General features: G+C 36.5%; 7 protein-coding genes and 1 pseudogene across 9 annotated transcripts; 4 read left to right on the forward strand and 4 right to left on the reverse strand.

Annotated features, from left to right (window-relative positions):
* Window positions 1–27,218: 27,218 nt before the first annotated feature.
* On the reverse strand, window positions 27,219–82,712 carry LOC140749755 (uncharacterized). 3 transcript variants are annotated; one of them, XM_073082910.1, is made up of 8 exons: window positions 82,222–82,712; window positions 52,683–52,769; window positions 52,145–52,236; window positions 33,299–33,545; window positions 32,072–32,948; window positions 31,005–31,175; window positions 29,915–29,971; window positions 27,219–27,632 (listed from the first exon to the last, which is right to left on the reverse strand). In XM_073082910.1, the coding sequence occupies exon 5, from the start codon at window positions 32,892–32,894 to the stop codon at window positions 32,076–32,078; it is 819 nt and encodes a 272-aa protein (XP_072939011.1). In that variant the 5' UTR covers window positions 32,895–32,948; window positions 33,299–33,545; window positions 52,145–52,236; window positions 52,683–52,769; window positions 82,222–82,712; the 3' UTR covers window positions 27,219–27,632; window positions 29,915–29,971; window positions 31,005–31,175; window positions 32,072–32,075. The 3 variants fall into 3 exon arrangements, with proteins under 3 accessions (XP_072939011.1, XP_072939010.1, XP_072939012.1); XM_073082909.1 differs by lacking the exon at window positions 33,299–33,545 and having other exon boundaries at window positions 52,145–52,769; XM_073082911.1 differs by lacking the exons at window positions 52,145–52,236; window positions 52,683–52,769; window positions 82,222–82,712 and having other exon boundaries at window positions 33,299–34,261.
* Window positions 39,880–43,307, reverse strand: LOC140749796 (uncharacterized; annotated as a pseudogene).
* Window positions 82,713–83,020: 308 nt separating the features above from the next.
* On the forward strand, window positions 83,021–85,509 carry LOC140749716 (BOS complex subunit TMEM147). Its single transcript, XM_073082859.1, has 4 exons — window positions 83,021–83,205; window positions 83,316–83,457; window positions 83,805–83,927; window positions 85,029–85,509. The coding sequence occupies exons 1-4, from the start codon at window positions 83,129–83,131 to the stop codon at window positions 85,374–85,376; spliced, it is 690 nt and encodes a 229-aa protein (XP_072938960.1). The 5' UTR covers window positions 83,021–83,128; the 3' UTR covers window positions 85,377–85,509.
* Window positions 85,510–92,409: 6,900 nt separating this feature from the next.
* Window positions 92,410–109,897, forward strand: LOC140749411 (uncharacterized). The gene is made up of 9 exons (XM_073082442.1): window positions 92,410–93,238; window positions 95,188–95,381; window positions 100,811–100,895; window positions 101,354–101,513; window positions 103,579–103,762; window positions 107,655–107,787; window positions 108,370–108,547; window positions 109,129–109,264; window positions 109,519–109,897. The coding sequence occupies exons 1-9, from the start codon at window positions 92,933–92,935 to the stop codon at window positions 109,895–109,897; spliced, it is 1,755 nt and encodes a 584-aa protein (XP_072938543.1). The 5' UTR covers window positions 92,410–92,932.
* A 5,335-nt stretch (window positions 109,898–115,232) lies between these two features.
* On the forward strand, window positions 115,233–184,209 carry Reph (Regulator of eph expression). The gene is made up of 8 exons (XM_073082545.1): window positions 115,233–115,814; window positions 116,086–116,143; window positions 141,055–141,105; window positions 157,983–158,086; window positions 170,561–170,752; window positions 171,205–171,381; window positions 182,949–183,038; window positions 184,024–184,209. Exons 1-7 carry the CDS (start codon window positions 115,749–115,751, stop codon window positions 183,030–183,032), a joined length of 732 nt encoding a protein of 243 aa, XP_072938646.1. The 5' UTR covers window positions 115,233–115,748; the 3' UTR covers window positions 183,033–183,038; window positions 184,024–184,209.
* Window positions 184,210–191,529: 7,320 nt separating this feature from the next.
* l(2)dtl (WD40 domain-containing protein denticleless) lies at window positions 191,530–196,255 on the reverse strand. The gene is made up of 4 exons (XM_073082671.1): window positions 196,113–196,255; window positions 195,843–196,039; window positions 193,785–193,896; window positions 191,530–193,601 (listed from the first exon to the last, which is right to left on the reverse strand). Exons 1-4 carry the CDS (start codon window positions 196,153–196,155, stop codon window positions 191,983–191,985), a joined length of 1,971 nt encoding a protein of 656 aa, XP_072938772.1. The 5' UTR covers window positions 196,156–196,255; the 3' UTR covers window positions 191,530–191,982.
* Window positions 196,256–199,375: 3,120 nt separating this feature from the next.
* Window positions 199,376–201,713, forward strand: LOC140749530 (uncharacterized). The gene has a single exon (XM_073082612.1). It carries the CDS (start codon window positions 199,432–199,434, stop codon window positions 201,019–201,021), a length of 1,590 nt encoding a protein of 529 aa, XP_072938713.1. The 5' UTR covers window positions 199,376–199,431; the 3' UTR covers window positions 201,022–201,713.
* Window positions 201,714–273,164: 71,451 nt separating this feature from the next.
* Foxg1 (forkfead transcription factor G1) lies at window positions 273,165–274,509 on the reverse strand. The gene has a single exon (XM_073082736.1). The coding sequence runs from the start codon at window positions 274,437–274,439 to the stop codon at window positions 273,468–273,470; it is 972 nt and encodes a 323-aa protein (XP_072938837.1). The 5' UTR covers window positions 274,440–274,509; the 3' UTR covers window positions 273,165–273,467.
* Window positions 274,510–288,358: the final 13,849 nt, after the last annotated feature.

Consider the following 288,358-nt stretch of genomic DNA (forward strand, 5'->3'; position numbering starts at 1 on the left):
CCTAATATACTTTCAATGGTTGTTTTGTTGAGGAGAGCTTAGAAATGAAACAATTTTTGTCGCTCAATTCAATGACGGCAGGGTATTCTGAATATGAGTGGCGATGATATTTAAATGACGGCAGCGCGGCGCTGCGGCCGCTTTGGCGGGCATTCCATTCCGAGTGGCCACCACCGCCCGCCGCACCGGATTCTACCACTACTTGCACGAATATTAAGTATGGATCATTAATTGTTAAGCTCAAATTAACGGACCGTGAGAAATGGAAGAAAAGTTCGCACAAAAACTGCATCCGCTCCGAGAGGGCAGCGTGCATGTTATACTCGTATTATATTTTAAAAGCCATCGTTTTACTAGTTGCTCATTCCGAAGGTGTTGGGGCTTATAAATCGCGGCCGAATTTCGACTGTTAAATAAAGCATGAGTGCGCGAACATGATATTATTTAGAAGCCGAGGTGACGACACACCTGCCGGACCGAGCCAGTGAACCTCGTGGTTTGGCTCGTTTTTAGCTACACAATCGTCCGGCGAGCCATCGTGATGAATAATTTTAATGGGATGTAATGACAAACAAAACTCGCGATCCTACAAAAACGTAACAAAACTTTATGATCTCTACACGTTCCAAGCGCAGGCTGCCAGAGTTTCGTTCCCATGAAAAAAAATCAATTAAGTACAGGCATTGATTGAAGCTGCGTATGGTTTGATTGCGAATTTCAATACGTATAGATTTGTCGGTGAATGAGACGTGCGGACAGGGTTCGTTTGAATGCCGGGTTTTTGCCGCGCGGATGCAAACATGTCGCGCCCGAATATTCGGCCACGAACTTTTTCGCCGCTTTGAATAAATGAAATATTCATTATAGCATCACAAAGTTACACGGTATGCGCGGGGCCCCGAGCCACTTATACATATATTCTTAATCTAATTTTTTGCCGTTTCCCTGAACCTTTTCAATGAGAAATTATTATACGCAGAATTCATAAAGACCGGTTCAAGTTTACTGAGATCGATCTGGTTACAGTTTTTAAATGCATTGCCGAAATTAAAAGCATTTCCTGTTATTCTTAGACCAGTACGTTCGCAAAGATGTCGGTGCGTCCTAACTTACTGACTTCATAGTATACATATAATCATTGTCAATATACATTATAGATACGCATTGCATCACAACCGAAAACTAGAAAAAGCACATAGGTAAATATGGCGGTCATTCATCCCGAGGATGACCGTGCTTAACTTGAGTACAATTTTCATTACAATAAGCAAGGTATCATTAAATTACATTGAATCAACAATCAACATAGTTTTGGAAACATTTTAACTAGACGCATCAACGCAAGAAAGAACCCGCGGTAGCTCGCTCCGACCGGACAAATATATTCACGGCGAGATATTCAAACAGCATCAAAGAGATCTAAGCACGCAGGACGGCTCCCACGGGCGATGCGCACGCGCAAAAACTCCGCCGAGAGGAAAGGAGAAGGGGATGAGGAAAAGGGGTGGTGGAGCCGGATTGCTCGCGCGTCTGCCGCGTGCATACTGATGGCGCGTAATTGTCGCGCGCAAAAACTAAACGCATGATAATCGAGGAAATGCCGCGTGCGCCTGCGCCGCGCCAAGCGGACACCATTTCGCCGCAGCTCTGATTGTTATCGCCTATAATCGTTAACAGTTCATAATTAGTCAGCGGTCAGCCAGAACTGCGAATACACTTAATGAACTGACTTTTAACGATATTCAAATCGCCAAGATGTTTCTTTGCCAGTTGCGAAAATTTAACGAAGTTAACATTGGATAATTCGTGAAAAAAAAAACATATTCTTATATGATTGATTACGTAATTCTTCAAAGTCTGCCTGCCAAAATAGAATTATAAGATAATAGAACCAGGTCGATTTTAGCCCGGACTACCACCACACCTATTTCTAGCCACAAGTTCTTTCGTTTCGGTAGTAGGGTGTGGATGCCGACTAACATGTAGGTAACATGAGGACAAAAATACTCATGAGGTGACTATTTAAGTGCTCAGAAAGGGTATCGCGACCTTAATTTGCGTGGATATAACCTTCGTTTCCCAGGTACCTGATAACAGGAGTTCAGGAGCGACAGCATCCCCAAACTATCATCTAATACGTAGTCAGCTCGTTTGCGTCATCACTCTTATATGTAAAAAAAGAAGTATCTATATTTAAAACTCCTACGTCATATAAGTTCTGGTTACCGCATATGATCCACGACACGTCCATTTTAATTGACTACTAGGTAAATATTGTTAACTGTAGTATAATTTGCAATATGAATACTAATTGCATATCAATTACGTTTGTTACATTATTGTATTTAATTGATTCCAATAATTGTAGATTTTTATATGTTTTCCGTTAGCCATAGTATTTTTACCAGAATAGCCTTAACGTCTTTGTAATCATCTTTTATAATATAACCCTTACCACTATACTAAAGGTTAAATGTCCTAGGATAATTGAATGTTGTAGAACCCTCTGTGGTTCGACTCCGGCGGCACCACCGCCACACCTATTTCTGCCTCATAAAAGCAGTGTCAAGCGCTACTTTGTTATGGTGTAAGGGAGACTTACATTTCCGAGGCTTTCCAGCTTAATCCTCAGGTAGCGGAGCATCTGTGGTCCATCTCAGGTCAAAATCTAATCGAATTTAAGAACTTATTTAAGTGTGTAGGTTTCCTCACGATGTTCTCAGACACCATCAAGGCAAGTGATAGTCAATAAATAAAAACTTCAATAATTTAGGGACCCTTAGGTTTCGAACCCGGACTCCCCGAAGTAAGAAACTGAATTTTAAACCATCTGGCTCTGTTTATTTCTTAAAAGCAGATACTAAATTGACGATTAAAAATAGCAGTTTTAATATAAAATAGTGTGGTCACTGAGCACGGCGCAGGCGGTGGGCGCCGCGCTGATAATCTAGTTAAATTTATTTATCGACCTGCGCCCGCACAGCCTCGACACGCTCGCTGCACATATATTATGAACTGGCTAATATTGTTTCTACCACAATATTACTCTAGATAAAACTACTTAAAGGGTATTTGTGTTATTGATTCTATATTTATAACTGCAAGTGAAAATGTTCTCAAATCAAATAGACACACATTATATGCAGTCATTTCTCGAAACAAAATTGGGTTTATAACTGATCCGCAATAGCAGTACGTGTAAAATTAAGAAACATGAGAACTATAAAAGTATATTAATTAAATATCACATGTTATGCGCCAAGAAGAGTCACAACGCAATCCAAACCCTTGCAAAGCGCAGTGTTTAAAATCATTAATTATAACATATATTTTTCTTATAAATCTGGCCGATGTAACATAATAGCAATTTCAATGTAACAAAAATATTTGTTACCACATTTCCCGTAACGTAACAATTCTTCGATTGACCCTTATTAAATCTTCTGATACCGAAACTTGTGTTTAATGTCTCCTAGCCGTCAACAGTAGTGACATTGTCCATACCGGGCACAAAGGTGACCCCGGGAGTATCCCCGACTAACGACGGCGCTGTCGGCTAACAATAGTCCCGAGTTCGATCCCGGGCCGCGGCCATCGCGATAGCACGCGCCGCTCTCCGCTGAGTGATTTACTCCGTTGTGTTGAAATGCAATGGTTTATTATAAACAATACTAGCGCATTGATTTCATGAAGAAATATCTATATTTCTAAAATGGTATAAAGTAGGAAATCAGATTCCTGTATATATATCGAAAAGTATTTTGCCACTAACAGCATTTAAATAGAATTCCTAATTAGATCACATTTGTGACCTGTTTTATGTAAGGTAAACTAAATATCGTCATCATAGACACAATACAGTCTTATTGCATTTATTTTAAGCGTGAACATTTCGGTGAAAGATTGAAGATGCTGGCTAAGTTGTGACGGCAAAGCATCTGTGATAGACTTCAGGTAGAACACCTCTTCTATACAGATCTAGTTACATATGTTCATGGGTACGTACGTACGTACGTCCACGTAGATCTCATAAGCCTTTGAGCTTCAGATTCTCAGTGAATATAAGTAATAAACATATTACATGTGGAATTCAATCTCATGCATGAGTTAACTTTATTTCTACAAATCACTTTTAATTGTACGATTAAATTTGCACGCGTAACAATATCAAGAATCCATCTTCCCAAGAAGGCGATGTTATTTGTTCTTGCATATGCATGCAGTAAGCCACAAAACACGCATCTCATTAGGTATATACATTATTCCATATGTGAGCTCTGAAGACATATCTCTTATTATTAAGTCATAAATATTCTCTCATCAATACTAAATACACAGGTGACACACATTATGCAGAAACAATTAAAAAATTTCCTTATGATCGATAATGACGATCGATTTATAGAACGACATCTATGTAATGTTGGTAGGTAATTATTTGCAAGTATGTATGCTTGTCATTTGCTTTAACAGTGCCTAACAGCAACATGTCTAATATTTAAAAAATATCAATGGTGTGAAGTCTACTAATCCGCCCTTCGTCAATTGGCGTTGTGATTTATAGCCTAAATCCTTATCAGTCTCAGCGAAGACCCATGTCTATCAGTAGGTCTATAATGTGTTCAAGAAAGCTGTTTGTGTCTTATTTGCGTGTGTGTGTGAAGATGTGAAACTGACGTTTGCTATATACGAAACATATTCATTCCAATACGGCATTAGTCTAGTTGTGGAAAATAATGTTTAATTAATTATTTCTAAATAATCTATAGATACCTTAACTAAGCCTTCGAATGTGTTCATCGTAATCAAATTACTTAACTGTACAAACAAACTCGATGCGATGTCATTCTCGGAACACAAAGGAGCGTCGATAAAGACAAGAATCATTTCATTGATAGCGATAATGTAGGAGGTGCCGTGTTTGTTTACCGTCGCTATCGAGCCTAATAAAATGGTGTTTACCACAAATTGACGTGTGATGTCTTATTGAAGTTGTAAAAAACATTTCCATCTGATTAAAATCTACTCGTGGCAAGATACACTTTCATGAGCATTGCAGTGGAAAAGACGCATCTGGGAGCGACCTCAGGTAGTACTTCAACCAATCTGGTAGGTTGATTGCATAATCCAACGAATTCCACGAAAATGTACTCGTATATTTTCGTGGGCGGCAGTGGTTATTTGTACTATGGCAGTATGAAATGCACTACACTGTATATGACACATAACAATGGGATATTAATTATAATGATAGACAATAGTGTGGCTCAAAAATATTTGAGCCACACTATTGTCTCATCAATATCTCATTTTAATACATCAGCTATTTCAATTACAAACTACTCTCTAAGTTGCACCAAAACATTGGCTTGGGAAAGGGTCACCATTTTACTGCAGGGTAATAAAGTTAATATGTTCTCGGCCATCTTTCCAACTAAAGTTTGTGGTTACGATGTAATTAGCTATAATACGGGCGAGATGTCGGCGCGCGCATTATGCAAATCGCGCGATCTCAATTACGCCCTTTGTTCCTCGCGAATATTGAGATCGCGATGAAACCGCTTTAGCTACATCATTTAAATTATATTTTTATTGTATTTTTTTGATTCCGATCGCAATATTATGGTAGGTCACAGCGGCATCAATTTGCATGTAAATTTAGTTACATTTTTATTTTGTATCCTTATTTTACTCGTATTTCAAGAAAAACTTACTAGATTTTTTAAACACAAATTGATTTCGCGTGACGCATATGTCACCACTGACCTTGGAAGAAGTAAAGTGGGTCTGGGTGTTAGGCCACACACTCGTATTTGTGTGTCCAATGCTCAGGAACGGGAAGAGCCAAATTACAATTAATTAGACCACTATCAAAGGACAGTATTTGATAGTGGTGCAATTGACCGTGATTTACAAGTTTACAGGTTTTGAAACTTTGTATTACCTACTTATGGTTTTATAAGCTAATTACGTTTACGTACTTACGTTTGAATATACCTACCTTCATTTTGCCAGACGATTTACAAATCATGCAATAAAACTTGACTATAATCGGAAGATACATCCAATTGAAACCAACCAGCTTATTAACTAATAGTAGCATGTACGACAAGTACATAAACATCTCGGTGCCATTACCGCGTCCCCAGTAATAGAGGATGCGTGACTAAGACCAAATTTTCAGATCGTTAGAGCCAGTACTGTCTCCTACTCTATCATTTCTCGGTATTAACCCCCGCATTAGTATTGCACAACTAATATTAAACCTTATTCTGCATCGATTTTATTTATCTCGGCCCTGGATGTGAAAGCATTGATTAATATTGTAATGAGCACGACGTATCAAATCCCGCGCACTGAATTAACAAAATTATTCAAAGTTCGACATCCATTGCTCGCTTGATCAAAATTCTATAAACAAAATACATTTGAAACCGGCAATGTATTATGAACAGAATATGTGTAACCCAGTACAGATATTAAGAGTGGTATCAGTATATGGGCACCGGACAGTAATTGTGTATAGTTTGAGATAATGGCGGTGGTGGCGGGTGCAATTATTTTTATCCGGGGAGCCGATTTGCGTACGGGCATTATGTCGGCCAGATCCGCAGCTCCACGGGCAGCGTAATAACACGGTGCGCGGGCACGGTGTCGCCGAAATGATGTGCTGTTTAATAATATTCTAATCGAAGGCAAATTGCCGTCTGCGGCGCGCACGCAAATGAGTTCGGATGGATATAATTAGCCATCCTCATTCCCAGCCATTGTTGGGGCTTCAAGGACGGTCATATTATTAAGATACTCAATATTCAATTAAATATTGCTTGCAACTGCAACGAACCTACATTTGTATTGATCCGAAACAGTACTTTATAGTCGGTGGGTATAATTTGCATCAGACTCGTAGAATTATAAAGCATAAAATGTAAAGACAGTGCATAGAAATAGTAAAACAAATAGTTGTGTGCAACGATGTACGAGGGCGCATAGCAGCCCGTCATTATGCAATCGGCGGGGCGCAGGCGCAGGTCGCGATCACTATTAAAACGAGCGGCCGCTGCGCGCGCATCCTCAAAGCAGTGCCTTGATGCCGTTATCGACAGATTTTTTCTAATCATACAAAATAACGTATTAGCTCTACCAGAATTTGTATTCTAGTTTATGACAACATAAACCTACTTTTATAATTTGTAGATGTCTACTTATAATAAGCACTTCCTTCATCGTGTAGTGGCTATTAAGCTTTCCACTATTCGCCATTCGTGCTTGCAGGAATACCCAAAATTTCAACAATAATCAAAATTTACCATTTAGATGTAGCAAGTACTTATTTTTTTAAAGATTGAAGTGGCAAGGGAGCACACATTTCAGTAAGTGCCCATTGCGCCCTATACTTCTGTAATCAACTCAAATTCAATCCCAGGTGTAACTAATGCCACTCCTGAGGACTGAGATAGTCACCTCAAATGTGAGCCTACATCCCACTCGGCCGCTTCACGATAACACCATACTTGTTTTACCATTCATACGGCTGCCTGGTCGAGGGATGGAACCTTCTGGTACAATATTTTAAAAAGAGGAAAGGATCTGAGACGAGCATACAAAAAAAATATACCTAATTATTGTTAAATAAATTGAAGACTAATATTGACGGAAGTATCCCATCCCTAGCCGGCACGAAGCGGCGTAGGCGCGGTCCAACTGATTGGATTTAGTTTAATAACAATAAAGCACCCGCCGTAACCACACGGCTATGGAAATTGCACCGCGCATCGGCCTGCCATTATGCTTTCTATGCATCTTTTAAACGCTTATTATACTGGATTATATTGCTCACAAATATTAAGGGAATATAGTTCACTTGTAATCCATAGACAGACATGAGAGAAAATTTCATTAGTACAGTTTTTGCAGGAAGAAAATTTACGCAACGAGCCTAGTTGAAAAAGCTTTTGTTTTTTTAATTAGATTAATTTTAAAACAAAATATTGTTTTAAATTAAAAAATGCCTAAATGTAGTATAATTATTGATCACCTCGCGACAGCAGTGTAGTATATTTTCTTTGTAATGTAATTTTGGTATTTAAAAAAAAAAACTTGCTACCTAATTATCCATTAGCTTAATAAGGTGTGTAGAGTGGTTAAACTCACACTCATCTTGGCGTCATGAACTAATCCTTCCTCATTCACTAAAAAGACTCGAAGCAGGAAACAGAGACCAAAAGCAGATTATAAATTCCGTCGATTTTAGACATAAAGCGATACAAAAATATATATACCTACCGACTTTGTTACAATTATACACATTAACTTTAAATAATATAATTTATATGCGATAAGAAATAAATGGCCGTTCTAAATTAATTTGAAACTAAAAAGTAAGTTGCATACCTATCCCTTTGCGTTGTTGTTATTCTGTCTAGTAAACCTATTTTATAGAGAGAAAGTCAGAAGTAAATTCGTAGCAATTGTCTGTTATCATTAGCCCTTCACTAGAAAGGTGGAAGGCTTCTCCTGCCGCTTCCTGCGGCAAACACAACTATACGTAATGTCCGACCAATCTTCTCACAATTTGGGAGACTATTCTGGTCACACAGAAGTTCATGTAGGTAAAACTGACAACTTTAAAAGTAGACGTAACTGCTGATGTACATCTGTATTCAATGTTTTGTCTGCCATTTTTAAAAATTTGACAATTATTGCCTTCTTAATTTTTTAAATTTGGAACGATGGTAGACTAAAATTAATTAGTCTGTTTAGATGTAAGTATGTCAGCATTACAATTACAACAAATTACTCATAGTCATATACACTCTATATAAAAATCAATTAGTGTAGGTATATTATATTTCAAGAGGTAGTTGGTTCAATACATAGTTAGATACATTGAACAACGCCAAAAAATACCGGTTTCTTGTATTTCTTTTAATATTTTTATAGAGCTCTGCAACAGATGAATATACTAATGAAAAACTAATGCTTAGTAAAGGTGGCTTAGTAGCTTCGTAGTTTCATTTTTACCCTTCAGGTATGGAAACTTAAGAAAGTTTATATTCAGGTATTTGAAATGTACCTACTTACGCTTCTGTACTGCGCGCGTAGTCACCGCGGAGAGCGTCCACGGGCGCTGGGTGATTAATATGATTATTTGATTGTTTAATCACAGGGCACGCGAGCCAGCTGCACCGCTCTAGCACTGCACAACACCGATATAAGCATATTTAATTTAATTCCCACTGGGTAAGCAATTCAAATTAACTGTATTCACTTGTACGGACGAGAGTATTGCTTGCGGAGAAATTGTATTACTTCTATGTTGCCTTGGTTAAAATTGTTCACAAAATGTAGATTAGTAAGAATAAAATGAATCGCTATTTTAAAACCATAAATCCTTCTACAGCTATTGTTTGGTTTTCTTTTCATACGTTTGTGTGTTATTTAAATTGTCTTTGATTTAATGAAAAAATTCAGACGTTTTACAATAAAGAATATCAAATTGCAAATTTGCCGCATAGTTACCATAAATGACAAATTTAGTACGATACAAACTGATGTTGCAATTTTTTGCAGCATATTGTATATCTCGGGTATTATCATATGAGTTCGCAATATTCGTTCATATTTGTCTATTACGAGCTGAAGTTACTATTTTTATACGCATTTTTGTGCGAAAGCAATTTAGGTGATAAATTAAATTGACAATTTAAAAGTGGCTAACTGTTTTTATGTAGTTTGTTACTTTAATTAATAATAATAGTAAGTAGTGCAATAAGCCATTTCGTGATTCGGTTTGATGTTATGGCCATTACTATTCCATAACAGTACATACTTAATGTGAAGCAGTTGAAGTTTGGTTAGAAGGATATTTATAAAGCGGGGATTAATGAAATATTAAAATGCATTTCTTAAAGGTAACATCGTTCCTTTGTATATTCAGCTTTGGGTAACACCTTTCCAATTGGATTATAAATATCCAAAAACGATATTGATAACTTAAAATTAAACTGTTTTCCCAGATATATTTCTAAATCCATTGCCTACATAAAATTAATATCTGTGGAAACGAGATCGTTCATAACTTTATACATAGACGGGCTCGTTAAAATTGCGTTCAACAGTTATACATATAGGAATAACCACTTGTTCTTAATTTAATATCGTTTAGTTAATTAACGGTGATTGGGAACATAACTAAAATACACAGAGCGGACCTCCATGTCTGCAGTATTTCACGTCGCTCGGAGTGTTAATCAATCTTAATTAATTTGTGTCGAAATTAGGTTTTATAGACTCACTCAAAGCAATCATATTCCTTTTCGAAGAGCCTACTCTTATTTATGTGTATCTATGTAGACTTGCAATTTAATGAATTGACTAATTAACGACTTAAGGAATGTTTAGTGCAGAAGGTTTAGTATGAAAGTATATAAAACCTCTCTAAATGTTTATGGTACAAACTGAACTATGTTTAGGTTTTTATATATTCTGATTAAACGCTATTAACTTGGAACAAGTGGAGGTATCGGTCGCCGGTGGTCGGCAGTGGTCGGCGGTCGGTGGTCCGCGGAAACTCGCAAAACATTCGCTCGAAGAATCCGCTGGCTTCGCGGTACGCGCTGGGGGCCGCGTCCCCGCCCGGCCCCCGCCCGCCCCGCGCCCCGCCCGCCGTACGCAAAACATCGGATCTTACGACTTCGAATTTGCAGCCCAAAATATTTTGGTATTTGCATTTCTTCTTCACGTCTACTCTTAAGGATTTGAAGGACAAGCTCCGGAATGACGACCCGTTTGGAACAATGCTCTGCATGCTGGTCGGACACGCTGAGGTCAAGTTTGTCTCGTCGTCAAACAGACATGCAAATAATGAATTTATGCAGATATGCGCCTGTTCTTGAGAATATATTCCCAGCAACCACATTACAAGGAATTGCCCTATAAGCGTTCATGACAAACTTTTATAAAAAAAGCAGAATGTAATTAGTGAAGTTAATGTCTTAACGTTAAATACATTTTAATAAGAATACCAACATTATTTTCGCATTAAACTTTATATTGATCGAGACTGAATATTTATTCACGTAATTGTACCTATAATAATAAGCAATTATTTAATTAACCACAATCGTGAAAAATTCTACTGGAATCTAGTATTACCAACTCGTTAACTGTCTACTGTTTAACCATCTCGTATGTTTAACTAAAATTAAATAAACTACTCATTGTAACTTTTATATTTTGTTTATTTCAAGACCTCACGTTAAAAACGAAACTGCTCGCATGTTTCCTTACAAATTGAAGCTCGCACTCACCTGCCACGTATTAATTTTATAAGATCGGCAATTCTTAAAATAATTGTCGAGGCAGTGGAGATCGGAAATGCCAATTATTTATTTAATATTAATAAGGAGTGTAAGCGTGGGTGCGCCGGGCAGCGCGGAACCCGTAGGTGGCAGCTGTGCCGGCGGTCTTCGGGAATCCGTCGCACAAAAACGCAACAATGCGCGCCGCAAGAAATCCAGCGTGGCGATCGAATATTTGAATTAATCGCAAATGCATTCGAACGGGGAAAATTGACCATCTATACCCGCAACATGGTTAACTGCTCAATTTCCAGATCATAGGAATTCTGCGCGTCGCCCGCCGCCGGATGAATAATGCAGCCGCTGCCAGCTTCCCATCGGCTCCGGATTATCTTATTGGACGCCAGCGGGTAATGAATAAAGTGCAGTGTCAAGTTTTTCAAGCCACGAAGCTTCCTACTGCAGGTTGGGGCTAATGATCGCCATGTCATCAAGATTCCGATTTCCGTAACATGTTACATGTACAACTTGTCTACCATCTGCAATGTATAAACGTGAATATATTGTTTTCAAATGTAATGCATATGTCTTGATGGTGGTATGCACTCAGAGTTGGCATAAATTTGCAGGACCCATATTATTTCAAGCATACTCCGGAAAGAACTCCTTACCTTATGCATAGTTATTACGTTATGGAAAATCTTATGCATAGTGCACAACAAATCAAACCCAGAAAAGATATACAAATTTAAAATTTAGATTTTTTTTATAATATAGGGGTAGCAGACGAGTATGCAGTCCACCTGATGGCAACCCCAGATAGGATTAGATATTCCTACCTGAAGTCGGTCACAAATGCGCCGCTACCCCTGAGCACTAAGCTGGAACGCCTAGGAAAAGTCTGTCTCCCTTACCACACCCTTCAAAACGGAACACAGCAGCGCTTAACACTGCTGTTATAAGTAGAAATAGGTGTGGCGGTGGTGCCGCCGGATTCGAACCACAAAGGGTTCTACCACCTTCAAAACCAATCATCTTATTTACTTAGAATATAGTTAAGGCAAATAGGTATATTATAATCCGCGTGGTTAAACTAATTTTGATAAGTTTTTTGGGTAACCTGTTGAAACTCTTTAATAAAAACACCATTATTTGAAGAAATTCGCAATTTAACAACATTATGCGATGTTGAAATCGCTCGATGTAGCGTTAAACTTGATTTTACTGTTTAGTTTTTGTGCATTGAAATAATATCCATTTGAATGGTTATAAGAATGTCTTAAACCATTGTGTGGTACGTGTAAGTGGCAGCGCCAAACCCGTTCGTCTCCCCAAAGAACTGGACGACGTTCTTTTGAATGAACCATTCATTGTTACATTCATTCACGTACTCGTTCTGATAACTTTTTAGGCGGCCAGTATTTAGCCGGGTTTAATAAGGCTGGACAAAGATATCAAACAAATTTTCAAACGTTTTTTTAATGTGACAACGACCTCTCTCTTTATTTGGGATCTGAGAACTATAATGTCGACACCATAGCCGCATGTCCAAACATGATCTAAATAGGCATAAAACATAATATCTAAATTATAAGACTAATACAGTAGCGATAGTCGACTAACTCACTGTTGATTGTGTGTTACCTCCTTAAATGATCGAAAGTCATTAATGTTATTAAATTATTTCTCAAACTTAATTAAAACAAAGACTTGGTTCAAATTACCCATGACTATCGAGCGATATGTCCCTGACTTCCGCGTTCTATTAAACCGACCTCCGTTTAACCAAAGATTCATCTAATGAAATCATAAATTCACTTTTTTTTAATTCACCTTCAGTTTAGTTAAATATTTTTATGCTAAGTTTTTATATGGTAAAAACAACTATATATGTAATATGTAAACAGGTATATATGTAAAATAAGTATTTGTCGTATTTGTTGTTAGTTATTTCTACTAGCTAAATAACAAGGTTTCCTTATAGTTTTCCGATTACCATCTAATAACTACTGAGCCCCAGAGATTAATGTAGTATTCATTTCATTTCACAAGCTGTCGCACATCCAATGCCTAGACATTTTGCTGATCCTGACATCGTTTCCAATACACTTGCGCCACTGATATAGAAGCTCCTTCTATAATCTAACAGATGTTTATTTTTTTATAATATAGAAGTAGTAAAGAAGCACGCTGTCCACGTAATAATGGTAAGTGGCCACTGGAGTACACTGATCAAGGCCACATAGAATCGGAGTCCTACCTAAGGTCGGTCTCACATATGCTCGTATGTACGTTGCTACCCCTGAAGACAAAGTTGAAACGCCTCATGTAAGTGTGTCTCCCTTACCACACCCTTTGGACCAAAATAAAGCATCTAAAGCAGAAATATGTGTGAATGTGGTGCCTCCGGAGCTGAACCACGTTGGGTTCTGTCACCTTTAGGCAGTGTAACAGCTGATTTTTATCTCAAAGTAATAAGTAAAATAAATGTCACTCAAATATCTAATTTATTAGCCAAACTTTATTAAACAATCATGTCCAATAAATATCGTAACAACAAACAACAATGAATAAAACATGCTCTAATAAATTGGCCACCATTAAACGGTAAACAACAATCAATTAGTCAATTACAATAATTTCTCCGAATACCCGCAACCGGCCGTTGGAATTAATCGGCCATCAGGTAGTTAATTTGTCAACGAGATGGGGGCGCTACTGTCGCACATTCATATCAATTGACAACAAATTGTTTTGTATTGCCTGCATTAAATTAAATGGGTACAGAAGTGGTGGACTCTCGAATTTTCTTAGTTTAACAAACATTGGTATCACCATAATATTAACTCTATAGCTATTAGTTTTAAATAAAACTTTCTAAGATGATTTTTAAAATAAATTTTATGTATTTGTTGAAGACTTTTAAAAATTTTGGGATATTATTCTGCAATGGATTAACAATCTGTCAATTATCAGTAAAAGAAACATTTTGAGAAATAAATCAATCATCAGTTTCATATTTTCACGTTGGTACTGAATGTTGTTGCTTTTTAACTATAGTTACTGCATACGAGTACCTAATCTTCTTTATGTGCACATAAGTAAATAACATATTGTTCTGTGGTTGTTACATTCAACTCATGGACCTGTTACCAACCCTAACTATAATATGAGTCATACCAGATTATACATGCAATGCTCGTGCGTTTATGCTACATATAAGTAGCGACCCAAAGTACCTAGATCACACAAGACTTTCCTGTGGCTAGACGAGAGCGGCCATTGACATTAAACTGTCATTAAGCGGTCATTAAACTGTGTTACTATCCAATTCACACGTCATTACATATTAAGTACTTACTTCTGGACAAACCTAGCAGCACTTCTTAACAGAAGAATAACATAATCATATTTCTGTAAAAAAATAACCAATTACTACAATAATCAATTAATTGTATGCTGATGAAGTAGGTGTAACGATAGAGCAATTATCAAAGTTACGTAACTCAATGTTATGGTACACCTACATTGTAGCATTTATAATAAAAACAGACTCCTCGATAAATTATGACAATACCTAATACCTAACCTTATTAGCGGTGCAAATTAGCCGAGGTCAGTTATAATGAGTGCGAATAGTGCGCCGCTGCATGCGCTTGCGCAACGCCGCGATCAACTGTGCCTGCTAATGAGCTAATCAATAGTACCTAATCGTTTACACTGACCTACTAATGAAGGCTCGTTGAGCAACCTCCGACTCGATTTGCATTCAATAATGACGAGTGGATGGAAAATGCAAAGTTGTAAGTTGCATGCATGCGCAAACGCAACCAATAGTGTCGGGAGGCTTCAACTAGGAGTCTGAGTCGGCTAATAGCGAGTGCGCGCGCGCCGCCCTCCCGCGGCACGCCCATCCCTCCCTCCTCTCCCCTCAGCCTCTCTTCCCATTCCCCTAGACACACCAGCTAACTAAGTACTGGCTCCACTGCAACAATGCCGACCAGCATCCAGATCTCTACAGACCCCTCTTATCAATTTAACAAGGCGCGTTATCATCATTATGAGTTACAGTTCCAGTTTTAATGAATATATGGAATTGATTCATCTCGACCATTTTTATTAAACCCATTCATTAATACTAAAATGGATACTCGTTTAAAATGTCTCAGAGCGATAATCGATCGATTTCAATCAATCCAGCGTCTACTTCCTGTGACAGCGATGTTTTTACGCACCTTCCTACGTATGGTGACATGCCACACCTATAATGTATGTTAATACATTTTATATAAATATAAACGGCCGACAGGAACATTCTTTGGGAACAAATTACGTAGATTATTCCAAAGTACATACTATCAAAAAGTAAGCGATAACAAAACGTCGATTACCGTTAATTACCTCCAAAAACAAATTGAAACTGACATGAACTCCCCATAACAATTATTTTATAAATGCACACTAAGTATGCAAACCTGTACGATGGTATGAATAATAAAATTTTCCCCAAACACGGGCGGCTCGCGATAAGGTATCGACGCATCGGAACGCAGCAATTAGCGCATTACATATAATTGACCATTTGATATACGATTACGTCCCTAATTGATTTCCCTCGCGTTACCCTCGCGGGCTCACACCTGCCCCTTTTATATTGAAATGTATGCAAATGCGTCGCGATTTGATCGAACACTTGGCGCCGCTGACGCGTGCCTCGATAAAACGCTGCTTGCGTCACAAAAAACAATAAATTTTAAAAATTGCCCGCACCTCGGTAATGATAGACGTTTTCAATTAAAAATTATCTACGCTGTCTCGTTGCGTTATCGGACAACTTTACACCGAATTTTGGTCGATAAAAACGTCCGATTAAACCGTAATCCTGTCTGTACAATCGATGCACCGTTACGTTACGCACTAATCCTCTTGGATTAAATATTATTACAACTAAATTCTACCTATCATATTATTATATAACGGGATTTCGTATTTAAAAATAAATTTCTGTTCTTGACTATTTTCGTTTATAATATACGATTGATATATCAAACGAGCATGCGGTCCACCTGATAGTGAGTAGTTGCTACCGCCCATGGATATCTATAACCAACTCCATGATAAAAATGGAGAAGAAAACGGAAGAGACGATCAGAGATGCATTGTCACTCCTGAGGATAAGTCGGTCGGAATGCACATCCATCAGTAGACATACTCGTAGTTATATTAGTTTTGGATTTCTACAAATACAGATCGCTCATCTCGTAACGCAAAGGATTCATTTTACTTTGTTATCGTTATAAAATTGTTCTTATTCAAATTAAATATTTTTTTATAGTTATGTACTGCAGATCGTATACTCATTTTATACCTCAGATATGATTTATTATAATTTCGAATGAATAATTGAAACACGATAAAACGTTGTGTATTTAGTAAACCACACATTTAATGAGATTATCCAGAAGAGGAGCCACCAGAATAATCGAAAAACCTACTTATTAATATAGTTCATAGGACATAATCCAAACATGATTGATGAGGACTTCTTACTTTATCACCTAGTATAGTATAGGTATATGTTTTCTTCATCTATGAAAGAAAGCGTTTAAGTGAGTGGTTATTGTCATTCTAAGATTTTAGAAATAAGTATAATTCGACTGTGGTAACATCGCCACAAGTATTTTAGCTATTTCATCATCATCATCATTCATCATATCATAACTTCAATACTAACGTCACACCTATTGAAACATTCAATTGTATTATGGTTTGTAAGGCAAACACCTACTCAAAGTGTTCTTTAGTCCTCGAGGATACCAAACACATGTACCTCCTATGACCAACCCCTTGTGGGAAACTAACCTTATTTGGGATTTGTTAGATGTTCATAGACGATATAATAAATGCAAGGGAGTTGCACATTAAAAACAATAGGAGGAGCTGCTACAAAATACAGAAATAACTTTATGAAGACATTAGTTCCTGTCCATTCATAGAGAGACGTCGTTGCTGAAGTAGCGATGTATTGTCGTTAATGTCGGCTGGCGCCACGACTGGTGATATACCGCGGAGACACCTCTGCTCGGTTATTACCTCCTTATCAGTTGCATAACAGGAATACACACATAGGTATGTAATGTTGGGTTATTTTAAAGAGCATTTCTTGATAAATTTGTAACAAGTTACACAATTCAATCAAGTAGATCTATCAATTATTCTGTAATACCTACTCTTGATTTGAAGTGCCTGCTACAAATCTATTTATAGTTTTCCAGTAGACAATTAAAAGTGACTGTAATAGTAACTACCTTAAAAGGTTTATTGAAGAGCTTAATAAGGTGGAACTACTTGAACCTATTTATTACTTTACCATATTTAGATTTGGTGAAAATGGCGGAGATATTTCATAAAATATCAACAATTAAAGAATGTTCAAGTAATCTATAGTGCTTGTAATATATACTAATACTTGACTAAGTAACTAATAATTATTTTAAAAACAAAAAATAAATACTTAATAAGCATAATTCATTGTAAAATAAAAGTAACGTAGCCTATTTCATTCCCAGGTGAATGCAACGACGTGTCATAAGTATCTATGTTAATATCTGTCAAACCGAGTGGGCCCTTTGGAAAGCAGGGTCATCACATTCTCAGTATAGAAAGGGAACCGTAAACATTTTACAAAAGGCAAACTTGTAAAGACCCTTATCTTTTCCATATTTCTATATGCTTCAGAGACGTGGACACTGAAAGCAAGAATAAGGGCCACTGATGCCTTTGCAATGGGGTGCTGGCGCAAACTGTTGGCTATTACTTGGACAGCGCGCCAAACCAACGCATCAATTCTCTCAGAACTGCATATTCCAACAAGGCTCTCCACGAGTTACTAGCAACGGATCCTGAAATTCTTCGGTGACGTACCACGACGAGAACCAGACAACTTAGAGAAGTTGATAGTCGTTGGTTTAGTGGCTGGAAAAAGTTGCAGAAAGAGATCGACTAAGAAGAAAACATTAACATCTATAATGTAGGAGAAATAGAATGATTGCGAATCTGCGGGCACGGCCATGCCTACGCCAAGTCAAAAAGAAAAGAAAAAAAGCAGCATAGCCGTTTCAAAATATTTCTAACGGCAGGCTCCATATTTCGAAATCAACACGTATCTACAGAAGGTCGTAAAGACAAAGATAGATAAAACTTCCGTAACCCATTGCCCTTTTGGAACAATCGGGTAAAATTAAAGTTATTATAGTTGCATAGTGACATGAACCGGATCTCGTAAATGATTGCGATATAATCCGACAAGCGACCGGCATTATGGGTGTCATTATGTAAATGTTAATCGCGAGGTAATTTATTCAAAAACGATAATAGCACCACTAATCCCATTCGATACGATTGTTTAAAGCCAGTAAACAACCAAGAATCGAAAATGTAACAAAGATTTATTTTTAGTTGCATTTTTACTTTAACAGTAAAATGGTAAGTAGAAGTCTTCGTTGTTGACCTGCGGCAGCAGCACCGGACTTTTTATTTCTGCTTTATACCAGAGGTGCGGCGCTGCTTTGTTCCAATTTCAAGATAAGGTAGAGACATTTAACAAGAAAGAAAGTTTCTGACATCGTCTTAAACTGCCCTCCATATTGGGTAGCTTCTCTTTCGAAAGTAGGTACTTATTGCTAATATGAGTAGACAACTATCCATAATTAAATTTCCAAACAAAACTTCTCTGAAGCAACGTGTTGCCTATTTACCTATACCTACTTGTGTTATAGCAGCAACGCCCGAGTTGCTGCATCTTGCCTGGAATACTTAGTAAGACATATTTTCATGAGATTTCCAATTTGATCGACAGCATCTAAGCATGTTCATATAAAGTATATTCCCGCGTTGTCGATCTGCCACGTCACGAGTTTCTCTCAAAATATTGAGAATCCCAATATTAGGAATGTTGAAAGCGATTATTTTTGTGTAATAGTAAAACGAAAGTACCAATAATTACCTCCCCGGCAACAACCCGGCGATACGAGCGATGCAGCGATACGCTATCGTCGCCGCCGATAACATCGCCGCTGCTGTCACTCAACCATCATTTGTATAAGATTATTCCGGTATTAATTTCTTTAGCGATAAAATGCGACTTAAAAATGCATTCATTATTAATTTTCCTCGTTTAATCAGCAAGGAAAGCAAATTTTGACGAATTATAATTTACGCGAAATGAATGCAAATCAGAAATGATAATGTTATCTTAATCTGTATTTAAATCTATAAATGATTATCATTTTAATTAATTATGGTACCTAATAAACCGTATGAGTATGTACTATACCTAACTGTCAACGTTAAGTATATAGAAATTGAACACCTAGTCTAATTTTTAACACAAAATTGATAATCAATTCTATGCCCAGGATATTTACCTTTTAGTATCATTCATAGATATAAAATATTTTATGATAACGATTTCGAAACCACGACATTCTCGAGTCTATAACTATATTCACATGAATATAAATAGATATCTCGGCCACGCGGGCTCACGGCGCCACACCTACGTGACTCGTGGAAAGAAGCTGATATGAATAAAAATCGGACATCTATGTGACCCATATCGCAAGCGTGTATCACTGTTATAGTTATCTCTGTACAAATAATTCGCACTGTTGCGAAAATTCAATGGAAATCAACATGCGGCTAATGCGTTATTATCAATGAATAAACACGATTGATAATGTCAGGTGCCTGTTTGTCGATTGAAAAAATATGTGGGTCAGGACCGCACCTGTCGCCGCCGCGGGGGCCGCGGGCTTCGGTTTTGCGAGTGAATAGCGACTTCTGGCCCGGCGAACCCTCACAGCTTCACACAGCATGAGCTCACGCACGAAATCCGTAGTTTCATTCGAAGTTTCGGCAATTGTTTCGGAGGCTTAATTCGAATTGCAGTTTATTTATTGAACTACAGCGCTGTAAGCGCTGTAAGAAAGCTGTACCTTCAGGTTAACGTCACAGACGGACATGACCATAAAGAGAATTTGATTCTGTACCCTGACTACATTTTTAAAATGATACTTAGGTACTTTTTTGGAGCTTTTATGAGAGTGAGTCCTTAAGATAACTGTTTCCCACTATTAATATATTGACGGTACATAGTCAATACATCTATGAAAATATTATGTATATAAGAAACACACTGATACATTTGAAAAAAATAGTAACCACCATAACTTTAATACTGGAAATAGAAATAAATTAGTAATTCCTAAACATAGATTATGTAAAGTGGCTAGATCTTTCGTGGGTAACTGTATTCGCTACTACAATAAAATACCCGACCACATTTTGTTAAACAAACGCTATGTAAAAAAGCGTATTATAAACTAAGTGATTATTGGACTGACAAATCGGTGTGGTCCAAAGTAGTTCCAGCTCCACATGTACCATTAGATTAAGTTTAACATTGTAAAAAACATTTTTTTAAAAAGATGTGTGTTATGGAGTTTCTTTCGCCGCTTCTTCTCCATAACGAAACACCTTGTGAAGTGGTGGTAGTTGTAGTAGTAGTGTAGTTGTAGTAATTGACATTCAAAAAGTGCTCTGTAAAGAACCTATTTTGAATAAAAAAAATGATTTGATTTGATTTGAAAAAAAAAAAAATTTTTTTGAGGAAGTTAGTCTTCAAGGTTTAGTTTAGTTTAGTCTCCAATACATTTTGAGAATTTTCTACACTCCATCTTCTATTTCATGATAATTGATAGACACTGGGCAAATAGGTAAAACGTATGCTATGGAAAGCAAAGCAGAAAATAAATCAAAATGCCAAATCTTGTAACTATAGGTACACAAAATATAATAGATAGTTAAACTGCTAGTTAAATTAATACCTATGAATTAGGGAAAATGAATGATCTTCCCTATAAAATGTTTTCTTCAACTTTACAACGAATTTATACAATTATTTATAGAAAACTGATAGGCATGCTTCCTGACATCCTACGTTTTCCGGCGTTAAATCAACTAATCATATATTTATAATACGAACATAAATTCCAAGAAATGTATTTTTATATGTATTTGGTATATTTGGTTGGAGAAGCAAACGCGCATGCAGTCCATCTGATCGTAAGTCCAAGGACATCTGTAACCAATTTCATATAGTACGGGAGTCCTAACTAAAGGCAATTATAGATATTGCCTAAAGACTACCATGGTCACCTTATGTGTAAGTCAGTCGGTATCTACTACCTACACGCTGACACCAAAACGCAAGAATGAACCTTCGTGGTCTAACTATACTGGATGCAGGAACATCCTTCGAAATGATGATTTATGTAGACAAAAATTATTTACCTACCTCAAAAGTGAAGGTGGTAAAAGCCTTTGTGAATCGGCTTCGGCAGCACCACCGCTACATCAGAAATAATGTCTCATAACAGCAGCGTTAAACGCTGCTGTGTTCTAGTTTGAAGGGTGTGGTAAGGGAGACATACTTCTCCGAGGCGTTCCAGCTTAGTCGTCAGGGGTAGCGGCGCGCCTGTGGCGACCTCAGGAATATCTAATCCTATCTGGTTATTTACAGATATTATGGTTCTATCCTATATGGTAGATTACAGATGTCCATGGGCGGCAGTAGCCACTTACCATCAGGATCACAGCATGCTCGTCTGCTACTCCGATATTATATTTAAAAAATGTAGAACTGAATATCCCTAACTTTCTTGTGAAGATTAGCAATATAAAATTGTATTATCATTAGTAATATTGATAAACAGGATGCAGTAATAGAATATTCATAAGGCGTCATTCAAGTGGATTATGTGGCAATGGATTTTGAGTCATCTAACAATGAAATCATACTGTTATCGAATAATCGAGGAATTTCATTGCGATCGGAAAGTCGATAAGACATTCAAAAATATGCTAATATGGGCCTATTTAGTCATGTTACAAGTATGTAGGATGAATTAATGAATGAAGAAAAAACATTCCCGAAATAAGTGAATATCAGTTATTTTTAAAATTCATACTGTGCTTCTTCTCTATAACTATATACTCTATATTCTCTTAATGCCTTGCAAAGTGGCGGTAGATTATTTATTGAAGTTCAAAAAATATTCTATGACGAATCTGCTTTAAATAAAATATGTTGATTTGATTTATAATGACAATAGCGTCTCAACAGATGGACAATAAGTTCATTATTTGGTTTAAAAATTACATGTTTGTTTAGCAAGCACTAGAGAATTGTATGTATTAAGTTACCATTATTGTACCATAATTATTAGAAACAATCTCTCTCTGTAACTCAAAATAACCTGGATTCTCTAATGCTAATCGGTGAAGAGTGACTTAGGGGCCAGCTAATCTTTACATGCTTTGTTGAGATCTGAAGACCTCTAACGAAGTTGAGTTAGCTAACTATAAAAACCACGGCCAACTACTTCTATAAACTTGTAGAAGTTGTACTCGTAGTTTAATAGTATAATATGGTATTATGTTGACTGTGCCACAATCATTAAATGTAATATGGGTAATAATGTTTGATTAACATTATTAATTTCATTATTACAAACTTGTTTAAACAAAATGTACTTTGATGAAATTATTATTATTAATCATTAAAATGTACTTTAATCATATATATGATTGTATTAATCATAATGAGATCATCAATAAATCAATACAACCTTGATTCAATTCTGAGATAAAAGTCTGAGTATTTGCGCGTAAAAACCTCCTATGAATCATCGTCTATAATCCCAATCTTATCACAGATTACATTGTTTCACAATTAAGTAAGCGTTAACATGAAAATCATCAACAACCCATTACTGTCCCACTGCTGGACACGGGTCTCCTCTCATAATGAGAAGGATTAGGCCATAGTCCACCGCGCCGGCCAAGTGCGTATTGGTAGACTTCACATACCTTTGAGATTTTTTTATAAATCTCTCAGGTATGCAGGTTCCCTCGCGATGTTTTCCTTCACCGTTTAGCAAGTGATAATTAATTTCTAATACGTACATAACTTTGAAAAATCAGAAGTTCGTGCCTGGGATTTGAACCTCGACACTTCTCGATCGCGAGGCCGAGTTTCTTAACCACTAGGCTATCACTGCTTTATAAATGAAAATAATAAACAAAATACCTGACTGAGGTCCATCTGCGATCAGTTCGTCGCCGGAACGAACAGGAACTTGCCACTCACACGCCAATCACTTGTACTCACTAAACCACTATAGTCCACCAATATTAATGCCTTATAAAACAATTTATATTTGAAACTTTGAATAATACACAGTTTTACTTAATTAACAAATTATGAGCAAACACGTCTGTCTAAAAAACTTTGGAACTCTCTTTAACAAATAGCATGCGTTTGCATATAGAGTAGGAGTGTCCCGACCGACTGTTCGCGTAGGATCGCGTAGAGTTCTACCGGGTGGAGTAGAAGTAGAGCAAAGCGCGAGGTGCGTAAACAGGCGTACAGGCCATCCCGCGCTACTTATACTATCTCACTAGGTAATCGGTGGCGTAGTGACGGAGCCATTAGAACCACCTTGGATTTAAAAAATGATAATTTTCTAAACTTTATGTCGACGAAAAACCCGGTAGTAAAAGAAATAGCGAAAATGCTTGAAAGAGTAATGGAGCCGAATTTGACAAAACTAAAACTGAATTTGATTCAAAGCAATGTAATCAAAGGAATTCATTTTCAAATCACAGGAAATCTATATTAATAATAACAAATAATAAATACTACTTATTTCAGTATTTTTTATAATTTAAATACTTTATTTTTTATTTTAGTAATTTTAGCGAAATAAAAAGTATCTTCTGATACAATTTAAAGCAAAATATTTCTTTTAATTCACTTTAAGATTTTAAAGTATTCATCGGTTCGCAACAGTTTACGTTCTACGGCAACTAAGATATGTGATGTTTGCATTCGATAAATATCGATACCGTGAAAGTTATCATAAGCAAATAACTTGCGAGCGCCCGTGTGTGTGTGTGGGTACCTCAACCGTGTCGCGAATCATTATCATGGTAATACTGTGAGTGGCTTGAAATCCCCGCATTCTAACTTGTATATGTATATTATAATACTGATATTATGTCCTGCTTGTCTGTCTATTTGAGGACATTAGTTTAGTTCCAAATAGTCCTCATTGTGTGGTTTTCGTCATTTAAGACCCTTTTAATAACTGACCCATAGCTGAAATCTGTCACCTCTTAAACCGAGAAGTGTTTTAGGTCATAGTCAACTGGACTGACCAAGTACAGTAAACTTTATATACCTTTCAGAGGTTATTCTAAAGCTTTTAAGCAATTAGTTTTCTAAAAATGTTTAACTTTAAATCAAATGATAATTTCTCTTACGCGCGTAACTTTGAAAGGTGAATCAAGTAAGTATTTATTAAAAAATATTTAAATTTCGTGCCCTAGTTTGACGTTTTCGTGTAACGGTATGTAGGTATTTCACACCTAAAATTAATAACTTTAAGATAAACGTAAAATAAGATTCAGTATTTAATAATCTAGTTACCTGGCACTTATGACATTTTAAAAAAATAAAGAAACTTCAACACTGCTACAATGGTAACTGATCTACAACAAATGGTATTTGATCTACACATAGTATCTACATTAGACCCGTATTTTAAATAACCACATATTCTCCCTGCTCGATCAAGTAAATATCCTCTATAAGTGACAATCACATCGCAAGAATCCTTTACTTTCGAATAATTGTAAATCATACCGTGTTAATTAACAGCAATATCCATATTAACAAATAATACAAATACTGAGTAATGATGATGGCTGAAAGTGCTCCGTCGCGAAGTGTGCCAATGAATGCGTGACTGACCGATAAACCGCGAACAAACATTTGCTCATCATACGATACGAAATAATCACTTTGTTATTAAAAGCAGCATTTGGATTGGAAATCGGTTACACACTCCAGTTAATGATTCAATAGGTGTGGCACTTTATTTAAACTGGTTGGTTGGTACGTGCATATTTTTAACTCATTGTTTTGCGGGTACAGTGATTTTAAATTAAGAACCGGGATTTACATTGAGTTTACGTTAACATACGCACTACCTATAGATTAGGATTTAAAAAGTGTAATAAAAACTTAATTACTTGTAATCATAATTACTTTTGTTAAGTAATATTCTTAGAAATTATCAAAGTAGAAAAAGAAAACTAGAATCTTTTCTAAATACCGAATACGAACTAGAGAATACCGAGAGTCGAGACTGAGTTACGTCAAATTATCGTATATTTTAAATCCCGGGATTTAAAAAAAGAACCAGAAACGAATTCCCTATTTTAAATCCCATCTAAGCGCCGACTGTTTATAATAGTTTAATGCCAAAATACGTTTAAAAACATAATGATTTTTTTTTTTTTATAATATAGGAGTAGCAGACGAGCATGCAGTCCACCTGATGGTAAGTGGCTACTGCCGCCCATGGACCCCAGATAGGATTAGATATTCCTACCTAAGGTCGGCCACAGATGCGCCGCTACCCCTGAGGACTAAGCTGGAACGCCTCGGAAAAGTATGTCTCCCTTACCACACCCTTCAAACCGGAACACAGCAGCGCCTAACACTGCGGTTATTAGGTAGAAATAGATGTGGCGGTGGTGCCGCCGGAGTCGAACCACAAAGGGTTATAAGTAACATGGAAAATGTTATGATTTCCATCCAGTCTGAGTATAGAGAAACCTAATTCATCGTTAATAGACGCAGGAATAGAATGGAATATCAGTATTTTAACTAGTCTATTCATACAGTCTACACTAAAATATAACGTGTGAGAAATATATTGAAATGATTTAATTATAATATTATTTTAATTAATTATTTTGTATTTTCATGATGTGTTATTTTTATAATAGAAAGTACCCATTTATATAGTCACTGGCTGGTACGATTGTATGCTTTAGCCTAAAGAAGAAAAAAAAAACGCTTTTGACGTTTGAGTTGTATTTTGCACGGGAATAATAAAAGTTTTGAATTGGATCAAGAAATAGTTTTATTCTGTTAAACGGTTCATGCTAAGGATGTAACATCTAAATAAGTATTCAGGTTCTTTACTTTATATCTTGTGTACCCAGTGAGTATTGGTGTGCAAGTGCTTCGATAATCGACAATAAATAAACAAATGTGACTGGCCTCGTTTCAAGAGACACTTCACTTTGAAAATCAATACTTATTTCTATAATTAATTAAGACTTAATGTAACAGTTCGCATAAAACTATTATAACGCTCGTTGAGAATTTATAGTATGAAGAAATTGTCAAACGTCAATTCGATAGATTTATTATTAAGAATGGACGTAATTAATAGCTGAGATTGTTTATAAATATGAATTTTGTAATTTTAGTTAGTAGTAATCACACTTTTGCTTGAGAACATGAGATCGAGATAGTATTAGCTTTGAATTCTATTGAAATATTAAATACCAAGTAATAAAATCAATAAATATAAAAGTAATAAAATCCCTTCACCTACAAATGCTTAGTATAGTTAGCATACCAGTACTTGTACGAATGAAATAGTCACTTTAATTTAGGGTTGCATACAAAGCAATAAAAATCCTGCTACATTAATTTTACTACTGGTTACTTGACAACTTCATCACTGATACGAACTTTAAGTTTTAGCAACATAAAGGCTTGGAAGTGTTAAAATAAAACAAAACTGAATATAGGTATGAATCGGCGTTTTATTTCACTTCCAAATAGACTTAGATAAAATATTAATAATATAAACATTATTAGTGTTAATAATTAAACTATTTTTACATGAGCAGGTATGTGCGCTTATATGATATTACAACATTATTACTGAGCCCGACAAAGTATTATTTTATTCGGCCTATTAAGAAATGTATATGATAATACCTAAGCTTAAACATTTTACTTATTATAACAATTACTATCAATGTGTGCTAAAAGTATAACTTAAATTATCATATCAGAATAATGCACGTTATTCATACTCAATCAATTTTGCCTAACAAACATCGTAATTTGGCAATTTCTTGTTTGCAGGAATTTTCAAACATCAAAATTTGGCAATTTCTTGTTTGCTGGCATTTTCAAATTTTGATCTTTGGTACGCATAAAAATAGACAGATTATTATATCAATGCGTAATTATAATTCTCGTGTAAGGGAATTTATAATTCTTAATGAGACTATAAGTTATTTAAACCTCAAGCTTTGTAAGCTCACCGTCGCTGGCGTGGCTCCCCCTGGCGGCGTTAAGATGTAGTGATGTAGATGCTGTGGGAGATGCCGGAGCTGGAACACGGGAAGAATGTATGTGAATCGCTGCGTCACGCTGCCGGCCGCTAACTGCCGCCTAGTTAACGTCAGCCAGAGGTGGCTAACCTTTGGCCGTATACATTCGTGTTTTTTATTGATACTAATAGGTATTATACTATAGGCATTAAAAGTTTACAACACAATCGCGTTCAATTTAAATAATGTATTGTATATATTCAATTATGGGTTATTTATACTAGTATCGGATATTATTTTAAATGCCTAGATTAGTATATACTATTTAAATGTCAGAATTTACACACAAAGGACATAAATCATGTTTATAATTCTTGCATTTATTGTCTTAACCTTGTCAAATAAGTCAGATGCGAGCTACAATACAACGCTTTTCAAGAAGATGACTAATTACTTAAACTTAATTAACTTAATCCTAGTTTAGGATGTAGCTCTCAAAACAAAAAATAATATCTACTAATCTATCTATATCGTCCGTCAAAATATACCAAAAAATAAGACTAAAGAACCCCGAGTAAATTCGATGAATGATGAAGAATTTTGAAATGTTGTTTTTAGTTATGTTTTAAAAAAAATATTTATTTTCGGCTTGATATGAATTTATGTACCTTTAAATGTCTGTACTGACCGGAATAACATTTATCAATAAATGTTGCAGTCCCCTTATCAAACGGTGGGAACGAGTGCGTCGTGAGATCACCACAACACTTCGTCGGAGCTGCCGACAAATTTTATAATAACTAATGTCCCAGTATTTTTGGTAATTTGTTCACGAGTTATATTTGCTTTTTTGTGCCCTAAATGGACTGGCGAAATTGGGGCGGGGCTTCAAATTAAGACAATTTTATTGAATCGTGCTGTTTTTTGCTAATAGGTAATGAAAAACCATAATGTGTCAATTACCGTAAAGATTATAAGCACTTTTTTTTAAATAGCTTACGTTTTTTCTACGACAAAATATAGCCATATTACCTACCCATATACTCATTTCCAAGTTACCATACATATATTAGCCATTTACAAAAATATATACAAAATATATCTTTTCTTCGTCTACAAATAAAATGTGTAGATATTGTACGAGTATTCTGAAGTTTTAGTCTAAATTTTAGTTAAACCGTTGAAAATTGGCGTGTAATTTGTCATTGGTCAATGCAAGTCGGAATCATACCAGGCGATGACAAATTTATAGCTTACAAATAAAAATGCTCGTAAAAATATTACAACAGGCCACCCTCCCCCTCCCCTCGCCCCGCGCCCCGCCGGCCCGCGGTCCCGCGAGAAATAACACACTTTGTCTTACAGGGAATCGCGTTCAATCGCAACGCTTGCCTACATGAATGATGATCTCCGTTTGGATGTGGTAGTTGGCGTGTAGGAGACTCAGAGTAAAATGGTTTCGGCCATACTCCACCGCGATGGCCAAGTGCGAATAGGCTTCAAATGGCACTGACAACTTTTTTAAAGAACTCTCAGGCAAGTACCTTACCGCATGATTTTCCTTCACCGTTTTAGCAAGTAATATATTATTTTCTAATACGCACATAATTTTTAAAAGCCGCATCAGTCAGAAATGCATGCTTAAGTTTTGAACCTCTTTTGAAGTGTTTAACCCAATCTTCAGAGCGAACTAGCAGTTTAGCGCGGACTACACCTAAGTTAATGCACATACACTTTACAGGTATATTTGTAGTTAATATAATATTATTCTTAAAGTGAACCAATATTATATCGTCGAGGATTTCGATTTACCTTGCCACATCCAAAGCAAGAGTCCCCGTTACATCTTAGTTCGAGATTGCACAGTTCGTAGATGGCGATATTGTTAGCCGAGGCGGATCCGCGGCCAATCCGCCGCTTACGTTTACGATTACAATGTTATCCTATAACCACTTGTATTTACTATTCTTAGATTGCCGGATTTGCCGGTACGTTCCTCATGTTTACTGCTAACTGAGACAGATGCCAATAGCAGACGCGTTGTCTATATAAAATAATATTTTGTCGCGAAATCACGCGAATGCACCGCGGCTATGACTTCGAATATTTTATTTATTTTTATTTATATGTCTTGAACCCTTATATATCATAACATAATAATAGTGTTAAGAGATTGCAAATATGTATAAGTAATCATAATTTTATTTACACAATGAACATTTAGTATTCGTTTCTTTCCGTGTAAACTTTTATTCAAAATGATTTCCTAATAACGTTCAATAAATTTCTAAGTTTGTGATGAATACGAGATAAATGTTGAAAAATAACAATGAATAAATTACCAAAAAGTCCACATTTTCGTCCGTGACCGCCGCCGCAGCCGCAGCCCCTCGCGCCATCTGTCGATTTACACACGGCTGTTATAAATAAAGGGATTTAGCCAAATTTACTAATCACAACAAACATTTCGTATACGACTCCTAATACTGTAGGTAACTATTTAACATTTTTACAACAAAATATGATCAAAGAATAAATACCTATTCTAAAATAGTTTTTTTGTTTGTTTTTATATAACAATTATCTCTAAATCTTGTAAATTTATTTTGCATGTGAGAGTCACATACTTTATATGCATATCCTAACTTATTATTTTTTACGTAGGTATTTTTAAACCCTTCCCCCTAATCGTATTCTTACTATATATAAGTGTACATTGGAACCAAAAGGGTGAACTTCCCCCTTACTTTGTGTTTAAACAAATGATTCGTTACCTCTACATTCCATTTTAAGACAATGAATCATAACAGTATATAATGAATCATAGAAGAACCCTTAAAGGAAATGAATGCAACCCTCAGTACAGAACTGGCTCCCTAATGGCGATGGCGCGGAAAACAATAAATACACACTAATGTAGCTGAGCATGCAAAACGATCGCATAAAACTGCCGGCAGAGGGTGCAGTGGAATTGTTGATTTGAATTAAACTTTTATGTGTTGGCACAAATATGTTTGCATACAACATTGATGTTGGTACGTTGGAATGTTTGTACAAACTGTAAAGAAAATGTCTTAAACTATTACATATCGTAGGAAGATACCTAACCTCTAAGAGCTTTAATGGTGATAGATTGAAATATTCTTCAACCTACTTGTGTAATAGTTTTGACTATTGCAACCATGTACTATGTGACGTCCGTACTAAATAGATGTCCAGATTTTTGTCTTGTGCGTGTCCCTATGTCTTGAATATAGCTGGAGCACCTGCTATAGCTTGCACTGTAAATCCTGTATAGACCTATCTAAATGATGGAAGTTTTACTACTATTTAGCCTACTTATTTACTGATTTATCTAAGTTGAATCACCACCACATCTGTGTCTATAGCATGGTTCTGGTTTAAAAAGTATTTAAAATATATTATACATACCAGTCAAAAGTCTAGTTCCAAAGAACCGTTGAGCATCTGCGATAGACATCACGATCTTATCCGTTATACGAGTAGGTATTCCCACACAGATATAAATGCGTGGCAGAGTTTAGTTAGCATCGCGTTGAATGCCAATAACTCTCCTTTTACTTCGTCAATGTGCCGCCTTTACTGTAAAGTTAACATAATGAAGACTTATTGAAAAATGATAAAGTTGTATAAGTAGTTAGTAATGACAACATTGTAGAACTATGATGCCGCACCAGCGACCGGCGCGGCTCCGGCGACGCCGCGCGCCGCGTGCCTTTACGACCCATATTTACGGCTCACTCGGACACTTCTCGTTTTTTACGATATACATAAAAGCTGCCGTCAAAGATTTACGCCAAATATATTCCGGCTAATGCTGATTGCCCGCCCTCGCCCGCCGTACTAATGTTATTGGCGAGCACGCTAAGCCGATACTTGCTGCGTTCGCAGCTTTTAATACGTCTATGTAGATTTTTGTGTCCATATACATAAATCAATGTGACTATTTGTACAGGTACTGGACTAATAAATTATATTTATTCGTACATTTATTCAATTTTTTTTTTTCTTTAAACAATGTGACAAATTCATTTTTTTTTTTAATATATTTATTCGTACATTTATTCAATTGGTTAGGTTTTTTTTTTTTTTTATAGTAAAACTGCACTCCACAGACTGATCGTCCGTGCCTTTTTTTTATGTTAAGTTTATTTTGTCATATTCTTACTCTTAGTCAAAATAGTTGATAGCTCCACTATGAGCCTTCCCTGTCACCACCGCACTTAACCTGGTAATGGCACGAGCCGATACCCAGTTTCATGCGGTGATGGCAGTGGCGGCTGTACAGAAAACCTTATTTTACTTACTACTTACTACAGGACCTTTTTTGTTTGTGTTTTTTTTTTTATTTTATAATGGGTGGAACAGTTAGTTAGTTAGTTCTTTTTTTTTTTTCCTTGGGTTGGGACAATTTGTTACAAACATACATAAACATAAACACAATTATAAACACAAACATAACATAAACTAGGACCTACTTGCCTAGTCGTTTCCGGAGGCCACGTCGAGCTTGCGGTTCGTGATTTTGTTTATGACCTTCGAGTCCCCGCTACGGATAGCCATCGAGATGTTATAGTCCTCCAGTCTTTCGTCGGTAGCAGTCATAGCTCTTAGGATGAACTGTGCTATGGCGTCGTTGCTGCAGTCGGTGTAATATGTGCAGCTGATGGTGTGACGCGATACTGCCACTACTGCGTGGGGGACACTGTCGTGCAGTTGCAGGTGTTTTGCGGATGTTCGCACTATCACCACTGTCTCGTACGTTTGTCCCTGTGCTTCATGTATGGTAAGGGTGCGCGATCCCTCTCCACTCCCGAAGCCCTCTTTCTTCAGACTCTCTTTCTCGGCTTGGGTGTGTACCAAGTAGAGAGTCTTCTCGAGGGTCTTTGGGACCTGCGCATCCGTGTACCGTTTCAGCTTCAGGGATCTTATACGTGACGTGGACGAGTATATGCCGCTGTATACCTCGCTTAGGGCATATGCTACGTCCATCGGGTTCCTGTGCGTGCACAACAGTTCTTGGCTAATTCCGGTCACCTGGTTCGGGCGGCAGTATTGCAACTCGAAGAGGTTGTTCCGCTCGATGTACGGGAGTTGGTTAATGTCTCCGATGAGTATCACTTCCGTCGCTCCGGTTAGTCTTATCGCCATCACAATGGCCCCGAAATGGTTCATAAGTGCTTCGTCGACTAATAGTCGTCTGCAGCTGCCTTTTGAGCCATTTACCAGTACCGAGGCCAATGTGCGCACTTTCATTGTGGCGAGCTTTCCGGACTTTCCGGTGCGGTGGGTGAGTCTCATGCGGAGATCTTTCGCTGCCTCCGTTGTGGTGGTGATGATTATGTCTTTGTTCTCCTGAAAGTGATTCAATTCAATTCAATTCAATTGGTTAGGTTAGGTTAGGTTAGGTTTTTTTTTTTATTAATACTGTGTGTGTAACACTACTTTTGTGGGTTAGGTTAGGTTAGGTTAGGTTAGAATTAGAAAGAAAAAAGAAAGAATTCAAAAAATTTTTTTTTTTTGTTTTTTTGAGATTTCTCAAAATCTACCGGTTCGAATCGGATAATAATAAATTGTTTGTCCAGACCCGTATTAATAATTATAAATTATTCGTACGGTAACCGTATTAATAATTATAAATTGTTCGTACAGTACCTGTATTAATAGACTCAGCCTACATAAATTTTGTACCTACGTATACCTACCGTTATTTGTAGTAGGAAAATATATATCGCCGGTATAGGTAACTAAATCATTAAATATTTTTTGCGTGGTTATAGGAATGTAACCGAATAGACGATCAATTTTTTGATAGTGTCAGTCGGCGGCGACAAGTCATTTCTTCCGACAACATTTGATTCGGTCGCAAATTCAATTTGTAGCACAATGCCGCTAAAAGTCAGCGAGACGTCGAGCGGCTATCTCCTCGGGCGGGGCGAAATGGAAAGCAAACTGGAACCCAAATAAATATTCGCTTTAGCAACAATCGAGCTCGCAACTCACACAATTACGGCGGAATGGAAAACCTTAGATAAATAAAATCGGAAGCGCCCGAGGGCGGGGGACGCAGGGGAGAGGGGTAGCTTTGCCCGAAGAAAAAAGCGAAGGCAGCAAACGCAAACACGGAGCGAATGTAGCGAATTTCCAAAGTCCATTCGGTTTATTGACATACGTAGGCGCAAGGGGCGGCCCGCTCCGCCGAATTCAAATCCCCCGCCCGCCGCGATTTACAATAAATTTCAAGCGGAGAATATGTTTGCAATATGTCGGGAAGGGCCGGCGGGTGCTCTCGAGACCAATTACTTTGCTCTTTCGCCCCGGGCGCCCCGCGGCTGCGCTTTAAGAACCCAATTTTAAACACTTGCTCTGGAATGCTGCAAGTTGTTTACAACGTAATCGGAATATCGTAGGGGAGCCCGGGGCGACGTTGTCGGTTTTCCATATAGGATTTTGAGTGAAGTCCAAACGACGTTAACATTCGATTTGGTATTACACTTAGGGAGACAATTTTGATAATAATATTTACAATATTACGAAATAATCTGCTTAATACTATTGGATGTTGTCACTAGTATGGTTGTAGCCGATTTTCAATATTCTTTCTTGAGCAGTGTTTAGAAAACATAATGTTACACTTTTTAAGGCATCACTTAATATACTAAACTTGAGGCTGACCCTAACCCTAACTTACACATTCGAAATTATTTTACTCTATATATGTGACATGATTAGTCCTATATCAAAACAGACAATAACAACCCTCGTTAAACATAACGTTTTACAATTCTCCACCAAAACAGAAACGAACAAAAAGTTACATTATCAAAACATAATTCTTCCGAAGCTTAAACTGTATTATTTTATTCGACATCTCAATAAACATAATACAGAATAAGAATAAGTGAGAGTGGCGCGGGTAACGGAATTATTACGGGGGCAGCAGCGGGTGGCGCGTGTATTCATAGCCCTGCCAATAAAACAACTCCCTCGAAAAGAAAACGCATTTTCAAAAAGTTTTATTCGAACTTCCCCTCTTTGCGGCCATGTAAAGCGATTTACAATTTGTAAAGAAGTGCTCAATTCAGCATAATAATGTGTTTTTGAATTGAATTGCTATAAGTACCACGTTTACTGAAAGAATTTGTGACGAAAAATAACTCGTAAACAGGGAATATATTACTAAACTGCTAGATAGAAGTTATAATGAAGTATTACGAACCGATAAATATATTTTAAATTAGGCTTCAGATTTATTATTTAATTAGCTTTCAAAATCATAGCAATAAAAGTTAAGAGACAGATATCCTAGATAGTACAAAATAATGAAGCACGAAAAAAATGTTTAAAATAATTAGCAGAAATTTCAGAAGACCATAACGAATTTTCTATGATCGAGGAAAGAAAACTCTTTCAATTATATGATTAAGGAAACAAAAGAACGCGCAGTCCCTCTGATGGTAAATGGTCACTGTCGTCCATGGGAGCTGCAACTAACTACATATAAAACAGAGGATCTTCTAAAGTCGATCAAAATGTGTTGTTAATGCTTAAACTGCTATGCTTAAAATGAAATGCTTAAACTGCTTCAAACCATAAATAAGTGTGGTGGTCGTATCTGCCCAGACAAGCAAAAACTAGTTCTGCCGTCTTTCAAAAACAAATTCAACAGAAAAGTAATAAAAAAATATTTTATTTTATAAATGCTTCAACAAACTGAAAAGTTCGTAGACGTTGTATGTAGAGTTACGTAGCGATACAGTGTCCCTCATTACTCGGGAGCGAGATTCCGCTCTTTATTTATGAAATAAAAATGAAAACATTTCTGCGCAGCGCTGACGAATGGCTGCCGTCCCCACCACCCCCCGCCCGTCACCCCGGGGGACGCGACATTGTATAATTCACCCACCTTCACCCCCTCCGTAGGCGTAGTGCTACGACATTTCAAAATGTACGACTCTAAGTTTCTATCTTTAAGTTATTTTTACCTTCATCTCGTAGACTTTCGCATGTAGTTATGTATCGTAAATGTTACCAATAAATCTCATTGCATTTGTGTTATTCGTTTATATGTATCTAGGAAATATAGGTATATAAAGTCCGCATGAACACTTTTTACTGACGCCCATAATAAACCAATAACTAGAAATAGAAGATGATGTGTTACATTTCGGTCACATATTACTAACGCGATCTTTGGAAACGATTGTGGACTCAGTTACCAAGTATATAGTTGCGAAAATATGCAAGAATGAATTGATACCTACAATCTGTAGGCATCCAGAATCCAACCTACAAGAATGCATATTACCTTTAAAGAATATTCTTTCATAGAATCGTAAATTTAATTTACCCATATCGGAAACAATGGCCATCAACTACATAAATCAAACCAAGAACAGCAAGCAAACAGCTAACATATGTTCTAAAGCAGTTGTTAATAAGAAAATTGCGTCATTAAAAAGTGATTAAAAGTAACGAGCTATTAATATTTGCTAGTGCATAAACCTGCCATATACGGAGTACATAAGCAGGGGCATTGTAATGTAATATGTGGGATTGTAGCGCAGTTTAATTTGAGGTCTTGGGCGGGCGGCGCGGGGGCGGGGCTGCAAAGATTTTTCAATTACCAACTTTGTGCCGTTCGCTCCAATCTCGGTGTACAGAGTACGACACGGGGCTAGAGAACTGGTTTCTACTTTTCGTAGTAGTTAACAAAAGAAGAACATTTTAGAAGATGGTTAAAAAGGGAAACTACGAGTATAATGAGTTACTTTAACATAAAGCTTTATTTATGAGAATTTATAACGCAAAGAATTGGCGTAAATACAGGTGTAATAACAAACCTAGATATTGCTAAAACAAATAATGAATACTCTACAAACTAAAACAGCACCTCCAGCTCTACTTGGTTCATTAAATTATTTTACATATTTGAATAGAGGTGTATGTCAGACATTTAATACTTGCTTTGCTATAAACAAAACGCCTTGTGAAGCGGTTCTAACTCTTTGCCATTGATATTCCGATTCGGACAATTGTGTAAGTGTCTACAAAGAATTTACAATTGTAGATCACTTCCTACAATTAAAGTAAAAGAAAGTTTAATTGACAATTGACTTTTGGTTAATGTCTAGAATATTGGAACCTGAAGCGAAAATACTGGGACACAGACTATCTTCCAACGACTCAACCGGAAAGACTAGTTAAATAAGGGACGTAGAAATATAACCTTACATTTCCTTCGGCTAAATTACTCGAGTTCTCTGGGCCATATTGGTCTGTACAGTGTGGAATTCTTAATATCAGTGCGCGCTAACTAGGGCCGTATAATATTGGCTGGACGGAATGCGAGGCGCCCTCGCTTCTACAGACAGACCTACATTTGTATAGCTTTTAAAATTTCTCTCTTCTTCCTGTTGTGTCGTTTTGTTTTCTTTCTAGGTATGTATATAAGTATAGCTAAATTGGTTTCATTATTAAAATAGAAGAAATGTAAATACCTAGTGATATTAAACATACTTAAGACAGCGGGATAACGATCTTCGAATTTGATGTTGATGCAATCTGAGAAAGAATTTTCCGCGCTGAAAACTATAAAATATTTCAAAACTATTATTAATAATCAGAATGAGAGAACTGATTTGGTTGTGCCTACTTACTACAATGTGCAATAGGTACTGTTTTCCAAAAATATTTTAAGTAATTAATCTGCTGACATTTAATTAATTTTAATCAGTTACAGATACTTTTACAGACACGAGTTTTACACTACACTGTTACAATATTTGTCTGCAACGATTACATTGACGAAGAATTTGCAAAATTATGTATATTACCTACATATATTATATTGAACCTGAAATACTTGTACAGTCCGCACTTGAAGAAAAAACGTTCATAATACGACAATCAAATAAATAGCGGGCTTAACGTGGCGCGATCACACGGCCAGTAAACGCTACGTTTAAATTGGATTCCGAACGGGCTTTGTTCCGACGGTACAAAGGGCGCGCTACAAACGGAGCCGAGGCGTGCCCTCCCGGCTCCGTATGCCAGCGCCCACTCGAAACCCACTCTCATATATGAAATTAAACTGTACTCACCTCTGGACCCTTTTTAATTATTATTTATAGAATGTGTGCAGACTTAGGTGAATACTTAAATCCTCAAGCATTATTTAATATTAAACAATTTAAGCATTGACTATAATGTAACAGCCTATTACTATCCCGTATCCAGTGCTGGACATAGATCTTTTTACCGAGTAAAAGAGACTACGTTTATTTAACTAACCTTTAGGATTTTAAATTTCCTCACGATGTTTTAAAAAAGTAATAAAAATTAAACTCTAATCTATGCATAACTTCAAAAAGCCTCTTAATCTTGGACTATCTCTTGCCTCTATCATTTTTTCTTCTACACTACTACTACGTTTGGAGACGTATCAAAAATGCAAAAGGTAATTGTGATGACAAAGAGGTTAGAAAATAAAAATACATTTTGTAAATAACGAAAACACAATCACGGGTTTTGTCTTAACAAGAAAATAATCGTTTATCAATATATTAATTACTCATAACCTTAATTACTATTTTTACACAAGATGAAAATTTGTCACGATTTGAGTTAATTTAAAAGTCATTGTCTCTATATAAGGACCGGGGCCGCGGTGGTTAAGTGGTCATGTTAACTTGTAAAGATAATTCATTATGAATAATCATTAATTGGTTGATAATTGGACAGCTTAATAGATAATCGCCTATAAAGTTGCGAATCCTCAAAATTGTTTTTACCTCAACCTCGCCGTATAAATACATAGCTACTTATGAGGTAGGTATTACAAAGAAACTTAACCAATACGCAGCAATTACGTAACCCAAGTAACTCGGTTGCAATTCCCGCTACAGAATGCAATAAACTTGCTTGAACGTCGGCGGCGATCGTTAGCGAGGAAATATTTTCAATCGGAGGTGGCAATTGTGGCGATAGTCACAATTGCTTCGAGCGCCCGAATACCTGCTCCGTCTGAAGGGAACACCGCGGCTGACAGCTTTAGTCTAACGTTTTGCTTAGACCACGCATTTTACCGTATTACATAACAATGATAAATATACTTATAATAAAATTTCCCTCTATGGATGCTACAAGCACAAAAATATCCGTACATCGAATAGACATTTTCACAACATTTAGATATCTATCTATAAGATTCGAAATTTTTTATATGGCAGACTGGAGCACTGTGCTACGCAGATCGTCGATAAAAAACTGTAAGTCTGTACTTATTTCTGATTAAAATAAATGCATAATTCACTAACTTATATGAAAAAACTTTTTGTGATCCGACTGCTACGACCATCGTATAACATACCACAGTATAACAGCAGTGTGGACCATTTGTCTACGCGACCACCTACCTTACTTGATTAACCAGCATACTTTTAAGTAATTAAATTACTTAAAAATTATTATAACTAATTTACAATTATTATATATCCAGGTCGTCCTGTTTCATTTGTCGTAAAACCGCTGCCAAAACTTTAACTACAATTAAACCGAAATGAGAATAATAAAACCCTATGTACATGTAATCATGTCGACAAATTTCAGTACGGACATTATCGCAGAGAAGACTATGTATACGACTTCAAACAGTGCGATAACTCAGAGCAAAACTTGCGTAACCCTTACAAAACTATGGATATATGGATCTCACGTCAGTTTCTGTCATTTTGTGCGAAATTGTATTGGCGCAACGCCTTAACTGGCGACGCCAGCGCAGTTTCTCACCTTTACTGTCTCCCATTAATTGGTTACGGCCTTAATTACCTCGCCGATTGTCTTCTAAAGTAGGAAGCAAGGAAGCCATCGAGTTTCAAGTTAATTTCCTCGCCGGAGGCTAATCCGCGCGCCTAATTATTGCAACCCTCGAACCCCCGCGCCACTTGCCACCCCGACCCCCGCCCGGCCCCGGGCTAAATTGATTCCTGTAACGAGCTCAGGGTACGTGATTACTTATTTTAATTAGCAATTTAAATTTGTATTTTGTTTGAGAAAATTGAGTACGGATTTGTGCAGCGAAAACCTATGGCCTACTCGTATGAACTTTGGCCTTCTAATACTCTGGTTTAAATAAGGGATTTAATAGCCTTTAATTATTACCTGCCTTTACATGTAAAAGAATGTGACATAGTAAACTTACATTACCTTTAATAAAAGCTTTTAATATGTCATGTTACATTTAATTATTTACAATATTAACGTAATAAAAAAGTACAAAATAATATATGAAATAGGCTATAAAGATACTTATAATAAAATAGTTAAATATAATAAGCTTCATCCAAATTGTTGTCTCTTGGAAGAGTCCCCAAAACGCTGGCGACATTACCTCGCTGAATAGCAAAGCTAATTCTTTGCCCGAGGTAAGCGCCAGCCCTCTGGTCGTGGGTGCACTCGATCAAACGCCTTGAAAGGTGTTTAAAAAAAGATCGAGCGTCAGAACCCCACGGCCCCATCGTCTCTACACCAAACGGCAGAAATATATAGTCTCGACTGAGACTAGCATATTTCTGCAGTTTGCGTATTTCCGCATCGGTAGCCACAACACCAGCTGCCCTAGAAGATAGTTGAAGATGGGATGGTGCCATTGTGTCGACACACGTAGCATCCCACACAAGACACCTCCCATTCTTCCAAGGAATTAAAGTCAAGCCGTCAGGCCTCTTACCATCGTCTCGTACAATACCGTTCGGCTCTAATTGTGCCGGTACGTTGACGGTAGCAAGAGCCCTGCGGATGACATCATTGAGGGCAGCATGGCGCGATTGGCGACCGGCGCTACGACGACAAGATAGGCCGTGGTGTCCCAAATGGTCTACCTGAACTCCACAAGGGCAACAATGTGGATGAATTAAAGGTAAACCTAGTCGCAAGCCGATAGCAATGGTAAATGATGTATTGTCTAACACTGACCCTAAGTTGTTGGACGGTGTTGCATGAAGCCAAAATCCTGATTCCTTAACAGAAACGGCCAGGAGACGAGCACGCTCAGCAGAACTGACACTTGAGTTTACCAATGAGGTGTGTGTTATTCTGCAAAGCGGCTCGTCCCAAAGCCTTTGCACATTCAGATCTACAGGTAGAGATACACCTGGGCAAGCTGTGTGCCAAGCATTCCTGGCTTCCTCACAGTACGAGATTTCTGTAAGACCTAATGAAGAATTCGTTATTTATTGGAACAGAGAACTCGTACCGTGCACAGAAGACAGGAATGCCGGTAAAGCAACGGATGTAGCTTTCCTGATACCAAGACCTCCAAAACGTATAGGTAAAGAGGCCTGGGACCAAGATCTATCATCCAAATTGCAATTCAATATGTTTGATAATATCCTCAAAATATGAGAATCCAATACTGACAGAGAATTTAAAAACTTCCATGCTGGGCAACATCTTAAAAAGTATGTAAATTTGGGAACAAAAATACAAAATCGAATAATGTGATAAGCCATGTGTATTTTAATTTTGCCTAAACGTTCAGAAATTACATCAAATTTTGACAAGAGTTCGTCGAAAAAAGGTTGAATAGAATCTTCTAATACGGGAGAACCGAGGAGGCGCAATGATTCTTTTCCTACAATTTTTATATCAGATGACAAAGAAAAAAATTTTTGTAAAATCATTTCTCTGGCAGGAACAGATAATAATTCATTAATAAAAAGTTCACATTTCGAAAAATTCAACTCAAGACCAATTTTTTTTAAACCATCTAATAGGAAGGTAAAATCATCAAAAACGGTAGTTGCATCGCCTCCTAAGGTCCCGTCATCCAGATACCACATGTTCAATTTTGAATTTAGTTTCGAAATAATGGGATGAATGGCTAGACTAAAAATGGCTGGCCCAAGTGGATCTCCTTGTTGACATCCGACCGCAGACTCAATTAAGTTGTTCTTATATAAAAGATGGGTTGGAGTACCATAACACTGAAATAAAAATGGATAAACTTCTGGGACAATTGTTTTAATTTCGTGGAGTAGAGTGCTGCGGTCCACAGAGTTAAATGCATTTTTAACGTCAACCTTCAATATAACATCACCACCACCCTTAAGCAAAAAACTTCTAAGGCTGTGTACGGCTGCCTCACAACCTCCCTTCGACCCGAAACCCAACTGAATAGGTTGAAACTTTTGTTTCAGTGAAGGGAGGATATGCCTACAACAAACCTTAGAAGCTATTCTTCTTAATGTGTTTCCAATAGCAATGGGGCGGATACCCCCATCTTTCTTCTTTAGGGCACACAAATTTGCACCATAAAGAAGATTCGTTATATCTTGATTGACTTTTCCCGCAAGCATAAAGTTTATAAGATTAGTTATATCGTTCAACAATGTTCTGCCAGAGTCGCCATTTGCGCCACACACAAGATCTTTAAAATGTTGTGGCGTTAAAGCATCTAAACCTCCGGCAGAACCATTTTTGAACGACATAATCGCTCCATAAACATCTTTTGATAGAACAGTTAGGTGCGAATCATTACAATCGGGAGAAAGTCCAGGAACTAATGAAGAACCAGGTGGTGGGTGTTTATTCCGTAGAGCTGAAAGTGTTTCTGGGGAATCAGGGGCGACAACATCATTTGAAAACAGAAGAGTAGAAGCACCTTTTATGTCTCCATCACTGATTTTTCTCTCAATAGACCGAAAAATACATGTTGGGTGAAATTGCTTCTTATCTTCTAATACATTTTCAAAGGGAATAGGTTTAAGGCAATTATTTTTAATTTTTTGTGTAATGGATGTGTGTCCAGACAGAGGATCAGAAGACGCATGTAAAATATTATAAGAAAATGTAAAATACTGCTCCCAATGATCCTTAGAGTTATCCTTCAAAATACAGTTTATTAGTTGAGACAATTTGTTTGCAACTAAAATACGGGCACCTTTTGGTATGCGTTTCACTATTGGAATGGAAGTTTTTAATTTATATAGATATTTCCAAAAAGGCTCTTTATCAGAATTTTTATTTGAATGTGTTTGACTTGGTGGATCAATTGGAGACGTAATCAAAAGCGTGTTACTAGATTGGGACACTTTATGAGATTTGCCTATATGGATATTAAGGCCTCTTTGACCTTTCAAATATTTAGGATGGGAGCAGTATGGACATTGAACAAAATCAAATGATGAGTCGCCAGATTTGTTACCAAATACCAATGCATTGCTTGTACCAGGCACCTGTGACATGAATTAAAAATATATAAACACTAAAAATAAAAAGTAATTAATACAACAGAAAAATTTAAGTAATAAAACTAGGATTAAAAAACTAAAACTATATTTATTTATTTTAAGATATAATAATTAAAATTGTTTAGCACTGAATTACTCCACAGTCTTGAAAAAAGAATAGCGATTATGTGGCTTATATTATTAAAGACAAAGATTTCCATCACGAGTAGCGATCCTCAATAATCTTCACTAGTTATAATCTTTGCTATTAATTTTGAGGGCGGCTCATTTGATAATGGGCCAATGTGTAAATTGCTTAAAACATTCACTTTTTATAAATGAAGCACTCGTGAAGACTCCATTAAAAACACATCACAGTCGTCCTTTAGTAATAATCACTCGTCCTTTAGTAAAAACAGGTGATAGGTATAAAACCAAAACACCGAATTCTAGAAATAAATAATATTTCACCACATTTTCGTTATTTTATTATTAATAAAATATGTCATCATTGTTGTAAATTATGTACCTATTCAAACAAACCTGTAAGGACGAAAAAAAATCAGTTACGATTCATAATACCATAATCAATCAAACTTTTACATATCGATACCTTAATTCGCAAATCAGCCAACTCTACTTTTTTTAAATGTTTTTTTTAATTATTTTGATTTCGTTCAACGCCATTTATTATGAAAATAAATTAAAAAAAAACAACATTTTGACGAAAAGTGAAGTTGGCTGGTTTGCGAATTAATGTATCGATATGTAAAATAAATAATAGTTTAAAAAAACTAAAAAAATACACTTTTTATAGAAAATCCAACTAAAAAATAGAAAATAAAATTTTTAAAATTTGAATTAAGAATAGTGTAAATAAGATAAAAATATTTTTTATTGTAAAAAAAGCGTGGGGTGCATGGTGTCAATAGTTATAAATATTTTATTGATAGATATTGAGTAGAAGGATTATCATTTTGATAATATCTTAAAAAGCACCCCACGCTTTTTTTACAATAAAAAATATTTTTATCTTATTTACACTATTCTTAATTCAAATTTTAAAAATTTTATTTTCTATTTTTTAGTTGGATTTTCTATAAAAAGTGTATTTTTTTAGTTTTTTTAAACTATTATTTATTTTTCATTTTTTGGTCGAATTTTTTATAAAAGCGTATTTTTTAGTTTTTTTTAACTATTCTTTATTTTTCATTTTTTAGTGATTATTTTAGCGATTATTTTAACGATTATTACGTAGCGTATTATCAAGTTTATCTTTCGAATCAGCATCAGCACCTTTGCTTAGCAGTGCAAAAATGAATATTGGGTCATTGTTTAACACAGCTGTATGAAGTGGTGTTTTACATTGGTGTTTATTTTTATTGTTAACGTGAAAATCCCAGAGGAGTTGTTGAATGACATCCGAATTGCCAATGCTAACTGCTTTCTTTCATAATTTATACTATATCCCAGGTCCTCTATCTTGGATAAAAGTAATCACGGAAAAAGGATGATAGAGCATCTTTTAAAAACAGGCGCTGATGGCAATACTCAAGAGAAAAACGGTCAACTGCTTTACATCTAGTCATTTCAAAAGGACGTCGTCCAATCATCGATTTAATATTACAGCATGATGATGTTAATATCAAAAATAATTCTAGAATTTCTTCTCTTTGTGTTGCTGCTGCCTACAGAGATTTTAAAACTGCTAGTAGTTTAATTAATTTTACAGCTCGAGTTAATAATATAAGTTGTGACTATGACGATGAGCTGAAATCATATATGCCTTTACATTTGGCAGCAAGAAATGGGAACAATGAAATAGTGGAAATCTTGTTAAAGGAAGGTGCAGATGTTGAAGTGCTGAATGAATAAGGATGATGAGACACCGCTTCATGATGCTATTAACAACGGACGCGTCGAAGTTGAGGTCAGGTCAGGTCAGGTCAAGTCAGGTCAGGTCAGGTCAGGTCAGGTTAGGTTAGGTGATCGGCGCGCCTGGTAGATTCCTTTATTGGTCTTAACGCAGACCTTCCGGGTCTCAGGAAAACAAAAATCGCTGATCCTGATTATCCTAGTAAGGATAACGGGTCAGAATGTTGAATTGTCATCGGTCCTTAATAAGTATGCCAAATTTCAAGTTAATCCGACGTTTTGAAGGGGGTTAAAATCATGTTCAAAGATTCCGTTACATACTAACATACCAACATACATACGTCTGAAGCTAATAAAAGCGTATTAATAATATTAACCTGTATTTGTACATACAATTGAAACGTTACCATTTACAGCGACAATAAGTTTATTCTAAATTACGAATTTTGTGTTGGCATAAAATATTCATTGATCGTATCGCCTACTCTCGTAACGCCTACTCTCGTCACTTTGGTATCAAGGCTAATCCGAATCGACGTGTGGAATTGGCGACAACGGTATTGCTGTACATGTGAGGTCAACTCCCACTGGAGTTCCTCTGGTAACCTCTACTCGGCAACTCTTCGTGATTCTAATGACCACGATTACACCATCCTTGGTAAGTCCTTGATAACTATGTGACAGAGTATTCTCGATTCTAAGGCGTTTCCACCAGTTAACGCTATATACCAATTTTCAACGTAATTTAGAAGGTGGTAGAATCCTTTGTGGTTCGAGTGCGGCGGCACCACCACCACACCTATTTCTGCAGTATAATAACAACAGTGTTAGGCATTGCTGTGTTCCGTTTTGAAGGGTGTGGTAAGGGAGACATACTTATCCGAGGCGTTGCAGCTTAGTCCTTAGGGGTAGCGGCGCATCTGTGGCCGACCTCAGGTAGGAATATCTAATTCTATCTGGGGTCGATTACAGATGTCGATGGGCGGCAGTAATCACTTACCATCAGGTGGACTGCATGCTCGTCTGCTACTCCTATATTATAAAAAAAGGGAATTATCACAGACGAGAATGCGTATTTTAACTTTAGTTTCGGCCCCAGTCCTGAATCAATTTTAGTGCTTATAATCCATAAAAGTAGCTACCGTTTAACTTCAACTGCTAAATGGACTGCTAAATGGGACAGGGTAGCCGTACCATTACTTCAAACCTTTACCTGCTTATACCAGTTTTGCAAGAATAAGAACACTGCGACAGTCAGTGTGGACAGACGACAAGACGTAACATCTATATATGGATAACGTGTAGGCGTATGTGTTATTGATAACGCTAAGACCGGACCTACCGTAACGAGGAGAGAAGTGTCGCACACGCTTAATTACGTGGGGAGGGGGTGGCCTCCCTCCCGGTGAATGTATGCAATGAGTTCCGTTGTCAGACGCTCCGTGACGCTCCGTGACGCTGGACTCATTAAGGTCTTTCTTGTTCTCTTTAATTACACTGAATGTGAGGAGGGTTTTGAGCGGCATGGTGCTAGCGGTTGATGAGTTCTCATTTTTGTATCGTTGGTACTAAACGCTGTTAACATTTTGTATAGAATTTTATTCATGTTATAATCTATATACCTGTCAATTTATAATATTAAATGGCATCTGGAACATGTTAGGCGGAGATTAAAGTGAACGATTTAAACAAATATGTAAATATCTACTATATGGTTAGTTCAGATCGAAACACATAATCTGTTTAATTTCCACATCCATGCATGTACGGATTGTCAGTCTGTTTTTTACATACTTAATTGGTCAATAAAAATAATACACGTTTGCCTAATTATTGCCTATCAAAACTTTTATTAAAAGTCTAAACTACTTTAAATTATAATTTTAATCATGATTCGTCTGTTTGAAATATGTTTTAAATATATTACAATATTGGTACAGGATCCCTAGTATAGTTTTCATCATTTATTACTAACAAGCTGATTTTTCGTGAGTAGCTTCGTTTCGACAAGACGCCCAACATTTTTCCTTACAGCAATGTTGGTAAATGGTAGCTTGATGGGGCAGCAAGGATAAAATATGTTGACCGGACGAATTCTAAAAATTTATTACTAACCAAATTTTTCTTTGTTAATTATCAAGATAATTATTTAAATAACGTGAAAAAATATTTGTCCTACAAAATATAAGGTTTTTATTAAGGCGTCCCCCCTCTCCAACATGTATCATAAACAAGGTCATGAAAAATAATTACTAACCAGCTGATTTTTTTTTTATTGGCTGTCTACCATTTACATAGTCTACCATGCACATTGTCCTACAAATTGCATGGTATTGGTACAGGATCCCTAGTATAGTTTTCATCATTTATTACTAACAAGCTGATTTTTCGTGAGTAGCTTCGTTTCGACAAGACGCCCAACATTTTTCCTTACAGCAATGTTGGTAAATGGTAGCTTGATGGGGCAGCAAGGATAAAATATGTTGACCGGACGAATTCTAAAAATTTATTACTAACCAAATTTTTCTTTGTTAATTATCAAGATAATTATTTAAATAACGTGAAAAAATATTTGTCCTACAAAATATAAGGTTTTTATTAAGGCGTCCCCCCTCTCCAACATGTATCATAAACAAGGTCATGAAAAATAATTACTAACCAGCTGATTTTTTTTTTATTGGCTGTCTACCATTTACATAGTCTACCATGCACATTGTCCTACAAATTGCATGGTATGTCATCTCGGACCTACGCTGAAAAGATGTTAATTCCGCAGGATTATTTTTTTTATTAGTAACTGTAGGACAAAGGTATCACGTGATAGGATAATATAATTTTTATCTAAATAAAACAATGTCCTACAAAAAAAAGGGTAACTTTTATTAATCCTACAAGATTTGTAATTTAACTATAATATAATATAAATAAACTATAAAACTGGCGGACTGGAATAACGTACTTCGCAATTTGTAGGACAATGTGGGTAGTAAGCTGTGTAAATGTTAGACAGCTAATAAAAAAAAAATCAGCTGGTTAGTAATTATTTTTCATGACCTTGTTTATGATACATGTTGGAGAGGGGGGACGCCTTAAAAAAACCTTATATTTTGTAGGACAAATATTTTTTCACGTTATTTAGATAATTGTCTCGATAATTAATAAAAAAAAAATCGGTTAGTAATATTTTTTTTTGATTCGTCAAATCAACATATTTCATCCCTATTATTTTAGTTATAAACCACAATCGAGAACTTTCGTACGAGAATTTGTTGGGCGTCTCATTAAAACGAAGCTATTCTGGAACACTCAGCTTGATACTAATTATTTTTACATTAAGTATTAGTACTACAACTTTTAAGTGTAGGTCCGAGATGACATACCATGTAATTTGTAGGACAATGTGCATGGTAGACTATGTAAATGGTAGACAGCCAATAAAAAAAAAATCAGCTGGTTAGTAATTATTTTTCATGGCCTTGTTTATGATACATGTTGGAGAGGGGGGACGCCTTAATAAAAACCTTATATTTTGTAGGACAAATATTTTTTCACGTTATTTAAATAATTATCTTGATAATTGACAAAGAAAAATTTGGTTAGTAATAAATTTTTAGAATTCGTCCGGTCAACATATTTTATCCTTGCTGCCCCATCAAGCTACCATTTACCAACATTGCTGTAAGGAAAAATGTTGGGCGTCTTGTCGAAACGAAGCTACTCACGAAAAATCAGCTTATTATTAATAAATGATGAAAACTATACTAGGGATCCTGTACTATATGATGATTGTTATAACAAATTTTAAATTAAGTTCTTTGTGACATTTTATATCTATAAAAGTTAACTATTACAAAAAAGAATCTACGCTAAAATACTTACCTACGCTAAAATATTACACAAAGCTACAAAAATACGCACAACACACATGCCCTGTTACATAGCATTACCTCTCCCCCAATAATGAGCGCATCTCATCAGCTTATGCAAACAGCGCTAACGTATGCGTGGGGCAGATCTGCAGCGCGCATGCATAATGCATGCGATCGATCGTAGCGCGTAGCGGCGTAGGGCGAGTGCTGCTGTAGACTCCGATCGAATTGTATTGGAGGGACCAATCTATTTACATCTCAAATTTACTAAAAGCTACTAATATTTGGTTTAATTCTTGTTGCTCCTTAAATTATTAAACTCATTTTAAGCGAAAATATGTTATATTTAGGTATTTTTAGGTACTTGATAAGGAATCGGTCTGGCATTCCTATGTAATACCTAAAAAGCTGGGTAATATTATCAACTACTCTATGGTTTGTTATATTTTAGGTAAGAAATCAGATATAGATATACATGACAAATACGTACTGAAAATTAACATTTGTTTGATACGCTACTACAATGTTCTTTTTTTCATAAAAATGTTAAGCTTGCGAGTATTAAAAGTTACATTGTCATTTATAGGATAGGCGTGCATCATAATTATTTGTACTAAAATAGGCACCAATAAAGTAAAAGCTGTTGAATTTTGTAATCTTTGTCATAAATGACGAGTATTTTTCTAGTATTATAATAAGTATCACCCTTCTTTGCCATCCCTCTACAAATACATTTATTGCAATGTTTGGTTAAGGACGCAAGCTTCGTATTTTTAGAAAGGATACCCGCCATAGCCCGCCTCAAATTCGGACACAATGTTAACTTGAAATAGTGTTTGGTGTAGCATATTTGTATTTGAGAATATTGAATGATATTACTTGTTTGGAATATGTTTATCCAGCTATAATTTAACTACGCATATATCATTTATCACTATATATCACTCGCATATATCACTAGAGTCAAGAGAAATAGATACAGATTGCATTTATTTTACAATTTAGAAAGTGATATCAACATCCAAACATTTTTTAGTCATGTTCATAAATTTACAATTCCTTGCTACGTACGTGTTATGCATCCAATAATAAATAAATTATATTGTTTCAGTGAGCATACAATTATTCTGCCTGTGTTTTTAAAATATACTCGTTTTTTTTTAAGTCATATCATTATTCGACTACAACAGACTAGTAATCGGTAACCTAATTTATCGAGAAAATTCTCACAAAGATTTTAATAGGGTTTTACTGGTGACTGAGACCACTTTTAAACTTAAATATTTCTAGGGAACCAGTTTTACGCGAGGGTACTTATTTAGACTTGTCACGCGGAGAACAACATATTACGAAGTTTTCCTTCAAAATTGCATAGTTTTATGCTGTAAAGTCATAACAGTGTCGCAGCGGACAACGTAATACCTTCATAAAGTGCAATAATAATAAATTTCAGTGCATTTTACAGCACCCCTTCCACCCCCAGCTTTATTAAACGCCTCTTTATTAACTGTTTAACGACTAGCCAATATTGAACGGACATTTTATGTAGCGCTTAGGACATAGACGTAAATGCTAGACGTTTCGCCGGAAAATACTTCATTAAATTATTAAAAGCGAGGTAATGTCCACATGACTATAACTGAAGATTTTGTAACAAAAAGTCATCTAGATCACCCCTGTTTCAGTTTCAAAAGTTTAATACATTCTGAATAGTTTGTGAAAACTGAATTTGTGTCAAACAAATAAAAGGGTTCATGAAATAAACAAATCTTATGATTTTTTATATAATTTTCAGACTTATATACAAATACATAAATGTTACAGTGTTATAGCGTATCTCAAAGTCACCGAATGAATTCTTGACAATAATTAGGTACATACAGACAATAACACGAGCGACATAAAAGATCGCTCGTATCTCATAAAGAAAATTGCAATATGAACGCGAGTCGCGGGCTTTGTACGATGACTGGTGAGGGGCGGGCGGGGAGTGCAGCGTCGCCATGGCAACCGCCCCCGCCTAATCAATTGCAGAAATATGTACGAACTATCACCGTCTTAACTTAACCCGCCCCTCCCCCCGACGCGTATGCAGTTTGGGGGACATTAAGGTAGCAGAATGGAGGAAGAGGGGCCAGATTACAATGGCAGCGCGCTGGGCGACATCACACACACTCGGACGCGAAGAAAAGATGTATAGACGCAACTATCGACGTGGCGATACAATTTAGAGCCGTTACGGAGAAAGTTTTCACGGTTTAGGGTTCCGCTGTCAAATAGCAAAACGATACCCTTCTGTCTACGTGTCCGTACTTCTGTCTGTCACGGTTACTTTATCCAGCGTCTATCGGCACTCTAACGAAATTTGAAAAAAAGTTGTGTGTTCTAAAAATCGTTCTGTAGTGTGTCGTGAAATCCCACGGTGGAATCCCCAAAGAGAAATTAGATGTCGCTCTATTCTTACAATTGAAGGGTGAAAAAATATTCCTCTTCAAATATGAAACACAACAATCATTAGACACCTAAAAGCAATAGTCGGCGTGATACACGCTTTCAAAGTCGTCAAGAGTTCTCAAAAGTGGTTGGTTACCGGTGTTCGTATGTTATCATTTACGACTTGAAACTGCTTAACCGATTCAATGCGGCGGCCTTTTGGACAAACTTTAATATAAAAATTATTAATGGATAGGTTTCTAATAGAATATCGAAATTGATTGCGCTATTTATTCAGACAAAGATAAACACCAAAGTACGAATATTTTAATCCAGTTTCTATTGGCTTACTATTAACGAAAAGTAGGTACTATTATAGTAATACAATCACAGTAATTTGCAAAATAATATAATATTTTTTTTTTTGTAAGGTTTACAATCCCTGAAGTATGTGAAATCACGTGATCTGCTGAAACTGACATTCTAGGAAGGATCTACGTGATAAATAAAGACACTTTTGTTTTCAGAACAACTCTGATAAACGTCAATTTATCCACATTTTATGGCTTCAAATTTTGTTACCTCTCAGGTGCCACCCGCCATACACAAAAGAAATTCATGGCACAACTGTGGTGCCATCCGCACGGAATCGATTAACGTGCAACTTTATATGTTTTCCTGCACAAGAGTAGTTAAAGACTACTCTACTGAATAAATATTAAAATATGTTATAGATAATTACTTCTTGAATTCTGCAATTTATAAAGTTAAATGGACATAGACTTTCCAGAACTTTAATTTCTTAACATGGTATCATACGAGTACTTTACTAATAATTAATCAATGGCTTTACCTATACTAAAATTAAAATTACATTATTTAGTTATAGGTCAATATTTAAAAGCAATAAATTATGAGAAATTCTTATCATCATACTTAAAATAAAATCCGTTAAGAGTTTATCTTTATAAAAATAAAATACCTAAGCATATTAATGATTTTACTTTATTTATAGTGAATTGTATGAAACGGCCTTTTTATTATCACGTGATTAAATATTTCATATGGCAAGGACGTGTTTGTTTTTAATACGAAAATTAAAATGATAAAAACGTGAAGATAGAAAACGCTAAAACGTACTTACATAAGGTTAACTAATTATTTTGGTCTTCACCATAGCTGTGGTATTTGGAATTTTCGTGTAGTGTTTCCCAAAAGACATTGCCTCTTGTCTATCTGAAAAGCATAAATTTTTACATTTAACGCGATTGTGCTATTTTTTTCCACAACTGTTGTTTTTGTAGAGTTTACCTTATAGTAACTTATATAGATTTTGTTCACTTATCAGTCACTTTTGCAGAGATCTTATTAGAACACCCAGAATAATTAGGAATCTATACTAAAAGGATGTACCTACTTACTTATCAAAGTATATAGATACATATATAAATTTACTTATCCATAGTTATAACTTAAAAAAGTCGATTGATTAATAATTATAGAAAGTATTTAATTGTTATTTTTGTTAATTTCTGTAATAGTAAGCCTGTAAGCCTTTGTCTATGCAGAGGGATGTGCTCAAAAGTATGGATATAATTTAAACTTAAAAATTAAAAAAACTATTTTTTTAAAAGGTAGCCAAAAATGATACATATCTTTTTACCTCCATTGCTTGTATTTACCGTTCTACCCACCACACAGTGCAAATCAAACTACTCCAGAAATCTCAGGTAAACTGTAGCTTAAAATATCAACTTCGCAATTTGGATCTGCGGACAAAACGATTTATTATAGTCACATTAGTTTCAAATTCGTCCTCAACTGTTTATTTATACTTTTAATCTAAAAGAGTTTTAGTAAATTGTATATGGAGGTAGGTACAATGTACATGTACTTATTATTTTGACAAAAATATTAAATACCTAATATAGATTAAATGGCTATATAGAGCTTTCGATAGTTTCGATTATACATATGCATTCATGTCAACAATTTTATACAAATACTTTCACTGTAACCCTATTTTTGATTGATTGACCGTTGACATATAAGACAGAACGACGTAGGTACTACCAATTGGTAGCTAGTAATAACTCCTAGATGATTCTATTTACCTTCATGTTAGTTTTACTACTACTATACAATTAGATGTTTCTGCGCTCAGATTAGGAATCCGAGAATTTAAAGTTAGTACACGGAGCTTATAGTGATTATTATTAAAGTTTTATATGTGCCTTCTTAAAACACTGTTTACGTTGTTCTGATTTAGTCTTCTAGTTTTGATTCTCAGTAGTACAGTAGGCCTACATAAAGCAGTCAAACCTAGTTCTCGGAGTAAACAGCAGATTCTAGTAGAACTTCATTTTAATTAACTACCTAAATAGAATAAATTATTTAATAAATGTGATAAATGAAGGCCTGATTTCATCGAAAACGTTAAAAGTATGTCTACGCATAATATCATAACGTCCAAAATAAATGATAGTAGAATAATATTTACATAAAAGTGTGAGTGTTCCCGACAGCGGGTCGAGTGGGGAGTGCCCGCTGCAGGCTCTAATGATATTTCTCATATTTCCTCCGCAATTAATTGATAATGCGCTGCGCACCCAATATCGGCCGCACCTGCCGCTGAAGGCTCGCATTAACATTGTTTATTGCTACGCTATTAATCGTTTCTTTAATCTGTACGCAATGTTCCGCGAAACTAATTACCCGAGCCGCACGGAGCTACCCCGCCGCCCATGAAACACTCCTTTAAAAATTCACATCGCTCCAACGCTACACCCCTGTGAAAACTTCCCGCCCCTTAAAATAACTCTAAAAAGGCACTCACTCTCCATTACTTAATTTAAAAATCATATTCAAAATCGCCGTTAGGGCCAAACGAGCGTGTCCGCTATTCTATTACGGACCCTTGCCGGAATAAATTCCATCGAAGCGCAATAATAATAAAAAAATGTCGAGAGCTTGTCGCGTGCAAAAGACGTGCGGTCACGCGGCCCTCCCCCTCCCCCGCCGGCCGCGCGGCCGCTGAGCGGACCCTCTGAGCCTCCCCCGCACACGAATATAATATGCATTATGCGAAATCCGTAACTCTTATGTTAGGTCTGGAGAATACCTTAAACAGATCTATATCTCATCCCATTGCGGCACTTATAGAGTCGGAATAAGGGCGGAAATGCTCCGACGGGGTAGGGCGGTTGCGACGCCCGGGCGACGCGGCTCGGTGCGGTTTCCTTAGGGCGGGCGAGGCCTGCACTCTCAAGATAACGCCGGGTATTAATCATAGTATTATCGGCCGGTGGTGGCGTCTTTGTTATGACACCGCGTTATTGCAGTTTTTTCTCTATCTACCCTCGAGCACGCGATAAACGGCTCGAGAGTGAATTTTCCGGGACAGATGTTTTAGTAATCCGGGAGAGATATCAACGAGCACTCGCCAATAAAACATTCAATATTATTATTATGCGTCGCGTCCCGTTAGGGTTCCTTGAAATATGTATTGAGACATAAAATGCATAATACCTACTCAATTTGAGATATTTTATGCAGCTATTTATATAACTGTTCGACAGTTAAGGAGGTAAGTTAATTTTCCTAATAAAGAAGTCACCAAAATGTTTTGTAGAACTTTCATATATTGCAAAAATTGATTGTGTGGAACGCAGTGGCGATACCATCAGTCATGACGGTCCATCATTAAGTCACGTCACATTTAAAGCTGTTGGCTGAATGGAGCGTTTTCTTGGGAATTTCTCTAAAGGCCAGAGCGATGACTGGCTCAATTGAAGCTTACATATCAGTGCTCCCGCGCGGCGCAACAATTTGTGTATGATTAATGGCGCATGTCAGGACTAACGGGCGGAAATCTCGGCGCCTCCGGAGACCGCTTCAAACTATTAAATTTGTGAGTTACGAGCCCTCGCACATTCACAACAAGTAACAACAAGAAATAGATATTTTATATCATATATGACTTCGAAATGAAGAAATCTTATTTGAAATTGCAAACTACAAATAAATTTAGAAGAATCTGCATTTTCTGTTCGTAAAAACCTTAATTGAAACCATCAATGTTCTATGATAAACGACAGAGCTATAACGCGAGAGCGAAAACCCGGTTGAAATTATCCATTGATTACTGTTATGAAAATTGTTCGGCACTCTTAAACTTGACTTGCTACAGGAAACAATGTAATGGTCAGTTATTACCGATCGCAGCGAAACATTCAGTTCGCTACTTAGCGACAATGGAAGCGGGCTCCAACTTCCCAATCCTATCACGCACACGCTCACAGTTGCTAGTTAACTTTCTCGTAAAATCATAGTTGAGAGCGTGTGAGTGCGCAACGGGATCATTTTTCACGTTTCATGAAGCGCTCGGGCGCGGGGCAGTGGATTAAAATACATTTCGCTAGTCGCCGGTGATGGATGGCCTCTCGCCCCTCAGAGGAAAGGGTTGCCTCCCCCTCCCCGTGCCCACACCACGCCAGCGCCCGGCTCCGACCGGGGCCGTAACGACCAGACAATGGAGGCAAAATCTTACGAATGAATGTATAATTCCAGTATAGATAAACGTATTAATATTTAACGTTTTTTCTCGAAGATAGTGATTTTGCGTCGCTTATTCGTGCTTTTTTCTCAAGATTTTAGTGTTACTTTGGTAATTAACTAAATAGAAAGGTAGATTTAATTCAGACAAATGGTTATTTGGTCATTATATAACCATTATAGACCAAGCCAAAAATGTTGAGAACACTTTTATGGTCATTATTTTATTTAGTTTGATAGATCTGGACGAATCTTTCCAATAAAAAATCCTCTCAATAACGATTAGCAAGGAATTTAGATAATTATACGCAAACTAGTTATTTGACACATAAACACGGGAAATATAACAGCGTAAACGAAAGTCAGAAAGGAGTATTTCCCGACGACCACATTACAGAGACGGTAACTAGAAACCACCAAAAGAAAACATTTCAGGCAAACATACTAAGTGAAAGTCAATATGACAAAAAACTTTCGGCGCGGTATTTGCCTTGTACGGCGGCTGGCTAAAAAAGTCGCCGATTGACGTTTCCGATGTTTGTCGACATTACACTCTTATATCCTAATATGCCTATTTTCACGAATATATCGACTATCGGCTATTACAGTACCTAATCTCTATGATTAAACTATCCATATAAAATCTAACAACTTGTTCTCACAACACATTGACATAAACCAAATAGGTATAGGTAATTGTTTCAACAGCACAAAACTGTCCTTAGATATATATTGAATTTACTTATAATTGAAGACATAAGACATAAGTACCTGGATATTTTGGTAATAAAAACACCGCACCACTATATACGTCATTGTCTAGCACCAACAAGGACTAGGTATTTCCACTGCTTTTTAAAGGGTTAATAAGATCACGTCATATAAAGAATTCTTGAAAGTTCTTTAAGTATGTAGATGCTGAGGAAGGAAATTATTATAAAATGCCGTGTATTCTAAATGCCTACAGAATAATAACTTTTATAGCTTGTTTTCTTGTGTCTACTTACTAGTGTTACTAATAAAGGCGGGGCTGGACCGGATATTTCATTTCCTACATTAGCGGCGATCATACATCGCCAATGTTGATAAAACAATTGATGTCTGACTACCAATCAACTACTGCTAATATTTGTATTGTTAGGTAAGTACCTATATTCCATTTCATGCAATTACTTTGGTCTTTAATTCTTCCGTAAGGAGACACCTTGCCAGGCGGATGTTATTCGGTAAATATTAGCATTCGGTAAATTTAAAATAATATTTTTAGAAACATTCAATACTTTTTAAAATCCTTAAAAGGTATTTTAAGCCATACCAAGACAGGTTTAGAACCTGTTAGATATGACACAAGTAGGTAAGCCCATTAGCCACACTAGAGCAGTCACGCTACAATTATTGTACTAATAAATAAATGCATTCATCCGTATCTATCTCTCTACATCGTGATACATTGTAAATAGAGATGTAAGAGTTATGTATTTAAGACTACATCTTTTGTGTAATGAACCGATACAGAAATTCTCCGTAGATACCTATACCCATATAAAAGAAATCATATACATTTAAAGTACCCCAGTAGGTATTCCTTAAATTATGAACTTTGGAATGGCCTCGTCCACTTCCGGCCGTCGGAAGCCAGTACCATAACTATTTCCCCCGACATGTTGCATGTTCTCTTATTATTTATTAGTTCAGAACAATACACTATGGAAGGGACACTGTCTGCAGACATTAGGCAACATTCCACGATTTTTCACACAAAAATACCTAATAAGTAACCGTCATCCGAGATCTAAATTAAAAAATTAAATTCAAGAGTTTACGAGAGAATTGAAAGGCAAAACTAATTTATAAGTGTATGTTGTACACGATATAAACTTACTATAATATAGGCACGGAATCTAAAAGAAAAATGTAATACAAATCTTTGACTCTATCTGTCGACTTTACAGAGCGCGCTTTACCGGTTTTACCGCTTTTTATACATTGCTACAATATATATATATAGATATATTCATCTTTTAGGTGTTCAAATAAACCACCTACAGAATTATGTTTAAGTATACCTACCTAAATAGAAAATTAATTAGGTACATTTGAAAATAAATATCTATTAACTTCAGTTAACATAATGAACTTTATATAACCTACCTTCAAATAATTTTAAATTGCATGTCACCATTCATTGTTTCACGACGCCACTTCAGAATTAAAGTAAGTAAGTGATTATTAAATTCATAGCATAAGTCCACTGCACGCGAGAATGATTTAGTTTTTGCAACCCCCGACATAATCGGAATTTTAACAAAGGACCAGGTGCTCTACTCTCACCTTCCGATGCACAAAAAAATACTTTAAATTTTTACGGTTACACAAATAACTCAACAGACTAAACTACATCGCGTCGCGTGCCAACTAAACTGAGCTTTAAAAAACAGCTGCATCCAAAAAAAGGGTTGCGGAAGAGTTGCTTTCCCTTCTTTCAATGCAACCCTATTCAGCCGGTGGCGCGTGCTTGTCAATTCGCAGCATCATAACCCTTAAAAAGCGAAGCGCCAATAAAAAACGTCGGCGCGTGCATGCGCGGAGTGATTTTAAACTGATTTGAATATAGGCACATTTACATACGGCGCGCGGAGGTACGCCATTGGCCGGCGATTTGCGTACGCCCTGCGCAATGCCGCCGACGCACGTTTTTTAAAGTGTCACTTTACAACCGCGTTTTGATTCGCTGACACGGTACCAAACCGGTAATATGCCTAACCCAGTATGCAGATATCGTTCTTATTTGATGTTTGAATATACTTTCGTATGTATCTGATTCCATTTTACTGCGATCTTTTGTTAGAACATTCCCGTCTTTACTTATTTGAAAAAAAAAATCCGGAAAGGGAAATGAAGGTTTCACCCACATGTAAAACATAAAATGCTACATCAACAACACCAAAGGAGGAATTATTTTGTGAGGCACATGAAATTCCGTTGGCTAAAGACCTGAAAACGTATAAATAAAGCTCTCATTATATGCTTTGAAGTTCGTAGCGTCAGCATGTAAGGGCAAGTCTGCCTACGGCAAACATCGCTTCAAAGCTTGCTTTATTTCAAACGTAGAGGGCGCCTCATTAGGGGAGAAGTCCCTTTGTAGTACAATCAGTGTAGCGGCCCGTGCCGTCGGCCCTCATTATGGAATTGTTTAAAATAACGAGGGAGTTCGTTTGTCTTGCTAGTTAGTTCTCATGAACCTACGCTGCGCTACTCGCTGCGAAACTGTAGCTAGTTCAAACAAGGCTTGTGTAGATATAGGGGCGCGTCGGCGCATTACTCTAATTATTAATTCGATATCATCCACGTGAACGAGGACACCATCACATTATTTGTAAGCAGATAGTGAGTAAGCAAGCAGATTTGTAAGCAAGGTAAGTCATATTACAACGTATCAAATTTTATTTTTTTTGATATAATTATGAGTAAATTATGTAGCTACAAAAAGTAAATAAATTGTTAAAAAAAATGTTTATGAAACAGTTTGTCCATTACAGATAAGAGTGTCGCACAAACACAAAGTTAATATCCTAAGACACGAACTATTCAGATTATTTACTGTTATTTATGTCACGTATTTATTATAGTCCGCGTAAAACTGCTTGTCCGCTCTGAATATAGAAATGAATCGCGTCGCCATAGCAAATTGAAAACTTCAGAGCGGACTAGCAGTTTGGCGATAACCATAACTATATAATAAAACAATATGAAGCAGTGAACAGCCAGTGGGAAGTCGGTTGTCGGTCCACGCACGTCGTTACCAGCCGTGTTTACATGGTTGAAAGCTCGCGAAAAACGCTCCATTTAGTAATTAAATTGTGCCCCGAGGTCGGCGGAAGCCCGGGGGAGGGAGACTGCAAACTTCAGAAGCAAACAGTGGCCTCCGCCGGACTGTGGAACTAACTTTTTAGGATTACTTTCAGAAATTGCTTGCCAATTAAATGAGCGAACTCCTTGTTGTTAATAATTGATTGTACTCGGTCTATGTAGGATTGTTACTTCCTAATCATATAAGATGTCATCATTGCCCATTATTCTTTTCTAACAATAAACGAACAGTCATGGCACAAAACTAAACTTTTATTTCATTGTACTACATAAATAATATATATATACCTACCTACAGTACCTACACTTCCCTATTGGTCGATATGATAATAAATAATTACTTTACGTACCTACGTACATACGCATTATAAGTATTTTACTTCTAATATAATTAGGATTGTAGGTCATACAGCTTTGAGATACAGAATTGAAATCTTTTTTAAAGGAAACAAAATTGTGTACTTATGTACAATATTGATGATTGATCTATTGATAACGTTGGTCATTATATAATATTTTCCTATAAGTAAAATCAACTACTACTAAAATCTAAATCAATCTAGGTACTGTTATTAAATAAATCCTACGTTTATTGTCCAAAACTATACACCAACGAAATACGTAGGTTGAACAAAGCTATAGAACTTTCGCCCACGCATACAAAACAGATATTTGTGACAATGAACTGCTCTCAGACACAGGGGTTGGCACACAATGGCACCACAGCAAGGGAGAGCGCGTGCCGATCTGCCCTCCCTGCTCATCTGCCCTTTTCGCATCCACTGACACGTCGCTAGTAATCCCTATTATTAATTTGCAAATTAAAGAAACTGCACATTATTATAAAATCAAAAACCCTTTGGTTATTGCCCGCAAGTTAAATAAAACTGCTACTAAGTGAAGCGTAGAGACGATGACATCTATAATTTTGAATTTCATACAATAATTAATATTTAATGTTCACAAATTAAACCATTGCTTTCGATTTGGAAAAGTAATATTGCATTTCACCGGAATAAAACAGGGATTGGTATTATCATTAATTAAGAGAAAGTAAACGCGATGGAGTGTTTAAAACGTAAAAAATGGCTTACAACAAAAGTAAAAAGTGTTCGTCGCCTTTCTTCGTCACGTAAAGGGCAAGCGGCCGGCCGCCAGCTAAACACTGATATTAATCATGACACTCGTATCAATTGGCATCGCCTCATGTTACACTATTTACTTTATTGTTTCAGCTTATAAATTCCGAGATTATCATAAAGAAAGTAAAAATATTATATAAGTTGATAAAATTATTAACTTCCTATATTTTATATCCCGATTATTTTTACACTGTTTTGTTACATCCATTTATGACATTGTCTAGAGGCCCGACCCGATGTTTGTATGCAATAATATGTAAACATTCAAATAAAGTAGTTTTCATGAAATTAAAACTGTTTAATGTTATAAGACGGTTAAATTAAGTTTTCTATTACTCGTATGTACGGCAATACCCTACCGGGACTCTACATACTCACACTCATACATTCTATGCTACGAGTATAACGTTAATTAGATATGTGTGTAGAGTGGTCTATTAAATAACTTGATAACTGATAATATGAATGAATAAAACCTTTTACTCACTTTCCAATTATTTGATAATATCAATAAATTTATTACGAAGTAAATTCGGTTTTAATTTTAAGTCTACTGTGACAAATTGGACGAAACAAAGGCTCCGCCAAAACGCATTTCACGCATGCCATTCTGACGGCCAAAAAAATAGTGAAAGCTTAACAGTAGTCCGGGAAAGGTCGAATAATGCCTGCTAATCGGACGGATGGCCAAAATAACCGTTGTGGTATAAGCTCCTCGCAATTATGGCACATAAACACGGTAATTACATAGTCGCCGATCATAGCTGCTCGATATTTTTTCCTGCTTTTTATATATCTATAAAGTAACCGTTATTTTTAATATTAACATAAGTGAACTGTAAAATAATGTTATTAAGTACTTCAAGCGATGGTAAAAGCCAGGTGTGGTAAAAGCTTACATAAAGTAGATATGATAATAATATTAATAATATCTGTACCTACTTAAGTATTATTCTTAGGTTAAAATATTTTTACAATCGACAGGTAGGCCTGTCTGTATCGTTATTGGATCAAACTTCTAAAATACACCATGTAAGTATAATAATTATACACGCAACTAAAGCATACTAAAGCCTATTTGTTTGCGATTCACTGCTTCTTTATTTTTGTCACCTGAATTCATTTGTTTTGTCCAAACTGACGAACCTTTTCAAATTATAATTATCAAATAATGTTTTGAGAATTGCATGGGTTAAAAAGAACTTATATATATAGATGACTTCAGCCGTCAGCCACAGTATAAGGATCTCAGCTTAATCTTAAATACTCAATCAATCCATATATTGTTTTAGGTTGATGGTCCTATTTAGATTGAATAGCGGAGTGTAAGTTTTTTAATGGATATGCTAAAGTTGCCAAGTCTGTCATTAAATTTTCATGCAAAGAAGATCCATAAAAGTCGTTTTCTTTTTTGCATTGTCGTCCGTATTCCCACGAGAAAACGTGACACTACTGTTCAATAATGTAATCCATCTTGAACTCTTCGCTTGTCCAGCATAATGAGCAGAAAAATTTGCCTCTGCGAACAATTTACGCCCATTACCGACGGGTCAGAGTTCGGTATCTGACGTTCCGAGCACACACTTCACTTTCAATTCAAAACTGACCTTATTCTCTATCGGGAAGATACAAATGAAAATGTTGAAGTTACTAAGCTATCCTGACTTTATATTTTCCGTGATAATTTATACTGGGCTGTATAAAGTTGGAAACTAAGTTGAAATTGGATTGATGGCGGTGTCCACTTTGATAGTTAAGATACAAGGCGAATTTGGCGGCGCCTGGTATCAGTATGCTAATTCAGGCAATTGGGAGCAGCGCACGCGGCGGCATACTGATACTGGTGGACGAACGGCGCGTTGGATCTCCCCCAGGGTCACGCCGGACGTGACTCAGTGACACGCGAGTTTATCCGTTATATTTATATGTGATAAAGCAGTGATAGCCTAGTGGTTAAGAAACGCGGCCTCTCGATCGAGGGGTCCGAGGTTCAAATCCCAGGCACGCACCTCTGAATTTCAAATTTATGTGCGTATTAGAAATTAATTATCACTTGCTTAAACGGTGAAGGAAAACATCGTGAGGAAACCTGCATACCTGAGAGATTTATATAAAAAAAAAAAAAAAAAAAATCTTAAAGGTATGTGAAGTCTACCAATACGCATTTGGCCAGCACGGTGGACTATGGCCTAATCCTTCTCATTCTGAGAGGAGACCCGTGCCCAGCAGTGGGACAGTAAGGGGTTGATGATGATGATGATGATGATGATGATTTATATGTGACCTTTTTATTTAGGCATAACATTACCTATCCTGCCTCGTCTGTGACGCAATCGGCAGATTAATCAACTTCATAATTAGGTACGTCCATCATTTTACTATATTTAACACAATCAACAGTACTAAATCAAATTGCGTAAACTACTTAGAAAGTAATCAATAGGTATACATAACATATTTAAAATCTTAAAAAGTATCTTACCGTCAAGATACTGCAGAAATATAAGGGACATAAAAAGGTTACAACATTCTCCCATTAAGGTAATGATAAAAATATTTTTTTTCCATGAATGAACCTCTTAAAAGCCAACAAGACTTTTGAATAACTCCACGTAACATTCCTTAATGTTACATTATATCAAAGATTATAGATAGTTCATGTATTAGTAATCTAACAACTACTTTAATATATTAAAACGTTGAAAAAAATTCAATGAAGGATTACACACATTAAAGGTGGCAATAATTATATCTACTTGGACGAATTCTTTCGAGGACTCAGATTTAACCATGCAATTATAGGCAAGTATGGTAATCGCCCACTGCATTTCAAGCACTGCTTGCATTCCATTCAAATAGTGCTTCCCTTTTTTGTCAGCGCTCGTCACTGGAACTAGAAGGCGATCAGAGTCGGAACGCAAACTGTTTTGTTGCATTCCGCACGGGTACCGTTAAATCTGAATTTGTTTACGTGCGAAGGTGTGCGTGCGCGCGCTCGTGTGCGCGCTATGCGCATGCGCATGCTTCCAGACTGATGGATGACAGGTGACGTCGGCGCCGCAAAGGACCCAGGGGTGCACAATGCGCATATCTGCAAGGAATTCCCTGCGCCGAATAAATCTCTCTAATCTACACAACAAAAATGTAACGATAGCCTTAATTAAGCTTTGTTTGCAAATTCTCGTGTTTACTTATTTAATACTACAAAAGTCGAGAAAATAAAGTATCAATATAAGTAACACTGTTTAAATAGATCATGTGAAAATTGGATAATGAGATTAACATTTTATTCAAAGTGCTAAATGCTATATTCCAAATGATCGGAGACATCGAACACGTAAGTGTGAACCCTGGGTCCGATGGAGCTCATTAGACATTCGTAGAGTGGGGTAGGGTGCGGAGAGTCGATCTTGCGGCGGACACAAAGCTAGCCGCCGCTCACCGCAATCTATAACGAATATAAAAATCGACACCAACACACTCATTACTTAGGAAATGCAAAGGAAGTCAAAACATACTATTATATAAATAATAGTTTAAAAAAACTAAAAAAATACACTTTTTATAGAAAATCCAACTAAAAAATAGAAAATATTTTTTTTTAAATTTGAATTAAGAATAGTGTAAATAAGATAAAAATATTTTTTATTGTAAAAAAAGCGTGGGGTGCATGGTGTCAATAGTTATAAATATTTTATTGATAGATATTGAGTAGAAGGATTATCATTTTGATAATATCTTAAAAAGCACCCCACGCTTTTTTTACAATAAAAAATATTTTTATCTTATTTACACTATTCTTAATTCAAATTAAAAAAAAAATATTTTCTATTTTTTAGTTGGATTTTCTATAAAAAGTGTATTTTTTTAGTTTTTTTAAACTACTTATTATTTATTTTTCATTTTTTGGTCGAATTTTTATAAAAGCGTATTTTTTAGTTTTTTTTAACTATTATTTATTTTTCATTTTTTAGTGATTATTTTAGCGATTATTTTAACGATTATTACGTAGCGTATTATCAAGTTTATCTTTCGAATCAGCATCAGCACCTTTGCTTAGCAGTGCAAAAATGAATATTGGGTCATTGTTTAACACAGCTGTATGAAGTGGTGTTTTACATTGGTGTTTATTTTTATTGTTAACGTGAAAATCCCAGAGAAGTTGTTGAATGACATCCGAATTGCCAATGCTAACTGCTTTCTTTCATAATTTTTACCATATCCCAGGTCCTCTATCTTGGATAAAAGTAATCACGGAAAAAGGATGATAGAGGTCAGGTCAGGTCAGGTCAGGTCAGGTCAGGTCAGGTCAGGTTAGGTTAGGTTAGGTGATCGGCGCGCCTGGTAGATTCCTTTATTGGTCTTAACGCAGACCTTCCGGGTCTCAGGAAAACAAAAATCGCTGATCCTGATTATCCTAGTAAGGATAACGGGTCAGAATGTTTAAAATATTGAATTGTCATCGGTCCTTAATAAGTATGCCAAATTTCGAGTTATTCCGATGTTTTGAAGGGGGTTAAAATCATGTTCAAAGATTCCGTTACATACTAACATACCAACATACATACGTCTGAAGCTAATAAAAGCGTATTAAAAAGATATTTTATATTTATTTATTGTTATCTTTAATTGTTAAATTATATTTTCTATTGGTTAATAAATATACTAGATACCACTGATTTTTAGAAATTTACTATATTCCGAGTTAAAACTTATTTCTCCACAGAATAAACTTAAGAATAAAATTATAAATCTGACATTTTTTATGAATTATAGCAGCCTCTCAAAGTTCCTACTGATCGAATCATAGTTACTTATTTCGCATATTCATATCAACGAAAATGTACTCCAAATTTTCATTATAAACACCCATTTGACTGTTTAATGGAGCGTAACTCTACATATTGCCCCAAAACGGCACAAACAAACCTTGATGCCTTTACAACAAGAACCAAAATAGTTTTTAAATGAATGAAACGAAATCGAATTGCCTCAAGGATCACTTGTAAATAGAGTACCTACGATTGAAAGCCGGTAATGAAATAAATTTATAAAGGATCGATACCTCTGCTCTCATCGTTTCCTTCACGATGGCCACTTGACGAAAAGAATCTGTAGTCATTTATGTGAATATCATCGCGTATGCAATTTAACTATTTCATTCAATTATGAAATTCCAATTATAAATAAAATCATTTAAATTCCTATTTACATTATAAATACAGGATATTTCTACATTTGTTATGTTTAAATAAACTCTATTTATTTAATTGATTACCGTAAATTAACTACTTACTCGTACTGTAATTAAATCGTAATCGTTACTTGCGCGTAGTTTGTCCCGCTGTAGGCTCAATGCAAAAAATATTTTCTCATTCAATGTAATCAACTCGGCAAACTGGTAATCATCTGCTGGCTGAGAGAGCACAAAAATGCCGAAGCAGCTCAAAAACGCTAAACAGGTTCCTCTGATATATCTATCAAACAGAGTGACACCGACACAAATTAACTCAAAGTTGACTTATTATGCCTTTATACGCTTGTGTCTCGTGTCCGTTTAATGACATTACCATTTATAAAGGCGAAACGTACGTTACGTACATATAAGATTGGTGTTGCAATATCTTATTCAAGCGGTCCGTGCACATAAAACTGCAGGAAGGACGTAAAACCAACATTCATTATACGTAAACGACGCTGGGCGCTGTTAAAGTTGCGCAGGCTGGCCTAAAGGATCTACTGTCTCTGCACTGCAGTGTGCATCTACGACGATATCTATGGTCATATCGAGAGTAGATAACACATACATCTCATATCATGAACAGATCCCAACGAATATCAACAAAGTTGTATTATAATTATAATGACTAGCTGAGTTTCGCAGGAGTATCTGTCTGATAAACTTGCCTAAACTTTTCCCTAAATGGCTCATTAAATGTGTACCTAATAATAGAAGTATGCAGTGAATGTTAAGTTGCTTCGGTTGAGGAATTGTGCTTGTAGACGTGGGGACAAACGAGGGGTAGACTATTAACTTAGAAGAAACGAATATCCTTAGAGAAAAATAACCTTCTACCAAAAATTAATATCACATTAAAAATACTGATCTGTTTATCTGCTATTGATGCGACGATCATAAACATCGTATCGATTTGTATACAACTTGTAGCTACACAATCTTATATATAAAATTCTCGTATCACAGTGTTAGTTACCATACTCCTCCGAAACGGCTTTACCGATTTTCACCAAATTTTATATGCATATTCAGTAGGTCTGAGAATCGGCTACTATCTATTTTTCATACCGCTAAGTGATAAGGGTTGTTCACCCTTAACATTTTTCTATTTATATGGCAACACAACGTTTACCGGGTCAGCTAGTATTTTTATATTTACATATGGTAGAAGTTTAAATCACCACATTAGAGCATTTCCTAATTCCGGAGGGTAATGTTTTTCAAGCTAACGTATGTATGCCTAATTTTTTGGCACGCGCTTCAACTAAACGCATGTCTTGACGCATTTCAAAATATGAGGTGTCGCTGGATTCATCTAAATTGTGGGAGTTACGTAAACACATTACTTAGTCTCAGTACATTACTTTCATTTTCAAATAACAATTTTTAAGCAATCAGGTTATTATTTCATAATAAATTACTATTTAATAACGCGATATTTGTTTAAACACGAATTAATTAGACGAATGGAACGAAAACAAAATCAGTCATGTGTTAAAATCGCGCGGCGAAACATCGAGACACGTACCCCTACTAAAACGTATTAAGAGCATGTCGGCTCATTACTAGGTGCGTGCGTCGCTCGCATCCATAAAACATTTCATACGCTTACTGTGGGTTAAAAACACGCACAAGCGAGATAAGTCGCATCAATTTTTTCGGCCGTCCCTCAAAATCCCCTGACGACGGCGGGCTCGCGGGTAAAATATTCCCCACTTTATGCGCAGAATAATAAGCCTGAGCTGGGAGTTGGTCACAGAAAATATTTAGGACAAAGATAAAATCAATGTTAGCCTTCCCAATGCCTAAATGGTTAGAAGAAACCCTACATACAAAAATGTATTGTCTATTTTTTGAGTCGTTTTTTACCCTTGTACATATATCTCTTAACAACTAATGCTGCCTCGTCTACCTATTCGCTATGTTGTAATACGCTATGTTGATAGGTCCGATGTTAAGGGTGTGGTAAAAAGCACATGTTTGATTGTTTTAATTCCTGCATCATCATTTTCTTTACACACAATGTTAGACACGCTATTTCCATGAAACCACGGAAGTATTAAATAAAACAAACTTGGCTAAAATTACGAGTAAATAGCATAGTTACACGCAGAATTAAAATATCTCTATTTTTGGTAAACTTTAAATTATGTCCCAAGCAGTGATCAGGGTTAAATAAAAAATCACACAAAAGAAAATAAAAAATGTACGACTCTTCGCCTCCCCCGCAAAAACGCCACGGCTTACCGTACGATGTTTATTGTATGAGTCGCTGAATTTCAAGTGTTTTTTCAGCTTTAATGGATTGTGCTCCGTCCACCCCGGACCCTGGCCGAGATAAAATATTACACTGAGATATAACCTTCAAGTGATAAAGGATTCCCCCGCTCCAATTTGCCTGGATTTCGGTACCTACCTACTTGTGTTTAACCTGATTACATATAACTAATATACGGAACATATTAATTATAATGTATGGTTCGACCAGGGAGATAAATACCATCGCATCATCTATTATATACATAGCAGCATCTTGAATGAAAAAAGTTCTTGAGTTTCCGTGGACGGGTGTAAAATGTGGATGCTGACTTTCTCATTTGAGGCATCCGTCTTAATCCTCAGGAGAAGCATCTTTGTTTAACTTCAGGTAGAATCCTCGTTCTATACGGTGTTGGTTCATGTACATCGATGGCAGTGACCACATACCACGAGGTACAGTGTGTAATCGTTTACTATATAGTTGAATATGATTAAAAAAACATTATACATTATTCTTTCCTTTTATAAGACTAATTTTGTCGTTAATGACTTCTCGGTTATCACTAAACATATTTCGATACTACACACCTAGATGTACTTATATAGATGAATACTCCACTTTTTGCGTGTATAGAATTAGATAAGCGATAAATATCCGGTCGGTTAGTCATGGCGAGTCATGGCTGAAATATTAATCATGGCGGCGCTTTCAGCCCAGTAAATTTCATAGAGCAACTTTATGGTAATGGAATTGATTGATTGACCAACTGCAAAGTCACTTCTAGTCGCTCAGTCACAATCACGAGCAATAGGGTAAGACACTTTTACGAGTAGTTGTCACATTTATTTCTAAATATTGTACCTACTAACTGTAGACAATAAAACATTAAATTGATCAATGATTAAATTAGAAAAATAAATATTTGTTTTCTAATTTGTATTTTCAATATTTCCAAGTATGCATTATTATTTAAAAGCGCAAAGCGGTTTCTAGTAAAAAAATCTTCACAAAAAGGTAGGTACTTAAGTTACTTAGGTACTTACGGCAGATTTTTTATCTATTTCCTTTGTTACGTTAAACGAATATGATAGGCATCTATTTATTCTCATATATTATCTACAAAAATAAGGTTCCTTCAAATATGATCAATCTCACAACATCACTACTAACAATGCCTGAACCAACGATCCTTAATATAAGTACCACGATAAATACTTGTCAAACAAGAGTACCTAGACGTTAATGGCAAAGTCGAGTCGCAAAGACAATGAGTGTTCTATGCTCATCCATCATTTACCGATAATGCGTCCACAACCCTTTCGTTCGTTCCAGCCAAACAACTTAGTTTTCGTGTCTCTGGGCCCATCGATCAATCACTTTCTTTATCACAGTTAGTGTTGATACTAACTACGTTGTAATTTCCAGTACTCGATTGAAATTAAAAGACGATTAACGATTATCTGTACATATTAATAAATTAAAGTCACTGTCCTTATTCAAATGGTTAACATTTTAATCTGACACAATATTTTACATACTAAGAGACGTGGTGATGTAAAAAAACTGGGCTTCGCAAATATTATTGGAGTGTAAAGCATTATAGTACAACATTCCAGTTAGTGCGTACTAGGCAAAATTATTACATGGCAATGTAGATGCCGTCGTGAAAAAACAATAAAAGATTTAACTACGTCACGCCTCGCGAACATTCCGACTATAATAACCGTGGACAATATCTCTTACGATTTATAATGTATCTCTTTTATTACCATAGGGCGGTGGTACTGCGGCTTCAATACTCCATAACGCATTGCATTCGATAGAAGAAAACACGCGCTTCATGAAATTTATTGTTTAAGGTACTTGCAATTTTATGCCCTTTCATTTATCAAAAAATATAAGCTTATTTGCAAACAAAAAAGGCTACCTGACCTACAGTTAGCTAGTCATTAGGACAGCCATATAGGTTTAAAATCAATAAAAGTAGTAAATAGTTTAAAATCTTTAAATAGGTGGGTAGAAAAATAAACATTTTAATTTCGCCAATTATAATTAGACATGTACGATTGTACGCCCCTTAAATATTTTTTGAAATAGAAAACTAAGCGAACTCGATGGCTGGTATTTTATATTTCTCGACCCGTGTAGTACCCCAAATTAGATGACCACAGTGATACACACACATCACAGAAATAATACTAGGAAATAAAATATGATATGGCCACGCGTAATTTCGTAACAGTTCACGTACCAATAATGACAGGAGTCGCATTACAAATGTTTTATGTGCTCTCAGAATGTAGTCGTAATAGTAAAATGATCTTAATATCGCGTAAACCTTTTACTTTTGTGGTGACATATGTGACAATAAGGTACCGGACAGCACGTATACTCTAACATAAATGCCCATTCAAGTTCTAAACTCATATTGTAAGACGATGTGTCACGTGTGAATTAAATCGATGAGTGTGAACATCAATCGCGTGATTAGCTCATAAAATTAACATCGACTAAATTGACATTTCCGGCCATATCAATGTGGGGAGGATATGAATTAGTCCATTTTCAAATGACCACCTGTCGAGGCACAATAGGCAGCATTGTGGCCGCGAGCCGCGGGCCGTGGACACATGTACAAGAGTGTAAAACTCAATTATAGTGGGTGGGTACGTTTTAAATCGTTGACTCGCCCCTCGTACACGAATTGTATGCTTTATGCAATGCAATGTCAAAGCTGTAAATTCAGTATTAATAAAAATAATATCGCTACTTTTTCGTACTGACACTAATAATTACTAGTAGATGCAATAGGAACAATGAATTACCCAATAAGGCAATACATCAAAAGGTTTAATATAAAAGTCATAGATATTATACTTGTAGAAGAGTACTACTAGATACTTCCTGATTAGTCTATTAAGATTTTTTGAACGATTTTTGATTTCGAAATTAATATCAACGTCATCATTATTAATATATGCATGATTGCACGTATGTATTGTAGGTACATATATCACAAAGCTTCATTTAATATTTCAGAGCGAAAAAGAGGAATCAAATTACAGTTGAAGGAAATACCAGAAAATAGGCAAATTGTACTTGAAAAGAAACTGATGTCGAACAACAAGCACCCACTCAACAAACCCTTATTTCCAATTGCTAAAATCGGCGCACACCTCCTCAAATCGTAATCCTCTTAGAAAACATTTCCAATTTAAAAAGAATTCTACCTCATCCCTCGAAGGAGGGTGAGCGTAAAAAATAAAAGGAAAAACTCAGTGATACGCGCTAGACACGAATACTGTAAGGTACGTATAGACAACACGGTTTTTACAGGACCCTCTACTCGATTCTTTACAGGTCGCTTCTTCCGTCGAGAAAGCATCTATTGAAACTCCACTCAGGCCGTGTTAGCTACCTATTTAGTATAAAAAGGGTCGAGAATTTCTCGAGATCCTTTTTTATCTGAAGGTGGGCCCACCCCGCTCACTGTGCCAATCACACCCTCTGCCGCATATCGTACTTGTGAAGGTATGTTACGATCCCATTTAACCAACTATTGAACTAAAATTATATATGTAACCTAATTTTTCACTTTATCTATATTTTTACTATATTCTACAAAAATACCCTATTTTATTGTTTGTGTCAAGGTAAGAGAAAATTGATTGTGTTTTAGTACATTTATTAATGTCTAATAAATAAATTACAAGAATAATATTATATACTTTTAAGTCCCAGATAGTATCCAGAGTTGAAGTCGGTTCAAATATGTAATGGGTAGCTGAATTTGATCTGAGGTCCGAGAGTGCCCCGCAATTGGATCACACGAGCGGTTGCTGGCAAGCGCTGCTCCCCGAAATGCACGTTATTTTAATAAAATCAACTTATCCAAGTAAATTCGATTTCAATAACCCTGAGTAAACTCAAATTTGAATCAATTTCGGTCCCCAACTGCGCATTTATATTTAAGCATTACAGCTTCGAACGAAGCTTCTAATCCTTTTAGTGGTATAATATTTTTGGCCTGCGTTCTCATACGGTAGGTACTTACTATCCTTTTTTTAAACATTAAATGTGTAAAGAAAAACATCGCTGGCATATATTCAACAAAATTACATAGACTTGCTAGAAAATTAACTTAAGCAGGATCTTGTGTCGAAGCACTTCAGTTCCATTCCTCTTGATGGTATCTCAATCCGAATAAGAAATGAAAAATATAGTACAATCCACATAAGACGACGGCGGAGGTGCCTAGGGAACGGTTAACCCACGTTACACGACGCGCCCGACGTCACTCCCAGCGGAGGATTCCGAATTTCCACAAAGAAAATACCAATCAAAATTTGATTTACCGCCACTCGCGGCCATACATCAACCACTCTAATCCGCGAACAGAGAAAGCCTAAAATCTAAGGGGATCGGACGCCGATGTCGAATTGAAAATCCTAGTGGCGCAAGTCGTCTTAAATATTTATGAGTTGGTAAAAAAAATAGCGCCACTCTATGAATAAATATGGAAGTAGATGGAATAATTCAGGATATTTACATATGTATAAACGTAGAATGTAGATAAGCAATAAAAGTTTTACGTAAGGATAAGCAAATAAAATAGGTAAATAACATTGCAATGTGAACAACTGAAATGTTAACAGTCGACTTTGAGAAAGTACCTGGGTAATATTAAAAAAAATACCAACATACGGCTGTGTTAGTAAAATAAAAGATAGCGAAATATTCTTTGAATACTAACTGTAGTTTGCATCATAAATTAAAACAGCACCGTACCACAAACTGTACTTAGTTATGTATACAGTATTATACATATTATACATGCCTACTCAATTGAATACCTACATACTCGGCCATCGCTCGATATTCAGTGGCATATAAAACCGTATTGGACTTTTTGATCAGCCACAAAATATTCAATGCTACATTCGGTGTAACTTATACATAAAAAATGAATCCGTCCCAAGGAATATGATGTTTATGAAACAAGCCTATATCATATTTATAGAATTCTAAATCAGGGACGTAGTTCTTTATCTTTATTTGGTAGAAGCTCGAGCGCTCCACCTGTGTGCACCCCCGTGCGATTTTTTAACTTATTAACAAAAACCCTTAATATTTCGAAGTAAAAATTAGCCCTTGAAACCCCGTGAAAATTCGAGAAATTTTCAACGTATCAGTTAACATATTTAAATGGATAATATAATGACAGTGAAGAAAATATTTTCAATCAATAAGATGAGATATCGAATATATTCGTGGGTTCCAAACCCGACAGAATGGAAATGTAGCAATAAAACAAAATTACGCGGAAGAAACAAAACTAGTATCCCCCGTAGAGACCGGCAATTTTGCATTGAAGATCGATCGGAGAGGGCTCGCGAGGAGGGACCGGTGAGGAATGTCGCATTAGGGAGTTTGCATGGGGTCACCGTAAGCCGTTTCCGATAAGGCCCCCCGGCGCACGCTCGGACTTTCGGCATTTTCAGCTCAATACGCGCTTATCTGCGTGCCACACTCGCCTCCGCCTGCAACGCACGTGAACTGAATAATGCATTCGAAGCGTCCACTAAACTCACCCCAAATTGATATTATACCCGACGACGTGGGAGCGACGTGGGAGCACTGGCTCTATTTAAATTATAGCTTTCAAAACATTTTCTTCTCTCTACAAGGCATCACTTATTCTAAATTGTAGATGGAAATTAAATATAAGGATTTACATACAAAATATAAATTGGTAAATCGGCGTTTCTGTGACATTGAAAGTCCTTTGGATGTTACGGTATGACCCGTAGGTTATCGCCACTGGGCTGCCGTGTGGGGCAAAAAATTTAGGTCATATTCATTTTATCAGGCCGCGCCGGCCGCGCCCGCTACCGACAACGTGTTTGTGTTTGCTCCTACATTAAATTAATTAACTCCGTATTTAAAACGTATTTACGTCCAAAAAACAGTGTAAAACGATATTCGATTAACCAGTGTGATTAATAAATAAACAATACAGTGATAAATAAGTGCAAACTCAAATCTTCATCGTTTTACTAAAATTAAAGCAAAAAATCTCAGCTTGTGTTTGTGTTGCTGTCAGACTGCTTGAACAGAACGCGGAAGCGCCGCGCGTTTGTTCGGCACATATTACCTTTTGGTCGCGAGTTCTAATACGCGCGCCGCTTCGCTTGGGAATAACAACCGGTTTCTTACTTTAAAATGGCCTGCTCTAACGAATGTGCCGCCTGCCTTAAAGAATTAAAGGATGCACCTACATTGCATTGCACGCGTTGTACCGCGAAATATCACCACTACTGTATGAATCTATCCGTAAATGACTATGATAAGATGCCTGATGAATTTAAATACAATTGGATCTGCATACAGTGCCGAAGTAAGGAACGTAAAGGCGGAGATAACTCTAATACGCCAGTTCGCACCTTCCCATCTCCACAACGAGATTACGTAACTCAACGCAATAAAACACGTAGCAACGTTTCCTGTTCGTGCCTATCCGCAAACAATATTCGGGACATAATTCGGGAGGAGCTTCAAAATTCTTTTAAAGATCATATTAACCCTCAGCTATCAGAGCTTCGTGACACTGTGTCAGCAATTCAGACGTCTATGTCATATTACAATGAAGAAATTGAGAAAATCAAGGTGATGCACACAGAACAGAATAATAAACTGGATAGCTTAATCAAGGAAAACGCGTCGTTACGGGCAATGAATGAATCGCTGTCAACAAGATTATCAATAATAGATCAACACTCGCGTTCTTCTAATGTCGAGGTTCAGTGTGTTCCGGAGAACAAACAAGAAAATTTAATTAGCATTGTGCAGCAGTTGGGAAAGACGATTAAATGCCCCATTAACGAAACCAACATTCACTATTGTTCCCGATTAGCTAAATTAGATAATGCGAGTCCTAGACCACGATCCATATTGATAAAATTTAACAGCCCGCGTCTGCGAGATGAATTCCTTGCAGCAAGTAGCAGGTTCAATAAGACGAATCAAGAAAATAAATTAAACAGCAGTCATTTGGGCATCGGCGGAAACAAAAAGAGTGCAGTTTACGTTGTTGAACATCTCACATCTGAAAACAAAGCCCTACACGCTGCTGCTCGCAGGAAGGCGAAGGAGTTAAAATTTAGATTTGTCTGGGTCAGAGATGGAAAAATATATATGCGTAAAAATGAAACTTCGAATTATGTACATGTAAAAAACTTAGATATATTGAATAAGTTATCATAAATACGCTACGGTTGTTAATTTATTACACAAGGGCACGACAAATACTTTGAGCTTTTATTATCAGAATGTGAGAGGCTTAAGAACAAAAACAACAGAGATTTTTAAAAATGTAGCATGTAACTTTTTTGATTTGATAGTCTTAACTGAAACCTGGTTAAATGAGAGTGTTTCAGATAACGAAATATTTGACAATCGGTATGTAGTGTATCGGCGCGATAGGCAAAGCAGTGGGTTCCACACCAACAAAGAAGGAGGTGGCGTGTTAATAGCAGTCTCTAAACACCTCAGGTCATATCGTATGTATGATTGGGAGTCCGACTGCGAAGATCTGTGGATTAAACTTGAGACATGCGATAATCAAAAGAATATTAAACACTTACACATCTGTGGCGTCTATATACCCCCTCCGGTACAAAAACACATATTAGAACACTTCGTTATAAATTCCAATAGAGTCTTAGATAAGCAATGCGGAGACACCATAATACTGGGTGACTTTAACCTGAGCAGTATAAGTTGGAGTAAGTCAAAAAACTACTTACTAACTGCAAAAGTTACAAATAGCCTATTAAATAACATGGTAATTGATTTTATGACATTATTTAACTTATCGCAATACAATTCAAACTTAAATACTAAAGGTAAAATTTTAGATTTAATATTATGTAGCGTTACTATATCCCAGGTAGATGTATGTACATATCCACTCTCTTTAATTGACCCATTGCATCCGCCCTTACAATTTTCTGTTGAATTTACCTGCCTAGATAGCCTTGAATCACGATGTAATGAGAAGTATTTATTTTATAAAGCAGACTACGATAAAATTATCAGCAATTTAAACATAATTCCTTGGTCAGATGTGCTCTCTAAATGTCCTACTGTAGATGATATGGTCGCCGCTTTTTACTATCAACTAAAAATAATTATTGCAAAGCATGTTCCAAAATCAAAACCACATAAAAGTAACTCATACCCCTTATGGTTTTCGGCTGCATTAATAAAAATACTTAAAGAAAAGTACAAATACAAAAATAAATACCGCAAATATCGTAACCCTAGGGATTTATTATCTTTTGAATTATTAAGAGAGAGAGCTTCTGTATTATACAATACAAACTATAAAAGGTACTTGGATAGGTTGGAAGCTTCTTTGACATCCAACCCGAAATTAATATGGACATTTTTAAAGCAGAAAAGAGGCGGCAAGAGTACTTACCCGTCACTTATATCTTATGGTGATAACGTGGCATCTACTGGATCAGGCATTTGTAATTTATTTGTAGAGCAATTTTCTTCGGTATACAACACGAGCACTACCCTACCATCTAATATACACTATAATATGTCTGTTACCACAAATATTATGTCGTCTATGACTATTACAAAGGCTGAAGTTTCTAGAGCATTAAAGAGACTTGATAGTGGGAAAGGGGCAGGGCCGGATGGAATACCGTCAATATTTGTAGTTAAATGTGCGAAACCTTTAGCTTTGCCTTTGTCTATAATTATTGATAGATCACTAAGTTCAGGCATATTTCCTACCGCATGGAAGGAGGCCCTAATTATCCCTTTATTCAAGGGTGGTGACTCGAGCTCTGTAACAAATTACAGGCCCATATCAATATTGAATGTTTTTGCTAAAATTTTTGAAAGTTTGGTATGTCCTGCACTATCCTGGCATTTTAAGCAATTCATTATACCAGAGCAATATGGGTTTGTTAAGGCTCGTTCAACTGTTACAAATTTAACGTCCTTTGTCGGAGATCTTGCTGAGTCGATGGATAAGGGTCATTCAATTGATGCTATATACACTGACTTCAGTAAGGCCTTCGACAAGGTAAGTCATCATATTTTACTTAGAAAACTGCATAATTTGGGTATAGACGGCGTTTTTCTCAGTTGGTTTAAATCCTACCTAACAGACAGAAAATCTTTTGTGGTGGTAAGCGGGTATAAGTCTGCTTCGTTTCCTGCTCTCTCTGGAATTCCTCAGGGCTCCCACCTTGGACCTGTGCTATTTAATTACTTTATTAATGACATAGGCGATTGCTTCCGTAACTCTAAATTCTGTATGTTTGCAGACGATCTAAAATTCTATAGGGAAGTTAATACGTGTAAAGAGAGTAGATTTTTGCAAAATGATCTAGATAATTTAGTCTCATGGTGCACATCTAATGGCATGACTCTGAACATTGGCAAATGTAATGTAATTCATTTTTCTAGGAAGAGTAGGTCAATCCAATATTCATACAAAGTTAATGACACGTTGATGAAAGAGGTGGATCATATTCGAGATTTAGGAGTAATACTGGACTCTAAACTACGTTTTAACCAACATATTGATGTTATAGTGAAAAAAAGCTTTAAAACCTTAGGATTCATTTTACGTACTTGTAAAGATTTTAAAAAACCCGGTACCTCTATTGCTATTTTTAAGGCACTTGTACGCAGTCAACTGGAGTACTGTAGTGTTGTGTGGAACCCGTACTTTGCAATATATGATAAGAGAATAGAAAACGTTCAGAAACGATTTCTATTTCACTTATCATATCGCTGTAAACTAGCTAAATCCTTGTCAAACTATAACGATCGCTTAAGATACTTTAACATGATATCACTGAGCAACCGTAGAAAAGTATTGGACCTCATATTTTTATTCAAACTGGTTAATGGTTTTATTGATGACGTCAATCTTGTTTCTCGAATAAATATAAATGTACCGAGGAGAATACCAAGGTCATTAAATTATAAGCCATTTGTTGAAAAAAAGACTCGGACAAAGCTGGGACACTGCTGTACCTTAAATAGGATCTTTAGAAACTATAATTTTATTCATAATAAAAGCATTGATACTATTTTATTAAGTAAGACCCTCGACATTCATTCTGATAATAAAACACGGCCTCAAATAGAAATAGACATCTTCTCTAGCAACTTGGCAAATTTCAAAAATAATTTATTAAAGATTTTTAATTATTAATTATATTTGTGCAATTTTATGTAATCTAATCTTGTCATTTTTTTATTATTATAAAATTGTATATAAATTTAAATTAACTTTCAGTAAATATTAATATTATTTAATCAAAATCGGAATTTATTTTAATGTTTATATAGCAACTAGAACTTTATATTATAATTATTTTATCGTCAGTGTATGCACATCATGTTTCTTTTCACTGGTAATCAATTCTAATGCACGATACTTTTATATTATTTTACATTTCATTTAAATTTATCGTTAATCACTTTTAATTTTAATTTTTTTTATTCTTCATTGTTATAACATTATATTCTTATTGTAATTAATTTATTGAATGAATTTTAATTATTTATGCTCTGTATTTACACTTAAATTGTTGTTAAGTCTTAATACATGAATGTTAATGTTGGTATTAATGCATGCCGTTTGTGCCTATAATTGAGGTGACACTTAGTTTGTAACTTATTTAGTCAAGCCTGTGTATTGGAGGAGATGGTGTACACTTTGTTGGTGCAACTAATAAAAATAAAATAAATAAAAAATAAATAAATAAATAAAATTATTTTTCCATAACTTCGATATAATGACAAGAATTTTAAACGCGGAGGAAGGAACTCGTATTGAATGAATGATATAAATACAAATACCTGCCTAGGTATAAGATCAACATTTCTCTTGAAATAACTTTCAATAAGTTTATTTCAAGGAAATATTTTTCTTAAACATATAATTAAACGTTAGTTTAAGTACACAACTTAAACTAACGTTTAATTATATGTTTATCTATCAAAATATGCACCACCTACTTTTCTATAAATAATTGTAACTTTTCTATAAAAAAATAGTTGTCTTAAAATCAGTGAGCCTATTGGTTGCTTATAGGTAGGTACGTAAAGTAGGTAAACAACCTATAGCCTTAATTATTAAACTAGTACAGGCTTAATCTTTATATATATATATTTCTTATGTGCGTGTGTATGTCACTGAACTCCTCCTAAACGACTGGACTGATTTTGATGAAATTTGTTGTGTGTATTCAAGGGGTCTTGAGAATGGTTTAGATTCAAATTTAGTCCGTGGGAAAAGGTGTTTTCAATTAATTTTTAATTCGTAAGTAGTTGTTGATTTTGGAATGTTTCACATTGGATTCGACAGACTTCGCTACCATCGCAGTTTCAAATATTCTATCTATTTTTCAAACCTGTAAGTGATAAGGGTTGTTCACCCTTAACATGTTTTTTTATTTATATGGCAACACAACGTTTGCCGGGTCAGCTAGTTAAACGATATATTTGCGCAATCTTCATTTAAGCGTAAATAAGTACGCCAAAACCTGACAATCTATAGTAACTTATTGTGACCGTTAGAATGGCCGGTCACTACCCATATTTTACATCGATATAATTACTAAAAGTTGCTACCTAGTTGCTACTAGTTGCTATTAGTTGCTACCAATTGCTACCTTCGATTAAAAAAATTAACTATGTATATAAAAAAATGATGTATAAGCATAGTATATTTAATTTCGGATTTGCTCCTTTAATTATACAGCCGTTTAGACCTCCTACCTATATTAAATCCGTAATATTTTTTTATCCTTAAAAGCTATGAAGTCCAATACGATGCATATTAAGGTAGCAATTTGGTAGCAATTATTAATTAAAAAAAACTCTATTCATTTGCGCAGTTTCTTCTCACTGGATAAGTGAGAAGAAAACTGATGTCAGAATGGCCGGTCACCTTAAAAAGTAGTTTTTTTTTTATAGAAGGTAGCAATTACTAGCAACTAGTAGCAACTAGGTAGCAACTTTTATTAATTATTTCGATGTAAAATATAGGTAGTGACCGGCCATTCTGACGGTCACTAACTTATTCTATCGTATTAAAAAATCTGTCACATCGCTTTTCGGCTGAGTACTTAAATTTCCTAATCTTATTCAGATAAAGAGTGCACCTGATCCGTCCTCCTCAATCGATTAAGAATCCTCACGCCACGGCGAGATTGAGATCTCTAAGGGTCACTCCGTCTCCACATGATAAATAACAGTTTCCCCACTTTTTACACGCCGAGGGTGTCACGCAAAAAAATGAATAAGGAAATTTACCTAATGGCCGCGATTCTTTATTTTCTATGTCCATTGTCAGAGGACAATGCTATAATGGAGGGATGACGTGAGTGGACTATACCCAAGTCTAAAGGAAGGGCTTTTTATTCTGCTCCATCTTTTATACCGAAATTATACTTGGGTATGTAGATAAATACGCTACACAAGAACAGTTAATATATTATACTTAAATGTTTGGTAGAATGTATTTTTGTATCTTTTTAGGTTTCCGTACCCAAGGGTAAAAACGGAACCCTATTACTAAGACTTTGCTATATGTCCGTCTGTCCGTCTGTCACAGGGCTATATCTCCGAAACCGTAATAGATAGACATGCAACAGACACATGCAATTTTTACAGAAGATGCATAACGGTGGCTGCTATAACAACAAATACTAAAAATGAAATAAAGTTGAATATTAAAGGGGGTCTTCATACAACAAACCGGTATTTTTCGGCATTTTTCGATTTAACTGTTAAACCGTACTAGGAAGACGGTTGAAACTTTACAATCCGTTTAACTATAACTGGTATTATAATAAATACAAATAAGAACCATAAAACATATTTTAATGCAGTTATTTTAATTTTATTACGTTGATTACGTATAATCGTCGTCCCATCGTCACCCCAACGCCATCTATTTTTGTGTTATATAACTAAGTATTGTTGAAAATTTACATATCATTATCATCACCCCAACGCCACCTATTGTTGTTTCATATAACTAAGTATTGTTGAAAATTTAAAAAAATAAAATGAGTAACATTAATGAACATTTGGTGGTACGAAGGCCTCCATGTGCGAGTTCGACTCGTACTTGGCGAATTTTTAGTGATTACAAAGTATAAAAATTATTCGAATTTCAAATTAATTCATAAAATCAAGTAAATTATAAAATAATGCATGAGTCAATGCCTATATATTTTATGATATTAAATAAGATATAACATTTTACAATAGCTATATATTTTTTGTTTATATTTTTTGCAGAACCAATTTAGCTCAAATTATTATGAATGCTAAGATTTAACAAGAGAACTTATAAAAATACAGATCAAATCGATTATAATACTTAAATGCTTTCAATGAATCAATGAAATGCAATTAATGAAAGAATTAACTTTCATTGATTGCATAAAATACCTGCTAATAAAATTTAATAAATTAGTAAGTAAATATTAATTTCATTCCTGTCAGAAGAGTATGAGAAAATACTTTTATTTATACTAAAGTTTAATTTAAGAATCTATTGCTTGCTCAACACATTGAAATCACAACATCTTATAACATGCAGTGTTATAAATTTCAAGAAATAAACAATGTTGGCAATTTCAGAATTTTGCTCATTTAAGAGCAATAACATGGCAAAATTTACATTTATTTTATAAACTTGGAATTGGATTTAATTTAAATTATAGATATATTTCATATTTAAAACCCAACACAAAAAAATTAACTCACCCATTTTTACATCCAAAAGAGATTTCTATTTTAATAAGAACACCGTGAATAATTAACAATAATTAACATTCAGATGATTATTTTTTATGAATGAATTATGTATCTTTGTTATAAAAATATGTTATAGGAGAATATTATTAATAATTTAAACACACCTTTATACAATGAAATCTAAAAGGGTACTGAAGAAAGGCCAAACGGAGCACCCACTGATCGGTGCCCGAGCTTTCCTCCGGACAAGTAAAATCCAAACTTGCAAAATCCAGCTCTGTCATTGGATAAAAAACCCCATACCCCTTTGCGCGTGTGCTAAAAAACTAAAGGGTTAAAATACTTACCCCTTTATATCAGCACCCCTCATTTTTCATCTCTTTCTAGCAAAGTACCCCTAAAATTTATGGATTTAGTTTTCATAGAACATATGTATTGAATTTAGGTTAGGGTTATTTTTTACTATTTTCCTAAATAAGTTCATTAACTATTTACTTATCTAGAAACTATGAATATACTTCTGTCTTAAATAAAAATCTTTATGCATTTTCGTCTCAGTGCACTTTTTAAACGGTGGTCCTGTTGTAATTATTAACAAAGGTGATAAGAACGACTAGTGGAATTAATACGAAATGAACAAGAAATATTACATGAAATTAACTAAAAATCACATTTCCCCATTCTTCCCGCGTTATGATTTTACGTTCCATTTTGGTCATTTTTCTCTCCTGTCACTACCTGAGCTCAAATACCTTGCTAGAAAAAGTATAGTTGTGGAACTATAAAAGACCATAACTTGTATAAAACCAAATAAATATAAAGTTGGCGTATGTAAATACTACATACTTCAACATACTTGATTAAAATTGGCAATATTTTTAATTTAATTCAACTGAAGTTTAAATGAATCGTAATAATACGTTTCTTTATACGTAAAAAAATAATAAAATAAGGACAAGATTAAAACTAACCAGATACCAATATTAAATAGGAGGTTACACTTAGAAATAGTATCTTAATTTTACTCTTATGTATAAATCACTTATTTCAAAAATATATAATTATGCATACATGACAGCACTGCGTAAACTGCAAGATGGCGCAGCGCAGACAAGGACTGACTGTCACCGCCCGGCGGTGATAGTGTCACGAGTTGTCAATTGTCAAACTAAGAAATTAGTAAGATTGATGACCTAAATGTTATAGTAAATCCATGGAATTTAATTAAGATAATCGTAGAATAACAATTTAAAAATGACTCTATATCATTTTGGAAATTGTTTTGCGCTTGTTTACGCTCCGTATCATATGGCGTATAAATTTTCTGGAATGTAAGGATAAAAAACAATCTTATAGGTTATCTACTTTGAGGAAACCTACGTCAGTAGGATAATATATCTATGGAGGAAACAATAACTTAGTTATAATTAATTTGTTTCAGATCAGAATACGCTACATTCTCAAAATGCGTGTATGCTGGTGGCCTGTACATATTCACTCAACTCTGCAAAATGCTGCTTCTAGCCACTTTCTTTCCCGATTCAGATAGCAACCAAGTAGTAGGCGAATATGATGCCTTTTTCGTAAGTCGTACTTTCAGTCTTGCAGTTAGGCGTAGATCCATTTTTTTTTTTTTATTTAATTTTATTCCTTCGTTAAAATGAACACGCTAGTTAACGAAGATCAAATTAATTCACTACAATGTTTATTTGTACTATATATTATTTATTATACTATACTTTACCTAAACCTTGATAATTTGTAACAGTGTGTGTATTAAGTTACAATTCTGTTTATAATACTTTAAATTGGAAACTCAATTAACTGGACCAATTTTTGTCATAAGGCATTGGTATAATCGAAATTCCAGGTAGTGAATGTGTGGAGAATATCTAATAAATGTTTTAATACTTATATTTCTTCATTCCAGGAAATTCTGAAAGCTACAGTAGACTTTGCTGATCTCCTTGGGCTGTACTTTGCACTCAACTCAATCCCCGGCAAGGGACATGCCAAGATTCTCACAGCTGCTATTGGTTGGGCCAGTGCTGAGGTAAACAATTTTTTTAATTATATAAACTAATAAATGAGGATGCAGTCCACCTGATGGTAAGTGTTTACTGCCACCCATGAATTAATGTCATCCAGCTCAGGTAATAAAACAATCGGAGATTGTCCAGGGATGCACTGCTACCCTGATGACTGAATCGAACCACCATAGATAATTCTCTTACCACACCCTTTCAACTGGGATACACCAATGCTGATTACTTTATTATTAGAGCAGTAAAAGGTGTGGCATTGGTGTCTTCAGAGTTAACCCACAAAGGGTTGTACCTTCAGTTACATATTTTCAATTGCTTGAAACATACAAATGCTCGAGATATTTATCCTTCTATCCTAGTCTGGTAAATACTAACAATAATATCTCAAACACTACACAAATATTAGTTGTTTTGCACCAGAATTAAGGTAAAATTATACTTTGACCATAAAGTAGTATAGTAAATTAGTATTCTAGGCTTTATCAGGCTTTCTACTGTGAGATAATTTCATTAAGGCTAATAAGGCTTATAAAACTGTAGAGATATTTTGGGGGTATGATTGTAACCAACTCGACAATTAACACCAATTTTTTTGTGAAATTAAAATTTTAAAAACACTATACCATGCTATGCCTGTAATTGCCACAAAATTATCTGGAATGTAAGGAAATTAATTAAAATCACTAGCTATATTCTAACTAACTTTTAAAACAATATTTAAAATACTTTAAAACAATATTTAAAATACTTTGAAGGTGGTAGAACCTTTTATGGTTGGACTCCGGCGGCACCACCGCCACACCTATTTCTACCTAATAACAGCAGTGTTAGGCGCTGCTGTGTTCCGGTTTGAAGGGTGTGGTAAGGGAGACATACTTTTCCGAGGCGTTCCAGCTTAGTCCTCAGGGGTAGCGGCGCATCTGTGGCCGACCTTAGGTAGGAATATCTAATCCTATCTGGGGTTGATTACAGATGTCCATGGGCGGCAGTAGCCACTTACCATCAGGTTGACTGCATGCTCGTCTGCTACCCTTATATTATAAAAAAAAAAAAAAAAAAAAAAAAAACTTTATGCAAAATATAACATCTGATTCCCAACCCTCTTACAGGTTCTTGTAACACGCAGTGTACCTCTGTGGGTGGGGGCACGAGGCTCAGAGTTCGATTGGCGTTACATTCGCTCTTGTGCCGAGTCTAATGTCGCCCTCCTACAACATGCCTCCACAGCCGCTCTGGTCTGGTTGTGGACGAGAAGTGATCTGCCACGCAAACATTCTCCAGCAGTTTTGACTCTCCTGGCTCTAACTCCATATAGGTCATTGATAGAAGAAGCTATTGCATCTATACTCTCCCTTAGTGCATGGGCCTTATTAGCTTTAAGAGCGATCCATGCCACCGCCCTTGGCCTCACATCTTTGGCCATCTATGCTGTATTAGCTCAACAAATTGGAATGTAAATGTAATTCCAGTTCTTACAAAGGTGTATGGATGTGAGTTTTTAAATGTTTTATTATTTTGTGGGGTGCCACTGAACAATTTTAGTAATTAAGTCCTAATTTATATAATTAAAATGATTAGCTATATAATAAATTTGTTTTATTAGCAATTAAGAAAATCATAGTAATTCAGGCTCAAATCTTTCAATTAGTTTACTTATGTATAAATCGCTGGTGTATGTTGCGATATTAATGTCAGACAAAATGGCCGACATTCGACGACCATGTTTATAGTTTCTGACATAAATTAATACTTAAAATAAATAAATAAAATAAAATAAAAATAGTTTATTGCTTTCAAATGGTGTCTACAAAACAAGTGGCAAGGGCCCCTGTACTGGGTTGAAAAACCTGTGTTACTGGGTACCCCGCTCTTCCAAACAAGGCGATATAAACAATTTGAAATTTAATCTTAGTCGACAAAAAAATGAAAGGTTACAATGGAGTTAAGGTATATTATAAAAGCGTGTGAGAGGGTATGTGTACGTGAAGGTGTGCGTGTGTGTGTGTGTGTTGTGGGTGCGTGTGTGTGGGTGCGTGTGTGTGTGTGTGTGTGTGTGTGTAGGGGTGTGTGTGTGTGTGTATGTGTGAGAGTGTGCGAACGTGTGAGTGGGTGTGTGTACGTGTACGTGCATGCGCGAGAGTAAGTAACTAAGAGATAAGAATTTCTGTTTCCTCATAATTAAGGGATAGAAGAGTTTTTGTTAGAGTATTTTTAAGTTCGACACAAGTAAGGGGATAAATATTTAGTCTGCGATTTAGTTTATTATATATGCGCCGCGATTTACTTGCAAATTGATTATTTTTAAATTTAGTTTTATTGTGTATAATGTTAAGGCCAGGTGGATTTCTGCGTCTTAGTGTCGGAGGAGCAGTATACGGTAAGGTTTTGTGGATTTTGATAATGCTTTTTAAAATATAAAGTTGGCGAGTTGTTAAAATTTTGTAAAATGTGTGTAGTTCATGCGTTGAAAATCTAATAGGTTTAAAGAACATTACCTTCAGTAGCGCTCTCTGAGCCCTTTCGAGGGTTATTAAATGAGATTTGGCCGCGCCACCCCACACAGTAATACAGTAACTTAGCACGGATTGGGCAAGTGCTTTGTACGTGGAAATAAGGATGTTGTTATCAGCGACGCATCTAAGTCTTCTAAAAATCCATATGACTTTTCTAATCTTGTCAACAGTGTACTCAATTTGTTTGTTCCAAGTTAATATTTTACATTACAAATAAAATAGTTACATTGTAATTAATTGAACATTAACTATTATATTCATAAATTAACAATGAATCTCCTATCGGGGCACCAGAAATCGAACTTGTAATGAAAAAAAATTTTTAACAAAAAATACAACCGACTTCTATGTCACTACAAAGTAAAAAATAATTCAAATAAATGTTGGTTTAGTACATATTTCTGAAGTCGGCGCTCATATTAGATACGCTGTTGACATCGTTATCCAACGAAATATATTGATACGCTCATATTAGATACGCTGTTGACATCGTTATCCAACGAAATATATTGAGCGCCGACTTCAGAAATATGTACTAAACCAACATTTATTTGAATTATTTTTTACTTTGTAGTGACATAGAAGTCGGTTGTATTTTTTGTTAAAAAAATTTTTTCACCCTTTTTAGTGATGACATAATAACATTTATATTAATACAATATAAAATTGTATAAACGAGATCACGAATTAAGGTAAGGTCTGAATTTACATTGATTGGAACCGCCCGCTCGCAGGGCGCTGCCGCGCCCTGCTCGCTTAGTTTTATATTGTCTTATATGTTCCAACCTAACCTAACTAAATAGTCAATGATGAACTGGCTTTGCAATTTCATTAGAACCTACAGCAAATATCTTCAAACACAACTCAATTATTCCCATTGGTTGAGGAGTTACATATTTTGTCTCCGAGCCACATTATCAGATCCTCAAATAGTCAATGATAAACTGGCCTCGCAATTTCATTAGAACCTACACCAAATATCTTCAAACACAAGTCAATTATTCCCATCGGTTGAGGAGTTACATATTTTGACTCCGAGCCACATTATCAGACCCTTAAATAGTCAAAGATAAACTGGTTTTTCAATTTCATTAGAACCTACACCAAATATCTTCAAACACAACTCAATTATTCCCATCGGTTGAGGAGTTACATATTTTGTCTCCGAGCCACATTAGCAGACCCTTAAATAGTCAATGATGAACTGGCTTTGTAATTTCATTAGAACCTACACCAAATATCTTCAAACACAACTCAATTATTCCCATCGGTTGAGGAGTTACATATTTTGACTCCGAGCCACATTATCAGACCCTTAAATAGTCAATGATGAACTGGCTTTGTAATTTCATTAGAACGTACATCAAATATCTTCAAACACAACTCCATTATTCCCATCGGTTGAGGAGTTACATATTTTGACTCCGAGCCACATTATCAGACCCTTAAATAGTCAAAGATAAACTGGTTTTTCAATTTCATTAGAACCTACACCAAATATCTTCAAACAAAACTCAATTATACCCATCAGTTGAGGAGTTACATATTTTGCCTCCAGAACCCACTCTGATCCTCATCATATTTAAATGGGACCAACTTGTAGCAATTGTCCACACACGAAATTAAAGGCATTAAAATAGGTTCATAAACGGCGAAGTTATGGCTGTTATATTTACATGGGTGGAGGAGTTCCCCTCTTTTTCTCCAGAACCAATCGATGGATCCTAACCATATTTAAATGGGACCAACTCGCAGCTCGTCTCTACACAATAAAAAAAGAATTATTAAAATCGGTCCACTAACGGCGGAGTAATTGCTGTACATACATAAAAAAAAAAAAAAAAAAAAAAAAAAAGATACCGGCCGAATTGATAACCTCCTCCTTTTTGAAGTCGGTTAATAAAATATATTTGTATATTTATGATAGTAATATACATATTACGTAAGTACAGCCTACATAATGATTGAAACGGCCTTTTAATGGAAAGGTCCGATTGGAAAATAATAAGTGTCGATTTTGAATAATTGTATTCATAAAATAGTTAATTAGAGCCGGTCCACACGGTGCGTTGCGTCGACGTAGCGCTGTCGCTGCGTCGTTTTACATACTAATAATTATACTTTATAGTCTACACGATGCGCTACGTCGACGCAGCGCATACGCGGCTTAACTGCAGCGCCCGAGACGAAGCGGTCGGGGGAGTACTTACGTCGCCGGAGCGGCAGCGTTCAGTTGTTTATGCTTATTTTGATTTTGCTTATTTTTACGTATTTTGACGTTGACGTAGTAATAGCAGCAATGCCAGAAGTCTTTTCCGATCCATGCTTTCTATAGAATGACTACGACAATTACTTAAAATGCTCGCCGCAACGGTGCGTCGCCGTTTCGATGACGGAGCGTTACGACTACGTCGTATGAAGGTGGTAGAACCCTTTGTGGTTGGACTCCGGCGTCACCACCGCCACACCTATTTCTACCTAATAACAGCAGTGTTAGGCGCTGCTGTGTTCCGGTTTGAAGGGTGTGGTAAGGGAGACAGACTTTTCCGAGGCGTTCCAGCTTAGTCCTCAGGGGTAGCGGCGCATCTGTGGTGACCTCAGGTAGGAATATCTAATCTTATCTGGGGTTGATTACAGATGTCCATGGGCGGCAGTAGCCACTTACCATCAGGTGGACTGCATGCTCGTCTGCTACTATTATAATTAAAAAAAAAAAAAAACACGATATGCGTGGATACGCATGCGGCTATGCGTCAAAACCTTTGCGTTGAGACGACGCAACGCAACTAGAGATGTGCCGAGTTAGGTCAACTCGAGTCAGTACTCGAGTACTTACATAAACTCGCATACTCGAGTACCAATAGTGATACTCGAGTACCAGTGATACTCGAATACTGACGATACTCGTACACTACAACTACTACTCGTACAAGTAAAAACTTGTTTAATTTTTTTTTTTTTGCTCTGTCGTGCTATTGGACTGTATGTTGCAAAGTACTCGAGTACTTTGTGAATACTTTGGACTCGAGGACTGACTCGATTCTTTTTTATATGAGTACTAAAGTACTCGAATACCAAAAATGGCCGACTCGGCACATCATTAAACGCAACGCAACGCGCCGTGTGGACTGGCTCTTACGTAGCCATTTACGTAAGGACACTATGTTCTCTAAAATACACGGATTGATCACTCCTAACTAAGAGAGGAAACCAGTTTCTTGGAATTGAAATTGTTGCGTAAATAAAATGGTGCCACGTCTGCGTTCTAAAATGTCCCTAAAATGCATAGATTAGTAAAGATACTTCGTCGCCTTGAAATTGAATGAAGCCACAAACGGCTTATTTGTAAGTTCTTTTTTTGAAATCTTGACAAATAAAAATATTTTTAGAGAAAATTTACGAATAAATAACTTATACTGCGTAAATTTTATAGTAAATAAATAATTATTTAAATATTTTAGGGACATTTTAGCACGGAGACGTGGCAAAACTTTTTACGCAACTATTTAAATTGTCAAAACTGGTTTCGTTAGAACGTTATTATTCTTGTTAGAAAACGTAATTGGGTACTTGACAGTTATAACAATAAAATATGAAATATGTTGGATATGATAGCTTATAAGTAAACATAAATTATGCAGTATTTCGTTTATTTTTAATACGTTCTAAGTATTTTAATTTTTAAAAAGAAATTTTCGATTTTTTATCTGTGGATTTTAAATCCCAAAACGGCGACAGTGCTGCCTCAAATGTCATGTGACGTCACTACATCGAAACCAAACAAGACAAATAATAATTAAATCGTTTGCTGTTAGAGTTGGTTGAATTTATGTTGTGAACCGAAATGAAGCCATACTATATTAAAGCTGATAGCGTGAACCTGCTTAAGGAAGATCCATATATGCAGTGCAATAAATCGAAATGGATACAAAAACTTCCGTGAGATAACCTATGGAAATATCAAATAAACAACGTAAGTAAAACATTCTTTATATTTACATTTAATCATATCGGACAATTAAAACATTTCTTAACTGACTTCAGACAGAAGAAAGGTTGTCTTCAAGTAATTATTAAGATTTTTTTAAATATACTTATATTCTTATGTCAACTATTTTAAGGTTATTAATTGGTTATATATATATTTACAGATCTTCCCGACAATCGTATGGTGACGACGTTATAGAGTATGTGCAGTTTAAGAGGAAGGCAAGTTTGTGTTTCATGAAAAGTAAAAGTTGTCCTGAACACAAGGTACATCAATGAAAATGAAAATGTGATGACTGTCCTGCCTAGAAGAAGTGAGGAGCCAAAAGTTTCGAAAGTGGGCACCAGTCTAAAATACATAAAGTAAAGTACACGGGAAATAGTACTTCTTTACTTGCGTAACCTACCCAACAAGATGAAGGAAAAAAAGTGACCATACAGTTCCTATTATTGCATTACAATTTAATTCTGAAAATGACAGTGATAAAAATATATATCCATTTGTTACGGAAAATATTTTAGTAATGAAGAAAAGCAGACACGCAAGCAGCACAAAAATTTAGCTTAGGTGATCTGTAGTAATTATTGTAACTGTAACATATGATAAATATATACAAAAGTTCTACTGTGTGAACTCACTAATAGAACCATATAAACCAAATAAACAAATAAAAAAACAAAAAATAAACAAAAAATACATGATTTGCTAATATTAATATTTTATTAAGAAAGTCGGTTCTTTGTTTGTTAGGTTTATATGGGTCTATTATTGAGTACACACCGTAGAACTATTGTATATATTTATCATTATATGTTTTATTTACAATAATTGTTATTTTCTTGTATATTGAAGCTCTTGCTGAGCTGAATTTTTGTGCTGCTTGAGTGTGTACTTTTTTCATTTCTAAAATTATTTTCTGTAACAACTATAAATAGATATATATTTTTTATCACTGTCATCTTCAGAAATCTGTAGTGCAATAACAGCAACTGTATGGTCATTTTCCTTCCTTCATCTTGTTGGGTAGGTTACTCAAGTAGAGAACTACTATTTCCCATTTCCTTTACTTTACAGAGTGCTGACCACTTTCGAAACTTTTGGTTCCTCACTTTCTATGACTCCACATTAAAAATGCTACTGCATGTTTGCTGCATCCCTGGGAGGCAGGGCAGTCATCACATTTAACAATACTTTCCTTTTCATATACAGGCATGGATACTGAGCATGACTTTTGATGTACCTTGTATTCAGGACAACTTTTACTTTTCATGAAACACAAACTTGCCTGCCTCTTAAACTGCACATACCCTATAGCGTCGTCACTATACGACTGTCGCGAAGATCTGAGAATATAAATATAACCAATAAATAACCTTAAAGCCGTTCACATAAGAATAGAAGTATAGTTTAAAAAGGCATGATAATCACTTAAAGACAACCTTTCTTCTATCGGAAGTCAGTTAAGTAATGTTTTAACTGTCCGAAATGATTAAATGTAAATATAAAGCTTATTTTACTTACGTTGTTTATTTGTGATTTCCATAGGTTATTTTACGGAAGTTTTTGTATTCATTTTTATTTATTGCATTGTATATCTCCTTTAAGCAGATTCACGCTATCAGCTTTAATATAGTGTGGATTCATTTCGGTTCCCAACATAAATTCAACCAACTCTAACAGCAAACGATATAACGGTTGTCTTGTTTATTATGCGTGTGGTGACGTCACATGACATTTCAAGCACCACCGTCGCCGTTTTGGAATTTGAAACCCACAGATCAAAAATTAAAAATGTCTTTTTAGAAATAAAAATACTTAGAGTGTATTAAAAATTAAACGAAATATTGCTTACTTATAAGCTATCATATCAAACATATTTCATATTTTATTGTTATAACTGACAAGTACCCAATTAAATAAAGTTTGTCTGAAAGGTAAGAAGGCAAGGCTGTTAAACACTATATTAAAAAATGTATATTTTTGTTTTTATTGGAAATGTCTATAAAATATTAATAGATTGTGTACCATTAGCAAACTTGTTTTGTTAATAATTTACTAACGTACACAACGTTATTAACACACTATTTCGTTTCGTAAAGAGTTTAAGAGTATGAGATCAATACGTAATATGATTCACGAAAAGTACTTCTAGTCTAATATAAATATCCTGAATGTGAAAGTTGTAATCGGATTGTTCACGTTTAGTCGTTCTATTGGCTGAAATTACTACAGAGATTACTTTTATTATTTACATAAGATGGAATATGATTTAATTTAATATGTGCCATGAAGATATGTACTTGGGGTAAATATTGGTGTTGGACATAGTACGGGAAATTGCGATATAAATTCATATAATAACCCGAAGTTGATAACCTTTACTTTAGGTAGTTAATATTACAACCGAGGTTTTCCATTTGCGTCTGTGTATTACTCTGATAAATAGAAATACGGTGTATACTTACAATATCGTGTTAGTGATGTTCGAGATCAAATAGCGAGCTTAGTCGCGATGTTATTATTGTTTATGATTTTGGTGTTGTGTGGCTATGCGAATGCTGAAACAAGGTGTAGAGAGGCCGACGAGAGTAATGGCCTCGTCTTTGAGGAGGTAAAAGAGTATGTGGAAGGTCGCTACCGCCTGAAATGGTGCACTGAAGCAAGCATGTGGTCACAGGCCACTTGGAAAGTCAAAATTAAGTATGATCTGCACCTTGCACCTTCTAAGTGCTCCGAAATGCGACTTCGATACAAACCGTTCCCGCTAGGACATTCGTTCTATGAAGAGGAAATTCAAAAGGACAAAAATTGTACAAATGTAAGTATTCATTTGAATCCCACAATTTTATTGTAGTTTATTACATCAATAAATTGATAACCTAAAGATACTGGCCTATCACAATCTTACTACTCATGAATTAGTCTGATCCGGGAAGCGATTAGGGTAATTTGATTCACAAATATATATTATTACTAGCTGACCCAGCAAACGTTGTATTGCCATATAAATAAAAAAAAAAATTAGGGTTGTACTACCCCTAACATTTAGGGGGATGAAAAATAGATGTTGGCCGATTCACATAGATACCGGATAAGCACAAAAAATTTCATCAAAATCGGTCAAGCCGTTTCGGAGGAGTATGGCAACGAAAACTGTGACATGAGAATTTTATATATTAGGTATCTGATTTATTCACGAAATTTAGCAAGTTTTAATCTAGCAATCTAATCAATTGTTTATTTAGGCATATGACGGGGAAGAGTTTTACTTATATTTAACACAGAAAAGTTACTCTACTACCTATTCTGTGTTGCTAATGAGTGGTTGGCGTTGTTCCTAAACTCCTGATTTCCAGCAGCTAGGTAGCCGACGGTAATTTGTTCAATTGTAGGTTATACTTTATTATTCGCGTATAGCATGTTCCAGCATCCTTCCTTACGCTTCGGCACCTTAAAAATTAAACTACATGTAATACAAGGTTAAATTAAATACTCTAATAGAACTTAGATAACAGATATACTAACTTTTCGTTTAACATACTCGTTCTTACACGTAATCGTAATTTTCTTAATATTAGTTCACTTTTGTAACACAAAACGGCACTTATTGAGCATCACAATGTTTATAGTAGGTTAATATAAAATTAATAAAAAAAAGGGTAGAAGAATTTTTTCTTTTTTTCTCCCGTTTACAACACTTGGCACTATGTATACTGCACAGCCTTCCGAGCAACGTTCGCATATGGTCCGGGCTGAAAATCAGTTGCCGAGATCCAATCTCGGTTTTTTTCTGAGCTCCGGAACCTTTTTCACAGACTTTAGCTGCAACACTCGATTATGTGTTTTGTTTGTTTTTATTTTTTAATTTACTTTATTATTTTCAGTTTTTTTTTTTTTATATATTGTGTAATTTTATTTCTTAAGAAAATTTAGTCAATAAGTTCATAATTAGTTTGTGTTTCCATATGTGTATTTTTGGATTTCATTGTTTATTGTGTGTTATAATTTGTTGTTGTTGCTTAAGTTCTTGAAATAAATAATCTATCTATCTATCTATCTATCTATCTAAAAGGTAGAGAGTTAAAAATTACTGAAATGCTACAAATGTTATACTTGAATAACTCCTGACATGTATTTCACATTCCATTTCTATCCTTGTTAATAGCACCACTTTCAAGCTTAAAAATAAATATCACAAGAATTATATCACTTACAAAAGTTATGAAGGTCTTATTTAATCAATGCTATATTAAAACAAACTTATTTTGGGCATCCTACTTCTTATTATTTAAGGCTATCTTATTATTGGTCTTATTGATTTTTACCAATATTTTAGTTGCAAGTTTGTGAGGATGGATGGAATTGTGGCTACTTTAGCAAAAACTGCTAAATGGATATGAATTTAACTTTCCAATAATATACTTTGTACATCAGAATAACACATACACTAAGAGTTATATAAATTTATGTATCTTTTACAAAGTGTTAGAGCTAAAATAGTTAGTCATAAATTACTTATTATTTTAATACTATGCTGATCTTATTATATTTACTTAAAATTAAAATAAACACCATTTTATATAATCTACTTTGATGTTAAGTAATTACTGCAGCTCTTACACTAACTCAGGTTGGTTATATTGTTTTATATTATTGGACTATGCCAACTATATCTCTACACAATATACTCCAAAAAGCAGTTCTGTACTTGATTTGTTACAATGTGTATTTTGCCATAAGTTTATATAAAATTAATTATAATTTCAGGTGTGTTTGTTAAAGAACTTTGACCTTATATTCAATGACACATGCTACATAATCCAGACAAGTGTGGATGAGGATACCACCACAGACACCATAACATCAGGCGATCCCTATACCATTGCTAAATATGTGATCAATAACTATAGCCAAGAGTACTTCCTCAAGAGTGCAACAATTGCTGATCTAACAGAGGAAGGGTAAGTATACTTTGAATATTTATTTTATTTATGAATGAATTATTCTACAAGCCATTAGAAACAGTTACAATAATGATGCAGTATAGACAGGAGAAAATCAATAAAAAACTGTAAACACAAAACCGCTTTCTATCCGTTCATTTCATTTGTGTTGTATGAAAAAAATATGAAATAATAGCAGTACCTGCCACTGACATGATTCAACAAACAAAACTAAGATTGTATTGTAAGAGTGTATGCACTTTAAATTCCATTTTATCAACATCATCTAGACATAGCTAGCAATGGAGATAAAATGTTATTTTTACTCCTTTCAGAATTATATGCAAAACTAGCTGACCCGGCAAATTGCAGTGTAAGTGTCAGATGAATTTATCTACATTTTGTCAATTTTACAGGAGATAAAAATAGTGTGAAAATTCGCCACTTCAAACTTTACCAGATTATTAATAGAGATAATATACAGTAGTTAAAATAAAAAATATATATTAATATATAGTCCTACTATTAGAATTTTGAATAATATAAAAAAATATGTTTATAAATGCTTACAACGACACAATACCCCCTGGGACCCCCTGGAAAGCGACAAGTTTGGCACTACAGGTCAGCAGATTGGGACGGGTTACGGGAATTCCTGGCATCATACCCGTGGAGGCAGCTATGTTTCGTCTCGAGTGATCCTAGCACGTGCGCTGACTCTGTGGCCGACGTGATTCGGCAGGACATGGAATGCTTTATTCCAAACTCTGTCGTATCCGTCGGTGGGCGGAGTCAGCCCTGGTTTGATGGGTCTTGCGCTAAGACATCACGTCATAAGCAAGAGATCTACCAAGCCTGGGCGTCAGCGCACGCGTGCAAGGATCCGAAGACCCCCGAGCTTCGAACGGCTTTCAACGCTGCCTCCCGTTCAGCAAAGAAGCATATGGCTAAGGCGAAGTCTAGGCACATCGGCAGAATTGGCGAGCGGCTACTTGGTTACCCCTCCGGGAGTAGAGCCTTCTGGTCGCTGGCCAAAGCTGTCGAGGGTAATTTCTGTCAATCTTCACTACCGCCCCTGCGGAAACCAGATGATTCTCTGGCCCATACGGCAAAGGGGAAAGCCGACCTTCTGGGTACCCTCTTTGCCTCAAACTCGACTCTCGACGACCGAGGAGCCACACCGCCTACCATCCCGCGGTGTGAGAGCTCTATGCCTAATATACGGTTTACACAGAAAGCTGTAAGGCGAGCTCTATTGTCTCTTGATGTCAAGAAGTCGAGTGGGCCGGACGAAATCCCCGCGGTGGTGCTGAGGACGTGTGCTCCCGAGTTGACTCCCATCTTAACGCGCTTATTCTCGCTTTCCTACACCACAGGACAAGTACCGTCTTCGTGGAAGGTTGCTCTTGTACATCCGATCCCTAAAAAGGGTGATCGCAGTGACCCGGCCAACTACAGGCCTATAGCGATAACCTCCCTGCTCTCAAAGGTGATGGAGCGTGTTATAAACACACAGCTCCTGAGGTACCTCGAGGATCACCAGCTGATCAGCGATCATCAATATGGTTTTCGCAAGGGCCGTTCAGCTGGTGACCTTCTAGTCTATCTCACACACCGATGGGCGCAAGCCATTGAGAGCAATGGTGAGGCATTGGCGGTTAGCCTGGATATCGCGAAGGCCTTTGACCGGGTCTGGCATAGAGCCCTTCTCGCGAAGCTTCCATCTTACGGTCTTCCTGAGAGGTTATGCGTATGGGTAACCAGCTTTCTGTCGGAGCGGCACATCAAAGTCGTCGTCGACGGATGCTGCTCTGATACGAAACCTGTAAACGCTGGCGTGCCCCAGGGCTCAGTCCTATCTCCCACACTATTCATTCTGCATATCAATGATATGTTGCAACAAGTAGGTAACATACATTGCTATGCAGATGATAGTACGGGAGACGCTACGTATACAGGCCGCGCAAATACCTCTCGGACTCTCGTGGAAGAAAGCAGAATCCGACTTGTGTCTGAAATCGAGGACTCTCTGGAGCAGGTCTCGACATGGGGTCGACTTAACCTTGTTGAGTTTAACCCCACGAAGACACAAGTCTGCGCGTTTACCGCTAAAAAAACCCCATTCGTCATAGCGCCACGGTTCCAAGGTATCCCGCTCACCATTGGTAAAAGTGTGGGGATCCTGGGAGTTGACATATCGTGTGACGTGCAGTACCGGGGTCATTTGGATGTTAAGGCGAAGTTGGCATCAAGAAAACTGGGCGTCTTGAACAGAGCGAAGCGGTACTTCAGCGCGGGGCAACTCCTTCTGCTTTACAAGGCGCAAGTGAGACCCCACATGGAGTACTGCTCACATCTCTGGGCAGGGGCGCCCCAATACCAACTTAACCCACTTGACTCCGTGCAGAAACGCGCGGTCCGAATCGTCAACGACCCGGTGATCTCCGATCGGTTAGAACCTTTGAGTTTGCGGAGGGACATAGGTTCCCTCTGTGTGTTCTACCGGCTTTACAATGGTGGGTGTTCCGAGGAACTGTTTGACCTGGTGCCTACGTCACCATTCCTCCATCGCACCACTCGCCGAAGGATGAAGTTCCATCCACACCAACTGGACTCGTGGCGGTCCTCCACGGTTCGGTTTGCACGGACGTTCTTGCCGCGGACGTGTAAGATGTGGAATGAACTTCCTCCTGAGGTATTCCCGGAGCGCTATGACATGGGGCTCTTCAAAAAAGGTGCAAAAAGAGCTCTCATACAAAGCCGGCGATGCATTGGCGACTCCTCTGGTGTTGCAAATGTCCATAGGCGGCGTTGACTACTTTCCATCAGGTAGCACGTCTGCCTAATCGTTAGGTTATAGGATTAAAAAAAAAAAATATATATATATATTATTTTGTTCATTCAGTATTTTATTTATTAAATATACTGGTATGTCGTTTTGCCATTTCATAAAGGACTATTGTGAACCATTTTGTGAAAAAAAAAACATTTTTTATTTTTTGTACATTTGTTCATCTGACTCTTACACCGCAAAATGTTGTGTTGCCATATAAATGTTAAGGGTGAACAACCCTTATCACTTAGTGGTATGAAAAATAGATAGTAGCCGATTCTCAGGCCTACTGAATATGCATATAAAATTTAGTGAAAATTGGTAAAGCTGTTTCGGAGAAGTACGGTAAACAATATTGTGACATGAGAATTTTATATATAAGAGATATAAAATATAATTCTGGGTATATGTATGATGTTTACTTATATGACTTGTTATCATAAAGATAGTAATTACCACATATCATTTTGTCAATTTTCCTTGTTTGTGTATAACAATAATAAAGTTCTGTAAAACAGTACCCTATTATTAAGCCTTCTTGGTCGTTCTTTTTTTATAATATAGGAGTAGCACTTGTGCAGGCAGTCCACATGATGGTATGTGGTTACTGTTAACCATGGACATCTGTAATCATCTCCAGGTAACATTAGGTTCATAAAGTAGGTTTGAGGTCGACTAAGCTTGAATGCCTTAAAGGAGTCACTCTGTTCATCTGTCATAGGGCTCTATTTCTTGGACTGTGTACTAGATAGGCGCTTGAAATTGTATTGCATTTCAATTGCCGCTACAACAACAAATGTTAAATTATTTGGTGGTACACTTCCCTCCAAGCGCTAGTCTGACTCATATTTAACCAATTTATTACTACATATAGTATATATTTTTTCTTAGTTTTTGTAGGTATTTTTTTTAATTTTCGGACATACTTATCACAAGCGTCTAGCAAAATATTCACTTCCTCTGTATTTTCTGGTATTGATGTAGTTTATGATGTATTATTTATCATCTGCCAGTGATATCCACAGACAAATATGTCGATTTTCCTTATAACTATGTATGATAGTTTGTATAATCTTTATTTCGTGACCTTTTATCCTACCTAACTTGGGGTCGACCATGTTAGATATAAAAACTAGAAGGAAATAGCATAATACCTATTTTCCTCTTACGCCAATACTATCTAATCTACCACTCCCGACATAGGGGTGCTTAAAAGTGCATGTCTTTTTTTAGGACTTATGATTTTTCGCAGTGGGGCCTGACCTCTCGCTGCCGGCCGTGGTGAAAGCTATGGTCAAAGCGCGGGGTCATGGAAGGCGGTCAAATTCTGCGAGGAAGTAATCTCGCAGAAGGAGGCTGCGGAGCGGGAGAGAGAGAAATCCTCAGACCTCCCAATCCGCAGCCGTAAAATCGGGCGTAGGCGAAGGTTTCCCCACGGCCATCTCCTACCCCCATAACGGAGGCATTGGCGTAGGACACGGGGGTGTCCTACGTCAAAAACACCATTAAGCCTCGAGGTGGCGCGCGCGGTGTTCCCGCGTGCACCTCAAAGATGAGCGGATGGAGCAGCTCCAGCTCCATCCCAACCGAGACGGGCCCGGACGTGGGCAAACGCCGTCGGGATCGCGGACGAGTGCTATTAGCGTACCCGTGGTCCCGACAAAAGGCGTCCAGAGGAACACCGTGGGGTTTTAGCCGGTAGGAGTCCGGCATATCCTCTCCGCTACCCCCGCAGCTGAGAGGAACCCATGAAGGGTTTCCCCACGAAAAAAAAGAAAAAAAAAAAAAAAAAAAGGACATGATTTTTAAAATATTTTTTTCGTTTAACAATGACGAAATGCGAGTAAGAAAGTTATGTTACGACAAGACGTCTGCCTGCTCATGGTATTCGCTGAGTTTGTCCCCATTCACGTTTGTTGCAGCACATAGCATGTCATAATGAACTCATTTATTGTGTAATAAACGAAAAGAAGTATTGCATTTATTTTACTCTTGAATTTTTTTTAAGGATTCTTTTCTAAATTGATGCAGTTTGTTTATTTATTTTGTCTATTTGCAATTATACTGGGTGTCGCAATTTTCCTGAATAAAGTATTTTTTTTTCTTTCTTTCAATTTGCATGATGTTGATTGATTGACAGCATTGTGAACAATGGACATAATGTCAAAAATGTATGACTATTCGCTTAGTGTCGTACAAACATTTCTCGTGTTAATTAATTAAATGATTAAATAAATAAACTGAGTTCCTGCCAAAAAATAATATTGCAAAATCGCTAAAAAGTAATTTTGCCACCCACCCAGTAAATATGTGCAAGTCTCCTGAAACATGGTAATGCTGAAACTTTTGTGGAAAAACTGTGCTTGAATGCTAACTAATTACATTCTGAAAGACTAATCAAATATTTTATGTTTCATTATTTTTATGCATATTATGTATTATGTTATGATGTATGTAAAAGCCTAGAGATGCATAGTACTGATCATGTACTGATAGCCTAGTTAACTTTTCAATCGAGAGGTCAGAGATTCACAATTAATTATCACACACAGTAGAAAATAAACCACATATATTATTTCCATATGATTTTAATAGAGGACTTCAATTATTTCAGAAACAATGTAACGATCCATTGGCACCTAGGCCAAATCCCAGCCACCGACTACTCAGTGTGTATATTCGAAAATGAAGGACAAATGGTAAGGGATATTCTAATTCAACACTTTACTTCATTCTGTAGTGTGACCAAAGTGTTTTGAAGTTACTTTCATAGGACGCAATAATGAATTTCAATAAAAAAAAACCCTGTAATTATTGTTCATTAGTGCACGCGACGAAAACAAGCGATAATTATTTTCTTATTACTGCATGATTCGCTCAGTGACGTCATTCTTAATCCGATATGGCGGACGCCTCAAGTTGACCGATCATTTATTTTATTCTGGACGAACATGACAATAAACGTTTGCAATGTAGTAAATAAAATTTACTAACATCTTTTGTAGGAATCTTGTTTCAAAAAACTTTTAATCTATACATATAAATAAAATTGGAGTGTCTATTTTTAATATTAAAACAACCGCCTTTTACTACGTGCATATGAACCTACGGTACATACACCAAAATAACGTTTTTAATATGGATCGGGGTGTTTCAGAAGTGTGGCATAGACTGCCGGACGGTGGACAAGCGGCTGAAGCACGTGGAGTGCCGGCTGGCGCGGCCGCGCGCGCGCCTGGCGCTGCGCCTCGCGCACGCCGCGCCCTGGGTCGCCTGCGACCTCTTCGAGGGACTCGTCAACTCCGACCGGTCCTTCAGTCAGTACCTTTTTTTTTTTGTTTACGAGGGGAAAACCTTCAAACGGTACCCGACGACGTGGGAGCGACGCCGGGTTATGTGGGATTTTTACCGCACTAAAATCCCTCCGGTGGCCGTCCTCGGCGCTCGGCGAGAACTCCGGGATCGCCGATGGAACAAAACCAAAGTCCTCCGAGCGCGATGCCCCAATCGGGCTCTTCCCTGGGGGAGCAGTTTACGCTCCTCCCACACACCTGATGTTTACAACGGTATGCGGCCACACACACCGTCGTCCTTCCCGGAATTACCCCAACCCCAGAAGCCCCCTTTTAGTCGCCTCTTACGACAGGCAGGGGATATCATAGTCCTATTCTAGTCCCGGATTACAGGGACAAAACGATTTTTTAAGATGCTCGGTTTAGGGTGTTGCGAAAAATTATGAGAGCGAGTTTTTATAAAATTGTCCGAGTCGTCGGTCGAGGGGCTGACGAGTGACGCAAGTTCGATTTTATTCGAAAAGTCTGTCAAAAAGTCAATAGTTCGCATTGATATATATGCCATTGAATGTTCGTGAAGCAATTAATCATTCATCCATTCTTTATTACAATATCGATGTAAGATCGAAGCATGCAGTCCACCAAACGGGAAGAGGCCACTATCGTTCATGAAAGTTTAAACCGTGATGGATGCGTCGTTATGGCTGTGGACCAAGTTGGAATGCTTAGGACGAGGATGTCTCCGTTTTCACGACCTCCAAACTGGAACACAGCAGCACCGAACACTACTGGCACTAGACAGAGTTAGGTGTGACGATGGTGTTTTATTTGGAATATCATGAGTCGTGGCACGGTCTCGTCCTGTCATGTTGTGGTATTAAGGTGGTAGAACATTCAATGGTTCGACCCCGGCGGCACCACTGTCACACCTATTTCTACCTAACAACAGCAGCGTTAAACGTGCCTATGGTGGGGTTTGAAGAGGAAGGGAGGCATACTTTTTCGAGGCATTTCAGCTTAAGTTCTCGAGGGTAGCGGCGCATCCTCGGTCGACTTTGGGTCGATTAAAGATGTCACACATGTGTGGACAGCATGTTGTACCCTTACCATTAAAACATCCCACAATTTTACGTTACGTTTATTCAATCCATTATTGTGTTCCGTTTGCTTCAGTAAAATGAGTTGTCGAAAGCGCACCACTGAGTAAACGTAACAATAAGCAAGAGCTCAAGTGATGATGATTTTTTGTCTTCCTTACATGTTCGCAAAAAAGAGAAACAAAACATAAAGCGTCATTTTGTCAATTTAGATATTTAATGTTACGATACTGACACTATAGTTTTGATACAATCCGCTAGGGACGCTGATATGAAATTGTATGGACAAATACGTAAACAAATAGCAAAACAGTTATATTTGTCAAAACGTAAAAACTCATGGTAAGGGTATTGGGCGGTTACTACCATCCCTAAAAACAATATTATTTTAATCATACATTGAAATTACATACTATAATTCGATTCAATTTATAAATAATTAAATGAATTGAAATAAAATTTTCCTGAACAATGATGGTTTTTAAAGATGGTGGTAGGTCCCCTGATTTGCTAGTCCAAACCAATAACAAAACTGTTGGTCGCAGACATAGATAAGTATAGATATCTTTAATGGTTGTCATGGGTTAATTTACGCGGAACAACGCTAACATGCGCAGGTAAGTGGTGTAAAAACACAAAATCGAAGAAAAAGTGCGGAGAAATATCGTTTCATTAGTATCGTTTCATTTCGAGAAATTTCGTAAACGATATAAAAAACTACATTTTTTTAATATTTTTCAAACACGAAAATAGATGACAGTGACAATTTCAATCGTTAAAACTGGTTACATTATCTCGTTCGGAGGGAGTAATCTTTACTAATCTATGCTGTAGGCTATGTGTTATTTTATAATAAACTGTTCTAAAATGGATTTATTATTAATATCGTGAAGTTTGATTAATTTTTCATTGTCGTTATTTTTTTACTTTTTATGTAAGTACCTACAAAAATAAAGAAATAAATGTGACCCTATATCAATGTACGGTCGCAGACTTGTCCGTGGAGCTGCCGGCGGTGCGCGAGGCCGGCGCGGGCGGCGCGGCGCGGCGCGCGGCGCTGTGGGGCGCGGCGGGCGCGGCGGCGGCGCTGGCGGCCGCGCTGGCCGCCGCGCTCGGCTGCAGCGCGCACGTGCGCCGCAAGCTGCGCCGCGCCGTCGCCGACGAGTGGCTGCGCAGGTCGGTGCCCCCCCCCCCTACCCGCCGGGACGCTGCCGACTTAAACCTCACCGAACATGTGTAAGGCCGCTCCATATTCTCGCGAGAATAGCACTAGAAACGAGAATGTGGAAAACGAGAAACCTATACGGAACGTGTTGTTCCCGCGAGATTCTCGCAAGATTCTCGCGAGAATTTGGAGCGGACTTAAGGGTCGGTATATATCTGACGGAAAGTGCGTCGAGCGTATCATCGATCGCGTCATTTGTCATTGGTCGCGTCTATTCGGTTGAATTAGACCTGCCACATTAGGCGTCTTGTCAGTTTCTACACAAATCTCAGAAGCTGGACTAACCCAACTATATTTTATTCATTATTGTCAAACAGCATTAACAAAACATTGCTATCTGAAGGTGTTACTAAAATAATAACGATAAACGTCAAATGGTCACCCTTGGTCCTCTTATATATAATCTTATAAATTTAAAAGTACTATCGAAACATCAATGAAATGAAATGAAATGAAATCATCAAATCAAAGTACATTAGTGATCTCGTCATCATAATTTTTAAGTATTATGATTTCATGATACAAATCGTGAGTAGTAGCGTAAAATTGCAAGAAATTAAAAAAAAATAAAACACAAAAAACGTTACATATGTCTCTTTTTTGTGCACTATCACTACCATAAGTAAAAATAGATACATTATACGCGACGTAGTTGTAATTTTAGCACAGCTTCCATGCTTATCATTGTTCCGAGACACAAACGATCTCTGCTGATGTTGCATTGTCAAAAATATCAAAATACACGTGGCGCCTGGCCGACCGACTGATAATGCGTTGACGGAAACGGAAATGACGTCGTATTCAAGTATACGCACTAACGCATCATCGGTTAGGTGTGAAAGGTTGAATGTTTTATTATATAATTGTCTGTTCTGGCGTAACGCGACCGATAATACGTGACGCATTTTCTGTCAGATATATATCGACCCTAAATCAGCTAAAAAATAAATATCGCCAAAATCAAACAATCACCGAGATAGGTATTCTTGTGTGAAAATTTATTAGAGCCCCATGCAATGAATTTGCCCCGGGTTTCCTATGGTGTAGTCACGCCCCTGCCCGTGTTATACTTCGCTTAGCTGTTAGATGGATGACACCTATTTCATGTTATAGTAAGCATGTTAAAAAATAAATCGGAAGTGAAGTTAAAGGCCAAAAAGATACCGATATACACATTCTGACCTAAAAAAAATAAACTTACATTATTACTTTATCTGATAATGTCACTTATAAGGAACAAAATATAAAAATTAAAAATATATGACTGACTAAAGGAAAACTTTGTTTTTTCAGGAAATACATTTTATTTCATTTTTTTTTTTTTTTTTTTTTTTTTTTTTAGTACTACGATCTGTCACTTTGGACAATGAGTAGTAGGTTGGTAGGTGTTTAAGGATGGCATGCTCGGTATGTGACCTGTGTCACATCCTACTTTACAATCTTTAATTTCATTTTCATTTAAGTATGTCTTGGGGCATTCTTCGTTTCAGCCTACGAATTGTGTGAGTTTCTTTCATGAGGGTCTTTGCCAAGGGGTTTGGGTGGTTTATTATTCTCTTCTGGTAGTTTTTAGTATGTCGTACTATTTCTTGCCTTACTGTGCTGACTTGAAGGTCGTGATGTAGTTGTTCGTTTGTGACGTACCATGGAGCGTTGGTTATCATTCTTAGCATTTTATTTTGAAATCTTTGCAGAATTTCAATATTGGAGTGAGAGGCTGTTCCCCATAACTGGATGCCATAAGTCCAGATTGGTTTTAGTATACTTTTATACAGAAGAAGTTTATTACTCAAGGATAGTTGTGATCGTCGACCTATTAGCCAATAGAGTTTACGTATTTGTAGACCCAGTTGTTTACGTTTGGTGAAAATATGCTTTTGCCATGTCAGTCTTTTATCAAGATGTAGGCCTAAGTATCTTACATGATCTGTTTGTGGGATGTTAAGGTTATTTAGTTTTACCGCCGGACATGTACCTCTCTTCAAGGTAAAGGTAACATTGACTGATTTGCCTTCATTAGCTCTAATTCGCCACTTCTTGAGCCAGTCTGAGATTTGATTTAGGCCGTCTTGTAGAGTTTTTGACGCCTCTACAGGGTCCTCATGGAAAATGGCAGTATCATCGGCAAAGGTTCCGGTTGTTATGCAATTTGATGTTGGTAGGTCAGAAGTATAAATTAGGTAAAGTAGCGGCCCGAGTACACTGCCTTGTGGGACTCCTGCGTTGATACTGCAGAGGCCTGACAGCGCTTCACCGTTTTGTACTAGGAAGTGCCTATTCATTATGAAGGATTTGAGCACTGCATACACGCAGTTGGGGAACAGTGATTTTATTTTGAATAGAAGTCCTTCATGCCAAACTCTGTCGAAAGCTTGGGATATGTCGAGGAATACACTCGCACAGTACTTTTTGGCTTCAAAGGATTTATCTATTTCTTTAATTAATCTGTGTACTTGGTCTATAGTGGCATGTTTTCGACGAAAGCCAAACTGATGGTCTGGAATAAGTCCACACTGTTCAACTAATGGATGGATCCGCGAGAGAAGTAAAGTTTCGAATATCTTGGACGGTATGGGCAAGAGACTTATTGGTCGGTATGATTTTGGGTCCTCAGGTTTTTTATCTGGTTTTAGCAGCATTATTATTTGTGCAGTTTTCCACTGTGGTGGTATGTATTGCAGCCTAATTATCGCATTAAAAATTGCGGTAATTAATGCAATACCTGATTCAGGAAGTTCTTGTAGGACTTTATTGGTAATCAGGTCATATCCTGGGGCCTTCTTTGGGTTGGCTTTTTGTATTGCTCTTTTGACTTCCTTTGTTGTAAATCTAATTGGTAGGACTTCATCTGAGTCAGTTGCTTTCACACATTCTGTCACTTCCCTCTCATGTTCTGGGGTGCCTTCATATGGATGAGGTTGGAATATATTTTCCAGATGCTCAGCAAAGGTATTAGCTTTATCTTGGTCACTTCTTGCCCAACAACCATCTGGCTTTCTCAGTGGTGAGGATGTTATTGTAGGTTGTTTCATGTTTCGAGTTGCTTTCCAGAGAGAATAATCAGTTGCTCTGGTAGCATCGAGGCCCTCAAGGTATGCCTGGAATCCTGCGTTTTGATCCTGATCAAGAATGTGCTTAAGTTCTTTAATTTTGTAGTTTAGTCTTTTCTTGGTGTCAGGGCACCTGTTGCGTTGCCACAGTTTACGAAGTTTTCTTTTCTCTCTTATTTTATCAATAATATTTGTGGGTATATGTTGGTCAATAGGGTTATGTTGGTTTATTGGGGTCGCATTCCAAGCCGCGTTCTGGATAGTGCTAGTGAAGAATTCAATAGCATTAATGAGGTCTGTTCTTGTTTGAAGTGCTACTGAAGTTCTAAGAGACTCTTCCATAAGAGTACGAAATACACCGTTACAGGACCCCTTTTCGGCTTTGTGAGTATATTAAGTTATGTCTCTAAATATCGGAGGCAAGGATTCAGATTTTTTACGTTTTGCCAATTAATTTTAGTGTATAACATGTTATAGATTTAATTATAGTGTATAGCATTATAGAAGGAAGAAAAAGCGTGGAGAAATATCGTTTCATTCGTAAATGCTTTAACAACTATATTTTTTTAATATTTTCAAACGCGAAAATAGATGACAGTGATAATTTCAATTGTCAAAACTGGTTACCCTTTTTTTGTTAGGAGTGAGTAATCTTGACTAATCTACGATATTATAGAAGGGGTTCTCAAAATTTGTCATCATGCTCATTGTTCCTAAAGAATCCAAAAATGGAAGTTTGACAGTGAAACTGTTCAAAAGTAAGTTCGTGAAGCATATATCGCACGTGTTGCAGGACGCGTCCCTCAGCGCCGGCGAAGGCGGAGGGCGGCGCGCGGCGCGTGCTGCTGCTGTACGCGCGCGACTGCGCCGCGCTGCTGCGCGTGGCCGCCCGCCTGCGCGCGCTGCTGCTCACCGTCGTCGACCAGGTCACTGTCGTGCTGTATCGCGAGAACTCACCTCTCCTTTTTATAATATAGGAGTAGCAGACGAATATGCAGTTTTATGCGGACTATAAGTGGCTACTGTCGTCCATGGACATCTGTAATCAACCCCAGGTAGTATTAGATATTTTCCTACCTTAGGACGCTTTGGATGAAATAAAAGAAAGATAATATCTTAAAAGTTTATAATTCCTTATTTTATGGAAATATTTAACTAAAAATGGGGCAAGTGACGTGCAATACGCTTAATGACGGACTGCGAATTAATTAACAATTGTAAAGTAAAGCAATGAATAGATGTAAATTATTGACACAGGACTGAAGTATGATTTCTTTCTTTTGGCGTTTCGGCTTAGTCATTAGTGGTAGCGGCGCATCTTCGGTACGAATATCCAATCCTATCTGGAGTCGATTACAAATGTCTATAGGCGACAGAAGCCACTTACCATCAGGTGGACTGGATGCTCGGCTGCTACTCCATATTATAAGAAAAAAAACTTTATTCAGGAAAATTGGCACAGACGGTGAAACTGTAAATAGACAATGAACAGTGCGTTCCGTGCGCAGGTGCTGGACGTGTACTCGGCGGAGGTGTCGCGCGAGGCGGCGCGCGCGCCGGCGGAGTGGCTGCGGCGCGTGCTGGCGCGCGGCGACGTGCGCGTGCTGCTGCTGCAGTCGGCCGCCGGCGCCGCGCTCGCCGCGCCCGCGCTGCCCGACCCGCGCGCGCCCGCCGCGCCGCTGCACCGTACGTCCTGCACTCGTAGCGATTGTGTTACGATTGCATACGTTTTTTTTTTTGTTTTCGAGGGGGAAATTTTCGAAGCTACCCGACGACATGGGAGCGATTCCGATTATGTGATTTTTACCGCACTAAAATCCCCCGGTGGCAGTCCTCAGCGTGTGGTGGAGAATTCCGGGATCTCCGACGGGACTCAACTTTCGATGCGATGCTCCTATCGGGCCCGATGCCCTGGGAGCAGGCAAAATAATTTACGCTTCTTTGACATCCCCTGGTGATTGCAGCGATATGGGACCACACAAACCGCTATCCTTCTGGAAGTCGCTTGCTAGACACTTTAAGCTCCTACTGTTGCCACCCACAACCCCGGAAGCCTCTTTTAGCGACCTCTTACGACAAGCATAGGATACCGCAAACCTATTCTGATCCCGCGACTACAGCGATAGGGGTTCCGTACCTGAAGGTTAATACGAAACCTTATTACTAAGCCTTCGCTGTCTATCCCTCTGTCATTTGAACATACATATAATCTGGTATCTACTCTCTTTTCTCCCTGCCCTAAATATAAATTTGAACGTTATATACAGTGGAGCAACCGCTGCTGAACCGACGCGCGAGATTTCGCATCCCGAACGCCGGCGACGACCTGCTGCTGCTGGCGCTGCGCCTGCTGGCCGAGCCCGTCTACATCCCCAACGCGTACAACAAGTTCTACATCGCCACGTGAGTGCACGTGTCTGTTCAGCAACACTAGTGTGCGGCGATGCTGTGTAGTCCGCTTTCAACGGTATGGTAAGGTAGACAGACGTTTATACGATACGTTTTTCGGGGTATGGAATGCAGAAGACCATGAGCGTCAGTAGCCACTTACCATAAGGCGGATCGTATTATGATCGTGTATGACAAACGGTAATTAACATTGACCTGAATACTTATACTTAGAGCGTTCATAATGTGGAGTCTCATTCCGATTGCAGGATAGAGGACATGGAGGTGGAGATGGTCCGCGAGGTGACGCCGATGCGGCGCTACCCGCTGCCCGCCGCCGCCGCGCTGCTGCTGCGCGACCTGGCCGCGCGCCCCGCCCCCGCCGCGCGCCCCGCCCCCGCCGCGCGCCACGCCCCCGCCCCCGTCGCTCCCAGCCCCGCCCCGACAGCAGCGAGTCCCGGCCCCGCCCCGGCAGCAGCGAACCCCGGCCCCGCCCCGGCAGCAGCGGGCCCCGCCCCTGCTGTGCTACTGATGCCGGAGCTGCCGCCGAGCGTGGACACAGAGCCACTGCGCGAGGCCATCGCCGCGCTGCAACAGTACGCTCGCGACAAGCCCGACTACCTCGACGACGAACTTATATACTACTGAATCTCCTACGACCCGACAACATCACATCACTAGTTCATATCAATAGTACACCAATAGTACAACGTTGAGAACCTCGCTGAGTACGGACATGTGGGTACGAATACGAATGGTACGCACTTACATGTATACGTGTCTACAATACACGAATACTTACCGGCGTTTTTGTAAGGGGAAACGAAAGACTGCGTCTCTATACATATGCATCGTTAACATCCTCGTCATTGTTCGCCCAATTATTCTATCTATCGCTGGGACGTCTTACCCTCCGGGCGCACATATATTGCGGCAATGTCAACATAAGGGCGGTGGGCAGGAATTTCGGGTCACGAGGGTACCCTCTTTGCCCGGGCAGATTCTCAGATGGTAAATACCCCCCGGATTCTTGATATTTATTCATAATAATATAATGTTATTTAAAACATAATAAAATAATGAACAAATATTAAAAATATCGATAATCCCCCTGTTGAGGGGGTGATTCGGTACTTATCGCGTCGTTATACCGAGCGGACGGTCGGCCCCCTGATGGTCGGGGGCTCAACCGCCCAATTATTCCACCGATTGTATTCAAAATCAACATTTGGATATGTTACATGAAGGATTTACATTGGCTCGTGGTTTGTACGTACCACTTGCATCCTATCGTGTGAGAAGTAATTTTCCTGTCTGGCGAACTACAAACACGCGAAACACGGATAAACTGCAAAGTACTATTTTACGCGTACGAGGAAAACACTCGTGACAGGAAAAACATACTATATAAAAACAAGAGTACGCGTTAAAATGACGATAACATAAGTATACTAAAATGGAATGATTCCATTCAACTCAATACTCAAAACCGTAATAATATGGCATACGTAACAAATTTGTAAATTGCCACAAAACGACATGGGTACTTGCAGAAATTACATTAAAAAAAACAAAAGGGAATGGGGTGTTAGAGTTTCTAAACCTAAGTGTTTATAATATAATATTTTTGTTAGCACATTTAAAAAATGATTACCAATCAGTAATCCCATTTGAAGAACAAATGTTCCGTTCGAGCTCTGCACTGCCAAATTTACTATACTGTAAATTTGCTATATGATATAATCAAGCCCCACGACGTTTAAGAAATCTAAGTCGCAAAATGTGTTGATAACATCCATTTATGTCGCTGACCACTCACAATCTGGTTGACCTTAAACTTTGTTAAGATCAACTTCTTTTGTATTTAAATTTGTTTACAGAAAACCTTCAACTAATCGTACACAGTAGTAAATATGCATACGTGCAAGTAGATATGTAAATAAATTATTGCTTTATTGAATAACTGTTCCCTTGAATTCAAATACGTAGAAACAATTGTTATGTTAATATTATTTATTTCACCTGTAACTGCAATTTACTATAGATTTAGCTGTTGTGTAATGTTATTTAGTCCGAGTTCATAATATTATGTTATGCACTATTTTGTTTAAGACTAATATGACATTGGTCTGTTCCACTGCTCTGGTCACCTGGGTGAGCGTTGTCGATACTTTAGTATCATTTGATTACTTGTGAATATCCAGGTTACCCCAGTCAACTCCGGTAAAGGAATTATAAAAAATAGCATTTTTAAGATCTTAATAACTCAAAAACCACATGAGGTTAGTTCATGAAATTTGTAATCCTGGGTATTTAAGAAACACTTTCTGAAGCAACTTGTATAATTGTTTTCGAGTTATGGGAGCTTGATATGGTTTTTATGCACTAACACATGTTCATTGTTCATCTTTTTCTGAAGTAATTTCTGAAAAGTAATTTAACTAAATTTATTGATTAGCAATTTTATTTAAGGTTACCAAAATAATAATGATATCGGAATCGACTATGTAAATCTAGGTTTTATATTCCTAAGTTATCTAAGTGGAACATTGACTAAGATAAGTAGATGGAGAGCAAAGTTGCGTATATAATATATAGTTTTAAGAACATGATATTTAGTTAAGTAAATATATTCAGTTATATGTTTACTGGTTTAACGCATAATATTTTTACATATCACACACCTGTATTAGGTGAAATATAGGCCGGGTAAATGTGGAGCCATATTTTTTATACAGATTATCGCCCGTTATTGATATTCGATCTTTCTAAATTTTTGCCTACCATGGATCAACATTTGACAATTTCATCATACAAGATATTGTTAAATTTCGATCTCTGATAGTTAAAAATAATTATGACTCACGTAGGAGGGCGTATAATACTTCATAATAACATAAATATGTAAGTACTTATACGTATATAATAGTAGTTTAGCAGTCCAATGCATTTTTTAAATACATATATGGCACATGAATGGGTTATTGATAGTAATAATTGAGTTTTTACATTTTTGGAATAGTATGTAGCTGTATCTAATTAGAATATAAGTAATATTTGTGGATATTCCACAAATAACCTCAGAACATCGGTGCTATCAGAAATATTGTCTTTAAGACATGTAGACTAAATAAACGTTTATCACAATAGACTTCAAATAATACTTCAGTCTTCCAATTTATAATGAAATGTATATAATTATTTTTCTATTACATTTATATAAAGATTTTTTACATCTTTAGGGTACAGTTATACGTAATGTTCATATATATCATACGTTTGCAACGTACGCATGTAGTACAAACTAATTTAGATCGCAATATTTTTGGCAGCAACATAATTGTCAATATTTTCCTGTTATGGCAATAAGAAGGATTAGTTAAATGAACTCTAAAACACCCTTAACGATGAGTACGGGTTTAATATAGCTCATATCCGTTGAGCAACCATTGCATAATCGTTTTTAGCTTACTAATAACAGGGAACTAGAACAGGTTTATAGCCTAGCTATTTGTCTTTGACAATTTCTGCCTAATAAAAATCAATCATCAAATTTCGATATTTGAAACGAGCAAAAATGTCATATTCCTTGGAGTCATAGATTTGTTGTACAAATGACACATGATACTATTAAAAACAGAACGAAAGAAAAAATATATGAACAAATCAAATGCGTATCATAATTCTTGTTCATTATTACGTGTCTTTTTTATTAGTTCGTCTATGGTCCTACTGGACTAAACTTATTACGAAAAACTAGCATTAGAGTAATAAAGTTTTATTTTAAGATGTGTACATCCAATATAACTTAGTTGTTATTTCTAAATATAATAAAGAAGTTATCTTACTTTTAACATAATTGTTATAGCATCGATATTGAATAGGTATGAAACTTGTGTTCAAAATAATAATAGCATAGCGATGTTATAAACTAACTACATATATAACAGGAGCAGAGAACACTGTTAAAAGTGATGTTAACGTGAACGGTCGAACTTTTTTATAGTTAAGAATATTTTTTCAATTACTTTAAGATTATTTTATATGTTATGTTATGAGAGAATAAAATTTATTTCAAGGAACCAATCCTTTCGTTTTTGAGTGATAAAATTGCAGTTTTAAATAAATATCTACACGGCACACTGATACAATAAACAATTTGGTTCCTTCATAAAAAATATCTTTAAATAATAAATAAAAAATAAATTTGCTCCACTGATTAGTCTCGATGGCACATACTGTGTAGTCATACACGTATATAAGAAACCACCTTTTTCGTTAACGCGGGGAAAAACCTTCAAAATGGTAGTACCCGGTGCGGTAGGAGCAACACGGGGTTACGTGGGATCCTTACCGGCGCTATGTAAAGCACTCTAAAATATCTAAAGGAACGCAACCTGAGTCCTCTTAGCGCTTTGCCTCGTCGGGCTCTGCCAGGGCTTTTAGTCGCCTCTTAGGTCAGGCAGGGGTACCGTACCGCAGGGGTACCGTAGCCCTATTCTGGTCCCAGAACTACAGGGGCACAAGTACGAAACAACCTATAGTTAATAATTACTATAAAAATCAAGTTAAATATATATTTATAATATTATTATTCTTTTCCTCACATACTTGAAATCCTTTCGTTCATACATTTAAGTAATGTGAGCGTTCTAAGTCTATGCTAAATTATCACGTTATCACTGTAAGTACAAAGTTTACGTCGTTTTGAAGAAAATGTTGAAACATGTCTAATTTGGCTTTAGAAGTGCACTTTTGTTATTTCAAATAGGCCTAGGCCTGTTTTCAAGTAAAAGTAATATGAAGTGCCTCTTGTCGTTATTTTGTCGAGCTTATATTTTCGATATTCCTATTATGCTTTTGTTGTTAAGATCTATATATTTTGTTATAAATATACTTTTTAAAAATCCATTACTTGTGTTATAATTTATATACTTGTTCCCATTGACTACCTTTATACCTGGTAATTATTACACACGAACCTTAAATATGTGACAGAAGCAAGACAACTCTTTCTAAATATTGTTCTAATTAGAACCAATTAGAGTCAATCTAAAATATTCCTTATAAGATGACAATGCGATATTGGTTTTATAAAAATGTATGTAACATAAATCGTGCTGCTATTTGTCACGAGAATTTTTGAATTTGGCGCGTGTCGGTGCGAGCGAGACGCAACGCGCAGGTAACAGCATGGCCGGGTTTCATTATGGCACCCGATGTAAGTTACGCCGACGCTAAAAAATATGGATAAGACTAGCAGATTTAAAATCTTATAAGAAGACCTAACTGAATTCGGGACAGATCGATGTCGATATTGCTAGTATGTAGAGATTTTCATTGAGATAGTGAATCTTATTGGTTTTGCGATATCGTCAGAAATTACGGACGCGGACGTGGAATAAAAGCGTTTATACCGAAGACAAATGAACTGCGACGTGACAAAAGATTCCAATTTAAAAAAAAAATATTAGTAAAGTCATTGTTCAGAAATTGGAATTTGTCAATTTCTACTAGACATAGATATGCTACTAGAACTTGTGTAAAAAATTAAATAAAAATAATAGGTGTGAGAGGCGACAAAGAGAGGAGATTGGTGAAATATGTTATCGTTACCGACTAATGTTAAGTAACTGTGAGCCAATAAATTACATTTATTGTCTGAGCCTCATATTTTAGTTTGTTCATTTGGAGAAAGTAAAATAATCCAATGCATTTGTCTGGTTGTATTTCAAATATATATGAGAAAATTACGTGTCATATTTTAACAAGTAAACCTTAAATCAGGCATATCAACATTTACTGACATCCGCAACTTTTTATCAGCGATATTATTATCAACTCGGTGTTATATAACTTGAACCTGTGTCGCTATCGCCATCTCTTTCCCGCAGCGCTCCGATTATTCGAAACGAGCCCCCACCGCACGCGGGAGAGCGAGAGAAAACATATTGCATTAAATTTCGATCCTATTCTGTAATGTTTTGTCCAATCGCGTCCGATCTTTGCGTGTTCCGGTTCTTTGTCATCAATGGGTTGCCGGGCGAGTCCATTTCGAGTGCCACTCGAAAACGATTTACGCGATATTTGAGCTAGTTTTTGAGCAAAAAGTCATTTTAGAACACTTCCTCGATCGCCGCCTCGATGCCGGATAGAGAATCTCGCCTCAAGAAGTAGTATTTAGCGCCATCGCTTTTAGGCCCTTTCGGCATTAATGAGTCGTACCCACTTCAGCTGACTGCGTCGTACGCAAGGCTACTCTAACTAAACTAGTAGTAGTCCGGCGTTCGAGGGAGGCGGTCGGGTGTTCGCTCGCGGAAGTGATATGCGGATATGTTATTGAATTGAGGGTTAAAATGTTTTCGGAACGTTCACCATAGGCGTGAGGGCGTCCAGTTTCGTGTCGGGTCGCGTTCGGTAGCGCGAGTTCGCGGGTCGGCGACGGCCGGCCACGGCGCGAGTGATTCCGGTGGAGGAACCGGCGAGCCGAGGCTCAATAATGCTCAAATTTCTGACTCACAAGCTGCGAACGCATTCGTTGAATGAGGAGAACGTTTCCGAGAAGGTGGGTGTCGGCACGGCCCGGCCGGCTCCGCGCCGCGAAGGTCACACCGCCAACAGAAAATGGCCGCCTCGCTCGCGAGAACAAAGGAGCGGAACGATCGCCGGCTCCCAGCCGCGGCGCTCGGCCCGCTCCGCTCGCGGCCCGCAGCGCCGGGCCCCGGGGCGGCCGCGGACTGGGGTGTGCCCTCGCGACGCGGAGCCCGGGGCGCCAGGTGGAGGAGCCCGCGGGCAGGCCGGTGGACGCGGTGGCTGAGCTGCTCTTGTTGTTGCAGGTGGAGGAGCGGGACTCCGGCACCGAGTCGGACGACGAGGCGGAGCGCACCGACACCGGTGAGTTGACGGCTGGCAGACGACGCCGCGCACCACGTAGCCGCTACGCACGCTCACGTTCGCCGGCCGGCTCGAGTTTACGTTGACCTCGTCGTAACAAATTTACTACTCGCCGATAACCGCGATGCTCCGATGCTCCGATCCTACCCAAATCGTTTGACCGATTACGTCGGTCTCGCCCAATTCGCAACCGAGCCGTGCCGTGCCATGCCTCGTTTCTGTCGACAAAAAAAAAACAAACACGAATAAGTATGCGGCTATACGTTTATAAGCGTGTTTAGAATCTAATTAGCATACTCGCCTAGCCGTCTTGACTATAATTATGCTAAACATTGTAGCTGCCCAGAACATGATTGTTTATTTGCAACTAAGATGACCATGCCGATGGACAATTTCATTAAACGGTGGTAATTTATGTACCGAGATACGATAACTGCAGATATTCCAAAGATAGGGACGTTTTCTTTGTTCAACTAGTTCGACCTTGGGGCGTGACCTTGAACTTAGACAATCGAAATGTGTATGTGTACGCCGCATACGGTATCATTGTGATCTAATCAGGGAGGTAGCTGTAGATGTAGATGTAGTAGAGGCCATCGTGCTTTCCTGAAATACGTAGTTGTTCCTTTTATTTGTCCGATGGGTCAATTCGAAGGAAAATGGCAGCCGATTTGTGGAATGGACGTGAATTGAAATTGTCTCTTACATTTTAACGACAGATGGCGATAACAAGTATACATACTATTATCAAGGGCACAAAATGTTTCAAAGGACAGAAATGTTTTCAATTTTTAATGTGAAACAAATGCAATTTTCCACCGTTTTGGCATCTACAAACAACCGGTTCTTTTAGTTTTATTCAAAGATTCGAAGATTTTTCTTCCAAAAAGAGATAGATTTATATAAACCTTGATTTTTCTCCTCATTACACAATAAACGGAGGTGGCACGTGGACTCTTTTCAGATTAGTCGAATTAATTTCAGGAAAACATAATCTGAAATTATTTGAACGTTAAAGACTCTTTCTTCCCGTCTATTACCACTATCTATATTTTTATGTGCGTAAGAATGAGGTGGCAAGTTTCAAATGTAATGAGTTTTGAACCCATGGGAGTTCATAAGACTATTTCTATATTTTTCTTATTAGATGGAATTTGAAAGTGGCAGAACCCTTTGTGGTTCGACTCCGGCGGCACCACCGCCACACCTATTTCTGCCTCATAATAACAGCGTTAAGCGCTGCTGTGTTCTGGTTTTAAGGGTGTGGTAAGCGAGACATACTTTTCGAGGCATTCCAGCTTAGTCCTCAGGGGTAGCCGAGCATCTGTGTCAAGTGAACTGCATGCTCGTCTGTTACTCCAATGTTATAAAAAAAATTGCCATAGGTAGGGACATTGTGCTTGATAACTTGGTTCATGGTTGTTCATCATAATGAAATAAGTGTTTGAGTTTAGAGTAGAAAAGAAAAGCAAAAACAGATAAAACAAGTAGAACGAAATGTTTCACATCGCTTACAGGATTAAGTCGCGCCGGTGCAGTAATGCGATAGGAACTTGATACATTAGCAGCATTATTTAATTTTATACAGACAACTTTAAGCGCCTTACGCATCGTCTATCATGCTGTCCGTCCATGATATACCTACCCGAAGTGAAACCTTTTGCGAAATGATAGATTAAGGTCCAGGCAAAGCATGACATGTATCATGCTTTGCCTGGACCAATTTTACTTACCAAGTATTATTAAATTATTTACCAAGAATTAGCTACAACCATGTGGTTGTAGCTAATTCTTGGTTAATCATTGATTATAATATGCCTGCATGTATCAGGTAAGCATTTGTATGCTAAGATATTGGTAAATTACTTAGTTAAACAATAAATAAAGGAGCCATGCTTAATATCGAAGTCTAGATTCTACATTCTCATTAACTTTTCTGATTTTTGTCACAGTCTGTCCTTGGGATAATTTTATGTAGTTAACAGTCAATCGTTTATTAATCAAATTACAGATAAATATATGTACATAAAAAATGGAAAAGTCAAACAATAATATAATTAATGTGACCATTTCTTTTCTCAAAGCGGCACGTTTACGGAAGAATATGTCAAAGAAAAGCTTATTGTTTTACTTGACTTCATCAAAAAGGAATAGCTTAATTTCTTCAATACATACTTAATGTAACATTTAGAATTAGGCCCTAAGTTCTAGTCAGTGGTCTTGTATGGATTTGTTGTAGATGCAATTCAATTTCAAAATTAAAAGTTTCAAAGATTTTATTTTATCAGTGAACAGCAAGAACGGATAGCCTTCCAGTAGGACTGTTCCGTCCAAAACGACATGTAGGGTTGCTGTAACTATAATCCTCTCTGGTCAGTTTTTCTACCAAATTGGCACAACATTTAAATTGACTTATTGCGTTATCTTCTGAGGCATTGCAAGACGCAGTGGCAAAGGTTACGTAAACTGATATTAAAATATAGATGAAATATGGTAGAAAGTTGGCACACCTATTTCTATGGTGAAGTTGCGACCATCTCGGTTTTAAAATGGCAACTCGACTGTGACAAGCTTTAGTTGGATCGTGGTTTATATTTTTGAACTTGGTCATAAATGTCCGTTACCACTTACCACCAGGTCGATTGCAAGCTCGTTTGCAACTTCAGTTTTATCAAAAAGTTCGCCAAAATCTAAACCCCCACTAATATTGCAAATGTTTTTTGAAGTTGTTAATCATTAAGTTCATTAATAGTAATTACCAGTTTCTTGTTAGCGATACCTATTAGCGTCTGCCGATCAAAAGGAATTAAAGGCACAAAACATTTTTTATTGCTTTCCAAAAATATTTTATCTAGTTCCACTTATCTATAAGGGTCTACCCCTAAGTACATAGTCAATACATAGGTAAGTTTATCTCTTATATAATCGAGTTCTAGTGAATTAAATATCGGGCAAATAATATCACTGTAACGGTTATCAATAAGGGCATATGCGAGATAACCGCATGTTATGTAAATAATAATATTTTAGCATACGATATCAGCAGTATATAGCCCGCTATTTATATCCATAAACGCCTGGGATGGTGTTATCTAAAAATTCAATTTTAATGTTGATATTCAAAGTTCTCATGAACTGGATATTTCAGTGCGAAAACATATTAAGGTTTATTTTGTACCTTTTGTTTTTAGACCAAATATTCGTGTTGCGCCCAGGCACGTGCCTCTGTTTTTTTTAATGTTATGTGCTTATTAGAATCTAATTTTAATTGCTATAACATTAAATGAAAACAATTTGACAATCATACACGCCGGAGAGTTTAAAAAAGTTTTCGAATGTGTGAAGTCTAACAAACCACTTGGCCATCGAGTGGCATGAACCCCTCTCACTGTGTGAGTGAAGCCCAGCAGTGTACAAGTAATAGGTGGACAAGGAAACGCGATTTTCGTAAACTTCCGTAAAACTTGAGCCTTTATAGTGTTATTGTAAGGACTCGTGGGTATTATTATTTATTCGCCGCAGTGTCCGGGCTGAGAAACAGCAAAGCAAGCAAGAGGGTATGACACGGTCCTAATTTGCGTGTATTGCCGGCGGCCTTTGTACATTGTGCACTGGATTAGACTAATAGCCCGGAGCCCTAGCCTCCAAGATGACTAGCGACCCGACAATAAGGACAGAAAGAAATCCTTTTTGCTTTACATTATAAGGGATCTTTTTACAAGATGAATATGAAAAAAATGTGTCGCATGTTAGGGTATGCTTAAATCTTTTTATTCTCCGTGCACTGGATTATATTAATAGGTCCAGGAAACGTGGATTAAAAAAAAACGAACCTACAATTTCGACAAGAAATCATTATTTTACTTTTTAACTGTGCTTATGTCAAAATGTATCTATAGATCTGGAAATTTCAAACTTATAGCTCTGCATACATTCGATTTTCAAAACAACGTCTAACTCCTTTGAAAGATACAGAAATAAAATCAGGTCTTCTCGCAAATTGAGATGATTCTAGGCTCAATTTAGCTTTGATTTCATTAAGTAGCGGCCATTACATACATTGTCGTGTGGGGAGCCACGATTACCTGGCATACCCAAGGGTATGCGTAGCCCACTTGAGGAACTTTGTTATACCTAGTAGGTGTCTGTAGTTGCCCAAACTTCTTAAAGCTTTAGCGCTTAAGTTGAGACTGTCTACACATAGACATGTAGGGATTGTTATTGAGGTACCTTATGGGACAGAGAGTAAGTATACAATACTGTCTAGGAAATTTTGTTACCAAATAGGACTCCAAACTTAATTTTCTCAATTCCTCTTTGTTTGTTTCGAACATTTTAATCAGACTCATAATCTGCTGTTCAAACAAAACGATTCTAAATGATTTCCTTATGAGACACTCGCCAGAAATAATAAGGCATGCAATTTCCGAATATCCAGCAAGGACAGTAGTTCTCCAAATGGTTTCCCGTAATGATCCTGATTGTCCGGCGGCGCGCGTCTTATGGGGCTCTCGGCAGTCGGCGAAGATAATGGGGCTTGTCGCTGCCAAATGGGGACTTTTCACACGTCGACGCAGCAACTTTTCTTTGCTCTATAAAATTTTGTACGGTTCAGGATTAGACGCTGCTGCGCCAAAAGCGACCCTTGTTTTATAATACCTTGGCAGTTTCAAACTTAGCTAATCGTGACACATTTGTTTCATTTCGAAATTAGATATTTTTGTCGTTATGAAGTATTTGCTTTTAGGGTCCTTTTCAGTCTTTCCTCCTTCATTATTTTATGGGTTCATTTATTATACTGCTTAAAAAACATTTTTTTATACCTCAACTTTTGCATTGCTGAAATTCACAAAATCTTATATTTTTCAAAATTGCACTTTCACGCAATATTTTTATCTTATCTTATTATCTCATATAAAATAATGGAGTTTAACACAAATTTATATTTCGTGATATCACCAGAAATAACTTTGCAACAAATTTATCAGGCGGACTGCATGCTCGCTACTCCTATATTATAAAAAATATACTGTGTTAAAGTAAAAAATAGATAATTAGTAATTACTGTATTAACTGTTAGCGAATATATGACTTTTATCGACAAGGAACATGGCATTTGATAAGAAATATATGTTGAAAATATGCACTCCATTGATATGATAGACTATCAGATGATTAACCGATAGTGCATCGTTTAGGGCTTCGACACTTCCGGGCTAAATTCCTAATAATGACGATGTTCCTATTTGATATGATTTACGATTTCACCATTTTCTTAAATTTAGTAACTGAAGTTCATGGCCATTTCAAATTAAAAAGCTTATAGGTACGTGGCATACCTATACACTTACGGTAGGTAATGTGTCACAGACTCACTTATATGATGTCTAGTCGGGTCGTGGGTTTTCAAAAGTATTGTATTGAGAAACTTCACAATTCACTTGCCTTTGAGATATGTTAAAGAATTCTCTGGGATATAGGTTTTTCTACGATTTGCTTGACAGTTAAAGCAATTGATCTTCTAAGGCCGTAAAATTCTTAGAAAAAACGGTTCGACCTTAGAATTCGACCCGTGGACTAACTGAGACAGAGAATTTCAACTTTAATGTTTTATCAGTATTTACAATGAGCAATATATAGTGGTATATTATTCTGTGAGCAGTATACGAAAATGAAGCTACGTTCCAGAATTCCCCAGTTTGCCCATATAGAAACAGGAACGAGGAAGGAAGTGTGTTTAGATATTTATGTATGCATATTGTATACGATTACTATCAATATATTCCATGTAACGTTTATGGGAGCGGACATCCTGTCTGGACGCAGCGGCCCAGAGGGAGGACCCATGTCAGCCTCATATTCTGGAATATACATTTGCAATATGAACACTAGCTTTCGGCCCCGGCTTCGCTTGCGGTTCGAGACCCATGACAAAACAATACTTGATAAATTTCTTCCGTTATCCTATCCAGGATCATAAAAAAACGTTTATAGGTTACACACCATGTGTATTTTCAATAACATTTTATTGTATTTGAAAAGCTACTTAAGACTTTTCTTAATGTTCGCTTTAATATCGAAGGTTTTTCAAATGTCTCAACCCCTTTTTAAATGCCTTAGAAGTAGAATATCAAGTAATCCTTTCTTAGTGGGTGCCTATATCATAAAATGAATGTATTGTCCAAATTTGGTGGTTCTAGTTTCAGTTATTTCGGTTCTGCGATGATTAGACAATAGGTATAATTTGCTTGTACTCGTATATAGTGGTACCGTGGTAAGTAGGTACTGTGGTTTTAAAATAGAACCTTTCAATCTGGGCGTCCGAGGTGCAAATCGTTTCAAAACACATAACAGAAAATTCTTGGAAAATATGTCAAAGGTGTATGAAGACACTACATCAACCATTCTGCTTTTGGCTAGAGTGGGCTATGTCCTGAATCCCTCTCACTGAGGGTAGACCTGTGCCCTCTAGTACTACATAAGTAGGACGGTAGTGGGTTGTATACATCTGTAATAGTAGATACCTACAAATACATTATGATGTAGTGTCTGTGTTAAATATTAAATGTATGTGACATACGATATCATGACAAATTAATGTTTATGATACGAATGTCTTAGGAAATTTCCATGTGATGTCATATACCTATCCTGCCAGTTATGTTTTAAACATTTTGTATGATGCCGTATATTATATGTTACAAGGATATGCGTATTCATCTACTAAAATTACATCTTACTAAGTGTACATTACCTAAATAATTATACCTCTGATAAAACGTTTATACAAGCAATAATAGCAGCGTTAAGGTGACCCGACGTTCGGAAAATGGTAGCCAAAAGCGAACATATGTGTACGCAGTTTGTTTGGTAATAAATAGTATATAAATTCCTCAGTTTAACCTTCACTGCGAACGATTCACGATGACTGTACTTCGCGAAAGTCGACTCAAAGTCAAGTTCAAGGTTGAGCTGCAGCTGGCTCGATTGAGTAATGTACGTAATTATACACTGACTCTTGCTTGCTTTGAGATCATTACCTACGTTACATATATTATTTTTATTACAGTGCGATTTCCTAAGGTTTCTTTAATTAAATATTTTGCGGGTTTAATCTTAATACCGTCTCAGTTCTCACATTACATTTGATTAAGTAAGTGTATATACCGACATACTTGATCAGAGTATAATTTTAAGTTAAGAATCAATTCATGAATTCATGAAATTTTAACGCGTGATCCATTGTGGCGCCACCTTGTATAGGATAGTAATTTTTCATAATTATTTTTGCAGCAAGTACCAATATCGTCGATTACAAGTAGTCTGTATGTAAAGGTAGCCGTATGTCGTATCTATTGACAAGTAATTAAATCCGTGTGATCAATCCTCAAAATTCATAAATGATTTAACTTACTGGCGCATTCACCAATCATTCCATGGTGTTTACAAATTAGTTTGTCTTGTCCTCTCTAGACATGATTTAGTAAATAATTTAGATGTGATTATCATCATATTAATACCGCGAGTACCACGTAGACGTTGGTATAACAAAATGGTAGAGTCGTTTCTGAGAATACAATACGGAATACAAAATTATGCGTTTAAAAATAAAGATAAAATATTGTAGACCTGAGTTATCGTACCGTGATATCGTAGCATTTAAATCACACATTGAAATCGTGGAATAGAGTTATCGCAGTGTCGTCGTCGCGCCGTCTGCCGTGGGCAGCGAGGCTGGTAAGGCTTGTGTCGGTTGTATAGCGGCAAACGCCAACTCATTCTCGACGACACGAACACGACACGATCATTGAAAAAAATATAGACAGGATATATTTTTTATAATACAGTGACTTGTATGACTTATGAGTAGATGCTATGTTTAATTCATAGTTCACTTCATATTAGGGTCGCTAACTTTTATTTACACTGATGTCATACAGTAGAGCCCGTCCCTCCACCGCTATCGATGTGTGACAGCTGACTAATGCGCGACATTATGTGCGAGCGACTTTAAATTAGCTTAATTAGTAGCCATCATTATTTATAAAGAAACGTATTACAATATATTCTTTCTAAAAAATATGGAGCTAAGTCATCGCCCGTCACGCTTGTGTGTGACGCTCACACACTACCGCTGAAACATGCAAACAGATTATTGCATTGAATAGCATTTAACAATATGTAAATTAGTTTCATTTTCATTGTATACATATACGTTTTAAATTCAAATACGTCTCGTATCTGGATATTAAGAGTACGGACATACAGTAAATGCAATCGAGGCATTGAATGCCTACGTATGACCCATTGCTGGGTATGATTCTATATATTACCCACTGCTGGGCTTATGTACATACCACACATGGATAAATACGGTGTTCTCGCTGTTCGCTGACATCAGAATTATAAATATGGAAAGATAAAGATGGAAAATAATAATTATAATTAGATATATTCCTTGGATAAAATCTTACATAATTTCTAGATATTTTGACGCGACTGGAAAAGGGGAAGATTTTCGAGCTTATGCGTTATGCATGTATGTATGACTGTATCTCATTCTTACAGTCCAAACATCTTGACGGATTTCATCTTAATTGTGAGAGTTACGAAGAATATTTTAAGCAGATTTTTATTAATTATATTTTGTCTTTGGCGTAAAATATTTATAGTATCTACCAGCGGGTCTGCAGACAGTGTCGGGTGTCGCTGTAATAACAATAGGCTCGTTTATCTGGTCTTATTGAATTTTTCCGCGCGTGTGCGTCCGATAAGGCTAATGTGGGATAGGATTTACTTGTCAAACACATTGATATTGATTCTGCGAGCACCTGTCGATGCGGCTTTACTCGCTTATACGTACTTTACACGTAGACTACTCTGATCCACGTCGGATATTCCTCGCAATTGATTTAGTTTTTCCGATTGCCTTTACTTTATTACGTTTATTCGCAAGTCGCTACGCAAAATTGAAATATTTTGTTTTCTTGTCAATTCATTGCTTTCCAATATCGGACACGAGTGTCTTAAGGTGAGACCCGAGCCCTTAAGCGATAGTCCATTGCGCTGACCAAATGCGAATTCGTGCACTTCTCATATCCTTGAGTACTTTTTATAACACTCAGTCTTGTAAGTTTCTCAGTATGTTTTCCTTCACCGTTTAAGCAAGAGATAAATATTTTTGAATTTGCACCTCGACTGAGAGGCTGAGTTTTTAACCACTACGCTATGCATTACCATAAGTATATTTTTAATACCAAAAAAATTAACAACATAACAGAACTTATATCGTTCTGTGGTATAAGACATGTCAAGCAAGTCGATGCTGTCGCATCGGGTGTAAAGTCGACGTTATCTCAGTATCCACGTCCGATGATAAGTCTACTACAGTCTACTACAGATATTATTTCATCGAAGTAAAGCAGATCGCACACGCATAATGTTCTAACGACTTTACGTTGCGGTTTCTAGAATATATGGCAATGATTTTTATAACGATTACTCGTAAATATGGATAACGGTATTATTATTTGTAGAAAACATACTTACTAAGGTCCATAATGCACGATGAACAAAAGATTTTATGGACAAAATCAAAAACTGTATTTAAATAATCGGACATCTATAATTCATCATAATATAGAAAAGAGGTTTTCCCTGAAGCCGATCACAGGTGCTTAGCGGTTTCTGAGGACTGAGATGATCGTCTCATAGGTATATAGGTTAGTCAGCAGGCATCTAGCCAGTAGAAGTACCAGTCGAACAATAATGGTTACATCTTCCAAATTAATTGTATTATGTAATATACGGCATCAGATTGCAGACAACTGATTGCTTGACATAGATCTTCTCAACATGTTGTGATCGCGAATTAAAATATCGTTTGTTCCGTTTGAGCTCGTTGCAGCGCAAATGTCATATGTAATAACTATCGGAATTAAAATGTCAAATCACTTGGCTAGGCTCGTTCGTGGAAATCCGCGTCTTCTCGCCATGAACTTACGACATGGAGGTAAATATGTCGTGAAGGCAAAAGGTCGTAAGCTACTAAATGCCAACTTTCACGTATGTATAACTAAAACCCCAAGAAAAGCAAGAACAGACTGATAGATAGTAAATAATAAAATTATTGGCCGAGTACGAGTCCAACTCGCGCAGACAGGGTTCCGTGCTAGCGAATTTTAATTTCTTTTCAGTATTTGTTAATTTTGTTATAATGGCAGCTATAAAAGTACATACATTGAGAAAATATGAACTATCTTCTTATTACGGTTTATTTAAATAGTCAATTTATGTACAAAACTAAAGACAAATACTCTTTCCCCAGAAGACTACGAAAATTTTTACTTTGAAAGAAAATTGCGTTTTTTATATTTGATTATCTTGCAATTTTCTGAGATTTTTGATAATACTTTGATTAAAAACTATCCAGTGTATAGGTATATATAAGTTGGACTGAATGAATGACTACATTTTAAATAATTATGAAAGGAGGCGTAGATATAAAAGGACCTTTATTACGTCTATTTTTTGGAGTAATTTGAAAATAATTAATTCTAAAAATCGGCGGTACACGACATAAGTTTGAGAGCCTCTGGGCTAGATACTTCTGATAGCACCGATGCGTAGTTTGTCATAGTGTAATGGTCAAAGCAGAACAGAATTGCTACTGCAATGTGCATATTGTACTTTAGTTCGTAACTGGCCAGTCCACCGTCACAGTTGGAGCGGGCTTTGACTTTCCACATGACAGCGTTTAAAGTATGATCCGCAGCACAGTGCTGGGAATAACTTGTTTGGAGCAGAATTGTAAAAAATATATAATTGGTCAATTGTTTCTGTACCACCAAAATTTTATTTGCTTTTTATTTTCAGTATTTGTTATCATAGCAGCTATCATTGTGGAAATTTGAACTGTCTACTTATAACCGTTCAATGGATAACCAAAAAACCCCGAAAAGTGGCAATTTGTTGTATGGCGACACCGATTTATTTTTCAGATTTTTTTTAGTATTTATTGTTATAGCGGCTACCATTATACATATTCTGTGAGAAATTTTAAGTGTACATCTATTACGGTTCCATAGATAGAGCCCTGTGACAGACAAGGCGGCATAATAATAGGGTTCCGTTTTCACCTTTTGGAACCCTAAAACACGAGCACGTCCACAAATTACCGCAACACCCGTCATGCGGAAGTATGAAAATAGCCGAATGGTTACTGTCTCAGTAGCGAATGTCTTCCTTGTGAGATTCCGTGTAGTGTTGGAGATTTTATTAGCTGCCGTTTATATTATTGTTGCAAGTTAATCACATACGCCTGGATCGTTTATACATCATTATCACTAAGTACTCACTCCTAAGGACTCATAATAATAAGTATTTAGGCTATGATCTACAACGCTAGTCAAGTACAGATTAAATAAATTTCACACGTTTTTGATTATTTTAAAGACCTGTTATTAGGTTAATTAGGTTCTCTTGCAATGATTTCCACCGACTTTAAAGAAAAAGATATTCCTAATACGCACCAACTTCAAAAACTCGGTTGGGGTCCCGGACCTACAGCTAAATATCAGACGACTACAATAGTCTATAACTTATGTATTTCTATTTATTAACTGCTAACTTTTCTGCTCAACAAGTTCATTCAAGCTTCTCGATCGTTCTTTTATGTTTCATTCCTTAATGTTCTTTATAAGTTCAACAGCTCCAGCAATTTTCAATTCAACGAACTTAACGGGAAACGTCTTCGGACTGTAATGGGTGTTGCATTATGTTCGGCTTAGTGATGTCGAACAAGCCGGCTTTGCATCGTCGCTTCCAGCCCACTTGGTGCACTGCAGATATCCTCCACAATGCTATCTGTCACTTATTGACTTCCATGGCTTTGTCTGCTTCAACACGCTTCAATGATCAGTCTGTTAAGGATTTGTATATTCTTCAAACAACAGCGATGTTATGTAGATCGTGTCTTCTAATATATCCTCGAAATGATTCATGATGTAAGTACATATATGTTCAACGATGTATTGATTAAAATAATCGTTATATTTAGCTGGCATAAACTTTATGTTTGAAAATAGTTTAAAAGACCGTATAGTTTACTAAATATATTTCTATAATGCTTTCCCATTTTATGATTACTTACTGAATCATTTTTTTTACTATTTTTCGATACGAGTGCTCAGAAATCTCACAATAAAACGATGTCTTTAACTAAGCGATGATTGCCGATTTGATAAAACTCAGCTGCATACATAGTGTCCGGCGGTGTCGAGTATGGTGTCGAGGTAACTGACAAGTCTATAGCTTAGTTCTATTAATGTCCAGATTAAAATAACATACGATTGTTAAACGTTTCTGTTAGTTCAATAGCAAAAGAATAAGTTTATTTGTAGACGTTCTGCAAGTAAATGAAAAAAGCTTTTAAGAGCCTTGTTTGTTCTGTAAAATTACAGAAAACGAAGGCCTGTGTTTTAGCATTTTTCAAGTAACGAGGGAACGTGTTTTGATAACTCATCCCATGCTTGTGTTAACATGCAAAGATTAATCTTGTTAATGGATATCGCGGCGACGTGTGCACTTGTGTGTGACTCAGTAAACAACAGATATTAACATAATTTGCTTAGTTATTTTATTTTTTTACACTTACATATGAGTCTTATAAGAAATTGAGGACATTTGATGCCTCAAAATAATAAAAAAAAATGTGAGACATTACAATAATTGGTGAAGTGCGAATGGAAATTAATACTTTTTTGTATTAACGTTTGTGACTTGGTAATAAGGTCTCGTTTTTTTCTTTTTAGGTACGGAACCGTAAGACTTTAAGTAAACTTCCGAAATCACTGCGAGTGTTGCAAGAATCTAGGTTATTTTATAGTTACCGCTATTTCACTTCACAGTTCTCCTTTAATCAGCCATTAATCAATTTCCTAGCCATCATTTAAGTGATTAAATGATGACCGTTAGTGGGCATGGGCTCGCTTTCTTATATTTATTTATCCGTGACAAATACTGTGCTATGGATAATGAGTATAGCTTGTCGTGGCTTATACAGTCTTAGGGATGTTGGTAAGTCTTCGACGTAATGTGTTTTCATCTTTTTTGGCGCAACTTTTTTTGCTGTCTGCCATCCTTTTAACAAAATTGGATAGTTATTATTATTTCATAGCCTTTTTGTCCTACTTCTTTCTAAGTGATGTTTTTATGTAGGTTTTATTTCTCTCTCTAGTATCATGAGCCCACTGTGTTTGGGTACTTATATTATTGTCTTGACGAGTTCTTAAATGATCATCATCTAATTAGCCTTATGCTTAATTACTTTAAATCTACAGCATAGTGCTGTACGTGTAATTTCATACGTGTTATTTTTTAAAGATAGATGCATCCATTATCTTGTGGAAAACTTTGTACTGACTTAACTTACCACGAATTAACTTACACGTATTATATACCACCAGCTAATTTTCTAATCTCTCTATTAAACGTGATAAGAAATTTGTCTAAATTCTAAATAGCCGGTGTTTCGGGGCCGTCTTAAAATGCTCGTATCATGCAAGATAATCGTTCTTGCTTCTATAGAAATAACATTATCGTGTAGGTTCACAGTGGCGTTGCATCCATGTATTTCATTGTCTCTTGCGTGGAGCTCTCACTTGGCCGACTTTGAAGCAATTGTGTGTAATGTCCCATGCGATAGTTTAAAAGTCGTTTGCCAGACCCTCGCTGCAGAAATGGTTAGCAGCAGTGGCCATTAGCGGCGTGCACTCGACGCACTCGAGCCTCACTCGACGGAGAGAGTATGAATTAAACATGTCTCCAAAAGCGGATAAATTAATTGGTGGCTGTTTCTTCGAAGCACTCACACGATGCCGTGAGTGATGGCAGCGGATGCGTCCACTTCGAGGGCTGTCGATTAACTTTATTTTTATTAACTCTGGATGGAAAAAGGATCTATCCTTACATTTGTATAAGTTGCATAAATGACTTTATATTTCTTCGATATTAGTCGGCCAACGACCGAGATCAATTTGAATGAGTAGTAATTTCGCAGCCCTAACGACTGTGAATCGAGTTTTGCACCATCAATTGGCAATTGCGTAGTGAATGGGCCCCCTCGCATCCCAACATGGTGCGCCGACGGGCGACGGCCGCCGCAAAAACGACTCCTGCGCCACGATCATACTATATTCGAGCGGCCGACTGGGACTGCACATAATAACCTCTCTCTACAGTCTTCGCGTACAAAAAACAAACCATACAATTCTGTAGTAACAGCGGTCATGTGAACCTCTATAGCGCTTCGGAACCGGATTTTTATTCCCACACGACATCCTTTTCGACTGAGATAAGAAAGATTGACATAACGCCTCGAGGTTAGATGGCCCGAGCTTTTGAATTTTACGTGGCCACGACTATCGCTAGCGTGGCGTCAGAAGTGCCAGCCAGAGCGACTGCATGGTGTTTACTTTAAAATTGGTTACGCAATACGCTAGCTTACCAGTTATACGAGTATGACCAAATCGGATCCGGGCAGGTTTCGCAATTTTGCTATAATCTTTGCATTAGGTTCAGAGTTTCCGCTCAATCTGATCGCGGGCTGATTTTGTGTTGCATGTAGAACGAAGGAACTTGCTGGCGGTCGGTGCAACGCCGTGGCAACTTGGGGTATACATTATTTACTTAGAGTATATACTGTAGTATACATTACGTGTACTCTAACCGTGGCAACTATAATCCCGGCGAACAATGCGCTGATCCAATCGCGTGTTGATATTTTGCGCTATTGTAAATTGTAACGGGTTAATGTGTTACAAAATATTTACACTCCACTGCCGGTTATTTATTATTTGCAACGTAATTTTCATTTCCTTCTAAGGTTGTATAATTAATACAGTGCTCCGATGTACGTGTATAAGTATTGATAAAATTAATTCCTGCAGCTTTATTCGATATAAAATTCATTGATGAGGAAAATACGGACGAAGTTAAGTGGATAATTGTGGCGTGGAGGTCTAATTCGTGCTAGCTGAAAATGTTTCGAAGTCGATGTGGGAGCGTGCTTGTGTGCAAATCTGCATGTGTTTTAAGACTGCTAGAAATAATGAGAGTCGTATGCGCAGACCATTCGCGAGATTACGCGGCGGCGACCAATGACAGGGCGGCCCGGGCCCCCGCCCCGCCCGTCTCATAATCAAAACCAACCACTGATAACCACATTGCGTAGAAATCGAAACGTGGACGGTAAGTTTTTCCCAATTGATTGTCTTTAAGTAGTCCTTTACAATACTCTCGAATGTTAAATACTACCTACTCTTTATTCCGTGAAATATATTTAAAATATATTTTAGTTCGCATCGCTTGGGCGAAGTGGCACAAACATTTTTTGGCAAATGTAGTAGTTTTGGCTTCTACGCGTGTCGTTTTTGTTTTGTTCACTTTGCAAATGAGGGCAGCCACTTAATCCGCGTTAAAACAAAACTCCCAAGACCCTTATTTTAATATATCACGTATCTTGATATTCCCAGGGCCTAGATCCGCGTCGATATTAGCGGCCGCGTTGTAGGATGAAGACGCTCGAGCGCCGCCGCTAACAATGCATACGTGATTTCCGCCAACATGTCTCCGCGCTTGTTATCATAACCTCGGCTCGCCGCGGCCGCTCCCCGGAGCCTGTTTTTGCTCGAATATCGTTTTTACGAGGCACCGGTTTGCAGCCGAGGGTTCTCCATCCGTAATGAGCAACACTACTCCGCGCCGCCCATGGGATATCAATTCGCATTTTTGTACGGAATTCGACGCTCTAAATTTTTCGTTAAAAAGCCGCAACGGGGAAAAGCGGCGGGTCTCGGATTGCTGCGCAGTCGAGTATGATATTTACTTGTCATTCCGGCGGTGGGGTTATTAAAATTTGATTTTTTATTTGGCTCCGGTCATTAGCGAATCGAACATGACTTCGCCAATCTGGTTCTCGTCGAGTACATTCTGGTTATGAGGCTTCGAGATTTTTTATGATCGTCGGTGTAAAAGTTTTTATAGCGTCTGTAAACGGCTCAGGAGCGCGGATCATACTTCCGCCAGGAACCGGTCCGCGGACTTAATTGATGGCCGCCATGGGTTAACGATTAAGTATTTATTGCCTCTGGACTTTCACGACGGTGCGATTGTTTGGTGAATCCAATGATATTTATGGTTACGAAACTGTAGATTTTGAAAGGTTTCTCAGCGCGTCAAGCCATTTCATCCAATAGAGATTTTTTAATCTAGCGGAAAAATGTGATTTGCCGTCTATAAAACTATTTGTACAGGTGTACTTGATGCCACATTAAGTCAATATAAACCTTGATCGTTATCAAAGCTGATAATTTAATGTAATTTCTATGTCAGTAATATACCTATTACTTAAGATACATCGTACTTATTTCGGTTTTCATCATCAAGGATATGTACATTACGATATAAAGACTGATTTTACTTACGTTTTAATTATAATTGGCGGATCTATTTTTTGTTAACTCAAAATATTTATCAGGTCTAAATTAGCCTCCTTCACTATTAGAAATGTGTAGTCACTGTCAAGTCACTATCAAGCGGCCTATCTGCAAATTTATATTATGCAAGATAAAAACGAGTGATGTGCAAGTGTGTAACAATAACACGGCCGTTACGGGACAGAGTGGCATAAACAAGTGATCAGCTGTTTATCGGCGCGGGCGCAGATAGCAGGAGCGGGTCGCCAACCTACATACGTAGGCGAACGCTGTGATGATAGCTACTTAATAATAACCGGATAGCTACTCGTACTTATCTACGCGTACGTAACTTAAACATCAGTTTAAAGGTTCTGTATACTAAACTTACTTTGTTGTCTCGTTTTATGACTCTGTCTTTATAAAGCATTACAGTGATAGTCTTATGATTGTCAGTCTCTCAATCGACCTCCGATTTTGCAAACTTATGTGCGTACTAGTTTTTGCCCGCGGCTTCGCCCGCGTTTAAAAGAAAATAATGTGACATACTAACATACATAAAACTGAAAATTCGTACCTTCATTGGAACGACAGTGGCGCCATCTGGCGAAAATTGGTCGTACCAACTCTGGAACCTTCGTGGGCTCATGGACAACAACTTTGCTAAAGATCATCACTTGATCAAATGCATAGTTTACGATTCAATCCTTACTAATATCGATTAAAATAATCGATTTTTTGGTCCAAAAGATAGATTCTCCAATTAATCGATATTAGATCGCCATCCCTAGTTCCTGTGGGATTTCCGGGATAAAAACTATCCTATGTCCTTTCTCGGGTCTCAGACTATCCGTTTTACAAATATTTCATTAAAATCGGTTCAGTGGTTTAGGCGTGAAGGAGAGACAACCAGACAGACAGGCAGACAGACAGAGTTACTTTCGGATTTATAATATTAGTAAGGAGTAAGGATTAAAAATGAATTACTACTTCCTACAAAAGTGGAGAAATTTCAATTCGTACTTGACCAACGCGGTGGATTATGACATTTATGACTTTTGGAGGAGACACCCGTGCCCAGCAGTGACGCATTAATGGGATGACGGTGACATCTATCTGCAAGTATAAACTGAAATCACTATCACTTTAAAATTTAAGTATCATTTTTGTTACAATTTAGACCCCCGTTTTTCTCCCGAATAAGAGGTACCCAAACTAAATAAACATATCGCTATCTGTGACGTCACTTATTTTTTCTAATAACTGTGCCAAAGATTACAGTTTTTAATGAGCTGATATTAAATTATTTATATATTTTGTTTTTATTTTTTTAATTAACATCTTGTTATGTTTTTTTTTATGTTTTGTTAAACTTTATTTTGTTAAATTTTGTTAAACTTTATTTCGAATAACATATCTTATAATAACATAATTTGCTCTGCTCATGTTACGTCTACATGTATTTAGTGTAAGCGTATATTATGTATTATTTGTATGTTTTTTTTCGTTTCAAATAATCTTAAGTTGTGCCTCGGCGCCTCGTGCCATGCCGCCTCGTTAGTAGTAATAGCAGACTATTTTGTATAATACATCAACCCCATTCCAGTTCTTTCTATAGATTATCGATAACTATATTTAATTTTACCTAAAAAGTGCCAATAAATATTTTCAGTACCCTAATTTCGATTAAAGGGCAATAATTACGCGATTCCGACCGTAACCGGTTCTTATTTGACCTAAACTTCACACCATGAGTTGTACAGGCAATTACGATACTGTGTACTTGTCATTAAATTATACGTAGTAATTGGCGATGGTTGTTACGAGTGTTGCAGCGGCCGTTACGTCGTATGCTGTAAGACAACAAGGTCACTTCGTTTGATAGCACTGCTGGTTCCCGTTTACGGCACCACAGCGGGACCATGGGATATCATGGTCCCGCTGTGGTGACATATTTTAATGAATCTAATAGGAAAGTTCTCGCATTTTTTGTCACTATTGTACCTAATTATTAATCTGTGCTAAACTATTGTGTCATTTACATTATACGATTTTTCAGGTATAAACATTTTCACGTTCATTATTATTTATACAAAGACGATGACTTTTAAATTATGTATAGATGGTACTTAACAAATTGCCCATATGAGTGTTATAATTCAGCAACGCACGCATACACGCACGCCAGCATGCACGCACGCGCATACGCACCCATGCACGTCATGCACAATGGCGGTTCATTAGCGGTTCTTGTAATTGCAAATATTGGCAGCCTCATGTTCTTCTTGCCAGAAGGACTTCAATCACGGGTAATTAATGAAATAACTGATCAACAGCCAATCGACAACGCATTCTAAATTTAAATTGTATTCGAAAATTAAATTGCTAAGTTTAATATTGATGACGACGACCTTGGCTCTATTTAGAATTGGATCATTATTGCATCGCGCTCCTCAGTTTGTAATTGGGGCCAGTTTCAAATGTATGATTTTAGTGTAATATTTTTCAATAAGATCAGAAAAGATAAATTCTAGATCTTATCTTCTGTCAAAGTGCCTAAAATGCTTTCGTTACATACAAATTTCATATCATGCTGTATGTCCTTCTCTACATTCCTGTTTCACGCACCTTTCTTAAAATATGTAAACAAACACACACAATTTATTACGACTCAAGTTTTATTATTTTTCTTCGTCCCTTCTTCTTGTTTCTCTTTTCTTCTGCGGCTATACATCCATAACATGACAGATTTCTTTTCCAGTAAAATCAGATTTTTTATAATGTTTCTTAGGTACATTCGTTTTGCAAATCCGGTTTGCTCATTCGAATGCAAAGTGTAGACATTAGAATACAACAAAGGCTTAAATAAACATGGATGTACTACAGACCAGTCACAAATATACTGCCTACATATATGCAAAACGAGTATAAAATAACGCGGTTTAAAAATAACGAAATGCGAGATGCGACGCGATGTGGAGACATTTCGTTTTATGTCATTAGGGTTCAACTCCACGCGGTGGCGTTCAGGGCTGTCTGTTGCAGATGCAGGATGCTTACCATTCGATGTGGGAAGTAACTAAGCGGTAAACGTAGTCGAAGCTCGGCAAAGAAAGTGTTTTACTTTTTTCATCTAAAGATGTGCTGTAAAGACGCACTGCGTGAGGTAGTCGTGCAATTGTGATTTCTGCCTATACGATGTCTATTGTCTACTCATTGACAAACCCGCGTTAAGTTCGAAGCACGTCGTTTACTCTGCTCTGCACTTAGCTACATCGGATGTAGTTTCATTGCAAGAACTTCAAACATGTACTTATTTTTACGTTACGATTTTAGCTTAAGAAAAAATTGGGTAATTCAATTAAGTGTTGTCGCCGTGGACTCACAGAAAAATACACTGCTTACAATATGTTGTATTTGTGTTTATTGTTTACAACTCAACAACAGTTGAAAAGTCGACATCTACGCATTATATCGAGCATTGTATTATATTATCAAGGCTAAAAATTAATACAATAATACGTGCCAGCAAAGTAAAAGATAAACTGTTAGGTGTCTATGTCGCAACCCTATCGCGCCCTAGTCGTCGGCCTGACATGTTCACATCACACATCAAGCCATTTTGATGTTTCCGCTAATAAAATAAAGGCGGTTGTGGCGTGCACTACCCTTTCGTTATGACCTATGGGACCGGTTGCTATAATTAGGTAATTACTAGGTCGGTCTCGTTTGATCTCAACACGAAACGCGTTTTAGAAACCCAAACAGTGGCGCAATGAATCGCTGAAATTGCGCACGTACGTGTAAGTTGCTGCGAACGGACGGCCGAGATCCAACGCATCCGAATTACCTTGCAAATTACTCAGAAACTTGCTCACGCTTTAACATTTTTAGAAGTGCTACAAACCAAGGTTTAAGTAGCAATTAAAGATACATAATTATGGAATTGTTATAAGTATCGTTTTATCAATTAGTATGCTAATATTTTAGTGTACACTCATAAAGTAAAAGTTCTTTGAAAATTGAGCTAGTTGTTTCTAAAAGTATTTTTTTTTTTTTTTTTTTTTTATAATATAGGAGTAACAGACGAGCATGCAGTCCACCTGATGGTAAGTGGCTACTGCCGCCCATGGACATCTGTGATCAACCCCAGATAGGGTTAGATATTCCTACCTGAGGTCGGCGACAGATGCGCCGCTACCCCTGAGGACTAAGCTGGAACGCCTCGGAAAAGTATGTCTCCCTTACCACACCCTTCAAAACGGAACACAGCAGCGCTTAACACTGCTGTTATTAGGCAGAAATAGGTGTGGCGGTGGTGCCGCCGGAGTCGAACCACAAAGGGTTCTACCACAAATTATGTATTTAAAGAAAATTACATGTTATCTTAAATTTGCAAAAAAAAATGGTAGCTGGTTGTTAATAAGTGTAAATATAAATAAGTGATAAATAGTAGTGTTTTAAATATTATAAACAAAATATTAATTTTATTTATAAGTATAGTTGTATTAAATTGAAATAGTCTTTTCTCCTTTCCAAAACTCAGTCATGCCTAAAAGTTAAACCTAAGAGATTTAAAAGATATGCAAAAGTATGAAAAATGTAGAAAAATATTATCCTTTAAGTTTAAAATTCATATTATTATAATTTAACGATTACATAACATGTAGTTTCTCATGATATTTATGAAAAAAACTAGAAAAACGTGAAACGCAAAGTCAACACGTAGTTCGGAGCTCGGCGAGCGGCGTGCAGCGTGCTAGCCGGCGAGGTAGGCGCGCGGCCGTTCACCCCTGACCGAATCCAGGTCGAGAAGGTTAGCGGCTGCTGCGGCCGCCACACCGACACACCGACACACACACGAACAGACACATCGACACTACAACATACAGATTGATACATCGACACATCGAAAACACTCGTAGTTTCGGATGATGAATATAAAAATATGCTCGAAAAGTAAATAAAATATACGGAAGTTATTATCTAATAATATCGTTTCATTAGCATATAAAGTATACTCCGGTCGTTTTAAAAATGTGTATTTTATGTGTTTTATCGTATTTTAAACTGGTTAAATATTTTATCAACATTTAAGAAAACTGAAAATCATTACAAATCTTGAGTACAGTTAAGACTTACCAAAAAGCATATTACGTAAAATATATAAGACACTTTGGTTTTTGACTAGGGTAAATTAAAGTTAAATAAGAAATATATTAGGTAAAGTCATTTTTATCTATAGCAACAATCGAAAACGTACCTACTCCTACTACACACCCAATTTTCGAAATGTCAAAAATGCTGTCACAAAACTTGTTCAGCGTTCTTATTTTATACAACACACAACACTGTATTAGCTCGGGTTCATAAGGTTAGCTTATAATTTAGACGCTCCCAAAAATATTTATGTACGAAATTTTCTATGTTATAAAATTAAGAAACAGACATGTAATCAACTTGATTTAGTGAGGTCATTGGTTCGTACGGAAATGTTTAACCTTTCTCGAGAAAGTAACAAAAAAAATTGGACGCAAAATCATTGTGACCCTTAAATTTTATCATTTTATATTGTAATTAACTAACCACAGCATCATTAATTAATAGTGCTCTATACTCGTAACAGAAATACGATGGTACATCCGTATTAGCTGACATCGCGATCTATAAAACATATTTTTTGCGCTTTTTGTTTCAACGTTGCCTGTTTGCTAGCTTTATTTATATTTAAAAAAGGAATACCGTCAATAGTTGAAAAACGAAATTCTCGTAGTTTTCGGCGAATAGACAGAAAAATACGATAGCAATGATCGTCAACAAGCGAGATCCGACAGCGGGCCTCTCCAATCGCGAGGAGCTTCCTCGACGAGTTTTCCAGTTGGAACTTTCAGCTTCAACTGAACCCTTTCTGAACATATTTTATTAACCAGCATCTCGTTTTCTGTCCCATGAATTACGAATTTCATTAATGCCGTTTTTCCTTCCTGTTCTAGTCCGCCAAACTCCGAATGATAAAGGTCCAAAAGCAAGGCTATTTAAACAAGAAACAGCGGAGTTGTTTTAATGTAACTTATTTCTGTAATCTTTTGTATCCAGTATTCAAAGAGATGGGCCCTTTGTTTTCATATAAAACGACACGTGAACCAACTAGAAGCCCATCCGAGGGTCCGATTAGAATAATTCATTCAGACGGAAGTAGGCCACCGCTCGACTCGCTCCCCCTCCTTATTTACCAGCGAATTTAGCTTCCAGCTCACTTTTAATCTCACTTTTCCTGGAAATGTCTATATTTTATTCCCTGAAAGCGTAACTTGTATTGATCTAATACTTACTCATTTTACTTTAAAGAAAATAACAGTATATATTTTTAGTTGAATCAAAAAGTTCGTAGATAAAAATAAAAAATAAACTGAATACAAAAAAATATCATAGGAATTAATTTTACGAAAACTGATATAAAAAAGGTTATTAAAAAACCGCCGATAAAAAACGTAATATAACAGTGATTCATATTGTCAAAAAGTTTAAAAAGGAAAGATCCTAAAAATGATAAATAAATTCGCCGCACTAAAAATTGAGCAACAGAATAATTGATGCACGTAAATGCACTTGTGAAACCCACATGTCGTAGCAAATAACGACAAGCTGCAATTAGATAAAGACCTGAGCGAGAGAAAACCGAATCCGGCTGCGAGAGTAAGGCTGGCACTCCGGTGAGACATTTCTAATGCAGAGCGGAAAATAATACTTGGTAACTTCAGCGGCCTTCAAAGAATGTGTTCGATGATAATTCCTATGATTCCATCTGAATCATTTCTTGAGCCTGTCGACTAATTATTTACTTTCGGACTCAATTATATCCTTTTGGTACCTAATTCCTAAGGATTTCCTCAAGATTTCAGGGTCACCCTGTGACCTTAGCCAAGGAGATGCGAACACATAATTTCAGAATTCAAATACTTACTTTACTTCTGAGCTCATCACTTATTAGCATATAATGACTATTAGTCAGGCACAGAAGACTCTACGGTTAAAACTTGTGCCAATATTTATATTACGTCGATGATGACTTTAAAAGAGCTGATCTTATTTTGAAAGAGATTTTCTGATATCAGATTATTGAACAAGATTTTTCTACTTAAATGCTTACACCACTAACCACCACCAAAGATCTACCAGTTACTTGTTCGGAAGCCCTAATAAACCAAAAATAATATTTCAAGTAGTTTCCTTACACGAACGTGAATAATATACTTCTTCTGGAGATGTACCACGTTTCGTCATGAAGACAAAGCGGCGAAACTCAATAGTAAATGTTATTCAAATACGCTGTCTCACGTGAATGGATCAGCAACCTAAGGTTCACAGCCTCACGGCGCCAGCGTCATAAGCCCAGCTTTCTAAGTCGCGGGGCAACGGGCCTGATAACTCGCTATTATCTGCTGACGGCGCTCGCAGGCCGACTGCTATCTGATCGTGATCAACTATGTGACTTGTCAAACGTGTATGTTATGTTTTTGCAGTTCCTGTTCACTATGATCATATTGGTATTTAAACAACTTTTAAACGGTGTATTATTTTCAAATTTTAAAGTCATATCTCAGTAATCGAATTTCAATTTTCGTTCTCGAATTTCAGTCATAGAAATATGAGTTCTTAAAAGTTAAATCTAGCTAACATTCGGCAAGCGTGGTAGATTATGGCCCTTTCTCGTGTTCGAGAAATGATTCGTAAAAGAAGCCTCAATCGGTTTACAAACATTTAAGTCCACATTATTTTACAAATATGAAAAGGAGACCAAAAACCAGTGGTAGAATTATCGGCGTATCACAATGTGGTTGGTCTAGATATCTGGGCGGCGGGTCTGCGAGGGCGGCTGGGGCCGCGCTGCGTGAGCTAATGTTTAATAGATGCCATCATTACCGTTGCGTGTGCAGCGCGAGCGTCGCGTGCGTGCCGACACTTAGCTAAACACCGACCACTACATTCATTGTATGCAATATAACACTTTTTCACTTCCAATTCTTTTCTATTATGCTCCATTCTAATTAAAGGAGCAGCCATTGTGAAAATTCCCACTCTCACAGCCACAAAAAATTACATTATGTGTTAATTCTGTAACGCAAGATTCAATTGTGAGCAGGGGCACGGTTTAACGGGACCGCGGGCTCGGATTACCGCCGGTGAATGTTGTTTCTTTACTTTTTCAATTTTCTCAGTTTTAATCCGGTGTTGCCGAGCGTGGAGAATTGCTTTATCTACCCGAGAATGATGGACAGATTATTTATTGTTGCCTAGTCTTTTCCGTTTAACGTTTAAGTAAAATTCCTTTTTAACGGGTCAAGGTTGCGTCCGACCTTTTGTTTCGAGAATTCAATTATTAAACACTCGGCCGTACCTCGCCAGTTTCGTTACTAATATATTTTTTTGTTGCAGGTGATTTCTGCGCCGACGTCATTATGAAGTGGAACGACGTCACCGACATCAGTAAGTTATTGGCTGTGCACGTTTTCGTGGATATAATTTAAAATTTCGTTAAATCGCTCGCGATGAAATCGGCGTGGCGAAATCGTGCTTTCTCGTTGATAGGTTGACGACTTGATGTATAGCATCAGATATCTGCGTTGAATTCTGGCGACGTTACAAGCGCGTTATCACAAAAATAATTACGGAACGTTGCCGTCATACATGTGGTTGAGCTGGCAAAAATCTTGGCAAGCACTCGTCACTACACTTCTACTATGGTTTATAGTAAGAGGCCGTAGTACGGAGTGGCGTGGGAGGGCCGTGGGTGTCTCGGCGGATATACTCTATCCACTACTGTTTATTGAACAATATGGTCGAGTGTGCTAACCATCTACTCATCGATAAATCGACGTATTCGCACTTAGTTAAACGAGGCACATTTAAATTTTAAAGTACATATTTACATAAGTTATATAACCATCCTTACCAACGCATAACTTTGCACTTGAGGAATTTTCCGATTGCTATTTTCCATTTGTTTTGGTTATAGCACTAGCTGTGCCCCGCGGTTTCACCCGCGTTAAAATGAAATCTAACAATATCATAAACAAAAAGAAATCGTCAAGACTAAATAGTATTTGAAATTTTCCTCCCGGGGCCTAATTAAATTCAAGGTCTTCCTTTAGGATATACGCGTAAAATAAAACAAAAACGCTATTTTTGTCCCCTAAATGTTTCTTTATTCCATGTCAGGTGCGTTTTTGTTATATCACATTTTAAAATGACACTTCACGGAAACGCGGTCGAAAGGGATAAAAGCGTCTCCTGGTTATAAGCTATTTCTCTACCAATTTTCAGCCAAATCAGTTCAGCCTTTCCAGAGTTATGAATAGTGTAACTAACACGACATTCTTTTATATATATATAGATAACTAAAAACTCTATCTACTCTCCGATAGGATACCCTGCATTGTGGGTGATATAAACATACGCAAAGACGGGCACACAAATAGGCACACCAAAACCAAAAATCATCAATAAATTATCTGCCCAGCCGAATACTGAATTTGAGATCTACATAGATCAGTATGGTGGCCGCCATACCGCCAGGTTGTCAATAAAAGTAATCGACATGTACGCTACTTATTTAATAATGCCTGAAGTGTTGGAACGAATGATTACCCCGTACAATGTATCTGTTGGCAGCGGCGGATCACTCGGATGAAATAGTTTGGCACGAGGTGCAGGAAGACGCGTACGACCATGTGTACGCAGGCATACGTATAGTGGTGCCATTCATACGAAAATAATATTGGCAGCGCGACATTCATCGACGGCCGAGTTGCTCCGCACAATGCACTGGGCCTTCGAGAATACACCGAGCCATTAATTACACGGGGCTTGTAAATTTCATATGACAAGTACGTACTTAATCAAACTCATTAGCGACATGAATCGGAACAAACGTAAACGTGATTTCGCAACGAGAACAATAGTTAACGTTTAGCAATAACCGTTACAAATAGCACTATTGTTACGAGACATTCCAATTTAATTGGTCGTGTAATGTGCACTTGAGATGTCACCGGCTGCGGTCGCCTGCGGTTGCAAGCTCGCAGCCGCCGCCTGCGCTGCGAACTAGCCCGATATGGCCCATTGCGGTCTATATCGCTCAAAACTAGCCGCAACTCTCTAATATGAAATTTGTATTAAATCAACCGAGTGTGAAAATACGATATTGGCTGCTATTGTAATTCGGCTACATATGCATTCACACTATGGCGCATGCATTTTTGAACTATACTCACTTTCTTTAAAGTTTCGCTGACATCCTGTTTTTATGCACATAATATTAAAAACAGCGAAAAAGTTAAGTGCTAAAGTGCTTCTATAAATAAAAACTTACATAACATATGCATATGCATAAAAAATGGCGTTTTTCTTTAAAAGGTCACTTATATTTACAAATCAACCAAATTTTCGTGCAAAGCTGATCGAAAAGCATTGTTTTATCAACGTATTGTGTTAGTAGCAGCGTTAATTCATAACGGATGAACTGTTCGGTGAAACAAGAAGCTAATCTGCCAATAAATTTAAATTCCGACGCACATAATTTGTTGTTGACATTCGGTAGAGCGAGCATGGCAGAAAAAAGTTATGTGGTGTTTACCTATCTGAGCGTGACGGTACGGCGGCCATGTTGCGCGCGCGCCGAATTTCAGATTACATCACTGCGCAAAAAATCGCGTGCGCGTGCAGCGGGTGGGGGGGGGGGGGCGCGGAGTGAGGGGGGGCTTGAACGACCTTGGCCTTGCTCGAACCGCGGCGAGCGCTCCACGTCGCGATTGTACATGCGCCCACCAGTCTACCGGCACACGGTTATTATGTGTACGAAGCTACGAGCATAGGACCATGTTACCATTTGCCATAAACGTAGTAGAGGAATAGATGCCTAATTTCCTGAGTTACTCAAAGTTGATCCATCGTCCACTGACTGTCTAAAAGATTTCATGTTTTTGGTATCAATCAACATCACGCTGTATAGAACACTTAAATCTAATAGACTGAATTGAACCGATTGGACCATTCATTCCTTCTTGTATAGGAATCAGGGCGAATCTGTGAACCGAACAATCGAGCACGCCAAGTGGAAACGCAAACAACGCTCCTTTTTAACACCTTTCCAATGTGGAAACACGATCGTCTCGAAAGCAGGTTTTTAATTATTGAGTTGTAACAGCTCACTAACTAATACTTGGACTTTACGAATACGATGGTAGAAGATGAAATAATGGATGTTCCACGAGTATTTGCTTTATTGGTCGGACCAATTACCACACCTGTACTGGCCATGTGAGACTTTCCACACCTTTGAGAACTTAATGGAAGGCTCTTAGGCATGTAAGTTTCCTCACGGTACCTTCATGAGGTGCCATGGAAGCAAGTGACCGGTGTTTGATTTTGATTTCTGAATAACTAATAATGAATAAAGAATAATGAACTGATAAGTTCTGCTTCAATACGGATACAAAATGTCATGCAGATTGAGATATACTAACTACAGTAACCATAAGTGTAATCGTGACAGATTCTCGGAATCGTCAAGAAGGAAACAAAGTAATCGAGATTTAATCGCAGTGGTCTCATTGCTGGTAATCAAGTGATCATATATGTGAGCTAGGCGTGTGGCGAATCGTCCGAAATGACCTTGAAAGGCTGGACTCAAACAATCACAATATTAATGCGCACCAATTTATTTAAGAAACAATGTCTTTGGAATGTGTGTCGAATTAAATTCACACCGGTTTTTCCGATCTACATATTCATAACACTTTAATGTGAACATTAAAAACGATGGCAGTGACGATGTAAATTGTAGGTGTTTCGTGGGCGGTGTACCCGAGTAGCGAACTATCAAGTATGGATCTCGTTATAGAAACCATAGTATTTCAATAGAAGTTATCCCTTGTTCACCGATAAGGTAAAACATCATGAGGAAACTAAATGCCGCAAAATTCTTCTTTAGGCATGAACGCCTCCTCATATCGGAGTCGTAGTTGTCATTGGATTGAATTGGACTTCGGGACTCATGTACATGTAGTTAAGAAGAAAGTATGCAAGTGCGACCACACACGACCACGACCACGTTGGCTCTTGTTTTCTTGGGTGGATACTTCTGATTCTGAAGAGGCCGTACCCAGAAATGTCAAATTATGAGTTGTTGATGTCAAATTATGAGAGTTTTTTCTTAAATCATTTTTCATAGTTAAACGTAAAACGTTTCCAAGTAAAATGATCGATAAAATGGAAACTTTTTTTTTATCATTTATATGAAGAAGATATCTTTAATCAACGGCACAAGTAAGAAACAAGTACTGACATGATAAAACGTGTTGCATTTACTCTAAGTCTTACTCATGGTTATGGAGGTACACTTGCATATTGTAGAGTCAATGTTATGCAGGTCACGTGTACTTCATTGTTGCTCGCCACATTTGCATATCTATCGCCGAAGGATTTATCGATGGGCGAGTGAAATCCGCGAAACACTTTGTATCTCGCTATCTTGACATATCGTGAGTGCGATGATATTCGAAAAAAAACATTAGACTAGCCTGTGGGAAATGATTGACTGATATGGACGATTGATAAACTCTCGGGTGATTCTTAGGCAGAAATAATTTATCGCAATTTACTCAATGTTAGCCTAGTAGTTTCAGAATCGCCTTCTTATATGGGAGGCTTGAATCCCTCATATTTTTAACTTCTTGTGCATATTAGAAATTAATTATAACTTGCTGTAACCATGAAGAAAATCATCATGAAGAAGCTCTGGAACTCGTCGGGGAGTTCTTTAAAAAAGTTTTCAAAGGTATATGAAGTCTACGAATCCGGCCAGTGTGATGTTTTGGATCTACACCCTTCGCATGCGAACACACCCGTCTTTTGCAGACGAACAGTAATGGATTGGTGATTAATAAGCAACAATTGGCATAGTCCAATATCAACTTTAATTTGTATAATATCAAGTGTCAAACTGATTAGGCAATAATAAAAAATACTTTTGACGTCGTTATGTACCGAGTTAGCGTGTTTCATTTGAAAAGTCTGGCGTGCCAACGAATACGTAATCGCTACCCCACTCGTTTTGTAGAAACAATTGAATTTTATACGGCTTCTTTAAAAGTTGATGGTTTTGTAACTAGTCTTTTCTTTTACGTTCCTTTTTATTCCATTTGTTGATTAAACACCAAAAGTGCCTCACATCTTAATGTAGCCAAGATGCTCGTAGATATTCGTATATTTTCTAATTGAACTTTTTGCTACGCTCTTGCCAACATTACTATTGTCTTAATGAAGATGCAAACTCTGTTGGCACTCGCTCGCTTCTTATTTTTGATCCGGAAATATTACTCACAGCGGTTAATAAATAAACAAGTTGATAATTGAAGTATTGTCAACTCAATGAAGATTGTATTTGACTTGGTTCTTCTATTTAGTTCAATTTCAAATTGTGTTTATTAAAATTGGATCTGATAGAACTTTTTTAGACGTCAATAATAAATACAGGGAAACTGTAGTTTTGAAAGGTCTTTTGCCACGAGGGCAAATAAATCGAAACATTCTGCATCTTTAAAAAGTCTTACGTTTAACGATAATTGACATGTTTTTTTAGATTAAGCTTTAGGTATGTTATTTATGAGACAAAGCCAGTTCCCCATAAAGGATTGAAGCCCAATTCTGCTCCTATAATGCCTTAGAATGATCTTTGACTCTAGATAATCCAAATATTGCCTGACTTCTTGTCTCAGATCGTTAGTAGCCTAAGTAGTATATCAACCCTAGCATCATAATTAAATTATCATCGTAAGCGTCAAAATTAAATGAACACTAATGCCTCTAGCAGTGATAGCCTAGTGGTTAAGAAACGCGGCCTCTCGATCGAGGGGTCCGAGGTTCAAATCCCAGGCACGCACCTCTGATTTTCAAATTTATGTGCGTATTAGAAAAATAAATTATCACTTGCTTAAACGGTGAAGGAAAACATCGTGAGGAAACCTGCATACCTGAGAGATTTATAAAAAAAAAATCTTAAAGGTATGTGAAGTCTACCAATACGCACTTGGCCAGCGCGGTGGACTATGGCCTAATCCTTCTCATTTCTGAGAGGAGACCCGTGCCCAGCAGTGGGACAGTAATGGGTTGATGATGATGATGATGAATGCGTCAAAAGTAGCTGAACACCGTGTGTGCAAAATAGGTAACGTCACTAATGTGATATGTCACTGTTCAGATCCTTTTGACACTGTAGTGTTCATCTACTTTTGAAACTTTACGACGTTCATATAATTGTGGTGCTCGTTGTGTTCAGCTAGTTATGAACGTTTGAGTTTATAGGTATTTTTGAAACCTTAATATGTCCATCTCCTATTTGAGCTGGCTGTACCAAACGTAGTTATGTTGATATTCGTGAAGATCATAAGTGAACATTAGAGAAACCTTGAGAGCTGTTGAGGAGCCGAGCGCTGTTTGCTAAGCGATCGCGGAGCGCGGCGCTGCCCACGCGCACGCGCACGCCGATCACGTCCAGACGCGTACGGTATACATTTGCATTGCAGTAACCAATCTTAACGAACTTGATGGACACAATATAATAATATGACATGATTTTAAACTTATAATATCGTAGAATTGCAACATTGTAATGGTAATAACTATCATGCAGTTTCAAAAAGAAAATTATACCGCGTATCGTGAGTTCCCGTTATATATTGAAATATTGGATAAACTTCAAATAAGGACCGAATATTGTATTTTTGATGTTATGTTAGAATATTTACAGTGTGATATCAGCAAACAATAGAAATGTCGCGCGTCAGTTACCATGCGTAATTTGCAGAGTTTAATGTTTAATGTGGTTTATTTACTTTAGTTTTTTATCTATAGGTCATAACATTTTCAAAGTCAGTTCAAAAGACAGATTCAAATCATAAACAAAAAAACCTTTAATGTTTGTCACCTTGATTTGGTTCAATGTAAATAAGCAATTATTTGAATTGAATTGCATTATTAAATTTGAATATTAAGTTGCCTGCGTATAATAATGAATGAATGTCAATACAAATCAACGTTGTTATGTTCGTTTCTTCCATTAAATTAGCCGGCGACAGCTCGCCTAGCAAGCCGCATACAGATGTCTGATCGGTATTGAAATATCGAAACATTCAAATACCAGGTTGAACAGGAAACACGGTAAACAAACAGGACTCTATAAACAAGTCCGGGACCGCGCAAAGTTACGGCCACCGTACCGCCGTTCGACGCTTCGTGACTTGCTCCCGTCAACGGCGTACTGAATCGCGATCTGCGCTTGCGCCACGATAACGTTTACCGACCTAAACAGGACTTTAAACAAATTTCGACTTTAGTTAACAGCAAATAGGATGCTGTCAAGTTCGCTCGTCTACAAAACAAGTTTGCGTTCGTGGGAGATAACGTCGGAGCGAGAACGGTGCGTCAAGCGAGTCGGAGGCAGGCCTTTCAATTATTCACAAGAGGAACACTGTTATGGGACGTGTAGTATGTAAGTCGGTTGCCCTTTGCTGATCTGTGCCACAAAAACAGACGGATGCGACGTTGCCATATAAATACGGGCTTAATTTGACAGTTAGCACGTTCTGCGCGATGTTTATTTGAGATGTCCGTGTGTTTATTTCGCGTGAATTCAGACTAAATTCTGCATTCGTTTTTTGGGGAGAAGTGACGGAGACTTGGTGATGTTTGCTATTCTATTCAGATTTGTGTTCAGCTTTTTTATATTATTCATAAACACACACATTCAAACATAAATAAGTTGTAGAACGAATGACAACATCAGAATAAATATTTTAGTAAGGTTAAATAAATTTGAAATTTAAAGGTTTCATATTCTATTTTAACTTTATATAGAATAAATTTCATAAAATTATAGCCATGTAATACCAAATTCCGTCTCTTCAACATTTTATGCTTTTAGACGCAGGCGTTGTGAATCACTGTAAATAACTAAATCAATAATAGAAATAAAATTAATCAAAGAAAAAGAAAGAGAGTGTCAGGCACACTCTCTTTCTTTTTACCTATATTTGTGTACGTCAGAATTTACACTTACTTATTTTGGCGTGATAAAGAATACAATTTAGTATGATTATAAGAAATAATATTAAATATAAGTTAAATTTACACGTTATTCACGCTATTGTAATCATTTAATAATAAACAATATATAATAGTTTGAATAAGGCTGTATGAACAATAATCACAATACAAAATTATCACTTGTGCAATCATATTTATATAATGTAAGATACGTACTTAACATTTATTACGACTTAAGAGTACAATACCCTTACCAGGAGTTTTTACGTTTCGACAAATATGACTGTTTTGGTATTTGTTTACGTATTTGCCCATACAAATTCCAATCAGCGCCCCTAGCGGATTGTGTCAGAACTAGGAAATCCTATGGGCCAATACGTGAACAAATACCAAAACAGTCATATTTGTCGAGATTTTTGTATAAGAATTAGTACACAAAAGTGTTTTTGGTCGCATTACAATATGCATAAATTCAAAGTGGTAATGTGGAGATGTATTATGGTCCCTATACGTATGTACTTGATGTCAATCTTCAAAGAATCTTTACGCACGATTCATTCTGTTAATAGTGCGTGTACGATGCAACACACGATAAGGAAATTACTAATTATACGCCACATAATACTATGTCCACATTCAGGAATAATGCAGGGCATTTATTGTGACATATCATGTAGCTGGCGAATAGCAATAAAGCGATATATTCCATATACATATATGTCTGAAATACTAGCTACATAGCTACATAGCTACATTATATAAATTTTGGTACCGAATCCTAGGCGCGACGTTTTTTTAAACGTTTGATGTTTACTGTAATACAGGATTAAGAGGAATAACTCAGTTTTACGAATTTTAACGTTCCGAGTCCCACGTATATTCCTTCTCCAGATCTTCTAAAACTTGTCTTTTAAACGAAGCTATACTCCAACAAACACCACAAACACGTCGCCCTTGATCAATGGACTATAGTCTTAAATGAACCCTTCTCATCTATACTTATATACTGTTTATGTAGTATCTTAGAGGTGCCATGTTGAATGTTTTCCACGGTGATAGTCACGCGTGGATATGTAAATAGCAAGGGAGATGTGAGCTAGGCAGCTATGTTTTAAAGTATGCGAATTGCAAAGGGTCTGAACAGTGAATTAGAGCGTTGAACCCGAACATTGCGGCCCTCGCTCGCTGTCAACCAGCAGCGCACTGCGAGTTCCGGTGGCCGTAGGGCTGCCACAAACATGCATTTCGAAATAAAATTTGACTTTTCGATGTTTATTTTTACAATACTTGAATTTTGTCTGGGAAGGAATAAAAACGATATTATAAAAATGTTTATTTTATTACGTTTTGAAGCTGACAGCATTTAAGTAGTGTAGTGGACTATGGCCTAAAACTCTTCATCCTGAGAAGTAGCCCATGTACCCAGCCAGCAGTGTGGCGGTAATGGGGTGAAGATGATGATGACTTCCATTTCATCTGCCGTTTACAAATGAAATAAATGCAGCGACATATTTTTTCACAGTTACCTGAATGAGAAAGTGTTTATTTTTCTCGTAGTATTCTTCTCTTATACGAATTTTCAATAAAGATAATTCTTTGACTTAGAAGAAATCAAAAGAGTAATAAAATGTATTGAAATTCAGTTCAATTAATCCTAAATAGTTTACTTATACACATTTATTTTAAATCTTGGCTAGCTTTACCTAATTTTGTAAAGTAAAATGTAAGTACTTTGATTAATCCATTAAGGAACGACATCCCTAGTGGGGAGTGTAATTACGTCACGAGAGGCTTTTCTGCTCCTTTGGACCCTTCTGCTTCTGTTTTAGCTTGATTATTATGCACATGTGTTGCTATAGTTCCCAGCATCAGGTAAAGAGGTTTTATGCTTTCAGAGATTAAAGCCTAGAAGTGGGAGTAGGCAACGTCGCGAAGATACATACATATGCTATATTTGATTGAAACATTGATTCATCATTCATTATGTATTATTTATGAACAGTCCTTATAATCTCCTATTTATCCCTTTCAGGAGACCATTTTTCATAAATTATTTAAATACGTTCGTTGTGTAACGCTTTTTTATGAAATTAAGTTTCTATAAATTTAGACGTACCTACCGAATACATGCATTTGTACCATTAATTATACCATATACTTCCACAAAATTTGATAAACCAAATAATTATATTCGGAGAAAGAGCCTGTTCTCTCCGCAGAAAAGCTCCCCGTAAAATCTAAAATTGCGTGCATTCCCTGAATTTGGTGGACGCACAGCCATGCGCCTAGATTTATTCAAAAAGTACTGTTAAAAAAGTTGTCACTTTTTTAAGAAATTATGATTTAATTTGAAAGAATAGAGAACAATTACAATTTACTATTGTAGTAATACAAGCATACCTACATTTAATTCGAATGAACATTACTGAATGTTCACACCACACAACGGATTAGCAAATTTTCGTTGCAATCATCGAGCTCGACCCACTATTTATAGTCTATGAAGTGTGAGAATTCTGCTCAATTACCATGTGTATGCTAATTTGGTTTTAAAGTTCCGCAGCTTATTACGTACGTACATTTTGTAAATAGACGTGGTAAAACTTGAAGGTGGTTCGATTCCGGCGGCACCGCCACCACACCTATTTCTGCGCCATGCCAAAAGTGTTAAGCGCTGCTGTGTTCTGGTTTGTAGGGGGTGGTAAAGGAGACATACTTTTCCAAGCCGTTCTAGCTTAGGCCTCAGAGGTAGCGGCGCATCTGTGGTTCACCTCCGGTAGGAATATCTAATCGTGTCTGGGTTTGATTACAGAAGTCCATGGGTAGCAGTAGCCACTTACCATCAAAATATATACCTACGTTATACAAAACAACGTAACATATTTGTTTGGATGTGGAACCCTGAGAGCTCAGAGCTGCAACATACTAGCCGACCACTACAATAGTAATTGTTGTGCTCACGTGCGGCCGTAGTTACTCACCAGCGACGCTCCACGGGTGTTTTAATGCTAGGCTATTTTGATCTTACTGTATTTATGTAGTAGACGTAGCTTGCAGTCTACCTGATGGTAGCTCATTGCCGCCTTTAGACTTTTGTAACCAACACCGAAGTTTACTCGAGGATATCACAGATGCAATGCCACCTAATCTAATAAATCTGAATCATCTAATAATAGCTATATACCTCCTATAAATAATATTTACCGTACAACACCTACTGCATCTATATTTACAGCAGAAATATTATAAAAATAGTGTTGACACGATACTTAGCCCGCTCATAAAAACGACACCTTTAAGGCTCAGTTTATGTCTATGTCTACTTTGTATATTTTTTTTTGCTAAGATCAGTATCTGAGACGCTCTATGGCTGTGCCTAACATCTACTTGACAAGAACCCTACATAGAGCATTGTAAAAAATATTCCAACTACTCCGACATAATTTTGAGTTAAAATGAAATTTAATAGTTGAAGAAAGGATCATGATGTTATAATCCAGACTCAATTGAATGGAGCTAGTTAGTTCCAGTATTATTACAGTCTAAAACAATTAGCGTTCCTCAGTTCAGAAAGCAAAAGATCTTTCGTAAATGTAGTTCAGGCAACACAATCTACTCACTTAGCTCTAAAATTCGGGATAATTACATCAAACTAGTTCATCCTAAGCATACTTAAGTAAATCAGTTTGGCCTGGAAAAGTAACTTAATCACATGTTCCTCGAAATAGTCTTTGACAGACTAAGCAGCTCTTACCCTGGAACGTACTGCGAAGTAGATTCCAAGTATGGCATTATAACAAGTTTTTATTTTATTATTTTATGATTGTAGTAGCAAATACGTATGTCGTCCACCTGATGGTATGCGGTCAATGTTACCCCTGGACAGATGTAGCCAGTCTGAAGGTAGAATTCTCTGTGGTTCGACTTCGGTGGTACTATCGCCACATCTATTGCTGCCTAATAACTGCAGTGTTAAGCGCGGATGAAGTCTGGTTTGAAGAGTGTGGTAAGGAGATATACGTAATTCTCAGGGGTAGAAACACAATGATATCTTATAATATCGAGATAACAGATGTCCATGTCGGGTAGTAGTCACATACCATGAAGTAAACTTCATGTTCGTAGCAACTTCAATTTTGTACAAAAGACATGAGGCGTTCTTTCTTAGTCCTCAGGGGTGTCAATGCATCTGTGGCCTCATGCGATCTCCGTTCAGACTCGTATCATATTAGCGTTTGATTACATAATATGTTTATTGGCAACAGTGGCCACTTACCATCGGTGGCATCGTCGATTATTCTTTTCGATACCTACCATGCATATATAAAAGTACTATAATAATGTAAAGAAACATTATTTTATTTTGCACTTACGTATTTCAGTTGCAACACGACATTTCAAGCACGTACCTATATATCCGTTTGAATACTTTGAATAAAATTCCAATTATTTTTAAATATTACCTTCCGTTTTGAACTGCAAGCAAATAAACGGAGAGGTTTAGGAACAAACGTCACGCTGCTGCCACCTGGGCACCTGGTACCGCTCAGCGCACGCTCCATGACGTTGATTGAACAACTTTATGAACCAACTAAAACTTATTTTGCATTCGTAGTTTCCAGAAAGCTCCAACATAACTAAAGTATTCGTTTTCGGATTGCATTATAGTCCAGTTTTTATAAATTGGACTTTTGATTGGATAGCCGAGCCGAGAATCTTAATTTTTGTTGAAAACCAATGTTGTTGTTGTTGAAGTATTTTTCAAGTTAAGTAAGAGTCAAAATTGCATATCTAAGAGAATTTAAAAAGTCTATCAATGAGCACTTGCCCAGTGCCTTATAGACTATGATTTAAACCTCTCAGATCTGTCAGAGAAGATTCATGCCCAGTAGTACAACATTAATGGCCTGGCGACGGTTTCCGATTCGGTTTGGTTAAAAACACGTTACGTATCAGTCCCTTAAAGAGTAGCTACTTTCTTCAGACTTCTCGGAATCTCGTATAGCCATTCCCAAGGTCGAGCCGTGAATCGTATCAGGGAACAAATCCACGACTCGGAGTTAGTTTCACAAAAAGTAGTGTCAGAATCGAAGAGCCATTTGAGTGTAGTGATTTATCGTCTGCTTTGGCGATTCAATCCCGATAGCGGGGTTTTTGTGCGGGCCGGCTGATCGATCATTGATCGGCCCTGGATTACGTACGTAATGTATTTAGAGGGAAATCTGTAAGTTGATTGGGTCAGCGCGCCCAAGCGCTGCACGCCCGCCGCGCCGCCCGGCACGCTCGTGTTGCAAGTTCTGTCGTATCATCCTCTCTACTTTAGGCTACTGTCAGGAATTTTGAATCAACAGTTACTTTTTTATCACCCTTGAATTTCAATACACCTTACGCACCTTTAAGGTAAAGAAAGAATGGATAATTTATAAGGAATGTTTTTTGTTTCCACTTTTGTATAATGGGTTGTTTTTAGGATTACCATTCCAAATAGCCCTTTTTTAAAGAACAAAAAACAGTAAGGCAACACAAATGCCTGCTTAGACAGACGTGACGTAATTTGCCTTGTCACTAAAAATTACCATACATTCTCTGTGGCCCGGGAACAAGCGGAGCGTGGAAATAGTCGGACTCCGTTGGTAACGAGGTTTAAATGCAGCCCTGCGATGGAAATAATCTTGCACTAACGATTTTTGGTATTTCTGAACACCGCCCACACGTATAACGTTCGTATGTTATAACGGTAGTTTGTATGAGGAGGTAATTTTCGGGCCGAAGTGATAACAATGCAGGTTGGGGTGTGAATGACCTGAATAAAGTCTTCACTTGGGTAAACAACTCACAAGTTCCACTTCTTTCGACCCAAACATAAAGGATAATTAAGGTTGATGACTTAGTTAAGAGGATTTTTCTTATTTTATAAAGCTGTGAGGTCATTTACGATAATTTGATAAAACAGTCGTAAAATCAACAACTTCGTGAAGAAGGACCGAATTCACAATTTAACATTTTGATAAAAATAAAAACGCGCTTCGGTGAAATGGCTTAAACAAATTAACGTGAATATGTCATCAGTAATATGAAGCTCGCCGTAGCAAGAATATCAAAATATTTTGAAAGAAATATTTGATGAGCGAGCTGGATATTCCGATTTTCATAAGGACAGGCGAAAATAAATCAAAATCGTAATTATAATTAGTAGAAAGATTTGATAATTGATTTAAGGAAATTATATTATGTTAGCCTTTTAAAGTCGGTTTGTATAACATGTATTTGTTACAAACCTCGACCCTACTCGACGGTGAACTGTACTGTATAAATTACAATTTTGCTTAGTCAAGTAACTATTTGAATAGTTACTTTGATTGGTGAAAAATAATTTGAGACGGCCAGTTCTTTAATGTCTTAATCGATAACAACTTGAAGTTCCTGAAGTACCTCCACCTCATCTCTACCTGTCATATGAAAAGTGTAGCGTCTTTCTTACCTTAAAACTATTTTCCTCCTCATTTCAATATTTCATATAAATTCAGAACTGAAAGTCAATTACTTATCTTTATTACAGTTTGGATGAATGGTGTTTTTAGAGCTACCTCGAAACTTTCAAAGTTATGATTCCCAACTTGGTTTTTAAACGGTGTTTCGTGCCAGCGTTCTGTTTGTTCGCAGCCCGTAGTGGCGAGTAATGGAGGTGGATGGCGGGCTACGTCATGTTACCAAGATTAGTGGTTTCATCTACATATTAAATTGCATTATTCTTGTAACACCGACCAACTTTGCCTTGCACTGTTTTAAATTTGAATAAATTCTCGCCCGGCTACGTAATCATAACAGCTTTTAAAGCGTTTCGTGCTCACAATCTGATTTTTCGTTTTAATTTGAAATACAGTTTGAACCCGTTATCGAGTGAGTAACTTTGTACCTACTGTGAAAAAATTGTTGCTCGTTTAAAAAGGTTTTTGTCATCAGCCTGTAGTGAAATACGATCAAGGTTTTTTGAATATGTAAATGTTATCTTGATACCTGTAATTAATTTGACATGTTTAACTTTTTTCTTTAGTTTAAGCTTTCAAGAAACAAGCGCTTTAATGTTTTTAATTATATTAATTATAATTGAGTGCGTGGTACATGTTATTCCCATGGGTCAGCTTTGTAGTCGTAGGGAAAACCGGTAAGAAGTTAAAGGGGTAATATTTTTTGGTTTGATGATAAGACGGCATTCACTTCGATCTCGATTAGAGTTGCGGGCGAAAATGAGGCATGCCTAGAAATAGCATATTCTTATTGACTTGTGGAGCGAAAATTGAAAATAAAGTTAGATTATAATATGTGTTGAATAAATTTGGAAATAAGGAAAACGAGGCTACTATTTGTACAATGGAGATTTCACCAAAGGTATTTTTCTACCCAATGAACCAAGTGTGACAGTGTTGTGTTAATTGTGTTGACATTGGTTGATTTTTTTATGTCCCACTCTTTTTTCTTAAAAAGTATGTAAACTATCTTGATAAGGAGCATTTTAATTGAAAATTAACTGAAATTGTGTGACACCCAGTCTAGTCTAGCGTAGTGTACGAGCGAGCGTGTAACAATACACCGGCCGGCGCCGCGCGGACTGTCGGCAAGTTCAAGACCGCTACCCCTCTCTCCCCCCGCCCCTCGCCACTCGCTGCATATGACCGTGCATGTGCAGGACATCTAGCATGCAGGAAACATATTCTATACACTTGTGACTATCTTCTATTCGAAAGAGGTATCGCCTAAATTACAACGGGGTTACCAATTAGTGTAACATGTTAAAATTGAACTTGGATTATACAAGTGTAACTGTTATTTATTTTTATTTGCGTCGATCTATTTGCCATGTCTTCATATTTTTGCAAATAGTATGTAATTAAAGAAGCGCTTCGAAAAACCATTGAAAACTTCGTAGAGTTCTTGTAGCTACGAATTTTGCCTTTAAACACAATAATGTTTATGTCCGTCTGTGCTAATATAATGGTATTAGGGCGATAGGAAATTATCATATCGCATTGAAACACTTTCTACAGTTTCGTATATATAGATTTGTTGTAAAATGTGTATTACTGATACCACTTTACGATCCGACCATTGCTACATATGTACAGTAGGAATTTTCTCATTAAGTATGAAGGAATAACCTGACCTCGGACATTCTGTGCGTAAGTAATATATAATTTGATAGTTATATACCTTGGCGCACTTACAGTAGCCTTGTAACTTGGTCATTTCAGACTTTTCGGAGACATTTTTGGACAATGACCCGCTATAGGATTTGGATCACAAGTGACTTGCCTTATATAACGATTAGTCACTGTTATAACTATAGCCCAAGTCATGAGCGGTTATTATAAGTGACGCCGTGACACCCGTGACGGATTGCCCAGTTCACGTTCCTCAAGAACATAATAAGAACGTTATGTCACCTCTCTACAGATGTTATGTTATAGAGCTTGTGCTATTGATATTGACTGTTATTGAATTATTGTGACGCGAGAACTAGAAACACATTGTAAGTGAATAGTTATTCAGTACCTACTCTTGTATTTTTCAATAGATACATATTATATAAGGCAAGTGAAATAGATTCTGAATTACAATTTTCTGACAGTGAAATAGATTCTGAATTATAATTTCAGAATTTGAGAGATTTTACTATGTTACAATATTTTATGTAAAAACGTGTATGTTCCAATACAGTTTCATTTATCATGTGGGAATTTTCAACGCCAGGTATCACTGGCGTTGTCGCTGTAGTCTCGGGAATAGAATAGGGCTACGGTATCCCCTGCCAGTCGTAAGAGGCGACTAAAAGGGGGCTTCCGGGGTTGCGGGCGGCAAGAGTGGGAGTTCGAACCGTCCCACAAGCAACCCCGGGAAGGACGACGGTATGTGTGGTCGCATACCGTCGTAAACACCAGATGGTGTGGGAGGAGCCAAAAGTGCTCCCCCAGGGCAGAGCCCGATCAGGGCATCGCGCTTGGAGGACTCCGGTTGTGTTCCCTCGGAGATCCCGGATTTCTCCAACAAGCGTTTTAGTGCGGTAAAAATCCCACATAACCCGGCGTTGCTCCCACGTCGTCGGGTACCTTTTGAAGGTTTCCCCCTCGTATAAAAAAAAAAGGTATCACTGGCGTTGAAAATGCCCACATACATTAGGAATCAATAACGATGGCAGCTTTTTCATTTAAATAAAGTAGTATATGATCAAGTTTTAAATATATATCTATGTTATTTTGTTGCAGGTATGGGTGGCGAGGCGTGCGCATGCGCACCGACGCCCGCGCGGCCGCCGGCGCCGGAGCCCGACCAGCTCTACGACCACCACTCGTCCGAAGAAGAGCTAGAGGTGACCACACTACCCCTTACTTTGCAAACATTTTAGAATACTCGTAAGTTTGGAAATCTTGTGTACTAGTCCAGGTTTAAAATCCACGTTCATTTTAATCATCACAGCTGTAAAGCTTTCGTCTTACGACACTCAGTTCACCAACGGGGAATGTGAATCGTGGATATCCAAAATATGTTGAAATGGGACAGGAATTTTTAATCTGTGGTCGTCTCATAGATGCATTGCTTTGCCTGATGACCCTTTTGTACCTTTTTTAATATATGTAAATATGTCTTGCGTTTTGAAAATTTGAAATTTTCGAACGTCAATTTTGTCTCATTGAAGGGATAAATGAGTGTGCAAAACAATTCGTATACAATTTTACAACGAATTGTTCGTATTTATACTTTCGAAAAATTTATAAGCATCTTTTGAAAGAATGTGATTTGAATGATCTTTTAAGTTTATTTTCTGAACACTTATTTGTCCCTTTCACTTTGTTATCATCTAAGACATCATTTCCATGTGTTTCAAAACATGGCAATAGATGTTTCGAAGTCCTCTTGTTTAATTTCAAAATTCGGATCCAAATTATAACATTTAGGTTACCTAAAAAGGACAATTACGGTTTAATTTATGTTTCATGTTGATTAACTATCTTCTAAGGATTGCCAGACATTCGATCAGTGTCATTATTTTTATTTCGTCTCTTGAAAACTCTTTTGCTTTCCTAATTTTATTCAATTGAAACTCTTATCTGGAACTTACTCTGAAACTTAATCGTTTGTCTGGCAATTGTATAACATCGTTTTGTCTTTTGCTTTTGTGTCTTACTGCTAAACTTATTCACTTCATACTTCTTTAATTAAATTGACTCTATAGTTTTTCGAAATATTTAAAAAATGAAACTGTCTACAATATCTTAATCGTGTGTATTCTATACTTTCCTTTCTTGACGCTAATCTTACATTTGTATTTCAAACTAAAATATGGTTGTCGAAAAATCTCTTGGAAAGTATGGTGTTTTAATAAAACAGTATAAAGTTTACGTCAATCGGATCTTTCTGGAATGGTTTTGAGGACGGTTGTTTACAAAGAAGTAAATCCGAAAGCCATCCAAAACATAACTCACGCTAGCGCCCCGCCCGATTTAGCGCGCCGTCATAAATTCTATCTCGTCTAGATTTTTCTAAAGCTAGATCGCTTTACGCGTAATGGTAGCAGTATAGTAATAGTTCGCACTAAACATATTTGATATACATATTTTTTGTGTATCTGGTTATATTTCATTCGTTAGATCTGCTCGCTGCAAGTGATAAAACTAAATATAAACGTCTTTGTGTAGTCTTGAATATGATTTAAACTTTCAGATTTCAATTATTTAATGAAAACAAAACTATGTAATCGTACCTATATTACCATTTTCTCCTTCCCCTTGACTTCAGATATTTCAGATTTCAGAGAGCTTCATACATCTGACGCTGAGATGAAAATACATTTAATTAAAGAGCATACGAAGCTATTTCAAACCAAATGGGCATCATGCTCATACTTAAGTCCTACCTACGTATCAAAAATCCATCTAATGTTTTAAAAGAAACCGTAGATTAAGTTGATGCAGTATACATGACATCGTAGGCAAGACGCAGCGTAATCCTTAAACTATGAAACGAGCATTGTATATCGCTCACAGAGTAATCCTTAAAACAATTTATCCGTCGCTAGTGCGTAGTCCGCGGCTTTTCCGGCTAAGCGTATAATCTTTTTACAGCTGGGCTTAAGAGCTGCTATATAGCTGAGCTGCTGAGTATAACGATGTGTAAATACGGTATAACCTTAACGCGCTTATAAGTAAAAATATGGCGGCTCAACGCAAATACCTTCTACCACTATTATGCTGTGTATCGCGAGTATCGCGACTCTACATTTGACACATGTAAGAATACTCGTATATCAAATATATTTAATAAAACCGTTTAGAAATCTAAATACGTTTTGATTTTGTTCTGTTTCGGTTTCTTCTGTTTTGATTAACTTAAATGTCGCGTACATTTAACTCGCATAGGCTGTAGTGCTATTAATAAGTAAGATACCATATAAAAATTACTACACTTTACAAAATATGTTATCTTGTTTTTTATAGTTTTAAGGCTAGCTTCCACAATCTTGGTTCACAATTAATGAAGCGGTAGAACGTTTGAATTAAATTCTGAAGTACCTAAACCCGACAACAAAAATACCTACCTATTTAATACTTGTACGGGGCTTTACAAAAAGTACTTCATTCGTACATAACATGCTTCGATCACGACGTAATTGTAGCGCTAAATAAAATTTAATTCAATACCGAAAAACCTTTGTGTAGCGCCGAGGGTGGTGGCTTTGGCGAGGACTTGGGTAACAATTCGCGAGAACCGCTGACTCCGGCCTCGGTAATTGGTCTCCTGCCTCGTTTTCCGATACAAAGTGTTTTGTGAGCTCCCCATCTGGCTACACGTGTACTATACTCAAGTATTTCAATGTGTTGTTATATTAATCTTTGTGACGAGAAGTGATTTGTAAGAACGTGACTGCAGAATGGTAGACTTCTTTCTACAACATGTAACCGCACTCTTTTACTATTTTAAGTCACGAATTACCTAGTATAAAAAATAAATTAGACTCACTATTTCAGAGTTATACAAAGTTTTGCTTTTGACTATCATAATTTCAAAGATATTTTAAAGATCCCATCCATCCATCCATCAGCCTTTAATAGTCCACTGCTGGACATAGGCCTCCCCTAATCTACGCCACTCCGACCGGTCTTGAGCAGTCTGGATCCAGCGGTTACCCGCCGCCCGCTTCAGGTCATCAGTCCACCTGGTCTGATGCCCTGAAGCGGAAAAACTTTCGATGCTGGGTGTCCTGTCTCCTTTTGATGATATTTTAAAGATGTATACTGACATATACTGATCTACAGCCATGACCACCATACCTCCAACTTTTCTTATTCTGAGAGAAGACTTATTCTCCTTGACATCGTGTATGAAAATTAGTAATTCTCCTTATACCAATAACAACACAACCTCAACCTATACCATCTTTGCCAACTGATAAAAATTTCAAAAATATCAGAAACGCAGTCTTCAAATTCTATCTAACCGAAGACCTAAATTCATACAAACAATTCTCCAAAATTCACTCCTCTGTATGGGTCTCGGAGGCAAGCCTGTTTGTTACATTGCCTTTGATAGCCGTCCGGAGCCCGCACGGAGCATTAATTCTGGACGCCACACTGCAACTAAATTATGCCCCTCGGCCTACTTCCCTGCTTGTAACTAGGACTGACACAGATATGCGCAGTCCCTTCCACCCTAACACTTCGAATGCGCTGTGTTCTTTGATAAAGAAAATAGAAAGATACTTTCCTTGAAACTGAACCCACAAAAGGATGTATATCATTTATTTTTTTAATTCTTGACAAACAAAAAAAGTAAGTATGTCAAACATTTTAGGGACATTTTAGAACGGAGACGTGGCAAAACTTTATTTACGCAACAATTTCAATTCTCAAAACTGGTTACACTTTCTTGTTAAGCAGTGATCAATCTATGTATTTTACTCATCTAAGGCTGTGTTATAGTGAGGCATGTGAAGCATCCCTTAGACGAACACGTTTGATTGGATTATCATCCAAAGTATGCCACAGAAATATTTTACATTTTGGACCTATACTTGTATGCCCTGTCTCATTTTTGAAGACCTCTGTGGTGAAGGTCATTCCTAGTTTCGTCTCCGAATAGTACATTTAAATTACTTATTTATATTTATCGAGGAATGGAATGGAATGGATCTGTTTGTTTATGTAAATCTATATGTAAATTCGTGTGGGGCTAGTAAATTCTACTTATTTAATATATATAATTTGTTTTTATGCCTGCCTGAGAATTCTTTATAGCTATCTTGAGCTACTACTAAAGCCTATATTCCACGGGAGTATTAATTTTAAACTATCTGCCGCAATTGCATTACACCCGTCGCCTATATTCTACCAGCCGATAGGTATGAACCTGACTTCGTTATGAAGTACTACTTCGTATTTTGGGATAAGGGCTGCCATGGAAATATTTTCTACGCTGATATAGGTACAATTAAACATATCTAGCGATAGCTTTTGCAACAATGATCTGATGTAAGTTCGTCTGTGTACTATAATATATTTGTAATATCAAAGAAAATGTAACTAGACCCTGAGAATTTAGTTTTGACACGTCATATAAAATGTATAACTTAACACTGCCTTTAATTTAAAATTAAAAGCACCTTCACAGTCGAACCACTGGTTCTCACCTTGCAACGTAGTTTTAATTTCATGATTACATAACTTAGCCTTAAAGCTCTAAAACCCTAAAATGCTCCATTAAAACAAGCATTAGGTACCAAGTAAAAGTGTACCCGTTTCGGGGAAAGCGAGAATGAATCGCTGCGATAACGCTATCTTATCGCCGGCTTATCGTACGAGCGTGTTTGGGTTACCTCGTAAACAACATTCGGTACACCGCGAACGCCTTCGCGTGACAAATTGAGACGGCGAGGATTAGTTTGAAGGGACTTACTTATACGAGGCTTTTTAACTTGCCTTTCAAAGATATCTGAGATAGACTTTTATGCTCTGCTGTTTTATTGGCAGTTGGTTGCTGATTATTTTTTTATTCTATGATAGAACAACTGAAAATAGAAGGTTTAAGTTACGCAGAAGCTAGCGGACAGGAATATATTGGAAAAAATTCACTGCAAATATTTTCTGTTTTTCTATAAAAAAAGTTCAAAGTAATTCTGTTAAATATCGGAAACTAGATAAGTAGATAGATACCACTGTTTAATACACTAGCATTGATACACTAGTTTTTAGTCGTATGCAAGAACCTCGAAAGCTAAACCCTAGAGTACTTCTAGGAATAAAAGTAACCTTTGTTATTCCCTTTTATTATATCTACGTTTGTGTAATGACTTGTATTCACGATATTAAGTTTAATAACAACAGAACACTTTCCATTCACAGTTCAACCATAGACGAATAAATACCGCTGAACACTTGAACACAATCAGGAGAACTAATTTATTTGTACGCACTTTATTAAATCTTTCTGCCTGCATAGCTAGATGACGGAAAAACGCATTGTGCGTTACATAAATTGGCTAGACGGCGCTCGATTGTTTTGCAACTGACTTATGTATGACTGACTTACGTATAAGCAGCATTGTTATAAGCGCGGCTGGCAACCGGCCTCCGACCGCCAAGGGACCTATTATGCAGCGATTGGCATGCGCTTCCTATTGCAAGGAATTTAATTGTGGGCCTAAGGTTAGATTGTTAATAGAAATCTATTGATTGATTTTTATTTGACGACTCGCCAGGTGGAGCCAAGTTGGTGTAGCAGTTTGGATATCTTAGTGTGTCAGTGGTGGATCAATCGTCGCTCAAAATGACAAATCTTTGTTCCGTTTTCTTGAAACAGTTGGCAACAAAATGAGTAGAGTAAATGTCTTAAAATAGATACATTTTTTGAAAATGACTGTATTTCTTCACACACACAGAATATATTTTAAAGGCTATTATCAAATTATATCTATAGTTAACAAATTAACATGTACAAATGTGTTTAAAATTAATCTTAACTAAGACGCCTTTTTAAGGTCGTTTGATTGATTTAAAATTATTTTATCTGTCTAGAAGCTAATTTTAAACCTCAAATCAATTTTTAAGGGACTTGCGTATAAAGATACAGTTAGGTATTCTGACCTAGGAGTGCAAAATTCCTTTTATATAAAGTTTAACCAAGTTTAAATTCAACACTGTCAGCAACAAAACGTGGTGTATTGCATAAATTGGCTAGACGGCGCTCGATTGTTTTCCACAACAATGTGACGAACTTACGTATAAGCAGCATTGTTTGAGCTATAAGCTCATTGTTTGTAAGCGCAGTTGGCAAGCAAGCCGTCAAGGGAGCCATTATCCACCACTTGGCATCCTGTTGCAATTGCTACCGTAGGATCCCGTTCTCAATTCTGGTGCTAAGTGTGTATTGGAGTAATTGAAATTGGCTCGCGTCATGCCCAAGTTGGCAGTTGTAGAAACTTTCCTAGATATAGTGACAGTGTTTGTTAGAGACGGCTAAATATCCCCAAAATAAAGTAAAGAGCTTTTGAAAATCAAAAAAACGTTTTAGTAATTTTATTTCTTTTATGGAAGCTTTACGAATTAAATGGACTTTGTGGCTTTTCTTACAGTTTATTCTGAAGGGGTCATAACTCAGATAAGGTTATTATCTGAATTTTGACCCCTTCAGAATATAAAATCCTATTCATAGGTATAATCGCAAGAGAAAGCCTCTAATTGGCTTTGTGTGTGAATTGTATTAGTTTCAATTTGAGAATAACGACATAAAGCTTTTAAGAAATAATTTGTGACGAACTTCGTCTTTCTAGACATGTGAATTTCTAACGTAATGTCAAAATAGTCTTATAAACTAAATTTTACTTTACTCCCTAACTCTGAAGCATATTATAGCCGTAAGTGATACCAAATAAAGATTTTTAAAATTCAATCTACTCTAAAATTCCTAACGCAGCTAAAAACATTTTTTTATAATGGGATCTTTTATAATCCTTTATAATGTCTTACTTTTATAATGTCGTCGATAAGGAAGGAATTTTCTGATATTCCACCCCTAATAGAGGCGAAAATTTCATGGTTTTTGAAAAATCAACCCCAGAAAGTTTTAAATAAGGGTTGAAAGCTCATAAAGTATAACTGAAGAACGTCGCATTTTTAGAGAGCGGAAACAAAAAGTGCGTTCTAATGATATTACGTAGAGAGATTAAAATATCGCCGGGTCAACGACCGGCTAGCCGAATACCACACTAGCTGAAATTATGCTATAAGACTAGTTAATATGCTTGATACCTAGATTGTTATCTTAAATTGTATCATCATCAATCCATTACTGACCCACTGCTGAGCACGGATCTCCTCTCAGAATGAGAAGGATTAGGCCGTGCTGGCCAAGTGCGAATTGGCAGACTTCACATACCATTGAAAACATTTTTTTAAAAACTTCTCAGGTATGCAAGTTTCCTTCACCATTTAAGCAAGTGATAATTAATTTGTAATACGCAGAATTGAAAAATCAGAGGAGCGTGCCTGGGATTTGAACCTCGGTTGCCTCGATCAAGAGGCCGAGTTTCGTAACCACTAGGCTATCACTGTTTATCATTTAAAATTGTATATAGCAGGCAAAATAAGACTTTGTTGGTCACATAAATACATTTCATGCGATATTTTCTTACCTGGTTGTCAGGGACAGGTGGAGGTGGGTAGATTTTGATGCAACTTTACAATTATAACAATCTGTTAGTATAACAAACAGCATAAGATTGTTGGCTTAAGAGTTTAATTTCAATATTGAACTGTTTCCCAAACTCTACCACCCGCAAGCGAGTTAAAATAACTTTTCTATATTCGTAATATTAACCGAGCCGGCTTCAATATTGAACGTATTTTATAATTCAAATCACAACACGTCAAAGAACAGGACTTTTAGTAATTTTATACTAATTCTTTACTGGTATCGCTAAAAATAATGACCACGTATAGAATGTAAAGTGTCTGTAACAGCAAGTAGTGTTTTATACACCGAAGTGAGAACGCTACTTCTTTTCTACACTTTTAGAGAATACCTTATTTAGTAGAGGTTGCAAATTTGCAAACCATTTGTAAAAACGTCCTTTCGCCACTTTTCGCACTATCTGCTAAAAATTAATTAGATTGGAAGTTAAGTCGCTGAAGGTGAGTGACACCAGGAAGTGCATATAATTGAGATCAGAACAGCGAATCCACCATCATCATTGAAAGTCAATTAGATTTAGATATCTGTAGCCAATTCCAACAAGGGCATAGTCCTAAGTGAAATCAATCGATAGGGATTTTCAAGATCTAAAACTAACAGACAGACAGATCTAAACAGTTCTCCAAAGATGGAAATATTCTGATATGTACAAAATTTTCTCATAGTAGAAATAATTTCGATGTGAATTCCATAAAGTAATATTGAAAAACACCGAAAGCATCCCCGTCATACAGGCTCCGGTCTTGCGAGCGCAAGACATTTTCTTTTGTCTTTTTGCGCAAACGAGACAAAACAACATCTCCTCTCCCTCCCTTTTTCCTTTTTCGTCTGCCGGTTACATAACATTTGTTTATCCTCCGCCTGCCTCCAAATTAGAAATTCTTTTGTCCTACGAAGCTTTAATTGTAACAAGTAACGGACAATGGGCCCTCCTGAAAAGGCTGTTCGTGACACTTACACTGCTTAGACGTACCACTTATGTAAAATTAAAAACTTACCGTAAAAAATCTTTTTAACAAAAATTACAACCAAGTTCAACAAGACGTCATTTAAATAGAATGGTGGATTGAAGTCGGGGGCTCATTTAAAAATAGTGCATGCATTTTTTTTTGTTTTTTTCTTTTTTATAAAAGTTGCAAATAAGCTTGCAGTCGACAGTCTACTTTAGTGAAAGGTCACTGCCACCTCCACTCGCAATTTAACTCAACTCCAAATGTAATAGGAGATCCACCTGAAACGATCTCAGATCACTCGATGCCATTGCCACACATACGAGTAACAAAGAAAGTACCGTCTGCACATCTTTTAAACCCTGAATACAACATTACCAACACTTCTATAAAGCTGAAATAGTCCAACATTTTACGATGAAGAATTGGCGATATACGAGTATCTACTCCAGTATTTTTATACATATCGATCGGCTTCAAATTAGCCTATAGTTCTGTTTGAATTTCTTTGCAGAAATTATAACCTCATGCCAAGTTTATAATGGTGCTTATTGGTCTTCGTTAACATAGAGATCGTAGTTGAACCCTTGTTTCTCGATGTTTCTAAAGGTCGTAGGGCACGCAAGGGTTACGCGGCACATTATGCGTGATTAACGTCAATGTGTTCACTTTTCATACGTGCACATTGTACATAACATGGCACATATGTGTCTTGTCTCTTAGTTAGTTGTCTCTTAGATGTGAATTATCGAATGATGAGGTATTTTTACAATATTAAAGTGGCGAAAGAGCATGTAGTCTACCTGATGATAAATGATCACTGCCGCCTATGGATATCTGTAATCAACTCCATATATAATAGAGGTTCTACCCGAATCCTACAGATGCGTTGCCGGTTCTGTGGTCTAATGTGCCTCATATGTAAGTTAGCTTTCTGAGATTTGTCACATATGAGCTTTTAAGTTCAGTAAACTCGATTTCGATTCAAAGGGCGGAAGTCATGCTTTCAAAAGAGTTGCCCCTCAAAACTGGTGGAGCCATGTCGTAAAAATGTTTGTAGGATTACATTCTTGAAGCAAAACCAGAATCTGTCAAAGTGCACTTTAGCACCCGCGGCGAGAAAGCCAGCTTCCTGCGAAACCGGCAGAACTTGCCGCCGCGCCTCGCTGCAAACCTGCTGCAAACTACACAGCTTGTAATATTTGCTTTTTATTTAAAAATTAACATAAAATTGTCCTATCCGCGAAGGGTTAGCTAAGCAAAGATCAGATGTTTTTACACTTTGGCCTTATAAGGAATAAAATAACTTGTGTAAGGCAATTTAGTCTGTAATAGTTTAGAAGTAAGTCTCCCAAGGTATAATATTTAAGATAAAATTTATAATGTTTTTGTAACACCTATATCATGCTGGTATATGACATGCACCTTGCCAAGGAATCTTAAAGTTTGAATGTTTAAATCAGCAAGGATTATTTCACACTTGCATAATCTTGTTACTGATAAATTACTGATCTCACTCTTTTATCTACGGTTCATGTCTCAGAGTACTGCAAGGAGGTTTTCCAGTGCCAGCTATAAATGTTGTTGAAAAGTCATTAATGTACTCAACGTACTACCCTTATCTTATTACTAAATTTCACAAGTTTATTACATTGTTTAGTACAACCATTTTATACCCTAACAAAATAATGGACCTTAAATAACGTAGATCGATTTAAAAATAGTTAGAAGTTTAAAACTTGTCCAATATAGCCCGGTAACGGGTGGATGGTTTTCAGTTAAGTAAAATTCGCAGCGGGATTAGTACGGGCCCTTTGTGGCGCATTGAACCGTGCGCGTCGCCGCCGGGTTACGGCAATTACTAGATTCCACGCTTTTTATTCATTTACTATTTTTAATTTTAAAATATTGACACGTTATTAAGGTTAGTGGTTGAAACGCAGACTTTAAATTGAGGGTCTAGAGTTCGAACCCCAGACACGCTTTGATTTTCAGTTATGTGCATATTAGAAATTAATTAGTATCACTTTGCTACAAAGGTGTATTGTTATGAGAAACCTACACACTGAGAGTTCTTTAAAAATGTTGCATGCATGGATGGAGGAATTGCATGGAGTTTACCAATTCGCAATTGGCCTGCGCGATAGACTCAGAGAGAGATCTTAATCCGAGAGGAGACCTGTGCCCAACAATGGAACAGTAATGTGTTGACCGTTGAAGTAAGATGCTTTTGATAGATCTTTGAAGGTCCCGTTAACACCGGTCCAGCATTTTCAAAAAATATATTAACTGTGGTACAAATTTTATGGGGGTTTTATTACAAGTTTATGTATACCTTATTAGGTCGTTAGTACTTTACGATCAAATCTAACTGAACTGTACCTATATTACTGTAACTAAATTATCAACTAGTTAAGCCCAACCGATTGAGCTGAAGTATTGCTTGCATGTTTGGTTTGGATGACAATTCATGTTAGCTTAGTGACGTCATTCTAAAAACAATATGGCGGATGCCCCAAGATGGCGGACTAATCATATTTATGCATCCTCTTGAATATTGGTATCAAGTGAAAGAGTTTTTTGTAAAGAATAATATGAAAAAAACTTGCAATAATTGAGCAAGCAAGCAATAATTATACATTTATTTTAAATATTGACACAATACTGGATAAAAGCGTATGAAATTCTTTCAACTGGCTATCTGGCTTCTATCAACTTCAAATTTGAACGTTGATAGGGAAAAAAATATAGGTTGATTGTGAACTACGGGCATGTGTGGAGTGTAGAGTCTTCGCTATTTCTTCTTGAAGTTCCCGTTAACACCGGTTTAGCATTTTCGATTCTTGACCCGTAAAAGCTGATAAATGAAATGAACTTTCGCATAAATATTATGGGGTTTTAAAGTTGCAGTTATTTTAAAATTAAAACGATATCAATGTTATCTATTTGTATGCTCAGTAAGCTGAAAATAGTCTAGATGTCGTATCACGAGGTCGTATTCTTATCGTCAGTAATTAGCTAGTGCATATTAATACCTACATAAGGTTTTTAAAAGGGTTTCGTAATGTCTGATCAATTTCAATAAATATGCAATTAGGCGAGGTTGATAGTTTATGATAATTTTATGATCTTGCGGAGAGATTGCGTGTTGCAATGAAGTTCAAAGATTAAACGTAGATAAAGCGGCCCATTAGAAACAGTGTTGTTAAACAGCGGGGCTCCGAGCGGACATAACGCGCTTTCTATACACCTAACAGGCTGATAGTGGACGACATCATAACCGTGATAACATGATCGAGGCGACGCTAATCAGCAGTTAAGCGCGCCTACGATCGCAACCAGTAATTTATGCGGTTCCATTAAACCCTAGCCGACCTCCAGCGAGACGTCCCGGCGAAGGCATCGACGTTTTTTCCCGTGGACTTTCGCATCCATAATAAATGAGCGGCCGGCCGCAGCATTAGGCTGGAGTTTTCGCCAGCTATTTCCAGCTGTTTTTTTCTTCGAGCGGGCGGAACGGGGCGGGAGGGGGGACTCCGGCTATTAATTCAGCCGTGTAATGACGCGACGCTTTGATGGACGAGAATTGCGAGTTCTGCAATTACATGCTGAAATATTCAGCGAAGACGTCGCAGTCCGGGCGCCCGCCTTTAACTACCGCGCTTTTCTTTTCTTTGTTCGCCGCCCCCGCTCCCCGCCGCCCGCCCCGGCCCGAGACGACTCCGCTTCATTCACGACGACATTACATCGACTCGAGCTCGAGTGACCATTTTTTGCCAGCATGCTGTCCCGTTACGATAGCTTCCGTTCTTGGCCGGTTCGGTCCGAGATTTACTCCGGGCCAAGATGTATCATTACGATCGACATATTGTACCTATAAGCTAATGGATGTTGTTTCTTTTCATAATTTACTTATTCTTGATACTCTATAACTCTATACTCTTGATGCTCCACAAATGAATCCATAGATGGATTATTTTAAGAGTCAAAGGCAGATCTTCCCGAATCGTGTTTGAATGCGATTCCGGCAGATCGAGGTTCAGTGTTGCCCGAGGTCATTCATGCCCGTGACATAATCATCGACCGCATGCGTCACCCAGTAGCGATCATGGTACGCTGGCGGCCGAGAATCAGAGTGGAGCGTGGTGCAGGTGATCAACGGCGGGCCGGCGAGCGGCGCGGGCGGCGGCGCGGCGGGCGGCGCGGCGCGCGGGGAGGGCCGCCGCCGCGGGGCCTCCTCGCCGGCGCGCGCCGCGCCCGAGAAGCGGCGCTGGCCCGCGCAGCCCTACCTCGACGACGAGGTCGCCGCCAGACCACCCTCCTCCGACGATGACGACACCAAGGTACGCCATCTAACACCCATAGCCTCCATGCGGTGTGTACTAACGCTTCCTGTAGGGTATACAAGGTATGAAGGTGGCTCGTATAGCCATAAAGATATTTTGAAATATAATTGTCTAAAAGTAGCAAGTCTTTTTTTTTATTTTTATGTGTAAATTAACTTTTGAAACAAAGACCTTATTACGATTTTCAATACGAAAATAGCTTTCAAAGTTAAACTGTGAAAATAAAATATAGTTATATTCAGTAAAAAATAAACAAACTGTAATGTCGAAATCGAATATCATCTCGATTTTGATGTGTATCCGATAGCTTTTCAAAAATACCTATTAGAACTATGACTACTTCGATCTTAACTCTTCGTTAAAGGACCTGTTCCTGCTTTATAAGGTCCGTCAGCTCCTTGACTTATATTCCGTGCGAAGTTTGTAAGTGTGCGGTTGGTGCGTTACAGGTGGAGACACCGGTGCGGTTCCGCACGTCGCCGCCGCTGGAGGCGCTGAAGCCGCGGCGCGTGGGCGAGGGCTGCCAGTGCGCCGGCCGCGCGCCCGCGTCGCCGCGCCGCCGCCGCGTGCCGCTGCCGCCGCCGCGCCGGCACCGTCCCGCGCTCGACTTTGATAAGATGCAGCAGGTATGATCACAACACTAACCTTTTATAATAAAGGAGTAGCAGATGAGCATGCAGTCCACCTGATGGTAAGTGGATACTGCCGTCCATGGACATTAGGATTAGATATTCCTGAGGATTAAGCTGGAACGCCACACTCTGCAAACCAGAACACAGCAGCGCTTAACACTATTGTTAATAGGCAGAAATAGGTGTGGCGGTGGTGCCGCCGGAGTCGAACCACAAAGGGTTTTACCACCTTCAACTTATTGGTATTACCAAAGTAGAGTTCTTTGTGGTTGGACTCTGGAGAGGGATAGCAGCGCATTTGTGGCCGACCTTAGATAGGTAACTAATCTTAAATTAGGGTTGATTTCAGATGTCCATGAGCAGCAGTTGATACATACCACCAGGTGCACTGTATGGTCGTTTGTTACCTCTATGTTATAGGTATATTAAAAAATAACCTTACCTGACCTACCATTGGATAAATGCCGCGACTGCATTAAAAAATACTTACGAAAGAAAAAAATCCACAAAAACGAAGGAGTTTAAAAAAGAAAACTGTGCCATTTCGTGCAATAAAATTAAGTACAAAATACACTGCTAAATTGTAAAAACCTAAACAGAAATTAAAAAGCCTTCTCATTTTTGCAACAAGTTTAGCTTGGTACTTATTGTTTTAACAAAAGCACCTACAACTTTACATTGCGTTTTTTATATTAACACAAGGTTAAAATTAACTAAATTAAATTAACAAAATTTAATTAAGATGACAATGGTTTCCTCTCTAAGCAACCTATTTGATAACTGCACAAAAAATAATCTCAACACAAGACTATATTACAAACATGCCTTAACATTCGTCTTCAACTTTAGGCTCGAACCTTATGAACAGTTTAAAAATGACAATAAATACTTTTACGTGTTTCGTATTAAGATCACAACTACGATATTTAACGGTTTAAGCTGTTCAATACTCTATTGGTACCATTTAATACTTGTATAGAAAGCATATCTCTGTTTATTCTTCCAAGTAATAATTCGATCAGTTATTGGGTTGCACGCACCACGCACCCTCATGCTCGGAGCGCATTGGCATTCGTCACGTGCAGCACCATGCAAGCCATGCCGGCGCATAATCAGCTGAGCACATGTGCGCGTTCCCACGCCACACACATGGCCGTGGCGGGGGTCCAACATGTGAGGGAATTTATGATTATTTGTTAATGACGTCATCGCGTTAAATTAAATACTTTGTTACAAGTTTGGATACTTATAACGTTGTAATTTAAGTTAATAATGATCATTAGCATGTAATAGTTGTTCGTGCTTCGGGGGAAAGTGTAGATGCCTGCTGACTTCCATATGAGGCGTCCATCTTAATTCTTAGGGGTATATGCTTTACTACTCTCTTCAAACCGAACATAACAGCGCTACACTGTTTTTATAACACATGTAGATATGGTGTGGCTGTAGTAACTAATAAAACAAATGAAAGTAAAATTACAATTTTTATACTATTTCAAAGAAAACATCTGGGGGCACGGGAGTGCCCGCCAAGTCGAACAAAAAAATTATTATATTTCTTACAAATGTTTTTTGAATATAGAATAGAGATTTCGATATAAAACTAGCTCTTTATCAGAAACATACTACCGACTTTTATGTTCTTTCAAGTGTGTTTAGGCCCTGTGACTATTCACTACGAGGTATATTTGTATGTTCTTTTAAAAAAATCTTATCAAGATATCATACAAGATATAGAAACTTTTCCGTATTATTGTAAATCTTATCAAGATTTATGATTAAACTAAAAATAACCTGATATGGATATTTGCGTTTCATAAAATTATCAGAAAGTAGGAGGAACAAATTGGCAGTTTTATCATTGTACTGATAAACATCTGTGTTAAGGCAGTGAATAGGATTGTCGAAAATAATATTACTGCTTTTAATTAATAATTTTTTTAGATTGAAATATTTTTTAAAATATTGCAGAATTAGACAATCATTTTTGCTTTGACTATGAATCAAAATCATAGTTAGAATATAAGTGCTTTTTGAAAAAAAAAAATACATGTTCTTTGAGACATTTGCAAGAAACGAAACGAAAGCATTTGCTAGATTTGTAATGACTATTTTTTTTTTCTAAAATTACATGTTATAGATGAAAATTGAGTAAGAACAAAGTAGAACGCAAGAAGGTGGCAGCCCTAACTTTGTATTCACCTTCCCGGTCATAAAACTGTTATCAACACGACGCTTATCGCGCAGGATCACTGACCTTTACCATGCGGGTGGCGTGCATGGGCATACTGAAAACTAAATAATGCTTACAAAAGCCTTCAACATTCTCTACACAATTATCCGTTGTCTTCAAACAAAACCTTCGTTTTTTGGCCGAAATTTATCCTCAACCCTTTGTTGGAAGAAATTCGATACTTCTGCCACTTTCTTTATATTGAGATTGATGGGAAGAGCAAGTTTTGGAAATAAGGAACAATGGCAGCTTTCCAAGTTTCCGTTATACCTCTTTGTGCTTTATGGCAGTTACTGTATGTGTGCCATGTAAATATGTTCCAATTTGAAGGGCACTTTTACGTATCTTTATAAAACAAACATCATATTGTAGTAGAAAATCACCTTGTAGACATTTTTACATGTAGAGAATCACATTGTGTATATGTTTAAAATAACAAGTTTGCCTAGAAAACGACTATTGCCTTCAGCTGAAAAATGCTTAATTCCTTTATTCACACGTCTCTTCTCGTTAAGTTCATCAAGCATCGAGCTTCTCTCTGATGAAAAAAGCTGTAACTATTTATGGTATTTTATTATATAAATGTAATAGTAGTACTATATAATAGCAAAATTGTCTGTGATTGGAAAAACCACATTCCTAATTATACTAATTAATTTTAATGAAGATTATTATCATAATGCTTTTAATGTTATAACGAAAAAGGCTTACAACAGTCACGCTGTTTCTCTTATCAATAAGATAAAATTATTTAAAATGATAAAAATCTATGTACATTTTATCAACAACGATTGCACCGTGTGAGGGCAATGTACCAAACATTATATGCGATAATACATAAGGCGATGTTATCAGTCAAATTGATAATTATATAATGGATTAGTTTGATTATTTGATTATATGATCAATCATATGCAACGTGAGTAAAGCGATTAAGTAAAATTAATTAAACAAGAAATTATGATAAATTAGTTAATCAACAAAGGAAAAACATATGCTTATTACACATACAAATAATGTTTTTAAGCTTAATGGTCATAAAAGTGTAAACAGGTATTTGGGAAATGTAATATACTTTTTACGTGTAACCCTAATACTTATTCTAAAATAAATGATTTTACGTTACTCCTTGTAACATCTGCTAACGGTCAGTGAAAATCCTATCAAAATCTGCCCAGCCGTTTCGGAGATTATACAGGACAAACATACAGACAATTTACTGACAATTTTATTTATTTGTATAGATGTCCTATCCTTCAATCTATTCAAATTATATTAGAAAGAAAGAAAGAAAGAAAATACTTTATTCAGGAATATTGCAACACGCAGTACAATTGCAAATTGTACTGTGTGTTGCAATATTATCAATAGTGTACTTAGTTATGAATTTATGAATAACTATTCTAACAGTAAATTCTCTGTTATCAGTAAATTAACAGACCGTGCTTTAATATTCTGAAGTACCTACTGTAGTCAGTCCATAATGTGTCCTGGCAACTTTAAGAACCACAAATATCGTACGATCGTAAGGCCGGTCGTACAATAGATGTTGAATCCGATCACGTCCGCGTCCTGTGGGTCCTTCGAGTCTCAATGGGCAGGCCATTGAGCGCGCGTCAATGGGTGGCATTCCTTGCGCGCGCAGACCCACTCCGCGCCCGACCCCCCCTACATGGCCCGCGTTGGAATGGAAACTGGCCCCGAGCAGTTTTTGTCGTGAGCCGCGTATGGAAGCGGAGACGGTGGCCAAAGCGTAATGCACGCCAGCGATCTTGCAAAGACAAAAGATTGACGTACGTGTTCTGTTGAACGCGTTACGCTGTATTTGTATACAATATAGATGGCTACTTTATATTTTTGTAATGTTAGTTTCTGCGGTTTTTGTATGACGTTTGTCTCATTGTACTTCACTGCATAGTCTCTTCAATGATAATGTTGACATGTAGTACACCGCCAGTCGTCAGCCTTGTGTCACGAATATTCAGAGCTAAAAACCTCGAATTCAAATAATTTAAAACAATATCCAACCTACTTATAGCGCCCCCTACCGGTAAATGTCATTATCGTTTTTCGTGCAGCCTGTGTACATTTGTGATTTTTCAAAATAAGAAATAAAATAAGTAATTTATAGTAAAAATTGTTAATTTATAACAAATATTTCAATTAATAATTTATAAAAGACGTAGGTGTGATATATTGTGCAGAAAAGTTACAATGGAAAATAAAGAATTTTGACGAAATTATTCTGAAGACTTGTACTAGGCGGCCATTACGAATGCCGTCGCAAATTGAAAATGTATTATTTTCATTTATTAAAGATAAGATGATAATCTTATATATTCATGAGGAATGACAAGGTAAATTTTTACATATATATTTTTCCAAGCAAAGGATTTTTAGATTACCATATTGTTCTGTAGCAAGGAATTTGACGTCTTATGTTCATTAACTAAGCTTGTCACCTATTTAGGTGATCTCGCTTATTTAAATCCTTATATAAATCTCGCTTATATAAAGCTATGAACATAGAAATAGGGTGCTATTTAGCCCATTATTTGCATGGGTACTAACCCGTTTATACTGAGTATTTACTCACATAAAAGAATCTACTATTGAGTAGAATATACCTAAAGGGTATTCACCCGTTCAAATAAGGTTATGACCCTTACATATTGGATATTTACCTACATTACAAGAAATAGGGTGCTATTTAGCCCCATTCATGGGTACTAACCTGTTTATATTGAGTATTTACTCACATAAAATAATCTACTATTGAGTAGAATATACCTAATGGATATTCATCCGTTCAAATAAGGGACCCTTACATATTGGATATTTACCTATATAACAACTATAACAAGATACTACTATTAAGTAGACGGATACAACGGATATTCACCCATTCTAATAGGGTATTATGTCCTTCACATTGGGTAAATAACCCATATAACAAAATACTAATAATCAGTAGATAGACACAACTATTACCATCGAGTGGGTGTAATGATTTTAATGAATGAACATTTTATTGAAGAATCATTCAGATTAATAATGTACATGATACAGGATATAGAGATGACAATTTATATCCTTTTGTAATACTCTAGAAGAACCTAAATTTGGTTTAACCATTCATAAGAATTTGGTATCTAGGTAGATCAGCATATTAAAGAGTAATTTACTAAAGGAACTATCCATCTATCTAGATGGTGATAGATAGACTAAAGGAAAAAATAGTTAAAGGAAGAACACTAGCCTCTAAGAAACTGTGGGACGGATAACACATGATTAGACTTTAAAAGTTGCACAAGTCGCAGTTACTATTGTAGCTGTAAAGAGTCAAAAGCCATGCCACATCAGGCGAATGCTTACTGCTCTCGAGCATTTGACATGATTGTTTCTTAATAATTTTAAATTATTTGCCTTTATAAAGATAATTTGCTATCAATTATCTTATTACTGGTGCTGGTCATTTATTATGTATAATAAATAATAAGAAGAAATTTCATAGTACAAGTACTGGAACAAATAATCAGCAAAATGGTTTAAGAAACAATGATTGTTCAATTCATATATATATAGTACAATATTTTATAATAACAAATATAACGAAGATATTTACACTTCATCCTATGATAAACTTCATCCAAAAGTTTGAGATACTCATACCAAATAGGGTCATTATCTGACTTACAACAAGCCTCATGCACAAATACCTGTGTCACAGAAAGGCTTGATCGAAGTTTCCTTTGGAATAAATCTTCAATCACAACAGATTTTTAGGTGAGTGGTTAATAATGTGGTCGATTATAATTATAATTTTAAAGACCAGTTGTAACAAATAACTATTGACCCAAGCTTTGCAAGTGGTTAGCTTTAAGAGTATTTGTATAAACACTTAAACTCATTATTCTCAAGGAATGAAGATTTTGTTAAAATATACTCGGTATGTATGTAGAAAGACTTCTCACATCAGTGGTAACATATTGTTTACTCTTAACCATTTTTTTACAATATTTTTACTTTACCAACACCTGATGATGGTGATGTTGGTTTATATTGAATATCTTGGTCTTAATCTTGAGCTTTAAATAAAGCCTGTCATTCCACTCACTACTTACTATTGTTTTCAAGAATGCATATTTGGATACTAATTCATGATTACCTTAAACAGTGTTTACATGTCTATGGTTAAATGGAAATTATATGCATTTCAAGTTCTTTCCTTTGGTTTGAGCAGAATACTATATTTATGTTAATACTAACCTTTTAAACATATACAAGACCATACATAACTGATTAAGATCTAGAGACATTGTGTCAGTTATATATTTATATAACATAGTTCCTATTTGAAATGTCATAATAATGGACAAGGAACAATAACGACACTTAGTAATTTAGGATCACAGACATAACAAGCTATATCATTCTTTAGGATTTAATGGTTACTTAAAAGATAGTTCGATAATTGGAAATAATACAACTGTTAAGGTTGTTCATTGCATTATACAAGCAATAAATAAATAAAAAATCAAATTGCTTTACCATTAGATAAAAGATTAAAAATCAACACAAGGGTGAAATAAAAAGAAAAAAAATAAAAGAAATATATAATATTAATATTATTAAAAAATAAAAATTATAATAAATGCAAAGATATGTATATATATATATAACAATTTTAATAATGTTTATCAAAATACTATCCCTCTTACAGATAGATATAATTACAGGTGGTAGTTGTCATATTATTTTTATTATCGGGACACAATCAGTTATGTAACATATGGTCATTATTCTCGGTATTTTTGTTATTTGATTTAAATAACAAATCCGATCAACTATTTAAAGTTAAATGCAGCGTTACTTGTGCTTAAAGATATTTTTTTCAATAATCATCTTCAACACGGTGAAACCCTAATACGTGTAGGCAACTCCACAGTTATTTCATATAGAAACAGCATGGTGTTTAATACCCACATTTAACCGTAATATCAAGGCACATATTGGATTTATTGAATACCCAAAAAATGTTTTTATTTCCCTAATACATTCAATAATTTCAGAATGAATTTGCTATCACTAAATCAAGATTATACATTGCGAATTAACACTTTGAAGGTTTTTAAATAGATTTATTTACTAGGAAACCTACAAGAAGTATGACTTACATGTCATGACTAAGGTTATACTATTTAAATGGAAATATTCATTTTATTTCTAATAAAATAATTGTTGTTAAAGATTATCTCTGAACGGTTGGGGAGTTTGTGGTAGTACCAGACTGGTCCAGACAGTCCTAAAAAATAGTGTTGAAAAAAAAAAAATCTATCTCCATTTGTTTTTCGTCAACGCTTTACCCTGTATGTTACTCGCTTCCTCGAGGAGCGTTTCGTTTCTATACACGAATCTCAAGATTTTGTTGCTCTACAAGCAATGTTAGACGCAATAATGAAAACGTGATGCTGGTGCTTATAATATTTTGGCCTAAACAGTGTAAATAACTAGATCTATCTGTAGACTGGTTACAATATTCTTTTCATTTTGATATATATATATCTAGAATTATTTTTGTTCTTAAAATGCATATCTAGGTTTTCTATCCTCCATATCCCAAGTATGCTATTACTTGGGATAGTTACATCTGATGTATAAATATTTTTAGCGAGTTAAGTGTAAAATATTATATATTAATTAATGGAGATGAAGAAAAAATACTATTTACTTTTTTGGTTATTGTAATTACTCATATAGTAAAAAGAAAAAAAAAAAAAAAAAACAATAATAATATATAAGTAATATATATATAAGTAATATATAAAGACAATAGATATCGTATATATTATGACGTTCACTTGGTGTAAGCCCGTGAATGCCATTATTACTACCGATTCGCCTACATCTGAGTCGAGACTTCTAAAAAGTATACATAAACATAATAATAACATTATTGTATATTAACCAAATTGCTTGGCGGAAGATATTGTATATTAAATTGCCACATGAATTTAAACCTTACTATAACCAGTGTTCAAACAATCTAGTATTACCATTATTTCATAGTAATCATAGTATTTGTCCAGCACATCCTTAATAAAATTACCTAGATAGGCCTAGTAACACTTGAGAGTTACAAGAATAAGTTTATTTCCTTTATGTAATCTTATAATACAGTGACCTCCCAGACGACAGTTTCTAGATTTTATCAACCACCACGGAGGATGATGGCATTGATATATCATTTTTTACAATACATACCATTAGAGAGCACGCATTACCACGCTGCTACGCTGACGTCTAAACATATGAGTGTCAGTTAAGACCCTCTTAGAAGGATAGCTGAATGGATCAGATCTAAGTTCAATTTTGTAGTAGAGACGTTACATCAAACATATACTTGATAACTGTAATTAATATTTAAATAGATATATTAAATTAGGAATTTTAAAAATAATAGGATTTAAATGTTTTTGTATTTTGTTTAATAGGCTCGTTATTTTACAAATCTCTAAACATCTACATGTCAACATTATCATTGAAGAGACTATGCAGTGAAGTACAATTAGAAATTAAACGAACTTACCTAAGTGAAGTTCCAATTTCAATTGTACGAACTGCATAGTCTCGAAATGATATTATAACCCACCCACCCATACTTATATACGATAAGTATTACCCATAATATCATCTATGTTGTAAAATAATCGAGCTAATGAACTTACATCTTGACCCCAGGATCTCTAAACTTAATGACATTTACCGGTAGGGGGCGCTATAAGTAGGTTGGATATTGTTTTAAATTATTTGAATTCGAGGTTTTTAGCTCTGAATATTCGTGACACAAGGCTGACGACTGGCGGTGTACTACATGTCAACATTATCATTTCGAGACTATGCAGTTCGTACAATTGAAATTGGAACTTCACTTAGGTAAGTTCGTTTAATTTCTAATTATTATTGAATTGGTAACCTTCATATAGTAGCATTTCTCTGAAATGGTTTTCAATTTTCAACATAAAAAAGCATGTGTATGTGTACTTATTTTTTATATACGCACCTTAAAAGAAGTATATTCTTAGGGGCATTTAATTGAATATAAACGCGTATCTCAATGAGTGTGTGTACAAGCGAGAAGTGACAGTATTATAAAAAGAAATTATTGGTACATATCATAATATATCTTATTCACATCATATCTGTCATAATTGAATATTATTATCATAACGTAACGCTCTAGCGTACCGTTTCCGTTATGAAAATCTTCACACCAACTATTATTTTCAAGGCTCGCGTATAACTTCAAAAAATGCTTCAATAGGAAGTTCATGTATGTAAATAACGTGAATAGAAAAACTGTTTTCTATACAGTTGAACCTCTGCGTTAACTGATGGTTAATGCATTATGGATATGCGTGCGTTTTTGTCCGATGGCGTCGCTTACGGTTTTTGTCGGCGGCTAATGCGGAAAATATAGAAATCTGGAGAGATTTATCTGTATGATGACAGGTACTTTTCTTTGAAAATAGGGAAAAAGTTGCTACGGACGTTGCAATGTCTTTTTCCCGTTGGATTCAATGGTCAACATGATATTCTTAAGAGCCTACGACTTCCTGGAAGACCATTTAATTTAGATATCTGTTATGGCCCTAGTTATGCCTGTTATGGCTTTTAAAATTGAAGTATTTCGTCCGGAAGGCATTTTTTTCCAAATTTCGATGTTTGATAGGCATTACAAATAGATACATTGTTTTTCTGCCTTACCACATTCAAATCAAAAAACAGCCAAGCTCACTTGTATGTCATTAAAAATAATCAAGTAAAGTAAATATTTATGATATCTAGGTACTGGATTACAATACTCAATGAAAATGTCAAAGTTATTGTGATATCGGTCTATTCAATCTGTTTTGTTATTTTCGTCACATTCACATGGTTTATCTTAGTATTATCGCAATTTTATCATGTTATTCATGTTGTTTGCAATTTTTATCATAAGTATTATTCTAATATTACTTTCCTACTTTCGTAATTTTATTGCTATAAAGATTAGCTTCGTTGAATATCTGCGAAAACTGACAGACTAAAAATATTATTTTTTGTACAGATAAATATAGTAGTAGGTATTTTAAAATGCATACCACGGCGTCTCTTACGCACTACTAAGTTCGCCGCATGTACCTACCGCTATATGTGGCCGCCTTGCGTCACTCACGGCCATTTACAACGTGAATCTCAATTAGTATGCGCTATTTGGCTAATCGTATAGATAAGGTGCACTATGTTTTCATTTGTTTTTATGTTAACATATTCTGCAATATTTTTGTGATATTTTCATAATAAGTTTATAAAAAGGAGAAGTAACAACCGAGCAAGCTGTCCCCTTGCCAGTAAGTGGCTATTGCTATTCATAGACATCTGTATCAGTCTCATATGAAATATACAAACATACATAGACATAGATATTACTCTTTTACTATGCATACAACGGAAGTAATCTAGAAAAATGATTTAGGGACTACACTATATTTCACAGGTTACAGGTTATAAGGGATGAAATCCTATATATATTATTATTTGTGGTATAAAAACTTTGTTAAATTTTAATACTTCCTAAAATATTCTACTTTTCTATGAAGTTGATACCTAAAAGATCATAGAAGAAACAGAAATATTTCTACTCGAAAGATAATCATATTACAAACATAACACATTGCAATATTGTATATGATTAATTATGTAATAGTGGTATGTAGGCTTCTAAATATGGTGAACATAATGGATTCTTTAGCTTTGTTAGTGGTATGTGTATGGTAGAATAAAAAATAATATAATCATTAATCAAACGTCATGTTTATGTTATGTTGTTTTATCTACTTTGTTAATTTTATAACTAGCACTGTCTGGTTGATAGATAACGTACGACTGTCTGAGAAATCTAGAAGTGGATAAAACATTAAAATGCATAAGATTTTCTAATAGATGTAGCAAATATTTTAGCGATCAATACTTTAAGGAGGTAAACAGGCGACAAACCATGTAAATTAAAAACCCAAAGAAGTTATTTGGCAAAGGTAGAACTCCTACAAAGCTAAGTGATGATGCCTGAAGACCCGTGCCGGCCAAGCTCCGTTAGTTTCACTTAAAACTGGCAGGTATATGCAAAATGTTGAAAAACTTCGGTAGCGTGATTCAGTCACAAAGTAACGCCATCTCCTGACGAGTTGCAGAAACTCGCTACAGATTGATATCAGAATTTTCCATATACATATATTTAATGGCAAGCAGGTACAAAAATATAATATGACCTGTTATGATGTTTCAGCTGAAGGTGGGCGGCGGCGGCGTGCGGTCGTGGCGCGCAGTGGGCGGCGCGCACGGCGGAGAGCTCTCCGTCTTCTGCTGGTGAGCGCAGGTACGCAGCTCCCGCTCCGCACCGCACTACTCCGCTACGCATATCACGACACAAGTTTGCACGCACCACATTGCACTATACTACACTATATCGCAGTCGTTATATTGCACAACATCGCATTATATCGCACCATGTAGCACTATACTCACCAAATCGCATTCACTGTACTGTACAAGTTAGCACTTTATCGCACTACACCGCACTACTCCGCACCACATCGCATTTTATCGCACTATATCGTATTATATCGCACCACATAACATTATTCCGCACATCGCATTAAACCAAGCCACATCGCCACGTATCTGTGTTCATTTCGCATAACACATCATCTCGCTGCATCGCACGGAACCACACCGTACCGTACATAATATTTGTATTACAACGCACTGCATTGCCACATCACAAGTTAACATGTTATACTGCACTACATATCATACTTCTTCATAACGAAACACCTTGCGAAGTGGTGGTAGATGTATTGACGTTCAAAAAGAATTCTGAAAGAATCTACTTCGAATAGATTACTGTTGACTTTGACTACAACACACTAAACTGTGCAATTGCTTATTTATTATTATTATTATTTATTATTATATTTATTAACGTAAATTATTATAATACCTTAACAACAGATCTAATAAGACAAGTGTAAACAGAAGGTACTGAAATACAGTCCCTACCGGACCTACGTGCTCAATCCAACTGAATTACAGTTGATTATTAAAAATACATACATTATTATTTATTTACAATCACAAATTTGTAAGAAAAAATATGAAATGAATGTTTTTATTACTTTATCTATTTATTGATCAACTAAAAAATAGATTCTGTTTTGTGATCACAAATACGTTGGGAAATTTTATGGGGTCTCCTCAATACTTATATATTCTACACGGTAACATAGTTAGCGTGATTCAAGAAAGTGGTACAGCGCCATCTAGTGAATGCTTATTAAATTATGTTTGTTTCTGGTTTTCAGAGTGTCGGAGCCGGCGGAGACCCGGCGATCGCGAGCGGTACACTCCCCGAGCTGTTGTACTTACGTCCTCGCTTTACTACTCGTATCTATGTGTTGTAGTGACGCTTGTCCCGAGCGCCCCGCGACCCTCGCGGCCCCCTGGCCCCCCGGCCCCCTGGCCCCCCGGCCCCCGGCCCCCCGGTCGCCTGGCCCCGGTCCCGACCCCGGCCCCGCGCGCGACCCCCGGGCCCCCGCGGCCGCTCGCGTCGCCCCCGACCGGACTCGCGTTCGGCTCGGAGCGGACCATCTGAGTCAAAGCAGTTTTAAACGTCACACCTTTAAAATTGATATTTTGAGCGGAATCACAACGGTCCCCCCGATCGGGTCAGTTAGGTAGTTCGAAACCGACGAGTGTTGCTATGAGCCGTCCCCTTTTCTACATAGATCTCGCAACGCTGAGCGCCGGCCGGGCGCCGGCCGAGGCGGGCTCGACCTCGATTTAATCATTGGCTTTAAGAAAATTTCCTCGTAGTACAATAAGAATTGAATTAAAGTCGGGTCGTTCTCGGAGCGAGCGACGGCCCGCGGCGGGGCGGGACGACACTTTACATTTTGAAATCCGAGCACTCGTAACGTTCGAACACCATTCACGCTCGTCTACCGGTCGCTCCAGTGTTAGAGTTCCTTTGCACTCAAATAATGATCAAAGTACAAACTTACGAATACTTTAATATTGTGAGATGCGTGCGCATCGCGTGTGAGAGACCCTGTCGTATCGTTGTCGTTTGGTGTAATTCGAGTCTTAGATCTAGCTCGACGTAACTACGTTGTATCTAAAACTCTACCGTGTATTTAAATAGATACTTCTCAGTCGTACCACTATCATTTCTTATTCGCGTATAACTCGTGGGTATCTGTCATTATATTTTTTAACGTTTAACAGAAAATTGAAATTTCTTCCTTTAATTTTAATTTTCGACTTATCTCTGAAAAACGTCATTCCAGATTTAATGTTTTTTTTTGCTCAACTTGGCGGGGGCACTACCGTGCCCCCAGATCTTTATTGTATTGAATAAAACGCAGGTAATTTAAGTTGTATTAGTTCGATTTGAATTTCTTGTTTTTTTTTTTTGTTCGTATCGTTTTCATTAATGACCATGATATATACCCACGAGTCTATGACAGCAAGTACTTTGTCGAACGTCACATTTCGTATACCTAAGATACATTCGAACAGTTTTAGAGCAGTGTTGTTACCCCCGAACGTACAGACAGACACATTGCAGTTGCATATGATATGTAGATTTTTTGGAGTACCTATTTACCAGTTTTGAATACCGTTTTTATTACGTTGTTTCCTAGAGTCTATTAACTGTAATACCTAATAGTCAGTCAATTTTGAAAAGCTACGGTATTTTTACTGACTTGTTTAACCGTGGACGAGTAATTGCCGGCGATGAACGATTTTCGCTACTAGTACTTGTAAGATATATTTTGAAAGAGATGGTAATAGACATTGTAGATTTTTTTCGATACTCGCTGTCAACTCTTGACTATCTCTGTTTCTGTCTCTCGTGTTGCTATTTCATGTTTCAGTCGCCAAACGTCACGTTTATAGTTCACGGGGAAGCAAGTCCCATGCGGTAGACTCACACCCGCTAAGATAAGTGATCTCATTGTATTAGGACGATGCCATCGTCATACGTTTAATATTTATGCATTATGATGTACATTAATTTGATTATATAGGCTTAAATGTTGAAAAAAATACCAAAATACTGATTTTATTGTATTTTTTTTCGTCTGTGAAACTGTAATTGGTCTGTAGGGAACTCAGAAGCAACTTTGTGGCCGCCAGCTGCGCCGCTCGACACACACATTGTTTTTATTTTATTAGAAAATTATTTTAACGTAACGTATTTTAATAATTTTATTTTGATTTCATTGACTTTGTATGGAATCGAGGAATACTTATATTTTATTATAATTTTGGCTTTTTAAATTTAATTTTAGTCGAGTGGCGCCGCTGCGCTGGGGTCGCGATTTGTGTGTTTCTGCATTTAATATTATATCTAAATATTCGTACCTACGTTAGTTGTAGTGCAATAATAATATCTATGCAATGTATAACTAACGTATAAGAAATTGTATCACTTGAGTCGTCTTTAGCTCCCAACAAATGTATTGAAAATATCAACAAAACCAAATTGTCGTCATGATGTACCGATTAATTTTAAACTCATTATTGTAAGATTTCCAAAAAATGTAAATTGTAAGTTTTGTAATGATGGAATAATATTGCACAATAAGTATTGAATTACAAAATATGACTGTATTTTTCGAGCATAAGACGACCACTTATATAGACGCCATGACGATGACATCATCATACGTCATTATATCAGGCCTATTTTCCATAGACTGGATTTACCAGTTGAACGAGAAAATTCAGTCTATTCGATGCACTGAGGCCATATTTATCAAATTGTCTAAATATTTACTACTTACCCGAAACCTTACGACACTTTCTAAATAGCTACATCCTTCTGTCTTATGAGAGATGGCGCCACTTTGATCTTGACTCACGCAATAAAAGTTTTGTAAACGATAATTCTATGTAAAGGGATTTTGAACTAAAATTATTATAATACGTTCGCTATGTGGACATGATCTCCTAATTCTCCAGTTTCTTTATTTATTTCGATTACCTTGACCATAATTTGGTCTCCAGTCTTGTAAAAGCAATCATTCAGCGATTGATCATTCGAAAAAGAACAATATTTAGACAAATTTTGCAGTAAAATAAGGCCTCGGTCTCACACAGTGTAACCATCCTCACTGTCATAAAATAAGTAAACAGCTGTATTTTAATGGATACTAGAATGTAAACGTTAACCGCAGTGACATTGTTAAGTAATTACGTTGGCTACCAGGCGAAACATTGTATTTTATGCGAAGCCATTGACGAGTTATTGTTTAAGTCGTTTTGACAAAATTGTATTGTTGTATCGATATTTTGCGGGCGAGAAACCGGCGAAATGTCGAGTGATAGTCACGTGGCGCGCAACGCTCCTCGCTATTCGATTGACGTCGACGTCAGGAAAATATTTTTGCCTCAAATGAGACTAATTAGAGTTGCGTTTGACGTTTGTTGCTAAATGATCTTCTAATTTTAGAGACAAAAATAGTTACTTAGAAGATAACTTTTTGGAAAGATTTAAGCCGTTTTAAATGTAAAACTCGAATAGCGAGGAGCGCATCGCGCGGCGGACGCGAGGCGGAGGCGCGCCTCAGCTTTTGATCTCGAATTGCGACTGAGCCGCTGGGTGTTTGTGTTCAACTGAAAAACTGTATCGCGAGACGCCCTTTTGTACGGATTTTTACTTTTTCATTATCGACATGAACACTCACGCAACACGTGATTCCTTAATAGACTATCAAATATTTTTATCATTTTTAAAAAATGTCAATGTGTGCGACCGCGAGTGTGCGCCGGGCCCGCGACCACGAGAGGGATTTTTTAAGGATTGATGTTTTTTACTGGCTCTCCCTTAGAATCAGCATGCGGAGAACATGCTGACGGAATAGTTTTGGATCTCCGTGTGCTGAATCTAAACGTTTTAGGCTTTCTTCGTTCAACTCTCAATTTTGTATGTAAAAAAAAAGTTTTGTAGAATGTAAGGAGTGGAGCGAGGAGAGCCCGAGGCGGCGCGGCCGGCGCGCGGGCCGCACGGCTATCGGTTGTACCTAGTTATAACTTATGTTGTAGTTTTTTAGCAGGGCTAAGCATTCTGTTACTCTTGTTGTGTTATAAACGAAAATGAAAAAAAAATTAAACATAATAAATGTGGTGCGAGTGGATGCAGTGAATTTAACGATAAAGACATTTAACAAATTTTCAAATTAATATGATAAAAGTACTAAGACTTTTTTAAAATCGCTTCGATAAAGATCGTATGTACATAGTGTTAAGTTACGTAGAATTTAAGTGCAGTCTTAGATGTAGTAGGTATAACAAATTGTATGGCGGAGGCGGCGCTCCCGCCGACTCCCTCTTGTGTTACTGCTCCGCGACGCGCTGCGGGCCGCCGCCGGCACCAGCGTGCGGCCTAATGTGAGGAGGTCCTCTTCTGCGGTCGAATTAACGAACCGTCTTCAACGCATATGGCGTTAAATGACGGCGTCGTGATCGGGCGTGGTATTCCGGAACGTTGTGCAGCCGGTACGAGTACCTCTAACAAATTAACGAAGTATAGAACAAGTGAGTGGTGCGGCTTGTCCCGGAATACCACCCGCGATCATATCATGACCGCTACATAATTTGTTTTCGCTCCCCATCTGTCAAGTCCAGTTAAGTACGGCTGAACACAAACTTCATTGTTATATCAATTCAATTATCAATTACTATTTTCGACGAATAATATGCAAACTGTGTCCAACGAATTTTCGACATATCAATAAATTTTACGATACTTTTATAGGTACTATTAAATATTTCTTCCCCATTGGCAATACAAATTATTTAGACCTAGCAACTTCAAACATTAGTAATCGCGAGTTCTATAAATAACGTGGGTTAAATAACTTCACATATGGAACTAGGTATATTTAAATACTAATAATTAAAAAGAAATTACCACGCTATGCTCTCACCACAATTCTGAGTTTAACGTTCAAAGTTTTGTGTTTAGCCGTACTTTCCACATCATGGACATCCGTAAGGTTCTAAGGCTCGCAGTGGCATGTTGCAACAATCAGTGGTGATATTTTAAAAGATAATTTATATTATGTTTTTATATATTGAATTAACAAGCGTAATAAAGAGTGAGCAATGGCACATCTTAATTGTTGTTTTATTGTATCCCCATTTAAAAACTACTAATAGATACAGAAAAATTCTAGAAGCAGGTAGGTACCGTTCACACTTCCCAGTTACATCTCTATATATTTTCTAAGGTCGTTAATTTAAGAGATATAATTTGATTTCGAATGATAACAAAACTTAGAAAAATCCACAATAAGACCTCTTATATATAGATAACTGAAATTCTCTTCGCGCTTTTATTTTTGAAGTAATATATACGGCGCGTTAGGATAAATAATTTTTTGTTGTTCGACTTGGCGAAGGCACTACCGTGCCCCCAGATGTGTGATTTTTAAAAAACAAACGGATTTTAGTCGACAATCAACATAAGTTGGTTGCGCACATTTTGCAAAAATACTCCTCATGTTGCTTGTTGTTTTCATTGTGCTGAATAAAATGTAGCAAGTTCTGATACCAAGGTAATATAACTTAGAGGAGGTCATTCTTATGAAGAAAAACTACTTACTATCTGTTGAAGAACTTGAGTATTTTTTAATTCATCGGCTTTAGTGTTGCTGTTATAGAAAAATATATCGCTGTTGGAATAGTATAGCTTTTACAAAAAAATTAGACCGAAAAATGCGTCGATATTCAATAAGTTTTTAACTTATTGCTATGTATACAAAGTTAATAAAAATTACAAGTTCAAAAGTTAAAACTTTGATGTCCTCAAGGTATAGTTTTTAAGTACGTTTTTAGATGTGAGGCCAACTGTCATTATGTATTTAATTTACTTGTTTTTTTAATATACCCCCCAAGAAGTATAACTGCTTATCTGCGTACATAAGTATACTCACATGTTTTTTTAACGAGGAAATCAAAACGCATTTAATAATTTCGTTTTTTTAATTCTTTTGCATGCAATCATTACATACACAGTAAGAAGAGCTTAGTGCTATATTATTGTTACATATTAAAATTATGCTTATGTGATGCATTCAAAATATTTTTGATACAAGACAAAATGAAATTGAACGTCCAAATACCAGCTCACACAATAATGTCGGATTAAAATTACATATATAATAATGTATTATTACATTATAATTATGTAAACCTGAGGTTCAGGTATAATTTGTTATAGCATGTAATATTTAAACATGAATAAAATTAGGGATCACAAAAATAAATTTTTCGAAAATAGCAGAATATATTTTGAATATTTTTGTCACACGTTATTTAAAAATTAAAAGGAAAAATACATAGCCTGGCAAATTTTCTGTGCGTGTGGCGGATTTTAGAAAGAACTGTTTTATGTCTATGGTAATTTGTTTTCAAAGGTAGTTTTTAGTTATTACGGTATTTTAATAAATGATAACCCAAAAACCTCGTGTTATTTGTCAATAACATGAATACTTTTTATTATTATTGGTAGAGATTCTCAATAATATGTTGAACAGTGATAATTATAATCGTTAAAATTTTACAGCTTAGATACTTGATAACCTAGCAACATTACGGTGGCGCCAGTGGCGCCCTTACCACACGCACACAACTTTGTCGAACTATATGTATATCTTACACTACTGCCCATTATTAATTATTAAATTATCCACTGTTTCGGCTATCAAAGATAAAAATATTACAGTTACTTGATACGAAAACTGTCAAATTGCGATCTCTAATAGGCAAAATATTGGATAGATTTATTAATAAAGGCTTAAGATTACAATTATATCTTTATGGTGGAAAATAGTGCAAGATAATTATTATAACTTAAACTTAATTATCAGTCTATAAAATGCAATGACTTTTCTTAGAAATAATTATATGAATACTTACTAACTAATATCACTAATGGAGTATACAGATATTTCAAGTTTTATATCTAATTAATTACGTATTTAACATGTTGAAATTTAAAACTTAAATAATATTAATACGAATGTTTGCACTGCAACAGTATGCAAATTATATGTTTTTCTTAGTATGATTATTATGCTTCACGTAATTATTACATCAAATAAGGGAAACAAAAAATAGTTCAAAACACTTTAAATATGAGAATACATCACAATTATCAACGATATTATCGCACAAATAGATGTATAAAAATATAATTTTATATAAATTTATAATTTTATTAATTAGAATCAGAAGCTTTCAAAGTAATTGAAAGATTTTTTAAATAATCTGGAAGTAGAAAATAGTTCGGTAGTTAAGTGGCCAATACTCGTACACAATTATGCAAAAGTATAGTCAGCGCCAAACTTGTGGTCCGCTCTGAAGTTGTAGCGGGCAGGTTTACTTAGCATATACTCCGTAACGTAAGGGCACACTAAGCCTGGTATGTACCCGCGGACGACAGCGGGCAGCGGAGGGTGCCGGGGGGTCCCGCGCTGTCTTCGTCCCGCTAATATCTGCAATTGGCTATTGTGACGCGACTCGTTTCTATATTCGGAGCGGACTAGCAGTTTGGCGCGGAATATAGATGTTTAATAAATTCGAATCCCTGTTTGAAGATAAGTCTCTTGTCACGTCTGTATACGCCTTAAAATTAACTTAGATCTCATACGCAATTAGAAATTAAGAATATTTTTGAAAATAACTTTGATTATTAATATCTCATATTGTCCAAAAACCGAAAACCGTTTACAGGAACTGATATAAATGGCAGCATTTAGAGGATTTAAAAACTGTTGATATTAAATTGAATATTTTATAAAAAATGGTTAGCAGACGAGCATGCAGTTCACCTAACGGTAAATGGCTACTGACGCCCATGGACATCTGTAATCAACCCCAGATAGGACTAGATATTTCTACATAAGGTTAAAGTATTTCGCCCTTCAAACCAGAATTCAGCAGCACTTAACGCTACTGTTATGCGGAAGAAATAGGTGTGGCGGTGGTGGTGAATGGCACGGGCATGAGCCATGCGTATTAAAATTATGTATAAAAAATATCATGATCAGATATGAGTAGGGTCTTAGGGTTTTCTATAGTGGCGGTGTGGACACTGTCGTTCCAGATTTGACATGATATACCAGATTCCATGAATATCGGTTCTCAACACATACATAACATTAATTGTATAATTTACTTAGGAAAAACTTAAATCTAAAATAATAGGAATCTTCCTTATACTAACATAACTGAGAAAAATAAATCTAATCTTATTTGTCCTTAGTAGCCACAGTGAAGTATTTAAGCAACGTTCGACTTTTATTGTTAGCTTTAGGAGTTCTCTCTGAAACTGAATTTCGCCTCATGGGGGCGCTCTCCTTGGGACTGAGCGGCGCGACGGTATTAACTTTGTCAACGGAATCATTCGTCTTACCTTTCTTCTCTCGAACCATCAAAGTGAGCCAGTCGGTCGTGTCTTGCTTTTTCTTCACCGGTGACATCAGCCTGTGATGCGGGGCCTCGCCGTCCAGGACGAAATTTGGCAAATTTTTGGTCGGCGTCGTGAAACATATAACCCTAACCTTGGTCGGAGATACCTTCACGGGGGACCTGCCGGGGACGGCGGGGGGAGATATCGGCTTCGGACTCCTCGGCGAGAGCAACTTGCAGGGCTTCTTCTCGTAGTTCTTCGTCGGGGTCAGGAAGGACGTGCCCGCCTTGGGCGCGAGGTAGGTCCAGTCGTCCGCCGCGTCCCGCTCGGGGCTGGCGCGGCGCTTGCAGCCCGCCGCCAGCGGCGCGTCGGGCGGGCGGCGCGCGCGCTTGGCGGCGCTCTCCGCGTCGTCGGGGTCGCGCGCCGCGTTGAGCAGGTCGGCCAGGCAGCGCTTGGTGCGGCGCGCGGGCTCGGCGCGCGCGCGCTTGCCGCCGGCCGAGCCGGGCGCGGCGCGGCGCTTGCCGGCGGGCGAGCGCGCGGGCGAGCGGCCGGGCGTGCGGTCGGGCGCGCCCCACAGCGCGGCGGGCGCGGCGCGCGGCAGCAGCTCCGCGCGGCCCTCGAGCGGGCGCTCGGGCGCGGGGCTGGCGGGCCCGAGGCGCCAGATCTTGTGGCGCGCGTCGTCGCTGCAGGTGACGAGCGCGGGCCCGCCGCGCGGCGCCCAGGCGGCGCACGTGACCTCGGCGCGGTGGCCGGCCAGCCGCACGAGCGGCGCGCCGCTCCTCACGTTCCACACGTACGCGTTCTTGTCGCTGCTGCCGCTCACGAGGTACAGCCCGTCGGGGCTGAGCCCGGTCTTGATGTAGAAGGTGCCGTTCTCGTGGCCGACGTACCGGCGCTCCGGCAGCGCGGTGTACGTGGACACGTTGAAGCAGTAGATGACGTTGTCCATGCAACTCGCGTACAGCCGCGTGCGCGACTCGTCGATAATCAGGTTCGTGTAGCCGTTCTTCGTGGAGCTGCCGCAGTACGGAATCGAGTGCTTGGGTAGCGGCTCGCGCTTGTACACGTTGTAGTTCTTGCGCATGTCCCACACCTTGATGTTGCCGTCGCACTCGCCGCACGATATTAGCGTCAGGTCGTCCTGGAACACGAGCCCCGTGATGCTGATGGCGCGGTGGGTGTCGATGCGCGGCCGCTTGCTATGAGATCCGGGCGTCTTCGGGGTGAAGCTGGAGTGGCAGTTCATGAGGCAGTTGTCCGGCTTTAGCACGACGGAAGGGTGGTTGTTGGCGCGAATATCCCAGACTAAAATGTGGCCGTCTCTGGCGCCAGTTGCAAAAACGGATGGCTCGTTCGGTCGGAACACGGCCGTTTTGACAGACCTTGTATGATGCGAAAAGACCAAAACTCGTTTCGGAGCTCCTTCGGCTACATCCCATAGACTAGCAGTATGGTCACCTATGGAAAAACTTTGATCAATAAGCATTTATAACATAACATTCCTAGTAAATCTTAAAAAATATACATTTTATACTTACAAGAACAATAAAGTATTATTTAAAAACTAATTTTAGTTTAGTGCAAGCAAAACAAATAGAAAAATTAAAGTCATCTTAACAGAAAAAAAATATTACAACTAACCAGAGACAGTGACAAAGTTCATGTTGTGTGGCATCCAGGCGAGGTCGAACACCGCATTGTTGTGGCACGGGAAGCTCTCTAGAGCACTGGCCGCACGGACGCTCGACGTGTCCTGCAAAAATATAGTTCTTAGTAGAGTCCGCGTCAAACTGTTAGTCCGCTTCGAATATATATAAACGAGTCGCGTCAAAATAGCAAATTGTAGATATTACCGGGACAAAGACGTTATACCCCAGGCACCCTCCGCTGCCCGCTTTCGCCCATAACCTTCGCGGGTACATAGGTGCGTTAGTGTGTTACGTTACGGAGTATATGCTAACTAAACTTCAGAGCGGACTAGAAGTTTAGTGCGAACTATGATTTCTACAACCGTTACCTTCATCAGCACAAATACTGTGATATTTTAGCCAAAATAAACACTTGGTATAGTCAATACCACTGTCTTATAGACTGCCTTGAACAAAGATTACATTTTTAAAACCTATTTATGTAGATATTTTAAAGTAAAATTTTGATGATTTGGATATTATTTTTGACTGCTTTAAAATTCACACTGTCACATTGGGGCCTAAAGATTCAGGTCCCAGTCTCAAAACGTTTGTATTTTGAAGTTATGTGCACATTAGGAATAAGTTATTACATGGTTTAATGGTGAAAAAACAATTATGACAAAACCTACAGAGTAAGACTAAAAAACTTAACCAGCATAGTAGACATTATGGACTAAACCGTTATTATGAGGGCAGACCCTTGCCCAACAGTGGACCAAAAGTGCATTTATGATATCATAATATGGCTATGACTAGAAAATGTTTTATAAAATCAATTTTAATAAAATCTTACCACTGGACAGTTGTACAATTGTTGCTTAGAATTCATAATATTTGAAAGCGCAAACATTAACAACTGTTAGCTATGCAGTTACCCGCTGCACTGGCATGCTAGACAAATCCCTTAAATCTTTTCCAGCGGCACTTTGTGGGCTTCTCTGAGGGATGATGTAACTGTTATGCATTTGTAGGTAACATCATATAATTATGTGTTATAGAATAGCAATACATATTGTGTGCTTATTTACAACTGATTGGCTGAATTCAAATTGATGTTAATCCTTATAAAGTAAATGCATCTGAGAGACATTTACAATGTGTTCCAACTTACTCCTCAGAAGTAGCAAACTATTCTGTAGCTGACCACAGTTATGATACAAAATATATGTATATATTGACATTAGACACCTGATAGTTCCTGATAGATACTCATTGAAGTGGCAGTACTAGTGTCAGAACTACCAGGTGAAGTTTTCCACTTCTCTAGTAACTTAGTCGGAAATAATTCATAACCTTTTAGTGTACGCTTAACCTTTCTAGATAGCTATTTTTCTAGACCTAACTCATCAATAGACTAAGCAATAAAGTACATATAGCAAGGATATCTTATATAAGGGAGCCTGCCACAAGTCCAGTAGGTGTGGATGGAATGAATGGATGAAGTGGTGCATATTTGTATATCTAGCAGTGAACTTTTAATGGCTGGTATATACTGAATATGTGTACTATTTCAATTAAAATGTAATTTAATTTGAGGGAATCAAATTAAACTCATTTTAAGATGAGACTTATATCTATTATATGTATATTTTGTCACTCCCCAGAATAACTAACTTTGAATTAAAATGACATGAGTTAAGTGATGTGTAATAATGGTCATTTGCATTATAGCATTAAGTAATGTAATCTTTTTTGTGACTATGATGCCTAATTATAGGAATTATTGAAGATTTTGCCTTTTTGTGTTATCATTCGTTAGTTACTTAAAGAGATATTCTTTTTGATTATGTTAGTGTTATTTGATACTCATTCTAGTTTTACGGCAACAGCAAATTTACGTGAAGGATCGAGTGCTGCAAATCTCATTACCGCCAGTACATCATAAACAATACATCAGGTGTTTGAGAACTTCTGCTCATTGGAAAGAGCAAATTTCTGAAATTGTGCACTAGAGTAGCGCTGTGAAGCGCTAAACTAAAGAGGCATTATAATTTAAAGAATTTCTTACCTGTATAGCAACCCTGCCATCTTCATTAGCGAGAGCAAGGATGTGTTCGTAGCCCGACGCTTCAGCGAATCGACAAGCAAATATCGGAGGATCTTGGTCGAAAACATCAGGCAGGGCCGCGCTCTGCAACCCGTAGAACGACTCCTCGCTGCTCACCACCAGCCGTTTCAAGATATTGTCGTAATTGAAGCGGCAATCTATAAACACAATTATATTACACAATATCCCACCTATTCTTACCAATATATTAGAACATAATAAAATACTTACAGATACCAAGTTGACGATCAATAAATGCTTGAATGTCATTCATTTTGATACCAAAAATAAACAATTTCTACATCACACACAAGGAGAAAAAAATATGACGCAAATTTACCCGCACTTTCGATTTGACAGTGATTGCCATAACCGGATATTGACAATGAAAGCACACTGTCAATGTCAAACCGTCAAAATGCACAGATTGTAAATATGAATTATTATCAAATGATGTACATAAACAATAATTAAAATAAAATTAGATCGTCTATGGATTATCTTATTTTTATACATCGAATTTAAAATCGTTAAATCTTCCTATATTACTAGACTATGTGGTTAAATCCTACGTGGTATTGTCATATAACAAATATGTATTATTTTTTATTTTGTCTATTACTCAGAGTAAATAACGAGTAAATATACTATGAAATATGTTTTTTTAAGTTTAAATTTTAATGTTTATTCTGAATTTAATTAAATGCTTTATTATAATTTTAAAGCTATATTATGTTATTAATACTATTGGGTACTTGACAGTTATAACAATAAAATATGAAATATGTTGGATATGATAGCTTATAAGTAAACATAAATTATGCAGTATTTCGTTTATTTTTAATACGTTCTAAGTATTTTAATTTTTAAAAAGAAATTTTCGATTTTTTATCTGTGGATTTTAAATCCCAAAACGGCGACAGTGCTGCCTCAAATGTCATGTGACGTCACTACATCGAAACCAAACAAGACAAATAATAATTAAATCGTTTGCTGTTAGAGTTGGTTGAATTTATAATATGTTGTGAACCGAAATGAAGCCATACTATATTAAAGCTGATAGCGTGAACCTGCTTGAAGAATCTCCATATATGCAGTGCAATAAATCAAAATGGATACAAAAACTTCCGTGAGATAACCTATGGAAATATCAAATAAACAACGTAAGTAAAACATTCTTTATATTTACATTTAATCATATCGGACAATTAAAACATTTCTTAACTGACTTCAGACAGAAGAAAGGTTGTCTTCAAGTGATTATTAAGATTTTTTTTAAATATACTTATATTCTTATGTGAACTGTTTTAAGGTTATTAATTGGTTATATTTATATTTACAGATCTTCCCGGCAATCATATAGTGACGACGTTATAGAGTATGTGCAGTTTAAGAGGAAGGCAAGTTTGTGTTTCATGAAAAGTAAAAGTTGTCCTGAACACAAGGTACATCAATGAAAATGAAAATGTGATGACTGTCCTGCCTAGAAGAAGTGAGGAGCCAAAAGTTTCGAAAGTGGGCACCAGTCTGAAATACATAAAGTGAGGACACGGGAAATATTACTTCTTTACTTGCGTAACCTACCCAACAAGATGAAGGAAGAAAAGTGACCATACAGTTCCTATTATTGCATTGCAATTTAATTCTGAAAATGACAGTGATAAATATATATATCCATTTGTTACGGAAAATAATTTTAGTAATGAAGAAAAGCAGACATGCAAGCAGCACAAAAATTTAGATAAACCAAATAAACAAAGAAATCGGTTAATAAAATACTAATATTAGCAAATCATGTATTTTTAATTATACAGTCCTGTAACTTAATCAGTGCACATGCACCATCAATAATAACACAGTCATGAAATATTTTAATTGTGTCCTATTAATTACAGAATGGGCCCTTAAAATAGAATTCTCATAGACATCTATATAATATATTAAATATATGAATACTTCCACTTGCTGTTTTGTTTTGATTACGTCCCGTTCCAATGATTTGGAATTGACGAATCACTCGAGAGTTACTAAATTTATTCCTTTTTTTCAATAATACTTCTCTTACATAGATAGTATAAAATGTCATTGCTTGCAAACAGAGGATTTAAACATATAAGAATCTGCAAGTTCTTTAACGTTTATGAGATTTGAGTTTAGGAACTTGTATAAGCAAATTTGTTAGGATATTTAGCGATCGTACTTGAACACATCGTCACTGCACACGCCTTGTAATTTGACATTCTTGCAATTGTACTAATAAAAGTTAAATAATTCCCAAGATTTCCCCTGAAGTATGTGTAGCGTCGAAGTTTATTTCTATATTTTCAATGTGTTGACGTCACGCTACGAAATGACACTTGACCGCCTGTTTTGGCGTAACGTTCCGTTTACCGTAATAAAAATATGTTTTTTATTAATAAATAGCCCTTTTTTCGAAAAAATGATCAATGAAAGGCATATATAATACGTATATGAATTCATTAAAACAGTTTCCCAAAAAGTGTCAAGTAGCCAATTAAAAAAGTTGTTGAAAAGTTGGTTGGTTGGTTGGTTTTGTATACTCTTTGGTTGGGAAGTTGCACATTATTTCTGATTATTTCTAATCAGTCTTTAAAATTCTAGTAGGCATGCACACAATAAATTATTTTTAAATAAGCTCCTTAAATATTGGCAACTTTTCATTTGTATAAAAGGATCATAAAGTCATTATTTTTATAAAAATATCTCTATCTCTATATCTTTTATTAACGTTCGATTTGTTTCTCTGCGAATGTCTTTAATTATTCTTATTTTATCTGTGATGCTTGCTTTGCTACTGCGGGCTGTGATGCCTGTGATTTAACTTTTCTTTTTTATTTTCTAGCTATTTATTGCGTAAAATTATAATATTCTTCAATTCAGAAATAAATTAAAGTTCAAAGATACGACATTTTTTACAAATAGCTCTAGGGCTTCGTTCTACAAAATTGTACTGAGAAGTTTGTTTTGTTACATTTTCTTGTCGTCTTGTAAAGTTATAGTTTGAAAAAATGTACGTTGGGTAAACTAAATAATATATTTACTTGAGTTTCGTTAGAAGACCAGGTGCAGTCAAGTACGGGACGATTAATTCGACACATTGTTCTAAAGGTGAGTAAATAATTTTCACAATTCAGATTATGTGGACTCTTCTATTTCGCCGTAGGTGAACGGCGTCATAGCGCCGCTACGACTTTCGTACAAAATCTTACGACAGAGACATAATTTATTCTCAAGATTTTCCTGTTTGTCTTGTCATTTGTGCCGGTTTCTTTAGGAGCTCATTCGATTAAAGAATGTCCGTTTGACGTTTTCCAGGTGTATGGAATGTGAAGAAAATGGACAAGGCGTTAGAGCGGAGGTGGGCCGGCGTGGAGTCAAGCGGAAGCTCGGAGCTGGTGGCGCGCGTGACGTGCGGCTGCTGGCCGCGGTGCCGGCCCGCGCGCCCGCCGCGCCGCCCGCGCGGCCCCCCTCGCCCGCGCGAACCACTCAACCCCCCCCTTTTCCCCCTGCTTTCGCTAATGTGAACCTCATGGAGGAGATAACGTTCTGGGTGTGCACCCGGCGCGCGCCTTGCCTCTACAGGTACAATAATGTGTACAAGAAGAAGGATGAGGCCCACTGCTCCAAGTATAGGCACAGTAGTGACCCCAGCTATGCCGATGAAGTGCCATCTCCGAAAAAGAAAAAGAGAAAATTACGCTTGTTGGACAATGAATCCATGTCTAGTGAGGGACAGCAAAATGTTTATTTCGAGAGATCCCACAAGCATCAGAGGTCTTGGTATAGCAGTAGCAAGTCACGGTCTGACAGGTCTGATGTTGACTTTAATATAAAAAATAGTTCAATTCGAAACAAGACTAAATCCAAGATACAGAGGAAAAATAGGACAACCCTTCATAAGAAGAATAAAATAATAACATCTACGCCCAAACCTACTACTTTGAGGAGGAGCTTACGTAAGACTCAGCAGAACCACAACAGCACCCAGTTGAACTGCTCCCTCTGTATCTTCAACTCGAAGGCCATAAATGGAGAACATGAACCTGAACATGAGAATGGTGAAGAACAGAACAAATCTGTGACTAGAAATCGTACATCTAATAGTAAAAGAGGTACTGTATTGCAAGAACAGTCTAAAAATGAAATAGTGCCTAATGGTCAATTTGAGGATATCAGTGATGTGTCTGGTTTCACTGCCAACTACATCAGGTCAACCAAAGTAAACTCTAAAACGCCAAGGAAGGTAAGAAGCAAACCCAGCAGGAATTTGGTGAGAGAGTCGCAACATAAACTCCAAAAGGATGAGAGCAAAATCATTGTCTGTGTGAACAAGTCTGCCAACACCGGACTTCCCACTCCAGTACTGAACCAAAGCACAGACTCCTCTCAGAATATCATCAACCTAGTCACAGTAAACAACAATAATAATGAGAAGGCAGTTAAAGTAAACCAAGCCACATCTCAGATAAAATTGTTGAGTTCTAAGAATGATCAAAATAAAGAAAGTGATAAAGATGCTGCTCAGAATATGAATGTTTCCTTCCAGTCGAAGAGTAGCGGTGTTTCAAGGTATCCCACTAGGCATAGGACTAATTCTAAAACTGTTGCACAGGATTTGGAGAACAGTGTCAATCATTCTACACCAGCAAAGAAGACCCCTAGAGGAGTGAGGGAACTGAAAAGTATCAACCAAAATGAACTATATGATATTAGTTTGGTTTCAAGGACTAGAAGTGGTAAGAAAATTGGTGTGATTTCTATGGACTTGGAGGAATCTGGATGTTCTCAGGGTCAGGCTAATAATTTAACTGATCAAGTTAGTTCGAGTGTAACAAAAAATGTGGCTAGTCCAGTGAGTAAGAGTGTACGAAGAAAGAAGCGTGTTACGACAAAAAAATCTGACAAGCAAGAAGTGAAAAAGGATTCTGAAAGTGACAGTGCAAAAAAGAACTCGGGGAGTTTGGCCTTGTCTCCCACTAAGTGTGTGGGTAGGAAAGCTGTGGACAAAACAAGACAATCTTTAAAAAAGGACTCATTGAGAGACAAAAGTGGCTTTGCGGCGTGCTTCTCTGATAGTGAAGAGGACAAACCGTTGATAAGGCGGAAGTTTTTTTGTTAGCCTAAATCCATTTTGAATATTGCAATCATAGTTACTAGCTTGAAAGAAGCACATGTATCAGAATATTATGAAATTTTATCTAGTAGCAATTTGGAATAAAGTTATCCATTGCGTAAATTTAGGGTGGTGTCAGTGTCTGCTCAGTGCCTATACTTGCACTGGCTCTGTCCTACTCGAGTTCTTATACGAATATAGCCTTATTGTAACGATTGAAATGTAATTAATATAATAGAAAGCAATTTGTATATTGAAATTATTCAATTGATATTATGCCTACATTGTGTTTTAGTGATGTAGGCAATTTTAAATATGATGTTAGTCACAATTATCAAATATATTAAAGGTCGCAATTATTAAGATTCGAGTAGAATGGATGCCATTTTGTATATTGATATCTTTTAATATTGCCCTCATAGTCCATAATATTTAACTGTATGTTATTGTAATTATTTATTGTATTTACGAATGAATTGATAAAAGTGCTTAACGCAAATAAAATTTGTGTGAAAAATTGTATTATAAAGTGCCATTTATGAGAATGTTTGATAATTCAATCCCATGACCGCAGCGTGCTGTGTTGTTAACAGTTAAGTTAGGTTATCTATGGTCAACTGTTTATTTTATATTCAAATTTGGTGTAATATATTTGCTTGTATTTGAAATTACACAGTAAATTTAATGTATACACTCAATGATGTTATTTATTTTGCGTTCCTAGATTTGGCGGATTTCACCAGAAATTGACTTTTACGAGGAAACTATTAATTTGTAAGCTGACTAACCTTTTTTCTTTTCGAGTTTTCTCCTCCCACACCATCTGGTGTTTATGCGACTATACACCGCCGTCCTTCCCAGGGTCGCTTACTGGACGATTCGCGTTCCCACGCTAGCCGCTAGCAACCCCGGAAGCCCCCTTTAGTCACCTCTTACGACAGACGGGATACCGTAGCTCTATTCTAGTCCCGGAACTACAGGGATATAGCTGACTAACCTAATGCATTTTAAATTATTTGACGAGAATTTTAGATATAAATTCTATAATACCCTAGGCTCAATCTCTACTTAAAATATATGGTAAATTACCTATATTTAGACCTATTCCACAAGAAAATAATGCAATCTTTTATAATATTGTAGATAAAATAGGTGTTTATTTCGAACGGCCATGGTATCCATGTAATGAATTAAATTCATATCACATGCTTGGTGCTACAAGCTCAGATATGAAAATGAAATGACTATACAAGTTACATAGTATTTTAGTTTTAGATGCAGGGCTATAAGACGAAAAATAAAATTACTCAAAAATAATATTAAAGTGTTACACAACTTTTGTGTACAGCGACATCTACACGAATATGACATAATTCTGTAGCAACACCGTTAAGAAGCGATGAATATAGTTACTTCTACTTGACACTAGATGTCGTTGTTTTAAAAATGATGGCACTACTCCTCAATAGATGTCGCTATGTTGTGCATGTATTTTTTTGGACTAATAATGTAAAATGTAATACTAAATGCTTATTTGTATATTATTCATGTTATGTTTACTAATTTTAGTACACACTAGTGTACTATAATTTTATAATTATAAATTTAGTTGAGCGAATTTTTGCGATATGCGATATATTTATGCGAGTACGGTCTCGAAACTTAATTCTTCTAATTAATTTGAGAGTTGAATCTGAGGTAGCCGTTTAGCCGTGACCTCATTACTCATTCGAATTTTTCATTTCGGATTCTAACCCTAAGCACAGTAATAGGATTAATTACCGTGCCTTATGGGCCACAAGAAAAAAAATGCTCATTCAAAGCTAGATGAGGCACTTATTGGCAATTATTGTATTTCCTATCTCCTTATTTTGTATTAAAGTGTGACAAAGCACAAATTAAAAATATAAGTACCTAAGTAGAATTTTTTATATAAACGAAACGGGTGAATTTTAATTCCTACTTAAATTCCAAATTACCATTGAAGCTTCGTAAAACCAGTCAGATGGAAATTATTTTCGACACTTGCACACCACTTGACAATTCAATATTATTCGTAGGTACCGAAGTTCCCACGTCGTCACATCAGTGTGAAGAAATTGGCGATGCGAATAATCCGATTGACTTTCTGACATTTCTCGTTGTGTCCATTGTTGTCCAAATGATATTCGAAAGGAACACATTTTTGCGATTACCATTGTTGGTACTCGTAGGTAGCAGCTCGGTAGCTCGCAGGTACCTAACCTGTATATTTCAGCAAGGTGCGTATGAGATGAGCGATAAAGGTTGCCATACCATAACTAGGTACATGAAGGTATTCATTCTGTTAGCTAAAATAACGGTTATTTAAAGAAATCAGATCTCACAGAAGGTATAGTCCGCGTAAAACTGCTAGTCCGCTCTGAATATAGAAATGAATCGTGTCGCCATAGCAAATTGTATGACTACACCTGCTTGCAACAACTTCATAGCGGTAAGCGGACCAGCAGTTTGGCGCGGACTATAGCTGCCTACCTCCCACGCATAGGGTTTGAAATAAGCAGATACTTTTAAATGTAACAAAAGTCAACTACAACATTATTTATTTATTTTATAAGTTTTTGTACACGGAAAAAAACAATTATTAACAGCAAACATTATGAAAATAGAGTACATTATTGTATCTACGGATTATTTCAGCTTAAAACATTTAGAAATCTTAAAAGACATTGATATTCCTAGCAGTAATACGATATTTTGAGGGAACTAGCTACTGTTTTGAAAAGTGGGTTTTGTCTCGCGGACGCGGGTAAAAAGTTGAAATGTACCTTTCTACAGTATCGGTTTCTAGCGACGAGGCGTTTGATTGATGTATTGTTAGGGATCCGCAGGCGGAGAGCAGAGCCTATTTAAATATTCCTGATAAATGATAGTCACAGTAACAACGTAATAAAAAAATCGGTTGGAAAAAATTTAGACAGATCATTGCAAAATACAAATATACTTAATTTAAATTATACATATAATGGAGAAATCATATAATACATAATATGTCAGTGAACTATAGTTTAATTTTAATCTCTATATAATGTAAATAAAAAATTATAAACATATATATTTTGGCCCATTTTTCTTCCGGGGTACAGAGATATTTAATATTTGTAACCATTGTTATGTTGTGAGCAACAGCCCCTTTGCAATCTTTTTTAAGATAGGTAAGGCATTTCGTAATACTAAGTCGAAAGAAATTTGTTTCATTTCTGTTTTAAAGTACGTAAACTACACATATTAGGCACTAAGCTCATGTTGTGAAGATAGATATTTTATTACAGAAATATACATTTAATTATTGAATAAACTTACAGCTGTAAAACTTTATAACTACATAAGTACTTTAGACCCAGTGGAAATTAAAATGGTGCAGATAATACAAAACGAGCCATGTAACTAGGTATGTGATTGAAAATGGATACATCTGGAGTTTGCACGGGCAAACCACAAACAGAAACCCCGCATATGCAGTGTTGGTGGTTTTACAACCGGTGTAACATAACGCACGTATGCTTACAACTACTTACACAGGTTCACGCTAAACAAGTTATTAGCTAACAAACATCTTATGTTCAACAATTTTCTCTATAGGATGAGAAAAAAACGTATGTTTAGAAATTTAACAAATTTAACAGCAATTATTTAAAAAGTTAGGAAATGCTTTTCATAAATGTTAAGGTGTTTTTTATAGGAAGGGACTTATTTATGTAATGTTTTACTTGTCACATTTATTTACTAAGGTATACGGAACATCGTTTTCTCACGGACAATAAACATTTTTGTAAGAGTAGTGAAATTTTTGCTGAGGATACCAGTACGATATTAATTTTCCACAACAGATGGCACTGTTAGTGTGGTAATAGTAACATTACTACAAAGTCTGTCTGAAGAAGACGAACACAACAGCGAAGTTCGAAACACCATGTACTTCTTCGTAGGTTATGTAAGAAGCTATTTAAAATACCTAAAATAAAAAAAAAATCGGAAGGTGACATCTACCAGATTAGTCCTCAGGGGCAGCGGCGCATCTGTGGCGACCTCAGGCAGGAATATCTAATCCTATCTGAGGTTGATTACAGATGACCATGGGCGGCAGTAGCCACTAACACACAGGTGGACTGGATACTTGTCTGCTACTCCTATATTATAAAAAAAAACTTAGTATCGTACCCAGAACGCTCTACATTTCAGATTAGATTGTAGTTTTTGCTGCATCAAAATAAAATACCGTAAGGGAACCCTGGTTATTTATTAAACATTTCTACAGTCCTGTCTAACCGATCACCGGCAGTAACTGGATACGCCTATTTGTACAACTGTTCCAAGTTTGATTCTCGTTAGCTTTTTGAGACAAAAAACCCACGATGATACGAGTTGTGGTTCGGGATGTTTGTTCAGAGCTGGGTAAATATTTACAGCGCCAACAGGCTGGCTACTGATCACGGTAAAATATATTTGCTAACACGTAAAGTACACAGGTAGACGCTAGTAGCGACTGGGTCTTCTTTTTGTCTTTTAGAATTAACAAAAAGGGCGTAATAGGTACTTAATGATAAGAGATAAACTGGTCTACTGGTCACTTGGAATAAAAATCTTAAAAAAAAATATGACATTCTTGGAATAGTGTATTTTGAATGAACTAAGATAACTAGGGTTTATTACAGATGTTCATGTGCATACTATAGTTTGGCCCGTTTTCTACATTTATAATATAAAAAGTACATTTTTTAAATAAAACAAAAATTACTTTTGGTCCTCTTTCGGATGCTTAGGCCATCTGCATCTACTGATTTTCGTCTGCTCACAGCGTCTCATCTACCTTGTTTAATGCGTAACGCAGCACGTAACATAACTTGATGTTCCTACCCAATGAAGTTAAAATGGTCCCAATCAATAACTAGCAGACAATACCAACATTCTTAAATACCTCATTCGGTATTGTCTACGTGCACAACACGCACTTAGTTTATTCATTTCGGAACCACGATATATGGCGGCGTCTTCCTTTGGCAAAAACTAAATGTGGCGGCCGTAGGTAGGGGGCCTACATGTCTGGCTTTCTGAGGATTTCGAACGGTACTAATTTGGTTGCATGAATATCGGCATTTTTAACTGATGAACACGTATAAGAATTAAATTATCAATTACTTTAGTGGACGTCGGAAAACATACCGAGAAAACTAACTCATCTGAAATTTTACTAAGTAGTATATATCTAGTTGTAGTACAAATATATTTAGGAGTATGTTTTCCGACGTAAGTAAAATTCATATTTCATATTCAAATAAACATTTGATAAAAAACATATGACGAGATGTTTGAATATTTTGTAAGCTAAATAAAACACTAATAAATAAACTGCATAATAAAAGAAGTAGCAAACGAAAAATGTAGTCCACCTTAAGTTGCCATTTTCATCCAGGGAATTATATAATCAATTCGAGATAAAATTAGAGTTCTATTTCATATCAGTAATTAATACTTTGTTATCCTTGAGGACTAAGTAGAGACGCCAACTTGATTTACCCTTAAAATCAGAGCACAATCGCGAATGACACTGGTTTGACCAATCTACAAAATATTTTCTAACATTATACTAAATTGGCCAATCTTCTTTGTGGAAAGATTTATCCCAGTTCCACGTTAAAACATGGTATCTCTACAAGTTTTGGGCCTTTACGTCGGGTTGCTGGCTGCCACCTGATACAGCATTGTGCCCTTTATTTGGGCAACACTAATTGTGCTTAGCCTCCACTCATTATGCCCTTCATCTCTGAAGCCGGCAACCCTATAGTGGAAATGGTGTTGGATTGAAAAACCACGCAAAGACGCCGACAAATATTTGTCTGCTTTGAAATCAATTCACGTATTTGACGTAGGTATAATATTGTATTGTTTAATAGATCTACTTTTATGTCTACACAAATAAACAAAACTTTAACTGGACTATTTTTAAATAATCAATATTATATACCATTTTTATTACCAATTATTAAATTAAATAATAAACCTTAATTGTATTACACTCGTATTTATGTTATTTGTCAATACAAAACCTATGTACCTACCAATATAATATAGCTAGTACCTACGTTCGTATAAATGGAATCTATATTTGGTATTATATTTTTAGTTCATTTAGGTATTGCATAAATTTTAATATAAGCAATTAAAATTAGTTTTGCGACGCCATTTATATGTAAATAATTGTATACCTACTTATAAATCAGGCAATAAATTAATTTTAACCAAATAGATAAGCAAATATTAATAATTATAATTAAATATCAATTATGTTTCTAATGATTTATTAATAAAATCATTAATTTTTGGCATACTAATTCTAATGGCTTTATTATAAGGAATTAAAAAAGGACAGAAATTAAATGATTTATCGTGAACGTTTAATTATTACTTTACGTAATAATAAATAATTAAAATTGAAATGAAACCTAACCTTTTAAAGTAAAAAAGTATTAAAGTATGTTTTTGTTTATTTATTTTTTGTGTAATTATAAGTAATTAGGTACCTATAATTATGGCGTTGGATAAATTAAGACTGACATTATAATTAGTGCCTAATTTTTAATATAAGGGTCATGTACATTTAACGTTTATTTAAATGATAATTAATTTTTACAGATTTAATATTCGGTACTTATTTTATATATTTTGCAACTTTTCAACTCCCCTACTATGCGTTTCGATTGAAGGCATAGCGAAAAATTATAAGTCTATGGTAGGAAGCGTACTCTCAACAAATATTGTAGTATTTCAGTATAAAATTGTGTAAAAGTTAAAATTGACTTAGTTACACTGATTTTACAATGGAAAAGCTTATCCTTTCATCGTGCAACTTTAGTTTTCAAACTGGTAGAGTGTAGGTAGCGTACTCACCAAGATTTCCGAAATGTATTCCCATTACCAACTTGACGAAACTTTCTGAAAATTCATAGTAAGTAGGTACCTTACAATCTGTGTGCATTTAAGAGTTCTGTTTATGTATGCAGTGGATGTAAAAAGGGTTGGTGTTATGTGGTGAGGTCGGGGGCGTGGCAGCGGAAGCCGAGTCTCGGGTTGCTTCCCTCCAGCATTGTAGGTGCAGGAATGCGAGGCGACCTCATTGTGACCCGCTCACGGCTTCAACTCAATGAAAGGCTGTTTTGAAATATTTGGAATGCTAGCCATTGCTCTTTTAGTGGCTCTACATGCAAGGCACGAGGGGAGAATATCTTATGAGCTTAACCCTTTGCCTTGCCTTTGGAGATTGCCTTTTAATTTCAGCCCGAAACTTTTGAAATTAATCCTTGTGCCTCTCTATGAAGTTGTCTTTTTGTGTGAAGTTTCATTCAATCGCTTTAGCATCTACTTAGCCGAAAAGGTACAGGTAGGTACAACAACAAATATCTAGTTTAGGGTTTTAAAGAAAAAACTTCAGTCTAAAAGTGTAAAAATTTAAGCAACAATTGCAATGCACTCTATTCATACTTACCCCAAATTAATTAATGAAATCTACTGCCAGTGTCTTGTGTTAACTTATTCATGACTACAATCTATGGACCAATCCACCTATTACCTCTTGAAGCTCCGATTTGGAGTAGAGTGGTGAAGTTACATCAATGGTGCACCAGGCTATAGGTATTCGAGGTGGCGCGCGCGGTGTTCCCGCGCTCATCTCAAAGGATGGAGCAGCTCCAGCTCCATCCCAAGCCGAGATGGGCCCGGACGCGGGCAAACGCCTTTGGGATCGCGGACGAGTGCTTTTAGCGTACCCGTGGTCCCGAAAAAGGGCGTTCAGAGGAACACCGTGGGGTTTTAGCCGGTAAGAGTCCGGTATATCGTCTCCACTGCCCCCGCAGCCGAGAGGAACCCATGAGGGGTTTCCCCACGAAAAAGAAAGGCTATAGATATAAACGAAGGCATGATTTGTTCAGTCACGGTATCAATAACGCGCTTTTAAGTGACAGCGTTAATGCTATGTCCATATATTGTGTTCATTTGCTGCATCGAGTCCCAAAAGTAGCTACAACCAACACACAAACGCGTGTAGAGTGTAGCGCTATACTGCTGAATGTAGCTTCCGAAAAGCAGCTAAATCATCGATCGCAATGTTAACAATAAGCATATCAACTGGGGCCCTAAAAGCAGAGCATATATAACCCTCTACCGGAACGGCAAAACGCATTCCTACACTGGCCATTCCAATATGCGAAAACTCACTTACTTAAAAATAAACACACCAGTGACAACTAAATTAGTCGTTCGGCTACATGAGCACTTATTTATTTATTCGCCTCGCAATCAGCGGCTCTGCACGACGCTACGAGGAATCTTAAAACCTTAGGAAGATCTAAGTTTAACTTTCAACTTAACTCTACGTATATTACGAATCAAATTTCTACAGCCATTTATATATGAATCGTAGAGTTTTAGTAGAGGGAATTGAGTCGTATTAAGTATTGGTAGAGTTTGAAATGGAGTAAGTCTGGTCGAGAGGAGGTAGGGGAAAGGTATCACCTTAAATAAATTGTCTCCGATATATCCCCGCGCGTATTTCACAAAGCATTTACACCTTCGTAGGGTCGCCGTATACTGGTTTAATTTCTGTTATTAACTTCTTACATTGTAAAATATATATATTTTAAATGATTACCTGTTTCTATTCTGTTTCCCTCTATTTTAAATATCAAAATATGTTGCAGTATGTCAGTAGGTACTAAAAAGAAATAAAACATAAATTACATTGTTTTTTGTTGCAGTTTAAGTTGTAGGATTAGTGTTTGTTTTTAAGCCTCAAAGCTTTTTTAAGATGCTCTTTACGGTATTCTTGTTTATATTAGATTAAGATAATACCGATATCTATGATAATAAAGATATGACATATTTGTATTTAAAATGAAATTAATAAATTTAAACGTGCTTTGACTTATTTGAAATGATTTACATTTTAAAAATGTACATTTTTTTAAAAACGATACCGACCAAGATACATGTAGTTATAAGCCCTGGGTTCGATTACGCTATCGAAATTATAATAATTGAACATTAAACATCCTATTTTAGTAGAGACCCAAAAACTAATATCCAACGCTTAAAATGTCTTGTACATTTTAAAATATTATAGAGTGCTAGTATACGCCGCCCCTAACCTCCTTAAGCGGCGTATCAAAAAGGATTATTCGAACGCTATAAATATGGCGGCTGAGATTATAATAATTTGAATAATAACATTAAAATAATAATAATGCGCCTGTGTGCCGCGCCGCCGATGGAGATGTCAACTCTTAATAGATTTATCTTTGGCCATGCATCAAAATTATTATGTGTAGTGTTGTTCTCTTCGGATCTGGGATCATTATCGGTTCATTAGTCACCCGCGCCGGCGATCCTATCGATTGACAAAGAAACGCCTCATCGATTAACATTTCCTTATTATTTACCAGTTGGAACTCAAAACGAATGAGCCGAAGTACCTATCCGACGCCATCTTTCGTATTTCGTTTGTGACTTGTCTTGATTGTAGTTATTTTATGATGGATTTTATTGAAAGGTTGTATCCTTTCTAAATTTTAAATGGTTGCTTAAGTTGAGCATCTTTAAGTGATGTTTGATAGGTAGATAGAGTATGGTTCGACCGGGAATGTATCACCGCCTTGTGTTTCGGTGAAAGGGTGTAGATCAGTGTGATCGGCTTCAGGATGTCCTCTGATTCATTTCATATATATGTTGGCTAGCTGTCCATGCGGACAGTGACAATTTATTATAGGGGAACTGCATGCTTGTTTGCTAACATTTCACCTTTTCATTGGTCGCTACTTAAGACAAATGACTGTCTAATTTGACTTAACTGCAAATGTTTCTAAATGACTACTAAGCGCCAAAATGAAGCTCAACTAATCAGTTTTTATTTGTCAAAACATAAATAGACATGCAGGCTGGATTTATGTAAATAATCATGAATAAGGACATCATTACAGTTGTCTGTCAGTCGTCGGCAAATGTTGACGTGCCTCTGTAATTATATTATGCTTTATATGGCTCTCTGAGATCGCTATAAATCAATATGTCAATACGTCGAAACAATTATACATAAGAACAGACGAGGGCTTAAATATTAGTATTGATTATCATTTATAAAGGAGTGTTTATTTTGTAAGAGCCCTTGTGATTCCTACCCAGAGGCACTTGTATATACATTTCGGGGTTTGTGGCATTTTATATTAATTATTTTAGTTATTCACCTCAGTAACCGAGTTGTGTGAATAGCAGTGATAGCCTAGTGGTTAAGGAACATTGCTTCTCGGTCGAGGGGTCCAAAGTTTAAATCACAGGCACGCACCTCTGACTTTTCAAAGTTAAGTGCGTATTAGAAATTAATTATCACTTGTTTAAGCAAGGTGAAGGAAAACCATCATGAGGAAACCTGCATACCTGAGAAATAAAAAAAAAGATTTCAAAGGTATGTGAAGTCTACCTAGTCTAAGTGCGTATTGCACTTGGCCAGCGCGGTGGACTATGGCCTAATCCTTCTCATTCTGAGAGTAGACCCGGGCCCAGCAGTGGGACAGTAATAGTAGTAATATTAAGTAATGTAATATGCAATTGCAAATAACAACGCAATACACAAACATTATTAGATTAATGGATAATTTAAATTTATTATCAGCCTCATTAATATTAATTTATTATAAATAAGATTTATTACTATAAATATTTTTTCAACCTTACAAGCAATACACATAAAGATTTGTTTTTTAATATCTACTTACCTACAGATTGTATGGAGATCTAAACAACGTTGTCGGATCAACACAGAGTGTTTTACTTTATTGGATTAATACAACCAGCTATTTATTTAAAAAATCCAATAAATTAAGAATTTCCTTATAATTCGTCACTATAAAGAATTGGTGGTATCGTGTGCGCGCACCTCCTCGCCCGTGGGTGGTTTATTGTTTTACGAGGCATTAGCCCGCTTTGTCCACAACACACAATGACGGACAAATCGGAGGAATGCTAGCGTTGTCAGATCTTGATAGAGTGCCACAATCGCTCTTCCTGTCACATATTTGTGTTGTCGACGTTCTCCCCGACAATGCGTGATCACTGTTTCATAGTACTACGTTGAAATGGAAATATTGACGAGATGAAACTTTGTAACTCTTTTTTTAGGTAAAAGACATGTAAACCACTTTAGTAATGTTATGAAACTCTTGTACCAACCCAAATAGGAACCACGACAAATCGCCTACGTTGGCACACTGCTGAAGCAGAATTTTATAGTAATAACATGACGTGTTATGTATCATTGTATATGGATGCATAATAAATTGTTTCCAGGAATTTTAAGGAGCAAACATTATTACAGTGCATGATAACATGTTATTTGGTGGTGCTGTTATAGATTGTATGTAGCAAATATTAGTCAATTGAAAATACATATAAAGCGTTCTTGAAGGTGATAAACTCTTTGTGGTTCGACTCCGGCGGCACCACTGCCACACACATTTCTACAAAGTAATAGCAGTGTGCACTTGTGCAGCGCTGTTGTGTTGTGGTTCAAGGTGGCCGACCTCAGGTAGGAATCTGGAGGATTAGTCCTATCTGGGGTTGATTACAGATGTCCACGGCAATAGCCTCTTACCATCAGGTGAACTGCATTCTCGCTTGCTACTCCTTTATGCAAATAAGTTTTAACAGCACGCACGAAATAGTTCCTATTTGTCTCAAAACTAATCCATCCTCATAGTTGCGTAGGAGTGACATAAATTACCGAGCCTTATGGCAAGTGCAAGCAACACTGCTTCCATGAATTGGGTTGTGGTGCGGCGCTGCGCCCCCATTGTCTTAGGGTGTCCCCGCTGGGTGCACGTACAATTTGGATTTTGAAAAGACTTTTGACTTACAAGTTTAAGTAGGATCGCGATCCATCTTGTGGAAGCTACTGCGCGGTTTCGTTGGCCTCGGAATGTGTTCCGTTACCTTTAGGAATACAGGGTGTTCAAAAAATTAAATATAATGTTTTCGTGTTTGTTAAATATTACTGTTAAGACATGATAATATGCGTTTTCGTTGGTTTGCTAAATATTTTCGGCTCTTTTATATAAAAATTAACGTGTTACGTTGCGTAGACATAAATGTTGACTTATGTTATCGTATTAACGCCGATTAATTTTTGTTGATATTAATGAAACCGTGTTCAATGATTAAAGTACATAATTCGCTTAAATCACGCACTCGGTTAATGTAAGGTGTGACGTGATAAAATGTAAATAATGCATATGAAAATGTGCACCCAATTAAGAACTGTTTTTAATTTAAGTAGTATATATAGGTACCAGATATACAGACATATGTATAAAGGTTCTATTGTTACATGCAAATAATTAGTATAAATGCAATCTGAATGCATACATTAAATTTTGAGGTCCATTGCTGGACGTAGGTTTGGTCTTCGGAAACCAACGATTTCCACTGTCTTTCTTCAGGCGTTCAAGTCATTCTCCAGGTCATTGATTCACCTAGTCTCGGGATGATCTTTGCTTCTTTTGCTTGAATGTGTGCGACACTCGAGAACCTTTCTTTCTCACCTCTTATCGGTTCTGAGAACGATTTGGTCAACGTACCACGTCAGCTTACTAATTCTGAGAGTTATACCTTCAATTTTATAAAATACAATAATTCATGATCTTTCCACATTTGTAAGCTTCTCATCATCTTCATATGACTTTTCATTTCACAAAATGTCATTTGCTACAATTTGATTTATTTGAGAGTATTAGAGAGCACCCTGTATTTGTAGCTTGCGAAGTTACTCATTATTCTGAATGCAGCGCACTGAGACCGCATTGTCCGCACAGTGGCCCTCAATGGCTGCTAATGTTGTTTACTATTGTTGCGCTAGAACAAAGCGCAGGGGGAGATCTGGCGATGTTCCCGGAATGAAAGTCCTGGTTCCTCGTTTGATTGATCGTGTCCTTTGATGGAAATTTGACAGTTGTGTTGATGGGCTGTTTTGACATTTTGTTTTATTTAAAAACCCGTGGTTCGAGTGCTGAGGAAGTTACAACACCTTTGTTCGCCTTAAGCAGTCTATGTGCGAAGTTCTGGTTTGAAAGGTGTAGTCTTATGTCATATGAGGTGATCTAGCTTAGATCTAAGGGTTACAGATGTAGGAAAGACCTTAATACCATAAAAAATACCTACTCATTCATTTGTAAAATTAAAATAAATGTCAGATACTCTATGCAACGAAAGTATTGCTACTAGAAATTAGAAAATGCAGTAAAGCCACAATTAGTTTTATTATGTAAATTCAGCAGGAGGTAAATAATGATAGACACAAATAACAATAATTTTAAAACTTTGAAAAGCAGAATAATTTCACATTATGCTTAACGAAAGATTTGTCGATAGTAAGGAATTTTGTAACAGACACAATTTATTTTTAAGAATAAGTCCACATCAGCTTTGTAAAAGGCAAAAAGTTTTACTGAATTAATTCTAAGTTACTATGATTTAGTGGATGATGTTAAGTGGAGAAGAGCATAAGTTAAAATAATTGTAACCAAACACTCAATCCAAAGAATATATTTGTGCAAATATAAGATAACATAATGCGTAAATCCCCGAAACTTGTTTACTGCAGCCAAGTAATTATTATGTTTTAATCAGTGTATATCTACATTTTTATCAATGTTATCACATAAAGCCGTATTATGAAATATTTTGTAATTTTCGAATATCCGGCTTCCTTCGAGCCACAATGTCTGCTAGCTAATTGTTTAATCTGATTATGCCTAAAATCTAGTGCTGATTACAAGATGACGTATGTAAGTAATTTGATGATAATATGTGTAATTATAGATACACTTTAATTGTTTTTCTAATGGGGTAAACTCTACAAGAGTCAGTAGAGTTTAAACGAATATTTTCTATTTTCATTGGCTGTTTGCGGCCAACCTAAGAAGTGACTATAATTTTATTTGCAGTTGATTCTATTGCTACCCTGAGGATTATCATCATTGTCACACCCCTCAAACTAGAACACGGCAGCCTCTACCACTGCTGCTATTAGCAAGAAATAGGTTTGCCTCTGGACTTGAACCATTAAGAGTTATACCACCTATTTAAATGACTTAAAAATGCAATTATCGATGAAAAAACTAAATTATAATATTTCTACCAACAAACACATAACGAAAAAAATGTACTAATTTCAAAAATATTTCGCCACATTTTGTTTTAACGTTCAAAATAATTGTTTTGTTCTTGTGTCAATGCACATTTCGTCACATCCCTTGTTTCCCGTGATCGCACTCCCCCGCGGACCTCGACAATGTCACATCAGAACAATAAATCTCTAGAACAAAACAACAATTCGGAACAACCAAAACAAATTAAGCGGTGTATTGTTGGTACTTTCTTTAGACATCTTACCATTCAGGGGCACCATAAACCTATAGCACTGGAAATATATGGCCCCTGTAAAGTTTGGGCGAGCTTGGACTTATAAAATGTTTATTGTCTGAGTTAGGGCCTTCGATGTAGTGGAATATGGGTTGTAGATTGTAGAGACACCATGATGTTAGGATGTTTAGGTCGTGTATTAGCCTATACAATTTAGCTCGGGTTTGTTTTCAGACTTAGGGTATCTAGGCTAAATGCGTGTCAAATCCACTTATAGGATTTCTTGATTTTTGAGTGGCATATTCATGTCGGGCTTTGAAGATGAGTTTCTTTCTATAATTATTGAAGAGCTCAATTTGATAGCGCTTAGGGAGGAACCGAGGAAATTCATTACATACTTAACTTACACAGGCGTAGTATAATTAACCGAGCGATATTGACGTTGATTATTACCACCTAACATCACATAATTAAATCTATTAGTACCTATCATAAATTATCTTTATATAAAGAACTATCAGGAAATCCTTCAAAAATAGTTAATATTGGTGAACCTAATTTGTCCCTAGAACAAGACGCACGCCACAAGTAAAACGCATTCTGTAATAAAACAATGTTTGTGGCAATTTCGAGCGTACTGTTCCTGCTTTGTTTACGCTAAACTCAATATAAACAATTGTAAAATATAATTTACTGGCCATTTTTTTTATTTAAAATAGAGAGAGCTGCACTATTTTGAAAGAGTTGCAAGACATATTTATTGATATTTGGATCTCATTTTTATTATATATTCTTTTGCAGCTGCTTTTCTTTTGATGTATTTTTCAATTTCATAATAAAAATAATTAATATAAAGATTTAATTAGAAATTAGAATAGTTAAGTGTATATTAAAATAATTACTTAATAATTATTAAAGACACAGAAGGTTAGTAATAATTAATTGAAGGAAAGATAATAAGGAGACATACTTTATTTTACTTAATCGTAATTATTCATAAATAAATAACACGGTAGTGTTGTTTACGATTTTTAAAATATAGCTTTTTATAATTATTACTGGCGTGACGTAATAAATAAAAAAAACGTGAAAAAATATCGTTTTACATATACCTAGCTAACGTTATTCAAAGGCGAGAAGTTCCTATCAAATGAATAATTAAACCATTAATCATAATTGTTTATGGTAATCATTATTTTTGACTAACTTTTCAACCACGATTTGTTTCTAATTTGACTTAATATTTATTTAATTTCGTATAATCTTGTTTTTCTACACGTATTTGACGTTAAAGTAACATGTTCTACATTTCTTATGACTTCAATCTGTAGATTTTTGAAAATTAAGCTTGTTTTTTTAATTATTCTACGCTTTAACCTCGGAGAGAGATAAAAAGTTCAAGAAATAAACACATGAAAGAAATTCAGTAAGAAGTCTACTCAATTTGCTTGGATTTTTAATTATTTTATTTCTATTATTTTAAAGTCATGAAGTACTGTCTGTACTTGGCAAAATTTATAAAATTATACAATAAAAATATATAATGTTTGCTATTATAAATATTTCATGACGTTTTCGTAAGTTATGTAAAATTTAAGGTTCTTGCAAGTTACACGTATAAGGCGGAGTCCTTACTACTAAGTTTTCAAAAGCGTGAAGTAGGTATAATTAAAACGTTTTAATTAGTGGCAGGTGTTCATAAAACCCATGACTTCGTGCAGAAGCGCCACCTCGCGTGCCTTGTCATCATTAAAGTCATTATTGAAATTAATAACCATTTATTATTTAGCGGGATTGGAGAAAAAACCGTTTTATATACATACCTTCACTAAGTGTAGTTTTCAATTGAAATATTAAGTGTGTTTTTGTTGTATTTAAAAAATTAATGGCTTTGCAATTATTAAATTTAATATTTTAAAACGTTGTTACGTTTGCATGTTACGTGTACACTGTACATGTTATGTAGCAAGGTAGGGTTTCAAAATGTTATTTAATTTTAATTCACATTAATATAACATTATTTTTATTTTTTATGCCCAACTACTTTTGTGCTAATTAAGGACTAAAAGATAATTTGATGTAACTCATTCATAAGTGAATAATGTACATATGAGCTTTTTAAAACACAGAATGTTACATAATACACCCATAATTATTTACACCTAATTATAGTTTAAAAACTAAAAATCACTCTAAAATCGAACAAGGAAAATCGTTATTCCTGACGATCCTGGTGAGACAAAAATTAGAATTGGACAAAATTATTAAAATCGTGTATTGTCATCGGTTCTTGATAATTATACAACATTTTAAATTAATCGGACCGTTCAAAGTGGGTAAAAATCGAGTTCAAACATTCTGTTACATACATACAGGTCAAACTAATAAAAGCTTAGTAATAATAAAAAAAAAATGTCCTACAGAAATTATCGTTGATAGCGTCCAAGTCGCTATCGAACAATTAGAAATATACTTAGATTAATATGGTCTGTATTATATTAATAAATAGTTCGATACGGCATCGGTCCGTAATATATTTGAGAGAATACACATTACGGGCTTAACCCGACTAATGGTCGCGGGGTAAATAATTACCGACGTCTCAATTTGTACCGCGGAATGCGATCACGCTGCGCGGCTAATCACGATGTACGGCGTTTAGTTAGGGTTGTACACAATTTTTTTTGGAATAACTTTTGTATTTGTAATATTCAATTGTGCAATAAATATATGTAATATAATTTATGTACACATACACATTTATAAAGAGAAATTAATATTAAATGGATTGTTCAAATTTATTAAAGTGTTATTTTAATATGACATGCGTTCATTTGTTTGAAAGTTTTCGAACAGGCTTTTAATACTAATGTCTTTTCAATAATCTGCATTTAGTATATTGAATTCTACTTCTATTTGAAAAAAAAAAACAATCAAATAAATATAATTCAGTCTTACACATATTGTAAATATTTATATTAATTCAGTCTTACAATATATACGATCAATATTCCAAGCCGAGTCAACCCTTTGTAGATGAAGCAGTCAGCATGGCACAGAGATCAAAAATAAATCACAACTAAATGCGAACATACTGCTCTATAGGTATCACAGTTTCACAATCACAGTTTGAGTCTTCAAATTTGTGCCAGCCATTACAGTTTTTATAATGAAATGAGTTGTTTTAGTGATTAATTCTCAATAATCGTAGTCTATCTCGATATCACATAAGTTACAGAATTCATTAACCTTTACTTATAGCTATTGAACACTGAAGATATATTGTTAAACTTTCTTAATTGACAATTAAAGAGAAGGTCAATACTTCATTGTATATTATCAATATTTGCAATGAGAGTTGAAACCGATATATTTTAAGATTATCATAGTAAATGCGAACTTTGTAAATGGTCTTAAATAATAGAAAGTGGGAAGATTCCGCTCATCAATTGTATATTTTTGACCCATACACATGTTTCGATTGTTTATCTAATATCAAAATTAAATTACATGTTCATCGGGCACCTGTTGACGTATCCTATGACACGAGAGGGCAGCACAGGCGGCAGATATAATTGATGAGCTGCTCGCTGGACCCCCGCCGACATTGGAGGGTCACGCTTTATTCATAGGACAAGGCATAAGCGAAAATTTAAGATTGGTTACATAATTTATTCTTCATATTAAAATTTAGTATTTAAGGAAAAAGTCACCAATGTAAAAATACTATAGTACTTATGTGGCATGATCTTTTTGCAAATATATATATTTAAATTTGAATCTTGACTAAATAGTGAATAAATAACGTTTATGATTATATTGCTGTATTGCAATAAGTTTTTACCATTTTTTTCAACATAAGTAAATAAAATAATAAACTGCCTGTTAATTTATATTAATTATGCGATTTTTACTTATTTATTTTTTAAATTTACTATTATAATTATTTAAAATCATATCCGCTTCAGTTCATCGCTTGCAATCTACGATTAAACGTATCTCGAATAGTAGGTTGCCAAAATAAAACATTAATATTATAACATTTTAATACAATTCCACGTTTCACCTGCCCTAATGAGAAGAAACTTTTTAGATGTATCGAAAACGAAAGAACAATAGACGTTATGTTTTGGGGTTAGGTTATACACGCTGTCATTTTATTATGATTTATTTTACAGCAGGGGTTGTACAATTTATACAGTAAGATTCTTGCGTTTTACTATTTGCTGTTTAAATTTTGGGTGTCCATTAATTAGAACAAGCAATATCATGTGGTAGAAAATAATTTTAATTTTGGTAAGTAAAATTTTACAAATATATTTTTATCTTAGTTTACTGTAAATATATCCTAAGTATAACCTACAACTTTATTATAATATTTAATAGGTAAAATAAATGCATTGTAATTTTTATAGTCACTTAGTTTATTCACATACAAAATTATTGCATAATATAATCGCCGTCGTGTCGTAGACGTGTCGTATATTAAAAAGGTGCCCTGAAAAAAAGGTTCAGTTTTATAATGATATCTTAATTTCAACGGCGTTTGTTGATCGTTTGTGGAGGTTTGACACAGCGGTGGAAATGTTTTATTGTTATGCACACCAACCCGAATCCGCCACGGTGATAAACAAGAATATAAAAATATTTTAAGAACAGATGACGGTAACAAAAAACCAAAAGTATAACCTTTTTATACGATTTAAATGCCAAAACACTCTGAGCTCATTTAGGTTTAGGAACTTAGGTAGCTTTGTAATCTTAATGAAATAAAATGTTTTAAGCACTCATTGGGTTAATCTGACAATATTTATTTATCGTTTTCGTAATGTGAAAGGTAGTTTAATTTAAAATTTAATTATCAATTTGTTAGAGCTAGGATTAGGGTCATATGAAGTCGGCAGATGCGATGCCACCTCTGAAGACTAAGTTGTAACGCCTTGCATAAGTGTCTTTCTAAACAAATTGTTTAATTATCTAAAAATGCAACCATAAAACCATTTCCTACATTTTGGTGCGACAAGCTCAAATCTTTTATTTCTACACAAGTAACTTTGAATGTAAGCGAGACAATACAAAAGAATTAGTTATTTTCAAACTGACATACACCGTCTAATGAGTTACAATGCTATTACGCTACTAACAAGTGAGGGGTGAGCAGGAATGAAATTACCCATACAAAAGCCTTGCGAGTCGCACCGCGGGGCGCCCATTATCACAAGCAAGCGTATGTAACAAACATTAATAAGGATTTTCACCTCTATCTCTATGAGAATTAAAGCTACGCTGTCCATTAAATTATATGATCGGAGATGTCTTTATTATACAAATAAATACAGTCGTTAACAATTGTGTTCGCGTCAAGCAAGCGATGCTTATCGGGTCAATTTCGCCCCGCGCGCGAACTAGGGTTATGTTTGGAGTAAAGAAATGAATTGCGATGTATGTTGGCATGCACATGTGACTCCAGACTTCAAGATGGAAGTGATTCACTTTGGCAATGTTGTTATGTATTTGGATAATGTTATAAAAAGCGAGTTATGTATCGATTTTTCTACAAAAGTTCAGAGACAGTCTCTCTTGCCATTTAAGAGTATGCTTTCTGAAGACTGTCACAAATATGTAAGTACTTAGTTACTACTACGGACTATGTTGGGCATTGTATAGTAATCGGCGACGGTACCGCAGTAACTACTATTGAGATAGCTAAACTCTACTATAATGTATGAGAGTTATATGAAATTTACATTTCGACAAATCCGATGTTTTCTTAACGGTCCTTAATGATCTTAGTTGAAAATAAACTGAGAAAGTTGTCCTTAAATATTTTGTATTTCAATCACGGTAAACACACTCAAAGTGGACGACATACATATAAATGTCCGTCGTAAAACTCCTAGATGTCCTACAATTATTGGGGAGTTTTATTCCTCGGTTATAAAGAAATCAAGCCACATTCATTCCAGATAAGCATTTCGTCCTCCGCCATCAATGTCCAGAATTGAAATATGTATTTGAATTTAACGACAGTCGGTTATAACCAACACTACTATATTACGCCTAAAACAAACTGGGAGATAAGCAGACTCGTAAACTGGCTGGGATGACATAAAACGCAATTAAACACTATCTTCTTAATAACGTAACAGGTGGAGGCCATCGTAAAATAATTTTATGTTCCGCCCTTCGGCCATGCCACTGTGGGATCGGGCAAACAAAGATGGATTGATAAGTCACCGTTTTTTGATCAATTGTAAGTATTGTAAATTGCAATTGTAAGTTGATCAGTATTATATTGTAAAAAAGCAGTGATAGCGCCTAGTGGTTAAGAATCTCGGCTTCTTGATCGAGGGGTCTGAGGTTCAAATCCCAGGCACGCACCCCTGATTTTTCATAGTTGTATATATGCGTTTTAGAAATTAATTATCACTTGCTTAAACGGCGAAGGAAAATATCGTGAGGAAACCTGTATATCTGAGAAATCTTAAAAAAACCATAGGTATGTGAAGTCTACCAATTCGCACTGGCTAGCGCGGTGGACTATAGCCTAATCCTTCTCATTCTGAGAGGAGACCCGTGCCCAGCAGTGGGACAGTAATGGGCTGATGATGCTTATATTGTAACGTATTCGTTTGACTCATCATTGACCAACGATTACAGCTTAACAGTACTAAGGTAACCTACATAACTTTTCTGTCGCAATTAACTATGACATAAAACCATAGATGTAGCAAATAATTCTAAACCTGTGGTTAAGACCATACCCTGACAAATCCTTATTATTTTTGTTGATCAATTTCAGAGTCTATTAGGATATTATTATCTTTATCGTGTGAACAGCAAAACTCGGTAGACCTGGAACGGTAAAACTGTTGGACCGTCCTAATGTGAATTGTGGCGTTTATATATTGGTCATGTTTATAACAGTCAGTTTGAGGGTCTCATAACCTTTTGTGGAACCTTTTCTCCCTTTAACAGCATTGTTAAACGCTGCTGTGTTTGGGTTTGAAAGGTGTGGTAAGAAGACATAGTTTTCCGAGGCGTTGCAGCTTAGTCCTCAGGGGATGCGGCGCATCTGTGATTGACATCAGGTAGGAATATCTAATCCAATCTGGGGTTGAGTACAGATGTCCATGGGTGGCAGTAGCCACTTACCATCAGGTGGACTGCATGCTCGTCTTCTACTCCTATACCTATTATAAAAAAGTGTCTTCAGGTCTGTGTATGCAAATAGTTTTAAAAGCTTCTAGTAAAAGGTCCGCCTGGTTTCGGTACTTGTTCTACATGTACTTTACAAATACCGTAATTCAATAGCACAGTCCTGGCCATAAAGGTCACAGTATTTGACGTGCACTGCAGTAAACGTCAAAATTTAAGCCCGCCTTCCGTAAACTACGGTGACATCACTAAATTGATTGCGGCTATAACATTTTTAATGGCAAAGCCACATTCGTGGAGCTTTCTCACTGTTTCATAATATTTTTATTTACATTCGCTTTGTTGGTTAAATTTTATTGTCTTTTTAAACGTCATAAAACTGTTGTAATGGTTTATCGGCTCTATCGCACGTAGTGTGTACCTGTCTTTATGAGCTTGTCACTGCAAAAATTTAGTGCCTGTCTATTATTTTTTTAAATACACTGTTGAATTAAGGCATAATAATTATAGTTATCTTTGGGTCTTCACGTATTGTTTTTCTTGCTTAACAATTAAAAAATAGATGATACATTTACGTGTATACTTAGTAGATAGATAATTATATGATATGATTATACGTATCTAAAGGATTATTGATAAATAGGTAACGAATCAAAAATAATTAAAGTATTAAGATTTAAATGTCAAAGACTTAGTAAATATAACCTAACCTAAGTGTTCAATAGATAGACAATATTTGACTGTAAGAATAGCTATGGCAATAAATTATAAGAAAACATATCGTAATGGTATCACATTTTGATTACGGAACGAACAAAAGGACGGAAAGTTCTTAAAAAGTATTTTTAAAGGACGGAAAGTTCTTAAAAAGTATTTTTAAGAACTTTCCGTCCTACCAGAAGTTTTACAATTTGGCCCTACACAACGTAACTTTATTTTACCTATACAGTTTTTAAAATACTATTTACCAATCGGTATAACGATAATGAAATATCGAAACTAAATATTTCATGTAACCTTAAAATAGAAACTGTATAACCCATATAATTCCTCCAAAATAGATATTATTTTATCCAGCCCAAGACAAAAAGCGTCCAACTCATAAACATTTCAATAAAGGTGTCGCGTAACGCAACGTCCAGTAATTGATACGGAACCAACTTGCTATCTGGAATGGACACATTCCCCTGCTTTTATGGGTGATAAATACTTTATAGGGTAATAATTATGACCATGGAGTGGTAATTTTAATTGCGGCCCACCGCGCGTTAATTTGTGTTTTACGAGTTGGTTATTTTGTCGCCAAGATGCTCTATTAGTGTGCTTTTCAACGTTATGGATGTTAGAACAGTTTAAAAAAAATTATTCTCATTAGACATTCTTTAAAATATGCATTTTTGCGTTCCATAATATCAATATATTTATAATAAATAAAATTCTATCATCATGTCATTAATTTTTTAATTTACAAGAGTAAATAAAAAAATTAATGTCTCTCAACTCTTCTATTTTAATTCTACAAGTTTTCCTTGTTCGTCATATCTCCTGGAGCCCATTATCAGATATATTGGGGTAACTATTCAGTTAATGATATAGTCATAAGATGACAAATACCGAACAATTAGAGATGGCAAGCGTCGTAATGAGTAAACAGTGCGCACGCGCCAGCCAGCTGCACTCAGCCTCACAACTCACTTCCTCTGATCTTTGACTCGGCCAATTGTCCGCATCTGCCGTCTTGACGGCCCTCGGCACTCCGGCATCGCCACTTCACCAAGACCTCCCCTCCTCCAACGACTCCAGTAATAACAGAACAAACTCAAGAGATCAGAATATAATGGCACGATCAATCATCAACAAAATCTTATTTGCAGTCAACAAGAGCATTATTTAATGCAAAGATACACGAGAAGACCGCATATAAAACGGCAGAAGTTAAGTTTGTAAGAAATATGTTACTCAATCCCTTGTTGGCACGAGATTATGAATTGAAGTGGTTCGCGATCAACTAGGTGTTTCCGCTGCATCAGCTGTTTACGAACCAACATCTATCGTAAAGATGTTTAGACAACGCCCATAAACTATAAAACAATAGAGAATGGTAGCTTGTTGTATAGAGGTTTAAAACGATTTTCTCAAACGTCATAATAGAACTGTTACATAGCAAGATGTTGACATAAAATTTCAAAGTAGAATTCAGATTTATACTAAATCCTCATTAACAATGTCCCACAAACAAGATAAACTCAGCCATGATAAAAAGTTTAGAAGGGACAAGTTATTTGAGGACCATGAACATCAAAAAATTAGGAGACCAATCATATTTGGCTCTGATGATGCGGGGCGGCTGGCCGTGGAGAAATCTCAGGCGAAACTTATGAGGAAAGTGGCAAGTAAGCCTGTGGAACACTCCGGTGAGTTTGGTTCTTGCTTCTGCGCGCCAAGTAAACAAACTGATCCGGTTTATTCCATTACTTCACATACGACAAAAGAGTGTAAGCAACCCCGTGGGTCTGTAATCCACACGTACCCATCATTATCACAAAATTTACGATGGAATCCAAACGTTGAAACATGTTCAGTGTATCAATATCAGACGAATGACAAACATAATGTTGAGGAACCACCAAACTTCACATGTAGATGCAGAGAGTGCGGAAGCAAGCACTGTCGAGGGCAATCTATTCCAAGTGATTTCATCACCCGAGCAGGTATCTTTAAAGACAATATTATTAGATTTACAGATAATTCGACCATGACTCCGAAACTGAACGATGCTTATTGTGGTTCTTCTACACCTGTGTATACTTCATCTGGAAAAACTTCAGACGTTTCGGTTTCGGGGTCCAATTTGGCCGTCCGGGAGAATTACTGTGCTATGGCCCTTTCTCAAGTATACTTGAATTGTGACCCCGTTTCAATTTTGAAAAAGACAAGGTATGAGCCCGTTAAAGGTTATGAAGACGATGAATATGACAATCGCAATGTGGAAAAGGATGATTATCAAGAAGCAGTGAGAGACATCGGGGAAAATAGTGACTATAATAATAAAGACTATAATGAGCGTACTAAAACAAGGCCGCTGAGGTCCTTTCCCAAAGTAAACAGAAATATTCTCCGACAGAATCTTGATGATGAGATTCCTCCTAGAAAGAATATTTATAACGAAGGTATCAGTGATTTAATGGTGAATTGCTTGCCACCGATCACTCCACCGTCATATACTGAACGATTTCCAGACACACCGAGTTTAAAAGCGGATCACAGTACAAGTTCTGATACAAAAAAATATGCTTCAAAACGAGACGAGGTTCCATTCGCTCACACCTCGGAATCTAAATATCACTATGATTGCAAAGCTCAAGCTGAATTTAGTTTTCCTTCCAATAATAGTTCAGAGCGTTTAGTGACGAGTACTAAGAAATTCAAGAAAACTTACTCAAGTAAACCTGTGCCTTGCAATAACACGCAGTCGATCAAATTTCCAAGAAAAGTCTTGAGTTCCGAGAGCGATATTGAGTCATACATTAGCCATCAATCGCCAAACTCATCCATTCGGTAATAACGTTCGACGTCAGAAAAACATACACTTTGTAACCTTTATTCTTTATTAGCTACCCGGCAAACTCGGTACCGCCTCAAAATCTATTTATCAAATATAGTTCATATAAAATATAGCCTATGTTACTCGTGGATAATGTAGCTTTCGAATGGTGAAAGAATTTTTAAAATCAGTCCAGTAGTTTTTGAGCCTATTCATTACAACCAAACAAACAAACAAGGTTTTCCTCTTTTTAATATTAGGGTAGATTAATAGAAATTAATATATTCTATAACCAGGGTAACTCGAAAGTTCATACAAAAAAAGGATTTAACATTTATTCATTCAGTATTTTTTTAATCAAAATCATTCAATGATCAAGTGATCTATGACTAAAGTCGATGAGACTTTTAATCATTTTGATAGCGTATTTTTGCTGTAAATACGTTATTATCTTCTTATATCAATGTTGATGAAATCAAAAGACTGATTAAATATGAATAAACTATTGCCAGCTCTTATGACATATTTAATTGATTTTTACTAATTTAAATAATCGTGTTATTACATACCTCAGTAAGAAGATGCCGTGAGCGAGAATATTTTAGAAATACTAATAAATCACAAAGCAATAATACTTAATTATTAATTTTTAATTTAATATTAAATATCACTTATACATAGTTATTAATGTTAAAATTAACTGTAACATACAATATTTAAATGCATATAGGAGGAATTATGGGTTTATTTGATGGTAACCAGTTGGGGTTTTGATTTTTATATTAATTACTTGTTAAAGCCTTTTCAACAGATGTTTTATAAGTAGAACATTGTGTCTGGGAATGCATCTAATCATATATTGTACATTACGAATGAATGCAAATCGCACAGACGAGAGGAGAGATTAGTTGTTTATAGATATTTTACAGGAAAAGTCTTCTACTATAGCTAGGAGCTAGCTAGCATTAAGGTGTATGATTTGTTCGTACTTCATATCGATAGGCATTAAAATTGGGATCAATACGACAAAATTTAACCTTTATTCTAATTCTAGTTCGAAGGTGGTAGAACCCTTTGTGGTTCGACTCCGGCGGCACCACCGCCACACCTATTTCTACCTAAAAGTTCAGTTCCGTATAAGTTCCGTTTTGAAGGGTGTGGTAAAGGAGACATACTTTTCCGAGGCGTTCCAGAGTAGTCCTCAGGGGTAGCGGCGCATCTGTGGCCGACTTCAGGTAGGAATATGCTAGTCTTATATTATGAACAAAATCATCGAGTTTATTACGTTATCTAAGTTACTACGAGTTTACTCGTATTTTCGAACATGCTTCACGTTCATGTAGCGTGGACAAAATAATTTCGAAAATGAAAAAAAATCAGGGGTCATTGATTTTCTTTTTCTTTGATCTTTCAGTATATTATTTTTTAAATTCTTTCTGAATAGACTCATACAGTCACTTGATATTTTTTTTTAACTTACGTACTTAGAAAACAAACTTGTTATTCTAGCTGCACCACTTTATCCAAGTACAACTCGTCCCCCAAGTAAACAGTAGATAGGTTCATAAAGAGATAAGCAGATGAGTGGCACCGATTACCAGCAGGTCGGCCACGGGGGCACCAGCTGCGGAGAAAGTACTCTTGATTGAATAATTTGTAGCAATTGCACGCCGCCACCGCTGCACTTCGTAACATTTTTCATCAGATCATATTTTGAAGCTGTTGACAGATTGAGTTATACTCTACAGTAAAAGTTTTAAGACGAAATATAGTTTACAGTAAAACACACAGGTATGGTACGGGTATTTCTAGATACAGGATCATAAGTCCGAAAAAGTGACTTAAATTAATATTGCTACACCTAAAGATAGAATGACGGTAATGAAAATAAGGTAGCGTTTCCCTGTGTTAACGTCCTCCCTGAAAACAAAGTTCCAAAACTTTTATAAGTTTTTAAACATGTAGAGGAATTTATGAGAAATTAAAATGAAAATATTGTTTTTTCAACTTTTTACCCACAAACATTTATCCATTTAATTTTAATATTGACGATTTTTTAGTTAAGTCATGACGTTTTAGGTAGTTTGAATAATCATGTTTTTTTTTAGTTAGAATAAACAGGTTGGCCATTAGTCCCGTCAAAGTATAGTAGCGTGGTAGAGATCACACCCCCCCTAATTTTAGGAGAGTCTTCTGCTCAATACTAGGACAAAAAAGGGATAATGTTTAAGAAATTAAAGCTCTTCAAATTTACCCATGAGAATCTACCAAAGTGAATTCTACGTATTCGCAATTGGCCAGCATGACAGACCTAAATCCCCATTTAGAGAAAATTGTACCCTGGGACAATAAAGTGCCGATGATAAATATAAAAGTATACTAAAATAAAACATGGTAATATATAAAATCATCGCCAAATGTTGCGGACCGCTGTCCGCGGAGGGTCGGCACGCGTCGCCAGCGATCCGCAAGCTCAATGTCTTTTTATCCGTTTGTGCCAACCATTTATATTAGTAGCGCAATTTATTCTTCCTGCCGCTTGTTTGTATCAGTTGGACTGTACCTACCTATCATACTAAATCAGGGTAAACAAATTTGTTACTAGTGAATAAATTCTATTGTAGCAAAAATACAAATTATAGTAGTAATATGGTGTTATTGGTAGATATAATGTTGGTTAACTGCAATCATCTATTTGTTGTGGTTAGAATATGATAATTTGAGCAATGCCGACTGGATGGCTTTCATACGAGGTCACTATGTTAGGAGCAGGTCAGTTGTAAGGTATCTGTGATCGGTTTCAAAAGCCTGTTCGATACGAATTTGTATAACCGACTCCATCCTCATGGCCATGGGAGGAAGTGACTACTCACTATGAGGTGACTGCAAGATCTTTTATTAGGTACTTGAATATCATAAAACCTATTTTTATTTCTATTTTCTTAAATATCATTATATTTCCTTGAATATCAAACAAATTAAATAAACCATTACTGAACACATTGCGTTAAATTATTCAAAGATGTTCAAAGTTAATTAAGTTAGGTGTGAATATTATGAGTTAATGTGAAGATCTAATAAAGATAGTGTGGGTTATCAGTCGTAGGGGAGGTATCATTCACTAGATCGTGTGGGTTTCGTTTTGGGTCACTATTTTGGGGTCTGACGTCGGTTATCGTGTGTCGTTATTTGGTACAAGTAGTTCCTTTAATCTAAATATTTTTGCAATCTTACCAATTTTCAAGGAAATCACATCCATGGGCGGCAGTGGTCATTTACCATCAGATAGACGGTATATTCATTTGTATAAGGTATTATTTTTGTTTTAGAGCTAAACATTTTTTTAAATAATATAGGAGTACCAGATCAGCATGCAGTCCACCTGATGGTGGCTTTGCCCATGGACATCTGTAATCAAACTCAGAAAGGTTATATGTTCCTACCTGAGGTCGGCCACAGATGCGCCGCTAAGGACTAAGCTAGAACTTCCTGGAAAAGTATATCTCCCTTCAAACCAGAACACAGCAGCGCTTAACACTGCTGTGATGAGGCAGAAATAGATGTGGCGGTGGTGCTGCCGGAGTCGAACCCTAAAAGCTTCTACCACCAGCCAAAACATTACTGTCAACATTTCTTTTTCAAGTTGATTGAACACTTGAAAATATTTGTGAATAAATTTTGACATCTACGTACAATATAGCTTTAAGTTTGATGCGCTACCAAATTCTTTATCCACTGCAAGATCTTTTATCAAATTTGTATACAATTAAATTACATTTCCAAAACGCACGGCACCCAGCGTGACGTCAGCAATCGATCATACATTTATACAGACAGACATAAGGACGTTACGACTCAAAAACACCTTGCTATGTATATGGGGAGCATTTGATACTTATCTCTCAATTAGAAGAATCGGGACAAATTCATTTAATTTGTAGAAGAAATTATTAATCTAGCATGCTTAAATTACATTTGAATTATGTTTAGCTTATAACAAATTTTACATGCCTCAGGATCAAATTCGAAAGGATGTAGAACCTTCGGTTTATGCGGGATTGTAGGGATGTATTTTAGTATGAAGGGTGTGGTAAGGTAGGGCACGGTAGGTTCAAGTTAATATTCTAAATTATCCTTTAAAGTATCTTTGTCTAAATTAATTACAAATGTCCATGCTGCGGTGCTCACTTATCATCAGTTAAAGTATACGCTCGTTTGTTTTGCAATAAGATTTTTTAGACTAAAAACTTTGAAAAGCACCATGGGAAAGCAGTTAACTCCGCCCCATTGTAGAAACACTGAAGAAAGCGCTAAAGCAAAAAATCATCTCTCATTTTAATATCCTGATAAAAATGTCCTTAAATTTATTCTAGACTCCACAAAATTAAACATCCGGTAGTAGCTAAGAACACTTTAGCCAGAATTAGATAATTAACGTTCTCTGAACAAGACAATGAATATTGAGTGGATAGACGGCGAACGGTCACGTTATTACGTTAAATTGAGTGTGGGGCACGCAGTTGACTGCCAGCGCGTCAGGGCAGGGACTGATCTTATCACCACTTTGCTTTAACTAGCTTCTTGTTTAAGAGAATGAAGAAAAAATACGCTTTTTCAGACCACTACTCCAGACTTCCCCGTTTCGTAAATGCCATGGACACACCCGAAGACCCAGACCCAGACAACAAATCTTAATTAATTTACAACTGTAATTGCAAATTAATTTAGATTTGTTTCTGGCCAGAGATCGATCCTGGAAACCTCTGCTCGTCAGATCGGTATAGTGACCACTACGCCATGCGGGTCGTTATGGCTGAATCCATGCTGCAATCCATGTAATTGTAAGTTATCATTGCTGTCCATAGCTGCCCATATTGAATAAGGGTTCTACCTAAAGCCGCAGATGCGCTGCTACTCCTGTGGACTAAAATGAATGTCATATATGTACGTCAACCGACATATTTACCCTTCCACTGAAACCTAGGCTGTATCTAGTTAGTTATTTAATAAGTGTACCTAGTTAAATGGTGTCCTAAGAAGTGCGCGGATATTAAACAACTCTAGAAATATATTATCAGGGTTCGAAGGTCAGTTATAACATTGTTATAATATTGTTATAACATTGTTATAACTGTTACTGCTTGATAAATGTTTTGATGTTATAACGCATCTATTACTTTCATACATTAATTCTAAAATTTATTAGACCAATAAAACGTTACATTAGGTCACATTAAAGGTTATCATAATTTAGAAAACTAAACATGCAAGAACTGAAGCCTCTTTACTTGAGCCAAAGAATTACCAACCCAAACTGTCATGGGCGGACACCTCTGTTATCAAATCTAATTATCACACACCTCAATTAGCCACGTGTCTGGGCAGCCCACCGCGTAATTATAATAAAATTATAATTATAATTATGGCCGTCACACCGTAGCTGGTGCCGCCTACTACTTCCGAATTTGACTCCGCGGGCAATAAATCAAAATAATTGCCTCCGACAGTCGTGGATGGTCGTTGGGAAATATGAGAATACAAACGGTTTGCGGATTTTTTCTACTACTGATGGAGTGCTAAACGGTTTATTGTTTAATTAATTATTCCATTTGGGTACTTAATTATCTTTTAAGATAACTTATTAGTTGCAACACCTATTAATTATTAGTACACTTTTAATTAAATGTATATAGGTACATTTAATGATATGTACTTTTAATTAACAGTTTAGTCTCTTTTTTCTTACAGTATGGGTATATAATATACAAGTAGCAACGCTTATCTTATCTTCAAAAGAAACTATTTTTATTAAAAAATAAGTTTAGTAAACTCAATGTCGTGGTGTTGATTCTACAAGACACCAATATAGTTTTACTTTTCAACAAACACTACAAAATATTTTTTTAACTTATTAAAACTAATTAAAACTTACTAACATAATTTTCTTAAAAGTTACCTTGATATTATAAAAGTAAAAAAATAAAGTATAGGTAAAGCAAAATAAAGCATACAGTTCAGTAACAATGATACAGCAAAAAGCTGGGTTGCTTCAATCTTGTTGACAGACGACGAGTGAGGAATCCACGATGGTATGCGGGGAATTGCTTACTGATGGAGAGGATATGACTGAGGACTTATAGATGCTCTGTCACTTACAAACGATATTGTGTCAGTTAAGCGGTGCTGATTCTTTTTATAGGAGTAGCAGACGTGCATGCAATCCAGCTGGGTCAGTGGCCACTGCCACCCATGGACTTCTGTAATCAACCCCTGATAGGATTAGATATTCCTACCTGACGTCGACCACAGATGCGCCGCTACGCCTGAGGACTAAACTGGAACGTCTCGGAAAAGTATGTCTCACTTACAACACCCTTCAAACCAAAACACAGCAGCGGTTCTCAAATAAATTGTTTCAAAAGGTACACACAGATGGTTTTACTATCTCTGATGACGTTTGCAGACTCTCTGAGTATGTAAGACTGTGCCAAAACAAACTTCAAACAAGAGAACAACAGTACTGCTGCTATGTAAGACAATAAGATAACGTGTTATATAACTCATATCAAAGAGAAATGTTTCATAAAATTGGGTACATATCAAAATTTTTATAAAAAATATTTAGAGAGAGAAAACAAGGAAAAAAAAGAAAAATATTTACAATTATATTCTTTATACTTTCAAAATTATGTTCCGCTTTATACTTTAAACTTAAACAGTAACCTTCAAATTTACATATAAATCTTAAGACAAACCAAATAAAGATCAATTACAGCCTCGGTTTTATTCGAACATCGCTTAACGAAACCACTGTGCTCTTATTGTAACAACGGATGCACATTTAATGATTTTGTTATTATTTGTCGGTAATCATCAAAAGATGTCAAAATGCTGACGGATCAAGCGCTTTGAGCTCCGCCGCGCCAGGGGTACGCAACTGATGGTCGCATTTACATACGAATTGCTTTATTTACGTAGTCATTACCTGTGTTACCTTTAAAGTATAGAGTGAGTTTATTCGTGGGTCTATTTGGGTATGAACAGTAGACACAGGTGAGAACACCGCCATTATTCGCGGTATAGGATGAACAGTTATACTTAAGATCATGTGGTTAAAATATCATTTTTTTAATAATTTTAGACTAATATTTGTGTGATTTTGATGCGGTCTTGATACAGTGCAAGTACTGATAAATACGACGTATCGTAACGGGTATTCATACGTTTATTTGCTCATGGCGAAATTTGGAGCTAGTTACATGGATGATTCTTACGATGAAAGTTGAAAACTTTGTGATTCAATACTTATTTTAATGTATATGATAATTTTGACAAAACCTGCTGTGAAAACTAATTGTATATTATATTTTACAACTAAGCAAGGTTTAATCAACTGTAGTAAGTTTGTCTTCTATTCGTACAAAGATGTTGGCATAAACGTACTCTATTTTATTCATTACTCTGCGTTTCCTCATTGTCTATTGCACTCAGTTACCTATAAAGATAACCACACATTTAACTAACATAAGAAGCTAAAATGAATTCTGGGTCGCTTTCCATTCGTTAACTAAATAATTCAGTTGAAAGCAGAAAACACATTTGTGTGTCAGTTTCCTTATCTAAATAACTGCATACCCTATGAGGCTGGGAATCTTGAATAAAAATGTGCTATGTGGAACCTGCTTGCATGGTAAAGGTGCACCCGTTCGCATCAGATGGAAAATGTTATGCTTGGAACTCACAGAGCGTGTTTCTTCTGCCTCCTTCTTTCTGCTTCTCTCAAATAGTTGTTTATTGTTTTGAATCTGAAATTGTGAAATCTGAATTTATACGTAAAAATAGGTATTTTCAATTCAGAAGAAAAATACTCCCTGAGTTCTCACTCTTAAACAGATTAATTCGTGGAATCTACAACAATTGTATATTTTCTTTTCAACAGCAGATATACAGATTTCAGAGTTAAAATAGAGTGTACGACAGTCAAGGCAAAGTAGTCCATATAAAATCATTGCAAGTACCGAAATAGTACGTTCTTCAGCAAAATTACAGGATTTTTCACATAAAAACCTACATGATAATCTTCGCGCTACACCTGAATCTTCACTGACTAATAGACTAATCGGCAAAACATCTTCCACCATTTTTATTTTATGTTTATGTTTGAAAATGTGAAAAGCACAATCTCACAGCCTTCCAGAAATACTATAAATCCAAAAAATATAAAGTATTTAAAAAGGACATTATATAAAAAGAAATAAAACAAAAAACGTACCGTTTGATATAAATATAAAGAAATAGTTACTTAGAATAGAAAATCAAACGAATGAACAAAATAAATATACCAAAGTGTCGTGCGCCTGCAATAACTAATCCCGTAGGAGCTCCACAATCAATCAGGGCTGTCAACAAGTCGATCGTTAGCCCAGACTGCTCCAGTTATGATCTACCCACCGTTTAACTTAAATTAAGCAGCCCTATTTAGTCCCTTGCACTGCACTTAATCAATTGCTAAAGGGTTGGCGTAAGGCTAATTAAAAGTTATTTAATTGAGTAGTTAGTATGTAACACATAAGCAATAAAATAACATTACTAATAAATAAGTATAATTTAATAGTAAATAATAAAAAGCTTTTTGGATAATTAAGTAAAAGGAGAAAAGTTTTTTAAGAATTACATTCATGTTACATTTTTGTACATTTCAATAAAAATACAAATATTAAACTTACAAAACGGTTTTTGAACGTCAGTATCCTATTTTCCTATGCTTCGTAAGGTAAGGCTTAGTTATGGAGGAAAAGTGGCGAACTTTATAGCGCACATATTTTCCGTTAAATTCGTAATATGTACAATTTTAATCATAAAGAGTAGTGATAATGAAATTGTAATGAGATTTTTCATATTCTTAAGTAGCATACATATATCTTAAGTTTTATTCCTTTACTTTTATATCTAGTTATAATATTATTTACATATTTATTTGCATGATAATTTCTTTCCCAAATCCAATAGCAGGTGAGCCACACGTACGTATCTTTTCGCATATTACGACGACTAAAAAATGACTAAACATTTTGATGTTTTTTTGTTCAATTTGTCCCACCGTTGGGTTACCATCGCCCGTGTCGGTGTCACACAATTGGTTTTGCCGTCCAAGATGCCGATACCTTTCATCTTACCGCCTCTTCTTTCACGCTACTGAAAAACCGACCTTATCCATGTGATGTAGAGTTCTTATCAAGTCGTTAATAGAGAGGTAGAGGCACATAATATCTTTATTAATGTGGCCAAGCTCTGATGATCGATGATAACTAATTATTAGAAACATTTCGTTGACCGAGCGACCCTGGTATCGAGATTTGTACCTCTAATCGAAACTCTATCACGTTAAAATAGAGTTTAATTTGTAGTAGGCGAGATTAGCGAAAGATAATCGTCGGTTATTGTATTTGGTTATCGTTGAAATGGTTACCTGTGTAGAGTTAGGAAGGCTCAGACAGGATAAGATTAATATTGAGACTTTGTTTATGTTATTTGGGATGAGTTTTTAGGCTATTGTTTGCTCTTTTATACTTTATTTGCAAAACAAAATGCTCTCGGATTATTGTTGATCTTCTTAAAAGTGAAACTGTAAAGTATAAAGAAGGTTGAGTTGTGATTTAGCTACCCAAAACGAATTAGGTTTAACAAAAGTGAAATTAAAAACATTGTTGTGTGCTACTTAGTATGTAGAAATTGTTGCTTTATTTATTGTAATACTTATGTGTAACGCCCGTTAGTAACATAACGAATTTGAATGAATTATTACCTACCAAATGTGAAATTTAAAATTACCTATTGCCTGAAAAAAGTGTAGAATTTTTAATTTTAGCGGCCAACAATTGCTTAAGCAATGTTGGCCGCAATTAATCTTCATAACAGTAATAACAGGTATAATACAGATATTACCTAAATACTACCACCACCATCCACCAGGTTACAAATTCACAAATTGTCCCTAAACAGCTATTTTAATTTTGTGGAGCTAGTGGTTCTTCCCTGTTTATTTCAAGCTGTCCTGTATAACTTATATACTTGTAAAGACGAGTCCTGGCACAAAAAAATCGACTATATGTGGTGCTGGTGATGGATTTTCTTTATATAGATACATCTATCCGGCATGCAACTCATCTGATATTGTATATTCACATTGCCAATGTATTGCGATAAAGCGACTAAGTTGAATTAACTTAATTGTCTGTTTTACCACATCTTTGACACCATAGCTGCTTTACTGAAGAGTTTGTAACTAAATCTACGTAGAGGGGGTTCCATCTGAAGCCGATTATAGATACGTTGCCACTCCTGAAGACTGGTGGCTTCTTATATAAGTCTGATGGCATCCACATACGAATACATTCTCGAAAACGCAAGAACTGCTTCAAGAGTAGCGGTAGCACATTGTTCGAACTTTTATCAACTTCCTAGAGTTCTTTAAAATTTGGTGAACAGTTCTTCTATCTTCGGGGCAGAGTTCTATCACTTCAGTTGAGTGTATCTGTGGCTCATTAGAGATACGATCGTTGCGTCGGCCGCGGTCGCTAATTGTTAAACAATACTCGCACTTAATGGAACCTCCGCTAGCCACCACCGATACACTACCAACTTACCGTAGCTAATATTTATAAATAAAACTCATAATTAAAATAAAATACTTATCTTCGCGCGATAAATGTTATACTTGTTTCATGTAACACAAAAATTACAATATTTATAAATAGAACCAGAATTTTTAAAACAAATAAAGTGAACGTGTAAACTTATCTAAGCGCGCGAAATGTTATGTTCATTTGAAGTAACACAAAATTACAATATTTATATAAAATAATTGGCCAAGTGCGAGTCGAACTCGCACACAGAGGGTTCCGTACAACGTATTTATTTTTATTTTTAGTATTTTTTATCATAGTAGGAAGTAGCTTCATTAGTAGGTACATGCATTTTTAAACTATGAAGTGGTGAATATTAACTACATTTTGCCAATATTAGATCCAGGCAAATGGATGGCTCTCTCTAAATACCGCTTTTATATTCAACTTTTTTTTTTATTTTTAGTATTTGTTGTTATAAGTTGCCCACGATATGTATACATTGTAAAAAAAATCAAGGGTAGATGGACAGACGGACAGACAGCGGAGTCTTAGTAATAGGGTTCCGTTTTTACCCTTTGGGTACGGAACCCTGAAAACAGTATTTTAAAGAGTTAATTTGAGGGGAACATAATATGTGTAGGTACATATTATTATGTGGCTTAGACTTTATTCATTGTTCACTGAAAAATTATGATATTTAAGTATTAATGACATCAGAATTTTTAATAAAAATGTGGGTGACTCGCCAATGTTAAGTTATGCATTGAAAATAATTTTTCTTTGGTGTGACTAAAATTTTAATTATTTGTTATAAAATTTCCTCACTACTTTCTTAATATTTATTTAGTATTAAATAAGTATGGCTTAAAGAACGGTTTCATTAGTTTCAATTTTCCACTTTCCCGTGTTTGTTACAAAGTAAGTAACATGTTGATGAAATTTTGGCTCATAAATATTTTGATTCTCAAATTTGAAACAAAATTTGTATAATCACGACAGCACTTGTCGTGTTTTGAGGATTATGATGATTAAATTTCGCAATGGTGTGATAAAAAGATAAACTTTGTTTTTCCAGACTTTTTTCAGTAAAATATTATTTAAATATTCCTTGGTTATCTTTTATTTACACATTGTGTTGGCTTTTTTATTTAGTTTATTTTAGTTATTATTTTGTACATATTGTACATAACAATATTTATACTTTGTTATTTAGCCTAGAAATTATTTATCATTTGTTTTAACGGTAAAAGAAAACGTCGCGAGGAAACCTCCACGACTAATAATTCTTAAAAAAATCCATAAGTGTGTACCTATAGTCTGTTAATCCGCATAGTCTGTTAATCCAATGATGTGAGTATAGCTTAATTCCTTCTCATTCTGAGAGGAGACCCTTGCCCAGCAGTGGCACCATACTAGGTGAACGACGAGTGTCATCATCATAATCATCGACCCATTACTGTTCTACTGCTGGGCACGGGTCTCCTCTCAGAACCAGAAGCATTAGGCCATAGTCCACCGCGCTGGCCAAGTGTCAATTGGTAGACTCCACATACCTTTGAAAACTTACTTTTCTTTTCTCAGGTAAGGAGGTTTCTCGCGCTGTTTTCCTTCACCGTTTAAGCAAGTGATGATTAATTTCTAATACGAATGAACGACGAGTGTAAAAAACGTTTAGTATATATTTACCTATATACTTATATTCTCCGTACATTATTTTAGTATATGAATAAAAATCGCATCATTAAACTAGTGATACGTGGCAGAGCCGGCCATGCGTGCGGCGGACACGGAAACTGTTTTAGTGGCGCGCCATCACCCGCGGCACGCCACAGGCCCAGTGGCACACTCAACTGCACTGCAACTCTACTCTTTTTATACGATTAAAAGGATACTAATATGTCGAAGCTCTTTAAGTACCTACTAATAAATATAATAAATTTGACCAGATCGTTTTTAAAAATGGTCTGGAGTTTACCAATTCACAAATCGCTAATATAGTGGACTTGACGACCCGCGTGGCGGAGCGGTCACCATACAGGTCTGACACGCAGAGGGTCCCGGTGCGGTCCCCGGCCAGACAGATATCCAAATGTTGAATTTAGGTTTCAGTTTCTGGGTCTGGGTGTTTGTGTAAATGTCTTTGTGTCTGTCCATAACACCCACGACACAGGGAATCCTACTGTGGCGCTGTGAGTGTAAAAAGCATTTATTTTTTAGTAAAATCTTCTATACTTCACAAAGATGGTAAAGTCATTATGGTTTGACAGGGGAGGCTTTGCTGCTTAACCTATTTTTAGCGTGAAACAGTTCTGGCTATTCGGTTGAAGGGTGTGGGTGCTGGAATACATATAAGGATATCAATCCTCTGGAGTGACAATGCATCTGTGATTTCCTTCACGAAGATCCAGTTTTATTGGTCACAGATCCATGTACAGCAGTGGCTACTTACCATCAGGTGGATTGCAAGCTCATTTGCTACTCCAGTCTTAAAAATATCCGTTGTTCTCCGTAAGGCGTTGATGATCATTACAAATATATAAAAATATTTTAGGCAATCACGTTAAATAGCTTCTGTACATAATTAATGAAAGAAAAGCGCACTTGTGTTAAATAAGAGCGGAACTTGGCCCTGTTCACACGCAAAGTGCACAAGTGCCCGCACTTGACGCGCATTCCACCACTAGAGTGCCAATATTGTGCACATTCCAGGATTCCCTGGTTACTAAGCCAGTTTGCTCTTTAAGATCTTTTTTGTAAGACTGAAGCAGCAAATGAACCGTCGACCTAACAGTAAGTCCTCAGTGCCACCGATGGACCTCTGTAACCAAATCCATAGACAACAGGAGCTCTATTTGATTGTAATTACAGAATTCGGAAGGTGGTAGAACCCTTTGTGGTTCGACTCCGCGCGACACCACCGCCACACCTATTTCTACCTAATAACAGCTGTGTTAGACGCTGCTAGGTTTGAAGGGTGTGGTAACGGAGACAGACTTTTCCGAGGCGTTCCAGCTTAGTCCTCAGGGGTAGCGGCGCATCTGTGGCCGACCTCAGGTAGGAATACATAATCCTATCTGGGGTTGATTACAGATGTCCATGGGCGGCAGTAGCCACTTAACATCAGGTGGACTGCATGTTCGTCTGCTACACTTATATAATAAAAAAAAGATACGCTGCCTATCCAGAAGACTAATACTTACTTATATGTACCTTCCATCAAAGCCTAAGAACCACCTTCGGCTCAGAAATTCGCGTTGTGGTGATACCTGTCGTATTGAACCATTGGATGTAACTTTCAGTTGGTAAGTTACACATATGTATTGATCGAACATAGACATTCTTATCGTCGTCGTCGGAGATAGTCTACGTTCCTCCCATTAAGATTTTCCAAAGTCACTCTTTTTCCTTCTTCTCGCTTTTCGCTTAACTTTTAAGAAGGACTTTTTAAGAGAATAGATTAGTCCATCATAATTCAGCGTTGATGGGGTTACTCCCGATGTAAATAACCCCGTGTCGGGTTACCAACACCTCTGTGCGTTAAATGCGCTAAATCTCGATCCCCTGAATGGAACTTAGCGCGAAACTCGACACCACAGAGCTTCATTGAAATCAGCTTAGTCATAAAGCGTATTAGCTTTCCTTCTGTGCTTGTTTGTTTTAAGTTTGGGTTCTGTAATTAAATAAATGGAGCTTCGTTGAATGGAACAATCGCGGAATCTTATTGTGGGTAGCCACCGATTTGCTCTTTTTCGTTATGATTAACAGAAATAGGGATGTTTTAAATGATTTTCATATGGAAGTGATTTTAGGTGATAGTAGCAAACTTGCAGTCCATATCATGATGGTTTGTGATCAATTCTTAATAGAAACAAGTCCTGGAAGTCACCCAAATACGTTGCTATCCTCGACACCCTGTGTGTCATCAACATAGGCATGCTTAAATAAAGTCCAAATAAAATTGTTTATAAACAATCAGTTCTAAATATATCCCTACTTTTAACTTGCATAGGTATAAATGGGTAGAAATATACGTGTTTCTAAAACTGAGAGCGAGTTATAATATACTACTATTATTAAACAATCTTCGTAACTAAATACTTATAGTAAAGTACTTATATTCGAACCATTAAGAAATACATCATCAGAAACATCGTAATTAATATTACGATCTTATGACGTTTTATGGATGTATGGATGACTGAAGCTCGTAACATTGTTATTGTCTATTTATTCGTTACATCAGGTGATGAAAAGGCTGTATATTCAATCCATTACTAAACGTGGGAGCGGCACATCAGCGGCATTGTCTATGGCGTTAGCAGAGCCTCGTGAATACCGCTTTGTGCAAAAATCGTAGATGTATATCGCGTTACTGAGGTTTTAGATGTCAAACACGCCGAAATCTTTATCACCCCGCGCCAAATCTGTGAGAAAAGGACACAGGTGCGAACGGGTGAACACATTTTTTATCTTTTTATCCAAAAAATGCTAATGTTACTCTACGGGCCACACAATGCCTCTATTAGGCCATGCGGGCGACATGTTTCCTTATTCTCCGTTTTTTGTTTCGCAAAAAACCATCCATCCATCAATTTTCATTCTGTATCGTCAACAAGATAATCGAGTTTAACCTCCATTAATCAAAAACGTATCGATTCCCATACATCGGGCTAGGCTATTTATTTTTTAATAATATGACAGGTAAAATGCGCGGCATTTAGTGTTCTGTGTTATCTTTTTTTAGAACAACATTAAAACCACAGATTAAAAATATCCCAAGTGCGAAGTATATTTCCTTTGACTTAGGAAATAAGGTACAATTTAGTTCGTGAGTAAAATAGATGAAGCGCATTAAGATATTTGTGTTTCGATATCTTTTGTGGCGGCGCGGGTCAATTAGAGAGGCGGCGTGTATCGATGCAGCATCTCGATGTCTCGATTCGGGGCTCGATTTATTAATTAATCGATATACAAACAACGGCCGTCATCGTGCCGATAATGTTTGAGATAGATCGGGGCTTTGAGGCGAGATAGTTGGCGTTTTAAGATCTATTAAGCTCAATATGGACTTCTTTAGTTAGTTTGCGTAACTAAAGTAACTGTTTTGTGGTCTATTGAAATTTTGAGATTAGACTCATTAGAAATTGTTAGGCGAATTCGTTGTTGCGTTGCTAAACATTCTTGTGCAATGTTAAACAAGCAAACAAATTAGACTAATTGAAAATTAAACTAAATATACAACTTTAATCAGTAACTAGTTACTTATTATCTCTGATTTATACTTAAGGCATTTGAATTATCTACGAATAATTATTATAATTACGTATCAATCAATTGAAAATAGTTTTTGTGATATTTCTAAAATGTAGTTATAATTACAAAGATACAAACCTTTTTTTATTGTGTGTAGTAAAGGCTCAAAAAAAATCTCGCAAATTATATTCACAACACAATGAAAATATTTTAATTCTGCTATTGTACTAAGGAACGGCAATTTTAAATATTATAGATACAACAATACAATTTTAGAGATTAAAAGCTTTTTAGTTTAATAATATAAAACATGTTACCGCAAAGTGACTCCCAGGCAAAGCCTTAAGGTCCCAAACTCATCCCATCCTGTACTTGAACCAATCCGATTACCCAAAACATTTATTTTTAATTTTTTAACCCTTTCGAAGCCAGCGTACCGAGAACATCCGATATTCATTTCACGTAATCTTTTCAAAAATCGTTAAGTTTTTTATTTTGTAACAATAGGAGGTATTATGATTTTTAAGAGGTTTTTTTGGTAATATCTTTTTCATTTTTGATAGAAATTGAGTGGTTGGAAATAAAGGTGGTATTAGACAACATTTCTGGGTATTGTGGCAAGGACTGGGGTGTGTAATGGTGCGTGCAGATTGCAGTGGCATATGGTTTTCTTCGCGAATGTGGCGGTATGTGTCGACTTAGGCTTTCGCGGGTTCAATCGGTTTGCGATGACGCTAGGGTGCACACAAGTTTTGCATTTGTATAAAAACCCTAGAAATATTAAACATTTTCCATCATAAAGTAAATTATTGTTTTACTACAAATAATGTTAATTTGTGCCAGCTTTTGGTAAACGTATCCTTATTAATAAATAATTTTTATAAGTATTAAACATCTGGCCAAACATCACAATGTCAATTTTGGTGACAAAACAATGTATAGTGACAATAAAACTAAGTAAATAGAACACAATAGATCACGAATTTCCAGTTTGTGCATTGTATAACAGCTTTTAAATTTTACAATATTTTTGTCCGATTGCTTTATGAATAAATTTTTAAGGCTTTTTTCTAGAAAATCCACACTGTAAAATTACAATGTTGATACATACTATGTAATAATCTGCGACCAATGTGATATGTAAATATATTTTAGTTATTTTTGCGGCGAATTTCGTGCTATGTATGGTAAATGGGGCATATTTTTAACCGACTTCCCAAGGGAAGAGAGGTTATTACTGTCGTATGTGGGATACAGGTACATTATACATGGTAGAAAAATAGATACTATCCTGTATGTTTCGGATTGTTACTCAGACTTATTCTAAGTTTATAAAACCCTCTTACGACGATTTACTTATTGGACGAATTAAATTATAGAATTTGGAACATGAGGCCGTGTAGCCACCCTAGCACACTCAACTTGGGTTTGTCCGCACCGCTGCTTCCTTTTGCGTTTATTAAACATATCTTATATCAATAATAAATCTGCTTAACCCCGCCTCGCTTGGCTCTACACCATCGGAATAAGGTCTAAAAGATCCCATATTCAGCACAAGAGGTGGATGCGCAAACGCAGATGTGTTACGTCTTTGTTGTATAATTTGCGCTTTCCGGTTCAGTGGGTGCGTCGAGGAGGATTACTTTATCTGGCGGTTAAGGGTTAAGTAATAAGGCAAAAAGGGTTAAACTTTATTAGATTACGATGGGCCTTAAGTGCCGATTGGTAAGCCGGGTTCTGTAAGCGGCCGTTATTCGCGATGTGTTAAAGTAATATGCCGATAGTGGTGTTTTTTGTTCGTTTTATTTCCGGATTAGTCGGTTAGTATAAGGTGCTGGTTTTGTTAACTTTTTAACATGGGTTTATTAACGGTTCTTGAATGTGGTTAAGTATGTGATATAATGTAGGTAGGTAATGAGTACAGACGAGGGTTTGATGATGGAGCCGAGAGATGGGAAAAATTACTCTTTAATAACTTATTTCACTTACTACTGACTACAATATAGGACATTATAATAAAATTAAAGACTTCATTCTTACGCGAGGTTTCTTTAAATGCCCATGAGACTGAATACTCTCTTAAAATGACTGTATTAAGCAAATATGCCTACAATATACAAATTAATATACAACAATAAGTAAATCTACAAATTTAAGTTATACATTATGTGAATTCGTTGACAACGATTAATGCCATAATAAGAATTTTAACGCTACATTTTACACATAACCGTATCAATAGTTACGTAATTACTGTCAGGACGTGTAAATCAAAAACAAAATAAACCTTCAGTCGTCACGTCGAGACATAACCTCTGTAAGAAGACAATAAAATGTACGTATTATTTTTTAGTGCCTACACGGAACTTTAAACTTAATTCGATTGACTCTAGGCGCTTTTTAGGGTTAAGGTTTAAGGTATTTACTGTCATCGGTTAACCCTTTCACTGCCCATGATTTAGAGCCAGCAATTATTCTTAGCGGGACGACGAACGGTGACGTACCCACATGTCATTCGTGTTATGTTGTGTTGACTTGCTTCACACATGATGGTGTGATTTTCTTAATTTGTGTTGGTTATAAGATGACTCAACATACCGGTCGGACGCGCAGAGGGTTCCAGGTTCGATCCCCGGCCAAACAGATTTAAATGATGAATTTAAATTTCTATTTTGAGTCTGAGTATTTGCGTATTGGTCTATGTATGTGTCCATGGTATCCACGACACTGGAAAATCTTGTGTGGAGCTGTTAGTATAGAAAGTGTTTTTATTATAATTAAACTTATATATTGATAGGTTATTATCTGTTCCTATGCAAAGGTTCCTCAATTTGTAGATATTATATCAATAATGAAAAGGCACTTTTTCAAATTTTTAATTTATGATTGAAAAACAAATATCATCTAGGTTTATCTACCCATCTATTATATATAATTATTATTATCGAGATAACAAAATGTTTCATCATGCTTATTATTTAGGTAACAAGGATACTAAAAAATGTAATGTTAGGAAAAAGTAGATAATAAGCAGGGATAGCGTAGTTACTTAGTGGTTGAAAATTAGCCTCTCAATCAGGGGGTCCCAGATTCCACAGAGAACTCCAGGCACGCACCTCTGATTTTCAAAGTTATTTGGGTATTCAAAAATAATTATCGTTTGCTTTAACGGCGAGGGAGAACATCGCGAGGAAACTAACACAACTGTTCTTAAAAAAATCTCAAAGGTGTGTGAGGTTCGCACTTGGCCAGCGTGGTAGACTATGGCCTAAACCATTCCGACTTTGAGAGGGGACCCGTGCCCAGCAATGGGACAGTGATCGGTTGACGACGAAACAAGTAGATATACCTACCAAGAAAGTAAAAGTAACAGTACAAAAAAATAAGTTAAATCATTGTTACTAGGCGATTATATAAAAAGGGTTTTTAAGAGGCTCAAATTTCAAACATATTTTACACAATAGTATAAAAAACAGTTTTACAACTGAAATTTAATGATCCTCCTAATTCCTTATAATAAAAGTTGCAATTTTGTATCAATAGAAATATGTGATACGCAGGTAGCAATTTTGGTAATATCATAAAGCCTCTAATCCGCTCACTATTAACTAAATAAAGCCTTTTATTATACTTTTTGTAGAATTGCCTTAAATATGATAGCAGTGATATCAGCGAACGCTCGCGAAATATCGAGTATTATTTATCACAAAGGTAGAGTAGGAGTGGGCGAGCGGCGCGGGCGCAGCAAAGCCTTTCCGATTGAGACATCCGACACGGCTTCAAACGCACCGCCTTTCTATAGCCCTTTACCTATCAAACAATATGTGCTTTTACCCCCACTTACTCTACACAACTCAATAAATTAAACCTTATATCGTCGACTTAACGCGCAACTACTTGTGTCATTCAGTTTCGGGGATGTTGGGGTAAGTTGGTACACGTTATCCGTTTAACCCTTATATCATTCAGTGCGTTATTGTTGTAGGAAAATTTGTCAGATGCGTGAAGTGTATAGAGCCGACATCGGGTTTTTTATGTTTTTTATACGAAAGTTTGGTATTAGTCGTTGACACCGGCTAAGTGCCAATGCGGACGGCTTTGTGTGGGACTCTTTGTTGTTGTTGTGATGTCCTTTTGATAGTCCTATTACTATTCCTTTAAGTTATCAGACAGATCGATTTTTTAAGCATTCATTCAGCATGTTTGTATGGAGAGACGAATTAGTCTTTAATGTGACTCTTTCTAAAGTAAGATTATAAAATTGTAAACGATTATAATGTTTTAAACGTTTTCAACACAATTCTGTTCACTGTTGGGCCCGTCTCCTCTTAGAGGGAGTGGGATTAGGTTAGCCTCCACCGTACTGGCCAATTAAGAATTGGTAAAGATGTAGGTTTTCTCAAGATGTTTTCATAAACGTATATAATTTTGAAAAATTAAAGGCGGGCACTGCGGGCCTTCGATTAGAACATCATCCTACCAGATTGAGGGGTCGAATTTCATCGAGTAGTTTTTATATTTTTTATTATATATTGTAAGGGTATGTTTTCATAACAATACTTTTTAGTTAATTTATGTTAATAAGAGTCTATTTAATTGCTGGTGAGAAGCAATGTAGCGGGAAACTAAATAAAAAAGAAAGAAGGATTATATGTTTTTAGAAAAATAAGATGTCATGGAATGTATTGTCAGAGAAAATAAATAATGGAGTTGTAATTGAATCTTTTATTATATAAAATAGTATTTCAGGAATAATGAGCTTACAATGTTAAATATTACATTTTATTATTTTGTAAATACGTAGGTATTTCCTGCTTATACAGGAAACGCTATTTTATTATTCATATCACCTTTTTAAAACTTAAATTTTACCTACTTTATTTGTATTATGCATATTAACAATATTTGAAGTTCACTTTTATTTTCAAAGTTTCCTTACGTGCATACTTGAAGCAGCTAAATAGGAAGTCTTGTTAAGTGCAACGCCCAATCATTTCCACTAGTGATGTGAATGATGGAAGAGCATTATCGGTAAAAAATTAAATTGGTAATAAATAAGTAATGGAATGTGTAGTAGTTGTAAAACAAAATTAATGGTTAATTACGACGCCAGATTTTATTCTAATAACAATCCGTGTAGTGCTCGCCTGTGAAAGTCCTCATATAGGTTTAATTAAATTATTGATCGCGGGTACCACCAATTATATAATATGTATAATAGTATATGGAAAAGGATAAAGCGAGCGGTATATGTTTGGGAAGTAGGTATTTATATAAATCATTACTAAGTTTTATAAATACTTGGGGTCCCATAAAAGTGTATCGAACACATCACAGGTATAAAACATAGAGTTATATTACTCACAGCTACTATATCGATGTCGATAGTTTCTCTAACGTCCCTAATCGCTAATCAAGTGTATGTGCGCGTGCGCATCGCATAATTAGATAGAGCGCAGCGGGTCGCGCACGGTCAACGGTATAATTGTTTCATTCGTTCAATCGCATTTGATTGGCCATTACGAGAACAAGAAACGCTGATTTTGTGGCAAAGTGTGAGCCAGCAATAACATTAAATGAGTATACATACATAAATACTTACATACATTAATTTTATATGTGGTGTAAAAAAATAGAACATTGTAAATATAATTGATATGTGAGAAAGTAGAATGCTGTAGTAAAAACACATAATTTTCTTTCAAATACGAATTTTATGAATGTATATGTATAATATTACATACATATGTATAATATTTAGGCCTAAACCTTTTAACAATGCATTTTTCTTTACGAAATATTTGCGCCTTTTTAAAGAATCTTATATTATAATAGATAAAAATAATTATAATTATCACAATAAAAGTGACGAATTTTCTTTTAATAATTTTTGGGGGCTTACTTTTTCGAAACAGTCCCGGGTCCCCAACTCATTCTTAAAGCTTATCTTTTTTACTTTATATTTATCTTTATATTATATCTTTCTCTTTTTTATTTATTGTCGTACCTATAATCTTTATAAAAATATAAATTGTAAAGTGACAATTTATTAATTTTAATCAGGCGACTGTCGAACAAACAAGGCACAAATAAAATAATTAAATTTATATGTATATCGATATCTAATCGGCAAAGAAATCCCCGTCCGATTATCGAATGTTTCGTAGATATTAAATACTATTTATAAATATTTGTACCGCTCACGGATTTGACTATCTTTCAAGGTAAGATTATTTCTAGATTTGGTTGTTTTGTTCAGGCTTTAAATGTTTTTAATAGAACTGGAGATAAGCTTATTAGGTATGTTATCAATTGTTGTTTTTGTACAAGATTTTGCTATTGACTGTGTTTGTGTATTTTAAGGGAAATTTTAAGAATTTAACTATTGATTAAACTTATCTTCTTACTATCTAATTAATATAATAATAAACAGGAAAGTTAGTGAGGAGAAATGGAATTTTACTCTTTCAATCAAAAATTGCTTATAGGATTTGGTTGAAACTTGGCACACAACTAGTTTATGACCTGGATATCACAAGCTATATTATTTAGCGTAGTAAATACCCGCTACTTCTTTAGTATTAGCAAAAATGTCAGATAAAATGCTGAATAAAATAATAATTTCCCTGCATAGAACAATAATAGTACACACATCGTATTTCTAATACCATCGCACATACTCTTGCAAGTAGAGCCCAGTTAGGCGGATTTCCCGCAATATAGTTCAGGGGCCGGCGACGCGACACGGCAACATCCTCGAGTCTCGGTTATACAACAATGTACTGCTCGCCGTGTTTACAGTGAGCCTCGTTAAGACAATATCCTTGTTGGCTTACGTCACTACCACCGGCACTATACATTCGCTTAATTTAACAAAAGAAAAAACTTCATGTAGCTGTTTATATTTTAAACGCGAGTACAATATATACTCGTACATATAAATTAAGAAATAAAAGTAATAGAAAGATAAAGACAAATGGAGGCGAAAGATAATAAGAATAGAAATAATATAAAACTTGCATACTTGCGTTATTTGATAAGTGATAACCAAATTGATTTCATTTTGCCTGTCATTAGATGTTTTGTTTTTTTGTAACGTCGCAAAATTAAGCTAACAAGCCAAACTAGCCAAGCATGCTTTAGCTTAGCTAGTTAAGCCAATGTCGACCAAAGCTAATGTTTTCCTCAAAACCAGTATAGAAAACCAAAACCAAATAAGAAATAATAATGTGAGACGTAAATTCGATTTAAAATCTTTATCTCTGTCCAATTAATTCATATTATTTTTACGAAATGAACAAAAAATGCTAATCAACAAACGCTTAAAGTTATTTGAGACTTTATCCACATAAATATTTTTCCTGTGCATACATTGTTGGATAATGATAAAACTGCATGGCCGGAGGTGTGGGAGCGCGGTACCGGACCAATTGGCGTTAAGTCAATCGCTAGAAGTAGGAACAACACCCCCCCTCCTCGCCGAGCGCCGCGATTGTTGTTACATTTCTTAATATATCGCGTCGCTGGCTCTCAAACTATTATTCATATTCTATAAGTAACAAATAATTGATTATGTAAATACATTTTCATTATACAATTAGAGTAGCAAATGAACATGCAGTTCATCTGATGGTAAGTGCCTACTGCCGCCCATGGACATCTGTAATCAATCCCAGATAGATAGATTAAATATTCCTTCCTGAGGTCGGCTACAGATGCGCCGCGACTCCTGCGGACTAAGCTGGAACGCCTCGGAGAAGAATGCCTCCCTTACCACACCCTTTAAACTAGAACACAGCAGCGTTTAACACTTCTATTATGAGGCGGTGTGGTGATAGGTGTGGCGGTTTTGCCGACGGAGTCGAACCTCAGAGGTTTCTACCACCTTCTTAAATCCTAAATAAGTTTAGATTCTTATCTGAAGTCGGCCACATATGCATTGCTATCCCTGAGGATTAAGTTGAACTGCCCTATAAAAGTATGTCTCCGCCTTACCACACCCTCTAGGTCTTCAGGTAGGTACGTTAAACAATGTGTAGATAAATTATACTCGTATCTTATATAAAATTAATTAAATAATCTAAATTTAATATAATCTAATCAAATCAAAACAAAATATTGTTATTTGAGTAGATTAAATACAGAATTATTTGTTAATGTTCATAACATATTACCGCTATGCAATGTTTTATTAATTGAAAAGAGACATTATATTTCAGATATATGTATTTACAGCTGTATGTTGAGTTGTAAAACACTTTAAAATTCACAATAAATCCACAACAAGTGAAACAAAAAGTCCTGTGGTGTAAAGTTTGAGAACCGAGCGTCAACTAGACGAAGGAAGCGCAGTGGCGGCCAACAATTGGAGCTCAAGTGAGCGCATCCTCCCGGCTTGAGAACTCCTTCGCACACTTCCTATACGTGATGCAATCGCGTCCAGCTAACTGCTTGTACGTAAACACCAGTGTGCTTCATATATGATTGGTAGATCACTTGGTAACCTTGAGCTACGACGACGGAAGTATAGAGCAGAACTCCTCGCTCTCTTCCTATACGTGATGCAATCGCGTCCAGCTAACTGCTTGTACGTAAACACCAGTGTGCTTCATATATGATTGGTAGATCACTTGGTAACCTTGAGCTAAGACGACGGAAGTATAGAGCAGAACTCCTCGCTCTCTTCCTATACGTGATGCAATCGCGTCCAGCTAACTGCTTGTACGTAAACACCAGTGTGCTTCATATATGATTGGTAGATCAATTGGTAACCTTGAGCTACGACGACGGAAGTATAGCGCAGAACTCCTCGCACATTTCCTACACGTGATGCAATCGCGTCCAGCCAACTGCTTGTACGTAAACACTGATGCTTCATATATGATTGGTAGATCTCTTGGTAACCTTGAGCTACGACGACGGAAGTATAGCGCAGAACTCCTGGCACATTTCCTACACGTGATGCAATCGCGTCCAGCTAACTGCTTGTACGTAAACACCAGTGTGCTTCATATATGATTGGTAGGTCACTTGGTAATCTTAAGCTGTGACAGAGGTTTGACAGGTATAGTAAGTGCCACGTATACAAGAGGTTCGAAATGATTTCTCAGAAAGATCATTGTTAATGTGGCTGACCTAGAGTAAGACTCCAATTCTATCTAGAGATGACTACAGATGATAGGAGTTGCGACTCACCATCAAATGGTCTGCATGCTATTTTTATAATAAAAATCCTCGTATACTTAATTTATGATTGGTAGATCACTTGGTAACCTTGACCACGGAGGCACCACCTTGCCTATTTCTGCCCTAAAACTAGGCTTTTAAGCGTTTATTTATTTATTTATTTATTAAAGGTTCACCAACGTAGTATACACTTATAAAAATTACATTGCAAAAGTTAGATAAATAAGTCGTGTACTCACAATTATAGGTGAACACGGCATTTACAGAATTGACGCTCTAATTAATTAAAATATAATGAAATTAAGATTACAATCTACATTAAATATAAGATAAGAATATACATTATACAATTTAATACAATTGATAAGAATTTAGATAAATTAAAAATGTTGAAATTAATATTAAATCAAAATTTAATACATTGAAATTAGAATAATGTAAGCCTTCTCCTGCAGAGCTATGCTTAGAGCTACGCTAAGACCTACGCTTCTTATTCCGGAAACACATTAGACGTATGGCTATCAATTATTGTCGTAGATGCGTGTAGCCTGGGGTGTAAAGATTGACGTCAGGGGTAGATACAACAAACATTCAATCCTTTACTCTCGGCACCACGTGCTAACATTATGCCAAGCCAAGGTCGTGTCTAAACGCAAATCCACCTGCCCATACAATCTCCCACGAGTAGCGTTGAGTCCACATACTCTGCGTATGAAATTCGTCTTCGTTTGTCCATAACAATAACATGAATTTTCTATTGTGAGTAAATATCGTTACACGTGTATTCGCAAGGCAAATAGGTGCGTACAATGTTTGGACAGGCGTAGAACTACCGGCTTTGACCTTTATTCATGACTACACGTGTAAATTATTATTGTCAAACGCTGTTGCTTGCACAGTAAAATCAATATTTTGTTCTATTTCTTATTTCCTATTGTTATTGTAAATTAATTACCAACTGCGGTTGGCTTACCTTTCAAATATTTCACCAAAAATAATTTATTAATTTGGTGGTAGTCTTTATGGTTCTTTTCCGCCGGAAACACTGTCACACCTATTTCCGCCTAAGAACACGAGTTTTAAGCGCCCCAGTTTGTGGTTGGAAGGGTGTGGTAAGGGAGACATACTTTTCCGTGACATTCCAGCTTAGTCCTCAGAGGTAGCGGCGGATCTGTGGCCGACCTCGGTTAGGAATCTAATCTTAGGGTAGGCAGTAGTTACTTACTATCAGGTGGATTGCATGCCCGTCTGCCAATAACAGCAGCGTTTAAAACTACTGTTATTATGCAGAAGTAGTTATGGCGGTAGTGTTAACAGAGTCCAACCACAGATGGTCCTCTATCACCTTAAAATACTAAATATACCTTGGAAAGCATGTGTAAAAATTGTACAAGTGATCATGTCTTGTTTGGTTTATTTTGGGTACCCTTAATAAAATCGATACCCTTCATAAACTCAGTCCATTAATTAGCATTTCAGTTTAAATAAATTATACCAACACGTCATTTTCACTGCTTGACTCACAAATAACATTAATGATACTTTGAAAAACATTGTATAATACATTTAAATAAATAAATGATTACATTTTAAGTACAACGTACACTTGAGTCGTCTTATGCATACTACAAAATAAATATAAGTAGATAAATAATGGAAAGGTATTAAGTATAACTTAGAAAATACATGTTTGCTTATTCATTAATTAACTGTTATTTTTAGTTTTTATTCGCGGCTTGCCGTATCAAATGTTAGTTCCAGTCAAGAAACTAGTTATTATTATAAAAACAAAAACCCGACTGCGTAAAAAGTAATGTTTTAACGTTAACTTTTGCAATTTGGGTGAACGACACAGCTTGACAGATCATAATATTGACGTAAATCTGTCAGTAACTGTCTGTCTGTCAGTGACGTAGTCTGTTAGTAGTTTGAGTTGCAGAGCGTGCTAAAAATAAGACATAAGTAGAGCTTCCTACATACACCTCAAAAATATTACCCTTCGGAGTCGGATAAAATGAGATTTAATAGTAATGTTGTCAATTGTATAATAGTATAGTTTTTCTTAATCTAAATTCTGACTTTTAGCAGCAGTGCTGCATGCAAAGAATTTATTCTAGTTTGAAGTATGCTATGGTCTGTACGGAACTAATAGTTACACTAGGCATTTTGCCTTAGTCTACAGGGATAGCAAGGGAGCTAATACCTACGTATTTGTGATCGAATTCAAGATTTAAAAAAACTTTAGTAAATAAATACCCAAATTATTTCAAAACAGGTGCAACGAGACAAATAATATTTGAAAACATAGTTTAAAAATTTATTATGCAAAACTATAATCAGTTAAGTAAGATTCCCCCAAATATATATTTTTTATTTATCTAAATCCTTGATTAAATATAGATTAGGTAATTGCGTTACACCAATTATCATTGTATTGTTCAATATAATTTCACTATTCACTATTAAAACGGTGTTGTTGTTATTTAAGTACAAAATAAATTAAAGGAAGTGACATCAATCCATTACTGTCCCACAGCTGGGCTCGAGTCTCCTTAGGTTTAAGCCATGGTCCACCGCGCTGGCCTTGTGCGTATTGGTAGACATCATAAACCTATGTAACCTTTTTATTTTTGTAGGCATGCAGATTTCCTCACAATGTTTTCCCTTACGGTTTGAGCAAGTGATAATTAATTGCGGGAATTTCATATCCTGGGGGGTTACTACCATCTCTGAAAACAATATTATTTTAATCATACTTTTACTTTTTTTGCAGGAAATTTAACTTTTTAAGCAAAATATGACAATTTCAGTTGGTTTTGTACAATGTGTATGACGTTGACTGTTTTAAGGAGGAAATAAAACTTTCCTGAACTATGTATGGTTTTTAAAAGATGATGGTAGGCCCCCTGGATCCCGGAACTAGAATAGGGCTACGGTATCCCGTGCCTGTCGTAAGAGGCGACTAAAAAGGGGCTTCCGGGGTTGCAGGGGGCAAGAGTGGGAGCTCGAACCGTCCAGCAAGCGACCCCGGGAAGGACGGCGATATGTGTGGTCGCACACCGTCGTAAATACTACATGGTGTGGGAGAAGCGAAAACTGCTCGCCCAGGGCAGAGCCCGAACGGGGCATCGCGCTTGGAGGACTCCGGTTGCATTCCGTCGGAGATCCCGGAGTTCTCCACCAAGCGTTGAGGACGGCCACCGGGGGGGTTTTAGTGCGGTAAAAATTCCACCTAACCCGGCGTCGCTCCCACGTCGTCGGGTACCTTTTGAAGGTTTCCCCCTCGTAAACAAAAAAAGGCCCCTGGACTCTGCGATTGTACGGCCGAGTTTCTAACCATCTTAAACCTATGCTAGCACTGTGCCATTCATGTCGCGGCCTCTAAACGATGAAACAGACCTAGTAAGGTATATTTGGGTATAAATAGTTTAATAGCACAAATATGAATTGTTAACTAACCAAACATTGTACCAACGTCACCAATTTACGTAGGTTGAATATGTATTATTTTAATTAACAATGGATTGACATTGGATTTTGTTACATATTTATTAATAAGAAAAAATAACAATGGAAATTATATATTTATGTGTCGTGTAGTCATATAAAATTAAGGTATATAGTTAGGTACATATATGCCGTTAGGTAATATAAAAAAGTTTGGTATGTCAAATAATCTTTCAACAGACTTTGTATTATTTTTTAAAGCAAGAATACCAACCCTCATCTTTTTAATTAATAAGATAGAAGTAATTAAGAACTTGTTAATCGCGGGGTCCAAGGTTCAAATCCCCGGCACACACCTCTGATTTTTCATGATAATGTACGTAATATAAATTATTTATCACTTGCTTTCACATTGACTGAAAACATCATGAGGAAACCTGCACTGAAAAATCTCAAAGTTATATGAATTTATTGATTGAGTGACCAACAGCGTATTGATATTCGCTCTTGGTCAGCGCGGTGGACTATGGCCTAAGCCTTCTCACTCTGAGAGGAGACCCTTAGAGGATATTACCTTTTTATATAATATAGATGTAGCAGACGAACATGCAGCCCACCTGATGGTAATTGGCTACTGTCGCCCATGGACATCCGTAATCAACCCTATGTAGGATTAAATATTCCTACCTGAGGTGCCGCTACTCCTATGGACTAAGCTAGAACGCCTCGGAAAAGTATGTCTCCGTTACCCGTCAGACCAGAACACACCAGCTTTTAACACTGCTGTTATGAGGTGGAAATAAGCGGTGGTGCCACCGGAGTCGAACCACAAAGGTGACTACCACCTATTGCTGTGATCCAGATTAATCACCACGGAACCTCAACGCCACTTGTTAGGTCTAATAGCTAGTTAATTGCAAATTAATGGTGTTTCATGTAACAAATAGTTTGTTATGACCGCGGCGTGCGGATCGTCACGTACGACCAGTGCCTAACGACTCTTGAATGACCCGCCTGATTGCTAATTAATTGATTCTAATTATACTGAAGGAAACTGTTTTGACAGGTATTTGATGTATGTGAATCAAAAAACCTATTTTGATAAATAACTACTACTCAAAAACTTGATTTTTAATCGGATTGTTTCTACATTCTTTGATGGTGGGTTCCAACATTTCTTACCAACCTTATATGTTAATTTGATTAATTAACGACATTTTTGTGATAAAAAATTATAATCTTCTCGAAATCGTAAAATTGACATAGTGAAAACGACTTATACAAGTAGGTATTGCAACAGCATATCTTTTATCTCTTATCAGCAGAATGTAAACTTCAATGTTCTTATCTGAAGGGTGTTAAGAGGTGTGGCAGATTTAGTTCCATAATACATCCTAACTTACTCCATAGGCGTAGCAAGACACCTGTTACCAATTTCAGGTATATATCCACGAATATTCCACAAGTATGTCCGTGGGCAAACACAATTATTTTCATTTTTTTTATAAAATAGAAGTAGCAGGTGGTAAGTGGTTACTGCCACCCATGGACACCTATAATCAACCCCAGATAGAATAAGATATTCCTATCTGAGGTCGGCCACAGATGCGCCGGTACCCCTGAGGACTAAGATAGAAGACCTCGGAAAAGTATGTAACATAGAGTAAAGCGCCAGATTTTTATACTACATAAAATTATTACATCTTTTTTTTTTAAATAACACAAATAGTTTTTAAATAAATTTATCAATAGATTATATTATGTCCAATGTAATTAACATATTTAGTTCCCGGTAAAATATTTTGAAACCGATTGTGTCTCGTAACATTTTTTTAATGTTTTATGACAAATTAAAAACTAATTTGATCACAATTTGGCGTTTATAATTATATGTAACGAGATATTAATGTTGTTGTCTTTACATCAGTTGGAAACACCCACGCGCCATATGTTTATTAATTTTTTTTTTTTATTTAAATTTCGTTTATTAGTAAATTATATGAAACTGGTAGAACGCTTGGTGGTTGGCACAACTTCTATTGCTGCCTAATAATTAGTAAATTTAATTTAATTGATTAACATAGATGCATAGTCCGTATCACGACTTAACATTTAGTATTTATTTCATTTCACTGGATTTTCTCTATCAAAAGTTATTTTAATTGGAAAACACTGCATGATGTAGGTATCTATACGAAGCGTACAATTTAAAAAAATACATTAAAAATAATTTTATGGATTTTTTCTTGATAAACTCAAAATGTGAAATCTCCAATTTGAAATTGACGTATTCTCGATTATAATAATTAAATCTGGGGTCGTTTAAATTCCATGAATTGCAAATTACGACTATTGTTACCTAAGTTGTAATTTCCCTTACATAATATTTATACGAAATAGAACAAAAGAGGATTAACATACAATAAAGCAGAACGTTACCAAACAACGTAATACATTGTAGAGTCACACCTTGAAGTAATGTAAATGCACTTACACGTGGACATTTACCATTCATCAGAATAAAATTAAATAGGGCAATGTAGTATTCTAATTGGCTATCCGTGTGTCATAGGAGTAATAGCCATTGTCCCTGTAGTTCCGGGACTAGAATAGGGCTACGGTATCCCCTGCCTGTCGTAGGAGGCGACTAAAAGGGGGCTTCCGGGGTTGCGGACGGCAAGAGTGGGAGCTCGAACCGTCCAGCAAGCGACCCATACCGTCGTAAACATACATGGTGTGGGAGGAGCGAAAACTGCTCCCCCAGAGTAGAGCCCGTTGGGCATCGCGCTTGGAGGGCTCCGGTTGTGTTCCGTTGGAGATCCCGGAGTTCTCCAACAAGCGTTGAGGTCACCGGGGGGGTTTTAGTGCGGTAAAAATCCCACATAACCCGGCGTCGCTCCCACGTCGTCGGGTACCTTTTGAAGGTTTCCCCCTCGAGAGAAAAAAAAAAGGAGTAATAGCCATGCGCTTAAAAACTCTGGCCCTCAATCGAAGGGTCTAAAGTTTAAACGCCGGTGAATTTTCAAAGCCACATGCGAATTAGTAATTAACTATCACATTTTTATAAGTGAAGGAAAACATCGCGATGCAACAGCACACCTGAGTTTTTTGAAAGAAATATCTTAAAGATGTTTTCCGAATCGCACTTGACCAGCGCGGTGAATTATGGCCTAAGCCCTTTTTACCCCGATAGACCGGTGTCCATTTCCTCAAAAAAAAAAATAACACACACACACACACTAGATTTATAAACAGAATGGTTTTGTACCTTTGTAAATAGCTAAACAATTATCTGACTATTTTACATTTTCGCATCGGCAACGTGGTCGTAGGTCCCCAGAGGGCTATCAGTAGTCAAGGTGTCTCCGGGGTGGGCACCCCCACTATTATATTAGATACGCCCGTCAACTAGCAGACGTTAAATGATAAATTGTGCTTTGATTTGGTTTTGGTGAATTATTTATTTTTTGAGTTATTTTTTCGTGAGAAAAGATAGAAATTCAGTGGTTGCGATCTATGGTCCCATGGTTAGGTACGTCCAAAAGTTATGTGGTTCGTTGCGGTTTTAATTATGGTGACGAAAAGTTTAACTTTAATTTAATAATAAAAATTTACCATAACAATTATATCTTATTAAGATATTCCGAATTAAATACAACTAAGTAGGTAATATTTTTATTGTTAAATATTCGGTTAAAGTTACATCATTCATATATCTTAATGTAGGCTGTATGGTAGTATATTACATCATTGGTATAATCACTTTTTAGTATCAATTTTTTAGCCTGAAACAATTCTTGCGTTTCGGTGGAAAGGTATCGATGTTCGCTGAAAATCCTGCTTACGGATATGTTATGTGGCATGATATTGTTAATTAGCGAATAGTGTTATCAGGCTTATAGATGTATGATATCGATAATCGATTAACAAGAAATGAATGTCATATCCATTATTAATTTTAATCCGGAGGTAAAAAATATTAATCAGATTTTAAAGGCAATGTAGAGGTGGCAAACGAGCTTGCAATCCAAATTAGGATAGAAATCTTATCTAAGATCGGCCACAGATTCGTTGAAACGGAATACCTTAACTTATTCACTACACTATTTTAAATTGGCTTAATACTACTTTTAAACAAACAAGTTAAATAGTTAACGAGTAGTTATTTCTCTTAATTTTTTTTTTTTATAAAAAAAACATGCAGCCCTTATTAAGGGATCGTTACGTCGTCAACCCATTACTGACCCACTGCTTGGTGCGGGTGTGCCTCTCAAAGTGGGGAATTCAGGTCATAGTCCACTGAGTTGACCAAGTGCACACATCTTTGAGATTTTTTTAAGGATGCCTCACGATGTTTTTATTCGCCGGTATAGCGTGTGATAATTAATTTTATCGTTATATCGTCTAAAACCAAATGTAACAACCTACTTGAATTGAGCATAAACACGCGTAGACTAAGCCGGAATGCCTCGTGTGATAAACACAATCAAGTGTACAGGACAAGCGCACGCGCTAGAGTGCGGATACTGTAGTACGATGATAACATCGAGTGCCTCTCCACTATGTCTCAAGTACTTACCATTATACTTTTCATTTTCTGACTCAGTCTAAGAGATTATTGTTCAGTTAACTCATGTAGCTCTATTGTAGCTGTGACTCATCGATCAATTACTTATTATAGCAACAACTAAATAAATTGGAATATTAAAGTGGCTATAGTTAAGATAACAATTAAATTAATCCGGATACACTTTGTACGTTTTGCTGCTTTGTACTCCAAGATGTTTTAATGTTATTGACTTATTAATATTTTTGAATGTTATTATTATGTTTTAATAAAACACTAGAAATAAGTCTGCCTTTCATTATTTATTCGTTATAAAATTGTAATCATTGTCGGTTTATGCTAAGGTATAGACATGAATGATAATGGATCAGATAGATAGAGACATGAAGGAATTGATAAATCTATTATTTAAAGAATAATCACGTTAGGGCGTTTAATTTTTTTATTGCCTTTATTTCGGCCCAGTTGCATGGATTGTCCTGAAAAGGAACAACGCATCTGCGTTTGACCATGGGTAGGATTCAGCCATGGCCGATAGTAGAGTTTTATCTAGTTCAGATGCGTTATGACTAAGAGCGGCTAAACTGGGTATGGATGGGTATTCGGTTATCTGGAATGGAAAATCGTATGAGCAGCGTCAAAGTGCGAGCGTGCAACGCGTATTTACATGCGTGGCGGATGGGCGGTTCGCACGCGGCGGTCGCCTGCTCGTAGATTATTTCTCCAAGTCAGTTGAGCGGACACCCGCTCCGACCACACACGCCAAATTTAGCGAACGCCATTAGTTTGTGTAACCATATCTATCTTACCACCCTTTTACTTACTATTAGGTAGACGGAAAGTTAGTTTTGCTACTTCCGCCACAAAAAATATATACAAGAATCCAATAGCATTATCAATCTGCCACATAATTGTCAGAAAAAACCGTTTCAAATCAAAAATAGACTTGCTTATAAAGTTTCCGTACCTTCTTAAACTAAGTCCAAAAAACTTGTATCTATCAAATAGAGGCAAACATTCGTGGAACAAGTGAAAACGTCTCAATCACATGATGGATGATTAACGATCGGTTTGTACCGACAGCCGTGTGTGATTGTCCGTTTGTGTACGATTGTTCTGCCTCAGGTGCGTAACGGTCTCAGGGTGTGGCCCAAGACATGAGATAAAGCGGATCAACTTTTTTTTTAAGAAGTTTAATTCCGGCGTTAATCCATTACTGTTCCACTGCTAGGCATAGACCTCAGAGAGATGTTTTGGCTATAGTTCACTGGGTTTAAACTGTGGTTTAAAGTTGTTAAACTTCACACACCTTTGGAACCTTTTTTCTCGAACTCTCAGGCGTGCAGTTTTCGATGTTTGTTTAATCAAGTGATAATTAATTTCTAAAACGCACATAAATTTGAAAATTTATAGGGCTGGAATTTGAACCTTGGTCTTCCGAATGAGAGGCCGAGTTTCTTAACCATTAGGCTATCATTTTTCTCGGAGGAGCTTAATTACATTGTAACGTTGTCGCTCCTCAATCAAATAATTTACATACAATACATTTATTAATATACTAAGAAGAATACGTATATTAGTAAATATATTAAGCGGACTGATTCCACAACTTATATAATTGAAGCAGACAATTTAATTACGGCGACTATGTATGACGATTCGAATGACGGATCATTCAAACTCGCAAAAAGTTATGGATTCAATCTCCGGCCAAATACACAATTAGATATATGAACGATCTATTTATATTTCTTTTATTATGTCTTGCAAGATTTTTTTAAAGTGTACCCATTGTTGAGGCTTATCAATTTCCGCTACCTCTCATGAATTAGACCATAAACCGATTGATAGATGGGCCAACGATGAATTTTAACACGTAGCAGTTTCTTAGTTTGAAAAAACTTCGTTTTTGTTATAAAGTAGCGGGATCTAATCGACAAAGATGTCGCTATTGACATTTGTAATTCACAATAATACATTAGGGTCAATATCACCCTATCGAAATATTCTTAAAGTCTGTGATAGCTTAGTGGATGAAATTTGGTCTTTTACACTATATGAGGATTCGAGGATCAAACCTCTGTTTTTTAAGTTATCTGAATTAATTATCATTTATTATTATATCAAAGTTCTGTAGTAAATAGGTATATACTGAAAGGTATATGAGATCTACTAATCGGCACTTGATCAGCGTGGTGGACTATGACCAAAATTCTTTTTAATATGACAGCAGATCTATGCCCATTGAGTCAGTAATGAGACCAACTCTCAAAGGGAACTATTTATGCGCACTTCGCCAACTATGGAACAAAACCTTCTCAATATGAGACGATTTGTGTGCCTAGCAACCGAAAGGGAAAAACATGATGACGAAATAGATAATTTCGTATTTTGTTGAACTTAAAATATTATTGTAATAACGTAATTCCGTAGATAAGTTGGTGAAATCAATTAATGTTTATCTTATTCCGCGTTACAGGTAACGAGCGTCGTTATATTATCGAAATATATATTTATGTCCACGCTGCATGAACGTGAAGCATGTTCGAAAATACGAGTAAACCGTAGCAACTTAGATAACGTAATAAACTCGATGATAAAATAAGAGTATTAGAAGAGCACGCAGTCCACATGATGGTAAGTGGCTACTGCCACCCATGAACATCTGTAATAAACCTCAAATAGGATTAGATGTTCCTATCTGAGGTCGGCCACAGATGTGCCGCTACCGCTGAGGACTAAGCTGGAACGCCTCGGAAAAGTATGTCTCCATTACCAAACCCTTCAAACCAGAACACAACAGTGCTTAACACTGCTGTTTTAGGCAAATATAGTTGTGGCTGTGGTACCACCGGAGTTAAACCACAAGGGGTTCTATCTACCTTCGTTAAGTAGACATCGTGCGCATATTTTTTTACTATTTTCATAAAAAAATAAATGTTATATAATAGCTAAACTCAGCAAAACATTTTAGTCTATATCCTATTCTGATGTACAAACTACATTATTGTAAAGGTTCATTCGAATCCGTTTAGCCGTTTTTTCTACAAGAAGGTACAAATATCCATCCATCTTCACAAACTTGCGTTTTTGTACTATCGGTAGGATTAATAGGATTAGCCAAGTAGCATTTTGAAAACTATTCTGTTTACCGTCGCAAATACCTATACTAGAGAGAGAATATATGTAATAAATAGACTAGTAGGTAGAGGGCTAGAAGCACAACAGTCCCAAAAGAGACGTCGCGCCGTTTTGTTGACGTCGCGATTATTTGAAGTTTGAACAGATCTTCATTATATTCTTCTTATATTGTATGCTTTTGAAGTACTTTTTATTTATTTTAGTTTTAATTTTAAGAAACATACTATTTTCCCACTGCTGGTTCTCTTTTCAGTGTGAGAAGAGTTAGGCCATAGTCCGCCGTGCAGGCCAAGTGCAACTCGGTTGACTTCACACACCACTGAGATTTTTTTATGAACGCTCTGGCGTGGTTTTGTCACGATATTTTCCTTCAACGCTCATAACTCAAGTGATAGATCATTACTTACCGCATTATAGACATTTAAAAACATATTATGAACATATAAATTACCTATATAATTAGCACTTAATCATAATAACTGATGGTAGGATAAGCCATATCAAGTATCGTATCAGGTAAGCAATGTAAGTATTTAAACATAGCTTCATTGTTTTTAGGATGTTATACTATAAAATATTCTAGGCAAACGATATGGTGAGGGTAATGCTCACTCGGCTAGAGCCGAATAGGGGCACGAAGCTAAGAGTACTCTGCTTATGTTTCATTGAAGTTCCCAAAGTCCTTTATGAAGCCTGCGGCACATTTTGAAGATTTCTCCCCAAAAAAAATGAAAACGTACTTAGATATTTCTACAACTTAGATATTTCTTATTAAAAGAAGGCTACATGTAATAAACAAGTGTGCTTCGAAATATTAAATAGTAGTGTAATAAAGGTGCTGGAACTTGCCTAACCTAACCTAACCTAATGCTTATTCTAGAAGGCAGCTCGTGCCCAGCAGTGGAACAGCGATAGGTTGATGATTAAACATAATATACAATGGAAGATTTATAAAAATATAGAGTCATGTAATACATTGAACAAATAATTTGAAGTTCATATTGGTAGACTTAAACTTCATTAAGAAGTTATTTTTTACACTCAATAAGCGAGAACAAAAATGCGCTTAACACGGCTAATGTTAATAAGCAGAAAAAGGTGTAACGGTGGTGTCGCCGGATTTAAACCACAGAGGGTTCTTCCTCCTTTAAAAGTGAGTGGTTTTCTTCATGATTCTTCTTTACCGTTAAACATTTTTTTTAAAGTACTATATTAAAAGTAACCAGGGTATTGCAAGTAAGGGCGATTTAATAAATTTACCTTATTGTATATTATAAATGAGATAATCGGTTTTATCAGAGATTTATGTTTGTTATGATTGTAATCTGTGGGTTTTCCCAGCGTAATAATTGATAATGGCGAAATAATCGATTGCTCTAATCTAGTGATAGCTGCATGTGACCCGTGTCGTTAAATCCGGCTTTCAAATTGCTTGATATTTCTTATATACGTTCGTTTTTAGGGTTCCGTACCCAAAAGGTAAAATTCTGAAGGTGGTAGAACCCTTTGTAGTTCGACTCCGGCGGCACCACCGCCACACCTATTTCCGCCTCATAACAGCAGTGATAAGCGTTGCTGTGTTCTGGTTTGAAGGGTACTTTTTAAGACATACTTTTCCGAGGCGTTCCAGCTTAGTCCTCAGGGACTCTCACCTGGACTGCATGCTCGTTTGCTACTCCTATATTATAACAAATTGCACTTTTTTACTAAGACGCTGTCTGACCATCTGTCCGTCGGTCATAGCTCAACTCCTGAACCGTAATAAGTAGACACTTGAAATTTTTACAGAGTATGTTAATGTGGCTATAACAACAAATAAAAAAATATGGATAGCTTGAAAATAAAGGTTCGCCATACATGAAATAGCTAATTTTTCGGCGTTATTCACCTTATCCACTGAACCATAATAGATAGACAGTGCAAATGTCCACAATAAATTTATTTCCATGTCTGCTATGGTAATAAATATCTTAAGTGACACTGGACTCTAAGTCAAAATAAAACATTAAGGGTGCTTTTCATCTCTATTGCTTTATTTTCGTCACTAAGAACTCGTAGAAGATAGACTATGTTTTTTTATAAAGATCATTGATTTGATTTGATTTGATTTGAAGGGATTCTTGGCCTGATGTAATTCGTAAATCAATCTAAAAATATATTCTTTGTTGAGAAACCTTCTTTTTGTGGAACGTATTTCGTTGCAGAGTTGAAACGACATCATTTATAGAGAAGAAGAAAGAGGAAGAAGTCAGGTAAGACTAACTCCCAGAGTTTTGAACCCTGGATTGATACCTGTGACGCCCTTTAGTGGTAATTAATATTTGCTAATTTTTGCCTATCTATGTCTGAAAGTCAAATTTCCAACTTTGACAATTTCTCTATCCCAAAATTGTGGATTTTCCAACTTTGACAATTTCTCTATCCAAAAATTGTGGAATTTCCAACTTTGACAATTTCTCTATCCCAAAATTGTGGAATTTCCAACTTTGACAATTTCTCTATCCAAAAATTGTGGAATTTCCAACTTTGACAATTTCTCTATCCCAAAATTGTGGAATTTCCAACTTTGACAATTTCTCTATCCAAAAATTGTGGAATTTCCAACTTTGATAATTTCTCTACCAAAAATTGTGGAATTTCCAACTTTGACAATTTCTCTATCCAAAAATTGTGGAATTTCCAACTTTGACAATTTCTGTATCCAAAAATTGTGGATTTCCAACTTTTCACAGTTTCTCTATCCAAAACTTGTTGAATTTCCAACTTTGTCAATTTCTCTATCCAAAAATTGTTGAATTTCCAACTTTGACAATTTCTCTATCCAAAAAATGTGGAATTTCCAACTTTGACAATTTCTCTATCCAAAACTTGTTGAATTTCCAACTTTGTCAATTTCTCTATCCAAAAATTGTTGAATTTCCAACTTTGACAATTTCTCTATCCAAAAATAGTTGAATTTCCAACTTTGTCAATTTTTCTAGCCATTATTAAAATCGATCTATATTACGCAAAACCTGTTTAAGATCGATTATTACTACCGAATATAACTCTCTACAAACGAACATCAATTGGCAATACAATATCCATACATGTCTGCAAGTAATCGTAAGTATACCCTTGATGAATCGCAGTACATTCTTGGTCTATCGTCGCTAAGCCTGCGAAACCTGAATGGGTAGGACTTATCTGATAGTCACGGTTGCTGCTAATGTCGAATTTAGATTGATAATTCAATTATACTCCACTTCAAGCTCTTATCAGCAAGGAATGTTATCTGCTGTGAATGGCTTTATGCAGCGTATTTGCAATTTAAGTGAATATTATAAGTATCTATAAAAGATTTAAGGTATCATTTTTTTTTGAAATTGAAATAGCCGATAGGTATTTCTTAAAATTTTGGAGTAGCCGAGAAACAGTAGGTACCTTTCCGATCAAATCATATTTAGCTCTACCATCCTCATTTATGAATGAAGACATGTGATGGTGAATAGCATAAAAGCAGAGATAACCTAGTGGTTAAGAAACTCGGCCTCTCGATCGAAGGGTCCGTGGTTCAAATCCAGGCACCTCTGAATTTTCAAAAATTATGTGCGTAATAATTATTACTTGCTTAACGGTGTAGGAAAACATCGTGAGGAAACCTGCATACTTGAAAGATTTATATAAAATATTTCAAAGGTATTTGAAGTCAGCCAATACGCACTTGGCCAGCGCGGTGGACTACGACTTAATCCCTCTCATTCTGAGGAGACCCGTGCCCAGCAGTGGGACAATAATGGGTTGATGATGAGGGTAAATGACCATTGTGGCTCATGGACATTTAGATTCAACTCCAGAACATACTCAAGTCCATCAGAGTTCAGGCGCTCAGCCGCTACTACTCTTGATGACTAAGTTGTAACGCCTCAAGTCCTTATGTCTACCATGTAGTTCGAAGGGTACAGTAAGATTCACTTCGAATCATTAGACCTTAAAAGTAGCAACCCATTTGAGGTAGAATCTCTTGATAACATTTGCAGAAGCGCTCTCCTTCAAATCTGAAGATAGAGTGGCGAGCCCTTTACAAAAAAAAATGATTACATTTATAGCTTAAGTGTAAACTTACTTTTATCTAAAACTTAAACTTTGTTTTGATTTAATAGTGTTATGTTAGTTCGCGCTTGAGTACAAAGTTTACAATGAAATTACGTGAGGTCGCGTGTCAAGCCCACATTATGTCAACATCGTAAATATTATTTTTCAGTACAAACCTTACTTTTATCAAGAGCTCCAGATAAGCTATAACGTCGCTTTTCCTTAAACTAACGTGTTTGGCTAATTTTCTATTGATAAATGTAATGTTTATAATGTTTTTAATTGACTTGGTGACTGAAATTATTTAAAAAAAAAATAATATAAGCACTCATACTTATTTATTGTAAGTACTTTATAGAATTTTAATAGAATATTTTTGAATGTTTTTTTTTCTCGTAGTAAAATTAGTAGGTAACATACCATCGCTACATATTCCTAGATTTCTCAGTTAATTCCTGTTTACAGTACAGTGATATTCATATCCTCATAATATATCCATTTAAGCAAGTTTAGGCGGATGAGCAGTAGGTATACCTATTATAGTAAGCAGTGAAAGCCTAGTGATAAGAACCTCGGCCCCTCAATCGATTTGATTTGACGTATCAAGTTATGGTATGAGATAAAAAAAAAATTAATAGGAAGGTGAAGGAAAAAAATGTGAGGACACCTGTACCCGTGAAAGCTAAAAAAGGCGGTATATGAAGACTACCATTTTTCACTTGTCCACCGTGGTGGACTTAAACCCCAGTCACTTTAAGAAGAGACCAGTGCCCAGCAGTGGGACAGTTAGGACAGATGGGTTGACGACGTGACGAATAAACCGCTTTAGGGCGGATGCGTGAGTTCGGCTCGCGCGTGCAATGTGCATGTCCGATTTTAGCGGTTCAACCAAGTGAGCGGCTCATTCGCCAAAGCATGCAAATGGATACAATGCCTAAATAGCTCTAAAATTTGGAAATCAGGAGCCCTCTGTAATCAGGACTCCGGATACGTTCCTTTGGAGATCCCGGACTCCTTTACATAGCGCCGGGGACGGCCGTCGGGGAGGTTTTAGTGCAGTAAGAATCCCACAAAACTCTGTGCCGCTCCCACGGCACCGGGTACCTTTTGAAGGTTTCCCCCTCGATAACAACAACACAAAAAAGGTACTTCTTGGAGAAGTGAACGAAAAACATTATCATTTATCGTTACGGCCGCTACATTGCGGACTTTTTAATCGCTCATATTATGTGAGGACGATTAAAACTCCACAGTATTGTATCAATCACGTGAAATTTCTTATCTCTTTCTGCAGGTTCTCTGATTATAAAAGTAGGTATTTATTTACAAATAAATTACTTAATAATACATTATGTAATATTTGAAGGTGGTAGAACCCTTTGTGGTTCGACTCCGGTGGCACCACTGCCACACCTATTTCTGCTTAATAACAGCAATGTTAGGCGCTGCTGTGTTCTGTTTGAAGGGTGTGGTAAAGGAGACATACTTTTCCGAGGCGTTCCAGCTTAGTCTTTATGGGTAGCGGCGCATCTGTGACCGACCTAAGGTAGGAATATTTAATCCTATCTGGGGTTGATTACAGATGTCCATGGGCGGCAGTAGCCACTTACCATCAGGTGGACTGCGCGCTCGCTTTCCACTACAATATTATAAAAAAATATTACAATTAGTCATTGGTTATTTTAAAATATATCTCGGTTATATTTACTAGCGAGAAATCATACCCAGCGAATTAATTAACTAATAGATTTTATAAAAGTGTATGTATTTACCTAAGTTCAATGAATTAAATCGATTCAGTAACCAGTAAATTGAGCATCACAAAATCAATTTGTCTAACACAAAATAACGTAAAGGACGGAGCATAATTATCAGATCGTGCGGAATTGTTAGAGCTAGAGGGATTTCCATATTTCCAAGAAGTGTATAAAATACACCTACAGTCACGCAGGGTGGCAGACATCCCTATAATTGTAATGACACTGAACATTGTGAATATTAGTACTAGTAAACATAAATATTTTTATTAAATACGAGTAGCAGACGAGATGGCACTTCACCTGATGTTAAGTGGCTACTGCCACCCATAGACATTGTAATCAACCCCAGGTAAGAGAAGATATTCCTACCTGAGGTCGACCACAGATGCGCCGCTACCTCGGAGGACTAAGCTGTAACGCCTCGAAAATGCATGTCTCCCTTGACACACCCTTCAAAAAGGGTCTACAACCTTCAATACCTACATTTAAAAACGTTAATACTAATTGTACTGGAAAAAAGGTGTTTTGTATGCCAAGGCACGCGTATGACACGCCGTGTGTCTGTAGATCTAAATAAATCCTAACTTCATTAGAATTTTCAGTTACTAGCTGACCCGGCAAACGTTGTGTCGCCATATAAATAAAAAAATGTTTAGGGTGAACAACCCTTATCACTTAGGGGTATGAAAAATAGTTAGTAGCCGATTCTCAGACCTACTGAATATGCATATAAAATTTGGTGAAAATAGGTAAAGCCGTAAACATTGTGACACGAGAATTTTATATATAAGATTTCAGCTGTGTATGTCATATCTATGTCATGTACCTACCTACTTATTTTCTGTAACAACCTATATTGTATGAGATGACGCCAGGTTTTTTTCAATTATTACATAATATCAATTTAATACTTTAAATATGTATCCTATAATCACTAAGCACTTGAGTCAGATAAGCCCTAAACATTTCAATTTTTACTAATTATCCCTTTACACCTGTTGTTACGCTTATCTAGTTGGTAATCCTATGGTTATTTGGCGATGTTTTAATCTGGTGGCTGTTTCAATATTTATGGGTATTACCACCAGCTTATATTATTTTTTCCTTTCATAAAGAAGTATTATAATACCTATTTAATAAAATTTGCGTCTTCCTCGAAAATAACGTTAAATTATTTCTAAGCATAACAAAACTATGTTTATGAAATAGAATATGCTTATTAATGTGTATTTCAAGTATTATAATATTGTTATAAAGTAGCGCACATTATAATATTATGTGATGTTGTGATTAAATAATACTTGATATTGAATACATTTTACTGTTGAACTTTATTTATAATTGTTAAAAGTAGTAGTAATATAATATCTTAGTTAGTAGAACAACAAGGATAGTTTCTTTTTATAGATATGCTTATAAAACTGATACAATTTAGATTACTATGCTGAGTCTGGGTGCTTATATATTCTTCTTTGTGTGTGTGGGACCCACGACACTGGAATTACCTTAGTGTGGAACTTTGAGTGTACAGAGTGCTCTTAATTATTTATTTTGAAAAATATAATCTTTAACCCATTATTATTCTATCGGTCGTTAGGTGACTAAATATTCCTTTACTTCACTACGACAATATTATGAAGAATTTTCAGGCGTGTAGACACCCCATGCAAATTTCCTTTACTACTGAAACTTTCCTTTACCACGAACTAAAACAAAAAAATATGATCCAGTCTTAAATTAAACGAATCCACTTAAATATGTAATAATAAGCATAAATCACACGTTTTCGAACAGGTGTTACTTACTTATCGCAAATACCTACCGATCCTTATCAGTACCTACTTCGTCCAAATAACATATGACGTTATTTTTAGAACATGCTTAATGTAGATAAAGGTTCATCAATTAATTTAGGTACATTTCAAGTGCTTACTTATTATTTAAGTACAAACGCGCATAGTCCAGCAGATTGTACTTTTAACCGATCTACAAAGTAACGTAACAAGCGCTTGACAGTCGGATGGGTGACCGCTGGTGGTTTAGTTTTATACGCGCTTCCGTTCTTCAGAGAACACGGTAAACTGTTGGCCTCGGATATTATTACGAATTGCAATTTTAAAGCTTGTCAGATACCTCTACATCAATTCACATTGGCAGTGTGATGGAGTAGGTACTATCTAGTCTCTACACTCTCTACGTCTCTCCCAGATGTGGGGAAACCGCGCCCAACCGTGGGACATCAAGTTATCATCAAACATTCTCAATATACATAATGAACGTATAATCTACAATATGAAATAAGACAATTAAAAAAAAACATAGCATTGCATCAAACGCAATAGTTGTAATATCATTCAAGAATAGAGACGGTTTATAACTACATCACAATCTTAGGGTTCGTCGTATATTAAACTATTTTAATAAAAATAGAAAATATCAATTAATAATTACATGTGTTTTATGGATATTCACGTTAAATCTTTAACTTAATGTATGTAGATGTTTATCTATATGATCAGTTTTAATTTTTATTTGTTTGTATGGACAAACCCACAATAAAAATTTAAATTAAAACATGAGGAGACCATTTGTCTTTAGATGTGGCGGTGCATCTGTGATCTACTTCGGGATAATTTCGTACTCGTAATGTTCTAACAAGCAAACTCGTACTGCCGTACTAGGAGTGTCCTCCAACCTTATAAAAAAACCGTAGGTATTAGTATAATACCTACCTATGTTTTCAAAAAACTCCGACGTCACCACAACTTTTTAAACTTCGCTCTATATCAACTTACTGCTTAGTTATTTATTAATTAACAATTAACGAGGCTGCCTCAATCGTATCTGTGGTAGAACAATGCACACACTCCATTTTACATAATCTACTTGAATATAATCCTCTGATTTGCTTTAAACGCGATAGCAGGCGACGGCGATAGTACCTACCTACCCTTTTCGTCCTCTCTATCACAAATTACCTACTACTTATCTTTATCTATCTTTAATATAAGTACCAGCTACGCAGTTTCGGGTTTTAAAAACATTTTATATAAAATTTATATCTCATTCATTATAACTTAATTCTTTCATTGATTCTAAATTAACTTCTTCAGTTCTTTTTGAATGTCAGCAACCTACTACCGCTTTGAAAGGACTTTCACGTAAGACTTATCGGCACTAGAAACTCCATACGTATGTATAAATTGCATAAGAACAAAAGTCAAAAATACCTATGTTTGCATAAAGATACTTATTAATTATTAATGTTCATTGTAAGTTGAAGTTTAACAATGCCATGCCTATTTTTGTTTGTATAAATAATCCTTGTAAGTTGTTACATCAATTTAGTTAAACGATTACCTACGTAACGTACGTTTAATCTTTTCTTAAGTACTTAGTATTGTATCAACTATATATTTTAATCCCAGTGCTGGGATCTCCTCTGAGAGTGAGATGGGTTTAGAACACGAGCACTGCTTGATCCAGTGCAGATGGATACATGATACACTTTGAGATTACTTTTAGGTCTACTCTTAGGCATTCAGTTTTCCTCATAATGTTATCTTTCGCCACTAAAGAAAGATAATTCATATGAAATACGCAACACAACACTTTTATGTTAATTCAAATTAACTATTTCCGAGATTGATCCGTAAAAGATTTATTTTAAAAAAACGCATTTCATATTTTGTTTTCCCTCAAGAAACCACGTCGCCCTAGAAAATCATATCCTTAAACTCTTTTATTTTATCTATATTATACATATTAGATTATCTATAGCGTGGTGCGTAGATTATTTAATCCAAACAGATTGTCAAAATATGATATGAAATAATTTCTTACTTAATTTTTTGTTTTTCTTTTTTGTACTATAGGTATATGTACATTCTGTAAATAATATTTTTAACTAGTATATAGTTTAATTTATTTTATTTTAATTAGTATTCAATACAATTGTTTAATTATAAATATTTTTATTATGCTGGTATTCAAAGTTCAAATAAATATTTCTTACCAAATAATCAAATAATGATCAAATAATTTAATAAAATTTACTTTATATAATTAATTGAATTATTTTAAGATAACCTCTATAAGTATACTGCTTATTAGGAATTTTGTATACCTTCGAATTGCAAAGGGTTTTTAGTCAAGTATTAGGATATTAAAAATATGAATGTGGATATTATCTATCAATCTTAAATAAGTCGTAGGTATAATAGTTTTTAAATTAGTTACTAAATTAATTAATAAAATAAAATTAGTCACTTCTGATACTAGACTAGTGATTAAACAAGTATTAATATATTTGTTAATTATAATTTAAGCCTCCTATTCAGTTAGATTCAAGCAAAAGCCGCAAACCAAAGCTTACTAGAAGTTACTGGTTAACAAAAGATTAACTTCTGCATGGTATATTAGTAAATAATGGTTAGTTAATAAGAGGAGATTAAAATTCGTAGGACTTGTGGCTTAAGGATATAATACTATAGATCATCTTCTTAATTTTGGCTCGTATACGTTCTAAACAGAAGGAATTCAGTTTATGTGAGTAGGTATGCTAGAACGAATTATTCAATTTTTCAAAATAAAGATGTTTGTTTTAGATTATCTACTTTTCTGCATTTGTAATCGTTACATAAATGTAGATTTATTAAAATTTTCTTGAATTCAATAAATATTATTTTAAAATATAGGAAATATCAATGTTAAATAGTGTTAATTGTGTGAAAACACGGAGAGTAGTTAGGCCTAAATGTAACAGAATAAATGTGTGGTGTTACCATTAGGATTTAGATTTGCACCATAGTTTGTAACTTTATCTTTGTATGTTGAAAATAAAAAAAATATAAAATAAAAAACTCATGTCGTTTAACACTTATAATATGAGTAGCCGTAGTAACACAGGGTAGGCTTAACGGCTTAGCGCCGGCCGGGAAATGAAAGAGAGCTTTAAGGGATCAATATTTTCATTTATTTAATACAACTCTTATCTTAAGCCTAGCTAGTCAATAAATATACACTTTGGAAATATTTACATTATAGAATATTCAGCAACAAACAATAGCGGAATGCTAGTGAGTTAACAACGCGTCTAATATTGCAAACAAACATCGAGTACACTACGGAGATTACCTCTCAAGTGCTTCCACTGGTCCGTCCGTAACACTACCTAACCTAGATCACAGATGAATAGTCTGAGGCGCCCGCACTCGTTCCGCGCCAGCCTCTTTGAGATTTGAGATGGAGTTGCCTCACTGCCGCGTGAGCACCGTCACCGGCTTGTAGATGTGCGGCGACAGCGCGTGGTGCGACGGCGAGGGCAGCTCGGGGCTGGACGCGCCCGACGTGGGCGGCGAGTGCGACAGCATCGGCGGCGACGGCGGCAGCAGCGGCGACGTCTGCGCCAGCATCGCTGACGTCTGCGCCAACGGAGATCCCTGCAGCAGCGGCGACTGGCCCAAGAATGACGAGGGTAACCTCTCCCCGTACAGCGCGGGAGAGTAAGGTAGTCCGCCGTAGCCCATTTCCCCACGGAAAGCGGGGTGCACAGCACTGGGCGCGACGGGATGTGTCTTCATCTGCATCGGTGCGTAACGCTGGTAGAGCAGTTGCGAGTACAGGCCGACCAGCTGAGAATACGTCGCCGGGGGATACGAGCCGGGCATGGGCGCCCCGGGGAACAGGGGCCTCTTGAAGCACGCGAGCCGGGAGCGGCCGTTAAGTGCGGAGCGGCGCCGCAGCTTGCCCGTCGTGCCACCGATGAACACGTCCTCGGCGGACGCGTCCAGCATCCAGTAGTTGCCCTTGCCGGGGTCGTCGTAGTGGCGCGGCACTTTCACAAAACACTTGTTCAGACTCAGGTTGTGGCGGATTGAGTTCTGCCAGCCCTGTCTATTCTCCCTGTAGTACGGGAAGTTGGTCATGATGTACTCGTAGATGCCGTTGAGCGTGAGCCGCTTCTCGGGGCTGTTGCGGATGGCCATCATGATGAGGGCGTTGTAACTGTAGGCGGGTTTCTCGTGCTTCTTGTCTTTTTTGTCGTCGTCTTCCTTGGGCTTCGTGCAGTCGACGGGCTCGGTGCCCGTGACGTCGAGCTCAGAGTCGCTGAGGTCCGCCTCGGAGGGCGAGGCGGTGGAGGAGGCCGTGGGCGAGGGCGGCGGCTTGCCGGCCGCGTGGTTCATCAGTATCGCATTGATACTGAAATCTCCTTCGAACTTCACCATGTTGTACACTTGATATCACTAATAACGATCGTAACGCGCTGCGCGTGTGCGCTGCCTGCGAGCGACGAGTGGACTGACGGCCGCGGAGGCGGGCGTTAGTATTTATACTGAGCGCGAGAGACGCCGCCCCAGCAGCTTTGGGCCTGTCGACGGACCAATCGCAAGAAGAGCTTTTGGATACATAGCCACGCCCCCCGCGTCCCCCTCTCCGTGCTTAACAAAGCGAGCTTTACTCGTGTTGCTCCAACTCTCCAAGATTTTATTTGAGCGGAGCGGACGCCTTTCGACCACCTTATTTATTGTATCGTGTCTTCTATTAGTCCTCGCTGTGGGAACAATTACAAAGCGATTGTTCGTAATGTTATTAATGGGGTTATAAACCATAAGTAGGTATTATTTAAAATGTTACCCATTTTTACTAAGCATAATTTTACAACCGATACTTCTAGATAAGCTCCTTACGTAATTCTGTATCGACTTCAATATTTTGATTACTGGCACTAAAATAATAAACTTGCAATGCAAAGTTGCAAAGTTGGTAAACAACTTTAATATGTCTCTTCTAAGTAAGCTAATAGTTTCCGATAGAAAAAAATAGAATAATAATGTAGTTGGTAGAGACTTTCGTACGTACCTAAATAACTCGAATGTAGAGGCACCATTATTATATTTCTCACCTACCTAGCATCAGCAACCCATTACTGTCCCACTGCAGGGCACGGGTCTCATCTGATAATGAGAAGGATTAGGCCATAGTCCACCGCGCTGGCCACGTGCGTATACTTCACATACCTTGGAGATTTTTTTTATAAATCTCTCAGGTATGCAGGTTTCCTCACGACGTTTTCCTTCACCGTTTTAGCTAGTGATATTTAATTTCTAATAAGCACATAACTTCGAAAAATCAGTGGTGCGTGCCTGGGATTTGAACCTCGGACCCCTCCATCGAGAGGCCGAGTTTCTTAACCACTAGGCTATCACTGCCTTTAGGCTATCACCACCTATATCAAGTGTTAAATGCTTCTGTGTTCGGAATTGTGAGTTTTGGTGAGGTAGAGACGCTATTCCGAGGCGTACCAACTTAGTCCTCAGGAGTAACAACGCGACGACCGACCACGGATAGCACACCACTCGTATCTGAGCTTAGATATAGATTTGCGTATCAGGTTAACTACATCCTATCTAACTTAAGCACTGCAATCATATCTGAGGATACAGATCTTAGTATCAGTTACATGCTATCTTTTTTTATTTCACAATATTTACGTATATATGTGCAATACGAACATTTACCTACCGGTAACATGACATAATAGATAAAATATATCTATAGCGTAATCTGTTTACGTTATCTACGAAAAGTTACAATATTTTCCGACCTTGGTTAAAATATAAACAATGGTGCGATAACTGAAATAAGTGTCTTGTATTTTTTAACTCTTTGATAAGTGACTATCTATGGAGATGGAGGCCTAAAGGTTAGGTTCTTAATTATGATTTATGACTGTGTGAGTGAGAGACACTTGGAACACCCACACATATTATAATTGTGGAACTTAATGTTACTCTTCTCATAAAAAATCTGAAAAACTGTTTTTTTACAATTATGATATATGGGTAGGTGATCAGGAAATAAAGGTCTCCTGTAAAGGATCTCAGGTTCGATTTTCGAAAGCTAAATCTTCCTATAGTAGTAGTACCTATAATGTTTCTATCTATTTTATTTAAACAATGTTTGTAGAGCATTTTAGTATTAGCGTGCTTATTTTTGTTTAATAATATCAACCTTATTATTACATTTTTATATAGGTATTGCTAAAACTTAAAAAAAATCATAACAGCAAATAAATTCATAATTAGATAGTATATGGGTACGTACTACCTACTTATTATTTATTTTAGCGTAGGTACATGTTGCTTAAATAAATGTTGGTTATGTCAAAACATGGCAAAAAAGATAATTTTATTCACACAAGTCTCGCATAGAAACATTAGAAATATCTGATTGAGTGATTTAATAATTTAATAGACAGTTGGCATACTTAATTACTTTTGCTGATTCATTTTTAGACCTTATGTAATATCAGTTTCAGTTTATGGTCTGAATCTATCGATAAAGTGTAAAGTGAAAAAAAAAAATTTGAAATTCAATTTTTTTTAAGAATAAATAAGATTTTCTACATTCATAGCCATATTAGGACTGTGTCGTGAGTAGGTACCATGGTCACAAACAAAGACAAAAAAGTTACTGTAGGACCATAAGTATATTTTTATTTGATTGGGATCGAATCTAGAATCCTTGATGTGTCAGACTGGTAAACCCCATAATGCCCCATATACTTCTACTACTGTACTATGACAATATCCCAATATCATTGCTCTTATAAATATCATATTATTAACATAAATACCATCATCAGAAGGAATCTATAAGAGTTTATCCATGAACAACCGCACCCGTCCTTAGCGTACCTAAGGTTTATTGCCTCGCGAGTAGCGACTTTGTAATATTAGAAACGATACCTACTCTATAACATACCACTCTACCATCGTTACGGAGAACTGCTTCGTATTAAAAATGGATGTAATGTACCATCTCCCGGTCGAACCACATGGCTCTATCATTTTCCGAAGATTTGTTTTAATTTCCTTTTAATTTCCGTCTCTATCATGTTGTCTTTAATAAGAAAGTGTGGAATAGATTTGCGTCGTATCCATTCGCGGTCCTATAACGCCTTGGGGGTTACTATCATCTCTGAAAACAATATTATTTTAATCATACTTTTACTTTTTTGCAGGAAATTTAACTTTTTAAGCAAAGTATGACAATTTCAGTTGGTTTTATACAATTGATAAGCAAAAAATTAATAAAGGTTTAAGTTTGTTCAACTGTGTAAGACGGACAATGTTACTGTTTTACGGAGGAAATAAAACTTTCCTGAACTATGATAGTTTTTAAAGATGGCGGTAGGCCCCCTGAACTTTACAGTGAAAACAAACCAACACCCAATGTCTCAATCATTCATGTAAAATATAGAATATGTCAATACAGACAGTCAGTTCGATTTAGGGCCGATTTTTCAATCCCCAGTTAGTGGACTTTATCTATCGAATAAAATTTATTTGACAGATAATAAGATTTTTAATTTTTCAATCATCAGATAGACGTTATCAGTGGAATAAAACCGCTAACTGGCGAATAAATTTATCTGTTGCTTGGAGGACCAGATAAGATTTATCTGAGGATTTATATAATATAAAATAATCAGTTATCATTAGATATCTATCAGTTTTCTATGACATTTTGTGGTTATGTAATGTGTCATTTATTGGTCTGATGTTGTTGATGTAATATTGCGGTGATAATGGTGACCTTAGTAATGGAATTATGCTCGGAGACAGTGGATATTTCTTAAATAATTACTTATTGACCCCACTCAACAGCATTTTCAGCAGAATATGCTGACAATGAGACAAATATGTACTAAACCAACATTTATATTAATTATTTTTTACTTTGTAGTGACATAGAAGTCGGTTGTATTTTTTTGTTAAATTTTTTTTTATATCCATTTTTGTTTAATTTTAACCCCGATATACAAATAAAGAAACGAACACCAAGTCGCAAATATGCACATGCCATGCGCAAATATGCACAAACACAATTGACGTCCCTTTTGACGTGTATGTCAATGTAAAACATTAACTTCTGCCTTGTTTCAGTCTAACATTGCAGTGATTGTATATGTGCATCTCGTTTGCGTACATTTAGAGTGAAATTAGCAACAGAAATGCATAGACAACAGATAGATAGCTAAGGCTCGGGTAAAAAGTGATTGAAAAATTGAAAAATTTTACTCCTTTGTTAAACAGCCAGTTAATTTTACCCGTCAGTTAACTATCTGGAGAGTAATTTGAGAATTGAAAAAACGGCCCTTAATAAAATAAAAAAAAGATAGGGAAGTATTTAAAATATTTCACCCGTCGGACTTAACTGGTACATTTTACAACCCTTTCATACAGTAAGAGGCTTTAATCGTAACAAGAGGCTCTCAGTCAACGCACAAGGATAATACGACACCATCTGATAAGCTAACTGGAACACAATTGGGCATTAGGAGCGGACCCGATGACCGTGATCCTACGGTCCGGCGTGATCGTCACTGATCATCACTGATGATCATGCCGTGATGGACATATATCAATGATAGCGACGAATATGACGTGATTCTTTGTGTGTGACACATGCGTCATCTGAGCTACGAAGTATTGGATGCGGTGTCTAATTCTAATGTTTATTTAACTGTGCTCCCCTAATAATAGTTACTTATTGATAAAATTATTATCAAAATAATAGGTATATTAAATAGTTTCCATAAGTAAAATTACATTTTTAAACTATAATGTAGGTGAGTCAAAATAAACCTTTAAATAAAATGAATATTTATAATAATAATTAACTGTCAAACACTAATTATTATATTTTTTGCATCATGTTAGCACGAATAATAAAATATCTGTCTAGATTTATTTCTAGACAATTTTAATAGAAAGCAGTGCATAAATATAATTATTTGTATGATATAAAATATCGTGTTACACTTTCAAACCAAACTAAACCAAAAAAGCAATTAATAATTTATCAAAAATAACGTTATTCTTACGTAACAGTATCCATTCCGTTCTACATTTTGAGTAAAACAAAAAAAAAACTGTTACCTACATATAACACCATTTCGAACAAGACAAACCTTTTCTACTCAGAACAATGAAAGGAGCAGTTCATTTTATTTATGGTCCTGTACCCGTTTTATAACTTCATTCAAACTTCTAACACGCAATTTATGATACCATAAAACTATTGACAAATACATACTTGTAAAATCATAAAATCATAATTAATGATAAATTTCGGCCTTCAGATACCGAAATGACTTGCGTAAGCTGATAAATCACTTATCAATCAATCAGTCAATCAATCAATCAATTAATTAAAGTGTAATAAATCATAATTTGGATCATGACAAAAATGAGGGAAAATATATGCAAACAAAGAATATTAGATATACCTACAAGATCTTACTAATATGATAATTAAGTCATCAAGATATAATAGTGGGTCAAATCAATAATTGCAATGTCATTATAATTATCCTTCTATCATTAAAATTATAATTATGTGTATATTTAGCCAATAGAATATTTTTTAAGATATTCCATCCAGTCCCATATATTTTCCTTTGCCGATATAGAGTGATAAATAATATAAAGTAATATTATACATACGAATGTTATTTTGTTTGTTTGTCTTTTACCTCTTACCTACATAACCGATTGTCATAAAATTTTGTCCATTTTTGTTGGGGCCGGAGATTAAAAGTAGTTTCTAACACGCCACCAATTAAAACAGATCAGAGGCGCATGCCTGGTATTCGAACCTCGAGAGGCAGCATTTCAACCACTATGCTATCACTGCACCTCAGTAAAGATACCTTAACATACTAGTTATGGCGATCTGAGATCGATTAATCAAAGAATCGACCTTCGGGGCCAAAATAATCGATTATTTTATCGATCTCTGTATCGATTCATTGAATCGATCTTCCATCCTAGAAAATCGGAAACGATCTTTTCGAAGTCGGTTGAATGTATTACAGACTTTCTTTGCTGAGGCATACGGATATTTCTGTGGTTGTTCAAAAAACGATATTTGCTGAATCGATTCTTTAAGCCTAAATTTTCTTGAGAATCGATCTATTACGCTTCGATTTGACTCGTTTCAAGGATCGATTTTTTTGGAAAAAATTTCGCTTTTTTCCAAAAAGATCGAATCTTTCTTTTTTTACTTTGTTTTTAATAGGTATTTCCTAGTAGTCAGTCCCTTAACAATCCGTGACATACCGCATCCATCTCTACCACGTCCATGTCACCTATGACACGCGGGTTCGTCTCGGCATTGTGGCCTAATTCGATTAAGTACCTGCCGATACTATCACGTGCGCTATGCCCGTCTTAGACTGACGTGCGTTATCACATGTTATGATAATAAACCAGCGAATATACGTTAAACCGTGAAATACCATTATTGTACATTAGTTATGTTATGAGGTCGTTGCCCTATCTGTAAATAGAGGTTGAACTTTGATCTGTTTAACTACATACACATGTTACAACAAGTACATAATATGAAGTGTTCTAATGTCAATTCTTTTCTTCCTTAATTCTTTTCTTTTCTTAAAGGTATTTTCAACTTCAAGCAGGATTCCTGTGTTATATGGCTTAAACTTGAATATATGGATATTTACTTGGATATTTTTATAATGGCACTTGACTACCAGATGGTCAGTTTTGTAAGGTGGTAGAACCCTTTGTGGTTCGACTCCGGCGGCACCACCGCCACACCTATTTCTACCTAATAACAGCAGTGTTAGGTGCTGCTGTGTTCCGGTTTTAAGGGTGTGGTAAGGGAGACAGACTTTTCCGAGGCGTTCCAGCTTAGTCCTCAGGGGTAGCGGCGTATCTGTGGCCGACCTCGGGTAGGAATATCTAATCCAATCTGGGGTTGATTACAGATGTCCATGGGCGGTAGTAGCCACTTAACATTAGGTGGACTGCATGCTCGTCTGCTACTCTTATATTATAACAAAAAATGCTTTCCCTGTTTGAAAGAGAGAACGTTCCATCGGCTGTGGAAGCGCCACCGCCGCATCCTCTGCTACCGTGAAGCAGTTCTTGCGTTTCGATGGTAGGGTGTGAATGCCGGCTAACTTACATATTAGGCGACTATTTTGTTAGTCTCAGGAGTGGCAACGCATCAGTGATCGCCTTCAGGTAGAATATGTGCGTGAACGGCCTTACCATCAGGTGGCCTGCACGCTCGCTTGCCACTTCAATCTTATAAAACAGCGCTAAAACGCTATCGGGTATAATCCGCGCCAAACTTCTAGTCCGCTTTGAAGTTGTTGCGCGCAAGTGTAGTCAGCGAACCAATGCGGTCGAACACAACTACAAGCATATATCCGTAGCAACAGTAAGGGCACACTAACACAGCTATGTCCCCGTGGGCGAGAGCGGGCAGCGGAGTGTGCCGGGGAGGGCCCGCGCTTCTTCTTCGTCCCACTAATATTTAGAGTGGCCTAGAAGTTTGGCGCCGACGCTACTAGGTCGACTTACGCATGTCCAGTTGTTTTTAAGTAGGTAATGTTTACAGTTTCTCAAGGCTGTAGGTATATGAATAAAATTATTCAAAATAAACCTAGAGAATAAATACAATTGTTAGATGTAGGTACTCTGCCACCCGTATCGTATCGTATTATTCATATGACAACCAAGTACAATGTTGTTTAAATTATTTATTTAAACTACCCAATTAATAACAATGCTTATGTATGAAAACACTTTATTTAAATGCAAAAAAGAAGTGTTTGTCTGTTATTTCCAACTTCAGGGTAAGTTGACTCTTACGACTACTGTGGTGTATGCATGGGTGTGGTGCATACTGCATGAAGGAAAATATATACATGTTGGTAGATGACTTTTGCATAGTGGATTTTTAAATTGTACATGTATATTTCGTATCCGTCTGCTTATTTACTGATACTGAAAATCAAAATTTAAAATCTTGTTTTTTTTTTATGGTTTTTAATTGTATGTAGGAGTACCTACCTACCTACTACCCAATCTTGGGAACGGATATGCTTTGATAGGACTTTCACGATATGATAGAGGACTATGATGATGATAGAGGACGATATCAGAGATATGACAGAGGAATACCTATCATCATCATCATCAACAACCCATTACTGTCCCACTGCTGGGTACGGGTGTCCTCTCATAATGAGAAGGATTAGGCCATAGTCCGCCGCGCTGGCCAAGTGCGTAATGGTAGACTTCACATACCTTTGAGATTTTTTTATAAATCCCTCAGGTATGCAGGCTTCCTCACGATGTTTTCCTTCACCGTTTAGCAAGTGATAATTAATTTCTAATACGTACATAACTTTGAAAAATCAGAGGTGCGTGTCTGGGATTTGAACCTCGGACCCCTCGATCGAGAGGCGGAGTTTCTTAACCACTAGGCTATCACTGCTATCCTATATTAGCTACCAATAAAATGTATTCAATGTTAGGTGTAGTCGCGTGCACAAACAAGTTCAAAATAAAACCCGTGTAAGATATTTACAAATGTTTTGTGACAAGAGCGTTTTCAAAGTGTATTTGAACAATTGTTTTTGCAATAACAAGAGTACAGCTGAGTTTAAATTTGGTTTCAGCTTTAAGACTACCGGGGGAAAATTCTGGAATCTTCTATGGTCGAAGAAGTTGGAACCATTTTTGATGCACATTTACTTCTCCCTAATAACAGTAGTTTTAACAGCTGCTGCGTTCTGGTTTCCAGTATACCTATCTTAATATGGTTCCAGTATTAGTAATAAATAGTTTTCTGAGGCATTCCGACTCAGTACTCGGGGGATTTCAGGTAGGAATCTAATCTTACATTTCATTTCAGAACTATTTAAAAATTACTTTTATTATGAACTAAGGTTGCAAGTTGTAAGGTAATACAAGTTGCAAACAATTTCACATTGTTTTTAAATATAATATGTACATATGATGTGCAGATTTATACCTACCTAGGCAGCTTATGTAAGGATCCATAGGTTATCAAAACAGAATGATACATGAGTCAGCGAGGGTCCGTGGTCGGAGCTCCAACAGTTTGTGACCCGCACCTCAGCTAAGGTTAAGTAATTGATGCTCACTGACCGCACTGAGCAACCAACAAAGCTAGTGATGTTCCAAACCATTTATGAATAATTAAATTTTTGAATTTTTTTACTTAACAATATACCCAATTATTGTTCGGTACTGTTAAGAATAGCTCTATTATCTCTACCTCTGCCATTTATTTAAAATTAACAGTTTATCCTAACATTTTTTTGTCTTGATCTAGATTCAGACAGATATGGTAGTAATAGAGGTAGGTGGCCTTTGTGGGTCGACTTCGGAGGCACCACCGCCACCACCGCCATCACACCCTGTTATGTATGTAACACACAAGCACGCACAAACGCACGCACATAGACACACTCCGGAAAAATCTAAAAGTGAAGGTGAAACCTGTCGCTAACCAAATTTTATAATCTAAGCAATCGTCCCTATGCACAACAATGCTCACCATAGGGCAAGGATATCCGCACACCCATGGAATATGATCAAAATTTAGCCACCAGCTGTCACCCATCCAGTTACCGACTACCACGTTACTTAACTTTGTAGACCTCTCATCTTCTATCATTCGAGCGACGTGTGCCGGCAATGTTGCCCGGACAGTTGCCGCTTGATCAGTACTTTTTAGCACTATTATAATACATCAAATCGAGTAACGCACCGATGGTACCACCGAGCGGTAATGACATCCTTGTTGATACAATTACGGTGATGTTTCTGAAGCGACATCATTCGAGCGACGTGTGCCGGCAATGTTGCCCGGACAGTTGCCGCTTGATCAGCACTTCCTTAACACTATTATAATACATCTAATCGAGTAACGCACCGATGGTACCACCGAGCGGTAATGACATCCTTGTTGATACAATTACGGCGATGTTTCTCAAGCGACATCATTCGAGCGACGTGTGCCGGCAATGTTGCCGGGAAGTTACCGTTTGATCAGCATTTCCTTAACACTTTATGTTTAAGGCCTTACACGATGAGTGTGTTTACTAAGATTTGTTGTGTGCTCTGTTGTCGGTATAATAATAACAGCCCTAGAACATGTATGAGGTCAATTTTAAGAAAAATAAATTGGTATGTGTAGATAGCGTCTACTAGATACATACTTTTCAGTCAGTTTTTGAGACATTGGGATCTGAATACACGCACTGCATAATAATGGGAGATTTCAATACAGATATGTTAAAATGTACTCCTCGTTCTTTAAAACTTAGATCCATAATTGAGTCGGTTAACTTTACACTTCTTGGTCTATCTGCTACACATCATAATATTACCACCGATGACTCTTGGATCGACCTTATCATTACATCCTCTTCTGAGTGCATTGAGACGTTTGGTCAACTCTCCGCGCCCGGTTTTTCACGACACGATCTTCTCTTCGCAAGCTACAAATTGAAGCCACCAAAACAAAAACCCTCTTTTTTATATATTCGAAATCTTGCAAGAATGAATGTGGCAAACCTTAAAAGAGATGCCTCGCTTGTTAACTTTAAACCTCTAACAGATGCGGCTACAGTGGATGATAAAATTATTTTTCTCAACAAGACTATTCTTTCACTGTATGACGCTCATGCCCCGATGCATAAGGTGAAGTTGAGGCGTCCACCTGCCCCCTGGTTCACAAGTGAAGTTCGCATTGCGATGGCCAGACGGGATCGGGCTTTTCGGAAGTATAAGAAGGAGCGGACTGAAGTCAATTGGGCTGCATTTAAGGCTGTTCGTAATCGATGCAATCAGATGGTACGAATAGCTAAACGCCGATATATCCATTCAAACATCTCCATCTCGTCAGCCGCTGATATGTGGAAATTCCTTAGATCTTTAGGTGTGGGTAAACCATCTGCGATGGATTGTTGTTCTTCTCACTCTCCAGATGACTTGAATCGTCATTTTAAATCCACGTTTTCTTTAAACAATACAATCCGGTCGCACACCATAGCTTCCATTGCTTCAATGCAATCTTCTCTAACTCCTACCTTCGAGCTCTCTCCCGTTAATCAGGATGAGGTAAACATTATTTTACACAGTATCCAATCTAAGGCGGTAGGATGTGATGAAGTGAGTAGAGTAATGCTAGTCAATGTCATTGACAGCTTTCTTCCCGCCATTACTCACATCATTAATTTTTCCCTTTCCTCCGGACAGTATCCCTCTATCTGGAAGAAAGCTTTTGTACGTCCACTTCCCAAAATATCCCATCCATTGCTTCCTAATCACTATCGTCCAATATCTATACTTCCATTCCTTTCTAAAATTCTGGAAGCCTGTGTGCATAAGCAACTCTCCGCTCATGTAACGAAACATAACCTGCTGAATGTTTATCAGTCTGGGTTCCGCTCCGGTCACAGTACCACCACCGCATTAATTAGAGTTTGTGATGATATCCGACACGGGATGGACGACAGACAGCTCACGGTGATGGTGCTTGTTGACTTTTCAAACGCTTTTAACACAGTCGACCACGATATTCTCCTTGCCATCCTTAACCACTTACAGTTTTCTCGTACCGCCTTGGATTGGTTCTCTTCGCATCTTCGCGGGCGCCAGCAGTCCGTTCGGATTGGAACCACTTCCTCGGATTGGGCTGATTTAGATTCTGGCGTCCCGCAAGGCGGTATTCTCTCTCCATTGTTATTTTCTTTATTTATTGATTCCATCACACATGTTTTCAACTGTTCGTATCATCTGTATGCCGATGATTTACAGCTTTATGCTCAAGCTGACGTGGATGATCTGCATAGCGCAATTGATAAGATAAATCATAATTTAAATGCTCTCCTGAACTGGTCTTTGCGCTATGGAGTATCAGTCAACCCTGCCAAATGTCAAGCCATAATTATTGGTAGTTCGAGACTGTTGGCCAAGCTAGTTCGTGATTCAGTACCACTTATCGTTTATAATGGTACAAAAATTCCGTTTTCTGAATCCGTGAAGAACCTTGGCCTTCATATCGATAGCTCCTTAAGCTGGAATCCGCATATCACCGAAGTATCCCGGAAGGTCAACGTCACTATGCGATCTTTATACCGTCTCAAGCATTTCCTGACTGTTAAGACCAAACTTATGCTGGTCAACTCCCTCATCCTTCCCATCATTGATTATGCAGACGTGTGCTACCCAGATCTAACCGAAGCACTTCTGAATAAACTAGAGCGCCTTCTCAACAATTCTATCAGATTCATATTTGGCCTTCGTAAATATGATCACATTTCTCAGTTTCGTAGCCGACTCAACTGGCTTACTATTCGTCAGAGGCGTAACTCTAGGATCCTTTTTCAGCTTTACTCTATCTTGAATGATACTAATACTCCTCCTTACCTCAAGGATTACTTCCAGAATAGGTTCTTAACCCATGACAAAATGCTTCGGTCGTCTCATAACTTAAGAGCAGATATTCCACTGCATACGAGCGGCTTTTTTCATTTCTCATTTACTATTCAGGCAGTACTGCTTTGGAACGCTCTGCCCGTGCATATCAGGAAGGCACCCAGTAAAGCAGTATTTAAAAAACTTGTCCGAGAGCATTTTCTTAACACCTCGTCAATATCTTAATCATCTGTATTGTTTATTTTATATAATATGTATGTATTTGTTTATATATTTTGATATATATCTGTAGTATATGTATTTATTTATGTATTTATAATAAATTACATAATTAATTTCATGTATATATAATTAACACCTGCCTCCATTTTCTCCATTCACCAAGGGTTGACTGGCAGAGAATGCCATCAGGCATTAAGTTTTGCCCTATTGTATCTGTTATTTTTATAGAGGTGCAATAAATAAATAAATAAATAAAATAAAATAAATACCCAATAAGAAAATCTTTTTATGTATAATACGTCCTAAAACCTAATACGTCCTAAAATAAATATACTTATTATTCTAACGAGTATTTAAACTCATGTGCGATCTTCTAATTTGAATTATTGGTTTAAAATTCGTCTTCGCAACTTGAATTCAATAAAAATGCAATTTTAGCACCATCATTGTATACATTTTTTCATACAGATCCTTTTCATTTTTATATTTTAAAACTTAGTCTAAATAAATAAATACTTAGGTATTTTTTATTCAATGCGGAATTAAATCCCAATGGCCACGAAGTGTAATAAAGTCTGCATGTCCATTTACCATTTAGTAAAAACCCTTTCGCCACTGTGACCCATTCAGGCATAACGTTTGATAACAGCAGCTGAAGTGTTGAAAATCCGTATATCAGAGGAATCTTAATCCCGAACTAGGTAAGGGTTAATTCTGCGCAAATATTTAATTTTATTCATTGAAATGTCAACGCTTTGAGCTTAATGGTCCTCACACACTAACGCGAACGTTTTGCAGCTTAAAATATATATAATGTTATGTGTTTGTGAATGGACTTTGTTTACTAATGTATCCTTTAGAAAAAACCTTCAGATGTTAAAAAAATTGCTTTCGCCTCTCATAATGATATCTTAGAAAATTGGTTCGATTGATTATTATCAATAACAAGAGTACCATGTTCCAATTCCTCGTATATGTAAGTGTTTCTCATTATTGTTACGTTAACAACGAAGACAGATACTTTTAATATTTATATGAATGAACTATAATTTCAAAACACATATTTTTTTAATAAATTCGCAGCAACCTGATATGAATGAATAATTGAATAATCTGTGACCACATCAGTGTGGGGAGTGCCTAACTCCGCAACTTGTCTTACGTTATCAGAGTAATGAGTGTGGAAACACTTTGAGTATCGTTACGTACCTTTTGGTTATCAACTCATTCGTGACGTCACTCCTTACTATGTTATCATGAACTTAACGCTTTTTGTCGTAAGCCCCAACGTGATTGTGAAGGAAGCATAAAAACCACTTTATAAAATATTTTTATTTTATACATTAAAGAAGATATTCATAACTGCTTGAAGGTATGATTATGGAAGTTTAAAATAAAGAAAATAAATTAAATTCATAATAATTAATAATAACAGTTATACATAGCTCTACATAAGGGTCCTTAGTATTGTATTTTAAATATATATCTCATAGTTCTAATTATTTTAATTTATAATCAAGTAAACAAAAATCAATCAGGAGCTAACCAACCTAATGAGATATAAATTATTGGAATTAATAATGAAACTTCCAGGTAATTTTGAGTTATTCTCCAATTTGCGATTTTTT

Source organism: Epargyreus clarus, unplaced genomic scaffold (assembly GCF_041222505.1).
Source record: "Epargyreus clarus isolate Ecla_fem2 unplaced genomic scaffold, WU_Ecla_fem_2.2 ptg000018l, whole genome shotgun sequence".
Lineage (NCBI taxonomy): Eukaryota > Metazoa > Arthropoda > Insecta > Lepidoptera > Hesperiidae > Epargyreus > Epargyreus clarus.

Bases quoted from the DNA above. Each gene is read 5' to 3' on its own strand.
- LOC140749755 (XM_073082910.1), bottom strand. From the start codon at position 32,894: ATGAGACTCACCCACCGCACCGGAAAGTCCGGAAAGCTCGCCACAATG.
- LOC140749716 (XM_073082859.1), top strand. From the start codon at position 83,129: ATGACTCTATATCATTTTGGAAATTGTTTTGCGCTTGTTTACGCTCCG. The intron at 83,206-83,315 runs GTAAGGATAAAA...AATTTGTTTCAG, and splicing joins GCGTATAAATTTTCTGGAAT to ATCAGAATACGCTACATTCT. The intron at 83,928-85,028 runs GTAAACAATTTT...ACCCTCTTACAG, and splicing joins TTGGTTGGGCCAGTGCTGAG to GTTCTTGTAACACGCAGTGT.
- LOC140749411 (XM_073082442.1), top strand. From the start codon at position 92,933: ATGTTATTATTGTTTATGATTTTGGTGTTGTGTGGCTATGCGAATGCT. The intron at 93,239-95,187 runs GTAAGTATTCAT...TTATAATTTCAG, and splicing joins AGGACAAAAATTGTACAAAT to GTGTGTTTGTTAAAGAACTT. The intron at 100,896-101,353 runs GTAAGGGATATT...GGGGTGTTTCAG, and splicing joins TCGAAAATGAAGGACAAATG to AAGTGTGGCATAGACTGCCG.
- Reph (XM_073082545.1), top strand. From the start codon at position 115,749: ATGCTCAAATTTCTGACTCACAAGCTGCGAACGCATTCGTTGAATGAG. The intron at 115,815-116,085 runs GTGGGTGTCGGC...TTGTTGTTGCAG, and splicing joins AGGAGAACGTTTCCGAGAAG to GTGGAGGAGCGGGACTCCGG. The intron at 116,144-141,054 runs GTGAGTTGACGG...TTTTTGTTGCAG, and splicing joins GGCGGAGCGCACCGACACCG to GTGATTTCTGCGCCGACGTC.
- LOC140749530 (XM_073082612.1), top strand. From the start codon at position 199,432: ATGGAGGAGATAACGTTCTGGGTGTGCACCCGGCGCGCGCCTTGCCTC.
- Foxg1 (XM_073082736.1), bottom strand. From the start codon at position 274,439: ATGGTGAAGTTCGAAGGAGATTTCAGTATCAATGCGATACTGATGAAC.